At 47.8% G+C, this 233555-nt stretch overlaps 4 protein-coding genes across 8 annotated transcripts; 2 read left to right on the plus strand and 2 right to left on the minus strand.

Moving 5' to 3' along the window:
* Positions 1–2847: 2847 nt before the first annotated feature.
* LOC100678942 (suppressor of lurcher protein 1) lies at positions 2848–169459 on the minus strand. 2 transcript variants are annotated; one of them, XM_016988296.3, is made up of 14 exons: positions 168420–169459; positions 167134–167620; positions 130860–130929; positions 113899–114085; positions 103802–104040; positions 90382–90538; positions 88637–88696; positions 86154–86362; positions 82654–82731; positions 18799–18985; positions 18062–18252; positions 11626–11836; positions 11239–11486; positions 2848–6412 (listed from the first exon to the last, which is right to left on the minus strand). In XM_016988296.3, exons 3-14 carry the CDS (start codon positions 130927–130929, stop codon positions 6333–6335), a joined length of 1917 nt encoding a protein of 638 aa, XP_016843785.1. In that variant the 5' UTR covers positions 167134–167620; positions 168420–169459; the 3' UTR covers positions 2848–6332. The 2 variants fall into 2 exon arrangements, with proteins under 2 accessions (XP_016843785.1, XP_031787537.1); XM_031931677.1 differs by having other exon boundaries at positions 168479–168664.
* A 3589-nt stretch (positions 169460–173048) lies between these two features.
* LOC100119416 lies at positions 173049–177046 on the plus strand. Its single transcript, XM_001602834.6, has 2 exons — positions 173049–174065; positions 175287–177046. Exon 2 carries the CDS (start codon positions 175320–175322, stop codon positions 176874–176876), a length of 1557 nt encoding a protein of 518 aa, XP_001602884.1. The 5' UTR covers positions 173049–174065; positions 175287–175319; the 3' UTR covers positions 176877–177046.
* A 17052-nt stretch (positions 177047–194098) lies between these two features.
* Positions 194099–218638, plus strand: LOC100121339. Of its 3 annotated transcripts, none has more exons than XM_016988300.3 (9): positions 194099–194483; positions 211179–211258; positions 214683–214927; positions 214991–215184; positions 215396–215545; positions 215643–215857; positions 215927–216265; positions 216368–216787; positions 216871–218638. In XM_016988300.3, exons 2-9 carry the CDS (start codon positions 211217–211219, stop codon positions 217183–217185), a joined length of 1920 nt encoding a protein of 639 aa, XP_016843789.1. In that variant the 5' UTR covers positions 194099–194483; positions 211179–211216; the 3' UTR covers positions 217186–218638. The 3 variants fall into 3 exon arrangements, with proteins under 3 accessions (XP_016843789.1, XP_016843791.1, XP_016843790.1); XM_016988302.3 differs by having other exon boundaries at positions 215396–215518; XM_016988301.2 differs by lacking the exon at positions 194099–194483 and adding an exon at positions 208906–209356.
* A 3337-nt stretch (positions 218639–221975) lies between these two features.
* LOC100121320 lies at positions 221976–233032 on the minus strand. 2 transcript variants are annotated; one of them, XM_031931969.1, is made up of 7 exons: positions 232878–233032; positions 226893–226980; positions 224561–224887; positions 224079–224486; positions 223521–223833; positions 223126–223445; positions 221976–223030 (listed from the first exon to the last, which is right to left on the minus strand). In XM_031931969.1, the coding sequence occupies exons 2-7, from the start codon at positions 226935–226937 to the stop codon at positions 222596–222598; spliced, it is 1848 nt and encodes a 615-aa protein (XP_031787829.1). In that variant the 5' UTR covers positions 226938–226980; positions 232878–233032; the 3' UTR covers positions 221976–222595. The 2 variants fall into 2 exon arrangements, with proteins under 2 accessions (XP_031787829.1, XP_016843737.2); XM_016988248.2 differs by lacking the exon at positions 232878–233032 and adding an exon at positions 229762–232547.
* Between the last annotated feature and the right edge of the window lie 523 nt (positions 233033–233555).

Below are 233555 nucleotides of genomic sequence, written 5' to 3' on the forward strand. Positions count from 1 at the left end.
AATTATTTGAAAATTGTAAAAGAGCGTGATTTTCGATCGCAGCATAAAAGTCGCACTGATTGATGCACAGAGCGGAAGCGAATACGTAACGCTCGCTATTGAGAATCGCGAAAAAGGATGTATAGAATACGAGTGAACGTGAAAGACCGTCGTATTACGAGCTCGCGAATGCAGATTTGAACGACACGCGACATTGGCAATTCGTAAAGGAATACGAGTATTCCTTTCAATAGCGCGACGGCAAAGAAATCGGTATACGTCTCGTCGGGCTTCAAAACGAGAAAATTTACGAGTACTTGAGCGCGTAACACAAAACTGCACATCGCAAACCTGAATTCTCGAAATAGCTCGGCAAAATTAATCCTTATCTCTAAGCTACCACTCATGCCCGCGCAACTGATAAGCTCGAGTTTACGCGCAATGTCAAGGCCACAGCCAAGGCGTGCGTATACTATATACTTAAACACAGTCCTCTGTTTCGGCGCTGAACGTCCGAAAAGCTCGACGATACCTTGCACAATAATAACGCGTCTATACACTCCCAACGGTTTTATTACCCCAACTCGGGACCGTTAAACAAGTTCGCGCCCGTTAAAGCGACGTCCGCACGATACGCAGCGAGATTAAATTTGCATGTGCGCGCTGGCTCTTGTTTTATCATTCGCTGCTCCTTTTTCCCGGCTACGCAAGCATAATGCGGAAGAAAACAAAAGCGCGCGCTCGAGCGCTTCTCGTTTACGAGGCAGAAAATTGTGCTGATGCGCTGTGTGGACTCGATGTTAAAGGAGAGGAGAGAACTGCGTATATTGGTCTGTATACAGCTCGGTGTGGTGAGTATTATCGCGGTGTACGAGTTTCGTTTGGATTTGTTTTTACAATTACTTTTTTATACGCACTCGCCTATTAAATGTTTTCCAAGCTAACGATATGGCCAGGTAAAGCTCATTAAAAAATGTCAATCTTTCCTCGTTCAAGCACTTTGAATCCTACCTTCGCGGCGCGGATTTTTCGTAATTCATGCATGAAAAAAAAAATCGGTTTCAATTCGGCGCTGCGTCCGAAAAAAAACGAGAGAGAGAGAGAGAGAGAGAGAGCGCGCTCACCCTAGGGAAATTTTTTCCAGCCAAAATCAGCAGAAATTCAAGGTAAATATGCGCTTCTATATACACTCGGTCATAGCGGTGCGCAGGTAGCTAAATTAGAGCCCGGGCAAGAGACGCGCGTAAAACTGCTTTTAATATGTAATTCACATTGGTATACTTACGTGCGGCTGCTTAATTTTCACGCTTTGATAATTCATTCGGAAGAGATGGACTGTGTATTTCCCTCGACGCGGTCCGAGCGGCTCAAAAATGTTGAATTCTTCATTTTGCAACTGTATAGTACAGATACTTCGTACTGTAGACTATATGCAACGGCTCCAGCGTGTCGACTCTTTTTTATTTCTTCGTTAAAACCGACAACCAGTGCACGGATATAATATAATTCCTTTACACGCGGAGACCGAATAAAACCGCTTTCCGCTCAGATCAGTCGCGCGCAGCTTTCGAATAAAATGCCTCCGGTTGTATCGGCGATTTTTCCAATTAAAAAAAAAAAAAGAATCTGTACAACACCTCGATCGAACGAGCTCGAGGCTCTGAAAAAGAATGAACTCGCGGTTGCGCGAGAGATTTCGAAAAATTGCTTTATTCACGTGTGTCGTCGGGCGTACGGAGAGAAGAAAAAAGAAGTGGAGCAGTGGATTCAAAGCGGAAAGACTGCACTTGTCAGGTGGCACGGAGGACTCTATCTATATCCTAAGTACGAGGATCGCTGGAGCGAATGCGAGGACGACGTCGACGACGATGATCGGAGCACGAGCTCTGTGAAATTGGAGCTCAAGCGCGCGAGAGACGATGAAAAGCTCGTGATGCGCTCTGTACACCTTACACCCACAGCACTACCTTCTCGCCTTTCATTCCGCTCATTTTTCTCCGCGACAGTTACAGCTATAGCATCACAGGCGCGAGGGAAAATATTAGACATCTCCTCTTCTTCCAGCTCCCGACCTCTATACAGTGCGCGGGATTTCCTATTGTCAATGCTTTTTGCTTTTTTGTTTCGAGGATGATTGAATGTTCCTTTTTCATTCGAGGATGCGAGTGTATGCTCACTCGATGATGAAAGACTTCCACGCTATGAGCGACCCGTTTTGGCAGCTTCGAAATGCAATTGTGAAATATACTTGAATACACGTATTATATTCGAGTATAAAGAAAGTATTTCAAGTGCGCGTGACTGCGTAGCTATACGAGTCGTCGTGGGAGTTCTCCCTCTCGAATAGACGGATAAATATTTTCGAAGGTTCGGAGAAATTTTTCCAAAGTACGAATAGCTTCTTGGAAGCAGGGCAATATGACTTTCAAGTGCTTCTAAAAATGCAATTTCCTGTTTGTAATGGCGAGTTTAAGGATGTGTGCGCGCGCGGCCAGCTCACGCTCGAAGGCTTCCACGGCATCCTATGCGAAGCATATTGAACCTCTCGAGTTGGCGAGGCGGGCACGTATAACTGCGACCGTAAAGTTCCGAGTGGAATCAATTTTGATGATTTAAAATCGCGGTTGCGGAGATCGTTGCTTTCGCTTTAGTGGAGAAACGGCCGACTGCTGTGCTGCACATCTTTCTATTTGATTTTTACTCACTTCCGCGCGCTTTCAATCTGTCGATGTAATGATAAAATATAGAATCCGTATGTAGTACATATAGGTATCGGCTGCGCCTGTCGATGGAAACCTGAAAATTTTATACGTGAAAATTATTGTTCTGAAACGTTTTTATGTGGGAACAAATAAATGACGACACATATTGTGATTTTTTTATCGTTTAATAGTGCACGTAATCGATACATGATGAGAGTTTATGGCAATCGTTCGTGTAATGTGATAGTGACAGATGATCGAAGCATCCGCTTCCTTTATTTCGATTATTTACATTTTTAACAATCATACAGTACAATTTTTTTCCATTCGCCATCGGTGGTGTTTTTTATTTTTTTATTTTCACTCTCTGCCGAGTGGAGAGAGGAAAAAGCTCTGTTTCCTTCATTTTTCGCCTTCCGCTTCGGGCGAAGAGATATTATTTTGTGTATTATATTTATATGTATACGTTCGACAAACCGCGCGCGCGCATTCATATCAACTTTCGGCCTCCGGTTTATTACAGCTACGTATAGTCAAGTATGGTACATATTTATACTTATGACATACATATAATTGTCTGATGCATTCCTTTTTGTTTTGCTTCGTTTATTATTTTCACAATTGCGCATCGATTATAAATCAACGGTGAAACTTAAAAAACTTTCAACATTTTATAAAACCTATATTAAACAATATTCACAACAATCTAACATATACATTCTCCCTTTACTCTCGGCTTAAACTGCTTTTTTATATCTAAGTACACGTTTACACATACCATTTGATACAGCGATTTCATGTGTGTGTGTGTGTATTTCATTTTAAACTATATATGATAGTTCCTTCACTTTGGGTCGTCAAATGAACCATATAACTTAATATGAAATTTGTTATAAACTATATGATAAATCAAAATTCATTATACGCTTTTTGAAAAAAAATTCAAAATTGCACTTGCATAACCATGTTTTCTTACTTTTCTTCACTTTCATCATCATCATCATCATCACCAGGAGTATACACACATATTATATAATAGGAACGAAGGGCGCGCAGTCGTTAGTTTCAGAATTAAAAGAATGTCGAGCAATACAGAAGTGCAAGTCTGGTGTGCAGTTCTTTACAATTTATTTTGTGTATGATTATTCACGTTAAAGTGCTGCCTCTGACGATCAAAATATGTGTAAAAAGAGTGAATGACAGTTCTAGGCTTTTAAAAACTACTGTATAATGTAATATACGTGATGATTTTTCATAATATCGATAAACATCATTTAAAGAAAAGTGTGTAAGGTTTATAAATGTCGAGTATACAGTCATCGAAAATATCATTTTTTTTGGTTTGGTAATATAAATAGTCACGAAACTTCTAAATCTTGGAGTTAACGATTTTGGTTTTAGATATATTACTTGTAATATATTGAATGTTTAATTTTCTTTAAAAAGTAGGAAATCAGTTGGATGATTTGAAGAAAAAAACAATCTGCGATGATCAGATCTCACCACTTTTGGACAGTAGGGGTAAAGGCTCACTCTAAAGTTAAAAACTAGTTTCTTACCTATTCTATTGTAAAAAGTCCTTTGGCCAATTCCTATGCCAAATGGATCATGAAAAGTATTATAGGTAAAAAAGGAATTCATTCAGTATACAAAAATTCCGTGTGCATCCAAACGTGTCACATTTTACTTTCAGTATTAAAATGCCTGACATGTGAGTAACAAAAGTTACGAACTCGACAACGTCTGCATGAAAATTTACTCACATAAATGTAAAATTTATTTCGTACATAGATGCATCATGTTGCGAATAAGCTGACGTGAAAATATAGAGCAACCCTAAGAAAAACGTAGGCCATCTAATATACTCTGAAACTTAATAACAGCAACAATAATACCAACAATCAATAAAAGATCCCAGTAGGGATAAAGAAGAGTAGGCGATGTGAGATATAGTAAATGTAGTGCGAATCTCTCACTGTCCCGACGGCGCAGCGTTCGCTGGCGGCAAAGATTGATTGCTTCTCCTTTCGGCCGAGATTCGTCTTATTAGCTTTTCACAAGACTGTTCGTGCAATGTGGAAGTACATAGTGTATACGTATGTTTGCCGTATTCTGATGAATGGGGGTCGAGGAAAATGTTCGAAAGATTGCTTCTGTTGGATGGATTTTTTAATTGATAAGTGATATTTTATTGAGTGGTGGTGTGAGTATCCGACCGAAACGTCGCGTGGAGTCTCTGCATATTGACAGTTCACGTCGATTTTTATTTGTGGGACTTTCTCGGTGAAAGAGTAATGCTATCGAGTTGTAGTCGATAAGCATTGAATAAACGAGATATCTAACGATGTCGATAGAATCGGTAACAGGATAATTGTCAAATCAACCATTGGTCTATGAAAAATATAAATATATTCTACCACCACTAAAATTGTGTAGATCCTTTCGGTTGGTCTATAGCATTGGAAGATCCATTTAGCTATATACTCGAGATGTTATTCTTGGAGCTTGACTATAATTCACGAAAGAAACAGTATAGATATAAAACGTATAAGAGTCTATTGCAGGCAAAATGATGCGGGCGCTTCGAGTTTTACAATGTTTTTACACATACCTAAGTATAGATTTTTATATCAAACGTTTCAGTTATGAAGTGACTGACTATATTACAAATTGGTTTTCATTGGAAAAAATCAATAGTCAAGTCTGATGCGTTAAAAGTTTACGTTTGAAGATTGGATAAAATAGTGATACAATAGCTATAGCTCGTTAAAAATTTGTAGTTTATCAAAAAGTGAGACTTACTCGTACGAAATCAATTGCTTACGTGTCTAGTGATTGACGAATTCAATATTGTTTGTGTAAATCATATACAAGTTCGCTATATCATCGTGTATTTAAGTATACCTCTTTGGAATGGTCTTTTATTGCGAAACTTATTCACTAAAATGATTACGCGTGGGAGGAATTCGACTAGTGGTGAATGGCATAAAACACTCTTTTATTAAGAAAAATAAGTATTGCCTAACTACGCTCGTGTTTCTCATTCGCTTCCAAGTCGCTCACATCTACGTAAACGGTGACTCTTCATACTTTTGCTAACTACATCCGGCAAACATCGTAACATTCTCATAGACACTTTATTACCATCGATATTTTTTTTGTATATATACTGCTGAACGTGATATACGAAGAGAAGATTCTTCAAACAAAGTTTGAAAAAATATTGAATTCCGCTCGCGGCAAAGGCTCGGAAAAAGGTACTCATGGGTCTTAAAACAAAAAAAAAAAAAAAAAAAAATCCAAAAGAACAACAACAACCACTCTCTCCCTCGCAACTTCTTCGCGCGCGAAACAAGCCGTAAGACGCGCGCGTCTCGCATCGAGCCCATCATCACCCCTCCCATACTCCATCAGCTCTCCGATAGCCTATTTATTTATATATGTATGTATATATGTATATACCCGCGATGCGCTGCAACAGTCCAGCAGAGGGTGGAAGTTCAAATGACTTCTGGCGCGCGCGTGTAGCGGTGTTTTTTGCGGCGCGCCTCGAGTCGTGGAAGTCGTTGCGGAGTCGCGTAACGTGAGCGCAGCCGCAGAGACGGTATAGTCGGGGCTCCTCTCCTCTTCCTGCAGCGATGTCCGAGCTTTTTAGGCCGTTGCGTTGCCGATCAGCCGTGGTGGTAGCAGCAGCAGTACCAGCAGCGTAGCCAGGAGCAGCAGCGAGGTGTCTGAAACAGCGGTGCAACGAGTTGGAAATTAAGCCGAGAGTTCTCTCTCCATCTCACTCGATGTGCTGGTTGCGAGTCGAGTTTGCGCGTTCGGGGGAAATTCGCCGCGGCTAAAGAGGATGTCGGACTGAGCGGAGCTTGTAATGAACTTGTCGCTCTTGTTCGCGAGGGTGTGTGCGTGTGTGTGTGTGTGGTGTGGTTTTTTGTTTTCAACGCGGTCTAATCGGATCGGGCCTTTTACCACTTGTACGAGGCTCGAGTTGGAGAGGATTTTTCCGATATCCGGGCGTACTTATAGACTAATCGAAAGGTTAACGGTGTGTTGCCGAAATTGTTTCCAAGTGCAGCGCGTGTCGGAGGCAGGCTTGATTTCGAGAGGCATATGCGCGCATCACACAGAAGAGGCAAAACTTTGTTCCGGTGCGTTTGAGCGAAACATCACAAGGAGGAGAACTCGAGCTTGCAGCTATCTCCCTGCGCTTATTCTGCCTCTCTCACTCACGAGAGTGTAGTGGTATGGAGCTGCAGCACATACGCGCTCGCGAGGCTCAAGAGAGCTGGCTGGCGTATTAGCTCTTTCAAAGGATACGTCGACGAGCATTTCGCATTCGCCTATATACTAAAAGGCTCCTTGTTCAAACTTGAATCATTCAAGTGCGTTACCCTGATGCACCAGCCTTTGATCGCACAGCCCATTTGCTTTTTAACTATCCCTCTACTCCATTGTTGGTATATCTTTCTTTAAGTTCCCATAACACACTTGGCTCGAAAGTTTATTTTGGCCCGATTCTTTTTAGTCGGTTCACGCAGTACATTCTGAAATCCGACCTTGCGTTTTCAATTTGGCGAGAACGCGAGCAATGCTATACAGCTACATTATGTATACACAGGGCCTGGAGGGAGAACCTACGACTAAAAGCCCGCGCTGCAATGCTAACCGGGAAATTATCCCAAATTGTTACCACACTGCATGGAATGCAAATTCTCGTCGGGATATGCGATATGCATCGTTGTTTATTAAATTTGCAAAAACATCGCGTTTAGCGCATTTCCCGAGGTAATTTTCGCTATTGTTAGGCTGCGTATACTAAATGATGAAATATATATCTTAACGTTTCGCGAGGAATGTGCGGCTCTGGAACGAAACTAAATTACTGCGCTCGGTGCAAATGCATCGCATGTGCATAATACGACGCTGAAATAAAAATAGGAATAGTCGAAGCACACAGTAGCGCGATAACATTTCCATGCGAAACGCCAGCGCGTTATATCGAGAGCGCGGCTGAAATCGAGCGCGAATCAATTTTGCCCCGCAAGCAAGCTCGTAAAAGCGCCGCCGAGAGTCTTCATTACTCGCTTATACGAATTTTTCAAATCTCACTTAATACATATCAGCGATATGCCGAGTATATCCTCCTATATACGCTTTCGCGGTCGTTAAATCGTAAAAATTTCCCCATAAAAGTCCTCGCTTCAGATTGAAGAGGTACTCTCTTACTCGAGGTGGCGCATAAACATCGACTCGAGTATATGGGGGGCGTATAAATGCATAATGCAGCTCTCGCTCGCGATTCTTACGAATCGGCTCGAAAAATGGACCTTGTCGTATAAATGCACTCCTTCCGTCAACTGGAACGAGTGTCCCCGTCTCGTTGGCGGCTTAATTTTTTTGGAGGAGATGTGTGGAAGCGCAACGAGTCGTACGTAATGACGGACGGACGGATTATGGGAGCTTTTTCGCGGTACCCTTTGAATTTGCGAAATTTTTTCATGGAATGGGTAAACATATGCGATACGAGGTATTGTTTTCGAAGTTTAACGCAATTATTTTACACGAGTCGAACGAGCTGGCTTTTCGACGAAAATGGGGATGTGTTATATAAGTATATTCAAGCTGGAACGGCTCGACTACGAGCTACAAATGATACACATGCCCATATCCAGCCCTTGCACAGCTTTATCAGTCGTGCAAAATTACAGAGGCGACACTGTCCCCACACTTACAGCTCTGCACATCCATTGAGCGCGCGCATTCACGCATATACGAATCGAGACGGATAAAGGCAGCGAGAGCGAGCGAGAGAGACGTTTATGACACGTACGTGATTTCCTGTGCTTGTGCGGGTGTAAACAGTCAGTCAGCGCGTGTACCAATAGAGAAGGCTGCTGCTTGTCAGCGCGCACCTGAGCGCGTGTACGGGCTAATTAAGTTGCGCGCGCGCGCGTGGTACCAGCGACAAGAGCTTGCATATATATACTATATATATATGTATATATATAGGATCGGGAGATGCGGCAGCAAAGTGAAAAACGAGCGCCGAGAGAAAGCCGGGCGCGCGGATAATGAGGCGGCGGTTGAGAGAGAAATAGTTATGCGCGCGAGTGCCCTGTGCTTTTGTATAATGAAAGGAATACGCGCGGAATCGTTATATATATATATATTTTCATACTCCGGGCGAGTGTAATATTTTCGCGCTTCTTTTTCCTGCGCGCGCTAATGGCTTCTCTTCGTTACTCTCGCACGCGCGAGGAGATGAATTCTTTTTTTTTTATTTGTTTATGCATTTCGGGTGGATCATTCCTCGCTCGCTGTTCCTCTTACTCCGCACTTCGTAGCGCGAGCTCGCTCCGCCTATTAAACTCGTTATTTCACGCAACGTCGGTGAGTGAGAGCGATGAACCAATTAAGCACGACAAACATTGTTTTTTCTCCTCGTTCTTTTGTTCCTTTTTTTGGCAGCCACAGGATTATTACGCGGCCGAAATAAATCGAACTCGAACGAGCCACAGCCGGAAACAATTCGCCGGTCAATACCGGAAAATCCATTGCGGCGGTACCGTCGTCATACACTGCAGCGCATAAATGAATCGCCGCTATATGTGTGTCGCATACAATCAGCCCTTTGCTTCGCTTTTCTCTTTCACGACGCTGTAGCACGATATTCGGCCGTCTCTTAAAATATACAGGTGAATCTGATATGTGCCTATAAACGATAATAACAATCCCCGCGCGCGATTCGATTGCCTCTCGCGCGACTCTACTGTGCAGTCTGTATATACATTCGAAGTACGAATAATGAACGGCGAACCTTTATGATTTTTCCTCCACTTTGCAATACGCCCGCGCAGCTCTATCGATGAAAGAACGCGTGTACGTGTGTACGTTTATAAGCGTCGGAGTGCGCGCGGATGTCGAGATTTCCATATTGTGCGACAGGAAAACAATATTGGATTTCCTGTGCGCACACGGCGAAGTTTGCTCGAGTCGCGCGGCGGCGATTGTCGCTTGGATCGACCGATGGTTTAATTGTGTTTCGCGATTTCGCGCGGCTGGTTTTCAGGAATTATTAGCGGGCTGCTTTGTGTCACGCGCTGATTGTCTCAAGTTCTTGCAATCGGGCTCGTTGATGTGTTGCGCAGAGGGAAAAAGTTTCGAGCCGCGTGTATTGGTGAATTTTTTTCGTATATGCATGGTTACTTCCAAACTTATAACGTCACGGCATACATCACGAGCGGACTCGCACACAATTAATCGAACATTAACGTTGAATCAATCTTCTCAGCGTATAACTCCTGCGGTTGACAATATAATGTATGTGCGCGAATTCAATCTCCCCCACCCACACACGGACACACGCATCACGCAAAATCATACCCGTGCGCGCGCGCGCGAATATCTCTCGCGATATCCGAAAATTTATAGGATGCGAGACGCGAAGCGCGCAACGGATGGTTAACTGGCAGTCAATTTACACGGGCACGCGAGAGGCGACTTAATCGATGGAAATTAATTTGCTCAGAGAAGCAGTGCGCACGAGAGCCAACCGCTCGTTCGGATACACACGTATAGATTATACAGATACACGTAGAGGCGCGCGCGAAGGGCGGATGAGAGAGAAACGCGGCTCGAAATCATTGCGGTGCGCGGGATTAATTTTCGACGGAGGCGTTGCGCGCGCGAAACATCACTCGATTAATGAAAATTATTACTCGTCGCATTGTACAGCTCGCTCGCTTGCGAGATCCGTATGTGATGTATATATACCGATGGAAAAAGCCTCTCGTATATTGTGCGCGTAAAAGCCTGCGGTTGGTCGACTCGACGCGTGTACGTTTTGACGAAGCGTCATATGTAATTTGCGCGCTGCGTTATACAACTGCGTGCAAGCTCGCAAAAGCTCCATTTTTTATCTCTGCGTAAGCTTTCGGCTCGTGTTCGGTTATTATGTGTGTTGCGAGCTCTTTTGTTTTCGTGCTGTTTTCCCGCCGACGAGGAAAAATTTGTTAAACGCATCGCGCGCTTTGGTTTCTTTTGTGCGCATCAACGTGTACACAGGCCGTCGTTGTTTTCGCGAAATTAATTCGTATACGCGGTAATTGTAGCATAACTATGGATCGGCCTGTTACAGCTTTTAATGCGCTGATTGTTTTCGTATACATTATGCTTTCGAGAGTTTGATAAATATTATGGATGGCTGGTTTAAATTATTAAAGCCTGCGGTTTGAACCTGAAACAAAGCAAACGAGAAGTCTTATTTTGAATCGAGTAACTGCAGCTTCACGACATGGATCGCTACGCAAGGAAGCCACACGAAGCAGCAGAGAACCGAAGTACTCGAAATAATTATTCGGCTTTTTGGTAGTCGTTTCCATCCCAACTCGAAATTTAACGAACCAGACATCTTCGTCCCAAACGCGTTTCGGTATTAACTATAGAGACGCTCTACTTGTTACACACTGCGGTTATGTGCATATCAAAGCACAGAAGGAACATTTCGTACTAAACCAGACTTCGCATACAGATTATGATATCAAAAATAACTCACCTCGAGACTGGGTCGCAGCGCTGAGCGGCGTTTTGACCGTGTAGTTATCCTCCTCGCTGACGAATACGTAGCTGGCGTTAAACCCTGTGGCATCGAGGCGGTCGTTACTCTTAAACGTCACCCTGAAGAAAGACCGATCGGAATCCACGTCGAATTCCGTCAGCTGGCCGCAGTGTCTCGAGTACTTGCGATCCCTTGTCATGTAGTTCGAGAACTCGACGAAGTCACTGGCCGACACCGCGTCGCAACTGCGAAACGAACAAACTCCTTTTACTCGCCGATTTCTCTCGGTGGGCGTATAAAAATAATAGCCGATCGAAGGAGAGAGAAAAAAAACTCGAGCCGATTTAGTCTAGAAAAAATAAACCGTGCAGGATGTTGACTTACGGAAGAACGCCCTCGACGTCGAAGTAGTGAAAATGGAGATGAACGCGCTCCTTGGGTTGTCCGTTGAAGAAATAATGGCACTCGATATCTCGGGGATAGAAGCCCGGGTAATTGGGCGATGTGAAAGTACCGTTCATCGTCTCGTTGCTGTTGAAGACGAAGGCGCACGGGTATAAGCTCGGCTCCTGTCTCCCGGTTGTTATGCCGAAATCTGCGAAAGAATAAGAACGTATATAATCGTAATCAGATATTCGACGACGAAATTCGAGCCTTTCTTTCTACGCTGAGACAGCTCGGAAAAGCTCGCGATTCTCCCTTCACATTGATATGCGCAGTCGCGCCGTTTGCCTCTCGTATACAGTCGAGCAATATTTGCTCATTGTAAATTGCGCGCTCCGCCAGCTCTGGTATACAGCTAATCAAGCGATTATAGCCGATATCTGTTGGATGATTCCGCGAGTCCGTGTGCTGCTGAGAGCTGCAGCTTTCGCCGGGATGACTGCGCGTTGTTGAGGCATGATTTTGGCGGGGACCGTCGAGTGTCTCTCTCTCTCTCTCTCTCTCTGTGATATTGCGTAGCTCTTGCCCGAGAGCGTGATTTCAGCACCGATGCGGTTCGTCCGCGGGATGTAATCACTCTGCCGACGGATATATGGAACCTCATTGCCGTGATGTGCTTTTCCGAATCGATTTATCCGTTCAGTTTACTTTTTTCCTGCGGATTATTCTTTTGTTTCGCAGATTTTTTTCCGAGTTAATAAAACGCAGCGAAATTTTTCTATCTACTGATTTAGTATAAAAATTAAATGGAAAAAGCGCGCGCGCTTGTAATCCACTTCGTTGGCTTAACATGAGTATTACTCGAACGCATTAATTCAATCGACTGTTTTCTCGTTCAAAAGACACAACGGAGCTCTTTTCGTATAAATACACCATATTATCGCGCAACTCGAGCTCGAGCTAAATAACGCAGTCTAGCTCTCGCGGTAAGAAAACGAAAAAAGGCAGTTCGCGTTGGCCGCGCATACACAAGAAAAGCTTATTCAGAGAACATTATTCCCGCGCGGTCCCGCTAATTATTAAATATAAAGCGCGCATACGTAATCTTCATAGACGCGCGGCTGGACCAAAAAAGACGGCGAGCACAAGGAGTCGAAAACAAAAACTGGCCCCGAGTATTCGCCGAGCTAAGGTATAAGGACTATGTCCGCGGAACAAAGCTGGAAAACGCCGAGAGAGAGAGGGTATACTATAAGAACGAAAGAAAAGAAGAGAGAGAGAGAGAGTCGGTGGGAGTAGGAAGGAAGCAGGATCGCGTAAAAATTTTGAAAAGCCAACGCGCGCGTACACTCTCCCGCTGAAGTATGAATAGAATTCCGTATTCGCGCGAATGAAGTGCAGCACGGCGGTAGTAGTGCCTACCTGCTTACGAGGCTGTACTTTTTTCTTCCGTATACTCCTTTATTTCCTCGTCCCCGCGCGCGACTCTTTCATATACACACTTTACGCTGCGCAAGCACCGCCGCGTAGCGCGCACTTTTCTATAACTTCCCGAGCTTGCACTCTCTCTTTTTTTAGAGAGGAGCGTAGTGAAGCCGGTATATTGTACTATTTTTTCAATTTCTTGCCCTCGTGTGCTTCGCATAGCTGCGGCGCGTTACCTTTCCGAGATTTCCGTGTGTGATACACGTGTGTCGCGCTTACTTTTTGATTCGTACTTTCGAGTGGAGTCCCAGGTAATATCGCATGAAATAAGGGGGAGGAAAAGCCGATCCGATTTTTTGTACCTGCTGGACGAGCTGCTACATCGTCTATTATTTCCAGGCAGCGTGTATAGTGCTCGAGTCGTGTCCGGCTGTCAGTGACACGTCCGCGCACGTCAGTTTCGGGCGCACTGTATCGATTTATAGACGCATACGCGGCCCGAGTGAGTTCTCGTTTATTGACCACGAATTTTAATTTCACTGGACATCCGCTGCAGGTCTCCGCTTCTTTCTTTATTTCGCTTTTTCCTCTCTCGATTCTGCGCGATGTATATGGCCCTTTTTTTCTCCGGTGTTGTATTTTCCCATCGAAGTGTGTACGCGCGACTTGAATCTTTTATCGCGAGTCTATAATATGCTGTTGGAAAGCTTTCGTGTATTGCGTATGCGTCTGGCGTGAGTACATCATTTGAATCAAACCGCAAGTTCGTATAGGATTTTATTGCGCGAAATGAACGATAGGCATCGGATGTTAGTTCCCCGCGTAACGCGTGTCTCCGGCACAGCTTTCAATCAGGGATAGTCGCTGTATCAGACACGCGGTAAAAACTACCCGTATTTCAGTGAATGTTTGCGATCGTGGGCTTTTCCTCTTTTTTGCTGAATTATTTATTACTCGCCTCCGAGAACGCCGAGGATCGAGGCTCCCGGCAAAGACCGATTTTAACATCGCGCTCCGATGATTCGAAACGGTGATAAAAAGCGCGACGCTCTACCTGAAAAAAACATCGCTATATCCCGCTCGAAAAATATTTGGTCATTTCGAAATGAATTTTTCAGCCGCTAGTCGAGCTGCAGTTTTAGAAAATGTCAAACGAATTCCAATCGAAGCGATATACTCTTATTTTGCAAGGATATACCATAAAAACTGACTTCTCACCGGAAGAAATCAGTCATTATAACTCGGTAATCCACTTCACGAAATTGATTCCCGCAAATGCAATAAGCTCGCAGAAAGGATCTCGCCCATCAATGATATCGCGAGCTGTCGAAATTACTCGCCGTCACTTTTCCGCGCGGCCCATCTACCATCTTTGCCTCTCTCCTCCGCTACCCGCGCTCGGAGCTTTATCTCTCTCTCTCTCTCTGGCGGCTCCGCTGCTGCAGCCGTGTAAAAAAAAAAACAACAGAGGGTTCGCCGCGCGACTTTAGATTGAATCTCATATATTTCGGAGAGCAGCCTTATACAGCGTAGTAGGGCTCGCGCATTTGTTGCGGCAAACGAATTTTCGCGATCGCTGCAGCTGCAATGGAACTAACAGCTGACCGCGGGCAATTTCGGCTTTCCACGTGTGCAGCCTGTGTGTGGGTGTACGGACGCGTTATTGTTTCGACTGCCATCGAACAATCCCCGGTCGCTGCTGCTGCTGCTCTTGTTTTTTCTCCTGTTTTGGCCTCTTGTTTTTTTCCTCTCGGCGCCGGCCCTGTGTGCGTGCGTGTATAGGCATAGATTCGGCCGGCAGATAGATGCACCTGGCCAATACTGCAGTCGCCTCTCGACTGCGTCAACGCTGTTTGTATTTTTGCCCACTCCGCCCGCGCACACATACGCGTATGTCGTATTCCGAGCAATGAAGCGCAAAACGAGCGTTTTTTTCGGCCTCCCTCCCTTTTTCGGCGCTATCTATGTATGCTTCGTTTTCCGGCTGTCTTTTTGCTCCGGCGACACTAACGAGAAGCCTGTGCAGTCACAGTTCATAGTCGCGCGAATTTTCGACTCTGATTCACGAGCGATTGGCTTCTATATTTTTCCGCACAGCGACACGTATAACGTACGGTACAGCCAATCCTTTTCTGCTTTCGCCTCTGTCTCTCTTTTCTTTTTAATCGTTACGCGGATTGGCTATGATCGGAGAGCGCGGCTATATATTCGGGAAAAGAGGATTTGTCGGCGGAGGCGTATGCGCGCTGCAAAGCCGTCCTTCTGCGGGGATTACTTTAATTTGACGATTTTCGAGAAACTGTACAGCGAGTAAAGCGAGACTTACTCCCGCGCGCGGTGGTTTGAGCAGTCAAACTTCGCCGGGGCAGCTTTTTTTTTTCTTTAATCACCAACTTGGAGCGACTGAAAATTATTGCGGCGCTGGCGTCTCGAGAGTCGGGCGAGTATAATTAAGAGAGCCGGAGAGGAGTGTGCAACGTCTTTTATGATACTCGCTTTATAATCATGAAGAACAAACGCTTTATTCGCGCTCGGCTCTCGTTGTTGTTTCCTACAGCAGTGTATAATCTATATAGTGCGAGTCGCGTTTTCGAAATTAAATAGCGCGTACAGAAGTGGGAAACAAATCGCGCGCGCGCGCCTTGAAATAACGAAATTCATTTGTCCGCGCGACGAGAGAGCGAGTGATTTATATCTCTAAAGCGTTATTTCCAGGTCCATTGTGAGGCCGGCTCTTTTGTGCGCTGCAGCGTTCGAAAAATAGCTGCGTGAATCATGCATAAAAAGCCGCAAACTGAATCGGAACTTCGGAAAGTTTTGTTTCCACTCGAAAAAGCAGCAGCAGCAGCGGTAGCGCAACAAAGTTGCCAAGTGAAATTAGATGATCGAAGCGTTAAAGTGTTTTGTTGCGAGCAAGCGCGGTACACGGACTGATGTATGTAGATACTACACACAGAGTCCTTGTTTTTGCCCCGCGAGTTTCTCTCGTTTACACAGGCACGTCTGTGCCATTCACACGTACACTTTGGAGAATAGCTTGGAAAATTAAGAACGTAGATCCAACAACAATGTACACACACACACACACACACACATCTATAGATACGGGAATTCGTTGGAGTACACTTGTGCGTTTGCTTCAGTATATATAGTCGAAAATCAAAGAAGCCCCTATATCCCGCGCGCAAGTTCGAGCGCTTCTATATCGACTGTATAGCTACACACACATGCCCGAAGGTTAAATTCGCTTAAAGTAAACGAAACCCGCGCACGCTCGCAAAAAAAAACCGACTACACAGAGAGAGAGAGAGAGGTAGAGCCTTCGTAATTGAACCGAGAGCTCAAGCTCGGAGGGAGCGAAGGAACGAAGGAGTTGGCTCGTCGAATCCGTAAAATTGATAAAGTTTTCGAGGGAAGTTTTATAATACCTTGACTGCGCGGCCTGAAGAATGTTCGCGCGTGTTATACGTGTGCACAGCAGCCGCCCCGCCAAGCTCCGTTATACGGCCTGGCAATTTATGTTGGACGACGATTATGTCCGCTTGAGCTGAGGGACACGGCTGTGCTACGATGTGTTGCTGTGCTTGGTATGAATTTTTTCCGAACGAACTTAGGCGTGTAGCGTGTATTACACGAGTTACTCGACTGATATATTGCCTCTGGGAGAAATCGAAAACGCAGCCCTTTGCACGGCACAACAGTCGAAGAGGACGTTAGGACGTTCGTTTAAACATCAATCGAGTCCCGCCGGCCAAGTTTTAATGCGATTTTTGTACACGAATCGAGAGTATAATATTCCGCCGTTCGCGCCGCGAAATTGCGAAAACTTGTCCGCTGTAATTCTCAGCTCGCGGGAAAGTCGCGCATAAGATTTCTCATAGTCTCTCTCTCTCTCTCTCTCTCTCTCTCTCTCTCTCTCTCTTTCTCTTATATGCGCGCGTTTTCATCAATGCGCCGAACGCTTAAAATGATTAAAACTTCGCAGCCATCACGCCGAGAGCTTTCAGCCTCTCGCGAGTTTAAAGTTTCGCAACGAAATCTCGCGGCCGTAAAAGCAGACCGCACGTACAACGTAATTATGTACACACAAACGGAAAAAGGAGGTGCTGGGACGCATTATTCCCGGCGCTATATACATTTCTAGATATAGAACGTAACGCGCGCGTCCCGGGACAGCAAAAACGTTCCCTTTGACGAAAAGCTCGGCCCGCGCACAGCTCCTCGTTAAAATCCTCTCTCCCTCGCAGCTGACCAAAAAAAAAGGGAAACGAAAAGTATAAACATTAGCATATACGCACCGCGAGCGTTTTCGTGAAAGTTATTGCGCGCGTTTAAAGCTCTCGGCAAGTTTCGGCTTCCGGATCAGGCTGATACGCCTGTGATACGCAACACCGCGGGATGTTTCGCTACACCATACTACGCAAAAGGAGCTCCTATAGCTGCAGGGGCGGGGGAGGTACGTGTATTCGTGCGACGCCGCAGGGCTGCTCGTCCGCTGCAGCGTTGTTATCCCAAGTTGCTCGCCGAGAGCTTTAAGCGCAGCGTAAATCCATCGGAAAGTCTAGGAGCTGCTTACAGCCACTCACTGCTGTTTCTCTTGCCGTGTCTCTCTGTGTTTTGCGTATTTCGGCTGGCTCTTCCACGAGACAAATATTTAGGGGCGAGAGACACGCTGCTTTATTGGCCACCGCGCGGCAGCTCGTCCTATACTTTCGGGCGCAGGCTTTGCCTTATTTCGCGCGCTGAGCGTCGTAGGATTTGTTAGGATACGAAGACACTCGAGGCACATATGCATAGTAGCGCGGGATTTCGCGAGACTCGCGACTAACGAGAGACTCGACTTTCGGCCGCGCGATGCAACTCTGCGCTGAGCTCGTTTCGGAGACGATTTTTTTCGAGCAGAAGTTTCCGTATAGCTAGCTGAGAGGAAAGTTCGCCCCGACACGAGAATACGCTCAGAAGCTGAGCTGTATGCGAGTTTTTATCGGCGATTATGCGTAATGAGACTTACTTTCTGTGAAGGAGTAGGTCGCCTTGAATCCGCGCGAGTGTCTCGACGAGGTGAGGCCCTCGAACTCGAGCAGCATCCGGGGCCCGTTACTCATGAGCGGCCTCAGCGGCGATTCTCTGCAGATGGCCTCGGTCTTCTCCCTCTGTCCGTTTATGTACACGTAGACCACGAGCGCGTCCGTCGACTCGCACCTGTGGAACGTATTTTTCAATGTTGTTGTTTACCATCATATAAACGCAATGTATTTAGCTCTCGAAGCTTGGGTACACACGGAGTTAATGAGCCGCGCGGACTATCTCTGCAGCCGAAAGAGAATTTCTCGCTGTAAATAGTCTTCTTATTCATCCTCGAGTCTAGTTGAATTTCGAAGCGACTTTGGAAACTAAATAAAAGGCCTGATCAAAGCTAGCGAGATGAGATGGCCTGTGTACGCGCGCGGGCGTAAGTAGATACGTTCCGCTCTGGTCGGACGTCGGCCCTCTTTCTCTGATGCACGTTTCAACTTCTACCAACTCTTACTCCGGCCGGTATTAATGTAAACTTCTTTGCGAGCTAGCGCTCGATTCACTCGATTTTCGCTGAGCTTTACGATTCAAAAAGTCGCACAAGCAGAGGACGAATAATTAATAGACACGGCGCGATCGTTATAAAATATAGATTTATACATTCGCGAATACAAATAGCTCTCATTTGATCCAGACGATCCTGCGAATTATTAATCATCGGCGTATACTCACTCTTTCGTGCCGCTGGGCGATCGATAGACGTCGAAGTCGTGGAAGATTATCTGCACCCGCTCCTTGCCTCGACCCTGAAAGTCGTAGCTGCACCTTGTCCTCGGCGGGTAGGAGTTCGGATAGCCCGGCGAGGTGAACATGCCCGACTTGGTCGTATCGCTGCTGAACACCATGTTGCACGACGACGCTGAAATGCAAAGCGATGGATGGCTCGTTAGTTGGGAATCAAGCTCCTCAATCGACGCTCGGATAGTCTCAGTCGTTCTAGCACATACACACACACACACACACACACACACGTATACCGTAGCTCTCGGACTGTCTCGAGGGCCGATGGACGGGATGAAAATAAGAATTGACTTTCCAAATTAGAAGAGCGGCGCTCGTTTTGGGTAACGTTCGAAAGCGGGATAGGTGACCAGCGCGTCACTGCCACGTGTGTACCGAAAAGTCGTTCGGCCGTCGGCTGATCGACGCTGTACGCTCGATTAGATCCCAGAGGGAGTTCGGCGTTTGACGTTGGCTCGTCGACGTTTTTTTTCCTTATACGCTGCAGTAGCCAATGCATAGACGTACGGGATGCGCATCTACGCGTTGCTTCGTGCGTACTTTCGACGACTGCGTCGCTATCTCGAAACAACTTTTCCAGTGCCTTATATGTGGAGACGCGAGGCTTTGAGCTCGTTATTCTGTCTCGCTAGCTAGACGACTGGCAAGGCTGCTGTGCAGCGGCTTTATTTCACTCCCTCTGCAGCTGCTTTTTCTCTCTTTCTGCCTAGACCTCTTGCATAACGCTCGATGACTTTGATCACGTTTCGTCGAGCTCACGGGTTTGTTGTTCCGATTCGTGGCCACTTCAGGTGACTGTATAACACGCGAGTTTGCTTCTTTTTATCTATATAACTTGCCCGACGAGTTATAGGCAACTGCGCTTGATTTTTCGAAATTCGGTACAACATACGCTGCACTTTTACGGCTATCAACGTATCGGAAATAACTTTTAGTTGTATATTAACGCGCGGGCAGACGAATACGCAGTCCGTTTGAAATTAATACACTTGATTATATGAAACGAAATTACTCTTTCGAGTATACAACTCTCGATGTAGTAGACGTTGCACGAGCGTTGAACAAGCAAACATTTAATTATACAATGAATCAATCACAGATATGCCTGCGCATGTCGAAATACGCCCAGGCATATCAGAGAAACGATGTGTCAATATAAACGAAACCATTACCGTTAACATTTCGTCAGAATAATTAATAACCTCCGCAGCGCTATATTCCAATATACACAGCTCTGTATACTCACTGCGCCACACATCTGCGCGTACTATCAAAGCTTGCTAGCCAGACATTTTTGCTTTGTGTACGCGCGTCTGTGTGTATACGCGCTGTACATTATTATACCGCACGATGTGCACATCAGCATTTATGCGAGCTCCCGGAACTCTGCTGTATCGGTGCAATATGTTTCGGCGCTCTCGTGTCCGCATGTGTGTGGCTACGTGGTTTCGTATATAGCCAGTAGTGGATATACACGTTTGGAGAAACGGCGGGGAATTCCGATTGCGCCACCTGATTCGAGGAAGAGAGATTTGACAATTTAATAGCGAGCGAGCGTCATTCAAGAAGGAATTCACGACATTACGGCGGGCGCGTTATTATTCCCCTGCTTCGTGTACAATGAGACAGTAATTTCGCTACGCCCACTCGTATACATATTTTCCTGTATATATATATATATATATATATATGAATTTTCGAAAATCGCTTTTTCCCGCAGCACTCGCTACACGCCGAGAATAACACATTCTATTATTCCCGATATCGGGCCTATAACTTGGCGAAAACGATAGCGTGCGCGCGTCCGACCTTCCCGGCATTCATTTTCGTCAAGTGGACGTAACGCTTTTGTACGTGACTCGTAGGGGCACAGCCGAGAAGCGTGAAGTATATACGTATAAGGAAAAACGAGGAGTCGGCCGCTTGCGATTCCCGAAAGGAGAGAGTCGCCGCGCACGGGAAATCGAATAAAATCCATATGACGATTTTATACGCGACAGTAGTCGTCGGGGATATCGGATTGTCCCGAGGGCAGGATTTATGGCCGGCTCCCGCCGCCTCCAGCTGGAACGAATTCCGCGGCTTGTATCTTCGAGTCGTCGGCTGTAAGGGGCTCGCCCCTTCTCTCGCTCCTTATCCTTTTGAAAAGTGGCGCATGCCGCGAGAGAGAGAGAGAGAGAGAGAGAGAGAGAGAGAGAGAGAGAGAGAGAGAGAGAGAGAGAGGGAACGCCAGGGGAGCTGCTGGGGAAATGCGAAAAGCGGAAGAAAAGCGCTTCCGACCACCGGATGCTCCGTGTCGCCGGGAATAGGAAGCGGAGCTCGAGGCCCAGTCGAATTTAATTTAATTCTACCTTTATTTATGCCCTCTCGTCTCGAGGCTCTCTTACACTATGCATATGATTTACGCGCGTATAAGCAATTGTGTTGTTTTCGTCAACTTTTTGAGGGAGCACATACATCGTATTAGTGTGGAATGTAATTTATAACGTTGGGGGGAAGCGTATATTTGGTTTGGATAAAGCGGAACGAAACCGAGCGGAACTTTCTCAGTGCGTGTACGCGTGTACCGAGTTGATGAGTCCAAAATTAGTTTTAATGCGCCGCGCGGCCGTGTAAGCAGCTTCTATGTGTGCATAGGTGAACTCGGTGGGTATATTACATATTTCAAAAAAAATTTTATTTGCTGCACAAACACGCGCTCGCGGTACATATATGCCGGGAGCAAATTTTAATAAACATCCAGCGAAAATTAACTTGATTTTAACGTAATTATATAACGTGCAACTTTGAATATTCAATTATACGCCAATTCCTCGTTTCTCTCGCTCGTGGGAAACTAAATACAGGAGCGACGCGCTGCAGCAGCATGTGATTTTATTCAAATTAATTGTACAAACGAATCGATAAATTAAACGCCCATCACCCGCTTGATGGACACGGTAAAAGGTAACAGTTGGCGCGCCAGTGCTGCGCACTTGAAGAATTCTGCAATAAGCAATGTCGGTCGCGAAATATACGGCGCGGATTATTCAAATCTAGATTCGGAATTCATTTATTAAGCCGGCTAGGACAGTTCGCGTATCTGTATATAGCTTTGGTTTTAATACGTGGAAATTAATACCTCCTTTGTCATCATCCCTCTCGGGTATTATATACACGTGGAATATGCGAGAGGGTTTTTTCGATGGATTTCTTGCGCCATTTTTTGAATTTAAAATTTTAATTGCGAAGAGATATGGAACACGAGATGTACACTCGTTATATTAAACATTTCTCTGCGCATTATCAGCTTCTCTTTTTCAGAAATCGACTCGACGATCAATCGCGGCGTACGTCCGACAGAAGTATTTTTATTTCGTATTGATTACTTTGAATTTTCTTCCCCGTCGCTGAGCGTTTGCGGGGGACGTTAAAATGAAAGGAGAACATATAGCCGAGTGAAAAACGCCTTTTGAAGCATATCGGAAAAAAGTCTTCAAACCGGATTCCCGCCGGTCAATTTAATGATGAAAATGCTCGACATAGTAGCGGAAATCGCTTGAGGGAAATTAATATTCACAACTCTTTTCCATCGCTAAAACCGAGCGGATCATTTCTCATTCATTTTTCTGAGCTACGCATTGTTCGTTTATTCGGACTCGTGGAAACGCGGTGTATAAACTTTTCGAAAAAGTAAAAATTTCTCATAGAGAAGTTGACAGCGCTCGGAAAAATGCTTTCTCCTCTGCCTCTATTATCTTTTCAAACGTGACCCTTACACATTCACTGAAAGTTCCATCAATCCAACCAATAAAACCTCGTGGTCCCGTCTCCTATCGCCCATATGTCTCGGTGGAATACTTGGCGATTCAGGTCCACGCCGTGATTTTTTCACCTTCGCACCGATCGACTCCCCCGCGTACACACGCTATACAACAGCGATGACGTCGCCGCCAGGGACAAAGATCGAGTCTCGAGGAAGAGCGAGCACATCAGTCGAAATGAGATAAAACGGAATGAGAGGCGGCTTTTAATTTGCATTCATGAGGACCGCTGCTGCTGCGCGAGCTTCAGTCGCCGGCGAATTCCCTGAGAGGCATCGGCGACTATATATACATCGCGAGGCGCTCTGTTATTCCTGCGTAAATAACGTCGAGCGAGAGGGACGACTGCGCTGCTCACTTATGAGAGTCGAGAGTGACGAATGAGCTCTGCCGTGGCAAAAGGAGCGACTACTTAATGCGAGAGTCGATTATTGAATTCATCATCCGTCGTCGATGCTGTGGGGAGCTTTTGCGGCGGAGGAGCGCAAAGGCCGGGATCGTTTAAGATTCCTCGTATAATAAAACGATCGAACGCGACTCGAAGCTGCATCAGACTTATATTGCTTTCGTTATTTTCGTTATTTCCTCGTTAAATACCGTCACACAATTGGCCGTCAATTACGTCGCATCCTGGATACATTTCGCCGCAGCGGTTTCGTTTACAGCGCGTCGAGTGCCTTTGCGGCGGAAATTCAATAATCTTATTGCGAGGCAAGGGTGTTTCGGACGACGAGTCTCATGCATATAAACATCCATTCGAACGAGCTGTGCGACGAGGCCCTCATCGGCAGCCAATCAACGAGACGCGGCCACACTGAAAAAAAAAACACAGCCATTTTAACTTTACTCACACCAGTAATCCGTCATTGTACGAAGACTCGCCAAGATTACCCTAGAGTTCAGCAGTTTTAAAGAATCAGTTCGGTCGTTTTTGCTGGTGTCCCGCGTAAGCGACCAATTTTACGAGTCGCGACTCGCCAAAACTACCAGTGGCACACCGTTGTTCTTACTGAACAGTCGTTACGGTGGCAGAACGGTTGAAACTACCGGACTTTACAGCAGAGACGACTGTGTTTTTTTTTCAGTGCAGTGTGGCGCAGCTGTCTCTTGAAATCCTCTCCTTTTTCCCTCGCCAGCTCTCGTCTTGTACCGTCGTCGTCGCTGCGCAAAACAGGATTCCGAGTATACGTTCACCACTGGCCCATCGTTACGGCATACGTAATGTATCGCGTCGTCGTCGTCGCGGTTTTGTCATCGCGCCACTAGGCGACGAACTTCCGGATTGCGCGCAAATGCTAAATAAGGCTGCTAATGAAAAGGCGCACGTTTAATCGGATGACCTGCCCGCACAGAGTTATATACGAGTACGTTTAGCGGACGAAGATATAATTTAATTTACGCACGAGCGCGGGATCGCTGGCGTGTAAAATTAATTGGAATCTGTTATTACGCGCCATTCGCACTGTGGAAGGCTTGCATACACATGCACATGTATACGCGGGGTGGGGGGGGGGGGGGGGCGCATTTCGCACTCCATTGCGCCGGCGAAACGGCTCGCATAAAGATAATTATCGGGGACTCACTTATGCCATTCTCGCAAAAGTCCGCTCGCTCGCGCGTATTCTGTAATTATATAATCAGCCGGGCGGCGACTGCGAGGCTGGGTTATCTTGTATAGCGCGCAAAATTTTAGCGATTTTCGCTAATGAACTATACGCTCTGTCTCTCTCCTGGAGGAGATTATTAATTGCGAAAATATCGGCAGCTTACTCGCCGATTGACGAAATCGCAAAAGATCGAGCTTTTTGCAACACACGGTCTAATTGGTATATCGACTCTCTTTTTATTCCTCTTTTGAAACGCGCGTCGATGTAATTAGGTATAGGAGGCTAGCTCCGCTTCAATTAGTCCAGCGCGTCGCGATTTCGGAGTACGAGAGAGGCTGTGTGTCGCTCTCGCGTAATTGAAACGCCGGAAATTTATTCGGATATCGCATCCACGAATTTCTCGAGTTAAGAGAAGCCCAGTTATTATAGGTATAAAGCCGAGGGTCGTCCGGCTGGAGAGAAAAACAAGTCTCAGCTCTCGTGGAAAATATCCGCGCTTGAGCGCCATTATTGCGCATTCATTTTCTTTATTAAATTTCTCCGGCAGAGCCGCGAGAGCGAATTTGTCTTCCTCCTTCCCTCTCGATTCTCTCTCTCTCTCTCTCTCGTAGCTGCAATGCAGGCAGTGAAAAAAGAGCCGATGGCGCAGAGCTGAAAAAAGTAGGGGGACAGCGCCGCATCGAAAATTACGGAAATTACGAGACACACAAAAAGAGTAGATATAAACCGCTCTCCCTCTCACGTCTCTCCTATCAACGGGCTGAAATCACAGCCTTGGTTATACAGTGCGCTGCAGCCAGCTATATAGCTATCCGGCCGTGCTTACGCTGCGCTGCTGCAAAGAAGGAAGGCGCGGCGAGAGAGGAAGCAGGAAGGAAGGAGAGGAAGGAAAGCAAGGGCTGCCGCGGCGGCGTCGCCTTCGTCGTCGCAGTGAAAGGTTACGGCAGTAGCAGGGGCGGCGGCGGCGGCTGCAGAAACTACTTAACGCGAATGCAAAATGGAACATTGGAACGGTAACTAATTCCGAGTGCGCGGCGGCGGCGGCGCTCTGATTTATCGGCTTCCGCCTCGCGCGCGATTCTCATCGCCTGCGCGCGCGCGCGCGCTCAGCGCATATATAGCTATGGAATCTCGACGACGACGAGAGAAACTATACTGCGTCGTGTGCCCCTCGAGCTGTCTCGAGATCAATTTTCTTCGCGCGCTGCCTTTTTTCCATCAGTAGCTCCTTTCTACTTCTGCCAGCTTTCTCTCCGCGAGAGCCATGTTTACATTTTTCAAGCGCATAGCGCCAAGAGCGAAGCTCCATTAGCTAATGAGCCAAATGTATATACAGTGCGGAACGGGAATAAGAGCGAGCGAGAACTACGGGCAAAAATGAGACGCGCGACTAATCATATTCCGCGTTCTGAACCGTAATTTATCGCGCGTGTGCGCATATTCCTATACAGGAAAAAGCGCTTGGAACGCACCGCGTCGAGTTTTTGTCCCGCCGCGTGTGTATATATCGGCTAATAGACGTACGATGTCGCGCACGCGATGAGAATAAGTTGTATCAGAGCCAAGGCTCACGGCGTGTTAATTAAAGTTTGCGGATTTCGTATTCATATCGCCGAGTCGCCGCTCGCTCCGAGATAAATTCCACGTCGGAGACAACGGGAGAGAGATAGGCAGACTTGTCCGTTGCCGCATCTGGTGTGTCAGTGTTTCACGCAAATTACACGGGGAGTTACTCAGAGTTATTAAAAATAGACTTGATTTAAAAGCCAACACGCTGCAGATAGATCTCGTAATGGATATAGATCCCGACGCGGGAGCTACGGCAATACACACCGCGTGCTCTGATTATTGTTGTCGTTTCTATTTTTTTTTTTTTTCATTTTTTTGTGTACACAGGATGGAAAACTCGAGAGAGAGAGAGAGAGAGAGAGAGAGAGAGAGAGAGAGCGAATTTCTATGGGAAATGTGTCAGGCGCACAGTCTCGGGGAATCAGTCAAGTTTTTGAAGAGATAAAACGCGCGCGAGAGCTTGCAGCGCTTGCAAGTCTGAGCAGAAGTGCGTTTGCCAAAAGGAGAATATTCCGAAAGCAGTTCTTATCGCGTGTTTTATGTACTAGTGACATTTTGCGCGCTTCGCGCGAGCAACTGCTTTTATTTTTTTATGCTTTTTGGACATGTCTTAAGTTTTGAGGTTATAATTTCTCAATTTAGAAATATCGTTTCAATTAATATCAAATTAAATTTTATTAATTAATGTATCAATTGTTTTATTATTTATTCAATTTGCATTTATATCATAAATAACTCTGTAAAAATTAAATCTATTTTAATTCGTAAATACTTTCTAGATTTTGTATTTTCGCGCCCCTTTAAGAGCAGCTAATCAAGTCTCGTTTTAGTCAGCTTCACTTTTCTCGTATCTCTTTTTCAAGAAGAGATAATATGATTCAGCGACGTATATAGCTCTCCTCTGCCGCATACACCTATATAACTTTTAATTTATAACGATCGGCGGCGACGCGAGTGCATTGTTATAAATCGGCCGCGCATTCGTCAAATGGAAGAGCGCCGCGGTGCTATACATAAAGAACACACGGGAGCGGCTGCACATGAGAAATGGAAGTTTGAAGAATTCCCGACAAACAAGTTTTAAGTGAGTTTCATCCGTTATAATAAAAGCTTCGGGCTTGATACAGAAAAATAGCCCGAGAGTAGTTCCCTCTCTCACTCGCGGCGTGTATATAAATTTTAATCAATGTATTTAACGCGCGCGCTATATATAGCAAAACTTTCCGTCCGCGGCGCAAATTTTAACGAGAGAGAGAGAGAGAGAGAGAGAGAGAGAGAGAGAGAGAGAGAGAGAGAGAGAGAGAGAGAGAACGCCTTGAGAGTCCCCATTCCCGCGAACTTTATTACTTTTTTTCTCTCTCCTCGAAAAGCTCGGTTCCCATTCAGCCGCAGGAATTAATCATCCCAATCAGTCGCAGTCAGTCTTCGCGAAGAGAGTCTTGAAAGTCCGGGAAACCGAGCGAAAAGAAGTCGCTCGCTTATCAAGATCGCCACGAGTCCTCGCAACTAGGAACACTCCGGCGCTCTGTGTGTACACCGAGGAAAAATATCGCGGTCCCGCAGAATTTCGATAGCTGTACGTTTATAGAGAAGCGAAGAAGCAGCAATAAGAGAGCGGCGACTGGAAAAAAGAAGGTGAGTGTAGCGCGCGAGCGTAGAGGCGAAAAAAGAGGAGGAAAGCGCTGCACTCACATGCACACTGTGTACAAGCTCGGGAGTAAGTACATACGCGGGCGACGACGGTCCTGCTGCGATGTAGGCGAGTTGAAGTAGTAGGAAAAGTGTATAAGGAAACCGCATTGCAGCACAGGCTTTCTCCAGAGGCCGCAGCGCGCGCCGGCTGCACATCGATCAACAAATCGTCGAATGCGGCGAGGGAAAGAGAAAAGCTCGCGCGCGCGCGTGTGTGTGTGTGTGCAGCGCAAGAGGAAGTCGAGGGGGCGGAAAATCTTTTCAATACACGCCTTCGCCAAGCGCCGAGACCGATGTCGCCTATTATTCGATAACTGTCGATGCCGCGCGAGAGGAAAAGGGGCCGCCTGCGCCGCGAGATAAAGTAGAAAAAAGCTCGATGCGTTTACAGAGGACGCGCAGACTCTAGAACATGGCTAGTTATCGCGCGGGAGAGGAGGTCGAGGAAAAAAATGCGAAGCTGGAGGTACGCAGGAAGGGGCTGTTTATACGAGGCGGAGCCGACGACGCTGGCAATTGGATTTCGAGAGCGAAAAATTACGTTATCGACTGACGCGGAGGCTTGACGGCGTTTTTTTCCTATTGCGGAGGAGAAGGAATAGACGTTTCCGGCATTTCGTCGCGTCTTGGGATGCGAGACGAGTTTTTCGGTATTGGGATCAAGTTCTGGTCCGCGATTTTGCATACACAGGATTGTTTATGTTTTTAGGCGCTTTTAAGAAATAGCTTTCACGACGAGTCGAGGAGAAAAGTGCGTTGCTTTGATATTCGGCGAACGGCAAGAAAAGCTTACTACAAGACTGCAGAAGGAATCCTTCTTTCAGCCCGCGAGGATTACGCAGCACGCAATGGACCGTCAATTTCATGCATGAATATTTCCGGGGCACTTATCGTCGAGCGATAACGGGCCATCAGCAATGAATCTTGAACGAGGCTGGCTGTCTTCGGATGAGAAACGAAGTTTCACGTCGCCGTCGAGTTGCGAGTAAATGTTTCAGTTTTTCAAGAAGAAAATCCGATTGGCGGAAGTGATTAAGGTTAAATAATGCCGGCGCTACGCGCTCAAAGCAAAAAAGAACGCTGTAATGCTTCGTGAGCACGCTCTTTGTTCTTTCCATTATATCCTCTTGCAAAGAAAATATTTCTTTGTCCGCGATTCTCGCTGCCACGTTTCTCGTTCAGTGGATTTGTCGCTGCGCAGTCTCGAAGACAATACGCTGCAGCTACGATTTTATCAATCGGCGAGATTGTCCGATGTGTCTCGAGTGGCTGGAATTTATATTGAATTTTTATCTCGCACAATGGAAGCGCTGCTTTGTAGCAAATGAACGTATAGTCCTTTGTAGCTTAAATTTTCTTATGAGAATTTTGTAACGACGACGTTACATTTACATCTGCCAAAGGAAGGTATCGGATAGACTGTGTCATTGGTCGACGGATTTAGAAGAGGTTTGATGAACAGTGAACTTCCATCAGCGCTGCTGTCAATGCATCGTCAGGACGTATAGCATAAACTTAATCGATCGTCGACGTCATCCCCGACAGCTAACAAGGGGATGAATCTCGAGAATTTTAATATTTAATCAAACACTGACACACTTGCTGAGTCGCAGAATAATTCAACGCGCAAGTCCATCGCGCCAAAAGAAATTCAAAAAACTTCCGCTACGCAAACGTCAGGCGACAGAAAAGTCGAAAAAAGAGATCGCGTCATACGGCCAAAGGCGCAAGAGCAGCAGCGTCGGTGAGATTTATTGCAAATTACCGCGCGATCGTTGGATAACGTCTCTCCATTTATGCCCCCATCGCGGCGGCGGCAGCGCGAGACTCTCGGATCGATGTCTGGATTTACGATGTTTTTCAATCGTCCTCGACTTGGCAGAACTTTCTTTAAAAAGGCCGCGCGACGCGACGCCGCCGTAATGCAGTCCTCCGTTGAAATTTATTATTTCGAGCTACGTCCCTTGTGCTGCCCGCTCCGGAAATTTCGCCGCGCGAGCAAGAGAGAGCCGAATTTTACTCGCGCGCTCGGATTTACCAAATGGCCGGCAATATAGAGTCGCGAATAAGTGTAAGTGTGTGGGACGTGTTATATCGACATTATTTATCGTCGCAGTATAATCTTTTCGCGGATAAAAAACGACGAATTTCATTAGCATAATTAACGCCGGCTCCGTGTATTGTATTGATCACGCGTCGTTCGGCGTAAAATTGAGCGTCTTTTATTATACTGCGCGTACGGTATATTAAAACGTTACAGCAGCCGTGCAGCTATATGCGCAATCAGCGCTAATTAAACGTAAATTAGCCGTCGCGCGCTTGTAACGCTCGTTATTAACGAACCTTTTTACATAAATGCGTGTCGCACATATAGCCTTCAACTATATACACAACGTCATTCGCACGTCGCTTTTATCGCAGCTCCTATACATACACTTTTTGCGCATAATACACATATAAGAAACGATATACGGTATAACACACGCGGCTTTGTGCGCGGAAACTCGAGAATTATCGAAAAGCGAGAGCCCGTTAGAGAACATACGTGTCAGTATAGCGGGGGCGTAAAGTTGCACGCGTGAAAGTCGGGCTAATTAACAAGGCGGAGCTTTTCCCCGCCCCCCCCCTTTCTCTCTGTGCTCTCTTTCGCGAGAGCGCGTTAGCAACTGTGCAGCAGATACCCCGCGTCCTTCTCGGGCTTATTTTCCCGCGTTCGGTCGCACTGCAGTAGCAGCAGCAGCAGCAGCAGCGCACTGTGCCATTATTGGCGAAACTCCGCGGAAAATACGCTGATGGGAAATTATATGTTTCTCGACGCAGCTGCGGCGCGAGCGAGCACTATCTCACCCGCGCTTTTTCCCCCCGCAGCTATATACCGAATGTTCGCACCTGTACTTTTATCGATGAAAGTGTATATATATATATATATATATATATATATGCACACACACACACACGCCAGTTTGGATGGATCGTCGATAATTGCTGGAGTTTTCATCGGAGTGAGAATTTGATTTTTGCTTTCGCGTTTCGCGCGCTTTAATTACTTCCCGATGGTCAGCGCCGCACGCGGCGGGGATGAATCGGTCCCACTCCCCCCGAGAACGTCGCGGGGAGTACAATTGCGGCGTACTCGACTATATATTATAGCCTCTCGATCTTGGCCTGGAGCTGTTCCGCGTTTAAAGGGCCGTTTTGTCTCCGGCGCGCGGAAGCGTTTCCGCCTATACTCCGTCGCGCGCGGTATCGGTAATCGATTTTCATAACGCGAGAAGCCATCGCGCCCGATCGTACATGCCATAAGCTTCCTCCTTCCGAAGTGTATGTATATAGCTAGCTATGCAGATGTATGCGGCTGGTACGTATTATATAGAGAGAAGATGCAGCGCGCGTTATTCGGCCTCAATTATTCGAGAGTTCTATACATTCGTCTCGCTTCTTTTGCCGAGGCTGCAGCGGCTCTTTGACCGGTTGATGATTCCCGGGGCTTATTGAAGTGTTATTCGGACTGAGACGGAATCTTTGGAATGAGCCTCTTCATACTTTAGCAAAATTTCAGTGAAGAAAACGCTTGGCATACGCGATGCACTTTGCGCTTTTTCAACGATTTTTCGGATGCCTTCGCCGAAGTAGGAAAGGTCGCGGTATGATCAGACGCGGTGTATCGCGCAACAACCTACGCATCAATAATAAATTCGTCCCTGTACACACACGCGCACAATTATCAGAAAACAAACGAGCAAACGCAGCCGCGGAAATAGATGAGCAAACAAAAAGCGGCTGTAACGAAATGATACACGCAGGTATACCATATGCGTATGCCGTGTGTGTGTGTACACGTAAGAAAAAGTAAGTAAAAGCAAGTACACAAGCCCGCAGTAGAGGAAACACACCTGGCGTAGCAGCATAGCATATGTATACATGCGGTATTGCACATGCATAAAGAAGCGGCGAGGTGCAGGGCGCCGGAGGGGGTTAATCGAGAATCATGGGCGGGGAATCTCGCCCTGCCTCTTTAAATAAACAAGAGCAATAAAGTAGCAAACGGAGATAGGCGAAATCTCGGCCTCGCGCCGTAAACCTGTCCCAGGGTCAATAACAATTTCAGCCCCCGCGCCGGCAGCTTTAATGCTGCGCAGGACTGCACCCGGGGACTTTGAATCATTACACACCGCCGCGGATCGAGACGAAGATACGTATATACACATGCGTTATGCGAGCTAGCTATCCACGACATCTCGAGGAGGCGACGTATAAAATGCGCAATACACACTACTCCGCAGTACTGCGCACAGGAGAGTGTACAGCTACTCGCTTCGACGCTCGAGGGACGACGCGAGCCAAGGAGGGAAGCTATATAGGTGTACGTGTGTAAGGAAGGCCGGGGGAAACAAAGAAACGGATAGATGCGCCGAGAGATCGCGGAAGACGGGGATAAAGAGCGCGAGCGTGTATGTGTCTATACGTATATGAGTAGCCGTGTGCACAGCCGAAGGAGCAAAGTCGCCGGTATATCGCTGAATAGTCGAGCGAGTGTCCAGGGAGCTTTCCTGCACTTTCCCTCTATATATACGTCTCGTAAAACAGAGAGCTAAGTATACCGTGACGCTCGCGCGCGCATTTCCCTATCTTTGCTTTTCCCTGCAGCCTTTCCCCCATATAGTAGTCCCGCCACTTTGCTCTCGTTCTATATACGTACACGAGCAGAGGCCAGAGACGACAACGTCTCGCAAGTCGAAGAAGAAGAAGAAGAAGCGGCGGAGAATAGGAGCTGGGCACTCGACTGTATTCGCGTACATTATGCATGTGACCAGCGCGAGGTGGAGTAAAAGGCCGAGGGACGGGTACCGGCTGCGGCGGGAAAAACGAGGAACTGACGAGGAAACACACACAGAGAGAGAGAGAGAGAGAGAGAGAGAGAGATAACGCGCGGCTAAATGAGATTGGAAAATGTCTCGTAATTACCTGCCGGACAGTCTCTGTATACCCTTTCTCGTCTTTTTACACATTTACCTACGTACAACACTCGCTGTTCTTCTAATTTTAATACGCTCTCGACTTTTTTCGAGAGAGGACTTTTTTACGCGGACTTTATATTCGCCGTCATAAAGGAGCTTGTGAGCATAATAGCCAAAAGCGCGCGCGGGGAGAGAAAAGCTGGCGCATCGAGTGCCATCAAGGAATCCATAAAGCTTACACCCATCGTATAAATTGAGAGAGCCCGAAACAAGGGCGAATTTTAAAAGCACTTCGCGATGGAAAAATTAAGCTTCGACTGGCAGGGCACTCGCTATAGGTTTTTCGGCTATTATTCCATAAAACACACGCAGTGATTTACAGGTTTTCACTGGCGAGCTTTCGCGCGATTTGATAGATAGCTTTTTGTTTTTCGAGCAGTAAGAGAGAGGGAGAGAGAGAGAGAGTCGGCGAGTTCTCCCGCAGGAGTCTTGCATGTTTCAGACTTTATCTACTCGGCACACGCCTAGTTCTTGCGGATTTTACATGGCGCGAATGTGAACGCTTGAAAGTTTAAATCAGCCCGCGCGGTTTTTCAATCGCGCGCGAGGATGAAAAAAGGGCGATACTCTCGGTTGTGTGCCGTTCTTTCGTCTGCATTATATCCCAGGGCGGCAAAACTCTCAACTAATTACTTTTCTATACATACCTGACGAGTACACTCATAATCCAAGCCGCGTACACGAATCTTGCCGAATTTCCTGTGGGGCCTTTGAAAATTCATGCCCTTTGTGTCGCGAGAGGCCGGAACGAGCTTTGCGAAATTAATTTGCTAACCGTACCAACTTCCGCAATATTTGCAACGATTTTCTCGCCGCCCGAAAAAATGAAACTGCGAAATAGTTGATAATTTCCCTCTGAGCGTATAGCGCTGTGTAAAGTTGTCCAAAATTTCAATAACATATAACGCTCGTAACATTCGCCTGCCGAGCATGTTTGGCAATATCAAACACTGCATTTCGAACATTAAAATTTGAATCTGTTAAATTAAACAGCTGCGGGGGGAACAGAGAACATTTTTTATGCATAATTGGCAGAGGAATTTCCGAGCGCAAAAACTGCTTAGCGAATTGTTTGTGACGAATCGAGCAATAAACAATGCTCGCCCGCAAGCCTGCGGATGAAAATTTGATGAAGCTAGTAATGAATTTTAAAGCGACGCTCGATGCAAAGCTATACAAATTTATCGAAAAAAGAAGGAATTTCTACACGCTTCCAAGATTTATGGACTAATAAATTTCACGCGCGCTGTCGTTGTTTTTTTTTTATTAAAGCCAAATAATATTGTGCATAAAAATACAGATAGACGCGACATTGATCGAGCAATAAATTAATATACGTCGGAGTTTCAGACGAAATGACAGAGTAGACGCGGCTCGCGCTCGCGATACAAATAACCGACACACATACACACGGATCGAGAGACTGCACTTCTATCTATATATATATATATATATATATGGGTAACGTCGACGGGTTTCATTATAAATGCACCGCGCTCGCTCCGTTTTTGACGGCAAACGAGAACTATACCGTGTGTGCCGTGCAAAAATAGCCGGGCACATTAAAAAGAGTATACACGAGCGGGTTGAATACACAATAAAGCATTTCTCTCTCTCTCTCTCTCTTTCTCTTATATTTAATTAAAAACATACTCCCCGTTAAGCGGCAAAAGAGACTGAGACTACTTATACACGCTGCAGGAGAAAGAGAAAGAAACGAGAGACACAAGAAGTTGTATGGGAGGGACTTGGCCCTATTTCCAAAGCCGGGCCAAGATTCTTCATATATCCGAGAGTGGCGCAAAGCTGCCTTGTTACGATGCGTTAAAAATTAATTCGTCCTGCTGCAGCGGCCGCTCGCTCTCAGGCGGAAACTCCAGCGATGAGAAGAGTAGAAGCGCAAAAGTTGAACAAACAGAGGCCGCCGCGGCCCACACACGCTCGTGCAAAGTAGGCAGCTCGCATGCGAGTTGTCGCATACACGGATACACAGACACACAGTGCAGACGTATACACGGGAAAAGAGAGAACATAAGGAGCGAACGACGCTTTGTCTTCGTTAGCGCTGAGGAGAAAGTTGAGCCGCTGTACTGCCTTACTCGTTTCTTTTTTCTCCGCATCGTCGAGCCGAGCTTCCACCTCTTTGGCTAGTTCTTTCGAAAACTTTGCCGTCCGCGACAAAGTGTTTGCCATTTGTTTCGCCGGCGACTAATGTTTGCGATATATGTTCAGCCTCTCCCCCGACTCTCTCTCTCTCTCTCTCTTACCCCCTTTGGCCCTAATCACGCGGCGCTCACAGCAGAGCTGTTTTGCGCCCACCGCTGTGACTGACTTTTCAAATGGACGTTAATGAGAAGTTTCAGAGGAAGAGAGAGATTTATGCTGCACTTTTGCAGCTGCACCGGGGGTCGTTTATTCTTCTTGTATTTGGCTAATCGTTGGATTCATCATCAGTACAGCGAGTGAATAAGCGCGTTTTATTTTGACAGAGCGAGACTCTATAGACGGACGGAGATAAGTGCGGAATGAGAGGAGAACAGTAGAGAGCGTAGCTCTTGCTCTGCAGTAAATTTAAACAAAGCCTGGAGGAGCAGCTCGAACATTTCGTCCGATTTCTTTTCTTTTCTGCAGCCCCTGCACTTTACTCGGTCGCGAAGTTGCTGCTGCACGAAAACTCTTATATCCACTTCATGCGAATGTTTCGTCTGCTGCGCTTCCGAAAGAGAGCGAGGACTTTTCGAAGAGACAAAACGACGCTAAACTCCTCATACACAACATCGAGAGATCACTTGTTTTCTCTTTCGCGCAGTGAATCTCTCTCCCTAGATTTCGCGCTTGCTGAAGGACACGTCGAGAAAAAAGAATTATTTAGGGACCGGTAGTCGCGCGATAAAAAAGAACAGAGCACCAAAGTATTCTCCATTGTAGCTGTCCCAATTAATCGCATCGCCATTATCTCCCATCAGAGATATGCACCAGCAAAAATCGGAGTACGCGCGTCCCTATAACAGGCGAGCTCCAGGGAATCGGAAAAATATCGATTGCCCGATGCATTCTACTGTCGTCCTCGTCATTTACAAGAAACCCAGTCGTTCGCTAATAAAATCGTTAAAATCCGCACCGAGCGCGCGATCAGTTACGCCAATTATTTTAAATAACGCGCGCTCGTGTGGGATCATCACATCGGACTCTGCGCTAATTGATTAACGCTCCGTTGCATCTTGGCCGGCCATTAAAATGTCCCCCGCGTTCTCTCTTAATTGTCCGCGATAAGGGGCTGCGTTAAGTGCATGAAATCGGCTCTTTTTTCAGATCTAAGAAGCGCGCTGCGTGAGCATCGCTTATATACACTATCAGCTTTTTATTGCCTCCTTTCAGCCTCATGGCATCGCAGCGCGCGAGATAGAAAACGTTATGTATGAAAAAGCGCAGGAGATTTTATGATTGGCGAGTCGCGCGTCGACGCGTCGACGACTATATACCGATGCTCGTTTCGAAGTTCACGCTCGAGTCGCTCGAGAAGAGGAGAGCGGCAACGTGATTTTTCTCGGAGTATTTCAATCGTGTTTTTTGGCTAATATTATCGTTCGATTGTAGTCTTCGAAGCTCGCTAATGAACTTTCAGGGAAATTCGAAACTTAGTCCGGAGCTCGTTCGTAGTGCGGTTTATCTTACTGGCGGGGAAAACTGCGCTGCAAAGTTATTATTTTTTAAAGTTGGCTCAGGATGCTGTACGGAGCATAGTGTCTTCGTTGCTTAATCTAGCGTATTAATTGCACCGGTTTCGTAGTTATTTCAAGCATGAAATAAACATTTTTCGCTTTGATGAAATTTCCGCTTGAATCGCAGCAAAGAATCGCGATCAAACGACGGTAAATTCCTCGTCATTAATGCAAGCACAGCTCTTCAAGCGTAACGAAAAAAAATTAGCATTCGCAAAGTCGCAAGCGATATATAACCTCTATTTACTCCTCGTGCCAGCGCGGAACACACCGGATTCAAAAGTCAAAGCGAATCGCGGACAAAAGAAGAAACGCGCGAAAAACACACACACACACACACACACAAACAATCCCGGTCTGCGGAGTCTCTTTGGCTGTAGTTACACACGTCAAACAAGTTAACGTACCAGTGCATCCCTTTGAGATGGCGTTGACCTTATGCTTACGCGAATTTCCATGTCACTTAATTACTGGAAAGCCATAAGCCGAATGAATTATTCGTTCGCTACTAAAAAAAAGTGCAATTGAGAAAAGTAAAAATATAAGTATATATCCATATAAGCTTCTTGGAACTAGCGCGCGGCTCGATCATCCAATTGAATCTGCGTCTACGTCGCGTAACAAGCATCTTGCGAAAAGGCCCCCCATCCGAGCTTCTCCACCCGACACTCGTTAAAGTCTCGCTGACTGCTGAGCTATAGCTCCTGCGCGCGTTCAATAATGCAGCTCAGAGAGTCGCTTTATTGCTCAGTGTATACCTGTATACACATCGAGCAATTTTTCAAGCGCGAGAGAGCTTCTCCCAAAGGAGGAAACTTCGAGACACGCCGAGTCCAAATAGACCGGCTCGAGCATTATTATTATACGTTATGTATAATAATAATTTTGCATACGAGCTTTGCGTCGGCGAGTTTCCGATCTCTCGTCGATTCGCGAAGCGCGAGTTAATTCCGAAACGAGAAATTTTAAACATATATCCGAAACTCCGAATATCTGTTCGGTTCCATAAGTGCGGCGGATGTGAAGGTTAAAAATAGCCCCGAAATATTAATATCCAATATTCGCCAGTATTATTATGTACTTATACAGATTGGCACGCGCATAATGCGCATTTTCGCGCAACGTGATTCACTTCTAGCGCTTTTATAGATATACGTTCGCGTGTATGCGAGAAACGTTGCCGGCACGCCGGACTTTTTAAGCGAGTAATAAAGCTTTCATGCGCTCGTTGAAGCTCGTCCGCGTAATAATACGAGCTCTGCATAATTCATATATTAATTCGCCGTGATCGAGCGCGTCACACGGTGGCTTTGGCAGTCTTGCTTACTTTTGTTTCGCGAAATTTAATCACCGGCGTTTTTGCCGATGAAAGCTCGCCGTTTGTCCGCCGATAAATATGTGTGTATATAATTCGTCGTGTTATTCTGGGCTCGTTTGGCTGTTATATTATACAAGCTCTTTTATTCGTCGACGTATGAAATCATACCGTCATCGGCAAAAGCTCGAAACCACTTTGACGTATCAATACTTTTACAACCAGTTCGCCGAGTTAAACTCAGGATCTTGAAGTGATTCTTCGGTCTATACAAACTTCTCTATACGCGCATACCGCATCAGAGCTTTGCTCTCCCTTTAGCGAAGAATAAAGGAGAAACCGCGCATAAGGTACATACCCGAGGGAAAAGAAAGGTCGGCTCAGCTCACACGTGCAGGTGAAATAGAGCCGCGCACTGGGCTTTGAAAATTGCACACATATACACCCAGTGCTCGCTCTACCCCTCTCTTTCTCTCTCTCTCTCTCTCTCTCTCTCTCTCTCTCTCTCTCTATATATATATATATATATATATATATATATATATATATATATATATATATATATAACCCGCAACGAATATATCCGATCCCTTTCGGCTTAATGACTTTCGCGTTCGAGCCAGTCCTACATTCTTTACTCTCGGCGGCGGCCCTCGCGTTGTGCGCGCGCGTTGTCGGATAGATAGATAGAGAGAGAGAGAGAGAAAGAGAGAGAGAGAGAGAGAGAGAGAGAGAGAGAGAGAGAGAGAGAGAGAGAGAGAGAGAGAGAACTTGTCGCGCGTGTGCGATACGCGCCGTAAATATATAAAGAGGCCCGGAAACTGACTTCCACTGCGGGACGGATTTATCGCGTTGCGAAGGGAGCGCCGACCGGTTAAACTTTTATGTGCCCCTCCCTACTCTACTGTATTATATATATGTAATACGGTACGCGCCTACCGAGCTTTTGTAACACCGCAGAGCATTTTGCCGAGTGAATTTCTTTCCCTTCGCTGCTGCTGCTGCTATTGTCTCTCTAGCTTGGGATATCCGAGACGGCTGTCTTTCGTATGCGTGAGAGAGACAGAGCTCTTACTCGATTCCACGAGAAGAGAGAGAGAGAGAGAGAGAGAGAGAATTGCGCTTTTTTGCATGTGGGAGGATTCTCAGCGTATGTGCGTGAATCGTTAACGAACGCGCGAATGCTTTCTCGTCGACGATGTGAAGCGAAAGCTCCGGGAATCGCTTTTTCGATAAATACCCGCGCGAGGAGGGATGATCATTGAATATTCGATTATATATACATTCCAGTGTTGACTCGCGCAGCGTGCGGATTTAATCGATCAAATACCTCCGTACAGCCTGCGAGGGCTTATGTGTTTTTTAAAGCGACGTGTATACACGTTTTAATTTTCATGGACAGTATACACGTTTCGATAATTATCATACATACGCTGATGGATATTGCAATATTCATCGACCCGATATATCGACGCGTGTAAATTGTTGATTGCGTACGTTGACACAATAATTAACGAGCTCTTGTTCTCGCGAAACGTCTCATTCCTAATTCCGGAGAAATGGCGCTTAAAAAGTCATTCTACCCCCTGCGGCGTCGAGTCAATTATTTTCGTTTGTCATATAAGTTATAAGTTCGCGGTTAGGCATATACAGTGATAGCAGACAGTGTGAAATTCAAGAGCCACTTCAACTACTTACGCGGCCTTAATGAATTTTTAGTTACCGCACGACGAGCTGCGACGCGGGCCGTGCTTTACTTATGTGCTCGAAGGCTTTTCGAGAGCAATTAATTTTAAACCTTGTTTTGCGGTGATACACACACTGTTACGGCGAATTCGCGAAAAGTTTTTCCTGCACTCGTGTACACGGCGAGCGATCTGTATATTCTCGCGCACACACGTGCGTACACCGAGTTATAATTACAACTTGTTCTTTCTGCCGCCAAAGTGCGCAGTTACGCTTTTTTTTTCCTCGCCAAACAAGCGCAGCGCGGTGCTGTAATGGGCCCGCGTAACTTGTAATATCGCCCGGGTATACGAACAATGTTCGTCGGTCACACTGAGAGAACGATAACATTGCCGTAAACATGTACACACGTTAGGAGCAATGATTGCTAATATATTCGTGTACATCTTACAAATATTTCTATACAAAACAAAAACAGTTTGTATGTATACTATAGATTTCTATAGTATACATACAAAATATTGCGGAAAATATCTGTATTCTGTATGTTAATAGTTAACATATGAATTTCATGGCTATCGTGCGTAGTGTGGCGTGCAGATGGCGTTTCTCTCCGCCATCCTCTTTCATACAAAAAATATTCTTGAGGGTTTATTTATCATGAATAATCAATAAATCATTAATAATAGAGCGAAAGCAACTGAATATACCTAAGGAAGCATGCAAAGTGCCTTTGGAATGATGTAATGTCAAAATTCAAAATGGTTGGAAAGTTGGAATCACACTCATTATTTTATCTCTAGAATATCAGATCTGGTATTTAGACCCAAAAGGCAGATGAAAGACAAAATTTTGAATTTTGACATTATATCACTACAAAGTTACTCAGCATTAATAAAATTCATACAAGTGTGTTTTCTAATAATTTTTATCTGATTACTTCATAAAGTCTATGAAAAATCGTAAAGGGCAGCCATATGTTAACTATTAACATACAGCTATTTGACATATAACATAGCTACGTTAACTATTAACATATACGTATTATTGGCTCAAATCGAACATGCCTATGTTAACAGTTAACATATATGTTTGCTGCAATGTTATTTTTCTCTCAGTGCACGCGTTTAATTACCGATTGTAGGAAGCATTTTCAGCTTGATAAATCGTAAATTAAAGCACACGCGAAAACTTGTATATTATGTATATAACATCCCGTAAAAAATCGTGTATATCGCGAGAAATTTTATCCATTTCCCAGGCTGACGGTTATGTATGGGAGCAATTTCTTTCAGGAATTCTCGCAGAGCGCGCGGCCAAAGTGGAACGGAGAATGAAAGATCGAATGGAAGCCGGCAAACGAGCTTATTAGTCTCTCGCGCTATATACTGCTCGGCTCTCCCTCCCTCTTGCACTCTCTTTGCCATACATTGCGTTAAGAAACATCCTTCCGCATTAGTCGCACCAGCTGAGAAGCTTAAACCTCAGGCTTACCCAAGGGGAAAAGTTCCGATGCTGCAGTACGACGAGACTTCAGCCAAGAGTCCTCCTCGTCTTGGAAGACTACTGCATACATACTCGTGCGAGTGCCCGTCTGTTTGCGCACACACAATTGGCCATTTGCTTAGCAACTGCTCGAGCGGCCCTTACGCGAATTCATCGACGCTTTCCCTCGTTCCGTCTGTGCAGCGAGGGAGAATTGAATTTTCCTTCCACGACTTTCGCGCGCGACGCTCCGGCTGTTTGCTCTCCCTCGCGCAGAGCGCACTGCGGGCCGCGATTATACGAACAAGGAAAGCGCTGAGCTGGAGAGAATCGGGCAGTTAGGAAAGGAGCTGGACTATACTCTCTGCTCGAGAACGGCGAGCTCGGCGAACCGCTGCTGTACCATCGCGTGGATGTGTAATAGGTGCAGTATACATTTTTTTTCTAATATTGAAATTCTCGAGAGAGAGAGAGAGAGAGAGAGAGCATCGCGGATCTTATTATTAAAATAACGGACGAAAAGTTGGGGGCGTCGCGCATTTGAATTTAAAGGGCGTTGCAGGACCTTATGTATTCAAACGCGTATACACAGAGGCAGTAGCGGCAAATCTGGTGCAGCCGGGGTTTGCGCCGCATATATAGACACGTAGATGCATACACGTACTAGCGCGACAGCGGCGGCTTACCAGGGCGTATCTGTGTAAGCCCAAGAAAATACGCCGGGATTGCGCGAACGCCTTGGCTCTGCATGCTTCCTTGCTTTTTTCAACGAACTCGTATTGTCTAATTTGGAGCTTCTTTTATGTGTACTGGGGTTTTCGCTTATTTTTCCTTTATTCTCTCTCTCTCTCTCTCTCTCTCTCTCTCTCTCTCTCTCTCTCTCTCTCTCTCTCTTGTTCCCTCTGTCTCAGTTCCGCTGTTCCGCTCGGCGCGCACGCGAGAGGCGCAGTAATTTGCCTCGTTTCCGCGCGGCGATATTGCGCGCGGCACTTTGAACCTCTATTTATTCACCGGCAGCATTTTTCTGGCGTTTATTGCCAGCGCTTTTCAACCATTGAGAGCAGCCGGAGAAAGAAGCGATGATTGTATTTCTCCGAGACGAGCATAAATTAGAGGTGCTTTCAATTAGCCGCCTCTGTTTGAGCTATCGACTTTTATCCTGTTCGTTATAGTGAAGTGTTTTTAGCTACTACTCGAAATTCTCGAGCCTCAATAAGGCAAAGCTAATCCGATCTCGCGAGGCAGTGAGGCGCAGAAATTAAACATAGAGTAGGCGGCAGCTCCGAGGAGCTGCATCGGGAAAAAATTCCCGTACGTCGTAAAGCGGCGGCGGCGCAACTAAAATTTCAATATCCCAGGACGTTCTCCGGCCTCATTCAGCTTGCATGCTCTCTCGGCAGCGTACTGCAACCGTCAAACTCTCTCTCTCTCTCTCTCTCTCTCTCTCTCTCTCTCTCTCTCTCTCTCTCTCTCTACCAGTGGGTGCACAGCAGCACATCGAACTACTGCACTCGCCGAGAGGGAGCAGCAGAAGCTATTCTGCAGCGATGCGCGCGTGATTCCAGCGCGCACGCGGAGAATCGAGTTTTCGGGTAAGTGCGCGCAGAGAGGATATCCCCTGGCCTTAAGAGAAGAGAATACGTAATGCGAATCGATGCTCCTCGAGGATGCATGTATTCCGCGCGCGCACGCGCGCGCTCTCCAGCGAACGAAATGAGCTGTGGCAAGCCTGCGTATAGATAGCCGCATGGGTCGGATGCCACGGCGTTTGCCACTGTATATACAGTTATTGGATCGGCGAAGATACACGAGGCCATCGATGGGCCTGTAAGTGGAAAAGAAGCTTATTGTCCTTTTATCACGCGCCGCTTATGCGCCCGTGGCGGCTGACCATACACGGGCTTCTTCTACTGCGGTCGGGCGAGGGATAGCTGCTCTGTGTTTTATGCGGACCTTTTGCTGCGCTCACCCATTCGTTTCAACTTGGCTGTAGTCGACGCGGGCACTTGCGAATTCGCGGAGTTTCGAATATTCGGATAAACGAATCGTCGAGCTCTCCTATGCAGGATCGAATGGAATTGAACAAGCGACACTAATTTAACGTAATGCGGAAGGTATTCGCGCGCTTTTATCGATTCTGTCATGCTCTACAGCGGACAGATAGATAAAGCATTGGTCGTACATCGGATGTACACGAACGGAAAATTAATAAGCTATGTTGCCTTGTCACTTTGTGCTCGGCTGAGCTTATTTCTGCGAACGCGCGGAATGAAAATTAATTATCCCACTCTTTCTCTTGACGGTTTTATGCAAGAGCGGGTTCTCTCTCTCTCTTTGCCGGAACATACACAAGCCGAACAAAAGGCGATTCGGAGAGCGGAAAAAATGTTTGGTTGCGCTGGCAAAGCGCTTAGATAAGTGTATTGACGTATGCATATAGGCTATCCTTAGCAAGAATCGCGATCTAAATCTATGAACGCAGGCTTGTTGCCGATCGAAAAGTCACGTATACAGCGGACACGCGCGAGTAATTCGCAGCCTCTGGCTTTCGGTTTCCACCCCTGCACCTCTATCGCTTTAAAATCCCACGGAGCCGCAGCGGAACCGGATTAACCCAGCGCAGCAGTATAGTGGCTAGCTTCGCTCTCTACCAACCTATCCCGCGCAAAGGTCCGACGAAATTCGCAGGTAGCGATAAATAAAAAAGCAGCTCCTTCCCCTAATGCTCGCTAGAGGTGGGTGCAAAGGGCTGCGCAAAGGAGCGAGTTATGCATCATTGCACAGAGCGCAGTTATGCACAGAGCAAAGCAGCAGCAGCAGCAGCAGCGTTGCTGCACATAATTCATGAATTTGACGCTGCAGCTGGCGTAAGTCCTCCCGCGAATATAGCGATGCCCACCGCGGATCCTATGCCGCTCTGTTTATGTGTCCATTCTATATACATACGCGAGTGCGCGACACGTGTATACGTAGAGGCTCGCGAGCCCGGCTTCATGTATACATGAGAGAGGGAAAGAGTCGAGAGGACCGGAAGAGAGAGAGAGAGAGAGAGAAACGTATTGGGCGCACGTGAACGGGCAGCTTTAGGAGTGCCGCTGCATTATTTATGCGGCGACGAGTTTGGCCCCCTCTGGCTTTTCCCTCTCGTCTTTTCCTCTGCGGCTGTGTTTTAGCGTGCGGTGTACCGATAGACTGCTACGGACGGCTCGCGTGCATTATTGCGTACAGAGGGCTTGCCCCGCGCTCCCGAATTCTTGATAATACTTTCTTTCTCTCTCTCTCTCTCTCTGTGACGCCCGCAGTTTTTTCCTCGTTCGAAGAAGGCCAAAGGACTACCGTTCAGGAGTATATTAAATCCCGCAAAGTTCCCGGGGTAAACGCGCGAACTGTCCGAGCCGTGATTACGAGGCTAGACCGGAAAATTCTAACCCTCGGTCGCCTAGCTGCAGTCGAAGCATCGAGTGAGCGAGAGAAAGAAAGAAAGAGAGAGAGAGAGAGAGAGAGAGAGAGAGAGAGAGAGAGAGAGAGAGAGAGAGAGAGAGACAGCGCAATACTCATTCCCGCGGAGGAAAAAATTCCCGGGTTCGCCAAAGTCAAACTCGCACTTTTAGAAAATTTAATCAGAAACTTCGCCGCGCAGCTCTACACGATCCAGATTCTTAAGGCTGTTGCGGAGAGAAATTCGTCGGAATCGCCTTCCTTTCGCGAGCTCTACTTCGCGCCGAGTTTGCAATTCCAGAGCGCCGCAGCTGTCTCGTGTCCGTATACGCACAAAGCCGCACGAGCTCTCTTTAGACACGTCAGAGTATATACATAGGAAAAGGCTGTAAAACTAGCCGTCGGCGCCGTCGCTACGCGTATTAAGCTTGCTTACTTAACGGATTCCGCCCACTTGATTAGCTCGATCCATTATTGTTCACGAGTCGTTCGTTGGCACTGCCGCTCGTCGCCGGCTATACTCGCTCCGCAGCGACGAGAAGCTGCTTGGTTATTAAACAGTTTGCTTATGCTCCGGCGAGCTAACGGTTATGCGCTCGCCGGCCCGGTTATAATGTTTCACTGTTTCAGAGTATATACGCCCCGAGCGCCGCTCTCTCGCAATGGACTTTTTATCGGCTTGGTTATACGCGGCCCGATTGCTTCTATCCTTTCATTTTTTTCTCTTTCTCTCTCGCATCGCGTCCTTTATCACGGAAACGAGCTTATAATCTCTAGTCCTCGGGAACGATGCGGCGTCTGACCGTAGCGCGGCTTGTTCCACTGGAAATCTCGATGACTCGAGAACGAGAGATTTTTTCCCCGCCGCGCAACTCGTAAAGGGTAATGATCTCGGAGGACACGGGATTCATTCAATTCGCCGCAACTGCAGACGGTCTCCTGCTGCTACTGCTGCTGCTGGTTAAAAACATTTTCCCGCGAGATATATAGATTGGACATTTTGTACGAGCGCGAGTAAAAGATCCGCGATGCCGAGTTTCGTCTTATTTCCCCGGAGAGGACTGAAGAAAGGAGCGTGGAATACTGCAGAATGTGCGCGCGCCGGGCGGCCATTCGACTCGTCGGGAAATCTCCGCAGACGGCAGTCGCTCTATCTCTCTATCTCTCTCTCTCTCTCTTTCACGGTTATCCATAACATTCCTCGCAGTAGGGCGCAGGATAATCGTACGCTATATAGGTCGCGCTTTCGCCTAATTAGGGTGGAACTATACGTTTTTTTCTCTACATGCGCGAAAATATCTTTAGCGTCCGTGGCAAAATGGTCCCCGCATCGCGCCATCAATCTCGATTTCAAAGCTCGCGTATAACAGAGTATATATAGCAGACGATAGCGCGGGCGGTGCGGCGTGTTTGATTGACTTTTTCACGTCCGGCCATACGTCTCACTTTCTCTCTCTCTCTATCTCTCGCTCTCTGTGATAGCGCTGCCGAGTGCGCAGTTTTTATCCATTTTCAAATGTCGCGCGCTCTCTCTCTCTCTCTCTCTCTCTGCCACTGCGGCACGTTTCATTACGCGCGATGCATAAACGATTTCTCTGCGGGCCCCGCGCGCGGCTATATCAAAGGAGAAGAAAAATCAAATCAATTAGTGTCAGTCAGGCGCACACAGCCTGACGTATATATGAAACTCGCGTCGATCCAGATTTCTCCTTCTTTCTCCCGCGGTATAGAGCAGAGGCGTCTCTGGCGATTTCCACGCGAGTCCGAATTTTTCAGAGCCGCGCGTGCGTGAGCGCACGTTCCGCTGTGGGTATGGCGCTGCAATTTGCAAATGCACGAGCTCGCTATTCCTTTTGATGTCGGTTACCTCAGCTGTACCAGTGGAACTTCTGTTGTTGTTCGTTCTTCCAATAGAGGCAATTCCGCGGGGAGTATGATTATAAACACTGCACAAATATACCTCCGATATTCGGTTCCGGTTCTTTTCCCCTCGATAATTCATGCATCATCGTCATGAGCAGTGGTCGTCGTTCCGTGTCAAAAGAGTCGCGATTAATAAAGTGTCACACAAGCGTACAGTAAAGAGCCGCAATATTAAGTTCCATTCGCGCGCTGATTAAAATGTCACAGCGATGCGCGCAGTCGAGGATGGCAAAATTATTTCCGTCGAATCCTCCTCCCCCCAGCTCTTGACAAACGCTGGACTGTGTTATACTGCATACGATGTAACCGTGCGCTGGCTATATACGTCCTTTAGTAGCTTATCCGGCAAAGCTATTACGCAAAGCTCAAAGCGACGCAAAAAGAGAGCCGTAGTCGTCGGTTTCCCGCAACCAAATACGCTCGCCAAATAATTCAAGAGAACGAAACGAGCGCTGAACAATTCATCTGGGCCTGCGATGAATGCGCGGGCGCTACTGAAATTGAAAATCCGTAAATAGCTTGATTATTATACAGGAGGTCTCGATCATAACGCAATTTCCGGCCGAGGCAGTGTGCCGCACGAAACAAGGCGACGACGGCGCGGCTGCTGCATGCAGTTCGCCGAATTATAAATAGGGCCGCCCTACTGCAGAGCATACGTGCGCGCGATGGCGTATCAGTATTACGCGCGCGAGGCCTATTCAAAATTAACGACGCAATCAACGGGATTGGCGGGTAGGAGGAGAAGCCTCGAAAAACCGGCCGTGACCGCGGCGGCTGCGGCGGCTATACACTGTCCTACAACAGCGAGAAAACTCGTCGTCTGTGGTTGGATACGGATCGCGGAGGGGACAGTCCGAAAGGTAAAATTTTTGCATCATTTTTCGAAACCGATCGCGCACAGCGAGTATAATCGCTCACTATCGCCGGCTGACACGCGTCGCGGTCCCGAATCCGCTATAATCCCATCGGCAACAAAAGCGCCGCTCTTTCATACACAGGCGCTGTAGCCGCTCGTTCGTTCGAAAATCTCATTTGCCGAACGAGAGCTGCGGAGATATTATCATCAAAGCGCGCTGCATCTCGCGCGTAAAGAGCCGGCGGCGCGATCCCCTCTTTCATTTGGCCTCTCTGAATTCAACGCCGCATTGGAGAGTAATTTACTTCGTTTCGGTACGAGCTGCGCTTCTACGATTCAACGTGTGAGCCTACTTTTCGAGCGAAGATTATCAACGATTGCCGTTACAAATCTCCGTGTTTTCCGGCAGTAAATATGCAGAGTCGCAGTGCGGACCTTTCGGCGAGTAAAGTGCGAGGAAAAAGTTCCGTAATCAATACATCGCGTCGCTAATTAAGAGTTGCGCAGAGAAGAGAGGCTGAGCGCGAGGGTCGATACGTATACTTCTCGCCGTTTCCATTAGCCAATGAGGCGCAGGAAAAACGTTCATGTGTAATTTACAATTGTAGAAACACGTCGAGCGTCATTAGCTTAAAAGCCCGGCGACGAAATCACCGAACGCTCATTAACCTTATTCTTTCTATCCGCCCGCGCGCGCTGTGTATATACTATATACCTACCGGGCTGCTGCTCTGCAGAGCACACCGGGGCCGGCCAGAGCGGCACGAATAATATAAAGTCTCCGCTTTGCGCCTAGTCTCGTGCTCGATAGATAACGCTCGTTAGCGTTTATTCGAAAGTTCGATGCCAGCGATCGAGTGTAAGGAGAAAAGCCAAATGACTATTGTACATATATTATTTAGCCTATAAGGAGACCACACGCGAATAGAACACGATTACTGACGAATTAAAGGCACAAAACGATGCGCGCCGCGTTCTATACCGGAAATCGCGTTATAAATGTACATCGCGTGTGTGTGTGCGTGTAGAGTTGTATTATATTTTAAATTAAAGGATTGAATCGACACGCTGTTCACTCGTCAAGCCTGATGTTTGTTCGACGAGGAAAAAGCTGGGGGCTTATCGGATTATCACTTGCAAAGCAAACTTTTGTAGTTAATTAACGAAGGGATCGGGATTTCGTTGTGATTTCTTTGCAGCGGTATGTATACTCGTTACTCGAGAATATAAGTATTTGCCCATCAGAGCTCTCGCCGCGGTGAGATCGAGTTACCTGACGTTCTGTTTAAGCATAAACTCGCTCTCAATGGTTTTTAACTTGATTACTTAACAGACTCGCGAGGCGGAGTTCAAACTGGATTATTCCCGGTAGAAATTCGCATTTGGCTACGCTATATGGTATACCGCAGTTAGCGCGTATGGTCATAGCGATCTTCGGAGTTTCTTTTTCCAACCATCATCCAAACTTGACCCAAAAACCCCCGCGACGCGCTGCACCGAACCTCCATAGAATATACGAAAATTCAAAACGCATTATAATACCCGAGGAAATTACGCCCCCGGCCCTCGTCGGCAAACCCGCATAGCCCCAGCTCTATACATACACGTTCCGCGCAGCGCATGTACAGCACGTATACACAGCAACAACAAGGCGTTCATATTGGCTATTAGTCGGCGTGCGCAGCGGCGTATCTATATGCGCATGTTCGCGTGTATTAATGTCACGGGGGAATGCCGTGTGTCGGCGCTCCGCAGCTCGTTAATAATTCGAACGCGGACGCGCGAAAAGCCGCCCAGCATCAGCAGCGCAGCTCGCTGTACTTTCTTTTTCCTTCGCACAAACCGCGTATATGCGACACCTGCGGGCTTAAGCGCCGCTTTGCCAAGAGAGACAAGTGCCGCAGCAGTAGCGGAGGGATTTGAGGAGCCGCAGCTCCGAGAAGATGGATCGTTGTATCGAGGTGCGGGGGAGGGGGGGGGGGGATTTGATCGGTCGCTGTTATTACGCGAGGCACTACTGGGAGAAAATTAGCTCGAGCTGGCTTTGTCCTTGGTTGCGATCAATTTGTTTTTGTCTCCGGTATCGCTGCTATTATCGTTAATGCGCTTTATCATCGTCTTTTCGATCTGCTGTACACAACTGCGTATATGAGGGGCTATTGTTTCGTCGAGAAATGATCGAACTGGTGCTTGATTAATCGATTTCTTGCGCATAGGCATTTGTTTTTCGTTCTTTCATCGTTTGGTATAACTGATTTGCTTCGTTTTGATGTAAGGCTTCTACGATAGCTAGATAACGAGAGCGTATACCCTATGATTCGGTTAATTGAGTGGGATTGAAAAACTGATGATTTAACAAATCAATTAAAACGCGCTGCAAAGCAAGTATTCCCCCCCCCCTCGTGTAATTAATTTATTTTAATGGTTGAAATCGTTAGCAGTCGCCTCGAGTTTCGAGTGGATCATCGCAAACATTTGGCGTGTTATATATATATATATATATATATATATTATTTGGACGATGCGTAGCATTAATGATTTCGCGTTTCGCTTATTATACACGAACGCGAGTTGGATTAATCAAAAGTTTATTTTCGAGCGATATTCTATACAAAACTTTATACCGAGAACAGATACGAGGCGAAATATAGTAATTCGACAAATTATTCGCGCATACAACATTTGACGCTTATATACATATACATACAATAAGCGCAAAAGTTTCGACTCTGCTATACACATAGCGGTCTTACTCGCTCCGACTAACGAGTTTCGAATAAGAAAAGATTCGTAGCTGTTAACGAGTGTTTAATTTGAGATCAAGAAAATTATGCCGACTCGGCTCGCCGTGTTACAGAAGAAGTTCGAGCTTTGCTCTCGGCAAAAAATGAGTGAAAAGAGTTATAAGCGTGTCCCAGAAAATCTCGAAGCTCTTGCGTATAACAAAAGCGTCGAGACAGCGGGACGACATGGTGAGATTTCGGACTCTGTTTATACAACAGCACAGAGAGAACTGGAAGCAAGGGAGAATACACAGAGGATTTCCGCGGTTTTTACGAGCGACGGCGTCGGCGAAGCAAGCGCGCAGTGTAAGCAAGTGGCGCACACACACACTATCTTTCCTCCCCTCCTACTCTCCGTCCTCGTCACTAATACAAGAAGTTAATGAAGTTAGTCGGCCGTATACAGCAAGCCGTAGCAGCCAAGAGTTCCTCGACTAGCTGCTTCGGCAGTTGTGCTGCGCCGGCGTTATTGTAGCCCATCCTCTCCTATCCTTCCTTCCTTCCTTCCTTCCTGCTCTCTTTCCTCTGCATAATGAGTGCCGCGCCAGCACGCGCGCTAAGACAGCCCAGCCCGTATACAGGCACACGACTCGCTTGCGCTGCGCATCGACGAGCCGACAGCGAATTATTTATGTCGAGCGCGACGCGTGATTAATTCATGGTCCTCCGCTGCGTCTCTCCACCTGCAGCCCGGTAGCTTCACTCTACCCTCTCTCTCTCTCTCTCTCTATCGATGCTGCGGCTGATGGGCTGTTATATAGTTTCTAGTTGGACGTAGTTGCTGTAGTAGTAGTATGGCTTATAAGCTGCCGGTTCCGAGGAGGTTTTAATTAACTTGTACGGCTGTCGGATCACGGGCAAGATCGCGAGGGATGATCGGACGGTCTAGCGAGAATTCAATTGCCAGCGGAGCCTCGAGAATATAGCGCACTCGAAGATTCGTTTCTCGAGTGATCATAGAGCCGCGTCTGAAAATATATCCGCCCGAGCGTAATTATTCCGCGCGAGTAAACTCGCCGCAGAGTTAAAAGACAAACGAAATCGACGCGCTCTTCATTTGCGCGGATACAGGGTCAAAGCAGCGTGTTTACTCGGTCGGAATCTCGCGAGCGAGGAGAACGAGGCGCATTTCTCAAAGGAGAAAGAGAAGCATTTACCTACGCGATCGCGAATCGGATTTGTATATTCGCGCCGCTCGGGGCTGCGTGAGCAATCGCTGCCGATCCTTCCCGCAGCTCTATCTCTTCGCTCTCGTTTAAGGGCCGAGCTTAACGGCGCAACCGCGACTAAATTGCTCTCTTAGCGGGAAAAACCGAGGTAATTAAAGGTATCGGTTCGCCCTGTCGGGATGCTCGATGTCCCGGCACTTTGACGCTGAAGGAGCCCTTTGTTAAACTCGCTCCCCTCTGATATACCGAGCGTGACGATTGCATCCGAGACGACGAGAACGAGTTTCGGCGTCTCGAAAAAAGAGATACGGGTATAACGGGCCGGATGCATATCCGTTTCGACATCAGCCGCCGCGAGAAATATAACGCAATTAGAGCTATTACGCGAGACGTGGTTTAGGCTGACGAGCGAACGTCGCTCGCTCCCACTCTCGAGGGATATAGAGGTGTATGCGCCTGGGCTAAAAAGACAAACAAGAGGAGAATTAATTAGCGGAGGGAGAGAGTACACAGGGAAATTCGTGACTCGTTACCTACGAATTATTCGTTTGCATAGAGCGCTGTAGCGCCCGGCTGTGTCTGTGTGTGTGTCCTGTTTTTACTCGTCGTCGCACACGAGCTATATACATGTGTGACTGTATTGCGTTGTTTTCACTCTTCGCTTCCCAAGTTTTCGGAAAAAAGTTCGTCCGACTGCAGTGCTCTCAGTGATCCGCCGAGGATATCGCGACAACGAAAAATACGGAAAGCGACAGATTGTTAAACTTTCCCCGCGCCGACGAAAAAAACAAAGCCATATGCGTATTTGTGGATCTGCCGGGTTATGTAGAAGCATACACGAAAAAAAAGTACTTCATAAACCCGATACGCAGAGAGAGAGAGAGAGAGAGAGAGAGAGAGAGAGAGAGAGAGAGAGAGAGAGAGAGAGAGAGAGAGCGACGCACTGATGAAGCGGTTCTCGCGCGAAATACGCCGGAACCACTTCGTTACTTCGGCCGAGCGCGTAAAACCGCAAGCGCTCGCCCTTGAAATACGTGGCCGCAAAAGCCACTATAACCCGGTTGGAAAAAACGCGATTCGATATTATTCGGTGCGCGCTCATCGAGAATATCCGCGTTCGCGCTCGCGAAATTCCATTTTCTACCGTCTGTACGTACACGAATAAAGCTGCAGTATGTACGAGGGCTCGAGTGATTCACGGGCGTGATTTCGAGCGTCTAATGCGGAAGACGCGTTGCGAGGAGTTATGTCGACGATTATCCCTACTTCTTTTCCGCGCGTGATCATTCTCGCCGCGGAGATAATGCATTATAGTCGATTCCGAGATAATGGATGATTTTTCCTATACGTCGAGCTATTGTATTCCGCGAACGCGTACACAGCCAAAACTCGCCGGGATGATGTGACTGCTCGCGCCGAAATTGCGTTTCGGAATATAAGCGACTGTTGATCAAGCATCGCGTATAGCCTGCATGGATTACAGTGTTTGTTTTGCGCGGGCGTTTGCCGGGTTACACCGCGAGAGAGAGAGAGTTTATTCGATTGTACGCGTGCAGTGTTGACACGCATTAAAGATATCGGCGGTCGTGGCTCGCATAAACTGCAAGTGGTACGCGGGCTTTCCATGGCGAATACCAATTAGCGGAGCATAATTAGTATTGTTGATTGAATTCGCAGACCGCGAATGATTGGCTCGCTCGCGGCTAGCTGATCATTGTTTTCTCGTCGTGAGCCGATCGGAATCCAGAAATCGATAATTTACTTTCGGAAATGCATATGCGAACAGGTGAAATATAGGAAAAATACATCTCTCAAGATGATACATACGCTCGCACACGATATCGGGTCAATTCTAGACGGCCAGCAGCTCACGCACGTGTACACTGTTACAAACGGAGAGGAGACAGAGTCGAAAGCGAAAAAGTAGACGACGGGACTCGAACTCGCGGACCCGAGAGCCAGAGGCCTGTGCTGTAACCACTGAGCTAACGTCTACGATGCATTCGGACGCTATGCATCGTAGTACGGCTCGGCGGACTCTTATCGCTGACTCGTCTTCGCTGCTCGCGTTGCAGACGTGTGCGTCTGTGACAACACACGCGCTTCGTGTGCGCCTAGCAAATGGATGGACGAGCAGCTGTAAAGTGCGCGGCAGTCGGATTGATTCGTCGATCTCGCTGCGCGCAAGGCATTCGCGGTATGCGAAGGCTCTTGCGTCAACTCGTTCAATTTGCCGGTCCTCTCGCTGCTGCGAGATATTTTGTAATTTCGCCACTATCCCAGCTCTGTTGCGTTTAGATCTTCCGCTCGGGCTGCGTCTGACCAAAGCTCGACTTTTTCACTGCTGCGTGGGCGATAACGGAAATTAGACGCACCGGTGTGATCAAGGCACGACAGTAGTTCCGACGATCAAGATCCATTCGGCGGCGTATGGTACGTAATCCCGTCGGTCGAGCAATACACTCCGAAATGGCATGCATAAGTGCGCGCGGAAATGTCCGAGCGTAGCTGCGCTTCGATCGACGCGCTGACGAGTGCGGCTATATACTATACGAGAGAAGCTACTCTAATCAAGGCCCAACGCGATCCACGGTCACACTTGAGCTTTTGTTTCTTCCCCCCCCCCCCCCCCCTCCCGAAGAGCTTGCGAGTAATTAAGTGGAAAGAAGCCTGCGCAGCGGCGCGTTGTACGTCATCGACGAGAGAGGATTATGCCTTTTGTTCGCGGCGGCCGCGACGGGCACAATAAGCCGCTCTCTGTAGTCGATAATGCGCGCTGTACGGGGATTGGATTTCAGACACAGGCTCCGTCATCCACCGCCACGGTATTTAGACTCTCGCAAAATATCCCGCCCCGTGTTTGCGTTGCGTGCGTGAGCTTCTCGTGCATAACACTGCGAAGCGATGTCGGGGGCTCATTAGTTCCCTCATCTCGCTATGCGCGCACTCGATTAACATACATTAGGCTCGCGAAAATCCGTCGGCCCGAGTTTCCAGAGCTGGATATCTCTGCTGGAAACTCCGCCGTATTCTGAGAGAGCGAGTGCTCTATCGTACATAGTGCAGAGAGAGCGCAAAGGCCCAGTGTAAATTGCGCGCGCTCACGCAGCGAATCAGTGTTGCGGCCGCGAACGAGCCATTCACAGCGTGGCTCTGCGGCGCCGGATAGTTTAATTATCTCTCTCCGTCTCTCTATCTCTCTCTCTCGACTCGCCTGTCCCTCTGTACGCCGGGCGACGCGACGGGGAGGCTAGTACCCACAGGGGAGAAAACGCGGCAGCGATTGTTGCCGTAAATTGAATAATTGGCCTCGATCCGTTACCCCCGGATTCGGCAGTCGCTCTGCGACACGGCTCCCTCTCTCTCTCTCTCTCTCTCTCTCTCTCTCTCTGTACGTGTACAGGTATGTACACCGTATGGCGAACACGGCTCTCGGCTATACTGCTGTATCCTTGATTAGCACTAGCTTCACAGTCGCGACTTTTTCGCCAACGGAGTTCATGCACTCGGATGATGTATTCGCGTCGCATCGTTAATTCAATCGCGCACGCGCGCTGTAACTTTGCGCGTATAACTCGGCACATTCGCCGAGCCATTCAGCCTGTCTGAGAAATTCATCGCGCTCATCTTTCGCGTCAGCCGAGCGTATACCCCTAGAGTCGCCGTCATAACTTTCGCGCGCGTCTCTCTCTCTCTCTCTCTCTCTCTCTCTCTCTCTCTCTCTCTCTCTCTCGGAAACTCGACTAGTCGTATTCCGAAGAAGAAATAGAAGAAAAAGAAGAAGAAGCTTAATGCTCCGACTGTTCGATCGACGGGTGATCGATTATCGCCGGAACCGAACTGATGTGTGCCGAATGCGCCGGCCGAAAAGCCGCGCGCGGTCATTATAAGGCGTGCGTGCCAGCGCGTTTCTTTATCATATAGATACAATATGCACCGGCTCTGAACTCCACGCGAGGCCGAAAAGATGCATACTTTACGATCGGAGCGAACAGCTTTTTTTTTATCATCAGGCAGTAAAGTTACACGCGCTTTACGATCATACTCTCGGTCAGATGATTGTGTATTCCGCTGTATAGATGCATGTGTAGGCGCGCTTTATAGACGCGCGCGCAGCCCATTGACGAGCATTTTTTCGGCCGTATAAACTTTATCGCGCGGAGTAGTAGCTCTCTCTCTCTCTCTCTCTCTCTCTCTCTCTCTCTCTCTCTCTCTCTCTTTCGGGCGCATTAATTAAAAAGTACGCGGTTCTCTCCAGCTCGGCGCACTGTCGCGCTATGTATACACAGCGTTCAACTATTTACGCGGCGCGGATGCGAAACTGTAGCAAGTTCGCGGGGGCGCAGTATGTAGGTAACTTGCGCTGCAGAATCTTCGCAAGGACACCGGCTGTACACGCGCGCGAGCGACGAAGAGCCGCGAAACGAGCCGTTAAATTCCGGCTTGTCGACAGCTGTCGCTGCACTTTGGCCCGGCTCGCCCACTACTTGTAATGCGCGTCCTCTCGAGTCTCTCTACTTTATAATATGAACTCGCGCGTGCGTTTGAAAATCTAGTTTCGCAATATAAGCGCAGCGCGTGTTATCTTTTAAGCTCGCGGAGTCGCTGCGGTCACTTTAATTCCTAATCGCCTTCGTCATATCCGATTACAAGCGGCAAGTGTTATACTCTATACCGCGACGACGTGCGCCCAGCTCGCGAATATTGCATAGTTAATTTGCCGGGCCGCTGCTCCCTCGCGGCATACTTTCCCGTACGTCCCTTTTTTCGAAATCTTGACCTATGCATTTTAACGAGCGGGCGAGAGAAGAGAGAAGGAGCCACATACATAGAGGAGTATCATTTGCATAAATGATTTACAGTACGGGTATTACGATCGCTCGAGCGTAAATCCCTGCTTTAGCGGATTACGCGTGATCGCAGCGGCGGTGGTGGGTAGAAAGTATAGGGGACGCGCTCGAGGATCGCTTTTTATTTTTTCACGCGCAAGAGCTCGTTCTATACGAGAGGAGGGCGAAAATCGTTATTCGCCGGATTCGCCGGCGATGATCATGGGCGGGGGTTAATGAGCTCGATAAACCTGCCTTTGGCCGAGCCACGCTCGTGTATTTTACACGAGCTCGAAAGTATGACATATCGCTGGAGCGAAAATTCGAATCGGAAATGCATATATTGTCAAGCGAATTTTTGAGTTTTAATCGAAATTTCGCGGGTTGATTGATCGCGCAATATTATATTATATCATTCGCGTGCGGAATGGCTTTGAAAGCGGGCTCGGAAAAGTTGCACGCATTATATCATCGCCGCGGCACCAGAGCGAGTGTTCTATTACCCGCGTTCATTTACAACATTAATAATTCATTTAGAGCGCTCGCGCGATAGCGTCATCGCACGCCGTGTAAAATCAAAATTAAGCAAGTTATAATGTCTATTTATAGTCTCGGTCGAAACTTGAAGCAGCTCGTCGATATATATACGTCATCGAAGTAGTTGTACAGTAGAGTATGAAATAAGCCATTAAAAAATCAGCGAGCATCTTACGCCCGGCGAGGTGAAATTTAATTAACAGGCACTAAGCGCGGTAGAATTTAACGTCGCGCATAATTGAAGTACTCATCGCTCTGTATCCCCTCTTCCTTCTCCTCTCCCTGCGCTCATTTCCATAATTCAAAATCTACTTGTTAGATTCCACCTGTACCGCGGAGTGTGGAAGCGCGCGTTGAAGCGTTGAATTATTTCCCAGCCATCTCGGGCTAATCAAAAATCCACGAAAGCCCGGGGCAACTTGACCGGCCAAGTGGTTTAACGCGGCGCTCCTGTGCTTCTCTGTATCGCTATGTAGCTGCATGTATACACATATACCCGGAGTATGCGACACGGCAGAGGAGATAGAGAGCTATGCAGCCGAAGGTGAATTTTAACGATTCACACGCCAGCCGGAATTTCGCAGGTTCTCTCCCCCTCTCTCTCTCTCTCTCTCTCTCTCTCTCTCTCTCTCTCTCTCTCTCGGATGGCGCATACACGCGCGGAGCAAACGGCCCGCTCGAATAGGTCAGGCCGGCCGTAATCGTGCCGAGAGCAATCGCCCTCGCATACCGGAGCTTGCAAGCTCGCTCGGACTACATACAGTGCGGAGATGATAATTATGGCGCGTGCTCTGCGCGTTTGCGCTCTATTTGCGCGCGGTAGTGTATGCGACGGTTTTTCACGTGCTAAACAATAAAATACCGAACGCGTATTAATACGTCCTATATAACACTCGTTTCCAGCAGCAGCGGCTACTCGAGCTCGACAGAGCTCTCGAGCAACTTTCTCTTCAATTCGCGTCCCCTTTTCTCATTCGAAAAGAAACTCGAAGAGCCCCGAAGTCGGATAAGTGCTCGCGCGGCCACTGCGCGGCGCTTAATCGGAAGCCATTAACCGCAGCTCTGTGTGCTGTTGCTGCCGCATCCGCGAAAGTCTAGCGCGCAAGAAACTAGGCATTGTCTCGGCTCCTCCGCGCAGGACTCGATCACTCGACTATATACGCCGCCGATGCTGACGATCTCTCTGGTTTTCTCTGTCTCCCTCTCTCTCTCTCTCTCTCTCTCTCTCTCTCTCTCGAGAGAGAGAGAAAGATAGATAAAAACGCGCACGAGGACTTTGGGACGAAGCTATGTACGCTGCACATAGAGACTCAGAGGAGAAGAGCGATGCGGCCGCGTCCCCGAGGTACAGGGAAGCGAAACACAGGAGAAAAATCGAGCGAACCGTTTCGGAATCTCTCTCGATGCGGTTCCGCTAGGAGGAGGCGGATAAGAGGACGTGGGAAATGTTTTCGCGAAGGGGCGGCGTGCGCCCGCGGTTAGTTATGGATCGGAGCAGGCTGGATCCCGCGAGTAGCAGCAGTGCTCTCGATAATTCGGAGTTTGATTTACTGCGGATTTCTCTCTCTCTCTCTCTCTCTATCTCTATCTCTAGCTCTCCGCGATTCCTCCGCGAAATCGAATGAAATTTCAGCCAAGATAGGGAGGATCGGTATTAAACAGCCGCACGTCCGTCTATTAGTAACTCGGATTTGTCTTGGTGTTTGTAAATTAAAAAAGGCGATATTGCTCTATACACCGCGCGGTAAAATCGATGCGCTGCCCGAACTCCTGTATAATGCATCCGAAACTTAATTTCGCGTTTCGCCCGGAACGTAGTTATACGAGTCTGATTGGCCGTCCCCTGTTGCCCGATAGGGATCATGCAAATAACGCGCGCTCGAAGATAAATAAAACGCGCTCTTTCTTCCAACTACGCCTGCCTCGTCGATACATCACTAGGGGAAAAGCTCATTAGTCCCGATTAAAAGAGAAAAACCAAAACAGCCAGAACGTCGCACGTCGAGCATAATACGAGAGAGAAAGAAAAAGCGTCTCCGGCGCCAAGCGGAAGTAGGTTAATCACGACGAGCCTCTCACTCTCTCTCGCGATAACTCGCACTCGGCCGTGAATCCCGCGCGAGATAGTTAAATTATCTAAGCGCTCCGAAAGACCGACGCCAGCGCGTTCGGGCAGAAAAACGGGCCACCGAGAGGAGCCTCGACAGCCAAGCGAACCATTAACAAATCCGCTTGCACGTTTACGTACAAAAGTTGCCGTAGCGTCGCTACAAACGAAATTTTAATTAGTTAGCTAAGCCATTTGCCACTCGGGTAATCCGGATGCCCCCAATCCCCGTGAGCGACGCGACCTCCCGAACGACGCAAAAATCGTTGTATAGTAGGTAAGGTAAGAAATTTTCGACTCGATACACGCGCTCGAGTATTAGCGGTGAATCGCAGCAGCCGCACCGGCGTACACACGCGTACTCGTGTACATTACAGCCGCGAATTATCCGGTTTAGCCTGATTCCAAAGTTCACGAGCGCGCGCGTAAAGGCCTTTATAACTAAATTTTCACTGCTCCGCAGCCTATACCAGCGCGGGCTTATATAGCGCTATAGCGCGAGTTCTAATAGACGCTAACCGTCGAAGCTTTACACGCGCGCGTCGATGAGGCAGCGCTGCTGCGCTAACTGCAAATCGAGCCTTCCTTTTCGGCCTATACACGATTATACGCAAACAGCCACAACGTGACTTTTGCGCTATATATAGTGACTGCTATATAAGCGCCTCGTTTTTTCTCCGCCGCAAAACGAGTTCTTTTGTCGCGCTGAATAAAAGCCGCGCACTTTTGTCGCGCGGCGAGAAACGCGTAAATTAACCATTGTCCGCGTCTTTTCACAAATACCTTTAGAGAAACTCGCGCTCGCGGCCAAAATATTATGCATACCCCGCTGGCTATGTAATTTTCAAATTAAAATACGCATCTCACGCCGAGCGTTTTCTAGCGAATAATAATATAAAATTAAATTTCGCCGGCGGGGGTGGCGGGTTTCCGCGGCAATGCGCTGTACGCGTATAGTAGTAGTACTGCGCATACACACCGCTGCTTTGCACATTCGTTTTAATCTAGCCTCTAGCATTATCATCATGATTATTTTATTTTCAATGGGCGCTCGCGGCTCTACTTCCAGAAACATCCTTCGCGGTTCCTCTCATAAATATTTAAACGTATACGGGCGGCGCTCTCGTTTTGCCCCAAAATTCCGTGTATACTCTCGGAGATTTCTCGCTGTGTGCGAACAGCTCAACATTCGTCTCTGCGCGAGCGCGCTGCGGAACGACGATATTTCAATCGGGGATGGAACCGGCCGAGTTTACGCATATCTTATACTTGGGAAGCGTAATGTGCGCGAGAGGTGAAATATGATAATGCCACGCGCGGAAGAGATGAAACGGCTGTTATCATCCGGCTTTTGCAAGCAAGCGAGGATATTCCCGGAGTTTACAATTTCGGGTGAAATAGTCTATCGACGAGAAATTCGCGTGTATAGCGACCAGCTGTATACGTACTCGAGCTTATGATGTATACGGTGCATGTTTATGCGCAGCTTTGCCATCTTCATAATTCACGAGATTATACTTGATTATGATACAACGAGGAGAAAAAACAACAGATTACCGCGGAAGAGAGCTATGCAAATTGCGCTTAATGCTTCGGAAAAAATTTACGACTCGGAAGCTGCAGCCAACGCACTTTGCGTCTTAAGAATATTAAACTCGATCTCTCTGTGGCTGCATAAAGTTCTTATAATAGTTATATTCTTATACATCGCGTCATTCGACCTAATAAAACAAAGTTCGATTTAAAGCGCTTGTATTCGTCCGTTATTCGTCGTCGTATTTTCGCTGCAGCAGGCTTTCAATCGAACGAAAATTCCGGTACAAACTGCGGAGCGCTGAATATTTCAAGCTAACGCCACACTGCAGCGTTACAAATTCATGCGAATTGATTACGCTTCGGCTTCCCGCTCACGTACACACACACACACACACACACGCACCATCTCGAAACGCCTAAATACACGCGCGGGAGGAGAAGCTCAAAAAGCCTCTTTAAGCTCCGGCGAGCAAAAAGTAACTCTGTCCTTCATTACCGCATCTCGTGAACTTCCCCGGGACTTCGCGACTAGTATATACTCGCGTAAAAAATTAAGTGCTCGAGCTTGCGTAAGATCCGCTCATTTTGGAAAGAGATATTGTACATCGACGGGAACGGTGAATTCTGGCTCGTTCGGGTAATCCTCCTCGCGGAAAGAGGAGCTATTAAAACATCAAAGATTCAAGGAAAAAGGAAAAATAACGGGGGTTTTTGCCTATGCCTATCCAGAGCTCTCTCCGATATTCGCGCGTAAAACCTGCTAAAAGGAATTAATTCGGCGGCGTTTCGCGTGAAAACCGACCGCGGAAGGGGCTTGTAAAAAAATTGAATTTTTAGTTTTATAATTCCAACGCGACGTTCTCTCATTCCTCTCTTTAGTACATGGGATACTCACGCCTGCCCTCGCCGACTTCCTTGCTCCTGAGCGCACCGAGCGTGATCGTCGAGGAGGCGCATATCAGCCACCAGAAGCTCCAGCCGACCATCAGCATCTTCGCGTGTGACTATACAGGTAATTCGACGTATACGTGTGTATCTCAATACAGGGACGATCTGTATACGAGCGATCGCGCACTAGAAACACTGCACACTCGTCCCTCCGTATCTCTCTGTTCTCGATCTTATATTATATTACCCGCGGCTCTCGTCAGCCGCCTCACGTGGCGGCATTTTGCTCTACGGATCTCTCTTGCGGGAGAGCTCGTTGCTGCTGCTGCTGCTACCACGACGAGCGCGCGCCGGAGTCTGCGGACCTCTCGCCGACTGCAGCAGCCGCTGCTCTCTCCTCTCGCACGCGGCTCATGCGCGCGGCGGCGGCGCTGCGTTTTCGGCGGCCCGGACGCGAGCGTCTTCGGAGCGAGAGCGTTTTGTTTACGGCCGATGCCGTACGCGTGTGGATTTATCGCGGCCGCTTTATGGACTTGTCGCGTTTGAGTTATACGCACGCAGCGGGTCTGAATAGTACAGTCGCGAGGCGTTCGTTCTTCGAGGAAATTAAGAATTCACCGAGAGCTGTCGTCGTGGAGCTTTATTGCCGGGAGGGGGGCAGCAGCGATCTATCGGCGTAAAAATTAAGTTTTCAGCTCGATCGTCGTGTATTCTAGTTGTCGACTGCGCAGTCGTTAATCCTGACGGACGCGTTGCGCAATGAAAAGAGCACAATGGAGCCGAGTGCGCTCGCGGTAATAGAATAACATGAAATCAGCATTGTCGCCCCGGCATCAATTATATATAAACGCGGAAAATCGCCGTACGCCACGCCCGACAATAATTCGCCCGCCTATTACAGCGTTAATAGTGCATCCCCCATCGAGTAATCGTGATATGTTTATTAATAATCGATCGGATTTTCGGGCGCTCTTTGCCTCCGCTGCAACGATAAACCGTAACGCGACTAATGCCTGCGAACTCGAATTCCCGCATCAAAATCGAAACGCGAAATAAACTTTCCCAACAATCAAACCATAACTCAGAGACGGCTGCAGCAGCGGGAGCAAATAAAAATGTTCGCGCGCCAGAGCGCAAAAACGCGCTCCTTCCTCCATTCATCCTCCGGCGGCGGTGGTGTTGCCTCGACCGCCGAATACTACAGCGGCAATTAATTTTTTCTCCCCGGCCAACAAAGCGAGAGAACGAGGGAAAAAAGCTCCGCGGAGTCAACCGAGTAAAGTTCCTCCGCGCGGCGAAAGAATCCGGAGCGGCTAATTCGCTCGAATCTCCGCATAATTCGCGCGCCGTAAGAACGGGCATAAATCTTCGGGGGGAGAAACTGCGCGCACGCCGAAAATTTCAGCAGTTTAGCGGCCGGAAGTCGGTGCATCATCTGCGCAAGCAAGCAAGCTCTGCGGAAATGACGGCGAAAAAGCTCGTCGTTGGGCGGAGGGAGAGAGCGATATACCTGTCCCGTGGCTTTGCGCGATTGTTTCCGGCCGACCGGAACAAACAGAGTCTCGCGGATTTATAAAAATGCCTCGCGATTTTCGGGAAAAGGAAAGGAAATATCGATGAGCCACGGCTTCTTCCTACTGCCGGCGTAAGCGCGAAAAGTTTCGAATCGAACCGTAAATTTATCTTTATAGCCGCGGTGGGAAAATCGGCGCTTAACGCACGCAGAGTGTTCAAATCCAGAGAAAAAATCTGCTACACGCGAAAATCTATAATCCTCATGGAGCAAACGCGCGCGATGTACACACTCGAAGAGACACCACTAACGGAAACTACATCCACTGGATATGCAGCTGTTCGAAGGAGGAAGCAGCAGAGGGTTCGCTTTTAAGAGCTCTGTGTGCACGAGCGAGAGGGACGGCCGAAAGTTCCGCAAACACACACACGAGGTGATAAAAATGATTTACTCGCTCGCGGAATGTTTTTCAAGCGCTGCGTGCAGCTCGTCCCGAGCACATCGACGAAGATAAGAGATTTCAGCGCGACGACGTGCATGACGTTGATGAGTCATTTAAATACACATTTCCATGGGGGGTTTTTGTTTCGGAAAAACGACGCGCGCTCGCCATTGTTCGGCGCGTCAGCTCCCTTTTTTTCACACGTCCGCCGTATTAGCGAGCTTCAGAGGATCATTCGCACGTGCCGAAACGATTATCGCGAGCGCGTGTATCGTACATCCGGAGCGATTCCCTTTTGTTTTATATTATATTATTCCGTATCGACTATACATCAGCTTCGGCGAGGCGCTTGTACTCTGCCGGAACATAAATCCGCAATAAATATCTGTACGTCGAGAGCGGAGTGTACAGCTCTCTTCGAGTCCACTGGTCACCGCGCGACCACTGAACTGCATCTTTCAGCTTGATAATGTCGGCGGCGAAAGAAAGAAAGAGGGAAAATCGAGCAAAAGTCTATACGGAAGCTCGTCGATCGATCGACTCTCTGCGCTGTCGTGTAGTCGCGGAGAGCGGAAAAAGCGCATTAGCAAAATCAACGCGAGTCACGATCGTATTATTATATTTCGAGACTGTAAACAGAATGCGTCAATCGCACGGATCGGATTACACTTTTAGGCCAGCACTCGGCCGCGTCGAGCGCAGTAAATTTTCCACGGCCAGCCGAGCGCTTTATTAAGCGCCTAATGACATCAAGTCGCTCGCGCGCGAGAGCAGAGAGCTGTACCGTATATAACGCGTGGGAAAAACGAGCCAAAAAAGAGCGGACTATGCGCGGAAGCTGTCGAGGCTCGGATTATCGAGGCTTTTAATTGTTATTTTTATTTTTTTCCCTCTCTCTCCCCTTACGGTCGACAGCTTTCGAATTGCTACAAATCAGGCGATATAGCTTTTTTTCCCCAGGCAGTTTGCGTGATTATTTTCGTTCCGGATGACGCGCGCACACGTTCTGTCGAGCATCAGCAGGTTATTTGTCGAAAAAAATGGACGAGCGACATGCTGGCCGCGCAGAAAAAAAATTTAGAAAGTATTGGTTTTCTTTTCATGCAGGGTCAGAAAGAAAAATAAAGGTCATTTTGCATAGCGCGAGCGACGCGCGGCTATACGATCAGCGGGTGCGTAACTCATACGTCAGTTTGATACACAGCTCATACGTCAATTTGATGCACAGCGTCGAGTTGCGTTTTTCTGCTGATTTTCAAATAATGCCGAATAATATGATATTTGTATGGAATAACGTCGAACGCGTATAATCCTACCGAGAACGAACGGTATCGCGGCTGATTAATATACAAGAAATTTGTGATAATTCGACGCTTGTAATGCGCGTAACATTGATTCCATACGAAATAGTTCGAATCGCATTGCTGCACATTAATCCGCTTCCAATTTTCAAAAACGAACACGAGTCATGTTCATTTTCCTTTATTCATTAACGAGAGCGCGCGGGCACATCGACCGCGGAAATTCTCAATCGCATTAAACGAAACGCAATTAGCCGGACCAAGCAGTCGCCCAAGCGGAAAACAATCACGAGTATAGCACGGCGCGTTATCTCAATAAAGCCAAGTAATAAATCTCAAACATCTCGCGGCGGCGGCGGCGGCGGGGAAAAATAAAAATGACCAAAGTTTAATCAGTTCGACATTGCTCGGCTGAGGTAACTTTCGCAGCTGCTTTGCCCGCGGCGGCGGGTTCGCTCTCTGCAAAAAGTCGCTTCTCCTGCAGCGCCGCGCGGCGAGGATTAAAAGTCCTACTCGCGTGCCGCTGTTTATACCCTCTCTCTTGCGACGAAAGTTGGGAAAGCAAGGAGCTGAACAGAGAGCCGCCGCGAGCTTTAAGAGGCCGGAGAGGGGGGGGGGGGGGGAGTCGTTGCAGTAAACTAAATGAGGAGTCATAATTTTCACTCGTGGCCGACACTTTACTCTCGCTTGCTCCCCTGGCGTTCGTACATACGTCTCGCGACTTTCTTAGCCACTCGTTTACTCCAGCTGCACTGTGCTTTTTCCCGCGCACTGGCTGCGCCATTTACCATCCATTTCTCTTTCTCTCTCTTTCCAGCCCTCACAGCCGAGTTTCCGCTGTTTTTTGCGTCGCCGTTATTGCTTCCTGGGCTCGAGTTTCTCGATACAGCGTTCTATCGCTCGCGTATAATATTACGCGTCAAGTCAAAGCCGTTCGCTTCGAGACTGTATCAGCGCGGGAGTTGCATTTTTGCGTGAAAGCTCGCTCGACGCTGACAGTCGCGAGGATCTAGCAAGTTCCTTATAGAACCATTATGATTTCTCGAACAAAAGGCTAATGATCGCCGTATAGCGCGGGCGTATGGATGATGATTAAAAACTTTTTTTACGCCTCACCGGCGAGCTCTTGTGCTTTATTGCTAAAGTTGGCGCGATGATCGATAACGTTTTCCAGTTGTATTATCGAGAGCTATTTTATTGTGCGAACCTCTCTGTGAACTTTGAAAACGTACAACTTTCAATGGGCATTAAGCCGAGCGCTGCACTATACACAGCGAAATGAAAGACAAGCACTCTCTAATGTACCACTCGCCCAGTGGCCCCTCGCTGAACGATCTTGCCGAGTAGCAGATTGAAAATAAGACCGAACGAGTGTGAGAGAGAGAAAGAGAGGTATAGTGTGCGGCTACAAAATTTTATGCTTGTTTCGCTTCGCGTTCACGATCTCGGCCGTTTCGTAAATAATACTTCTCGTAAATGCATAGAGACGAGCTTCTCTCTTCCAGAGTGTACACTACGAAGTGAAACGCCGCTATCTTTCTGATTATTATTAAGACTGTTCGCGTGATTCCGTTCATCATTGATTTTTCGCTCGATGGGTTAACGCGCGACGAGGCTCGACGTTTTTATTCCGAGTCTGACGTGAATTTATTGGATGAGGAAAACAATAACGTCATGGAATAACCTGCTTACGAGTCTAAAAGCATAACGATAAGTTTCGGAGAATCGCGAAAGCTCGTTAAACTATCCGGCTTAATTTCGCTTTCGAATAACGCGCATTAAAATGTGACAAAAGGCGAGGATAATTCTGACCAACTTGTCTTAAATATAATCGCTCGCCGTCCATTCCCGTTTATTATCTTCGGTTCTCCGAAAGAATTCAGCGTGATTCACGATAAAAGTATCGGATATGGGTATAACCCTTGAAGATAAAGGCATTTAAAGATACCTATGTAGGGCATGTGGGCACTAAATTTGAATCCGGGATCACTGTGTGCGCAGCGAGCGTTTCTATCGATTCTCGCGCCCGAGAACTTTGTTATATTCTGAAACACTGGAAATCGTCCGTTATTATTAAAATAGCCCCCAATAATACTACTACGATTCTACAATTTTTATAAACATCAATCCTTCCTCGGTTCGCCGGATAAAAGATTTAATTCTGCGGAGTATGACGGATTTGCGTAAACCCGCGTATAACACATATATAATAAAGATTTTGACGCTCCTTTTTTTTATTCAGCGAGTTATGTATGCAGCATGAAAAACTCTCTAACGAAAAGCCCGGATGAATTTTTTACCAGTGGCGGGATTCGCCGGAGAAAAAGAGAGCGGATCAGCGGAGTTTGAGTAATCCAAGATTCTCAGCAAGAACGGCTGGCCCGAAAGAAACGGCAGCTTTTACCGGGACGTTCCTTCGGAAATTCAAACCCGCATAAGGCGCGTCAAAGTAAATTTCTTAATAGAAGGAAGTACGTACTAAAGATTCCGTAAAAAGTTCGGCGCGACGGTTTCTCAACTGATTTCTCTCTTTGTTACACGGAATACTCGTACAGAGTCGATTCATAGCTCGAACAAAAGCTTCTTCGCTGTGACCGTTGTCTACCATCTCGTGGATAAATTGCGTAAGGAGCGTTTTCGAATAGCTTTCTCACATACGCGTTCCATCATTGTTTGTAAGTTTGTTTCACTCAGAGCTCTGGGAGTGCGTTTCGATATGCTTTTAAAAAATAGACCAACGTCTGCCAGTTTGACAGCTTTTATTTCATTCTTTCAGCGAGTTGAAAACTGCGCGCGCAGAGGGTCGCAAAAAATTCACTGCATGTTTCAAAGTACGTTCGGTCAGTTTCATGCGAATGACTATTGCCTTCGAATTATTTTATTTTTCAAAGCCGCGCGGCGCTTTTGTTCGAAAAACCGGGCAAAAAATTTAAATTTCGGTATATAGCGAGTCGCTACAACTTTTATACAAGCGACGTACACCCACGCGCTTATACCGGGGGCAGAAGCGATTCACGTCGAAAAAAAGTATTATAACATTCCGGGGGCGAGTATACGGCGCAAAACTTTGTTATTACAATATTCTAGTTACAGGCGCACATTTGCCATATTATGCACCTTTATAATAAAAAGTCGCGGGAATTCGCGGAGTTGAATCTACACTTGACCTGCCGTTATACGAGTGAGTATTTACTTATTGTTCTAAACCACCTCAACTGCGACTGTTTGCTTACCGCGCTAACTCCGGGGAAATTTCGCTTCGCGGAATCAAAGAAAAGCGTCGCAGTGCTGTCGTGAAAACAAAACTAATTAAAACCGGCGTAAAGCTATGGCTTATTGTTCGCTCTTTCAAAACTGTGATCCTCGAAAGCAAAAGCTCGCGGCGTACGCAATAAGAACTCACTAAAAGCTCATTCGTGATCGATGAAGAATCAATTATAAGACGACATACAAGGTTGCTCCTTTCAGTTCCCCGATATGATATCCCCGGTCCCGTATCGAATCTCTCGCTTGAATTTTTCCTAATACTCCATATACCGGATACGTACAGCGCCTTGATGAAAAGGAAGACCAGCAAAAGCTCGACGCCATATCCGCTAAAAAGGTCAAGTCCTGAGCCTGCCATAGGGTCGCCGCGGAATAAGCATCGCCCAGCCTGTGCGACCACATGCAAAGCCTCCTCGGCGCACAATGTTTTGCAGCGGCGAAAAAGCCGATGAGAGCCCCGGCTTTGCGTGCTTCTGCATTCGAGCTGAGTGAGTTCCGTCTTCCTTTGCGGCGTGCGCGCCTCTGTCCTTGCGCTTTAGAGCTTTTGCGCATTGCCCTTTGCCGCCACGTGTAAACAGAGTATAGCGTGTGTGTGTATGGGCCGGTAAGCATCAGAGAGGCATCGATACCGCCTCGAGTTTTTCTATGCTGCGTTTACGTGCTACTCGGAAGGAAGCTTTGTTTCGAATATAAAGAATTCGTTGATGTTATTCTCGTTTACGTTTATTCCGTCTGCTTATGCGACGCCGTCGTTGTTGTTTTTGCCGCTATTGTTCGAGAGACGTGAATGCGAATGGCATTCAGGAAATTTTGCTGTCGCTACATTATTTGCGAATTTTCTCTTGGCACCGGAAGCCCGAAGTGAGCGACTTATAATAACGGCCTTGATCGAGGCTCAGCTCTCTCTCTCTCTCTCTCTCTCTCTCTCTCTCTCTCTCTCTCTCTCTCTCTCTCTTTCATTTAAAGCACAGCGAGCTACGCGAGGGTCTCGCGCACAAAAGCCGGCTTAAAAAGCGCGCGTACAACCGGTCGCGCAACCCACATACACGCGAGCGACGACGACGACGACGACGACGGCTGCTGCTGCTGCGGGGGTCGCTCAATTGCGCCCGCAATTTCTTTGGGCGGCGATGAGGTAATGCGCTAAGCGCGCGGCAAAAAGACGTACATGTGTATATAGCGGGAATTCAGTGTCCTCTCGCACAGTCTAATTAGAAAAAACAAATTGGCCGCTGCGCCTAACGTGGCATTCATATCGTCGTCGTTGCACACGACCGTATAGACTGCGCTACCGCACCGGCCTTGTAGGTCAAAAGGTGAGCCGGGGTCCAGGACGACGTAGATGCTCTCTCGTCTATATAGGGGCTACATGTACATGTAGCTGATACTGGGTGTATACAATGTAGATGCAAACGACGACGGAGGCGGCGGGCCGTTCGTATACTTATGTGTATACGCGCGTGCGGAGTTTACAGCTGTCGCTGCACATAATGCACCGAACGCGTGTGTGTGGACGTGGACGAATGTCGTTTGGCTATTGGATCCGGCTTCGACAATTATTGATGTACAGTTGCTGCCTTCTGTATAACTAGGAATTCGGACGAAATTTGCGTTTGATTATTACCGGCGATCGTTCCGCACTGCGCGTTCTCGATCATCCTCTCGCTGCGTGCTCGTCGATCAATTTTCCGTGGAATCAAATGCCGGCCAAATGTGATTAAAAGCTCGGTATAGAGTATCACGATTATACCGAATGAAGCCGTAAAAGAAAAATCAAAGCTGCAACATGAATTTTCAGACTTTATATGTCAAACTCTTCGAATTTACTCTACCGGTATAAAATGTTCAATCAATCAGTGTCTCGCCAGCTGAAGCGCACGACGCGAAAAAAAAGCCAAAAACCAACATGTGCTTGGTGTGCATCTTGAGGCTCATAAATAGCCGATGACTGCTGACACGTAACGCACGCGATCGACCTATTTTCGCGAGCGTAACACTGTGCATATGCATCATACCTACACACACACACACAGCCTCGGAGCGGCTTAACGACAAGGAGTTAAGAAGAAGAGTAGTAGGAGCTGCGAAGACGAAGCGCGAGAATAATAACAGCTTGATTTTAAGAACATTCAAGCTCGAGCTTCCTAGCCAAGTGCGCGTCGTTTTCTTGCTCGCTGGCGAGAGTTCAGTAACGAGTTTCGAACCGGCTCTCCCGCTGCCCAGGAATGATCACCGCGCGCTTTCTCTGTCATCTTTCCGATTTACTAAACCACTTAGGCGAGTGAGTCGCGCGCGGCGCCGTGGCGCTCCCTTACTGTTTTTCGCCTCGGTTTCGCCAATAGCAAGAAATTCAATTCCGCTTCTGCGTCTAATATCTGCCCGGAGAGAGACCAGCCGACGAGCCATTGTTTATCGCACACACACACACACACACACACACATGATTGATTTATTTTTCGTTTCCTCCGTACACACCTTGTGTATAAGGGCCTGCAATTATAGGTCACCGTGACACTCGCCGTGCATTATGCAAACACGCCCATAGTGTAAAGCTCGCGCCCGTCTTTTCTCCCACGCGCGCGCAGCGGCGGTGAGCTTTTTCACGCGGTGCAACAAGCTCTCCCTTTTTTTCGCCCCCGCGGGCGCGCGAGAATTCTAAACAAGCGCCGCGTCTTTTGAGCGGGGCGCCCCCGGCTGCATATTTGAAGGTCCGGAGCCTGAATTGAAAATAACAGCCGCACCGTTAAGAGCGAGCTTGCGAGAGTATAAATACTTGCTGCGCGTGCACGTAGGTGTGCTTACGCACATGCGAGAGCTTGCAGCGAGCAACCGCACGGAAAGAGAGCGCGTAGTTGGAGCAGCAAAGCGAACGCCCGGAGCGGCTGCAGAGAGAGAGAGGGCGCCATGCATTATGAGTTTTATGAATATGACACAAGTCGCTTTAAAATAAATATTGCCGCTCCCTCTCACAAACTCGCATAATTATGTTTAACCTGGAGCAAGCGCACGCGCGCGCGCGGTAGCTCGCGGCTCGTGCCGAGAGAGAGGTCGAAAGGTCGCATATGCATTATTTTTCCGTGCGTATAATGTAATGTAACTCGGCGCGTATCGCATGCGCGCTCGAAATCGAGGATAATCGCGACCGCGCCGCCAATGACAATTACGAGATTTCGCGGTGCATTAGAGCACTTGTTTGAGACTTTTTTCAATATTGCTCTCGCGAAGCGACGCGTGCGTGTATTATAGTCGCGTTCAATGTCGCGCGAGAGCCATGAATAATGCATACGACGCCTAGGCCATATTATAAGAGCTGTGCGCTCCTTGGCCGGGGAAAAATAAGACACGCGGGAGCCATACTTATCGCGATGCAAGAGTCCGCGATAATGTCTCTTTTTTCCGCTTCTTTTTTCATCTTCGCGTCAAGCACAAGTCAGCGGGTCACTGAGTGATCAGCACGTCATATGTATTTTAGGAAGACAGATCTACTGCGCTGATTGTGACTGACCCGATCTTGACCTCTAGTACAGGTTTAAAAATACTCTTAGTGTATACATAATGAATAAACGCTCGGCGAGCGCATATCTGGAAGATCGTTTAATTCGCTATGCACAAGAAAAGCTGTGCAAGCTCGTCTCCTCCGATTGCCCCTGATTCGCAACAATCGTAACGCGGTTCATTCATCACCCACTCGTCGCGTCGCAAAAAGCTCCCCGAGAACTCTCTTTCACACACACACACACACGCGAAGTGTACAACGAAATCTCTCTGGCGTCCAGCTGAATCTCCTCGCTAATGCCTCCCGCGCGCGGGCGCCTCACTCGACTAATGATAATTGCCACATCTCGCCTCGATAAACTTTTGCTAACCGGAAGGCGCGCGCGGGAGTCGAGAGAAAAATTACTAGTCTCATCCGGGACTTGCTTTCGCGGTAATAACTCGTCGGCAAATCGGATAGTCGCGCGCGCGCAGCTCCATATAAGAAATGCCTCGAGATTTTCGCTACTGCCACGTGAATTTCATCGGGGAAGCGGATCTCGTTATCGTTCCCGTGCTTTTTACTTCTGGCGTTTAGTGCTCGTTCATGAAAGATACTACCTCCGTGTGTGTACGCTGGAGGAAGTTTTGGGAAATATAATAGACGAGTTGAGTATTGCCGTCGGTTTCTTTTATTTTTAGCTCTCTCTTGCGGAACTACTGGATTCTCTATGTATGTATAGAGCAAATGGAAACTTGCTCCTATATCCGCGCGCCACGTGTTTATCAAAACTCGAGCTCGACAATGGGTCGCGCGCTGACTGACTTCCATTGGGGAGTGGGTTTCCGAATTTTCAATCAAGAAAATTTTGATTGGAAATTTCAAAGTTTCATGGAAGTGGCGTTACGTCGAGACCGCAGCGCGCGCATAACAGCCTCGACCTACAATATAACTGAATCTTTATTAGGAAATGTATTGTCGACGGCTTGTATAAGCAAAATCGATCAGCTATTTTGTTGCCTCGCGTCGTCAGCAAATTTGCATCGACCGAAAGCGGCGCAGTAGTTCCTAAAACTAAATTTGTTTCGCGTACGTTTGCTCCGAGAGAGGCAAGATAAAGAATTCTCTAAAATGGTCCATTCTTGATGATTTTCCGACTCCGTTTTTCTCCTATGCTTACAGAATCCTACTCCGGAAATATGATTCTCCGGAGAAGCAGGAGCGACCGTACTCTCTCTCTCTCTCTCTCTCTCTCTGTCTCTCTCTCTCGCTTCACGCAGTGACGGTTCGCTAACATAATGTATAAAGCTTTCTTTTGCGCGAGACTCCCGTACGTGTGTGCGTCTGACATTTTTCCGCTGTATCAACTGAGAGACGACGGAAAGAATACCCCGGGAAAATACGATCGAATTTAATTCGCGCGCGAAACCAAGAGCTGAAACGCTAGCGATATTACCGCGCTGCATTAAATCATCCGCTTAAAATCCAATTCGACAGGGTCATGCGTCAAACGCGAACGACGTCCGCAAAACAACGTCGCTGCATTCCTAGCGCGAGCTGCACGCGCAAGCCTTACTTTATGCGGAACGAATTATCGAAAATTTATTCGAAGCGCGCACTTAATCGAGGAGCCGCCGCGATCGAGCAAGCGCAGCAAAAGCAGCAAAAAGGAGAGAGAGAGAGCCTCCCCCGCGATGATAAGTCGCGGGCGAGTGTAAAAATGCCAGGAACGACGAGGGAGATGGAAAAATGCGGAAATTACATTTAAATGCGGGTTACAAATGCGGGTCGTGTGTTTTGCCATTCTCGCTACATACGATTTCCAGCCGTGCGCTGCTACCGCTGCTGCGCTCTGCTCTCCTTTTTTTCTCGCCCCGGCGCTATTTTTACGACGAGTTTTATTCCTCCCGCTCCACCGCGTTTCCTCCTGCAGCTTTCCCTTTTCTCTCTATTTTCCGGGACTCCGCGGGCGAGTTATCGCGCTGCTCCTCTTTTTTCTCCCCGCCGACGAAACATTCTTGGGAGATTATATCGTTATATTGCTCTTATCGTCATCTCACCGCGCGAAAATTGACCCGGACGCAAATGGTCAAGCTGTTTTTTCTCGTCTTCTAACACGCCGAGTCTGCGGAATTTCATGACCCCCGCAGCAGCTAATAGAGCCGCAGCATCGCGCCGAGAGAAAGCGCGATCGGTGTACACAAGCAAGGCGTGGGAATTCGAATAGCTGGAATAATGAAGCGTCCGATCATCGCTACAAGGAGTATGGTAGGCAGTGCGCGGCTGCAACTTTGCCGCGGCGCCGAGGCCGCATTGTTGACGCGCGTCGCTCGCGCTCGAGTGTTTGCGGCCCCCGCGTGCGCGCGGATCGAGTCGAATAAAAGGGCCCTCGAGCGTGATGTTCGAAGCTCGTTAGGAAACCGACCGCAACCGGGCGAGCTCGCGATCTCTGTGCCGCGATGTTTTCCGAGGCATGATTAGGCAGCGCGTCGGCGAGCGCAATCGGGAATTGATTGGCGCCGGCTCGATTTTCCGACCGAGCTCGTGTGTTATGTACACTCGATTATTAATAGAATCGCCCAGGCGTGCGTGTAATGGAATGAAAGCGTAACGATACTGGGCGTAGGTGGGTCGTGTAAGGAACGAGAGTCGTTGAATCATCGATTTTTATTCGGAATATAAGCGGGGCCGAGTCTACTACTCTCGAACGACTCGACGCGAATGTTTAGAATCACGCAACAACCGCATTGGCCGAGCGAGAGGCCATCGTCTATTATGCAGTTCTAACTGTTAATCAAGCGATTAATTCATTATACGGGCCCGGATGTTGCCGGGCAATGCTCACGCGTGTGCATTGTGCGCAGCTATTTCATGGCTAGCTCACTCGAAAATCTCGCGCGTAGCGGGCATTAGTAATTGATATTGAAATTTAATTACCGGCTAATTATCTCGCAATTATTCCTACGCTGAAAGCCATTGTTAATACAGCGAATATAATCAATGGAGCGCGCTTCTCTCTAGTTTATGTGCCCTCTGAACGATGCCTTCTATGCTCGGCGAAAGTCAGCTAAAGAATTAACACGTCATCTGCATACAAATAGCTGATCAATGAATTCCATCGCGCTCAGGATAGTAGTGCTCGTAAAACGCAACGCGGAACTTATTCATTATAGAACTGTTTTCACTCGCGTATTATATATCGGACCGATATAAACGAAATTTGGTATGCAGGTTACGAGCGCGTCAGGCCGTATACAGGAGTAAACAAGGGTGAAAAATGTGCGTTCGCTTTTGTCGCGCAGAGAAAGATAAATTTTCATCAACGAAAGAGCCGTACAAAAGAACTCGGCGAAATTATTTCATCTCCGAGGAATACACACAGGGCTTGCCGAATCAAAGCGCGAAGGGAGCATATCGAAATTCCAGGCTGTCAGGAGCCATTACAAACGAGGCGAATTTAAAATTGCGGAATTGCCCCATCTCGCCAGCAGCAGCCCAAGCCTGTATCTTACATTCCTGCGAGTGATATGTGGGCCATCGCTCCTTGGAAAAGGACAAGCCGACCTCGCGACTGGCTCCGCGCGCGCTGCATAATGTATGTGCGCGGCAATTTTTGCCCGGCGGATACGTCTCTAGGCAAATGAGTGAAAATTTATACTTCTTTACGCGCCCCCGCGCCGAGATAAATGCGCTGCCGGGAAGACGCGCAAGTATGATACGTTGTTTACGTTTTTTTTTAATTTTCCAGAGTATACAGGAGAGCTGTCCCTTCGCGTTTTCTCGATGTCACGCAGATCGATCAGAATAACGTTTACCGCGGCGATATATTAAAATAGGATCCTTGAATTCGCCGCATGAATTTTAATCAACTTTTGTCTGGAACGTTCGTCATCCGAATGTTGGCAGCCTGGTTTCTCGAAATTCTCAACTCGAAATTAGAGTCGGCGGTATTCTCCGCATCGATTTTTCCAAACAATCGCAAATTTTTTTGGGATCCTTCCAAGAATATGTACTCGGCGGCTAACAGCGCGCGAAATGTATAATGCGCACGGAACGTCGAGACGCGAATTGCTCTCTTACAATGTCGTCAATCCATCTGGGCCGTGACAATTTCGCTCTTCAAAATTTTCGGTCCAACCGTAAGACTTGAAGCTCGCAAGATAGCTACAATTTATGGGAAGACATCGCAGTAGGCGACGAAGCGCAAACAGCGTGTCCGTCAAGCTCGTCGTCGTCGTCCAGTTAGACCGCAGTCTTGAAAGTACGTGTGCACAACAAAGGCACGCGCAGCAGCGAGTCAGCTTATTCACATTCTAGCAGTCGCTCGTGGACAGGACTGCACACAGCTTCTCGTGTGTGCTGCTACTGCAGCTGCACTGCGCAGAAGCCTGACGTCGCGTACAAATTGCACGTGGCCTCCGGCTAACTCCTACTGCGGCGGCATGAAATAATCATTCGCGGAGTAATATTTAAACCGGCCGCGTCTCTGGTGTAACATCAATCGGAATAATCCCAACTTTCCCGCGGCTCCCTTCGCCCTGCTCTTTTTTTCTTCCATTATTCCAACTTGTTCCCCCCCCCCCTCTCTCTCTCTCTCTGTCTGACTTCCGGAAATACATTAAGCGCACGTGAAACTTAACGCGCGTGATGGTATTTTTTATTCAGCGCTCGACGCGAGCAGTAATTTCTGTCGCTGCTTCCTGGACCGGTGTACATAGGTATACGTCTCGTGTAACAACGATACAGGGAATATTCAATTCTTCGGCGTCGACAAACAGCCGGGCGTGGAAAATTCCGAGGGTGTGAGGTGTGCTTTTTTCTCGCCGCTTGTTTTTTGCGATGACGCGTCGAGCCGAGAATGTTGTACTCAGAGGCCTGGGCCCCCGTCGATATGCCGAGCTGACAAAACGTTCGCGCGGTTCTTATCGAGTTTTCCTTGTTGATTCAGTTGCCGTTTCCATGATTTTCGCTTTTGCGCCGCGCGACGGATATGCGCGAGGGGAGAGCATGTTTTGGAGTTCACGATTATAGGTATATTTTTATAGTTTGTGTTTTCGCGCACTGATTAAATTCTAGCTGTTTTAAAATTCACGATTTCGATTCACGGCTTGAAAATACACTCTCCCAGATACAGTCCGTAAACGGTTTTATCCGTATTAACAAGTTTGTTAAATTTTCATACGCATCGCTATTCTCTGAAACTTTACATCATTTCCTTTGATAGAAATAGCTCTGCAGCGCGAGGTCAAAAGTTGAATTAAATTTTCCACCATCAGGTACCGTTATTTTTCATGCCTTGTTAAAACAAAGTCCAATTATACATGAGCAGAACGACTAATTTAACGGTAGTAGGTTTCGTTAGAAAAGCAAATAACGAGTGCAAAGCTCTGAGGCGAACGCGATATCGCGCAGCAGCAGCATTCCACCATCTGTAAATAAAATTAATTGAAGTCAGTCGTGGACCGAAACGAGAGAGCGCGCAGCCATAGCGGTCCAAAAAACCCAATTTCAAAACCACAATTCCTCTTTGCAATACGCGCGACTCGAAAGCTCGGGAGTCGCTCGCGGCAATAAATAAAAGCAAAATAACGAAACAGCGCCGGCAGTCGGCGTTCATAAAGATAAAGTCCCCGCGCGCGCGCGAGAGGGTGCAGGAGCTTTCGTTCGCTCTCGGGTGATCGATTAATTAGAGCCTACTTCGCGCGTTCCCGGGGAGAGGATTTAACCATCTCCACTATATTTACCGCGCTCACGGCCTGGGCTATAGAGTACACCTGCTGCAAAAGGAAAAGCAGCCGAGGGAGAGGAAGATGTGAGCTAGTAGGTCTTCTGCAGGCTGCAGTTGCTCCTTCCTTTTCTTCCTCTTCCTCCTCCTCCTTTTCTTCTTCTTCTCTGCCTAAGCCTCGTTCGCGTTAATAACGGAAGCCATTAATTTGATGCCGGCGAAGAAGACGGAGAGAGAGAGAGAGAGAGGGAGACGAAAAGCACAGCACTGCTCGAGAGTTTTTCAAGAGCTACTTGCGGCAGTTTCATTTACCAGCTACCAACTGTACATAGCCGGTGCAGTAGCGAGGACGCCGAAGCATCGATCGTCTTTAAAACCAATATCTCATCTGCGCTATTTCGCGGTCTATTAGATTTTCACCGCGCGCTCTAAAGAGGCTGTTACTCGAGCTACCGCTACGGCGAGGCTTACTACTCACTCTGGCTTTTTGCTCGATTTTCCGACTGCGACTTAGCGCTGCTGCCGGATGTAGATAAATTTTCAGCCGATGGACGCGGAGGAGGACGGGAAAAAGAAAGGAATCGCAAGGGGGGATCGATTGATTCGTAGTTCGGATTACCGCGAGCTCTGCTTAGTGTTTGGCTCGCTCGTGCAGCAGCCGGGTAATCGGAGCCACGATGTAGCCGAGCTTTCTACGCTCGAAATCACAGCGACGAGCCGTTGCGGCTGCCCCGATTCGATGATTGCTTCATAATGATTCTTCGACAGGATGTATATAACGATAAGAGAATTCATCCTGTTTATTTCTCCTTCGAAAGCTATTTTCTCAGTTTGGCGCTCGTAAAAATTTCACGAAACTCCAAATACATCCGACGAGTGTCGCTCGCGCCGACAATAGAAGCTTTCATTATTAAAATCCCACCCGATACAGTCGCGCGATTCTCTGTTCAAGCGACCGAATTCATCAAGGAAAGACAAATTAAACTGTTTGCAGTCGCGATCTAAACGCCTGCGACTCGGCGCATTAAGAATTCGAAACGAACACACACACACACACACACACACACACACAGCACAAGCTGTTCTCAAATATACACGCGCACACCTGTGCAGCAGTTTTCAGACCAATTTATGAACGCCCGGAGAATTCTGTTTGTCTTCCCAGCATCTTTCCCACAGCGCTTGCTCTCTCTCTCTCTCTCTCTCTCTCCCATTAAAAATTCAGCCTTGCCCTCGATTCTCCGGGGGAAATATTGTCGCGCGTCCGGCAGCCAATTACGAGCGCGGCGAGGAATCCATCGAATTTTCAATTTAAAATCAATTCTAGCGCGCTGATGGATTGCAAAAGAAAGGCGAGTCATATTCTCGAGAGTGAAAAGGAAATCGATGCGCGGCCCGCATTACGCGAGTGCTTCGGTTTCGATTTCCTGCGCGCGAGAGCTCTATTGTATTCAAAACTCAAAGTATCAGAGAAGAGCTCTTCGCGATCGCTCGATCTGGTTTCTTCGTAGCTCGCAATTCAATCAACGCGATCTCTGAAAAGCGACGCCGATGTGCGCGCGTACAGGTGTTCTCCGGAGAGAGATAGCAGATGCTTCGCTGGAGCCGCAACGGGGTATGGATATCCGGAATGGAAGGCTCGTGTATACAGTGACAAAGGTCGAGGACGAAAAGTAGCCAACGAAAAGCGCAGAGGTAAACTTCATTACCTCGTCCCCTCTTTGAAACTCGATCAATTTCGAAAAAGCATCCGCAATTATCCCAATTGATACCCACTTGCCGTAGAGAGTAGGACGATCGATCCGATCATCAGACCATCCAATTTCCCGAGTAAGCCCTGCGCGCGTGTAATAAAAAAAGGAGGGAAAAAAACACGGAATAAAAAGAGCTTGCATACGCCGAGCGGCCGAGGGCGAAGTTTATGCGAGCATATAGAGGTGCCGTTGCAGGTGCGCGTACGGGGAGTTAACAGCACTTACCGTAGCGGCAGGCGCATATGAAAGTAGGACCACCTCCTCGCGCTCCCTCTTCTTCAGCAGTGTGCAGCGAGCATAGTTTGCGCTCTCCCTCCTCTGTCTTGCCGGCTTTACGCGGCCCGGTGCAGTGTAACACGTACGATAACGCCGGAAAGATGGTTCAAACACGGAGCTCGCGAGACATTACGAGGGGGCTCTATGCGCGTTGCTGCAGCTACGGCCGGGAGAAAGTCAACGCGCCGTTTTCGGGGCTGCGAGAGCAAGAGAGGGAGAGTCAAAGGGGATTGCAGCTGGAAAAGAAGAGGCTGCACGACGGGCGGGAGATAATTTTGCCGAGCTACCAGTTGCCAGGAGGACTAGAGCTCGTTCCAAATTCAGCGTGTTGTTCAGCTCCGTGCAAACTCTACTCTTATTCCGCTCCTTCCTCCCCTTACCCCTCTCTTTCTCTCCCTTGCTCTTTGTTGCGCCACCCCCTTGCTTTGCCGTTGTTAACTCGCGCATTAAGACGTGGATTTACATGAGTAAATACGGCCAGCTTGCGCTCAGGTACAAATTGAGATCGAGGCTGCGAGCTGTGCTCCCTCTCCCTATCGCAGCGAAAAAGCTCTATATACCTACGGCTGTTTTGTACACAGACCGGGCCACTCTCGCAGCAGCCCTCGGAAAAGTGCGTCATGAAATTCAAATTTTCGTCGTTCGTCCGTATGCGCCATTCCGGGTAGCTTCTGCTGCTGCCGTCGCTCGTCGCCCGAAAAATTCGACTGACGAATATGGCTGTTGGGGATTATTGGGTTGACGAGGTTTTCGGACATTTGTGTGCCATGCTAGTCGAGAGTGTACTGCAATTTTCGAACTAGGATTCTCGCAGCTCTACGATGTACGCGTTCTCTCTCTCTCTCTCTCTCTCTCTCTCTCTCTCTCGTGCATTCTAGATTTTCAGTAGTATCGGTCGCGCTACTGTCAGACGGCGCGTGATCACTTTCGAAATGGTTGCGAGTAACGGTCGCTCGGAATATTAGTGAAAGCTCGTGAAAATAAGAACAAGAGGATTATATGCGTCGCCGACAATTTCATCCTTTTAACAATATGAGACACATCGCCCTTGCATCATACGGTAATTGCAACAGCTGCCCGTAAATATTGGTTCGACGGCGCGTTATACGTCTTCGCGTGCGTAAAATTCGCGATCGCTCCTTTTTTTATTACTCCCCTCTCTTTTTTTTGTCGTCGTCGTCATCGACGTCGCGAGCTGCAGAGACAAGGAGATAGGATTACGAGTTTATCGTACGGCACTTTTTCCTCGCCCGCTTTTTACGGCCCCTCGTCGCTTTCCGCATCACTTTTCGAAATCAGTTATTCATATTTTCATCGACGTGCGCTCATAGCCATGAAATTTCAGAAATAGGTCGCGCTGAATTATTAATGGCCTGCGGCAAGGGGCATTCTTTCGCGTACGCGATCGACCTTCTAATATGCACAACAGACGCGACGAGGACTGATTTTTCCCCTCACATAATTAAGTGGCTTGTCACCCCGTATCAAGGTAACGCAATATTATTTTACACGAATTCGGTGAAATTTCAGCGTACTACGATATATTCTTCTCTCGCTGCTGCTGCAAAAGCGCTAAATTATTTCGACGTCCATTAGCTAACTTCATTACACCAGAGTCAGAGTTCGGAAAATTTCAACGAAAGCTTGCAATGTCATCAATTCGGATGAAAACCTGTTCACGGTGAAATCGCGAAAAAAATCCATCAGGCGAAATAATCGAAATAGTCGACGCTTTTCATTTCGAGCCTCGAGGTATCGTGTAATATAATCGCGTCGAAATAAAGGAAGCAGCAGCAGCATCAACAGCTATGAAGGAAGTGTGTAAAAAAAAGGGAAAGTGCCGCGGGCAAAGACAAGGCACGTGACGTGACAAAGGTATTAAAGTTGAGTGACGGCATCTGGCAGTCGGCTGGCGGCAGCGGCATATTGTTTTCGTTTCGCTCCTGCGACAGCTCCGTCATTCTTGCTTCTGCCGCCGCTGCCGCCGTTGGGAGAAATTGGATAGTTCGAGTAAACTTTGATGCTACTCCGATATTACTTTTCAATGGAATTTATCTCTCGAGCCGCCGAACAGCAGCAGCAGTAGCTCTCGCTCACAGGCAAGCAGGCAGGCAAACTTTGCCGCGTGCAAGCTCGCTTGTTGTGCCGCGGCGTTCTTTATCCACGCTTAGGCTACTCCGAGAGGCGGGAGATGCAGTGAGCTCGCGGCTCACGGGCCTGTGTAAGTATTATCTACGGCGCGTACGTGACGCCGGACAATGACGAGAGCGCGAGTAGCGCCGAGTCAAATCAAGCTCAAAGTTCCCCTAGACGTGGGAGAGCTTGGCTAAAAACGTTCATTATTATGCGAGAGGACGACGGAGAAGGCAAAGTTTTTCTCCTTCGCTACGCTCTGATGCGGATCTCTTCTTCTTTTTCTCCTCCTCCTCCTACTACTGCTGCTGCTACTTTTTTGCGAGCGCGACGAAAATGGCTAACAGAAAGAATCTTGTTTTGTGAGGAATAGGGGAAGTTAGTCGAAGGAAGCTCGTCGCGAGTATGGGAGATTCTCCTCTGAGATAAATTGGCTTGAAAAACAAGCTGTGACGGAGCGAAGCCGGTTAAAGCGTTTTCGCCAAGGCGAGACTGCCTGCGCCGATTGATCGATGCGTTGCTGCGCACCGATGGAAAAGTCCGATTTTGTCGAAGGTATTGTACGCGGCGTGAATTAACTAGATTTCTACGATCGTTTATCCGTCCCCGTTTTTGATTCAAATCGCGCGGCTAAAGCAGGGCTTGCGTTAAAACACGAGCTCTCTCGAAAGTTCGGGCGAAACTCCATGCATCTATTTGCATGTGCTTTCTAGTTTGGAATGCATTTGATCCGGTCTGTAGCTGAATTTATATAGGATTTCTATGCTGGAGGATTCAGTAAACGCGAGCCAACACTTTTTTTTTAAATATTTCACTTACCTTTGCGCAGATCTCTGATAAGTGAAAGTTTTTTCGCTGTTATAAAGCATACAGCGCAGTATCGCTAGAATTTAAATCAACCGATGGAACGTTTTGCCAGCATAAACTTTTAAAAACGTGTACTCTAGTAAAAGGCCACGCCGTTTCTGCGAATAAACGCAAATAGCAAACAATAAGTTTCTAATTTGTTTTTCACCCCAAACATATCACTTCGAATGATACCAATTCGCCTACACGGATCGAAAAAAAAAAATACATTCGTTTTCAAAATATCATTCCATCCACACGCGCGTATTCAAAAAGTCATTTGCATATAGTTCACTGCGCGCGAAGGTTATTACGCGTTATTTTTCCGCATATCCCTGCGCGCGAGGCGGAAAAAAGAAAGTGAGAAATAAAAGTAAACTATACACGCGCGCGTCGGGTAAACATAATTATATAAAATGCAAAGCATAGGATAGGCAAGAAAATGAAAGTATGGCGGCTTGCGTTGCATAATTATACCCAAACATAAGTTCATGAATAAATACGTATTTTAGCTCGTGAAAATGTGTAAATGCAAAGCTTTGTTATCGCCGGCCGCTTTCACAATGCCCTCTGACTCGCTCAGGCTGTTTTTAAAGTAAAACAGCGAATACGCGTACGTGGATTATAACTTGGAATCATTATGTCGAGAATTGTTAAAAGTTGATTCTCGCTAACGCATCAGGCTTGCAGAAAAAGCGCGTTTGCAAAATACATTCGAAGTGCTGTTCGATAATTAAGTCACCTGATGACGATACCTGTGTATGGGCGTTTTGCATTCGGGAGCAAATATTTGGCTGTATCGGTGACTGTGCAGTCGCTCGTGAATTCGACCGAAAACTGTTTGTCAATCGACACCAGATACGTGGCAAAAACGGTATCAATTTCCGCAAGTGCGTAACGCGAGAGTCATACGAGCTGTCGTCGGGTGGTTCGAAGCAGTTCCTTACCCCGACTGTCTTGATCCTGTAACCCGGCACGCATTCCACACTCGGACGCGCAAATTCCCAAACATGCACACACACATACTCAAACACACACGAAAGAGAAATACGCTCGGTATTCGAGCGATGGCAGTTGTGTTTACTCACTGGTAGCGCTGACTGCCGGCCCGATGAGCGAGTGCTTGGAGGTGCCGGTAACGGCCCCGGGGACGACCTTGTCCGGCTCTGAAACACATTATTGTAATTATCCTGCGGAATATACAGTGCGCCGTTAATTACAAGCGGGGGCGCGAGCGAACGAGAATGGGCGTCGGTCCTAGCTCTCTCTCTCTCTCTCTCTCTCTCTCTCTCTCTCTCTCTCTCTCTCTCTCTCTCTCTCTTGCTGGGGCGCGCGCGCGATGCATAGAGCATGGCCCAATCTACCTTAATACTGACCCGCGCTACCTCCTGCGCGCCGGTACCCATGATTCATTGCATTATAAATTTGACCTAAGCGCGTGACGCTCTCTCACACCTATATTAACGAGGGCGAGTGGCCTTCTCTTCGGCTGTTTGTCTTACTTTTCGGGTCAAGAGAGGCGCCGCCGATAAGCAGACGATGACGACGCACGTGACTGCGAAAGTTTTTGCATGAGCGATAGATGAGCGAGTTCCCTTCTCCCTCGCAGTGGAGATAGAGAAGATTTAGGAAATACATATAGGTTTTTCACTCCAGGCAGAGGCAGTGGGAGACGGCGACTTTTTGACAAAGGAACTTGTTGGAAACTAACTGTATATCTGCGCTAGCGCTCTCTCGCGCGGCTTCTAACTCGCTCGCTAGCTCGCTACAATGGCCCAGTAACACAAAAGTGACTCTCTCTCTCTCTCTCTCTCTTTCAGTGCGCGCAGCCTCTAATGGAAATCGGCTTTAGAGAAAAACTTGCTTATAAGGCGCAACGCGCTCGCTTCGCTCCCCCGCGAAACTTCCTCATTGTACCTTATTCGTTTAAAGTTGTTCTGGCAACTTTCAAAAGAGCGAGAGAGGGAGAGTAAGCATGTCTGCGTAATCATCATATTACTAGCGAACTGTCTCTCTTCCGCCCACTCGCGCGCTTAGCTGCTCAAACTTTAGCGTTGTCGAGCAGTCCGACGTTATCCCCGAGAATCGCGTGACAGAGGGAGAGATAGCAAGAGACGTCCTGATAATTAGAAGCTGCTTAAAATTTACCTGTGTACACAATCGGATACAACGCGGCGCGCAACCGGTGCTTATTATATTAGTTTTCGTGTACGACCTCTCTGATCCTCCAGATAAAGAATAAGACGAAAAAAACAAGGAAACGCGCGATTAAATAAAGAGTGATTATAGTGCGAGGCCGAGTCGAGTCTGCCGCGCGTTATGAACGATAAAAGCTAATTAGACTGGGCTCAACGCGTGTGTACGGAAGACAATGCGCCACATATTACACTTCGATAATTCACCTCCGCCTCGCGCAGAGAGAGAGAGAGAGAGAGAGAGAGAGAGAGAGAGAGAGAGAGAGAGAGAGAGAGAGCACGCGCGAGCGCATGTTTATTCGAGCCCGCATTCGCCATTAAACCTGCAGCGGCTCTCTCTCTCTCTCTCTCTCTCTCTATCTCTCTGCCATGTAGGTACCTCGTTGTCTCTCGAGTTCGCTCATTCTCGCGCAATTATTAATTGAACGCGCGAGGCATATGCGTGTACACGTATACACCTCCCTCAGCTCTCGGTGCACCTCGTATTCCTTTACAGGCGTGTATTGCTCAGGGGAACCGCGCTGCACTCGATGTGAATCTCTTATTTCCCGACAGCCACGCGCTGTATAAACATATAAGCACTCGTGGATGTACAATTTGAGGCTCTTCTAATATGCCCGGCTTTCTACTACTCTCTCGATCGATCGTTGTTAAACTCGCGGAAACCGGAGGCTGTCGCGCAGCAGCCCCGGGCCCGAAGACAGTGCGTTCACTTGTAAATTGCATCAGTCGCACAATGGCCTTGTGTGCGCATGTGTGTATGTGTGTGTATATACAGTGCTGGTATGTCTCCGTGTTTACGCACCGCGAGGTAGTTGCCTCGGCTCTGAGGGGCCGATGCACCCCGTAGCCGGAGGGAGAAACTGTTCTACTGGCTCAATGTTGCGTACGTTATGACGACGGGACTGCGGACGGATGCTGAGATGGAGATGTGTATTATTATCGTGTATGGGTTAAATTTCTCCGAGTTACTGCTGGCTTTTCGAGAGAGATAACTCGATGTGAACGAGTCGTAGAAGCGATTTTTGTCGTATGCTCATGTAATAGTGTATATCTTTTTGTAGTTTGGTTTAAAGAAAGGTTGCGTGTCTTACTCTAATACACAAGATTATTGTAATCGTTATAAACATGAAAGTCGTTTTTTCAAAGCCAATCTCACGTGAAAAGGAATGTTTGAAGCTATGTTGCGAGACATTTTTATGGATTTAGTTTTTTGCAGAAACTAGTTTGACTGTAGGCATGATTTTTGCATTAATTCGCAGATATCAATTTCAATATTCGGTTTACAGTCGATAATTGCTGTTATCGACGAAGGATATGCGAGAGAAAGGATCTGTCGCTGGTAACGGCGTTATCATCCGCTAAAATAAATTCGCTGGATCAGAACGTTTAGAGCGTTTTCTTCTTTACCAACAAGTGAGCCCAAAGCGATAAAACGGAGAGCATTCGATAAATCAAGTTTGAATTCTGCTGTACCGACGGCGTTAACTGAATATATGTCCGCCCAGCTTGAAGTGTTATATACATAGTATTTCGTATTAATTTTATCAAGCGCTTCTTTCTTGATTCGAAAAAAAGAGTTTTTCCTATAATATAGGAAGAAAGTTCTGATCACGTTCACAAATGAATACCTACAGTACATAACTGTTAGCTACAATAAAACGATAAAAATATCCATTGTTAATTAAAATGAAACGGCAAAGCGTGAAAACGCTGAAGCGTAATTGAAAATTTCTTCTATACGAATTCTCGCGTATGCATACTTTTCCAGATAACATTTTGCCAAGTAATTTGAAAATCTCACAGTACCTTGGATAGCGCGTGTTTCTACCTCGCGCGAATTTTCCGGCTATTTGCACTGTATAAATATAGGATTTCAAGATCTTAGATTCCGTCGCAAATTCATCCCAATAGAGAGACAGTCAAGCAAATCGCACAGCTTTCAAAGTGCTTTCAGCTGGTTTGCCGCGGGTCAACAAATATACACATCCATCGGAAGAAACCTCGCTCCTATCTACTCCGGAATTCTCAATAGCAACCACATATATATATATATATATATATATATATATATATATATATATATATATATATATATATATATATATATATATATATATATATATATATATATATATATATATATATATATATATACACACACGACTTCGAGGATGTGTGCAGCGACGCTTTTACCTCGACTTCCTCGAAAGCAATACTTAGAATCGAAATGCCGCGCGAGTCAAACGATCGGTGAGTGAAATAATTAATAAGAAAGTTTGTTCTCAAATATTGAAACGATCTTGCTTATATAGTATTCATATCTCGCTCTCGCGCATAAAGTCCGGCATATCAGCCGAACGTGCGTGTACATAAACGAGCTTTGCTCATACCTGCGAGGTTATCGTCGATCGGCTGGAATTGGAAGGTCGCCTTGAAGCCCTTGCCGGGCCACTTTGAATTGGCGACGAAGTCGACGTAGAGATCCGGCCCGGTGCTGAGCACCTCCACCTCGGAGTCTTCGTTGCAGAGCACCGCTATTGTCGGCTGGCTCGGATCGTTGCCGTCGTGCACCTTGATTAAATCAGCTCTATTCAGGCAACTGAAACAACAGAAGCCTCTTCGTGAGTGGGCGACCCTATGCGCTGCCGCTGCTGCGTGTGCTACGTACACCTATGCATACCGAAGGAAAATGAAGCGACGCGCCGCTTTCAACGGCCGATGACTGAGCGCGATAAAACAACCCCCCGTTAATTAAAATCTGAGGATCGTTTGGATCAGCACCTTGGGCCGCTGTATGGCGGAGCTTGCAAGCTCGAACCGGGTCAGTCGTTTGCTGCTGCTGTTGGTCGAAGGGAGAGTTGTACGGAGGTGTATATTATGCCGTAGTCGAGTACTTGCACCGCGCTATTCGGTTCACGCTTGTTACGTCGATGTACGCCCGCCTGCGCCGGCTCTTGGGCATCGCTTTAGTGAGCGAGAAAACTGCGGATGTATAGCCGCGCTCATATTGCGCGTACGCCGCCGATAAACTGTCAGGTCGACGAGAATAACGCCGCAAATTGCATGAGGCACGTCGCGGCGCAATATCTCCATCATCATCATCTGCCTAACTCGTCGTTCGCACATTATACTTTTACCGCGCGGGATACTTTCGCCGAAAGTCGAGCTCGCTCGGCTTATTTCCAGTTTCTCGGCCGTAAAAAAAGCGCACACGACGTCTATAGGTGCAGCACGCGCTCGTATACAGTGAAAGAAGAGACGAAGGCGAGGAGAAGGAAGCGAAGAAGAAGAAGCCAGCCAGAGGAGTCTGCAAAGCAAAGGCGCGCGCGCGGCCGTATGATGGAAAACTGACGTTTCCGCGAACACCGAGGTAGAGGCCGGGCGCAAAAAGGAGTTGCTCCGCTGCAGGCCGAACTCGCTGTCGGCTCCAATATGAGATAGGAAAGCTACGCGGGGAGCAAGAAGCCGTCGGCTTGATGCACTGCCAGCCCGTATATCGCCCTATATGCCGAGAGAGTCACTCTCTCTTTCTCTCTCTCTCTCTCTCTCTCTCTCTCTCTCTCTCCCTCTGCCGTGTGTGTGTGCGCGAGGACGACGGGAAAACGACTCGGCGATAGGCGACACGCCGACTTTTAAGGCTCGCTCTGTCTCTCGTCGCTGCGGCGCGCGACGCTGTACAGTCGGAGTCGAAAGTCGAAATGCGTAGTTTTTGACACAATTATCATATCCCGGGTTACAACGTTTCCAACGAGTATAAAGAGAGAAAGCTTCCGAAATTGAAAATGAAGCGCTTTACAGCTCCGCCAGAGCAGCGCGTATTTAAACAAACGAGTAAATCGAGCTCCGATTACATAGCACAGTAAAACACAACTCGCTCGTAAAGCTTCGCGTTTCATCATCCCCTGGGCACCTGGCCGTTTTAAACTGTCCGGACTAACGGTAATTCTTTGCGACGGAAATTAATACACTCGAGTTTTAATTTTTTTCTTTTTTCAAATGAGTACAAAAAATGTCCTCCTCCCCCGCATCGCATTTAGTATTACGATTAAACATTCCTTCGCGCGCTCGAGGAAGCGCATAGCAGAGAAGCAAGACGAAGAGCCTCGCGCGCGCATTAAACACATAAAAAAAGAGGAAAGAAGCGGAGAGCATCCGGCAAACGTTCCTGCTGCTGCTGCTGCAGCTGCTGTGTCGCGCCATCGGCCTGCGGGACTTAATCCTTGATAAATCCCCTCCAAAGTCTCGCTTAATTCCGGCATTGAGCTTTTCCGTAATTTCGCCCAAAGGTCACAGGATAAATTTCACCTTCCTCTAGCTTATTCATCTCGAAACGGCTGGCCGGGCGTTATTTTTCTCACTCAGCCTCGGTGTCCTCCGTAAAGGATCGCTGCATATTCATTCTTCGAGGAAGAGGCATGTGTGTATGTATATAAAGGCCAGAGTTACCAGCGGGGAATTCGAAATTTTCAGTCGTCCGTATATATAGTTACGAGTCCCTGCAACGGCTGTGCGGATACTTGCTGAGTCGCGCGCGCGCCTGTTTTGGAGTTTGCTAGCCGGTTCTCGAGGGATGTCAACTCGGTTGGAAATCTGGGGGTGTTAAGGGTCAGAGTGCACTTTGGAACTCTGATGTGGCTGCTCGCTTCTGTGTATTGTGCTATTGCTTGATGTTATTACATACAGGGAGAGAAATTTGAAGACTTTCGCATGTGCCGCGCGTCAATCTCGGGATGGAAAGTGGAAATAACTGATCCTCTCGCCCGATTAGCTCATACCCATGTCAAGCCTAGATGACAGTCCCATATCCAACGGCTACCTCTATATAGGTCCACACACGCAACACGCAGGGGCTGTACGGTATATACACACTCACCTAATGTCACCCTTCTCCAGTGCCAACTCCTCGAACACCAGGCGTATCCGCTCCTTCGACCTGCGCAGAGAAAAACACACGTATCAGCTTTCTCCTCAGCCGGCACAAACACACACACACACACACGCGCGCGCAAATCAAATCCCCGCGGCGTGCCGTATTTGCTGTCTGACGCGAACGTCAAAAGAACGAAGGAAGATTAAGCCGCGCGCGCTTGTACACAAACACACAGCCAAGCCGACCTATATAAGCGAGAAGAAGCCGAGCTGCGCTATGCGCTACCGATAAAGCGGAATAGATTCGCCGGACGTGATTTCCGGCTGCGCGTCAGATCTCACCGTATATACCTGTATATACGCCTCGTGCAATAGGGGAAGCGCGTTTATAATGTTATACGTATATAGTGAGAGCGTTGCGGGAAATTTCGCAGCACGCGCTCGGCTTTTTCTCTTTTTTTTTTATCTCCGCGCGCAGCAGCGGCGGAGGAGATAATTCTGACTGTCGGAAGAGGCGGCGGCAAGTCGGGGGAGGCGAGGACGACGGATACATCCGCGAGGAAGAGAGAAGAGAGAAGTAAATTGTGAGCGTTAATCGAAAAAGTTTCGCGGTAATTAATATACATGAATTTTAAAGCGCGATTTTAATTGATTCGCGCGCGCGCGCGCGCTGCACTCGCTAAGTTTTATATCGCGGACGAGAGACGGCGGAATTGAATGCGAAACAAGAGAGTTTTTCAAAGTTATAGTCGTCCGACGAAGTTTGATCTCTCGTACTTTTTCGTTCGGGTAATTAGCGTCGACAGTCGCGATAAGGTGTGTATATTTATAAATGATATAAGCGCGTAATTTTATTTATTCGCAGTGCGCGCGAGCGGGGTGTGATTATACGAATAACTTGATGGCGCGGCAGCGGTGAAAATAGTTCGCGGCAATCTCTGAAGTTGGGGCGAACTGTTATTAGAAACTTCGCAAATAAAATTATCCGACTTTCGTCCGAAACGAGCCGGTGAGTAGCATTTCGCGTAGAGACGAGTGAAAATGGAGTTGCGGCCTGTTGTTGTCAAGCCGAAATTGACGCTAAGCCTTTTATTTTTCTGTCCCGGAATTCCGCAGCTAGGCGGCGAACTTGTTTGCAGAGGAAATTACAGGAGTATAGGTATGCACTGCGTTTGTTTCTCGGAATAATAATCCGAAAACTGATACTTTCATAATTAAACTCTCCGGCGACGGTCGTCAAACAAGAGGCGGAAAAAGAAGGAGAAGTCGCCGTCGAAGAAAAAGCGGATGAATAAGGGCGAAAGAAAACGCGAGAGGCGGCGGCGTCTGCTCTATTATTTTCCATCAACTTTTCACTCTAATCCCGGCTGCGCGCAGTCTTTTATTTAATTTTATCATTTCCCGGATAATTTTTTACATCCTCGCGACGGTCAGAGAGAGAGAGAGAGAGAGAGAGAGAGAGAGAGAGAGAGAGAGAGAGAGTACAGTTCGTAACTGGAGGGCTTCGCTCCGCTAAAAAGAAAGTTTCCACCCTACTCTCTCTATCTTATTGCGTGCCTTTGGCTGCTCTCTCTCTCTCTCTCTCTCTCTCTCTCTCTCTCTCTCTCTCTCGCGGGGGCATACAGCCGAGCAGAAGAGAGAAACTTAGAGCACTACAGGCGAGTAGTAGCTGGAGATAGATAGACAGATAAGTAGAGAGACGTATATAGCTATGTATGTATGTGAGAGCATGTACGGGGTGTAACTTACCTCGCGCGAAATTGATAGGAGCAGCGGATGTTCTCCGGGTAGGAGGACGGATACCGGGGCGAGTAGAAGCGCCCGTGCTGCAGCGTGAATTGCGAGCTGACGAACTGGTAGTCGCACATCTTGTTAGGCATGAGCTGGCCGTCCGTCTCGAAGATGCCTGCAAAGTTAAGAAAGTACGGACAATGAGAGAGAGAGAGAGATCGGGACTTAATTAACTTCCAGCCAATTCCCGCGACTTATTGAGAATGCGCAGTCGAGGGCTTAAATTGCGTTGCATCGCGTTTTGCATTGTCTCCGCGCGACTCGCTAATTACGCCGGTTACGCGAGAAAAATCGATGCACCAGCGGCGTAAGAACCAAAACAGCGCAAAAAGCGTCGTTGAGACCTTATACGTATACGCGGTGTTATACTTCGAAATCGCGGCACTACCATTTTCAGGAACATTTGCTCGGGCCGTAGTGCGACACAACAACGACGACGCTCTGGTCCGGTGCGCGAGCTGCAAACGGATTTTCTTTATCCGTCCGCGAGCGCTTTGTGATCCGGCAATTGCATTCCGCAGGCCGAGTCAAAAGCCAACTTTTTCCGCGTCGTTAGGCGTCGCGGCTGAAAACTTGCAAATTACGCGCTGCTGCCGCTGCTCTTCTTTATTCCTCTCTGCAGAGGCTGCTCGTGTGGGCTTTTTTCTGGCGAGCCGGCGCTTTGTTTGCGTTGCAGGGATCCTTCTGCTACTGGTGGACGTGCTTTGGGTATAATTGATTTATTCTTCGCGTGTAAACGACCATCCGCTGATTTGCAATCGAATTCCATCAGCCATTTTTCGTTGAAAAAAATTTATGAAAAATCCACTCCACTTTTGACTGTACAAATCTGACGATCCCTTTTTAATCAACGCACGTGGGGCAACTTTGACGCAGCGCTTTTTTGCTATATTCTAGTTGATTCCCAAACGCGGTTTGCGAGCACAAATCTGCAATTTCAACGAGCTTTATTTGCAATAAAAAATTGCTCGAAAATATAGATCGCGCGATATCCCGCTAAAAAAGCAAAATTTTTAGTGTTCTATTTTTACACCGCCACACAAAAGCCAACGCTCAGCCAAAGCAATATCACGCGGATCGCCTATCGCAATCAGCGCTGCGAATTCTCTTCATACCAAAGGGTAATAGTGACGTCGATTTTAAACAACATCGCGCGCGTCGCATAATCTAACCCATCGTCAAACTGTATAGGTCACCGCAGCTCATTACATACCTACTAATAATTCAAAGAGAGCCGATCGTTCACCTATAGTATATAAATCTCCGCTCGATCAACAGCTTTTAATTGGTCAAGCCGATCGACCACGCGGCACAGCTCCTCAATCAAGCCGGCCGGCCTGCCGTTATGCACCTATACAGCGAGTTGATATCCGCATAGCTCATAAACGTCTTGATTAATACTCGAAGTTTCGGGCCGAGTTACGAGTACGAGCAGCATCAGCAGCCGAGCGTCGCCTCGGCCATCAAAAGCCAGAATACACAGGGGAGTATCGAGTTTTAATCACGCGCGTATCCGCTGCGCGCGCAGAGCTCGACGAATCAGCGCACGCGGGCTCGATCAAAATTAACGCGCGACGCGCATAATAATAAAACTACCAGTCCCTAAACGAATGATTGAGCGCTCGCTGCGATATAAAGCCGAAATGCCGCGAATCTAGCTGCGTTGCCCGGCATACACACACACACACACACACGTGCATAAGCTATACTCGAAAAAGCTCCTCCGCAGGCCGGAGAGAGGCCATCGGATCGAACTTTACGCGACAGATTGATGGATGTAGCGGCGATCTTAGCGCTGTGTACGTATATCTGTATGTGCATACAAGTATATAGCCCGGCGTATATATACGAGGGAGAGGCTCTCTATTTCCGCGCGCTTTTCCATGCGGGTATATAAGGAGGAGAGCTCCCGCGAATTCTTATAAAACGGAACTAAGTAGTAATCCTATTTTATTGAGCTAATAAACCGGAGACTCCGCCTCGCGTACGTACACACACTCCGTGAGACTGGCTGCGTGTGTAGGGTAAGCTCGACTGCATAATAGAGAGAGAGGCTCTAACCATAAAGCCGAACGCTCGTTGGAGAGATACATTTACGTGTCCCTGGCGCTCTCTCTCTCTCTCTCTCTCTCTCTCTCTCATAACGCGTTTAGTGCGTCGCGCGCGCGAGCCTTTATATACACACGCGCGAGCGCTCTAAGTATATACCCGCGCACAGCCGGAAAAGTACGACAAGGGATTTCGCCGGTCTTTCTACTCCGCGGCGGCGGCTGCGAGTCTCGCGTCTGGGCCAATCTCACCCCCCCCCTGCGCTCTCTGCATCTCGCTCTCTGTGCGCTTTCATCTCGCGAGCTTTGCCAGTGGACTGTGTGCTATCCTTTGTGGGCGGTGCAGTCCGCGGACTTTCTTTTTCCTCGCCTCGCTCGCGCGGACTTATTTCCGCGGGGAGAAGCGCATAGCCAATTTCTGGGTTTGAAGGCCGCGCGGAGCTCGTTATGCGCCGCGGGATTGAATCGCGGAATATCACTGGATATTGCGGATTTGTGCGGAGGGGAGAGGAACGAGAACTGCTGCGTCTTGTAGGGCTGCGGCCTGAGGGAAAGTGCGTTTCTTGGAGGTATGAGTGAAACTGAGACGTGATTTGAAGACGAGTCTGACCGGACTCGGATGTTTTCACTCGGCGGTATATGTAGTGTTGCTTATTGCCATCTCGCGTACGAGAGCCTGTTAGCGGAATAGAAAGAAACAGGGGAATAACTCGGCGTAGAGCTCGAAGTCGATACGTTCGCCGACACTAAACTCGGCTTTTATAGCCCGAGCAACAGAGGTTCGCGCGACTCCGGTAAATCAAAAATTCATGAAATCAGCAAGCCGATATCACACGCGCGCTCGCATATTCCCCCCATGAACCGAGTTCAATTTTCTCGCGACACACGTATACCTACATAGAGCACTGCGAAATGCTAATTTCGCGGTCAGGAGAGCAGCGAAACAGGCGGGCGAAAAATCAGCAGAAATATGAAATAACCTCGAGTCCGTTTATGAAGCCGAAATTACATTCAATTGTCTCGTTCCACGCAGTAGCTTTCCTCCTCTTTTTCCCCTCAACGCACACCGGCTACTTTCGCCAATCTGCTGCCTGTGCCATAAACGCGGGCTTTTCCCCTTATGTATAAGGATACAATAATGCCGCGGTGGTGAGACGAAGGAGCTCGCGTTATTGCGGATGCTTACAGTTATGACCGGAGAATTATTTTTTTTTTGCGCCTCACTTTCTTTACATCCTTTCTCTCGAGCTTTTAGATTTTTTCATCGCGCACGCTGGGATCTCGTTTCGTCACCGACATTTTTCAGTCGATACATTCATATCCTCCTGTTTATTCAAGCCGCAAGTACACTCTTTCCACCCGAGCTTGAGTTTTGTTCTCCGCACGACTATATAGCCCAGACAGATTGCGGCACAGCGAAGCAATAGCATAACACACAGGCATTCTCGGGATGTTTATATTTGATTGGCGAGGTTTATTCAACGCGGCCGGCGGCTATATATACGCAGCGCGCGCGTAGCTTTGAAAAAGCAGCACGCGCGTCCGGGTAAACGAATATCACCTCGAGCGCGAAAATTCAATCTGTTTCAGACGCGCGCGCAAACGAAGGGAAGAGGTGTGCGCGTTTCCGTGCCTCCGTTTTTTTGCTCCGCGCGCGCGCAGAACCGGCGTGAGAAATAGCCGTGAAAAGGAGTCGCGAGCGAGAGCGCGCACTTTGTTTAATTTATAAACGCGTGTCCGAGTGCTGCGGGTTATTCGCTAAACTGCGAGCGCTTTGCGTGCGTGGGTGTGGGGGGGGGGGGGGGGGGGGCGTTGGAGTCGAAAAAATGAATGAGTGGAGCGAAAAAGTTTCGCCAACTTCTGGCGTTAATTGCGACTGCAAGGGCATTTGTTTTGCGTTAGGGTGAACGCCGATAAAATAGTTTTGGCTACAGCTGTGCGCTCGCTGTGCGCTTTGTGCGCAATTTTCTATACGGTTAAAGCTTAGACTATGCGTGTTTTGTTCGGGATTAATTGTTCTTACCGATGCTGAAAACTTTACGAGGCTGATTGAATTTTTTTTTTTTTTTGTAACTTTTAATAGATGTAGGTATGAAGTATTCAAAGAGAATCCTTAACGAACATTTTGATATTTAACAAATCTCTCACAAGGAATGTTTAATAAAGCTCTGAAAGGTGCATTTCCTTTATACAAAGCCTTTCCGACTGTAAAGTGCAGGCTTATTGCTCATATCAAAGAAAGGGAAGGGTTTGTATTAAACGACGAAATAGCTGTTTCAATATAAAATGTTCCTTGCAGCTCATCTGAAATGCTTCATTTTATATAAAGTTTGCGTATTCTTCATCTACGGATTTCACGAAATATCCTCCCACGAATTGAAAATTTTCTTCTTCATATCAAGAGAATAATGCCGAGATTTTATAAAACTGATTTATTTTTTCGTTTTACAACTCACTCGTTTCAATTATTCAAAGAGTTTATTACAGGCTGTCGGTTTAAATTTCAGATTACGATCGCTCTAATTAATTATTTTATTAAAGAGCATAAAATGTGATTTACATGCGCAGTGTGCAGTTTAAAACGACGAATATCAAGATTTATACATGCGTTACGAATTCAATTGCGCGCATAGTTGAAAATTAATAGAAAATGATTCCGCAAACATAGAGGATAATCGAAGCGAAATTGTTTCCACTAAGCTTTCGCAAGCTCGATTAAAAATTCATCGAAGAGCAATATTTCTTATTTCCGGGGAAAGCAGAACTTTGCCCATGATGTAAATTTTCGCAATCAAGCAACTCCCCCCCCCCCCCCCCCCGCGTGTACCGTGATAAAATGTACACAATATCGGGGCGCGAGCTTCTTTAGAAAAAAAAAAATCGATCGAACTCCATCATCAAGATACATAGTATACACAGAAGCGGAAGCTTCGGAGAAGCCGAGCTGTTTACTCTGCTGTAGCTAAATGTATATTCAGCGAAAAGCGTGGCGGCAGCCCCGAATGCAGCAGCGCATCTTTTGACGAGAGCGGGCCGAGCAGTGAATTATGACCGCAAAGAGCAATATTATCCTTCCCGCTATATAAGGGTCAGGCTATATAGAGCAACTACGCCCTAATACATACACACACAGCCTCGCGTACTCTACGGCCAATGCTGCGGCCACTTGGCAGGGCTCTAGTGGTCGTCTTGGCTATAAACACGTTATGGCTGCGTGCGGAGCGTTATTAGAAACTACAAGGCAAGAGAGTAGAGGAGGGGACCGCGAGGATAAGGTGACTCGCTCGCGCGCTCATATCGCACACGCGAGCACCACTTGTCGGCTCGCGCGCGCTGACGGGAAACAATTAAGGAGTTAGTTCGAGTTCCGCGAAGACGCGCGCTGCGCGCGCCCGAAAACTCGGTTGTTGGATTTTCAATCAAGCTTTTTTATCGCATCTTGTGCCTACTCATTCGTGCGTGTATATATAGGTACTCGAGGCGGAATAAAACTATGGAATATCGCCGAAACGTCAAAAGCGTCGAGAGAGAGGAGAGATATCAAACGTCGAGCTTTTTTCGCTTATCGCTCGACTGCTATTGGCCAGACGCGGAAAAAGACGCTCTAGGAATGGAATCGGTCGTATATAGCTAAAAACTCGTTACGTCGGATCGCGGATATAGATTGCTCTTTCCGGAAGAGAGAGATAGCTCTAGAAACAGAGAGACGATATGCTTCCTTTTTTTATTTCGTGTTCACCCATCGCTGCTGATTTTGACGACTCGATCGCTCGGAACTCACTCTCGGGGGCTAAATCACTCGATATTCGCAGCGTTCACGCTACGCTACTCTCTGTACTTTCGAGATTTCGCTTTGATCTGGCTTTTGATAGGAGAAGCATGGATTTCGGTCGAGAAGGTGCACACACACACACACGCGGTTGCGAAGTTTGTTAACGAGACGTATCAAAAATGGCCTTTATACTCCGAATCTATCGCAATCCTTTTAGAGCATTCGCACGAGTGAATGCAGCTGGAATTCACGCGCTTCAGTGCTGCAGCGCGCGATGCATCGTCGCATTGTTGACTCAACGTCTCGCGAGCGCCGTGCGGCCATTCAGGGAAAATTGAAGGAAAAAAACGGCGCAAACGTCGAGCCCTGTCAAAGCCAGCTATCTTCAAACTACAAAAAGACTGCTTCACGCGAGCGCGTCTCCGGTATTAAAAAGAAACTCTTAGTCTGATGAAACTGGCTCTGTCGCTCTTTTCAGCGTCTCTCGGAAAAATACGAGCCGGCGACAAAACGCCACGCGCGCGAAGCCTCTATTACACCTAATGAACGACGTGCTTTATTTATGCTGACACCGGCCGCCGGGACTGCACACAGGGAGAGAGAGAGAGTGAAAGATAGCAGGAGCGCAAGGCGTCGCGCGAGTTTCACGACGCGGAATCAAGAGTCGACGATCAGGGAAAAAATGAGGAAAAGCTCCGGGAAATGAAGCGGAAATTCCGTGGTTGCATCCTTTGCAACGGCGAGTATATTATGGTGGAGGCGAAGAGCGAGTCTCGGCAGAGGTAATAAAAATGAATAATGAAAAAAGAGAGAGCGAATAGGGAGGCTGCGGAGCCAGAAACAGAGGGAATTATTACGTTCTCGCGAAAGTTTGCTGTACGTTCGAAGAGAGCAAAGTGGGCCTCTTCAGCGGTTCCTTGATGAGAGAGCTTTATCGTTAGACTTTCGAGACCCTCCACAGGCTTTCCCTCTCTCTGTGTCTCTCATCCGTCCATTCTTTCGAGTATAGAGACTCTCGATCCGCGAGCAACCGTTCGCTGTTTATGCCTCCTGATATAGCTGGAAACGGGAGCTTTGTCTCTGTCGCGCGCTCCTTGCCGTGAATTTTAATCGTAAATCCGAACTTTCGCCCTGGCGCGGCCATTTTTCGGCGCAAGTTTTGCAATTTAAGTTGGCCTCGATTTCCTATAGCCTGTCGAGCTTCTCTCCTGCACTGACCTCCGGACGAATGAAAGACTGGAATTTTGGCGCCGATGTGCCTGCGCGCGCGCGTACATTATAACGTACTCCGATGAGGTTGTTAAAGCCGCTGTGTATAAATTTTCATTATACCGACAGTCGCTATTAAACGCTGATTTATGAAATCATTAATGCATATCGCGGCGGTCCGACGTGAAATACACTAATGCGCGCTATATGTGACTGCGAGGGCCATAAATCACTTGTGCATTTATTCGAGAGCGGCAGCTCCTATATATGCATTCGGCTTGATAGACCTCGTGTTTCTATCCGCGGAAAATTGTGTATACAATCCATCAAAAATCGTCCTCCGCCCGGAAAAATACACTCGGCCGATACACGTCGAGCTCTAAAGTGCTTCCGAAAATATCGCCGTTGCTCGTCCGCATTTAGTCCGTCTACGACCTACAATCCTGCTGACCTCTCCCTCTCGCTCATGATCGTCGACAGCTCCTATTCGAAGCGCGTCTCTGCAGCGTCATCTAAATTTAAGTAACGCGACTGCACGTTTAATTCCTGCCCCCTAACCCTCGCGCGCGATTGATAATTGGGTCACATACACACCTACACAGCGAGAGAGAGAGGGATGCTCGGACGTGCGAACCGCGAAGCATTAGCCGCTGGTATAAACAATCCCCGACGGGCGTATAATTAACCGCGGGGTATGTACTGTGTACACATATGGCTCTACCTACTGCGGTGACCGCATGGCCCTGCACGACACGACGAATTATCGGGGAAGATTTCTTTCGGCTCTCCTTCCAAGCCTTCCTCCCCCAGATTCATCTCCTCGACGAAAGGATTAGCTGGTAGCTCGCGGGATTTAGCGCGAACCGTTTGTCTATGTATAACTGATAGTATTTACGGAGAGAGAGAGGATCGACTGCGCTGTACTTTTTCCCCTGTCGCGAAGGACGATTGATTATTGCCGCGCTTGATTCGATCGGGATTTCGTTTTTATTAAATCGCCCTGGCTGTGTTGCGCGCCGCTGCAAAGTAATGAGTCTCGTTTGCAGGAAAGTCGCGCGGCGAGTAAGAAGCGATTTTACTATAATGAGGGCCGTTCGTTATCGTAATCAAAGACTTGCGCTGCATATGCAATCGCTCCACAGCACTACCCGCATACGCGTATACCTGTGCCATATAGTCGGCATATTCCTTATCGCGGCTGCGCGATAAGCTCGTGTAACCCGATATAGACGTCAAAGGCCGACGCGGAGTTAAAATCATCATCGATAAAAGAAGGCCATTATCTCGGCGCGCGTATTCATTACAGCTTCGGCTCTACGCGCCGGGCAACAGCGCGCGGTATACAGCGCATGTGTAATGACAGGGAATAGCCGATCGCGGCAGCGCTATATATACATGCGTCAATTCGCAATCAAGTCGGGCATTGAAAGCCAGCCAGTGGCGCGTACATTATTCAGGGATCCGCGGCAAAGAAAGCAGTGCCACTGCGCTCTCTCTCTCTCTCTCGGGCCGCTTAATCTTTCAGCGACGTCCCCGAAAGATCGGGGGGCGCCACGTTGCACTGAAAGGATAATGTGTCGCGTGTCGCGACGGAATTCAGACCCGTCGTTAAGCTTTAACGAAGCGTGAGCGAGAGCTTCTCAACGGATCTCTCAAACTGCGGTTATATTTAGGTACACACTTCTGTAATTGGACAAGCGGCTGTAACTTTATTGTGATATGTTTCGGATCGCGTGAATCGCGCTGATTCCTCGCGATTGATCGATAGTTGGGATGTGTCGTTCTCGCTCGTTTTTCAAATCGTATAGAGGACACGCGTTACGAGTGCAGAAATCGCGTCCGAAAAATAACGCGTCTCGGCCGAATATCCTTCGACGTCTCAGCCTCCCATCGTCCCGCTAATAACCCCATTCGTTAGAGCCCTCTTCGCTCGACTTTCCCGTGTATACCTATAGGGGTGTAGAGTATAGTTTGCGCACATAAATTTTCCGGCCCATTATGCGGCTAAAAATGCAAAGCGGACGGGGGGACAGCGCGCCGCGGAGAGTGTAGGGCTACGTCATACATCTTGGCGTCAATTTCACCCAGTCCCGCAGTGTATACATCCGAGCTATATCGTATAAGGCACGAAGACGAGCGTAATTAATCTGTCGACTCCGCTATCGCTCGGCGCCTCTCTTTGTGCGTGGGTGTGGGTGGGAGGGGGGATGAGGGTAGCGGATCTCGTCGTCCTTGGCCATCTCCGAAAGACTAACGCCGAGCGGCGTATAATAACTGGCTATATGCGCGCACCTTAGCGGAACTCCAGCTGTGTAGAGGTCGGGAGATAAAGAGCTATACGGAAGGCTGGAGGGGGGGGGAGGGGGACTCCGAGCGGAGTGAATTAATAAAGGGGAGAAGATGGCTTGATATCGCCGGGTAAATAGATAATGAGTCGGGCAGGTCGTGATTCTGAATATGAGAGGATTTTCTTTTTATAAACGCATGCAGTGAGCTTAATTCAAACGTAAATAGATGCGCATTTCGAAGTGCGACAAATGGAGCGCGTTGATCTCTCCCTGACGATTTGAATATCGCGCCAACAGATTGAGCGACGACGGAGAGACCACAACGGCGCTGCTCTTCGTCGCATGACAATCGAAAGCCTCGGCGCCTGTGTTTCTCCGCTCAAGGGCCGCAGAGCCCGACCGCAAGCTCAAGGCCGCTCAGCAGCTCCTACTCGCGCGTCTTCGCTCCGTATTCAATCCAAACTGCTTCAGGAGAGATAGAGAGCGTATACAGTAGCTACGTCCGCAACATCAGCAGCTCGAGACAAGAGCATCGATCTCCTCGGTACATCGGCGTGTACACACTACTGCAGCGCCGGCTTCGTGTGTATAGGTATACAGATGCACGTATACACTGCGAGCCTCTGTTGTTGACTAGACCGAAGGATTATCTCTCCGGTGTAGCGCGCGCGCGGGAGGAGCCGAGGAAATTGTTAAATTTCGCCCTACACGTCGGCCAGATAGATTTTAATGGACCTTGGTATCCCGGACACGTAGTCACTTTGCTCGCGTTTACGTCGCGGCCGCTGCCGGACCGACGCCTCTCCGATGCTGCTACAGCTTTGGCCGCTAGCCTAGCGCGCGCACCTGTGCGATTATGATCATACCCCGGCCCGCGTGACACTTTCCGCGTGTGTGTATGTGAGATATATGCGGACTCTGCACTCGTGTACGTATGCGGATGTACGTGCGCTAGCTGAGAATCGAATTCTGAATCGAGTCTGCGTGTTGATGTTTGCGGCTAAATGGATGCGCGGGATTTGCGAAAGGCGTTGCTGTTGTTTGCACTCTCCGCGAGGCGACCTAGTTTTCACAGCGCATTAAGGACTGACGCTAGAGTTCGGCTGCGGTAACAATGTTGTGTTTTATAAGATTTGATTGCAATTATTTCTGCAGCAATTTACAAGACATAATTCTGAGGTACTCTCGAGTCTCATTATACAAGGTAGGAGCAAACATCCGAGCTCCGCGTGAAAAATTAATATTTGCCGACGGGCAACATTGATAACACTTTCGCAACTACGAATGCTAGCGCGTTATTTATATAGAGCCCGGAGATACAGAGCTCCATGTCAACGCTCGGATTAAACCGAAGATGTTTAACTTTAATGTGAGATGTTCCGAGAGAGGCTGCTGCGGACTATTGCGCTAGCTGCTTACTTCGGTCGTTAAAGTTTCTGCCGGCCGAGGATGCGCCGCGGCGGACGGGCTAATTAATGAATTTCGTAATTGCGCCTGAAGTTGGCTATTAACAGCTATTATTTACGACCGCCCCGCGTTGCGTACATATTATATTTGCGCCTGGATTTAGACGCAACCTCGGATTAACGAGACTATATTATGTATGGCTACCGAATTTTCATGCCACTTATACTAGCGAGCGACGGCTGACGGCAAGCGAGCGACGTGACATTTCAATCAGATGACCACGTGCTCGCACACAAAGCAGCTCTTATTTCTTCGAAAAAAAAAACTCGCGCGCGTCTCCAAAGGGCTTACAGAAACGCATCTTTCACGTCGCGTCTGACAAAAGCATATGTATCGCGATCTCTCCCCGGCATATTTTATGCCTCTCGCTCCCTTTTTACCCGGCGAGCTTTTGCAGCTGCGCTACATATCCTCTAGAAGGAGAAAAAAGGTGAGCTTTCCTCTCGTGCGTTCTGCATTTTAGCTCGACTTCCATGTCGCGAACTTATATTCCGTCTCTCTCTCTCTCTCCTCTCCGAGATGTTTGATGCGGTCGTGCGCAAAGTCAATTATATGGCGGCGGAGAGCTTGCGCCGAGCTATAAAGAGAATCGGAGAAAGAGGAGCAGCGGAGGCAAGAAAATGGAAGAAGCCACCGGGAGAAAAGAGATTATGAGAGTTATATTGTATTTGCTTAACGCCGGAGACTCTCTCCGAGAGGGAATTTCATCAGTCTACCGCGCGACTGTCTCTCTGCGACAGAGCCTCAGCGGTTATAGAACGAAGATTTCTGCGTCATTGTGAGAAATATACTCCGAAACTGTAACGTGGATCGCTATATTTTAATTTTTTATCGTATCGATCGGAGCCCGTAAACAACCCTTTGTAGCCTTGCGGCGCAAACGCATAACGAGAAGCTCTCTCGAATATAACGAAGTAACTTTGCAGAGCTGGCTGGCTGTGTGCGTGCGTTGGTTTGAGCATCAGCGGTCCCATTTACAGGTATTAAGTATACAACGCGCTGCATAATACGAGAGTGCTTGGCTGCATTAGTCGAGGAAACGGCACTGCGCGCGCCAGAGCGACGAGCGCATTGATGTCTGTGGTGTGCATTAACTGCCTTGGAAATTGCGTATAAGCTCTATAGTTGTGTCCTCGCATTTTTTATCGTATGTTTATCGGGACGGATGTATCGCGCGATTGAAATATAATTTCACTGCTTTCGATCTGTGAAAAATTTCATCGCGATTTTTTCGACGGACTCGCGCGATTAAAGTGGTCGTGGCTCCACTGCGGGTAATTGCTTCCCGCACGCATGCGCGTATTCTCGGGCTCAGTTTCTTGACTCTCTCGCGCGCACAATGAACGAAATATGTATAGCAGCTAGTGCGCACGTATGGAGCTCGCGGAAGACGAACAGTCAGCCATTCGCGATTACCCGGTTTCCTCTAATTAACGTGCTATTCTCTCGCGCACGATGTTCTCTGAATAGAGTTAAATTTAATCAAAGACAGACGCACGCGTATACGGCGCGAATGATCGAACGCGTGTACACAGGAAACAAAGCTAAAAAGTGCGTATATAAATCTCGCGGCAGATTGACTGAGGAATCAGCGCGTGCGCAGCTTCGCCGGCAATCGGGCGACTTTATTTATTTGCACACGCGTATCGCTTCCGAAACAGCGACGGGTCTGTCGCGCCCGTTTAGCCGTAAACTCGCTCGCCGGTACGCTCCCTGTTTTTTCGTCGATCGTTTAAATATGACTCTCTCCGCGCCCGATAAATATACCGGCTTTGTCCTCGATATGGCCGCGACTCTCGTCGTCGGGGGGTAATAAAAGTCGAGCGCGTGAAATTGCGCGTCCGAGTAGAGTTTCGCGATTGACGAAACTAATATCGGGAAGTTGGCGAAAATAACGGAGACGTACGGCGATCGTTATGCGAAAAGTTGCAGCCGACTGTGTACACATGTATATGTGCGCAGCCGTAAACTGCTTCTCTCTGTTTCACGGCGCGTTTTTCTCTCTTGGCGATCCGCGAGCGAGCTGCCCCTCGTTAGTTCGGAAATAATCGCTCCGCGGGAACGTATTTTACCCGTAGGCCATTCGAGCGAACGAACGATATTATTATTCGATTCTCCGATGATGGATGGAAATTGATGCGTTATTGAATGGCAGCAGCGAGACATTTTGTCAGGCCCGGTGCAAAATGGATATCCATCGCGGCATCCGGTTACCAGAGAGCTGACTTTATAAGGGAAACTTGTTCGGAGGCAGCTGTAGTGGTGCGTGAGCGCAGCCGACTCATCATTGAATTTCATCTCATCCCTTCACGCGATTACGCTCACCTTGTAAGTTACTGCCTCTATGTATATAAGTACGGCAAGTTAAGAACTTGCAGGCTATGGCCCCCGTTCTTCAGGGGAAGCGCAGCACTGCAGCTACGTCGTAAAGTGAATTCATCCCGTCGCTCCGAGAGCTAACTTCTCCAAAATCTACCCTCGGAACGAAATTTAAAAACCGAAAACCTCGCGCTGTGAAGTTATCCACGTCCCCTCGCGCATATACTCGAGCATACATAGACACGTACGATAAGTCAGAGATAATGTATACTCACGGCTGTCGACGAAGCGAAAAGTTCCGGAAAATCCGGGGGCAGTGTCGCTGGCATTTGAGGCTCTGGTGGCAGGCTGGCTGTGAAGCTCGAGCACGAGGGTCGGGCCCGAGCTGTAGAGCTGCCGGGGTATGTCTTGGAGGCCGCCGCAGAGCAGACGCGACCAGGGCGTGTACTCGGACACACCCCGCACGCCGGCCTCCAGATGCAGAAAAACCTTGAGGAAGTCGCCCCCGGCGCAGCTGGAAGTTGTTGAAGCCGCAGCGGCACACCGGCAACAGAAAGAAACAGCGAGGGAAACTCGTGTCGGGAATTAATCGGGTTTGCTGGAGCTCGGGAGCAAAGTGCAAAATAAAAGCTGCAGCCTCTCGATTTCTTTCTTTCCTTCTATACTCGACTCTTTCTCTGTATACTGACACACGCTTCGCCGCTAATCTTTGTCTTATCTACGACGCCCGCCTGCAAATTAGAATTTAACTCCGAGGCTTTTGCGCTTTGCTCTCGCTCTCTAGATGATCTCTTTTCTTGGCGCGGGAAAGTCGTTCTCCGGAGTTTTCTCGAAACGTCCCAGATAAAGTTTATGCAGTGGGTTATGCGTGCGTTTGTTTCGTGTATATGGTTGAAAAAAAAAAATAGCTGTAGGTATTGAGATTGGAATATTAAAAAGCTTTGTATAACGAGGAATCCCATTTCGTCCCTTCTCGAAATACGCATAACAAGATCATTTTCGTCAATTCGCTCTCCATTTTATAGTTCAGTCAATTTTTTCCCGCCCATATTACAAGAGGGTTTTAAAATGTCGAGCAGAACTATAAAACCGCGCGGCGGCCAATTTGATGCGCGTAACGTAAAAGACTGGCACACATAAAACGAAATAAAATTACCGGACTATACGCTGCAGCTCTGGCGATATCAAATTTCTTGCGCGAAGATACGAGTTGTTTAGCCTCGAGAGAAAGATCTCGACGCAAGCAGCGTATACGCAGTGATGATATTCCAAAAAAGCCGCGGACTAGAATTTATATTTCCGCCTGGCGAACATACTGACGTTACTCCGTGTGCGGGAAAGAGGATACGCGCACATATACGCATTTATTAAAGCGCGCGCAACTGGGTAAAACTTCGCCGAGGCTTTGTCGAGATATACATTTGGAATAATCCTCGAGGAAGGAGAAGTCTGGGAAATTGGCCAGTCGAGCGATACATTTAAATTGGCTAAATAACCAGAATTGCCCAGTCTCTCTTGAGCCTGGGCAGTTTCTGGGCAGTTAGTCGAATCCGAATGTAACGCTCGACTGTTCAATTTCTGCCAGAGTAAACATCGGCTTATATATATAGGTGGACCAACTTCCAGTGAAATATCGAGACAGCGAGAAGCAGCTCGCTGCCTTGCACCAAGCGCGAATATCCATCGCTCGCGAATAAGTTTCGTGAACAATTTCACGGGAATAATCGATCCTATCGCCGTTCCCCAATTAACCCGGGACAATACGGCGTATACCTGCTCAGTTTGCGTAAAAAAAGAGAAAGAGAGAAAGCTTGAAGCGAACTTTTGCAAATTTAATTGAGAAGGTATCTCTCCGGGACAGACTCGTGCATAGATAAGCAACTTATACTAAGTTATATAAGTGGATGGGAGAGAGGAGAAGGCGAGACGGGAAGAAGGAAGCGCAAGGGAAGCGCGATATCATTGAGAAAAGAATAGGAGCTGCGCGGCGGGCGTCTCCGGCTTAAAACTGTCGGTTCCCACGAGCGTTCCAAAGAAGCTTTATCCGTTACTCGCGTTTTCGATCTCTCGGTCCTTCCGGTTCGCAGCTGGTATAGTAGGGAGACTGGAAGCGAGTGGAGAGAAACGGGTCCAGGAATGGAAAAATCCAATCCTAGAGATGAGTCTTCGCACTTTTCGCCTACATACCCTGCGTTCCGATGCACACGCCTGCCTACAGCTATACGTATATATACATCTCGCGAAATCCTGAGATATCAGTTTCTTCGACTCTCCGGAGACTTATATTCCCAGCCCTCTCGCTATTCCGTTATTCTTCCATCATTGACTCCTCGCGCCGCCTTTTTCCCGCTGTTAGTTTCAATTCCGAGATTTAATTGCGTCTCCCGCTCGTCTTCCCCAGAAGCTCGTCTGCTAATTGTATTAAAATGGAGCTGTCGCGCAGGGCTATCAGATTATTGATTTCAAAGCTACTTTTCGCCACTTCCCGCTATCAATCTACTTAGGAAGTATATAGGCAAATCTATAAGTTCCAGGTAATTATCGACGAGCTTTCGAGCAAGATTGGTTCGTTGAATAATTAACGACCGACTACTGCAAAGATATGTATAGTAGCGATTTTGTTAATGCAGAAAATCTGTTCTTCTCTTTTCATACTACCCATACAACGGCCGCCGACGTTTTAATTCGCAAAAGTACTTTACGCCGTTCCCTCTCATTAACAACCGCCGCGAGCTTCAAAGCTACCTCGAACAGATAGTACAACAGAAAAAAGAGAGAGAAAGAAAATTTCACCATCGAGAACAATGAGAAGATTCTCGCTGCAGCGTGCGCGGATGAATTTTTCATTAACGAAAAATTGCGACGCAACTTTCCCCCTCATCCATCTACAGAGACCATAAGTTGCGTGCAGCTTTCCAGCTCCTCGCTCTGCTCTGTTCTCCTTCGGTGCATTAGCACGTAAAGGAGTTCTCGAAAAAGCAATTACACGCGTCGAGATAAAAGAGCAGCGCGCGACCTGGCAGATAGAAGCGGTGCGGCCGCTCCGGAAAAAGCAGCTAAGCGCAAGAGCCAAAGAGATTTCGCTTCCCTCGCGCGGTGTATATACCTACTATATCTTTAAAGCGCATCGCTCAAAGTCCCTTTTGGCGCGAGTGTACGTTATACTCGTTTGCCTCGATACTGCGCCGGATCGACCCCTCGTCTTATCGCGTCTCTATGTATCCCTCTGCTGGCGCTAATTATTTGATTGAAAAGTTCGCCCTACTCGACGGTCTTTTTGCCGGGTGCATACCTATAGGCGTCGAGGAGCTGTTGCGGGAGAGGAGAAGTTGCGATGATTAATTTAGTCAGGAGATACTTACTGGGAGAGAGCTCTGATATGATGATATCGAAGCGCTGCGGCTTCTCGATTACCGTGATCAGGCTCCGCGTATACTCTCGCGTTAGTTCGAGAAGTGTAATGAGGGAACGATCCTTTTTCTCGCGAAACTTCGGAGCTCGAGATTTTATTAAAATTCGATTGATTTTCAAGTATTTATAGAGCAATTTGTACCTGTTAGCTCAATTCTCCGAAAGGCGTTTTCGCGCGGCCGAATTTTTTAAATCCCAATTTCCATAATTACGCGCGATCGAGTATGTTTGGACTTTCGAAAATGGAGAAAAATACGACACAGCGACTGGTATTGTCGTTCGTACATAAAGAACGAAAATCGAATGGCAGTGAAAACGACGGTTGCGTTTTTGTTGCCCGCAATTTTATTGATGTATTCATTTTTCCGTATACACGCAACTCAAAAGTGCATTCGTTTGTATATACGCTACTGTGTGTGTTTTTGCCGACTCGACGCTCACTTTATGACGCGCATTTTATTTCTCTCCGCGGCGAGCTTTATATTTGCCATACCAATAAGCTGCTATACGAACCAAACCAAAAGCGCGCTTCTAACTCTTCCGCGTACATAAAATTATGAAATAATGCCTCAATAATGGCAAGACTAATAAATAATAAAACTCATTTCGAAGCTCGTCCGACGAAAAAGCAGCGGCGAGTGGGTACACCCATCCATCAGCGAGAAAATGCATAAAAATCTCATAAAACGTCCGCGCTCGCGCGCGTGTGTGTAAGAAGCCGCAGCGGCGTAGCTCAAACTAAACAAAGGCCCCGTACATTACACAGCGAATGGAATTAAAACAAGTCGTCTCCCAGCCATACATCTCCACGCTAGAGCCCCGTGCAATCTAATCTCGCGCGACTCGAATCTCGTGCCGCACGAACAGCAGGTGCTCCACACGCACACACACACACACATAGACGGATCCAAGACGGTTGTAAAAATATAACGTGTGGAAAGAGAGAGAGAGAGAGAGAAGCGCGCCGCCGAGAGCGATAAAAGGCCGCGATTCTCATGCCGTGTATAACGCGCGCTTTTCTCCGGGTCAAAACGACACTTCAATAACTTCCGCTTTACCGGAGCTGGAGTGCTTTCAGGATTTCGGAACACCTCGACTCGTTCACAGTTGCTGCGGCGGCGGAGGATTGTGCGGAGAGAGGTGTAAGTCTGCGGGGCTGTGTTTTGCTCCTGCGCGCGGACCTTTTACGACGGCGATAAACGAATTTTGTATTCAGTGCTGCTGCGGTTCACGCGAATGTGTTTTTTTTCTCAGCGACGTGAGCTGTTGTCGTGTGAATGGAGTGCAGGAGATTTTTCACCTGACCTTTGAAAGAAAATATTGATCGTCGATAAGCTGATTCCGGTCACGTGATTCATCAATATTCCAGGACACTCCTGAGTAAACAATCAAGTATACTCCGGAGATAAGAACTCGATCCCTATATCTTTCACGAAACCTAGTTAACTTCACCTACTCCCGTTAACGAATAAACGAATCCTCTCGCACAGACGTATATAACGAAAATAATATTTACTCGAAGAGACGCGTTCTCGCATTGAACCCAGGAACGTCTCTCTCCCCCATTCACATACGAGCCATTCATGGACCGGCCTCTCCCTTTATCGCGACTCGCATTCCCCTAACCCCTTCGGACTCGGCCCGAGTCCCTTAAATCTCGTAGTCTAGAAAATCTCTGGAGCGCCGGCCCATATCTCTTCTGCCGACTTGCCGCGCCTGAACACCAGCTCTACCACGCGGCTCGGTCTATGTATGTACCGTTCGCGTTCCCGGAAGTCACGCGCTCGGAATTCGAAATTCGTGCGTAGGGCAAGTAGCCACGCGCACGTGTAGCCCGTTCTCTTCGGCAAGACGTGTGCTGGAAGGGTTGACTTAATTTTTCGTTAACCTACCCTATCGCAAGGCCGAGGTGTGCCTATTCCGAGAGGCTCGAATTCAAATAAAAAAAAAGATTATTCTCGTTTTAGAAGCGTTAAATCGTCGCCGCACGTACGAGCGCGATGAAAATTACCACAAGAAAAAGCGCGGGAAAAAGAATCTCAAAAGACACGCACACACACATACAGGGAATGAGTAAAGCGGAGGCACTTTACGCTAACCGGACACTCGCGGCAGCGAGCGTTGGAGCAGTTTTAGTGGGTAAAATGGCATTTTACGCGCAAGACAAAAATCCGCGTGCTTTCAACTTGACTAAGGTCATTTTCTACGCTGTCCGAGACACGTACTTATAAGCCCAACGCGTAATGCGGTTATTTTTTACCTCGCCCTGCTGCGTAAAATATAACGATACTTCCTTGGCACTTTTCTACCTCCTGCAGGACTTTATAACGGAATTAATAAAACATACAACGTCTCCGCATACTCGAGAAAAGAAAAGCCTCGCTACGCGCATCGTGTGTGCTTTTAAGGACAAAAAAATCTATTAGTCTTCCGACAATAAATTGTCTTTCCGTACAGCTCGCGAGAGCGCAAGGTAAGGGATCCTGGAGCGCGGCGAGAGAGATTTCCCGGTCGGAAATAAAGTCATCGTCGTTCTCGGGGAGGTAAACGCCGCTAATGCTGCAGCCAAGCATCGCACCTTTATATATATATATATTTTACTCAACCACAAGAGAGGAAGCCCGAAAGCGAGCGACGGCTCGGAATCAGGCGTCAGAGCTGCGAGGGACGAATAATTGAAATGGGTTCCGAGAGGCTCGAAGCGGGAACAAAGCCAGACATAAGAAAAACCCGGCGTAAAAGGGAGAGAGAAGAGCCAATAAGGTGGCACATCACGAATCGTCGGTCGGAGTTCGTGTTTCAGCGTGTGTATACCTCGGGGAATCGCCGTGTACGGTACAACACGTCTTTCTCACGCGTATATAGTCGGGGCTTGTGGCTGCAACCCCTCAACGCCGAATTCTCGATACTTCGACGAGCATAACGTACACATAGCGGCAGTCAAGATCCCCGTGGTGAGAATCGAATAGTGGATATTAAATGCATCTGTATAAAGCTTTCGAGTCGTCCCTTCGATGAAATGTCTCACATTGTCAAAACAAATTTACTCAACTTCGCGGCGTCATTTCAGATTACGATGCTACGGAGTCCAGACTAGTTTGGAAATTCAATATTAGCTTTCAATTATCCCAGCCGTGTACCGCGCATCGATGCGCTACTGCTATTTTTGCGCGAAGCCAACACTGTATACGATGAACACGCACGTGCTGCGTGCAGACGTCGTAACGAAGCCTTCGCACGTCGCGCTAGAGAGAGAGAGAGAGAGAGAGACGAGAGATTAAATTAGAGCCAGTAAGTGAGATATCCGCTATTAGTTGTCCAGACCTTGGCTGCAGCTGACACGTTTCATGCGTGAAAAATCACGCGTGATTTAATAAACGACCCGCACGGACCGGAGGGACGAAGGCTTCAGCTCGCGTGGGAAAAGGTTGGAAGGTTACACGTGTATGCTGCGATTTGGATGATGAGCTTTGAAAACGCGCTAGATGAGGACTTTACTTAATTTTTTGATGAAGCGTTTGAAAATGCTTCCAATTTTTCCACCCGAAGCTGAATCACAGAATCTCTATAGAAACTCCGAGAGACCAGAAGATGCAAAATATTCAATCGCGACACACTTCAGAGCGATTTGAGAAATTTCGTCACACGCTTCTCTCGTATAAAACACCAAGCTTCCACGCGATTTCGACTCTGCTCTCGAAATATTTCGCCGTCTCGGATTTCGACCTCCTCTAAAGCGCGCCTCTAGATTTTAACAGCGAGATACAAGAAAATGCAAGTGTAGCTCGATGCACTTTTGGCTCGAGAGCTATGCGCGACGTCAAGGAGTTAGATGGCCTTTTTCCCGCCCGGTTTCTCTGCTCTCGCCAATAGCGATCTTGACGCGAGAGTCCTTAGGTAGTCAGAAAAGAGGAAGAGAGACATCAGAGACGCAAGACGACGACCTTGGTTCCGAGTGTGTGTACACGACGCCGAGTTTTCCGACCGCAGTAGTCGCTGAACTGTGGAAATAAAAATTTCAGTTTCACCGCTTCTCTGTAAGTCTCATGTGCGTGTCTTTCTCTGTTTCCTGCGCGAATCAATCGCCTCTTACGGCTTCACGACTAGTGAGCTTTTGAAGCTCCTTCTCGTTTCCAGGCCGGATTTACGCAGCTTATATGATAAAGCATCTCGTGATACCACTGGAACTATGGAACGTATATAATGCACATACACAGAGACACAGAGAAAAGCTTACGGGACGAAGGAGATCGTGCGCGACACTTCCTCTCGTGCCGAGACTTCTGCTCCCGCGCCTCGTTTTTGGAGGCAGAAGCCCGTGTCATAATGGGATAATAAAGGAGGCGAGCGTGCGACGAAACGCTACGTGAATTCGGCCGTGTTCTCGAATGAAAGAGAGAGAAAGACTCCGAGTCATTAATTTTTCGTCCGCGCGTCCCCTGGAGCTTTTTCCTTTCCCCTCTTTTGGTGCGTGTCTTATACACACTGTTGTCAACACGGGATTCCTGTGCGTGCCGCAACGGAACGATATCGGCCTCGTCACACGCTCCTCTATCACTGATTCAATTCTCTCTCGGTTCTCGGCACTCATGTGTGCAATTGGATTTTCGGAGCCAAAGACGCGGAGAGAGAAAGGGAAAAGTTGGCGCGGCCACGACGACGCGAGTTCTCGCTGTCGCCGGAAAATTCATGCCTTAGTCGTAGTTCAATACTTATTTTTTGTTAATGGCGAGCTTGGGCTATCGATGCTGTACGTTTTTGCCGAATCAATGGACGTTGTTTCGAACCGCGTACTGGCGGAATAAGTTTGTTTTCGGACTGACGAAGTTATGTTGACTTTTTCGAAAAAATCATTCCCGCGGAGCTTCCAAAAAAGCTTTTGTTGGATACTCGTCGAATACGACTGTTAAAACGAATCACGTGAATGTAACGGACGTACGAGGGTGTATTGTACCAGCAAAAAAGAATTTAATTTGAAAAATCCGAGAATCCTCCGCGAAGCGCAGGTTTTACCAGAGATATCCATCCCGGCTAGTTATTTCATAAACCAGCCGACCATCCCAACTAACGCCGTCGTCATTTGTTCTCTCAAAGGGCCGAAGATTTGTCAAGAATCGCGATAAAAAAGCTCTCCAATAAATACCGCTCCCTCGTCGAAAAAAATGGAACCAGCCGTACCACCCCCAAAAACGAATCAAACAAGCGCAAAGAAATATCACTAGCAATCCCCTCTCTCTTTCTCTCCTACACACACACACACACACACACACAATATCTTTTATTACTCGAACGCTCGCGCGAGCTCCGCGCGCATCTCTAAATAGTTTGGCTCGCGCGCGCGCGGGCCGAAATCGCGGCCGATCTCGGTCCGTAAATCAAAAGTTTCGTCCGTGCTCCAACCGTAGCTATATACATACGTAGGGAGAGAGAAAGCTCACGCGCGCGAGCTCGAGATTCCGGAAATTCGAGTGCCGTGCGTATATTATCTATATCTAGCAAAAGTCCCGCGGGCGAGGATGAACGCGCTGTGGAACGATTTTTTTCGGAATCATTCCAGCAGAGGTGGTCGAAAGCTTTCGCATGGCTATAAGGCGCGTTATATATATATATATATTTTTTTTTTTGAGACTTGGATTCGATAAAAAGGTTGCGTGCGCCGGGACGAGATCGAGACTTGCCACGTGTATACGCATGATTTACAGGGGACGAGGTCGAGTGGTGCGGATTTATGGGGCACGGAAGTAATGGAGTCACGCATGTTTTTCGATCTTTAAGAGATTTTAGTGTTAGGGAGGGGTATACACGAGCTCTCGACGTGTGTATACACGCCGGGACGTGAATGGATGAAGAAGTCAGCAGAAAATTTCTATCGGGAGAAAGTTCGGGGTTGTAAATAACCATTGATCAGCGTGGATATGCGAAGCTCGTGAATCTTTAGAAGAGTCGTGGGAGAATAACGGGGTTAACGAATTATTTTTTGGCCATTTTTAGAACGTATGCGCGGTGCAACATCGATATTTTAATATTATAAACTCGGGGATAATTGGCAATACTCCAGCGTAAAATATAAATTACAAGCCCGGAATAAAATTCCTCTCGCGTAAAAAACATTTCAAAAATGAAAATAACGAATTGAAAGCCCCGACGTACGAAACATAAAATTAACGAGAGGATTGATGAATTATAGATAAATAAATTAACGAGAGACTGATATCGCGAAACTTTATACGATACTGATATGAGAGTATAAAAACAAAAACAATCGCGTATCGAGAAAATACATCCCATAGCTCGTTCAAATCTTACTCACGCGTTGCCGGTATATATAATATTCCAGAGAACCTCTGTCATTCCAGCTTTCAATGTAGCAAACTTTGCAGATTTGTATCCGCTCGCGCGACAGATCGAAATGCTTCATATATTCAAATAAAAAGTTCATGCCCTAGAAACTCAAAGATTCCCCGTGAAAGTATAGTTTTTTCGAAATACACGCCAACTTTCCACGTGTGTGTGTACAGAGAAAGCGCCGTCGACGTTTCAACTTTCTTTCATTTCCCCACTATACCAACAGAATTGATTCTCCGATACATAATCATAATAAACTCGTTCCGCCTCACTCGCCCGAAGCGACATTTATCACTTCTCCGCGCGGCGCGCTTAAATTCCAAAAAATAGTCAATCAAAGATAGAATAAAGTTTAAAAAAACCCTTCCGTTTTTACCACGAATAAAAACGTACCTACGGGGTTTTCCCTTCCGGCAAATTAAAATGTATGAAAGAAAAAGCATCGATCATCGTTGCGAATAAAGGCCACTATGCGAGGGAAGCCAGGCGCGAAACGACAGAAAAAACGCCGCTCTGTACAAAGAAAATCCTGAGTTTACGTTCGGCAAGTATAAAGGCTATACAAGTGCGGGTGAAAAAAAAATCAAAGTTCAAAGTTCAGAGTCTTGGTACTTACTCGGTGGCAGCGTTGGAGCCTCGCGTTTGGAAATGATGAAACGTCAGCTCGACGATCTCGCCCTGGCGGGCGTGAAAGGTGTAGAGCAGGCAGTCGATGTTCGCGGGGTAACGCTTCGGATAGTCGGGCGACGTGAAAGTGCCACCCTGGGGGTTGTACCGACTGCTGTAGACGACGCAGGAGCAACCTGTGCGAGGAGGAAACAGAAGGGATGTGAAAAAAATGAGCGTTCCAATTTTTTAATCGCCGCAGCCGAGGAATTCGTTATGCGCTTGCAGCGCGATGATATCGGCCGGATGTCGGCGCAAGTCTTCTTTTTATCTCGAAAGGCTCGCGAGGAGTCATATATTTGTATTAAAAAATGGCACACGTCGCCACGTTTTTTGCTCACATGCGCTTTATCCGCGTCTTCTCTCATTTTTCTCGCTTTCGGCGCGTAAGCTGTCTCTCTGCGTGTGTGCAGGGGGTCCCTCCTCCTTCCGGGCTTTATCCGGCGCTGCGCTATCTACAGGCGTTATATTTATTGGCTCGAGAAAGCGCCGGCGGTGGCGTTATGGCTGAAAAACAAGGCAGTAGACTCTCTCTAGCGCTGGAGATTTTTCAATCGGAAGCTGCAGCGCCGCTTTTGCTTCTCTGCTCTCGCTGTGTATATTTGGAGACGCGTAATTGAATCGGCCGATGATTTATCGCTTTCAGATGTGCCGATTGCCACGATTCGCCGAGAGGACGAGTTATTAGATTTAATACTCGCGCGCGCACGGAAGTCAATATAGCACATTTGTTTAATGGAGCTGCGCGGGGATATTGCGAAGAGGAAAAAAGTGGCTTTCGCTGAAGGAACGGCCCGACTGTCGGAGAAGAAGGGGAAGACAAATCTTGAATAGATTTAATTGGCACTTTTTCTAAGCGCCATTTCTCACCCTAACGAGGCCGCAGTCAGCTTCTAGCAAGGAAACAAATGAACTCTCCGTCCTCACTTTAGAGGTGATTTAAAGAGTTCGTTTCAGCGCTTTTAGCCTGGGAAATCAAAAGGACGCACTCTGCGCTCGTAAATTCAGCCTAATAAACATCTGCGTCCCCACGTTTATCCTCTCTTGCTCTCGCCGAAGGAAAATCATAAAAAATTTCGCAGAAAAGTCGTCAGCGCCCCGAAAAATACATAAGGCTTAAAAACAGCGCTAAACAGCAGAACGAGCCTCGGTAATTCTCCAGGCAGCGGCACAGCACTCCGACCCCGTTCTCTTTCAAAAGTCATTGTTCTCCCCGTGCGCGAGCTCAGGGGGCAAGAAAAATTACTCCACTCCGAGCTTACATTATCCCATTTCCCTTCTAATTTTTCCTCCGCTCTCTCTCTCTCTCTCTCTCTCTCTCTCTCTCTCTCTCTCTCCCCCTCCGCCTTTCTTATACCCATCCGCGCGTGCATACTTGGCACACATTTATGCGTGTGATGTATGTGCAGCTCCAGCTGCGTCGCGCACGAAGTTCGTGCGGATCCAGATACAATCCCCCGTCGGCTCGCAACTCTTCCACTTGTACTTTCTCTCGGTCCGTCGCTTCGGTTCTCTCGCTCGAGAGGCTTGAACTCTGTGGCGACTGCAGCAGCGAGCTATCGAACGCGCTTATCTCATCCTTCACAAATATTCCTCTCTCGCTCCCACGCAAGTACTCATAATATAGAGCTACGGTCAGCTCGCTCAGAGCCTGTGCAGCACTTTAGCGCGCGGCCTATTCATAAATAACGAATATACGCGCTGAGGGTGAGGAATAGCGCGAGAGGCTAAAGTCTGCATCGCCGTGGCTAGATACACGTACGATGGGCGTACACGTCACCCTTGCCACTTTACTGCCTCTCTCTCTCTCTCTCTCTCTCGCTTTGGCTTCCTTTCTTTCATTTAACCCGCACGCGCACGCACTATCGGACTTCCGTCGCTCGACTACCTATACACGTAGACACACACGCCGGTGCTTTTTCCTTAGGCCGCGGCCTTTATACTCTCGCCGCGCTGAGAATTGTGTAATTCTTATCGTGAAATACAAGCTTTGCGCTGCAGCTGCGGGAGAGCGAAGAAAGTGCAGCACGTGTGCGCGCCAGTCAGTCGGGCGGAATCTGACGCGAGATATATTTCATTGTTATTTAACGCGATCCGTTTGAAAAGGGGTCGCTGTCGGACAGCTTCCGTGCGCCGCCTGTATATTTACGAGCAGCAACAGTTCTCTCGCTCGCTGTACTATATATATATATATATATATATATATATATATATATATATATATATATATATATATATATATATATATATATATATATATATATATATATATATGTGTGTGTGTGTGCGCAGCGCGACCAAGTTTTCATTTGGTTTTGACCGATCTCTCTCTCTCTCTCTCTCTCTCTCTCTCTCTCTCTCTCTCTCTCGATCGCTGTATTTGCTGCCACACACAGCTTTCGCCATATATGTGGAAAGGCGTTCGTACGTGTATGTGTTATTTCCTTCCTCGCGACGTTTGATCGTAACTGATTGTCGCGGCTGCCGCCGCTGCACCCTGCGGTGGTTCGTTTCTGGATGCTTTTATCGCGCAGCCGATCTCGTTACCCTCCGCTTTCTCTCTCTCTCTCTTTCCCTCGTGCGGTTGTGTGCATATGTGCGCGAGAAGAAGCGCAAGCGAATCGCGCGAAGTGTATGGCGCGTGAAGAGCGAGTGCGGAAAACAATGGAATTTCGCCCCCGAATGTAACCAGATTAGGGCTTCTCGCCCCCGCTAAATGCAAAGTGGATTCGCTTATGATTGGATTTTTGCTCTCGAGCGTGCGCGCGGTTGGAATTCGTGCGTAAATGCGGCCGCATTTCGTGCCGGTTCTTTTTCGAATCCGAACCGACGAGTCTCTCTCTCTCTCTCTCTCTCTCTCTCTCTCTCTCTATTGTAGGAATTGGCATGTTGTCGCAGAAACGGATACACAATTGAAGAAGAGCGATTCACGTGTATTATTATACCCGAACAGCGGAAGCTTCGCGGCGTGTATAATGCAAAGTTACGCGCGTTCTTAGAAAAATGCCGTACTGTAGCCGCGTAAAACGCCTGCGGATGAACTCTCAAGGGAAACTTACTACTCTTTTTGAAAATATTTACTCCGCCAGTTTAATCAAATTTCCTGTACCGCGCGCACTGCGACTTAACTTTCACCCCAGAGTTCGAGCGAGCGAAATTTCCCCTGAATTCGAGTTTCCAAGAGTCGCGAGCATTAAATTTAAATATAAAGTCGCGCGGACACCAAAGTCGTATTATAATACCTTTAATACGCGTAATCGGCCGCCATCAGCCTCGCGATTAACGAGAGTAGCAGACGCTCTTTCAATCTCCCGAAACTCCCTCATCGCACACGCGTTATAACGGTCCATCTCCGGCGAAAAAAATTGCCCCATTCGCTAATCACACTTCATCTTCTCTGCCTCGGCCCCGAAAAAGCCTTTAAAACTCGGCACTTTCGCTCGGATTCCCCGAGCGCGCGGGGGCGAATATTTTATTTATTAGCGCTCGGACGCGCATACAGAGGCTCGCGCGCGAGAGAGAGCACAATGGATAGAGCGCCGTGTAATTAACGCGCGCGCGAGCTCGGCCCGCACACATACATCGTATACACGTCAGCGTAGCGCCGGGGACGCGCGATGCATGCATTACCCCGTTGCAACGTACTGCGCGACGTAAATACGGAGGGAGAGGGAACATCCAACCGACACTCACTCTCTCTCTCTCTCTCTCTCTCTCTCTCTCTCTCTCTCTCTCGTGTGCCGACCAAATGATAATGTGGCCCGGACTGGGCGATTCGAACATTATCACCCGCGGCGATTTACGAGTAGCCCGCGTATTTGCGGCTTACGCCTCGTAAAGGTCCGCACGCGCGTGTGTGAGTTATAGGGACTCGTGTGTCCGCGGATGGATCTTTTCGCGGCGGTAAAAGGAACCCGCTGTATAAATCAGGGGCGAGAAATTTTCACTTCCGAGCTGTTGCGGCGCTCTTCCAAAAGGGCTTTTTGATTAATCGCGCGCGCGGGATTGCGCTGTCGGCGATTTGACATACAGCGATTTTTCGAGCTTCTGATTTTCCGGAAAAATGCGCGGCGCTGTGGTCTATTCTCGCCGCGGGAATTGCGCTTTTTGTGTTGGCCGTCGACGACGGTTCGTTGGCGAATACTCATTGTTGACGGAGCTTGGCTGTTTGTGTGTGTGTGGGAAATATAAGTGGAGAAAGCTCGATTATTCTTGGCCGGGGAATTCGTCGGATAATACGTTCTTAAATTTCAATGGCAAGTTCCCGCGCGGAGTTATATACTGTGTATGCGTGAATAGAAGAGTCTGACTTATAGGTTCGCATAAATCTCGCAGTTAAATCTATGGACCTTCCCATTGTGACTGGGCGCCGCGCTTTATTGAATTTCATCCTCGACTGTCGCACGGGATTAAGTAGCATTCCAGTAGAGCCGATCATTTTAACCGTAATGTACGCTTGCAAGTATCTCGATTCCGAACTTATATTTAATTCGAGATTATACGGAACTCGATTGTTTGAATAAAGTAGCTCCTTCACTCGTCGCAAAAAAAGACTAGCTTCTTTTTCATTCTCAGCTCGCTCGGCGTAATCTTTTTTTTCTCTTATTTCCATCTTTTCTTCTAATTCGTTCGTTCTTTGCCGCGACCTTCTTTCTTTGTTCCGTTATCTCTTTTTCTTCCCAGACTGTTTTCCGCGAGACTCTATCGCGAACTTTTCTCCCTTGAGGTATATTCGCTTTTTTGCGATTCGCAACGATCGTAAAAGTGATACTGCCGCGGAGGAATAAAATATTAATGCGAATGCTTTGTCGATAAGCTCGGCGGAGTACAAGTTGCCGGAGTGTAATTAAATGAAATTTTTAGTATCTATTTGATTATAAAGCCTGCCCGTGAGATATAATTTTGTATGCTGAAGGGACGAGTTTATCCGATTACGCGTTGTGTGGAAAATATTATTGTATTTTAACCAAGCTTCTTTGCACATCGAATTAATAAATATGCGAAAAGAGTATTTTTCGCTCTGCACTGGTGCGTGAATATTCGTAAAAAGTTGCGGATCGACGGGTTTTAATAAGTAATAATAGCATCGCAAATAAATTGAGGCAGCGCTATAAAAAGTTGGACATTGCATATCAAATTAAGAGATGTGCGCTTTTCCAAGAATAAATATAATCTCTCACTGGTCTCTCGAAATCCATTCCGCATACAAAAATCAGAGTAGAAAGTAGCTCTCGCCTGGAGCGGATGGATTTCCAACGACATCCTTTGCGTTCTATCACATTTATAATGGATTTAATTAATAATCTTATCGAATTCCCAAAATAACTCGACTATGTATAGAAAAGACGCGATCAATTTTCGTAACAGATGCGTGAATTTGTAAAAGTCGCGAGCATTTCCCGATGCTTTCCTCGGAATTCTTGGCTGCGCGCTGCAGCAAAGGCAGCAGCGGGAGGCGAAAAATTGAACTTCGCATGGCACTTAGGAACGCCTCCGGTGGGAAACGAGCGGAAGGAAAATTTATCGTTCCGCACTGCCAGTCGAAGGACAGAATCTGTCAATTGCAAATCGGCAAATTAACGCGCCCGATCGGATGCGCAAATATATTAGCCAATTTTTCTCCCTCGCGATCCGAACTACTGGTGCCTAATAAAAATCATATTTCCTCTCGACGCTCCGTTATTGCACGTCCGAGTATATATTCCTGATATTTGCGCTCTATATCAGGTACGCGAGCAGTGAAAAAAAAAACACCGATAGGATTATAAAAATGCCATCGGCGAATTTCGCTCCTTTAAATTCATGCATACGCGCGTATACGTCCAGGTGTAACAATAACTACTCGACCGTTAAATTTTTCCGTGAAAAACCACACAAAAAAAACTCAACCATCCTGCCGCATTTGCATAGACTCCTGAAAATACCCAATCGGCCGCGATCGATAGCCTGCGATCCTATATCAATAAGTCCGACGATTCTAATTTCCATAGCGCCGCGCAAACTGCGAGCTTCCGCGCAGCTCCTGTATAAATAACAATACGCTCGCGCACACACAGGTACAGCATTATTCGATACGTAATAATTAGAGCGACGCGAGACATAAAAAGCGCAGTGCGCATACAGCGATATCGCAGCCGGGCGTCGAAAATCGCGATGGAAAATTTCATTTCCCGAGGGACGGAAATGAGAGCCACACCGCGAACATGCGGCCGTATGATTTTAACGGATACGCAGCGAGGATTAATCGAGTCCGATCCGCGCGCGATTTTTACTCCGGCACACTATTGCGACGCTCACCTTCCCACATCATCGTGTACCCAACCGTTATATTACGCATACACACACGCGCGCGCAGGTGTACGCATATCGGATGCGCGGCTTTTACGCCCCAGCCGCAATAATTAGCAATGTGTGTATCGCATTAGCGGACAATCAATTAAAATTTGCCCCTCGTTAATTTGCGCTCTCTCTCTCTCTCTCTCTCTCTCTCTCTCTCTCTCTCTTCATATGGCTGCCGCGCGGCGGATGTTTGTGCGTCTGGCGCCTGGCTTGATGCCGTTTATAGTCCGCTGCTGCAGCGCGAGCCAGCAGCAACGGATAAGCCGGATTTCGCCGCCGCGGCGGCAATAATTTCGGCGACGATGATGTCCGACGGCCGGTTCATTGAAATTTCGCCTCACGCATACGCCAGCCGGCTAGAAAAAATTGATGATGATGTTTGCGGCCGGAGGGACAGCGTTGTACATTTAACCGCACGTGTGTGTACCTATATGTTATAGTCGCGCAAGCTCGCTGGAGGAAAAACGAGCTTTAGCGATCATTACCATGGGGGGAAGGCCATTATCCGTCTGGTTTCGTTCTTCTCGGATTTTTCGCTCGCTTTTATTTTTTGCCTGCAGAGTTTTCGACAGGCGTACGCGAAATTTCGAATTTCAAGCACAAAGCCCGCGGTTCGTTAAAAATTTTGCGCGCGCACGAGCGATGCGGCGGAAAACACACGCTAATAATGTATGGAAAATTAAATGAGAATTCCTCCGCGCGCTCGCAGCGTGTACGAAATGAGAATTTCTAGGATTTTCGCGATCCGAAAAAGCCGCTCTCTCGGATTATACTATACCCCGCGTGCGGAATCCACTCAGCAGCCAGTGAATGTGGAGAGAAGAAGAATGTTTTGGGATGATAATCGTATAACGCGTTATATACAGAGTATTTGTTCAAGTATTAGGCGTCAAACTTTGTTGATGAAAAGTTTTCAACTTTCATTTGCATTATTATAATTATTTGGAATTATTCAAACAGCACGTGATTACGAATACCCCGATGAATTCCAGTTACACGAGGCAAGCTAGCTGCACACAATTCGAACAAAATCCATTTGCCGGCTATCGCGTTACGCATTAATTAATCGTTGTGTGTATGACATAGAAATAATAGTAGGAATTATAAATTCATGCATTTCGAACGTCAGTCCGCAGTTGGCTCCCGTTTTCATCGCGAATCGATCAGACTTCGGCCCCGCCGCTAATTAATTAATTAAAAGCATCTGTCTCCCCGATCGGAAATTGCTCGTACATAACCCGGCATTAGATGAAGAGGGAAAAAAAAAATATCATATCGCGGAAAGCCCGCGAACGAGAAAAGTTTCTCGCTAAAGCGGAGAAAAAGAAAGAGAAGAGAGAGAGAGAGAGAGAGAGAGAGACAGAGAGAGAGAAAGGAGCCTACTGATATAGCGGCGGAGCCGGCGCAAGCTCCTTGTAACTAAATAAAGTATCCCCCGGATTTTTTCATCGGAGAATACCCGCGGGGAGCTCGCGGCCGAAACCGCAATATAACGGGCCGAGATATGAGAATTCCAGGTGGAAAAATGAGAGCGAGTCGAGAGAGAAAAGTTGGCGGCGGCGCCGAGGGAAAGAGAGGATTTTTTGCCCTCCGAGAGAGAGATGATCGAGGGAGCGAGTGCGTGGAAGTGAAATCAGGGAGCCGAGAGCGCGTGTGAGAAATCGGAGAAAAGTGAGAGAGAGAGAGAGAGAGAGAGGGCAGGAAACCGCAAAGAAAGAGAGAAATGGGGCGGAGAGTAAAGAATGAAGAGCATGAAGTGCTTCGGCCGCCGGCAGCGCAGCGACACTGCGCGAATAGGGAAGTATGCTAAGAGAAATGTGTTTGCCGCAGTGCTGGAGCGACCGCACCGATGTTTACCGTGCGGCATGCGTTGATGCTGCTGGAATCCAATCTGCACCGCTGGTTGATTAAAGTTTTCCGTTATTCCAAGTGCCGGCCGCCACGACGGATTTTTATTTCGAGTCACTTTATCTCCTCCTGTTGGTATAAGTACGAAACTTCGGGCGTCGAGGATTAGGAGCTTTGATTTGAGATACTAGCGCGAAATAATTAATAGGAGCAGTGCATTATCCATCGAGTCGCTATATCTACCTGGTGGTCTCTACATCTATATATCGTCAGAGGCGAATCGATAATTTGATGTATGCGGCGAGTCGCTCTCGCGGTGAGTCACGCTGCAAGTAGATGTAGTCGGAGTTTGGTAAGACGCGGTGCATATTTGAAGGCTGTCTGTCCCTTGTCATAGCTAACAAGGCCAAAGTTATTTTTATACTAGCTCTCTTCCCCCCTTTTTGCGAGGTCGAGCAAGTTCTTTTTTAACTTTCCGTCTCGAGGCGTAGCCTCGTATTACGTATGAAAAACGACGGTATGGTATGTTTGGAGATAAGAGCTTCCCTCGGCGAAGAAGATGTTTCGTGAAAAAATATTCCGCACGAGCCGATATGATTAGCGCCATTACACGGTTCGCCACACCCGACGTCCTCGGAGTGTATAATCTCTCCCGAAGCATCTCGACTCCCATTAGCTGGTCCGGTTGTCAGACAAGATCATCCGTCCCGAACAGATGATCTCTCCCCGACAAAAAAGGCCCTGCAAGCTCGGAAAAAGCGTCCAGCAGCTCTTATCCCGTGAAAGAATCGTTTAGCAAATTATTCAACCAGCAAATCCTGCAGGCAGCGGCGAAAAAACGCGTAGTCTCGCGTAAAAAGTCCGAGTGCGAAAAAAACAAGGGGGATGAAGACATACCGAACGACAGAGAGAGGAGGGGGAGAGAGTGATCGCGCGGGACGCGTTATACAGGTCTGGGCGTCTCGGGCCGGCGCCACACGGGATGTATTTATCATCGCGAGATATTAGCCTGGCCGTTCATTAATCATCACGAGCCAGCCGCTGCACACCGGGGAGAGAGCCGCTCGCGCCACTCTACTTTACTCCCGTGTAGACTGTGTGTACTAGCTGCAGCTCGACGACGGCGCGCGCGCGCGTTAGTCGCCGGCACCTGCGACACGTGTACACGGGCTCGTCCGCGTGAAATGGAAAACTTTCCGAGAACGAGCCGAGATTTCTCATGCACTGGCATATACTGTCATTGCGATGCCCGAAAAATGAGCGAAATGATAATGGCAGTTGGCGCGCGAGAGCTCATTTCCTCTCTTGCCTCGACGCTTTGCCCGAAATGAGTTTTTGATGCATAGCCTCTCTGATACGTTCTTAAATAGAACGACTAAGCACGCGCGATTTTTCACTCTCGTTATCAAACGGCTGTTATCGCGCGTGCGGCAAAAGAAATCCAACGGGGAAAAGCCCATATGGCAGAAGTCCGGAGGCACGTCCCGTACACGTGTGCGGGAAGCGCGAAAGCTTGCGCGCACAGGTATACACATCCCCGGCGGACGTCGGCGGCGGCGGCGGCGGCGGCGGCTTGCATTATGTATTCAAGATCGAGAAGAGCTTCGAGGATGCGGGGATGTGTATGTGGGCGGTAGTGCAAGTTGTAAAATGCAACAGCAGCAGCAGTAGCGGACCCGCCGCATCAGCTTGGTTTTAGCCGTCCGTCAGTCAAGAGCCACCGCCGCCGCCCCGGCATGGAGAGAGTGAAGTGCACGCCGCATGAAAAAGAGCCCCAGGTATAGCGAGACCTCTACTTATATACTGTACTTGTACACGTCGATGCCTCTCCCGAGTACGAGAAAGCTCGGAGGACGTAAGGAGCGGGGAATACGTTAGGCTGACTGGCACTGATACGGTTTTTAATCTGATATCGTTGCGGGTTTCACGTAATGATCGAGTGCGGAAGCTTTTGGAATATTCGATGTTTCGGTTAATTGAAAAGTAACGTCATTCGGGCCGACACGACGACGCTCGCCGGCGGATCAATAATGTAGTTTGCAAATCGGCTTATGCCACGTTCCAATTGTCCACCTTAGATAATGGCATATGCTGATTGACAGACTAGCTCAATTACGGACACGAAGGGTCCGGGGGCATGCTCTCACGGGTACGAACCAATTATCTTGCGCCGACCTATTAAATTATTATTATATAATGGATATTCCAGGAATAATTATATCTTCGCGATTCATCCATCAAATTTACTTGCCGAAAAATCGACGTAGGCCAGTGTCATTTTTCCTTCCGCAGCTGGAAGCAAATTACTCCAGCTTATCAACTTTACATCATTCAGCTCTGTATTTTGTGATTAGCTCCAAGTTTTCTCAGAATTTCCATCGTACATTTTTTCATTGTAAAAAGCAACGCAAAGTAAACGAACGCTGCATAATTAACTTCCAATCCCGCCTGCACACAAATCGTAAGCCTTTGTTTTTTTCTTCCACCCAATGAACCGCATCGAAGCAAATGAAAGCGCACTCTTAATTTGACTCATTGCAATTACTTGGCAAATAAAAAGCCTTTTTCAAGTCAGCGCCGAGTCAGGGGGTAAAAAAAATCCTGGTATTATATTACAGCGAGAAAGAGCGTTTTCAAGGCGCTATTCTCGCCCGAACGCTCCGGGTCGTTGAGTTGACGCGTATATGAAAGGACTCGCGAAAATGCGGAATAAGCCGAGAGGTGCGAAAGAATAGCGTGATGGGACGCGGAGAGAAAGAGGACGTCCGCTACTGGCATCGGCTGCGAACGAAGAGCCGAGGGTGGAGAGAGAGAGAGAGAGAGAGAGAGAGAGAGACAGAGAGAGAGAGAGAGAGAGAGAGAGAGAGAGAGAAGGATTTGCGGAATTCTTCGTGTCAGTCGTTGGCGGTCGGGTGGAAACGTCATTTACCGGAGAATCTGAAAGCTCTTTTGCGTCTGTGGCTGCACCGCTGATTTCATTAGGCGGTACTTGTTATGTCCTCCTGACAGAGTGATTTTTGGAGTTAAATGTACACAATTATAAATATGCGCTTATTTTCAGCCAATTATTTCGAACAAGGTACTTACTGATATTATGCGATGGTTGAATAATAAGCCCCCGAGTATAAAGTTGTAAAATATTAATAATTCAAATCCTCGGAGGCTGTTTATTTTTTAAATTTAGTTTACATGTAGGCGTTCTCTCATAGGATATTAAGCAAACACGCGCGTAAATGTAGCTAAATTAAACAAAGCCTTTCGAAACGAGCATGGCTCTATAATGAATAGTATGCATAAGCTATAGCTGCGTTCGATTGGCTAACAACAACAACAACAGCCAAGCTACTGCGATATCTCGATAAAGCATCGTAAAAACAATTTCATCAATAAGGCAACTCCAAAGAGCCGTTATCTCGCGCGAACCGATTCACGGACTCTAATCACCGAGCGCGCAAAGCATCTAGCGCCAAACTGCTCCCATAAAAGGGCAATAGCAATCGAGTAAGCGATACAAGTATAAGACTGTCGGATAGGATATCTCAGCCATAACCCGATTACAGCTGCAGCGAGCTGGAACATCAGTGCTATAGGTGCATACGCCGCAAACACTCGCGGCCGAAAGCCAGACCCCCCCCCCCCTGTATACACTGGCAGCCACAATACACAGCGTCGCGCGCGCGCGCGCCTCGCGTCAGCCCCGGTTCATATCCTCGCGCGCGTTTCCCAGGGACAATCGGCCGGCGCCCGTGCGCGGGAGATAGCGTTTAAGCTGCCGGCGTCTCTCTCGCTTAATAATAATATCTCCGTCGCGCTCGATTATTATATATCGTACATCAGAGATTCCGAGCGCGGGCGAAAGGGGCGGGGGGGGGGGAAGGAATTAAGAAAGTTTCGGCTTCTCGCGCGATATATGTCGTTTAATAAACCATAATCGCACACGCGAAGAAACGACGACAGGCCAGAGATGAGCAAAAGTCCGCCTAAGTCCGCTTAAGTCGACGTTCGATGCTTCAATTACGACTCCCTCGCGAGAGAGAGAGAGAGAGAGAGAGAGAGAGAGAGAGAGAGAGAGAGAGAGAGAGAGAGCTATAAGCTCCGACAAAGCTCGGGGCTGCGCGAAATTAAACCACGGGGCGCTGTGGCGGCCGAATTTGGGAGACTCTCTCTCTCGGCGGATCGATGATGTACACACATGCATGCATAATGACGGGAACGTGTAACTCGCGTCGTATACCTTGGCCCCCCGGTCCGAGAGCGTTGCTCTCCGGTATATGTGTACGTATAGCCTCTGACAGGCTGAGCGATTAATGCACGGCGCGTAATCGTCTGGAGTGGCTCGACGGTAAATATACTCGGGCTCTCATTTGATCCGCGTTACTTTGACCGTCCGAATGCTCTGAGGCTCCGTTTGTGCCCTCGTTTGTTTTTCCGTTCCTCGAGGCTGCAGCGCAGCGAAAATGAATAGCTGCACTGCGTGGAACTCATTTGAATGTGCGGAGGATCGATCGGGAGATTCGATAAATATTTATGCAGGTTTGCCGCGCAGACAACGAGATGAATCCGCGTGACTCGATACAACAAATATCTCTTGTCTCATCGCGCAACCGCGTGAGTCCGAGAAGATTGATGAAAGGACCTTTTCAAAATTCAACAACCCTTCGAGGAAAACCTCATTTCCGAAACCTCTCTCGACTCAAAGTCGCGGAATTACGCACGACGATTTCCCTGATTTATGAAGCCAGGTATCCCGCGAAATATACATTAGGTCTCTCGCGCGCGGATGACGCGGTTGAAACGCTGACAGCGGGCGTAGAGGGAACGAACGTCAGTCTCTCTACTCGCGGTGAGGGTCAGCAGAAAGCTCGGACAGCGGCGTAGAGCAAAAGTAGCCCCACCGCTGATAATTAGTGGGGCGACCAATTAAATAAACTACCTGTGGAGATGTCGGAATTCTGTGTGCGCGCTCTTGCAATTTGAAACAGTGCCAATGTGCGGTTGCGTTCGTGTGAGAGCCTGATGGGACTGTGTAATATGGAGGAGAGGAAACTGCTTGCCATGCACGCATCTACAGCTTTCCTGCGGCTGCGGGGAAGGGGATGATCTGCTGATCCTCGAAAGGCTTAGTGCTGGACTAATTTATGCGCGGCAGTGGATCGGGCTCTTATGTTGAACAGCTTTAGAAAACAAGGGCGCTGCAGATTCGGATTAACGAACGTATCACGCGACGCGCGAATAAAGGGGGCGAAACGTTTATTCAGCGTCAACAGCTGGCATTAAACAATTCACAACGCAAACTCCGCGGGAGTCGCGCGAAATGTTATAAATTATTCAGAAGCCGATACGCTCTCCCTCTCGATTCTCAGCAGCGCAGCGCCGCACAAAGCTCAAAGTTCAAGAAGAAAGCAAATCAGCCGCAAGCAGCAGCGTTGCAGCCGACAAATGAGCAACTACTCCAGCCTGGCGCATAATTCCATCGCGCTATCTGAGAGCCAGTTAACTCCTTAATTTCCTCCGCGGTAACGGGAGAAAAAAATCCGACGATAAAGCTCAAAGGGGGCCATCGGTTCGTTCGCGGTCGGATTGCTCATCGACGCTACGGTCAAATGAGACGCAAGCTCTCTCGATCGTCGAAATTCAATCAGCCGTGTGCAGAGCAGCGGCAGGGGACGAATCGAGGGGGATAATCCCGACACAATGCCGGCGCTAAAGCGCTCCACGAGGAAGGCAACGCCGTTCCCTCTTTCGGCCAAATTAATTATCAATCACAACTTGGCCGGGAGAAAGCTACAAGCGATAAAGTTTGCGTCGAAGGCGCGGGCGGCAAACTCGATAACGAGCCGGAATCCCGAGGAACAATCGCGAGTGTTCAACTTGCTCTCTCTCTCTCTCTCTCTCTCTCTCTCTCTCTCTCTCTCTCTCTCTCTCTCTCCAATAGGGTATACATAGGCGAAACCACAAGTGAGGCGGCCGATTCCGCGGGTCGGCTCTCGAAGACGCAGAGAGAAGCTGTAGCGATCGGTTCGCTCGCGTCGCTACCGGAGCAAAACGAGTCCCTCATGCGGAGTAGTAGATGGAGAGATAGCCCGAACGCGGAGAAGTAGGAAAGCTGGCAGGTAACTCCGGCTCCGCGTGGAGCCGAAACTTCATCATCAATCGCACGCGGGCACAGTTATTTTCAAAGTTTCTCTAGCGGGGAAGGGAGCGAGAAAGCGCAGTTACAGAGCCGAGCGAGAGAGGGATGGAGTTGCGGAGGACTTTTACCGGCGGCCGTCGCCTCGGGGAATCTTTCGCTCTTCCCGCGAAGCTCTGTGCTTTAAAGGGAGCAGCGTAAGTGTATGCGCGAGGAGAGCTGCTGCAGGGATTGCGGAAGATTTTGTCGGGAGATTGTCGCGCGGAAAGGTTGAAAAGAGCTGCCGCTCTGCTGCGACGCGACCGATTGCGGCTAGACGGAGTGACGCAATTGCTCAAAGAGATTTGCACTTCGACTCGCCCTCTCTCTCTCTCTCTCTTTCTCTCTCTCACGAGCTTTTTTCTAGATCGCGTACCGTCTGTAATATTGCGCGATTTCCAGGATACTGATGGACTGCTACTACTGCGTGAAAGCTGCTCGCCTCTTATGAAAATGCCCCTCGAATCAATCATTTTCTTAATTAAATCAAAGCGAAACGTCCGAATATCCATCACGACCGAATGAACCCTCTTCCGCAACAATAAGCCATTCAGCCGCGCGATTTTCAATAAGCGAATGGACAGAGATAAGAGACCGAATGAACATGAAAAATGAACGAACGTGTCTCGGCAATCTCGCAAGCCGTCCGGCTATACACCACACACAGCACTCTTGTATACACCTGTCTCGGGACGAGATTAAATCGAAACCTCCCGCCGCGGCTTACGTCCACACCGCCGCCGCCATGTGACTTGGGAGTCTGCGAGACTTCTCGTCGGCCCTTTCTTGTAGCGGCTGCGACGACGACGACGACGAGAAGCTGGCACCGGGCCGACAATCACTGCGCCCAGACAAAGTCCACCGCCTCGTGTGTATTGTGCGCCCCTCCACTGCAGCGCGCGCGCGTGTGTGTATGTGCAGCGGGCTAAAAGTCGAGAGAGATCTCGTCCAGCGAAAGAAAGAAAGAACAGAGCGCAGAGGGCGTCGAGGGAGAAAAACGATCTCGACAACGACTTCGCGCTTAACGAGATCCCGTGATCCCCCAGCTCTGCGGCAATGAGCAAGAAAAACTTTTGCCAGTCTGCGCATTACGGCCCGGAGAGAGAGAGAGAGAGAGAGAGAGAGAGAGAGAGAGAGAGAGAGAGAGAGAGAGAGAGAGAGAGAGAGACGTGTGCGTAGACACACAGCTGCTGCGAGAGTCGCGTCTCCCTTTTTGTTCACAGCGGCGCACTACTGTATATATACTCGCGCTTTGTGAGCCACGACGCGGCGCGCGTGTATGCTATTTTTCCTCGTTGCGCCGCGCAGCGAGTCAAAAGCCGGAAGAAAGAGTCGTAAAGGCGCGTTTTCTTTGAACTCGCACACTCCAGCCCGGCCCGGACGAGTCGAGTTATGAGCTGGAAATTATGGCCGTTCGTAATTAGCTATTGAGAGGGAGAGAGGCCTCTGTTCCGCACAACTGCGAGTCGGCGCCGGTTTTTCTTCTCTCCGAGGGATGTACAACACATGCGGGGGTGAAAGATTGGCGAGTCGTAGAATGCCTCGTCTGACCGGCTACGGAAGTTACTACTGGCGGTAAATAGTCGCGCGTTGTGTGCTGCTTCTAGTTGTTTCCTACCTCTGACTCGGCAGTTTTCCTCGCGCAGAACTGCGCGCAGTAATTAAGCGCCACTTGGTATCTACTTTGCGCGAGCATTTATGCATGCGTGAAGCCATTCCCCCGGATTGTCCATGGAGGTAGATTTATCTCGGCGCACAGCGATCTAGAGAGATGCGCTTTGCCAAGTTTGCGATGTATGCCTCTAATGTACGAGCAGTAAGACGCCGATGTTTTGCTCCAGCGCATCTCGGGCGTACACCCATTGTTCCCGCCGCTCTCTATTCAACGTGATTTCTGTCAACAGGTGTGTACACGGGAATATTCGATCGACGACTGGTCAATTCTCTGTCTGCCTGTCATCGCGATTCCGTCCATTACAAGCAAGCGTCAAAGTCAAAAAGAAGAAGAATTCCATCAGTCGGCTCTATAGTCAAAACGAAAATCCGAGATTTCATCAAAGCCCGAGCTCAAGTTATAAGATAAGTTGCCGGCATTCGCGCGATATTTTCTACGTGCTTTATTGGCCGTAAATAGCAGCAGCGGAACTCGATAGCCTTTATCGGTTTTAAATTATTCGGGACGCGCGCGCACGCGCTGTGTTTTCCGAGAGAGAGCGCGAAAGCTTGGAGCATGAATTAAATGAGCGCAGGAGCGGCCTTTGACTTCTCGTCGTCGCTTTAGCGCTCGCTTGAAAACGCGGACAAAAAGAAAGGGAACGAAACAGGCGAAAAAAAAATAGCCGGCACAGGAAAGGATTTCACAGGCGATGCAGTCAACTGACACGGAAAGCCGTTCCTTTTCCTTTTTCGCATCGCTTTGGTATGTACGGGGGTCTTATCGCTCTTTGTGTCGACGATCTCTTTACTCGCGGCTAAAGGATCACGATGTATAGACGCATAAATGAGGACTCGTTGTTTATTAAGAGCCAAACTTTAGGTAGCGGACGTTTCATTACCTGGATTAACTGTGCGGCAAAGATCGAGAAACAGCAGCCAACAGCAGAAGAAAAGCAGCCTCCTCTGCATCTGCAAAGCAAAAGCAACGGGTCTTTAGGTATTGGAGAAATGGCTGCTACAAAGGAACTTATAGCGCTGATGCTGCAGAGGTTCGAGCTCTGTTCGCGTTGATTATTTATTTTTAATTACGTAGCTAGGTAAACTGGGTGTCAACGGCATTAACCTCTCGTGCTCCTGACAGGACATAATTAAACGATTAAGCGTGTAATTTACGCACGGCTTGAAAAAAATCTGCGCGTGTGCGTGTTATTTCGTGGAAAATTCATATTGGGTGTGCAGTGTTATACTCCAGCGTCTGATAACTCGTTGGGTATAGGGGCGCGGGTGTGTTATTAATTCATTTTACAAGAAATTTACGAGAACCGATGCATTCCAAATTCACGTGGTTTCATGCATATGTGGACGTCTCACGGAGACTGTAAAAACTGCCAAGTTTTTTTCTCCGGCGTAAAAAATTTATTTTACGAACATAGTTTATAGGGAAATTATAGCATAGGCTTTATTATCTTTCGCGTAAACTTCCTGGCTGCATTATTAGAAGCTTTTTTTAAACCTTTAATTAAAATGCTTTGTTATCAAACATTTGGTGAAAATAATTTCTCGGATTTCGCGCGTGTTTACTTTCGAATTCGCATTTCAATCACAAAAGGATCGAATTATTTTTCGCGCCGATAGGATTGTGGCTAAATTCACACACGAAATGTGTAAATCACAGAGAACGAGATTTCATGGCCCATAATCCGCAGGCCGCGCCAGTAAATGCGCGGAAAATTTTTAACAAGCATCGGAGCTGGAATACAAAACGGTGAAGATCTCGTATCTCAATTCGCATATAACCCGTTCGCGTGTGCGGGAAAGAATGCCGCGTTATACGACAGTCGCATGGCGCAACTATTTCGCGATTTCTTTGCCCCCTCGAACTCTTTACATCCAGCCCCTATACAGTCTCGACCTCTCCACATCCTTCTCGCGAGGCTCAGCAATTTACCTCTTCCTCGAGCGTAAAAAGGCCGTATTTATCTTTTCCAAGCGCATACACGCCCCTTAAAAAAAGGAAGCATGCCAGCGTCGCGCTGCGGGAAATAAAGAAAAACTCGCGCCGGCAAAACAGGCGAGTCAATAAAAATTGTTTACCGTACTCGCCGTCTCTCCCTCTATATAAAATATAGCTATATCCGCACCCACATCGAGAGAGAGAGAAAGCTCAGCAACGCGGCGACGTAGAGAGAAAATTGCTTTCGTTATTCTTCCGGCCTCGTTTATATATATACGGCGCGACACAGGGTCGCGATAAAAATTGCGGCCGCGAGTAAAAATACAAGCGCTTTCTCTCTCTACTCCATATAATATCGAATCGGGGGACTCTCGATGGCGTCGGCGAAACCGAAAGCCGCCGAGTGCAGCTCGAGCGCGTATAGCGTTAATGCACGCGATGTCGATCGCTGATTGAAGCTAGCGCAGCTTCCACACGGCCATCGAACGGATAATCAATTTCCAAGCATTCGTGATTAGCGGCTGCCGGCTTTTGTTCGCGGCTGCAGCCGATGATTTTTCGATCGATCGAGAGAGAGAGCCGATTTTCACTCGCGCAGCTCCATTGCGGAATTCGTGCTCCCGCGCGATCGCGAATGATTTCTCGATTAACGAAGGTATAACGATGTTATAGTAGGTTTATTATTTTGCCGCTATCGCTTCTTGATTCCGCGGTGTGGAGCCGTACCGGCGCGATTTAGGGAGAGAGCGCTGATATATTTGGACTTTGACCAGGTGCATTAAGATAATTGAGTTTGCATATTGATTTTCGCTGGAAATTTCTCGAATCGGTAAACGGACCCGCTATAAAATCAGAGTACGTATATATACTGATTGCATTTGCAGAGTGTACACAGTTTCGCGAGCGAATGTGCGGGATATAATTTCGGCTTTTTCCAACAACGATATCGTAAAAAACTTTGCTATCAGGAAGTTTTCTTATAGGATCCTTTTACCCACAAAATACCAAGAGTGTTATCCGAAACAAGGCGACTTTTCATTTAAATAAATTACAGCTCGACCTGACGCACTGCACACCGCGCGCGAGAAAAAAATCAGGAGGAAAATCTCTCGAACGACGTAATTTCTCATCGAGAAGCGAGCGAGTTGCACTACGTCATCGCAAAAAGCCCTCGTTCAATTCTCTCTCTCTCTCTCTCTCTCTCTCTCTCTCTCTCTCTCTCTCTCTCTCTTGCTTTTTGCCCGACTCTACTTCCACACCCCACAAATCAGACCGCTTTCATCGCCGGGCTGCTCATAATATCCCTTTCTCCCCCGCAGTAACGTCGTCGTCATTAACGACGCGCTAAATAATCGCGACTGCGTCAAAGTCGTTCCGATCGGTCGGAAGAAGTATCCCTGGTTTTTCCGACAGCTAGTTACATCCAGCACTAGTTGCCGCAGCAGCAGGAGTATAGGGATCGGAAGAAAGAATCATTATTTTCTCGGGTTCGCGTTTACAGCAATCGGACAATGTTTCCGGTACTTTCACCCTTTCGCGCTGCCGAAGTAGCAGTGCTATAGCCCGGCCGATGAATGCCTATACGTCCGCGTAATCGCTCGAGCGCGCGCTGACCGCACAATGGCCGAACTATCCCTCTCTTGCTCGCTGCACATACTATAGGCGGCGCAGTATCATCCGGAAAATCTCCTTGCTCGATCGCCGCCGAGGCGATTTCGCTGCGTCTGGCAGTTCTCTCTCTCTCTCTCTCTCTTGTTGATCGATTCTTTTCCGCGCCATGCGGTCTCGGCTCTTCTCTTTTAGGAAAATTCTTTTGTGGCCTTGTAACGTATGGTTTTGATGCGCTTACGCGAAAATTCCATGGCTGCAGTGCGCGCTCTTCCGCCCTCACTCTCTATGGTCCATAGATTTTGAATGAAGTGGCTTTTATCCCAGGGAGCAGATACGCGCGCGCGAGCGGCTGCGGCCGTATTCTTCGCGGGCGTAAAACGAATGTAGTGCGTTTTTACGGTACTTGTAATCACTTGCGACGTTACGCTTTGGATCGCCTCATATTGAATCTTCATTGAAATCCGTTTTAAAATGTCGACCAAATCTTGTGATTAAAAGTCAGCGTTCGAAGACGAAATCAGACTCCGAAACTCTTCGGGCGCAATTCCCATCCCAGCGGAGGCAGTATAGCCCCTAACAAAGCTATTTACTGCCCCTCGCGCGCAAAAGCGTCGCGCGGCTATTCTTGCCTCGGGCAGCAGTAAGCTCCGCGATTCAATACACGCTCGGTACATAGAGAGAGAGAGAGAGAGAGAGAGAGAGAGAGAGAGAGAGAGAGAGAGAGAGAGAGAGAGAGAGAGAGAGAGAGAGAGCAAGGACGATCTTGAGGACGACACTGCGGCGGTCTCGTCGTGTCCGGCGCATCCGCGCGGCACCACAAGTTCGTCTTTGAGTGTAACACATCCCCCCACTTGGAAACTGTCCGAGGCAGTGTCAGCGCGCGACTGGATCCGGCCGATTGTCCGCGCCGCGGCTGAACAATCATCGCTCCAGACGTTTCCGACGACGACTCGTGGGAAATTGGCAAGTGCCACCGCGTGGCTATAATCTGGCTCGTCGTTCATCGATGCACCGACGCTCTAAATAAGACTCTGATCGCCGCTGAGCGCCATAGCTGTATCTATATTCAGAACGAGGGAGTTGCAAAATCGCATTGTTATGCCGAATTACACAGCGTTTCGTGCCGATGGATGCGAAAAGTAACGAAGAATTCGGTGTGCTAATTAGCGATGTTATATGAACCCCACCGGGATAAATTCAGTAAACAGAGATAGCGGGAATACTTGTGAATACCAAAAATGTTGGGTTCTCCATCCCCGCGTGAATATTTCATTAAATTCCCGGCAACAATCGCTAATTAATATACAGCACCGGCACATTGTTTCAATATATTCCACTAACCCCGCAATGCGGCCCTAATTCTTTTCGCCCTATACCATCTGTTTCCGCCAATCCTTTCACTATCCCGACGCTCTCTTTTTTATCTCTTTTATTTCCTGCGCCGCGCCGCGTGCATCTGTGATTCCCCCATCTCTCTCTCTCCTCTTACTCCAGCGCAGCCCCTCCTCACTAAGAGCAGCGCACAGGCTTCTATTTTGTAGAAGCAGCAGCGGCGGCGGCTCTGGCCTCGCTGAAACGAAAGGGCCGAATGAAAAGGCAACGAATGCAAACGTAGCGGTAATCGAAATGCAGCCACGCAGTGGTACAGCAAACGCGGCCAAATGGCTCAAGTCATTGCCGGGCGTTACGACAAAAATGCTCACACTGCAAGAGTATAGAGGAGAAGAGAGGAAAAAAATAGAGGGAGTCCGGCTCGGCTCTTTCTACTGCGCCGTTTCGGCGCGTATTTCGTGCCGTCGCACAGGAGAGAGAGAGAGAGAGAGAAAGAGAGAGAGAGAGAGAGAGAGCCGGACCAGCGGCGCTATCTTATAAATACATCATGAAGCCCGAAAGCGGTTATTAAAGTATAGAGCTTATGAATGAAATTTGTGGCGCGGGCGAGCGGCGATACATGAATTTTTTTAATTAAAAACGAAAAGTTGAAGCTGCATATGCTTTGAGTTTTGATTCTTATTTTCGGATTAATTATTCTACCTTGCGTATAATGCAAGCCAAAAAAATATTCTCATACGTCGGCTTGGAACAAAAGTTTCTTTCTTCCTCCCTCGAACGTTCAATTTTCGAAATGGAAACATAAGGATACAATTAAAAAGAAATTCACTCCTCTGTCCCGAGCAATTTCGAAAAATCTCGTCTCCGAAAAAGGGCTCCATATTACACACGCCGCCCTCAAGAGCACCGTGTATATAAACGCTGCCTTTGTTCCTCGCTCGTATACCCTACGCACACCGTCACACACACACACACACACACACACATACATGGTGGACGGACGGAGTGGATTAAAAAGTTGCGTGCGCCGGTGATTAAAAATCTCCAGGATTATACACCCGCCTCTAAAGCGTTAACGATTCGGCACTCGCTCCAGCATTACCGCCGCGCGCGTCGAGCAGTGACCGAGTTGTGCCGGCGCTAAACTGGGTCCTTTTCTCCTTTTTCCTTCTTTTGGAATTACCGCGAGTTTGTCGACAGAAGAATTCCGCGAGTTGCGAGGCTGTGTTTACGACTTTTTGCGCGGTTCGCAGAGGAAGAGGTGTGGGCGGAAGTAGTTGGAGAAGAAGAAGAAGAAAAGGAGGAGCTTCTCGCTTCTCGAAGGGAGTGTGGACAAAGGAGCCTGTGCTGCTGCAGGGAGGAGGAAGTCGAATATTCGCCGAGTTTTATTTCGGTTGTTCTTGCGCGTTAACACGACGGAAGTGTCGAGGATATTTTCGGGGCCGCGCGCCGGGCTAGTTTTTGATGCGCCCACTTGGGCGTCTATCTTGGTACTTTTCCTCGCGGGGGATATTCTTGAAACTTGTATGCGTCGAGTTTGTCTATCTTCAGCTCGCTAAGATCAAAGCACGTGCCGACTTTTACACAAAAATCCATTGCGATTACCTACGCTTAATTACGCTAAAATCGGCAACGAAAGTGATACACTTTAGCCGTGGAGACCTCTCAAAGGCCTCTCGAGCGTTATTCGCGTATAAAATCTCTCCGGCACCTGCGTAAAAGTAAGCACTGCAAACATGCGTATAATGTTTATTAGCAGTTCCATTCGCGGAAACGTATGTACGAGAGTTCCGCACACGCCGGGCGTAAATCGGGCATGAAAGGCAAACTTTTAAATGAGAAGTATGATTACATTTCATAATTTATACATCCGCGCAGGAAACTCGCGGAGCGATCTCAAATAAGCGCGCGAGGGATGTGTGTATAGACAACAATTAAAGAAGCTCCTCACTTTCTCGTTGAAAAGGTGAATGAATAAAAAAATAAAGGAGAGAGTAGACGTAGCGCGCGAGGAGGGGGAGATATAACGGCCGTCGTGGAAAAAAGGAGGCCGTAAAAGAGAGAGTAAGAGAGCTGCCGGTATAGTGGAAAACTTTAACGTAGGGCACAAAAAGATATCGTTGCGAAACTTTGTTCTTTCCGATGTACAGAGTATATAACGTATACACCGGCGCAGGCTAATGGAAAGAGCCGTGTGTATATATATATATACCTGAACCTGAAAAATGCCCGAATCGCGTGCTCGCCACGTGCGCGCGCGTCTTTTTTACCCTCTCGGTATATTATAGTCGAAGCGGCGGCGGTGAAAAACACAAGGCGACGAGCCGCGCGATAATTGAACGCGTCGGCCTTTTTTCGCGCGAGCTTCCTGCGCGTCTCTTTCCATAAATTGGCCCTTTCAAGCAGCCCGGTATAGAGCGCTAGGTGCTCGATTTTTTCTCCTCAGCGACGGATGAAGGCTGAGCAGCCCGTGAAAAATGGCCGTGTATCGCGAGAGAGGACGAGCTCGATGGAGTGTGCGCCGGACGCTTTTTTGCGGAAAAGTTTCGCCGCCGTTGAGGGGCTTTAGTCGTATATAGTGCGCGAAGCTGCGAGCCGCCCCGCGCGTGCGGCTGCTGTTGGTTAACTTTGTGAATTAATTATTACTTTGGAGAGCGCGCGAGGTATTAGCGCATCGGATGATGCCTTTTTGCGGCGCGGGAATCTTCGTGTGCTCGGCTTTGCGAAACGTTATATTTATTTTGAGGCATATGTATACGATTATAATTTAAACTAATTTTGCCTCTGTCGTCATAATTGTCGCATAATTACATAATACGACATTTTTATCGAGCCGCGTACGTCTACATCGTATCCCAACGCTCTAATCAGACGCAAAGCGTTGTAGCTACCGCGCATGCATTATTGCGTGTAAAGACTTACTCTACAGCCAACACGGCGCTTGAACACAGATATTTGTGAAAAATCAGAACGCGCGCATGTACACGCTCTATAGCCATCACACCCGCGCGCCGAGAGTCAAGTACACGTGCACATGACATGGCGCGCAGCAATTGCACGAGAGAGTCTCATGAGTTTTAGCCTATATCGCGCAATGGTCTTTATATAGCTAGTTACACACATGTACACACAGAGCCGCCAAGCACTTGTCGTATACTTTGTAGGTATTTATGCGCCGCAAACAGAAATATATAGCCGCACATGCAGAGCTAGAGAAACGGACGGGAGCATTACTCACACTTCGCGCGCGTGTGTGTGTGTGGGTTGGCGCCCCGACGATCGATGCTCGGCGCCGGAGTCGAGTTTCCGCGATTAATAATGAAACGGAAGTCTTGTAAAGGTATATGTGGCGCGCGCGTTCGCCGCGTAAATAATATAAACTCGGAGCCAGGCCGACGGTGCAGCCCTCGTGCAGGTCCCTTTTCTAGCGCGCTTAACCGTCAATAGAAAGTAGAAGCCGCCATAGAGTTTGTAATAGTAGTACACACACACACACACACACACACACATAGAGAGAGAGAAAGGAATTAAAGTTTTTTTGCGCTGCGACGGGCGATTCAATAATTCAGGGGGAGGCAGCAGCAGCGGCGGCAGGTCAGCAGCCAGCGAACTGAACGCCAGTATGGAAGAAACGGCCGTGTACAGTTGGCTAATAGTTCGGCCCGGGATAAACCGGCGCGCCGGCCTTTTGTATCTGGCGTTATACTGTCCGTTTGGAATTTCGGACTCGCTCGGACCGCCGAACCTGCGTACGGATTAATTTATTCGCTTTTGTTGTTGATTGCCGACCGGAGAGCTTGGACTGTCATTTTCAGCGGCTGGTGGTGCGCGTTCAATGTGAATTTTTTAAGGTGGGAATTTTGCGCGGACGACATCAAAGGAGTATGTAACGAAATAATCGTTTGCGGATAGAGACATTTAATCGAGCGTTGAGAGAAGCGTTGCATTGACATTCTGCGACTTGGAAATAACGAAAATAAACCGATATTCTTATGTATACTCGATGATATTTATAAAACCGGAAACGTGTGCTGCTGCATTGTGCATCGAGACTGCGCCATTTAGAGAAACTTTGTTTTACGTTCAAGGCTATCGAATAATTCAACAAGAGAATTTTCAATATTAGATTCATCCCTGCGGTTCTATAGAAATATTGTCTTTTTAAAACCGATGCGCATATTGTATAATAAAGGGGAAAAAGATTTTCGCTTTTTCCCGCGATGTGCGATGATTATTTTATACTGTAAACTCCTGATGGACATGAATTTGTTAATGGTACAGCATATTCGCTGTACTGTTAATTATACACCAGTGTTCCGCGAACTTCGCGTTGACTTTTCGAAAAGCAAAGTTAATTTCATAAAGTAGCTCGGAAGGCTGGATATGTGTGCAACAATTATTGCGTAAACAGCTCTCAGAGGAAATGTTTCACCCGATGTACGTTGCGCAGCTTATTAGAGCGGAGATGCGGGCTTACTAACTTGACATCAGGACGAAACTTCGCGCGCTTGCGAAATTTAAAAATTCTGACATTAAAAGATGATCACCGCAGCGAAAGAGGATTGCACTTTTAGCAGGCGCCGGAGAGGTTTTGAATAAACAAACACGCGTAGCCCATGCGGAAATTAATTTCTCCGAAATCTATTTTTCAAAAATATATATATATATATTTCTATAAATATCGCAACAAATTCTTGATTGAATATTCGTTAATTATTATACCGGTGGGTTTCGAACTCTCGCGCGCACACGCGCAAGCCGTGCTCGACTTTTTGGGGGGACCGGGACATAGCTGGTATTTACCATTCGCCCACTCTCCCCGAATACCCTAGTGTGTGCCTGTGGCGGACTTGATTAGGAGTACTTGTGTTTGCACGTCCGTGACGCGAGGGAAACCGCGAAAAATCCACATGCACACTCTCAGTGTAGCCGGCGTAAAATGGAGAGCTCAAATGTTTACACGAAACGCCCGCTATATGACATGAATTCATAAAAAACGCCAGCCCGATGTTTCTGCGGCCTCGTCTGATTAATACATTTTTCGTTCCATGCGTTGAAAAAAGTAAACGAGTTAGAAATCGTGTTATATGCATAGCTTCAGCAGCCGCACTTGGAAGGGAATCTCGAGATTACAGAGCCGAGTATGGGGGCATGAAAAAACGAGTCGAGAGCGGCGCGGCGATCGACCAGAAATCGGTAAAACCTCCTACACGCCAGCCCCTAAAATTTAATGACCGAAAATCTTATCGACAATCCGAATGAACGATCGCAAGACATTCGCTTATACATCACTCCTCGGCATAAAATTTCCAAGTCGATCGCGCGCACGTCCATATTGCCGGGAGTAAAAACTCCTTTCCAGCTAGCTAGCTCGCGGCGGCGGCGAATAAAAAACGAGAATATAAAAAAAGTGGAAATCTTTCATGGCGAACGCCACAGGGAAAAACCATTAAAGAGTCGTAAAAATTTACGAGTTTACATGGCGCACTATGAAAAAAAGAGAGAGAGAGAGAGAGAGAGAGCGCGCGTGCGGCAACCGGAAAGGTAAAAGAGCCTTGTGCGGGGAAAAAAAGAGCGAAAGCGCGGAACGAGTCGCGAAGAAAGAGCCCCGCGCGCGGAAGGAAAGTAGGTGCCCGCGCGCGATAAACGAAAATTTGTGGGCCAAAGTTGAGCCGCGCGTCGCGGCCAGCAGCGGATATGGGAGATAGCTGAGCCCCGGCTGATCTTTTCCTTTGTACACAAAGTCGCGGGCGCAAAACTAGCGCTTACTTATTCCCCTTTCGCCTACTGGCGGAGCCGCTCCATTTATACAGAGCGAGCGACATTGTGTGTCGGCGAACGACCACGAGAGACAATGAAGCGCTGCCGTCGCCGCGATAAACAATGGGCCCGCGGCAGCGCAGAGCTTCACATGCCACCGCTGCCGCTTCTCGTCGTCGCGATATTTTTCTCCGCGACGCGCTCTTTTTTATCGCTTCCCTCAGCCACGGCGGCACTTGCGCTCTTTATTTATGCCCCAGCCCGACACTCGTCATGCCAGGCCGCGAGCGCGCGTGCGCACCCACTGAGCGATGGCTTCGCGTAATGCATCCATATAGTATACGCGTGTACACCCACGCGCGAAAAAGTTAATGGAAAGAGAGCATTGTGCGCGCGGGGGCTGCTCTTCCTTTGTGTCTTTTAGAGCTTGTGTGTCTGTGTGGCGACGCTGCAGCGCTAAGAGATGTTTTTAGAGTCGAGGGATTAGGGGGTGTAGGTAATGCGTTGGCTTGCGTCTCGCGAGGGACGACGGGGATGCTTTACGGGCGCGCTTTTGATGGAGAAATTGATGGCGGGCCCGGTGTGTACCGTGATTTTGCATTACTTTCGTCGCCGCGCCCTGTGTATTAAATATTTTGTGGCCGACGCTCTCTGTACGAAATGTTGGGAGGAGAGTATACGCGCGAATTTTGGGGGATTCTGAATTTTATTTTTGTTGGTTTGACTGTGAAAGTGTATGCTTCTTCATTATTAAGGTCATAAATCGATCCAAATCGCAATACTGTTGCTTCAGAGGTACAGCCATAAGAAAAGGAACAAGCCAGTACAATAAAAAAGGCAAATCAAGCGAGATAGCGATCATTTGTTATCCAAACACATTTCCAGCGGCCGAGTCAAGCCTGTACAGCTCTGGAGGCAAATGGTCTTCTTGTTAGCTTCATACTAACGAGGAGGTGACCTGTGTCACACGCGTGTGCCTTGGATCATTAATTTCGCCGGGGAAATTAGGGGCCTTCCTTTCTTTCTTCCTACGTAAAAAGCCTCGAATATACATTGTATTATACTTCGCGAATGTGTGCAATAGCTGTAGCTCAGGCATTATGTAATATAATATAATATAATTTATGATACAAACTATGCGCGGACTGTGCGGTTAATGACACGAATTCGGGCAGTTCATCGAAGTATGCTAAAATTATATATGCGCGAAATCCCAAGCTTAATTTCATCATAATTGTTTGAATTAATTATCTCTTTTGTGATTGCATCCTCAAAAATTAACATGCGATTTACATGTATTGGGGATGTGAAGCCATGTAAAATTCAGTTTATCTAATTGATCGATACAATTTTGACATGCAACGAAACCCTTCACACACGAAACTTTCCACCCCTGCAGTCTTTCGATAAATAAATACAAAAAAATGTCCTGCATCGCGTCGTTTTTTCCGGCCAAAAACGCAGACCAGCCACGTTTGGCCGGACAACGATACAGATCAGTAGCAGCGCATGGTCACTCTGTACACAGAGAGCAGCGCGACGGCATGCGTCGTCCGATCGAGTGGCAAAAGCGCCCGAGCCGTTTCCAATATAACTTTTTTCCCAAAGAGCACTGCCAAAGCAAGCTGCACGTAGCGAAACAGAAAAAACGACCTACAGCTGCACCGACGACGTACAAAAAGAGAGACGGCGGCGGCGGCTTCTTTTTTGCCAACTCTGCAGCTGCTGTGATCGATCAGACTCAGGAGAGTGAGAGCCTACTCCGCGACTTTTTGCCTCGTAGTAGTAGCATCTACATTGCTCGAACAGCGGAAGCTTCGGGGATTTTAGAACCAGCTGCGTTAATTCCGTTAACTCGCTGGTGTGCGAGAGAGAGAGAGAGAGAGAGAGAGAGAGAGAGAGGCGCTTACGCGCGCGAAAACGCAAATGTTTACAAAGTTAGCAGCTCTTGTTCCGTTTGACTTGTGCGAGCGCCCTTTTGCACTCCCAAGGCTTTCTCCCCGCGTTGTGCGTCGGACTTGAGCTTTCGCGCTCATTATGAAATTTCAAGCCTTTAAATATTCTCTATCTCTCTTATCTTCCACTCGTTTAAATGGCATTTCCCACATTCCGCGAGCGGATACTAAATCGTATATAGCTGCGAGTCGCCCACTATTTGCTTCGGAATTTTTCCGCTTTATACAGGGCTATGAAGCTGTTCTGTTTGGAAATGCTCGAACCGCGTTTGGAATGCTGGGCTGTTCGAGTGACGAAAGGTCTACAGTGTTGTTTGTAAATTGTTGACATTTTCAAAAATAAACGTCACAATCCAGTCCCTAATTCACAATACAGCCGGGAAATGCGACTCTGGCTCTCAGGAGTAAAATTACCCAGCCATCGAGAATCCAAAAAAGCTCCAATTCAAGCAAAACCCTCCTAAAAGTCTACTCAGCCGTTCGACATTAGTATAAGCTCCCCATAAAAATTCCATCCCATCCAGAGCTTGCGCGCACGTTTGCCCCGTCTACTCTCAACTCCCTTTCATACCTGCGCAGAGAGCACCGCTAAAAATCGTGCGTTTTCGTATTCGTCGTCTCTCTCTCTCTCTCTCTCTCTCTCTAACGTCTCCTAAATCAGCGCTTTCGCCTCTCGTTCGTACCGAGGGTTCATATCCCCGATGACATCATCGCGCTCGCGCGAGAATATTCGTTAAACGCGACGTAATAAGCCAAGGCATTTGCATCGCAGAGACGACGACGTGGCGCGCGGCATCGTAATGGGCCATCCTTGCGCTCGCACGAAGAGCGAGATTGTTTCTTTCCTCTGCAATTGCGGCCCCGCCAGCGGCGTCTTTCGCCTTCGGCTATTATGCGCGAACAGCAAGAAGCGGCTCTCGAGCTTTTTTGACGTTTGCTGCAGTTTTCAGCCGGGAAAGTTCTTGTGTTGCACTGCCGGAGCGCGCGCCGGGGTTATTATGCAAAAATGAGAAAGTTTTCCTTGAGGCGCTCCAGCTCGCCTTGGGTGACGATGGGGGATTTTTTGAGAAAAGCGAGTTACGCCGTCGAGGTTATACTCTTTGTGTTAATCCGGCTGAGATGTGTTATTATTGCGTTAAGGATTTTCGGAAGAACATAGTTCGCATTACTTTCAGCCAGATACGGTAACTTGGTGGAAATAATTGATGCGCGCGAGGCCGGAGTTTTTGCGACGAAAATTAATCCTCGGAAATGAAATTTCAGTGTTTCGCAAAGTCCGTATAAGAGGGAAAAATGTAATGAAAATACGTGCGCGAGCTCGAGGAAACAGAGAAGAGCAGGTTCTCAAGCGCGTTCGTTTCACGTTTTCTGTAATAACGATCTTTTTAATTGTCCCCTCTCAAACAACCCTCTCAAGTTCCATTCGCCTCATCCTAAAGGCCCCTGATCTCAAATCTTAATCCAATCCTCTCTCTGTTCGTCGAGCTCTCATTTGAAGCTCCATCTATATACTATAAATACCTCTTCTCTAAATATGCGCGTGACTGCATTTCAGCGTATAAGAAAAGCTTCCGCTTGTGTATACCTGTATACAGAGCCTCAAGAAGGGTGGCTCGCATTCGCGCAGGCCACTATAAGGCGGCGATTCATTTTAATCTGAAAGTTTAAGCCGGCTCGGGGGGCAATAAGGCCAGCTGAACTCTAAAAGCGCCGCTTTAAGCTCGCTTATATACCCGACGCGCCGCTGTGCGCTGCGAGAATAGCGGAAGAATGCGAACCGGCGGCGGAAGACACGGGACCGTAGAGAAGGAGTTGTATGGAGAAACAGAGCAAACGGAGATTAACTCGTTAAAGCTTATTAATGTCGGCCGGTCTACGAAGAGGGATATATGATGCAGGGATGTGTGTATACGTGGAAAAAGCAGGCGGGCCATTGTTTACGAGTCGATGAAAAAAAGTTTGGAAAGAAGGTGATTCATGTGGCGCGATAATCGGCAAAAAGTTTGTTCGTTGGATTGCTGCTGTTGCGGTCGGGCGGATTAATGAAAATTTAAAGTCGGAAAAGTCGGCGCCGTTCTCCCGGTTACCATGCGGCGGACACGAACATAATATAAATCGCCTGACTTTCTCTCTCTTGAATAATTAATACACGTATCAGGTTTACAGCGTGCGTGTCGACTGTGGAGAAGTTCGTTTCATTTTTTTTTAGTTCATTTTATTATACAGTGGATATTTGCTCGTATGAAGAGCAAGCTTAACCTTGTGCAAAAAAGAAAAATTGTTCTTTCTTTTAGAGCATATTACAGCAATGGAGGTGTACAAAAAGTGGCGAGTTGTCGACTGAGCACATTTGGAATTTTCCACTTATATACTGGCTGTTATATTCTTCTACTTATAATGTTCGATGTTTCAATTAAAAGCTCAATTTTTTTGGATTCTGCATACGTACATTTACCGTGTGGGTTGTGAGCATCCTTATGTCATTAAGTGGTATGTGATAGCAAGTACAGCTGCAAAGCGAGATAACGTCTGTCGAGTATTATGGAATTAGTGTAATATCGACTCGATTTCGAGCCAATTATCCTACGGCGCGTTATTTTACAGCTTTTTAATTTTCACGACTAGTATTGAATCAGCAGCACCTTATAATTTAGTATATTTTAATCTACATTATTAAATATTGTTTTAACGAAATTCGAGATAAAAAATGTTGTAATCTCAATTATGCAATGACACATAAAATATTTCTAGTTGCTCATCCCAATGCCTGCGAATATTCATTGCGGAGTTAAATTATATCACCGTATTATACAGCCATATAATCTGATTTTAATTAAAGTCGTTACTCTCATTAAAATAATGCTCCGCATAATTAAAACACAGCACATTTCATTGCACAAACTATCCTGCAAATGAAAAGCATAATCGCGATTAAAATTTAACGAATCCACTCTCTTTATTGTCTCTATAAAGCTCTCGCCCACCCTTCTGAATTTCGGATGTACTCGCAGCGAATAAACCCCGAATTTATTCCCACACCCGCATGCGCTTGGCCATTAAAACAGCGGATTAAATGCACACGAGGCAATCGATGAATATACAGCAGACGAAAAAGGGCCGTACCAAAATTACGTATTCACTTAAAGCAAAACACATCGCAATCTCCGCTCGTGTCCCGGTCCGAGCGTCGGCGAGGAAGTAGAGAGAAAGTTTCGTTCGCTGCCTCGGCGGCGGCGGCTGCAGAGCCGGGGCTCAATAAATTCCGTAAGATCAAGATTACACGCAAGAAAAGCAGATTTGCGCGACAGCAGAGAGCAGCAGGTGTGCAGATTTACAGTCTGGGGCTGGCTTTGTGTGTGCTGGGCACAGTCTTGTGCGCGGCAAGTGGAAGTTGCGCGGATAAAGCCTCGCCGGGTGCCCTATTTAAACAATTATTAATCCCCCTGAGGAGTCCCGAGAGGTAGAGAGAGAGAGAGAGAGAGAGAGAGAGAGAGAGAGAGAGAGAGAGAGACGGCGTGAAAACAGCACGCGGGACTACCCCAGAGCGCGATATTCTGAAAAGGTTTGAGAGAAGGCGCTAAAGACAAGACAAGAGAGCTGACCCTCCTTTAACGCCGGAGAAAGGAGCCTTTAACTTGCTTCCTTTTTTTAACTCACTCTCTCTCTCTCTCTCTCTCTCTCTCTCTCTCTCTCTCTCTCTCTCTCTCTCTCTCTCGCACTTTGTCTTACTCCTTTGCTACCTCCGCTATGCTGTGCGCGACTCTTCGCTAGCTTCGGGCCCTCAGCAGCGAGCTGCACTCTCACTCACTCTCACTGGTTTTTCGCCATTCGGTCCTTTGTTGCTCCGCTTTTCGCGCAGCCCGCGCGCGTTTTATATCATATAATATTTTTTGCTCCCACAACCTGCACTCGCCCCCCATTTTTATTGTTATTTTTTTGTTCGCTCTTTCTCTTTCACCCCTTTTTCCGACTCCACTTCCTCCCCCCCCCCTCCGGCTACTCGTCGTTGTTTTTTTTTCACCTCCCGTTTTTGCCATCAACTTTTTCTCCTTCTTTATGCGACGCGCTCACTCGCGCATTTTTTATGCTAAATAATATTTTTCACGACAAGCGAGTTTGCCACGCGTTAAATCGTAACGCGGATACGTCGAGGTGAGAGACGTGTTCAGTTTTCGTACTCGCGAAATTCGTGCCCACCACCTGTGAATAAATGTTATAATAAATACAATCGTGGTTTACGCGAGGGAAATTTCAACGTAATCGACGTACCCGCTTCGATACAGAGATCGAAACGGTTACTTGATACAACAACAATTGGAAGTAGAGAGAGAGAGACAGATAGAGAGAGAGAGAGAGAGAGAGAGAGAGAGAGAGAGAGAGAGAGTAAGCGCGTCCCCCGCCATAAAAGTATACGATATTCGAACTGCGACAGTAAAAAATGTCAGCTCTCGACCAAACATTTCGCGCACAAACAAAGGAGCAGAGTGCACACGTAAAATAGGGAACAATACGTATTTCATTACGAAATATACGGATTCGAATAAATGTGCGGAGCACGCGAGCTGTGTGTGTGGCACGATTTCACTCTTTTATTGGGGACATTTTAGGCCGCGGATGAAAACGGGGCCGCGTAAAAATTTTATCGCGTATTATATAGAATATACCTTATAATTTTGCATTTGATTAAACGCTCCTTACTCCTCCGCGCGCTGCAACGAAGCCCATTTACAAAGTTGTCCTTTAACAGCGCGCCGTTAAATTTAACGAATGAAGAGCGCTTTAAAGCTGCAGCAGTTCACGATGCCCAAGGGAGTCCTTAAAACGTCTTTCGCACTTCCTTATTTTTATTTAAATTTATTAGAGACACTTGGAGATATCTCTTCGGTTGGACAAACTTTCTCTATGATCCTTTTTGAAAACTACAGCAGGGCAAAAGTTCGTCGCTTCGATGAAAGCTCTTTGGGGGGAGTATTATAGGCGCGTCTAGTTAAAAAATATTTCAAAAGCCGAATTTTTCATCGATTCCAGGTATAATTAGCGTCGACGTATCTCGAATTCGGCGGAAAAAAGCTCAAAGCGTTCCGCGCGTCGCAGAGTAGCTCGGAGGTGAAACTTTGTACGTTACACGCGGACCGCATTTCTCGCTCGATTTCCTATGTCCCGGCTCGAATTTCAAAACGATTTCCCATCGCATACTTCTCTGCACTCTGTACAGCTGAATATAAAGTCGATACAAAAATGATCTTTGATGCGAGGCGCGCGATCGATTAAATCATAAATCTCGCCTACATTCGCAAGTAATATAATTCGTCACATCGAATCAGCGCAACTCGCCATTCGCGAGAGAAAAATACACTCGGTTCTGACGCGTAGCCAAATCCGAGCAAGCCGAGCGAATTACCGGCGTTAAGTATCAGTTGAAAAATTTCCGGCGACGGACAACTCGATCGCGCGCGCGCAATGCAGACGACGCGACGAAAGCTGTACATCGCCGCTACGAGAGCATGTGCGCATACATACGTGTCTCGGTGTGTTTATGCTCTGAAGTTTGCGGCCGGAAAAATTCACTGGTTCGAGCTTTGTGGCACGTATTCCTCACGCTGTGCTGAGTTAGGAGCTTCGCGTGTGTACTCGCGCGCGGTGTACTTTGGGAAGGAATTCTCCCCTGGCGCGGTTGCACTTATGCGCGCGCGCTTATATATATGGTACGGCGCTTGTTTGTTCCTATTTCTTTATTGCGAACTCTCTGGTCGCTCTTGCAACTGCTTTCTGCTATTCCGGCCGTCTCGCAGAATCTCTGCGTGTCACCTGTTACTCGAGCGCGGCGCTGCGGTAACTTTTTCTTCATTTTTTCGTAGAATTGTTTATATGCTAGAATGTTTCAATTATATCCGTTAGAGAACTCTATCACTTCTCCGAACCTGAATATTACGAAACATTCTTTTCCACGAGATCGTCGAGTATTTACGCAACCGTTATGTATAACTAACGGCGAATTCCAGCAGCATAACGTTGGATAACTCTCCATCGTGCGAAACTCCAGACGTTCCCGAGCCGTCGCTTCTTTCGAGATATAATTACAAATTCTTTGTCCAGCACAGCAGCAGTAGCAGCGGTATACACGTAGATCTGCTGACTCGCTGCGAACGCACACAGCTCGCGGGGGCGAAGAAAGAGCGAAATCGACAAAGGACGAGCAGGAGAACATACAGAGCCAAGAGATTTCTGAACAGAAAATGGATTTCCTTTTCACGACTCGGCTCTCGGAATGCGATTCCGCAGATAAGAAAGTGCGAGCATGAAGAGGAGAAGGATAGGAGCCGAAGAACAGACACACACACACCGGCCACTGAATGGTAACGCGTATACATACGCTTTCATACGTTTACATGATCTGAGAAACAAGGAGGCTATACGCAGCATCAGACGCTGCGCCGAGTGAAGTAAAAGGATACGTACGCGCGAGAGATATCTCGCCTGCGCGAGCTATACATCCCTAAAAAAGCATTCCTCTTCCTCTATCTCGTTTCATTATTTCAATGGCCGTGATACGGCCAGTCAGTATATACCCACACCGAGGGATACGCTACAGCTTCGATTCGTCCGAAGGCGCGATTTATCGCGATCATTTCTAAAAGCGTTAGCGAGCAGCTCTAACGGCTTTCAACGGAATTGTGCCCTTTTATCAAGTATGTATAAGTAATTGCAGTAGCGCTGTACCTGTATAGCAATGCTCTTTCTATCCCCTTACCTTTTTCTATCTCGCTCGCCTAGTCTACAGGGAGTATACACATGTATATATGTGTACACGCACACGTGCAGACACGAGCGACTGCAGCCGAGGGGCTTTCGTGCAAGGCCGATGATTTTTCACGGGCTCGGAAGAATTGCCTGGTTATACAAGAGATTTCGCTGAGTTACTATTTTATACGCTCGTCTTCCTGTGCGCGAGAGGGAGAGAGAGAGAGAGAGAGAGAGAGAGAGAGTTTTATTTTTCCTCGGCCCCCGTCTCAATCAGCGAGCTTCCCGCTGCGCTTGGCGAAACTTTTTCCTCTTATATACTGCAGCCGAACGGAAAACGATGATACAATTTGAATTTCACAGCCGATGGGGGCGCAACGGGATTTCGCTATATGCTGTGTTGAGTGGGCGCGTTGATAACGAGATTAATTGGGGGTACGTCCAACTTTTGATGGATAAAGTCGTTTCTCTATTTTATATTTTACCGACGACGACGACGAGAAGAATATATATGACGGTTTCGTTAATTAGCGAATTCCTCGTTAGGATATAATGCTATAACCGAAACTGTGTTACTCGTTGTATTTGTTATCGACAAAGCACTTGATTTCCGATATTCCGCTATAACAAATTTGTAACTTATTGAATTCGGCAATAACTCATTTGACTGTATACAAAATAAAGGTACAGCACGCACATGTATTCATAGGCCCTCGGAAATATATACATGCGTGTGTACACAATCAACACGCATCCTTTAATTACCGCATATGAACCGGCGTTTTGATCTGCATTGCCGCCCCCGTATCTTTCCGCACCGACGGTGCGGCAAACATACATAAATAGCACAGGCTCGACAGCGGGGATGGCAAATGAAGCTTTTGTAGACACTACCGCGCAGTGCAAACTTCGGCGAATTTCTTTCAGCCGAAGAATGCGCGAAAGAACTCGAAATTCGCTTCATCAAAGCAGGCACAATGTATATAGGTATATACGTGAACGCCGAGAATTACAGCATCAGCGCATTGTGTACGAGCTACAGAGAGAAGCACTGCGTTGAATCCGCCCGTGTATAAACTAAGGCATCTGAAAAACATAACTTGATCACAACAATAAAACAATGGCGAAGAATTCCGCGTTATATAACAAAGCCGCTCTCTGTTACTACTGCTGTAGACTACTGCAGAGGGAAACTTAAACTTTTCTCATAAACGAGATCTCGCGCCTCTTTCTCTCTTCCTCTCGTTGAAGGGCGGACAAAGAAGACGAAGGTGAAGACGAGAAGGAGAAAAGGAGTCGTGGAAACGCAGAGAGACAGAGAGAGAGAGAGAGAGAGAGAGAGAGAGGCGACGGGGACAAGAATGTAATATGAAAGAGAGGAACTCCTGAGATCTTTTGAGGGCCCCCGACACATTTTGTCAGTGCGCGCGCGCTGGGCGTTTTAGCTTCCAGCGACGTGGTCTAGTGCGCCGGGCATATGTGTGGGCGTGTGCGGTCTGACCCTGGCAGTCGGCCAATGACGCTACAGTAAAAGAGAGTGGAATTCGCGCTCTCGGACTTGCTCTCTTTCCATCAGCCAGAGTTTTAGTCAAATTAGCCGAAGGAACTTTGGTTTTTACGATCATCCCCCGAGCTCGTATAGGAGCGAACCGAGATTTTCTCGTAATTTCAATGGTAAGTCTTTCTCGACTTTCGATCGCGAGTATGTATATTCGAGAAACGAGAAAGAAATCGAGTTTATGATGATGGACTCGAAAAAGTTGCGGCTAAACATACGCTTAGATACTGGATATATATCGGATTAAAGGGGTTAGCGCACGATCCGCAAGTGCAGCAGTCGCTCTCTCACCGTATAGCTATGAATAAGATTCTAATATGTTTTTGAGGTTAAGGGAATAAGACGTAAAGTCAATTTCATCCGCCTTTGCGCGCGCGAGTTCTCGGAGCAGAGTATAGACGAAAAAGTCAAACCCGATATCTCGTTATTTTTATTGCCAACTTCTCGCGGCTGTTATCCTACACCGTTGAAATTGACTGCTATATAGTTCCGTAGCGTGACGGTAACTTGATCAAAACTGCACTTTCTATTCTTATACCTCACACAATTATCGACGATGGGTACACGGAAGAAAAGTTCCTCATACTCGCGAGAACAGTGACAAATGGGTACATCCGAAGAAAGTTCAGATTAAAAGCAGAGCGGGAAATTTTAAGGGCTGCTTATTTAACACGATGTAACGCTCTCAGCCGCGTACCTCTATAGGACGATGCTGGTAAATAAAGGCGAAGGAGGATTTGTCGAGGGCGTAGAGGCGCATAACGCCAAATGCGCGCGCGAGGAGCTCTGGCGCGCAAAAACACTTGATTTATGAAGGAGAACAAGCCGCCGCGGAAGCCGTAAGTTGGAGTTTGTGGCGGCAGCACCGCGAAGCGAGCGAGAAAAAGAGAGGATCATCGGGCGCGACCGATAATTTGCTTTTGCGGCATTGCCGCTGTTTTTGCGGTGCTGCGCGGGCGCCTTGTGTACTTAGCGCGAAAGTTGCGGTTTCGATGGCTCTCTCTTCTCGACAAATATCTTGGGGTCGAAATGATGAAGTTTGTTATTTTCAAAACTTTTCCAATTGCTATATATTTAATGCCGAGTTGTTATTGGTGGGCCATTAATTTCTTAACGTAAAATTGTTCGACAATTTATTTTCTTTATAATTGTATGAACGGCGATGAGGTAGATACCACTACTACAGCGTGAAAATGATCTCCCTTTATTGACCCTAAATTTTATGGAGCGCTATTGAAAGTTTCTTTAATCACTACCGTGGGACGCCGAGAGCTAACAAGAAGATGAATTTGATCAGATCCAGGAGGGCTACCAAGCGCTAAGATCCTGGAGATAAGGGAGAAGACAGACTTTTGGAAACTTGTTCTATTAATAGTCCTGGTATAATTACGCTGGAAATAAATTTTACAAAGAGTGGCAGCATAATGGAGAGACGCGAGAGCGCACACACTATATTTAACCGAGTGTGCTACTCCAATTCAATTTCATTAAGGACGAGAATTTACCGCGGCAACGACGCACATCCCCACGTGTACGATAAATACTGGGAGGAAAAGAGAGTCGATTTCCCGATGCCATGGCTATAAAGACACGATGTCGGTGAGGCGATAATGATGCCATAACGCGGGTCGCCCGCCCCCCAACACCTCTGAAGCGCGTCGTTCGAGAGTATAACGAAGAAAAAGAAGGTAAAGTATTGCAAAAAGCACTTAAAAAAGTTTTAATATTCATAATTAAAAAATCGAGCACAATGACACATCACCGCGTGCGGGCTTCTCGTCTCTCTCTCTCTCTCTCTCTCTCTCTCTCTCTCTCTCTCTCTCTCGCTCTCTCGAAGGAGAAAAAGCGTTATTCGCTGACATGCCCCCGGTAATAACAAGAGAATCGATTCGTAGCTTCATACCCATTCCCGCGGCGCTATATATATATGCAGATTAATAATGCGCCCGTCGAATCTAAGAACGAAAAGCGGGCGAGCCAGCGTTAAATCAGAGGCACTCGTACTCTTCGCGTTATTATATCGTATAAATTATTGGTCTCGTAAATCGGTGGAGGCATGAAGTATGCAAATTATCCTTTAATCTATGCAAATGCCCGAAGTGAATGAAATTACGATGAAGCATTTTAAGAATGGATAGCGATCTAAAGTGCTGTTCCGTATCTCGCTTTCAACGCGGCGGCGACACAACGTTCGTCTCTGCCCCCCTCCTATATACATCCAGTAGAGCGTCAAAATTACTTCTGATTAATGGACAAAGTCTTTGTATGAATTTTAAGAGCACTTTGCATTTACTACGATACGAGACCTACTATCTATCTACACATCTACATCGCGCGTATAAAAAGTCAACGCGAATCGACTCGGCGCGACGAGAGCAACAAGTTTTAATAATGAAATTAAAGTCCTCGCGTTCCGGTTAATGCGCACGCGCGCACTGGGCGGCTCTCTGAAAAGCGCGTGCTCGAAAGAGGCGGGAATAAAATTGGTAAAGCCGACAGATTATACAACCTCCAGCGCGCACCGAAAACCTGCGGATCGCCGGGGAATGTTTAAGCGGATAATATTCGAACCGGCGGAGTTTTCCGACCGAGCGGATTTCAAATTCCGCAAAGAATATTTCATCGGCGCTAATGAGCGCGCTCCTGGAAAGAATAATCCACTCGATAAATCATCGGCGGCGACCCGAGCGAGTATACAGAGTAGACATACACTCTCTCGCGAAATCGAATGAATCATTAATTCCATTAAAATCGTCGATATGGCCGGCCACAATCTTCCTCCCGCCGTTAATCATCCGCTGTTACGTACATTGTGCTCCTCCTCTATCTCTCTCTCGTGGTATAAGCAGCAAAGTTACTTTGTCAAAGTCCTCCTGCGTAGCCCTTAATTTCGCCGGCGGCGCAAATTTCATCTATCCCGCGTCGACGACGCTGACTGAACTTTTTCCATCTTCCGAGCCTTTCGCTGCGCGGCCGAGCTCCGGGAACACACATCTCGCGGCAAAAAGACTTGTTGACATTGCGGCGAAACTCGGCGCTGCTTGTCGGTACGTGTGCAGCGCCGGGGCCTCTTTTCGCTGTTTCTCTCTCGGCTTGTTTGCTGTGCTACTTCCAACTTTTTCTAATTACTTTCGCACGGAATTTCGGAGGCGCTATGATTGATGCGCTGCACGTTTTGACACGGCGGGCACATTGGTATGGATGACTGGATATCGATCTTCGTTCTCTCTTGCTTATTCAAATTGAGGCTGAAACGTGCAGTCTATACACGGTGCGGGTGTTGCTAATGGAACGTGTGTTTTTTTTCTATACACTTTTATAGACGTGCTCTTAATTATACCTCCTTCTTCTCGCGTCTGGAAAAACTCGACTGCTACTACTGGAGGTTCAGTCCCAACTCAATATGCGTATCGGTAATTGTAGTTCGAGAGCCAGACGCGTTAAAATCCAAAATAATCTGAAAATTGTCTCACGACAGTCATGTCTAGCACTGCGACGAGTGCGGATCGATATATAAATAACGCCTCGCGCTCCAGCTGCTCCACGGTCCTCGGGGCTTCGATTGCCATAGCTGCGCGGCGGCGCCATGTGACGAAGATGATCCCACCCGCTCGTGAGCGGAATATACAAAGCTCTGTGCCGCTTTCGATATGAGAGCGAGAGAGAGAGAGAGAGAGAGAGAGAGAGAGAGAGAGAGAGAGAGAGAGCCGAAGCAGGACAGTTTTTAATGAAGGGAGTTGTAAAGTTTCGAGCTGTACGAGAGATGAGAGCGCGGGTTCGAGTGAACGAAATTGAAAACGAAAATCCTCGCGCGCGCGCACACATGCGAGAGTTTGCAGTAGCTGAAGTGCAGGGGGAATATATTCGAGATGAAAACCGGGCCTTATTAGTTTGATTATTAAAACGGAGCGAGTGCGCGGGACGGCGGGCTTGAAGTGTGATCCGACACTCCCGCGGAGCTTTAACATAAGCACTCGTGCAGCGTTAAATGCTCTATGCCAAGAGCAACATCAGCCGAAAGGCAAACAGTCACGCGGCGAGCGAAACAATTTTCGAGATGGCGAATCTCAGCGTAATTAAAAAAGTTCCAGGCCGCGAGAAGAGAGAGCAGTTGAAAATATTTTGTTTCTCGAGCTGGAAGAACTCTGGCTTGAAGAAATCGTCGGACTCGCGAGGGAAAACTGACCGGAAACTGACCAAATGAATTCCGACCGACGTACGAGCGCGTACTTTAAATTTTTCCCTCCGCGCAGCGAAACCTGCGCGGACGAGAGTAGAGCCAAGTGTGTATACAGCGCGCAACTTGCGCTTTAATGAATGTACTTGCAAACTCGGCCCTGTTTGCACAGAATAATGTAGCGATAGGGGCAGGGAGAGAGAGGGACTGGCCTCGCGATCAAAACAGAGTGCTTACAACAGCGCGGAGAGAAAAATAATTTTCGCGAGCGAGTAGACCGTCATTTTTAACGGCCCCGCCAGCCTCTCGAGCGCGCTAAACTTCCAAAGGAGATAAAGTCCAAGTCTCTTCGGGCGAGTACGGTATAGCGGCGGCGAAAAGTTCTCGCCCCACTCCTCTTTCTCTCGCTTGGCTCATTCGGCGTATAAACGATTTTTCCAATCCTCCGCCACGCCGAGAGCGAGAGAGAGAGAGAGAGAGAGAGAGAGAGAGGAACTCGAACTTTGTTCCCAGACTACCCGCCCTATCCCAGCGCAGCTTCCCCCTCTCACTATACAGTTATAAAACAATGATCAAAACCCGCATCGGAGTGTCGCTTCCTTCCACTCTCTGTACAGTAGACCCGGATGCGTGTGTCTACGTGTGTGCCTACAGCCGGGCCGAAGTAGTTTCAGCGTAGCAGCGTCCGAGTGAATCTTTTCCGAACTGCCTTTCCCGCGCGCATATAGATTTAAACGCCGACAGTCCAAGTGCCCCATAAAAGACACCTTCGCTCCGCGCTTCAACGCTCAAATCAAACTCCGCATAAAATCTCCATTAAGTCGAGGACACTGTCTGCGCACCACCGCCGCCACTGGTCTGAAGAGATGACAGCGGCTGCGATGTGTGAGAGGAAGAAGAGAGAGAGAGAATCCCGAAGGGACGGACGAGGCTTCGTTAGAGGGAGTAGAGTAGTCGCGAGCGCGGAAGCGAATGGTTATACGTATATATAGAGAGAAGGGGTATGGAAAACTCTGTCTGGCTGTCGAGAGAGAGAGAGAGAGAGAGAGGGGAGTGCCGTTTAAGGCTACTGAAATTCCAAATGGACCGTCGCTGGCTTTTTGCCTCGGAATTTGCAATTCCGTCTCTCTTTGCATGCACTTATTCGTCGTATTACGATGATTACTCTTCATTTCTTCGCTCCGCTAAAACCGAATTCTCCACGGCCGAGTAGTAAAACTCGGATTTGGTCAGACTCTTCAATCCAGAGGCACGTGTGACACACACCAGTCGATTGCGGAGGTATAGCAGCTGTATCAATTAGGCGCGATGTATCAGGGATCGAGCGTATTTGTCCCTTGGTCTTGGCTCTCTCTCTCTCTCTCTCTCTCTCTCTCTCCACACGGAAGCGCATATCGCGACTCGACGGTCATGAATAATCTAATTGTCCGTTGCCTGACTTGTCCGCTCTTAGACAAAGCTGTGTAGCCCGCATTGTGTACAGGAGCCACAAACGCGCCGGCCGGGCTATACAGACCGGCTGTCTGTCTGTCAATCATCATCAAACAGTTGCCGTCCGTTAGAAATAACTGGCTATCCGTTAACGACGACTGGCGGGTCGGTTATAAATCTTTGGATGTATATGGCGAAGCGTATTTATATACCCATTATTTCGGAAAATCTCTGTTTGAAATTTTTTCCGCGTGTAATGTTACACGAATTTTATATGCTCTTTATAAGTAAGTCCGTAGAGAGAGGAGTATACGCGGGGCCGATATATCCGTAGTAAAGAAGAGGATAATAATAAAAGCGAACATATAATAACGATGTAAAGGCGGGTATATCAGTAGCCGTGGCTGCTTTACGCCGCTCCCAAACACATAATCTCGCGGAGCATAAAAATATGATTACAAAAATCTTTCCAAGTCTGCGTCCCGCGCAAGCGCGTTTTACAACCTAATTGCAACTCGCGGATAGCGTAATCCCAAAACGGTACGAGATGTAACGCTGATGCATACGCCAATGATGCAACCCCCACCCCTCATTTAAGCCCATAAGTATCAGAAACGCATTACAGCATCGCGGCGTAATTCACGAGCTCAACCAGCCAGTTTTAACTCCCGGCGGCGCGTCCTGTTTACCTTAAATTCCTCGTATCAGCAGACACTACGGCGGCGAAGAGAGAAAAGAGGATTCCGGGCTTCTCTCTCGGACCCCGTGTGTGTACACATATAGCGACGAGTGTCTATGCGCACAGTCGATGAAACGGAATTAACGCGCGGCTCTCGAGCAGAATCAGCTGATAACGCGGGCAAGTGGAAGCTGCAGTACGTGTACGCGCGATTATCCCGCAGCTGGCCAACTTCGAGTTGACCTCAAAGCCGCTTCGTTGGCTGCTGCGCTGCTGAAACGGATCTGCTCTGCAGTGCAGTTCGCGCGATCGAGGATCGCTGGCCGCCGCGTGTTCGCGATTGCTTCCTCTGCTGGTGCTCCTCTGCGTGATATACTATGTATAGATAGCGCGGGCGACGGACTTGATGGCTCGTTCGAAGGGTATCCCTAATTTGAATTGTTGAGACAAAGTATTTCAACAACGCGGCCTTTTTATCCTGCGCAGTCTGATTATAATCAAGCGTATAGAGGGCCTGCGGAAGGAGCTTGTTATTCTCTCTCTCTCTCTCTCTCTCTCTCTCTCTCTCTCTCTCTCTCGTTGAATGCGATTATTAAACTTTTCGCGGTAATACTTTCGTGGGAAATGGCCCCACTCGCGCACAATAGTTGCGGCCGTTTCTGTGCTAATGATACCACCGCCGGGGGCTTACGCTCGGTTGCTCTTCCGAATTGTCTTTGGGCGCAGTCTATAGCGAAAGTTTTTATCATCCCCTCGTTCTCGCGGGAGAGAGAGCTTTGCTGTATAATATTATATTTATGCAAAATAGCGAGAGACACCGCATCGATTATTCAAGAGATGCATTCCAATAATCGACGCGCAGCAGTGTAAGTGCATAAAACGAAAGCTCGTCGTCGGCGACTGACGGCTAAGTGTCGCATATACGGCTATGCATATATCGGATTTCACTTCGATTCGCATTTCCATCGCGCGTACTCGTTGATTGTTTTGATTATTTTTCACGCAGAACAAAAATAGAGATCTGATATGCAGACACGTGGAAAATGGCTCACATCCGCGGCCGCGCATAAATGAATGCGAAATTCAGAGCGCAACGCGCTTCGAGAGTGAGAGAGAGAAGGGAGACGCATCGGAATTGAAGAGGCGAAAAGTAACGTAAATATTTATATTTTATTACATCCCAATCTAGCGTCGACGTGAAAACTGCGCGAAGTCAAAAGGCGTGAAATGATTTGTAAACAGCTGTCTTTTATATCGAAAATACATGTAAACGCGAAAGAAGCTCTGGTGTATACATTTTGCGCGAGCCGCTACTTCGGAAATAATAATAAGCTCGAGTCGGCAAACAAACGCTATTATCGAACGCGAGAAGCTCGTACGCGTACGTGCTGGAAAATTCAATTTGTAAGTAAAAGTTGTCCTAAGTGTGTCTTATGCGTATATACGCCGGCGCGTATGTGACAACATAATGCCTCCTAACTCAGCACATAGCCGCGAAATGCAATTGCAGAGGGCTGCAGCGCGCGAGCCGCAATTTCCTATCCTCGGCACCGCAAATCTGAAATGTGCCCTGCTGCAGCGATACGTTGTGTCAAAGTCATATAATTGCCGGAATTACTGCACTCGCGCGAATTCGATAGATTCGCGCCTAACCTGATCGTCCGCTATTGTGCAGCGACATTTGTGATTTATAGCAGTAAAATACAGACGATCGTCGACTTGTTTTTCGGAAAAAGCGAATCTCGAGGTAGAAACTCGACGAAAGCTCGAGCGGAATTCAAGAAAACAAGAATCTTATCGTGCGGAAACGTCAAAACGTCCGATCTCTCAACGCTTTCCCATGTATGCGCGCATAGCTTCGGCGCGTGTACAGGAGAGAACGGTTTGCATCCGCTGACCCTTTTTTCCATTATTTTCCAGGCTATTCAAGCTCCGCTTCTCTACTTAATGCATTTTGGATTTTCCATTTTAGCATGTGTACATCCAACTCTATCTCGCTCCCGTCTGCATCGGCTCTGGCTTCCGCGTCGTCCATCCGTGTACTTGTCTTCGCTTCTCTCATTTCACGTCGTGTATATATCTATTCCCATCAGTTATTTTTTTCCTCGCGTTTTTCGTTTGATATTCTTCTTTTTCCCAGAGTTGAATTACGCTCTCTGTAGTTACATTATCTCGTCCCAACGATTGAAGTTCCTTTCATAAATATTCATCCGCGAGAGAGACTCCAACTGTATCTGCATCAAGTTCGGCGGTATATAATTGTTCGCGCAGCACAAAGGCCGCCCTGTGCACGATTCGCCGCACATTATTCAGCACTTCTTCTTTCAGCCATGGAATTATTCAGACAGCGCATCGGAAAGCCCGTCAAATTATTTTGATCCCGCGCGGCGAGTTCAAAACAAATACTATCTTCTTGGAAATGCAAGCTCTCCCCGCGAGAGCAAACCACCCCTGCTGCATCACGCATACATTTCGGCAACTTACTCCTTCCTCTAGTCAGATCAAGCCTCGATCGGAGATTTTTCTCGTGCTCAGAGGGAAAAAGAGTAGGGACGGACACGATGGTCGGGGCTCGAAATTGAAAAACGGTTTGAAAAGTTCGCCGGAGAGAGTCCGGCCTCGAACTTCCGGAGTTCTGGGCGTCGGAATTTCGCTAAAAAGCGCGGCGCCGGAAAAAAGTAGCGCAATATAGCGCGCCGGCCGCATCAGAGAGAAAAAGTACGAGAGAGGGATCCGAGCTTTGTGCGCGGATATTGCGATAAACGCTGCTAGATTACGATTTCGACCCGCCGCTATGTATACGTGCGCTCAAAAGTCCCGCGTGCGCAGTTACACACAAGAATTTGAATTTGAAATTGAGTTACTTCGTTAGTGCAACACGCAAAAACATCGCATAAAAGTTAGGTGCGCGCTGCGCTCGAACCGGAATTTTATTCTGCGGATATATATATGCGGACTGCCATGAGTGCGTTTGATGGTTCATTTCGGTGTGTTTTCTTCATTGCCTTGATTAAGCGCGGATCGTAGCGCGCGATCGCGCTTTTGTGTTTCGCTAGAGGCTCGTCGGATTTTAATTGCAAAAGGTCGGAGGAGGAAAAAAAGCGAGGTTGATTAATAATCCAGTTTTGTGTATACCTTATTCTTTCGCAATTTTTCTTTTTTTTTTCAACTCAATTGTGAGCCACGATCTCATTAGCGCGTCTCGGTGCTTATGGTTGTAATCATAAAACAAAACCACGTTAAACAGATTTGCACAGCATAATGAAGTTCCCCTCAGCCTCGGACTTTTAAAAAATAATAGGCGGACTGCGAATTTTCCACCCGTCTCTCGACGTCACTTGCATATTAAAAGCGGAAATAAACTTCAATCTTGAAAAGCCATATATGCCCCTTCTTTGACTTTCCCACTGCACGCGAGCTTTCTCTCTTTCTGCAAACAGACGGCGCACACATCTCGCGAAAGAAACTTTATGTACTGAAAGATGTCCCGAGGAGCTTTCCCCGAATCTCCATGAGAGAATCATTGAAACGACGCGAGTTTTACTCTATATAACATTTTCATATGCTAATTCCGAACTCCTGGCCTGCAGCGTTGAATCTACAACTCCGAGAGCGCCGAAAAAGTCCCTAAAGAGCGGAAAAAAAGGATTTCAATTTCACGTTCGCACCAGGCCACTAAACAATTTCGCACGTAAGTAAGCCTTTTGTCTTGACTATAAGGCTCGGCCTGAGGGCAAGGCTATACTGTGTCCGACCTGGCCGATACACGTCCGCAGAAGGGATTCAATAATAGCCAGCGAAAAGGCAAAAAAGAAGCACTACGACGCGAGAACGAAGACAAAGATCTCGAGACAGCCGGGTTTATACACATCAGTGTAAGAGAGTATACGCAAGCTGTGCGGTGCTCGTGTATATACAGCTCGCTACCGTAGGCGTTATCGCGACGCAGACGCAGGCGGCTACGCTAACTCTAATGAATCGTCTGTCTCTGCTCCCTGTCGGCTCTAATTAAAAGATATACATGCATTTATTAACCGAGTCTCGCATCATGCACGTCGTGCGTTACATACATACACACATCTCTCGCCGCAGCGTCGCGACGATTTATAAGATCGGTTTGTCAAGCTTGATTGGCGCCCAACGCCGGTTTTCAGCGGCCAACGATCATCCGGATGTGTATTTGCCTTGTGAAAAATCTATGGTCCGGACATATAACGACGCGCTACGCGGCTCTAAATCAACGGGGATTGACGAATCGCAGATGCCGTGCAGAGAGCCCGACGCCTGTTCTATATACGGGGCGTGTTCGTCATGTTAATTGTTTTTTTCTCTCTCCCTCTCGTTTCTCAGAGGCTAATTCAGTGCGGCGCGAGATGCGCTTTTAATAGATAAGCAAGCCAGCGTTCACTCTCCCGGCGGACAACGCTTGAATAGTCAGAAGAGGACCGGATTAAGCGTGGATTATTTACAAGTGGCAAGAGTGCGCGTTTTTACGGCGGTATTTCACTATATATTATGTACCCGCGCGCGCGAGAGGCTCACAACGGGGCTGAGATGGATGAGATCGAAAATTGGCTTCCCAGAAAGAAAGAGAGAGAGAGAGATAGACGTGTGATGCTTTCAGCTTCCACGTAAGCATACAGTGACAGCGAAAATCCCGAAGCCTCTCTCAGTGCGAGGACGGTATGAAGAATTCAGCCGCGACACATTCCGAGTGGCTAGCCGAAAAATGGCAATTTAAAAATAGAGAGGCCCGAGTGACGGAAACCCTTTTCAAAGGCGCGGATATTAGAGCCGCGACTCCCGATTTTCATGAAAAATTCGCGCGCGAGCTGCTGCGGAAGAAAAAGAGATCGTGGCAGAGAGCAAGAGCCTCTTGGGTGTCCCAGGTAGAGGGAAAGACAGAGATAGCTCGAAAATTAAGAAAGAAAACGGACGAGACGTTGCTGCGGAGAAGTCAACCTGCTCGCTAATAATTCAACGATTCCAATATTTAAGGCGACTGAGCCAAAGTCGGCTGTCCTGTGTGCCACGGAGACACACGCGCGGCGAAAGCTTCATGAAAAATGCAGGCGAAAACATCGACGACGAGGGAAGCTGGAAAATCTAATCGCGGCTGATTTGGGCCATGCCGAGGCTTGGTTGGACGTGTGCAGGTGTAAGCTGTAGGCTGTATACTGTATGACTCGCTGGGATAATGGAAAGATGATGCGAATAATGGTAAGTTAAAATATTTGATATAGAAATCATTTACCGTTTTGCAAGTGCTTAAAAGCGTATAATAAACTATATAGTACGTGGAAATCAAATAATGCATTTAATCCCCAATCAGCCTGACGAGGAGAAAAAAATACGCTTCAACTTGCAAGGCAATCAGAAGCAGAGTTAAAACTTTTACCGAACTGTCCCAGATAAATGCGTTCGATAGTCCTCGAACACGCGACACAAATGTAAACCTAATAAACCGACAATGCCGTGACAGTTCGAGAGTCAAATTACAGGTCGAACAGAAAATTCATGAAGGACTGGAGGGTATAAGAAAAAAAGCGATTTCGATGCATAGCCGCGCGCGCAGCTCCAGCAACAGCTGAATATTGAAATACTGGTGCCGAAATTGCAAAACGGAGAGTGTGCCGAGGCTATGAATATGGAGTGCATTCCAGATGAAATTGCTCTGTCAAAAAATCGGAATAACTGCATCATCATCGGCTTTTTGATTTTAAAAGTGTATCGAGCAGCGCCAACAGAGCGTGACGAAAGAGACGATGAGGAATTTTATTTTGCGAAACTCGGCAAGTGCACGGCACGAACAGTAATATCATTAATTGAGTGAAATTTAATCAAAACTCGATTCGTTAAAGAATCATTAAATTCGAAGGCTTCAAAGGATACAATTTGAGAAGTGTTGTAATGCTCCCAGTGAAAATATACGTGTATTTTTTATCGCGATGAATTGCTGCTCGTCGTTAATCACTTCTGTGCACAAAAACAGTCTTGTACAGAATACAAATCAAGCGTCTAATGTACCATCGTCAAACGATTTTCCAGCTCACGCGGAACAAACTTCCGCGAAAGTCAGTGAGTCGAAAATTTTTCATACTTATTATCGGAACGTTTGTCTACACGATTTCACAGACAATGTGTACAGTCAGCCAAGGCTTCTTTGTATACATGTAAACACACGCGCGCAGATCGCGAGTGACGCGTTAATCCAAGCGAATCGACCGAGCAGAGCGCGAGAGCAGGTGAGTGGAGTGTTTGAGCCGCTGGATAATCCACGGACTCAAACCGCTCAAGTGGCATTGATCAGCTGTGTCGCGTGCAGGCTGTACAGTTCGCCGGTATGTATAGCATACACCCCCTATATACGTGTACACATACACCAGGCAGCGGCAAAACACTCTCTACATATGCATGCGACTATAGGCCGACGGTCGTTAAGCGACATGAAAAGCAATTAGGCGCGAAAAGCCCATAGGAAAGAGGTTGAGGACTTTCGGCTGGTGTTGGCGGCAGCGCGCTACGTCTTAATTGATCCCGTTTGTTTCAAAAGGGGGAAAAGTGTGCAGCGCGCAGCAATGACCATTATACGTTGCGAGATCGAAATGGTCGCCGCCGAGAGCTTTTTTGCAAGCCGGCAGCGGCTCGATGCTTGTTTGCTGCAAGTAAATGCGTTGTATGTACAGTATCGCGATTCTTCGATTTGGCTGGTAATTTTTTGCGAACGCTGATGGCCCGGACAGATTTTACACATTACACAACGTGAATAAAATATGAACCCTCTTTGGATGGATTCATTTTTATAGCTCAAAAGCGAAAAATGTTAGTAGCTATACTCAAACGAAACAAGCTATGGGATCCTGAATTTTAATCTGCGTAATTATTAGTCGAGCAGAACGCATTAGTTTTGTATACGTATACAGAAAAAGCGTTGCGTTTTTATGATGCTTCTTTCATGAAGACCAGCGAATGCCGCCACGTTATAAAACTGCGCGTAATTTTTTCTCATCGTCGAAATTATCATATAAATTGGACAGCCGTTTTCGCGCAAATGCACACATAAAGTGTGATGTGCGTCGTCCGTCATTGAATCACTCGTTGCGGAGTGTTTTTATTTAAAATAATGACATTTTTTGAATGTTAAGTATGAATAATATAAATACTCCGAAAACCCACAAGTTGAATTCTATAGAAAGCATTCCAAATATTTTTAGTCAAAGGAGGATGCATATACGATCTTTTCAAAAATAATATTTTGTATGACACGCGCGGCTGAAGCCCCATATATTTTCTGTTTACTCGCGAAAATATTAATACTCCAAACTTTTGAAGTTACGTGAGGCGCTAAATAAACAAGTTAAAATGATTTGTGTGTACCCAGCGGCAGTTAAGATAAGTTTGAAATGAATTCCTAATAGCGAGCGAAGCTATAAAAATTCTATCAATGAGAAGACAGTGCGAGCGAGAAGGGGGAAAGAGGCAAAAAAGGGGTAGAAAGAAAGAGGGAAAAAAACCGAGAGAAGAAACTAAAGTAGAGAGTGAGGGAGAGGGAAAACGTCGGTATGAAAAGCGTAGCACGTCTTGGCCGTCGTCGCAATTGCAAACAATACACTTCATCAAAGTTTTACAGCTTGTGTTTCAACGGCAGCGGCGGCGGTGTGGCGCATTTCATCCTCCATAATTCCCCTTCGCGCGCGCGTGCGCGTTTCCCCGCGAGAAACCTTTTGCAGTGTATATATAGAACTGCGCGCGAGCAACGTCAATCGGGAGAAGACGATGCCTCGAAACTGAATTTTCGTTAGCGTCTGTCTTTCGTCCTGTCTACAGCAACGGCGAGCAAAACGTGGGGAGCCTTAATTTAATAGTAACTTGCCTTTAATGAAAATTATATTTCGAAGTTTGAGACGTATGGACGCATTTAGTTGCTGCATTTCTGATATCAGGCGATTTTCGACTATTACCGTGCTGTGGAACTTGTCATGAGCATGCGTTGGGGAGGGGGGGGGGGGTCGAAATATACGTGTGAGCGATATACTGACTTGGCATGTGATCACGATCCATGTGTAATAACTTTTGAAAATTCATCTTTAACATAGCAACATAGCACCAATAAAAAATAATCTGTAATTTTCAAAATCAGCCATCTGGGCTCTTCTCCCCCCACCTACGACTAGCCATCTTCGGTGGTATAAAAGGGGCCTCGAACCAACGGACCAGCTTAGTCGACTCCGGGGCTCGAAGCTGGACGGGCCTCCCCTCCCCCCACCTATGACCAGCCATCTTCGTAGTGTATGTACTCTGCACCGAAGGTAAGTAGAATGATCGATTTTATGACTACTTTTTCCAATTAAAAATACTGTAATAATTTGAGAAATTACTATTACAGTCCACTTAAAAGAGGGAGCAATAGATGTAATAGTACAACCATCTAATTACACGTTCATTCGCTCGAGAAACACTAACCGTCCATTTCAAGTCTATTAACTGGCTGCGAAATTTCCAAAAACACAGGAGCGCCGAATCCACTATATGCACAAGCATAGACTGCACGACTGTATGCAGGCAACGCTACGATTTAATTAGCCCACTTATACAGCGACAATGCAAACCGAGGTAACCCCCAGACAATATGATCTGCATACCGTAATAACTTTCCCACAATCCGTATACCATATAATTCGACGTCCCGACGACGCAGAAAATTAAACGCCGTGTGCCACTATAAAAGGCCGCAGCAGTAGGGCCGCTACTACTACTGCACGTCATCGTAATTACCCGGAAGAATAGCGCGCCCGACGGGGCCAACGCTCTCGACATTAACAATAAACGCGCACAACACGCGAAACACACATATACAGCCGCAATAGGCCGAGCCTCTTTATTCCAGCGGCAGCAGCAGCGGCGGCCAGGTATACACTACTATACGGCGCCTCTCTTTCGCCGAGGCGCACATGCTTCATGAATATTTGAGTGGCTTAAATTTTTCGAAAAGCACAAATCCTTCAAAGGCATCGTCAGAGCTCTCTCTCTCTCTCATTCGAGCTTATATTCCTCGCGCGTGCAGCTCACCCCCTGCTAACTTGTATATGCAGCAGAGAAAGCGCGGGACTATATACCTCTTCCTCTTTCTTCCTGTGTGCATATAATACGCATACAGGCACATATCTCATACGTGTGTGTATCTCTCGCGTGTCTGCGTTATGTGCGCGAAGGGGGGGGGGGGGGCGAAAAACGGGCGGTGGTGGCGCGCGGAATTTAAATGTCGCGCACCAGTGCCGTTGATCTCTGTATACGCTCGCATGTGCGCAGGTGCTCAATGACTTAGGTACAACTTCTTTATTCAGTGCTGCAGCGCCGCCGACCCCTCCGCCTCGGAGTACAGCGTCTCGCGGGATAAAGACTCTCTCCGAGGGCCGATAAACTCGTGGCTTTAAGTTTTCCAAATGTTTAACGGCACGTGGGACACTCTCGTGCTGGCTATACTTTTTTCGGACCTTTTGGCTGGGCGAATATTTGAACACGCGTGCTTCGTGTATAAGGGAATTTCGTCGCGTGTTTGATGTTGGAAAATTATAACGTCGCGATATGCACTCTTGATATGAATATCACCGCGGCAGACGTTAAGCAGTGGCAATCAACGTACGCGCACTTGTTAATATGACGTGGAGCTCCCGTACACAGTTTATTAAAATTAACGTTATCCGTATTAAACGCTCGGGCTTCATTGAAACGCGTTTATTTCAAACGCTGAACACAGGGCAACGTGAATAATGGTATGCAAAGCGCAATTCGAGGAGAATCCAAAAGTTTGCCTCGTAAAACGCTGACGAATTTCCAGCGCAAACCACGAGCACCCTAACCTATATACGCTCCCGTAGATACGGAGGCATCCGCAACCTCCCGAAAGGCCGCACTTTCTCTCTCGCGTGCATATCCGAATGGCGCAGCGTGTATAAATAACTGCTCTGCACTCACCTCGCACTATCCTCCTCTCCTCGCAGCCTGGGGCGCTTCACCTTCAGCTTGTCGACATGCTCCTAGAAGCAGCACTGCCAGCTCGCCGGAGACTCGGTCATCGCCGCGGCGTCGGCTCGGCTCGCCTCAAAGAAAACGACGGGGACGGCAGGGCTTGCTTGGAGCCCGTTGCAGCTTGTTGATGTGAGAACGGCGTCATGCCGCCTCTCAACTGTATACTCCTTACAGCTCTTTGACGCCGCTTTGCACTGCACACTGAAGAAGTAGAACGCGCGGCACACTGACCCCTTCTTTTCCCCCCTTCGACGACGACAAGAGGGATCTCTGTCCGCGAGCTGAGAAACCGGAGACGGGATCTTAAGACTGTCGCCTTCGTCGTTGCTTCATCCTATATAGCTGTGTTCTGTTGTCAACAGTCGGTTGATATATGTATAGGCACTTTTGTCGACGATGCCGCGCGCAGCTGTGTTGGTAGGTCGGAGCTGCACTGTGAGGATTTTTCGAAGGTTAGTATTTCGAGGACGCGCGCGGTGCTTGGTATACTTATACAGCAGAGCGGAATTTTCACATACTCGCGGTTAGACATTACGACGACCCGCTACCGAAAGGGACGACCGACGCGAACTGCAGGACTCGCCCCCCAATGTAGGACACGTCAGGCCGAAGACTCGAGGCGAAGATGCGCGGTGGACGCGTACTGGATGCGCAGAGGGTCGAAAGTGGGCCCAGCGCGAGTCTCCCCCACTCCACGGACGACCGTTATTTTTACCTCCCGGAGGGTCGGCCCGGCTTCAGTAGTGTGCGATTCTCGGAACGAACTCAAAACAATTCTCCGACTCCAGTGTGCAAATCTTTATTTTGAAATTATCCCGTAAATCTAGCGCGGCCCGCGTGCCAGGAATCTCGAGCCCCGGCCAAAAACCAGCGCCAGCGAAGAACGAGAAGAAGAGTGGAGAAGAGGGAGAGGAAGAGAAAAAAGCGGAAATAACGCAAAGATCCTCCGCAGACGGTTCAAACGAAGTACTCGCGCGCTGCGGGGAGAATACGAAATACCCCGCGGCGGCGGCCACAGGAGGAGCAGGCCAAACTTTGCTCTTCTAATCAATGACCTATGGACACTGCCGCCGTCATTTACCTAAAAGCGCCGCGCGGCCTTCTTCTCTAATCGAAAAACGCGCACGCGAACAGCGCGAATATTCCGCTCTGCACCGAAATAAGCACAAGTGCCCTTAGGAAAAAGTCAACGGCGGAAACAAAAATCCATCGCAGTGCCAGTGGCCGCTTACCTATGTAAGTAGAAATTTACTATGTATAATATTTTTATTATGTAAAAATCACTGCGTACAAAAAGGAAAATGCATTGGTGCACCAGAGAGAGATAGAGAGAGAGAGAGAGAGCTGTAGAGCGCCACGTGCTGCGCACAAGACACTCGTCCCGCGCGAACCAATGTAGCTCGCGAGTGTAAATACGCGCGTAATAGAGTCGCACTTCGGAGTGCGGGCGCGACGAGGTCGGACGCGATACTGGCGCTAGAGCCAGACGTCGGCGGCGCTTTGGCTCCCAGTGCGCGCGCACGGGGTTAGCAGCGGAAAAGCCAGGCGCCGTCGCAGCCGCCTCCGCCGGCCGGCGTTATTTTCGCATTCTTTCGGGGCCGTTCTCCTCCCTCATGGTTAATCGCTCGGTGAGTCAGTCGGTCGGTGGCTGCTGCTGCTGCGTGAAATGGTCCCCGGGATGATGATGGATCTGGTGCCAGGTGGAATGTGTTTATGATGGGAATTATCAACAGAGGGAGAGGGGGGGGGGGATAACTGATGAGGGGCTGGAGGGGGAGATTGCGCGATGGATCTTTGAGAGCAGAAGAGAAAATGTGTTTACACGTTGGAATTTTGTAAACAATGATAACTTTTTCCGTTCGAAGCGTTGATGCAGGCCGTTGCTATATTCACGGCGTGTTGAACGGCCCTTGATTAGTTTGAAATTCCTCTTGTTATGCCATCCGCTTAAACGCGCGCGCGCGCGCGCGCTGGGAAGTAAATTATTTTGCCAAAGTATGCAGATACTCGATAGCGCTGCTATAACACTCTAAAAGTGGCATTGAATTCGGAATGCACCTTTGAATTCCTATTTCAAAGCGAAACTTCTGAACTATGTAAATGTCATAGAACACGTGCCTGGCAAATTTAATAATGTGAAATTCTTTGGATCCGTTGTTCACGCATCGTCTGACATTCATAATTTAAATTTAAACGAAAATTGCGTTTTAAATTCGTTAGAAAAGTTTCTTCGTTATACTTTTATTTTTATGACCCGTAGATCGTTATATTGACCCCGAGCGAATATGCGCGCGCCAACAGATTCGAAACTCTATCCGAGAGAAGACAAATAAAAACAGAGAAGAATGAATGAGATGAAAAAAGTTTCTCGTTCTCGACTCCTTTAATTTTGTCGAATGGAGCATAGAATCTATACGGAAGATTAATTTTCATCGCATTATATCGGAAGCGAGTTATCGAATAATCAGCTGCTGAACTCGATTTGCGTCGTGTTGTGAATAATAATTTGAAAAGAAACACAATGATGATTTTTTTGCTGATGAGTATTAAAAAAAAGAATCGAACACTGAAGCGGTTTAGCGAGTAAATAACTAACTAACTCGAGCTCTAATTGCCAATTTATAAAAAATACGCGTTATACCTCCGCATCCGCAAGAACAATAAAATTCAATGCTTATTTCTGAAAAAAATATATATATTCCCTCTACTTTGAATATACATTCCCGATACATATTTTTTTGCTACCCAGATAGCCGATTTCTTTCGTTTGCCTGCTCGATCGGTATACGCGCGCATCCACCTACGCAAACACAATCAAAGCATCAGTCACATTTCCGGGACAAATCCCCGGAAAGCTCGCGCACACGCGTTCAATCGGGTATTTGTCACACAGGAGCGGGAGCTTGCAAGCGTCATCAGCGCTGCGGAAACAAAGATGCGCGTGTGTGTACGTATATAGCACTGCATCCTTTTTCTCTTCGTCGCGTGCTTATATTCCCAGCGCTTCCTATATGACCCATTCGCTGCGGTGAGCCGGAGGAAGGAAAGCTACGTAAGCTTGCGCGAAGAAATCGTCCGTATGGACGATGCTCGCAGGAGAAAAATCGATGTGGGATGATGTAGGTGTGCGTTTATTGAGACGAATTGAAAGTTGCGTTATTTTCAAAAAATCGCGTAATTCGCTCCGAAGAAGTCTACGAGCGTAACGCCCCAGAGAACTAAGAAAGAATAGACAAAGAGGAAGACCCTCGAGAGAGAAAAATGGGAGAGCTCGCAGCAGCAGCGTGATTGATCAAAAGATCGTCCTCGCGCGTATGCACAGCCACAAACGTAGTACATCGCAGTCGCAAAAGTCATATACCCACACCCACACACGTGTATATAGAGCAAAGAATCACAGCCCGCGGCGGCGAGCGAAGATGTATTCATGAGAATGCGCGCGTATAAACGCCCGACTTTTTTTCCCCCGACGACGGATTAAAATCGCGCACGTGCGCTCTCTTTTTCGTCGATTTGTATACACGCGCGCTCGAGCACCATCTGGGCGCGTATTTCTTTCGTTTTTTTTTCACGATCGCGGCCGCCCGTCAGTGTGTAATTGAGATTGAAGTATGAGGCCGGGGATTATGACGTATACGCGAACGGCTCTCGGTCTTGGGGCTGTGCGAAGCTATATGTATAGCGCCGATATAATCCTTTGCCGGGAAATATTTTCTGAACACAGAGGGATTTGTTTCGCGCGCGAGCCGAGTGTTGTGTTTTGTACGGCTGTATGACGTTTCGAGCTCGCGATCGATTTCCCTGCGCGCAACGAAAGAACGAACGTTGCCTTTTGGGCATATCTCGAATAAATAACGGAGTATTTTTTTCTCGACGTTTCGAAGACTCCGCGTACATGAATACACAGCGAGGGAAATATAGTTGCGTTGACTCGTGGATTTATAAATCTCATTTCATGGTGCTGTTTACACCGATTCGACTTCGACGATTCTCGACAGTGGCGAAAAGTGAAAAGCCTCGAATCCCTGGGAGCGGCTTTAAATGAAAAAAGCTCGAGTCGCGGCTAAGGGAGAAGAAGAAGAAGTGTATAAATAGTGTGGGAATGTGAGTATGAGAGAGATATAAAATACTCGCTAGCTTCTCTCTAGGCGCGGCCTTAGAGAGAAGGTTAGAGGGAAGTACGCTAGAGGGATGCGTGAAAGAGAGAGAGAGAGAGAGAGAGAGAGAGAGAGAGAGAGAGAGAGAGAGATCGGAAGGGCAGTTCCGAGTTGGGCCAGCGGGCTCAGAGAGTGTGATTTGGGACGTGGGCGAGAGCGGACGTTTGAGAGTTGTGCTGTCTGACCGAGACTCAAGAGAGCGTCATTGTTTTATAGTTACTCTGTTATTAATAAACTGTTATCTGTTAAACCTATATCTCCATCACTAAACCATATATGCCTACACCTCAAATCCCACAATAGCCGCGGCGTAATCAACAAAACATGGAACTAATGGGAATCTAATGAATGAAGACGGCGCACGAAGCAGTTAATTGGACGCCCGTGCGCGCGCGCCATTGTTCATAAAAATCTTTGTTTTCGCGCTTTTGTGCGCGTAGCCCGGGAAATTAGCGAGCTCCCGCGCGCGAAAAAATGCGTAAAGGCGAGTAAACGCAAGCTCCGCGAGTTTTTATGTATACGCTGTCGTCCTAAGCTCTTATGTGTACACACACACACACACACATAGTCCAACTCGCTTTTTCGCGGATTCATACTCGTATAATTGCGCGACAGCGTCACGCTTTAGGCGAGCCACTTTCGGGCGCGACGACCTTTGCACGTTTAATTTTTCACTTTGTGGCTGGAAGGGCTGCGGAGCACAGCACATTAGCGTCGATAAAGGTCGCGCTCTCTTTTTCATCTTGCTTTGCGTCTGTCTCTTCCCTTCTTTCTATCTTCAGTGGAAGGCTCCTGTTTTCGTGTTCTTCTTTTGAAAATGGTTGAAGATTGAAAAAAGTAAAGAAAAAGAAAAATTTACTCGTCAACAACAATAAAAGCAAAATGGCGGTAAAAGCAGCACTCACCGAAGTGCCGCTTAACGAAGCACCGGCCTGGGAAGCCCCTTTCTGCGTCGTCACCCGCGACGCGCGCGTCGTTGATGTAATGCGCAGTTTTGCTACCGTACTGTGTTGCCACTTCTCTATCCTTCCGACTCTCCGCTTCATCTAGCTGCCAGGCCAATTGCTTTGGTAGGCTCGGTGTCAATCGAGAGCAGAATCAGCGACAGCTAATATCCCCCGCAGCGGGAATTGAATAGCAAGCCAGCGGGGGCGAAATATCGACGAAACGTGAAAACCGTTTTAAGCGCGAGAAGAAGCTACGTCGCGCCAATGAATGCAATGCGGATGAAGCTTGAGGTTTATCGTTTTCGCGCTGACGTCTGTTCGAGTAGTTCGAAGTGTTTGCTTAGGAAGAGGGGGGAGTCCCCGCGGAAGCTAAGGTACAGGGCGGGGATCTACTGAATGATGAGAGGATTCTTTGTGTTGCATACTAAATAAGCGAGCGTGTATTTTTAAGCTGTCTGGCATTTCGAATAGCGATGCCAAGCAATCGGAGGTTTTGAAATTCGTTTTCGATAATGCGCGCGTGAGGAAAAGTTGAAAGAAACATTTTATATGTAACAATTTATCGATTTCTCACGACATAAACAAACTGCGAAAAAATCCAATAAATGTAATTAATATTTTTATTTCATATGGGATTTTATAGCGCATTGTAAATGAGCAAAAATATTAATTATCACTACAAACTATCGAAATGTACAGAAGCATTTCATGTAGAGGCGAATCAATAAATACATAAACGACAAGAGAAGGTCGCAGCATTGTGCTATGATGTCTGAAAGAAGCATGCATAGACGAGTGTAGAGAACTAAACATTAAGAGAGGTAAAGTGGGCAATAAAATAAGCTGGCTGGCATCGAAATAGCCTGCAGCTCGTAGTTGGAATTTGCTCGAATGCACACGGCGCACAGCTCGGATAGTGATAATACTGCAGAGTTTACTCTCTTGTGCGCGATGGCGATGTGCGCTTGCGCGCGACCTTGGTCGCGAACTCGACAAGAGTTATGCCGGTCGGTTGTCAAGATGCCGGGTATGAGTGAACAAAGAAAGTGCGTGAATTCGGCTTAGTTTAGCTCCACGTGTTTCTGTAAAAATACAATATTATTGTAAAAATACAAGTATATTCTAGATACATGCTTGTCGACTCATTTTTTACGTCAAAGCCCTTTTACATAATTAACGGATGCAAAAATTAATGATTAAAAATTTGTTAATCCTCATCGAATTTATTTTAAAAAGTATTAATGTATCAAATGAGTAAAAAATTAGACAAAGAGACCATGATTTTAAGAAACAAAATCATCAGAAATCGATTTACCAGTGCAAAGCTAATCTTTTTTTTATGAAAAAGAAAAAAGCGATTTATTGATCTACATTGTATAAAGCAGTAAAGTTTCAAGCCACTTGACACTTCATTCTACATGTCAGATTACCTCAAGCAAATTTTCATTTTCATTTTGATCTCATACTGTGGATCCCCCTTTTGACTCGAAGGCACATTCTCGTCCTTATAGCTAGCTTGCTATTGCTCGAGGTACTTGCGATTTTGGAAGAGTAGCGGGTTCCTCCTGCATCCGCCAGGAGCGCACGGCTGATATAAAATGCAAATGGACAAAAACTACTGCCAGTCGAGGTACTGCTACTGAGTCGAAAGCATCGTGCGTCGTCAATCTCCGCCAGACGTTACAATCCATAGACATCGTGCCATAATTATACCACTCAGCATTTCAATCAGGTTCCGGCAAACCCCGCATCAATCGAGAAATTCCTGTTGATTGTAAGTAATTGCATTTATTTTTATCTGATCGAATTTGTTCTTTCATTCTTATTCTTTTTCACTATTAGACACCGCCATACAAATGTCATAATAAATTTTACTTTGGGATAGGAAAACTTGATAATTGTTTGAGATTTAAAAAATTTGCATTTGCAGTTGTGCTATTTTTATTTCATTGTTTGATAATTATTTTGATGGAAAAATGAATAATGAATTTTGCAAAAAATACATATATCTTTGTCTAATATTAAACTTAGCAATGAAAATACGAAGGTCGAAGTTTAATGTTATTCGCTGACAGAGCATTGAGCTAAAATTTTTAATTGTCTATGAGTACGCATAGGAATGTGATAAAATAATATTCTATTTATAATTGTGTGAGATAACATTTTTTGCAAATCGAAGAGTATTAAAATTAAAACTGTACAATATTTCATATCTATGAATAGTTATTCATTTGCAACAGTTTATCTGCTGATATCAATTTTGTTATCTTTTCTGATACGTAAACTATCGCTAGAAAAAATTGTCTGTCAGTTTTATAGAGTAGGATATCTATACTTGAATTAAGGCAAATAAAAATAAACATAAATTGAATTGACCACATAGAATATGACGGTATACCTATCACGTAAAGTACAAACGCGTATACGCACTTGCTAGATTTCTTCAGTCTTACAGATGAGATTGTGATTGTGTACACTCTCGACGGGTAAAACATCAGAGAAGCACGATTCGAATATTTCTAAGTGTAATACGGTCTTTACGTATGTTAGGTTAGGCTGCTGAAAGATACGCAATGATGGTAGCCTAATCTCACCTACACAAAGGCGGTTTTACACTTACATATTTTCAAATCTTTATTCTTAATTGTAGAGTGCAACACGACACAGCACTACTTTTATTTCATTCATGACAGACATTATTTTTCTGCCGTCTAGATTCAAGTAACTTTGTAGTAACAAGTTTTAACGTTATATCGTCGACTAAAATTGGCAACGCCCGATGTTGCTTGAGTGTATACCTATACTCAACACGCAGGACTAGTGCGCAAGCGTGTAGAACTTGCTTTACATATGCGCGGCAAATTTAAATTTCAATCATGTCGAAACAAATTTAAATAAGTAATAATTCATAGTAAAAATGATGAGACTAAAATACGAATACATTCAAATTTTGAAAATTTATATGAATTACACATAATTTTTTTTTTGTTTTCAGCATTTGAGATCAATAACTACCGCAGTGAATATAATGGCTAGCGAGGTTACACAAAGGTCAAAAGAAGAAACAATGAACATTTTAAAGGAGTTGAAGCAAAATCTAAAGGATGCAGAGGAGACAATGAGAGAGAAGGTGAAACATGAAGATGTGGCAATGTTCGTTGGAAGCACTAAGGCTGGAAAAAGTACGCTCATCAATTATTTCATAGGCAATCCATTAGTTGGACGTAAAGATTCTGCTGTTAAAGGCAAGTTCAATCCTACTAAAGTATATAAAGCTAGTAGTGCTGAGGGACCAGAAATAGGATGTGAATCTGCATCTGCTACTACTATGCCCAGTAGATGGATAGCATCGGAAAAATTTTCTAATTTAGTTATGTGGGATTGTCCCGGGTTTTGCGACAATAGAGGACCAGCGCAAGCTATTACCAATGCTTACTACATTCATCATATTTTTCAAAAAATAAAATCTGTGAAGATCGTTTTAGTGGTCGACTTAAACGATATAATCCAACACAAAATCAATCCATTCATAACATTGTTGACTTCAGTAGAGAATGTTTTTAAAGAAAAAATTGAGCAATGTTATTCAAGTTTTGCAGTGATATTTACGAAAGTTCCTTTTGAAATAGAAGAGGATAAAGTAGATATCGATTATTTGGTAGACATACTAAGACGTCAGGTTCTCTCAAGTTCGGCTCTTAGTATTTCCAAATATTCTCGAAATTTGGTTCAGTTTTTTGTAGATCATCCACGAAACATTGGGTTTGTCAGGAAAGCTACAGGTGGAGTGATTTCTGGCGATATTGAAGTCAATCTTCTACAAGCCGTAAGAGATGCGACCCGTGTACCCGATACTCTGTTGAAGCAATTCTCATTTCCGAGCATTGATTCTGACTCAAAAGTATTTTTGTTTGAAGTGAGAAATGACTTATCTTCGAAGAAAACTTTTGAAGAAGTAGTCGAAGTTGTAAAAAGCGTTCTAAAAAATATCTTGAGTTATTTCGAGAATGTCAGAAAAAATAAAGGCTTACCAAAAGGTCAACTACATGCAGAAAAGCAAAAATTGTGCAAGTTGAGAAATCAAATTGAAAGTAGCTCTACGGTAGCCGTTGATGTATTCACTAAGCTTCAAGTCCTCAAACAAATCGATCCTATAATCAGAGACAAAATTGAGAATTCCGAAATCGAAGATACTCTGCGACTGATGACGTTTATCGACGGCTTGTTGAACATGAAAGAAAGCGATTTATGCAATTTGAACTTGAAGAGCATTATGGAAACTGTCGCATCTCAAATGAGTAAAATTGTCGTGGAAATGCAATGTGACTTGCACGAAATTGATATGAAAGAAGCTAACAGGCAGATAGATGCGATAAAAGAGGAGTATGAGAAGAAAATGCAAGAAATAAAAGTCGAAGCTAAGGAAGCTGCTGAACATAATCTCGATGTTACGAAAAAATTAGGTTTTGCGGCCAGAGCGGGCCACGCAGTGGATAAAGCGGTTGAAGCAGTTGGCAATGCAAGTGTAAAAGTTGCAGAAGCGGTGTATAATGTAGCTGACTCAATAATATCTTTCTTTTGGTAATACCATGCTAATGGTATAAAGTAAGATGATTTTTTATACATGTATTTATTACACTTCTTATTTACACGATAAGCTGCCCTGTGCCATTATAATGTAATCATAGCAATGTAATCCACACAGTTACTTCATAATCACCAAATAAATGTGAAACTTTGATTAAATTAAAAAAATATAATAATAATTTGAAACCCACGTTCCGTACAACGATTCCATGATGAAAAAACACTCAATACCAGAATCCCAAACCTAGCCAAGTATAAATAACAAAAATCTTCCAATAATAGCAAATCTCTTTAAAAATCCTCACAGCTCGACTTCCGACGTTCCCGACCGTCCCCAGCAATTCCGTCACGCATCCCCCATACAGTACCCGGCTTTCGCGCACCTCCGACTCTTCCCTCGGAATCTCACTATCTAGGATCTTGACCTCCTCCCATCCACGTGCCGAGATAACAGCGATATATGGCAAAATGCAAGTGCGGCTCGATGCACTTTTGGCTCGGGTGCTCGAGACGAGCCACGACGAAGGGTCTCTCAACCCTCTCGCGCCAATCGCGATCGTGATGCAAGAACCCTTACGTCACGGGAGAGAGACTGTGGCAGCGGCGCGAGACGATCTTGGTGCGATACATCGCGAGCCAGATCTGGTACTGCGAGAGCCATCTAGCAGAGAAGATCGTAAGCGCGAGCGGCGCTTCTCGCTTTTCTCTCGTCGCCGTTGCTCCAGCTCACTGACCGTATAGCCGCTATTGCCGCGGAGAGGAGATAAAAATTGCAGCTTTATTACGCGGCAGCCACTGCGTGCGCCTCCCTCTCTTTTTCGTAAAGAGACTCTTTTTTCGTCTGATGTACGCTCTTTTATTGGGACGAATCAATTTCCTTTTACGAGCTCGCTCCGCTCGCGCAAAGCATAAGCCGGCTATTCTTCAGCTGCGACTGCTTTAAACTCCCCTTCGTTCTCAATCCGCTCAGATTTACGCGGATTATTTGATTTAGGGCTCTTTATTGCATCCAGGCACTGCACACGCGCGCGATTGCCTTAGGACAATGCGGCGAGCTACAGCGCAGGGGAGGAGAGAGAAAAATTCAGCAGCTTGCAGCGCTTTTCTCTCTCGGGGGATTTACAGCGAAAGTTTACCAATTAAAAATTTTCCGATGCGTCGCTTCGGCGCAGCCGGGAGGTCGCGGCGGGAGACAGATTTTAATCGAGTATCGGCGCTGACCAGTATTGCGACGTGCTGTATACGTGCTTCGTAGTTGATCAGTTTTCCTCGCGATATGGAATATTGGCAAAGTACTTCGAACAGCTTTTTTCCTCTCGATCGGTTGATGAACTACTTCGTACAAATTTCAGGATTGTACTGTAACGGTGTGTATAAAATCCGGTATCATCGCTATCACGCGACCAACGCGAAGAATTTTCGCGCGACGTTTTCCAAACGCGTCGTTATAACGCTGCTCGCCGATATGCCGCTCTCGAGCCAAGGGAGTTCCAGGAGCGAGAGCTCGTGCTTTTTGTCGCAAGTCAAACCGGGCGAGCAGCCAGGAGGTACGCAGGCCGCAGCCTGGCCTTCGTAGGTATACCTCTTTACGAGCTGCACACTTTGTCTTCGCGGGAGGAAAAACGAAGTCTGATGCAGCAGAGAGAAAGAGAGCCGGATATCCAGAGGGGCTGCAATGTTTAATCAGGTTCGACTAGTTAGTTGGGAGGTGCGACGTACTCTCGAGTAGCGCAGCCGTCACAGCCCGCGAGAGAAGTCCGAGAAGCCGAGAAAAAGATAGAGAGAAGCAGGCACAGCGCAAGAAATAAAAGCGCGCGGAGCCAGCAGATGCTGCGTACTGATATAACCAGAGCTGTAACTATGCGTGAGTTTTGGAAATTCCGTGCGATGCGCGGGAAATTTGAAGGAGAGAAAAAAACGTTCTCGAGGCAACGGTACAAGGATGATGTGCAGCGCCTGCGAAGGAAAGCAAAACCGCTGTTGTGTGCAGTGTTATACGCGTCTAATAACCCGGTCAGACAGAACGGACTCATTCTACTTGAAGCGATTTATGCTGCTCACGCGCTCCTCTCGAGCGACGGTAATTTGTGTTCGACACACTATGCCATTTCGATACGTTTTACATGCGCAAACAGCTCGCGCCTTTTTTCCTCGAGAGAGCTAGCTGCGTATTCACGATTAATATTAAAGATGGACCGGCCGGATATGTTCGACGCATTAAAACAACGCAACCTCCTTTTTTCCGCGTCCTCGCGGATTCATTTTCTCACGCATCTTCGAACGTATACTCGCCAGCGCAGCGGATGTAGTTTTCGCGGTGAACAAACGGCCGCGCGGAGGAATGTCCGCGCAGTCGTCGTCGTCGTGCGGCAATACGGCGGGCTTTGAAGGATTTATTGGAAATTATTTCACGACGTCCGTCTGTCGTCTTCGCCTCTGTACTCTCTCGCGCGTATAATCGATGTCCTTTTACAGAGAGAGAGAGAGAGGGAGAGAGAGAGAGGGGGGGGGGGCAAAAACGCGAGCGGCCAATTCGAGCCCGATGAATTTATTTGGAAATGGAAATGCGCGCGCGAGCTGGGAGGAAAAAATGGGAAAAGGAAGCGCACTGCAGGACGACGGAAAAAAGGGCCGGATTAGAGATTCAATTTGCTCCTGTGCAACAGTATACACATACATATAGACGATAATGCCACGCGGCGAGACGAGCGCGGCGCTTGATGTATCGGTTCATCGTCGGCTTGATTGACAAACTGCCTCCGTATGATGCGCGGCTCTCCCGTATACGCTGATCCGCCGAGCAGCGATCGAACTCGTCGATATATAAATTTGTTATTCTTTCCGCGCGGCGCGGTGTACTGCAGCACATTGATTTACGCGCGCCTTATATTCGCGAAACTTCAGACCGTTGATGCGCGCGCTTTTTCGATATAAATGTTAATCTTTGCGCGCTATACTGCTCTCGGTGATATCGTACACACACACGCGCGCACATACGGCGAAGGGACTCGACTGCTGTATATACAGGCGGAAAAGTTTTTTAATAACGCCACGTCCATCAATTCGCGAGCTGCAGCAGCGGCGATAGCGCGCATTCGAATCGAACACAGAGCGATTCTCCGTCGCGTTTGTTATATACATATCGCGATAATCCAATGCGAAATCAATCCATCACCGGCGATGATGAATAACCGCGCGCGCCGCGCTTGCTGTCCCTTTTTCGAGGTGTCGTCGAGATTGCCCCTTTGTCACACACGCGCATGTAATACGTAGACGAGATTTACGGCAGGTATAACGTGTGTATACAGAGAGAGAGAGAGAGAGAGAGAGAGAGAGAGAGAGAGAGAGAGAGAGAGAGAGAGAGAGACGTGCGTGTATATTTTTGCAGACCAATGGCCGGAGGAGGTACATACGCGCGGAATGCCGCCGGTAGCAGCAATCTCGGCCTTGTTAGCCAGCGCGACGCGACGGCTGCAGCGAGAGAGAGAGAGAGAGTCGGCTCTCATCGCTAATGAATTCCCGGTAAATGCGCGCGAGCTGCCGAGTCTCGATGCGTGCGGAACCGCGATGGGTGTGTGTGTGTGTGAGAGAGCTTCTGCAATGCTAGCTGCTATGTATAGCTGTTCGATGTTGGGGATTTCGTCGGAGGATGATCGGCGCGAGCTTTGGTTCCGCTGGTATCAATCGCCGGATGCTAGCGATCGATGGGTTATAATTACTGCCGCTATCGGTTATACGGAGCGAGAGGGTAAATGTGGGAGATCGTCGGCGCGTGTGGAATCTTTCGTTTGATGCGTAGACTGATGAGCTGCGATGTGGCTTTTGAGGGATTCGCTGATTCCTTTTTTCGAAACGCTCGCTCTAAAAAATGAGAGTTTTTTAAAGCGAGGCGCTGAACTTTGCTCTCCCGCTCGAGTCCCAGCGTCGTAAAATCAAGATCCCCAATCCCCCCTCGTGCGTAACTCCTCTTCGACGTTTTTGCATCCGCATATAAAATCTCGACTCTATATAATCCGTAGAGTATAGTCAGAAGTGATAGAAAACCCATATACACAGCTATACCTCCAAACCCGCTCAGCCAAAACTAACAAGCTCCGGCACACACGGCAGCCATCCAATAGAAACCTCTTCGAAAAGAAAAACGCACCATGACCTTCTGCAAACGCGTGTGTATAAAACACACCGGCAATAAAGCGCGTTTAACGAGCCCCGCTGTCGCACGAGAAGCCCAACTCAGCGTGAAAATCAGACTCGAGCTTATTAAAAGGCTCGAGGAATAGAGCAAGAAACTATTATGCAAGCTGCGTTCGGAAAAAAAGGGCCGGATGTGCGGTAGGTAGGCACGCGCCTTTGCGGCTGTACATATACCGCTACCGAGAGCGGCGCGAGGGATTAATGGAAGGTTTGTTAATTCGAGATTAAGCAGCCGGCAGTTATTCCGAGTGTGTGTGCGCGCTGCTGTAATTAAGATTTATCGGGTGATTATATGCGAACTGCGCACGCGCAGCTTTGATATTGTTTTCGAGCTGTGTGTACGCGTTGGCTTAATGATTCTGTTATACATACGGACATGCCATTATACTCTGCTCTGTACGTCTATCTGAGGGCTGTGCGGAGAGTCGATACTGCGAGCTGTGTTATACGGATTGCTTCGATTATACCACACCGCGGACGATCAAGATACGCAATTTCACGCTGTTATAGATTCCGAACATAATATACGGATTACCGAGAGAGTATAATAATCAATCTTTGCTCTCGCGAAACACACAACGTCGCTGTGTAAGTAAAAATGTAATTAAGAATTTCATTAACTCGATCCGGCGGAGCTTTACAGTTAACACTGCTCGCCAGAGCAGAGCGAGATCAATTTCACATTCCCCTAGACTCGCCCTCCTCCAATAAGCCATAAAATAACTCGTAAAAACTGCCGTCGATATACCAACGCACATACACACACACACACACACACGGCTCCCGAGAAAAGAACGCGAGCTAGAATCGCGCGCGGATCCCCTTATTCTCGAGGTGATTAACGGCTCATTCGGCGACTAATTCAATTACGCGTTACAAGCGCGCACACTTCTTGCGGGGCCACTTCCCGTTTCCGCCGACGCGCGCTTTTTTTTCGCGCAACCGACGTCGTCTGCTCATACGGGAAAATATTTGCTTATGGAGTAGCACTTCGTCCGAGGCGGGGATCGTGTGTGGCGGTGTGCCTGCTTCGAGGCGTTTTTTTCAGCTACTGCAGCAACGGTACAAAGGTCTGCGGTGAGGATTGTATAGTCGGAGAAATTGTAACTGTAATTAACTGGCTTTGTGCGTTGGCTCGTAATTGTTTTTGCGTTTATAGACGCGCAGCTTATTTTTTGGCGGAAATCATTTCGGAGAGAAGCGGAGAAGTCATTGTTATATCGGAAGGAGGAAAGCGATCGGAACGTGTATAAGGCGAAGCATATAGCGAGGAAACGTTTCGTCGAATCGATGTACATAGTTCTTTTCATCGGTCCAACAACTCTTTTATTGCTGCGTCGGCTATATACGCTTTTACTTTTCGTCATTTCTTCGCTGCAGCACTTCTCTCCAAACATACCTACGTACACGCACGAGTATACCTGCTGTATACTCGAGAATCCGATAAAGTAAATCACCGGCCATTATTTTTCAAAACTGCGCGACGCAGCTCGATTGTTCTCGGCGGGATTTCCTATTTCAATGCGTTTCGAGCCGCGTGGATTGCACCGTATTTATTAAAGTTCTCTGAATACTATGTTCTGTATCATCCGCGTGCGATCGTTACAAATGTAGGCTAATTGCATTAGGCGCCGCCGACTAGTTGAAAAGTCCATGAGCTTCAATTAACTCGGGATATAGCGAGAAAAGCGCGCGGAGTAGAAAAGTATCCACAGACACGAGCGCATCGATCCGGCCGTGTGCAGGAGCGTCTAATTTCTGAGCTCGATTCGCCACCCACTGCCGCGTAATCCGCTTAGCGGCTTCGATTGAAACGTTTGCGAGAAGAGCGTGGGCGGAACCGCTCTCTTCGATGTTTACCTTCGGGATCTATACTCTCTTTCTCCCCCCCCCCCTAACGCGTCACGTGTGAGTCGAAGGACGGATTTTTTAATTAAGAATTTAATAGAGCCGCGAGAAAAACGCAAAAATTTGTATTTTTTTATGTTGCCGCGCGCGAATCGATTACTTATATTTTTATTCGTAAATTGATTCGACGTTTAGGGATGACGTAAAATTGGAATGGCAGGATTCACTTTGAGCACCGAGAATAGAGGAGTAAAAAATTCAGTTCAGCGAGAGATCTCGAGTTGACATTTCTTTTATAGGAGCCATGTTTGCCGGGTTACGAGGGAGGATTTATAGGTATTACGCGCGTGGGAGGACGGAAAATAGAATCGACCCGAATTCGCGACGAATCAGGGCCACTTTGTGAGAATTTAAGGACGAGTGACACTTTTAATTCCCCGGAGTTTGAGGCGGAGAATCCTCGCGTCGAGTGTTTTTCGGATCTGTTTGCGAAAATAGAAGTGCAAACTGCAGTACACGAGTAATTGCCCAGAGGCGAGACGTCATCCGCAGAAAAACGACTTGGTAATTTTCCCCAACTTTACCATCTCTGCGGCGAAATTCGCTGCTAAACCGTCTTGAAATCGCGCATGTTCTTTTGCCCCATACGACTTGTTCGTATACGTTCAAACTCGAACTTCCGAGTCTCGTGAGAGTTAAGTGAAAACTTTACGAATTTTGATTCGAGCTGAATGACATTTTACCATCTGAATTTTCAAATAAGCATTTCGTAAAATCTTCGGACCGTATGGTTGACGTTTATCCGGTATTAATTTTGGAATATAATGATCGAATGCTTTTATCGCGCTAAAGTGAAGCGCGAACGTTCGTTAAAATCAGGGAATGAGACGACCGAAATATTTGCTCCGCAAAAGTCAATACTTAAAAGTGCACGTCTCATGTAGATTGATATTTATGAAATCATTGTGTCTGCAGATCGTCATACTCGAATCAACTGCAATTACGGATCTACGAGTTAAAAGGCCGTTCTCGGAAAAGTCCGGTAACCATACAGGAGAAAAAGAAAAAACAAGGGGACCACAAAGCTGCGGCGAAAGAAAGACCGAAGAGGATTTTCCCCGCGGATTGCAAAAAGTTCGGCCGATCAGCGCGCCGGATTATCCTAATCAATACCCGGCCGGTGAACTTCACGTTAGCACCTCGAAGCTCCACAGGAAAGTAGTCCCGAAAATTCGTAAAACCCACGTGTACCACGCGCAGACGGTCGACTGAAAAAGAGGCCCGATTTGCATAAGAGCGAGCGCGGAAAGAGAGCGAGGGAATCGCGCGATTCCTTTGCAAATGCGAAGCTCGTACGGGAGGGGGGGGGGGGGGGAGAGGAGGAGAAAAAGCCGCTGTAAAAGAGAGCGCTTCAGTGCCGCGCGGTTAAAACTCGATTATATAATACAGCGGCAGATGAGCGAAAATCGCCGATTTCACGGCTAAATGGGACGGGAGGGACGAGTCGGGGTAGAAAAGTGCAGGAAGCGCCCGGAACAAGTGGCCAAATTAGCTACGTGTGGAATTAGCTATTGTTATACATTTCGACGTAATTTTTATCGTTCGTATTTTCTTCTCTTTTTTGTTTTATCGCTAGCGTGGAGAAATAGCAGTCGAGAGAAAACGATGGCAATGTTTTTAAAAGTACGACTCGACCGGAAGGTAAATTATGTTTGGAAACTTGCGACGAGTACGGAAAGCGAAGTTTCGATTCGCTTATGTGCTTTTGGCAGTTGAATTATGGAATATGAAATTGCCGCGCATTCGCGTGTACTCCTTTTATTTACAAAGCTCTCGGATACAACTTTATTCGAAACAACTCGTTCTATTCCTTACTTCGATCGCCACCTCACGTTTATACCACGAGATATTTAAAAAAAGGGAGAGAGAGATACGGGAAGTTTCCAAACGGTCGGCTCGTAAACGCACGACATCGTTTATACGCTTGGCTCATAAAACAAGCGGCTTCGCGCCACGAGAAAGCCTAAAAAGCCTCGCGCTCGCGCGCGCATTATCGAGCGAACACGCGGAGCGGCATCATACCCAAATCGAAAAATTACAATGCAACACGTGTCCCTCCGTATTACGAACGGCGCAGCTCGCCGCGACACGTATAGCGCGACGCGTGCAGCGTCCCTCTTACATAAATTACATGAAAAACCACTGAGAGCTGCTGCCGGCGGCGTCACCTCGACATTCCGCGACATCCCCCCCCCCTCTCTCTCTCTCTCTCTCTCTCTCTCTCCTAGAGCCAAGAGAAGAAGTCCAGTCACGCTCTCGGAGGTGCGAAAAAATCCGCGAGCGCAAATATCGCGAGGCGTGAATAAGCCATATTACCGCGTTCGCGACCGATCGAGCCTGTACATTCCGCATTACTTTTGTCTCTGCTGGCGCGCGCGCGAACTGCACGGACGAGAGAGAGAGCAGAAGAAGAAGAAGCCTGTATTGCGACGAGTGGACAGCGTGGAAGGGACACACACGGCTGTACGTGTAATTCCTAGGCTAGCTGGATAACGGAATTCGCGTTTCGATGGCTGACCCCGAGACGCGAGCTCGAGAGCCGCGCCCGCGACGCGACGTGTGTCTAGGGTGATCCTCGTGCAAACACACACACACACACGAGTCCGCGGCCGTTATTGGCCGCTTTCGAAGCGAGATGCGAGGCAGGTATACATCTCTTTTTTTTTCTCGGGATGCATTAATTTTTTTCTATTTTTTTTTCTACACGAGCGCGCCACTTTTTTCTGTTTGCTCTTCGAAGAGCGCGTTTGCACGAGAGAGTGTGTGTGTGTGTGTAATGCCTATTTACAATGCGGACGTAATGAACGCGCACAGAGCTGCCTCTTTATTCCGGATATAGAATGTAGAGAGAGAGAGAGAGAGAGAGAGAGAGAGAGAGAGAGAGAGAGAGAGAGAGAGAGAGAGAGAGAGAGAGAGAGAGAGAGAGAGAGGTGCACGCTGTGTAAGGCTTTTAGAGAGTGTCACTGCCGCTGACAACTCGCGGCGCTTAATGCGGCGATAAATAATAGACGGAGAGTCGCTGCTGCTTTATGAAAAACAGCTGTAGCGTCGGCTTTTAACGAAGGGAGTTATTACGTGCTACGGCTGTAATACTTATGCGTCAGCGAATATGTTTTTGTCGAGTTACAGAACTTGTTTACGTACTATCTCTGTGCTATTGTAGGCAAATTTGAAACATCGCGTGTCGAAGCCTCTCGAGCTCAGACACATAAGAGAGGAGCCGCGAAGCGGTAGATATGCGCTCAGGATAAGCCTTCGGCAAAGGTGGCCATTGCCACATTTCGGCCTTTCGTTAACAGATTGGATATCGCGAGCGTAATTGCAATCAATCCCCCACGCGCGCGCGCGAGAGAGAGATTAAGAGAGCAGTGTGTCGCGCGCGCTTCATTCAAAGCAATGCGTGTACGCGACTTCCTCGATGCGTATCGCTCTCGCTGAGCTGCGCCGATGAGTCTCCGTCGATAAACCGGCTCTTGATTATATAGGCGTAGCTCTCGAGCTGTCTGCCGCCGAGATAAGCGTTCGAGATTTTCGCTTTTCTCGCAGTCTCTTCTGTTCTTTCTCCCCGGCTTCTCTCTCTGGATATGGGCTGTTATGCGTGAGCATATGAGAGGGCTTGATTAAACGCTTGATCATGCCTCGTATTTTCTCGGCGGTGAGTGTCTGTGCAGAGGAAAATTTGGGTGTATGGTTGCGAAACTTGTTTTTCTCTCTCTCTTCTTTTCATTGTGCACAGCTGATACGGCATTGAAAAGATAGTGCACGCGTACGCAGTGTGTATGGATTTTTTACTAAATCAACGGACGCGATACTAGTGCGGCTTCTGCTGTTCCGCGCTATTTTGGCAGATTACATTTTATCGCGTACGCAGGCCGCACGACAATAGTTGCATAGTCTATTGGTTTTTTTTTTCGAGCTTTCGAAAACGCGAGAATATTTCGCGGAGCTTTGCGAGGATGAGGGAATTTTTTCATCGTTTTGTTCGGAATGCGAGGTTTAGATAAATCGATAGATCACGCAAAGCGTCGATGCCGATGAATTATTAGAAATCGTTCGTCGTTACCATTTCCCAAAATCTAGCGCGAGACGTACCCGATGACGGATTACCCAGTACGCAAAAAAGCTTTAAATCTCCCGCAGCCCGCGCTGTACACGCGTATATATCCGACTTATAATGCAGGCTATAATGAGAAACACATTTATGCCGGAGAATAAAGGCCTCACCTGCGCGCACGCCTGCATCCTTCATCCTCCAAAGCTCGCGGTGATTAATTTTTTCGTCATATCCCGCTTGCATCCTCCAGCTCTCGCGAGATGTTACATACAGGCGGCGATAATAAAATTACAGGTGCGATGGGCGCACATGTTGCGCGAGGCTCATCACATGCGCGCGCGAGCGACGGACGAGCGTCGATCAAGTCGCGCAAGTTTGATTGAGTAATTGCCGCGAAATTAATCGACGCGCGCGGCGTTATTATACGATGACGCTGCAACAACTTGCCGCAGAGGTGCAATATGCTGCGCGCGGAGCTTAATTAATTAAGACGCGCGAGAGCCTATATGCGAACGGCCGCTGCTGCACGTCTGTGTAGTTACTCACGTCACCGAGAACCGGATTAACGTCGCTTCCTCTTGTCCCCGCGTGTATAGGTGTCCATTTTTATTGCCGCCTGATGATCGGGGAGTTGTGCTCCAGTATTCGTCCGCTAGACGGCTACCTGAAATATATTGAGCGTTTTATACGCGTCAAAACTGTCTCTTGGAACGGCTCAAACTACAACTGCCTGAGCCTATTGGTTCGGCGCATGAAGTTGTATCCAAGTTATCCGCAAGTATTGCATTTAGATAATTTTTGTCCTTATCTATTCAAACCTCCGCATCTCTCCCATGAATAAATCAGAAGCCTGTACAGGCTTACATCGTACCAACGGCGGCGAGTTCAATTACGCTGAAAAATTCGCGCGCATATCGGGCAAACTAGACATCCTCATGCGCGCCGCGTAGCTCAGGTGAGGCGGCGCGCACGTGTATACACACACACACATAAGAAAGGAAAGGAGAACTCTCAACGGCGGCTGAGAAAAAAGAGGACTACCGCCGGGGATTTTCGCTAAAACCCGAGTCCTTATATGCATTTCGTTCCCAGGCGGCCCGGCGAAATACGCGCGCTCGTTATGCCCCTCGAGCGCCGGTATCTCGTGACCGAGGCGTTTTATATTTTTGCCGGTACATCCGCGTCTCTCCTCTCTCTCTCTCTCTCTCTCTCTCTCTCTCTCTCTCTCTCTCTCTCTCTCTCCCGCAGGAGAGAGAAAGAGAGATGACTGCTCGCCGCGCATACATTACAGCGCGGGTATAACGCTCGAGATTTCGAAGCTGGAATATAACCGAGAAGCGAATTAGGAATTTGGCGGATCGAGTGTGACACGTGTTCCGTGTAATCTAACAGAGTCAGCTGAGCGAACGCACTGCGCGTCTATCGCAGGGCTCGGTCGTCGGCGTGTTTCCTACTTTACGGCCTCGTTGTTCTGCTAATCAAATAATTCGATGAATCGGATAATATTTGGCACAGAGAACAGAGAGGTAGAGAGAATTCATGCGCGCGTCGCACGCGAGACAAACAAAGAGGCATTCTAGCGTCGCATCGCGGTTGTCGTCGTCATCGTGATCGTCATCGCATAAATAATAACGATATGAGTGAGCGTACACGTTGGGCATGAGAAAGTTATCGGGCTACTTTCCACAACATTTCTACATCCAAGTACAACATTATGCACTGCATCTTCGCTGAACTTCAAAGCCGTCTCAATTAGGCTTCAAAGCACAAGCTCGCGAGTCATAACGTCTAGCTGTTTTCGAAGCAAGCCCAAAATCACGTCCTCCCACAGCACGTTCCGAAGCTTCTATGCACACTCTCGCCTCTACTCTATTCATTCCACCCCTACGACGCGCAAAGAGAAGCCTCTCTCGCACATAGGAAGGCGCAAAACACGCGCGCAGGTTGCAAAACTTCGCGTGTACGTTGACGTTGACGGGTGAGATATTCCCGAGGAGAGAATCCTTCGGATCCGTTATAGGTATCTCCAGCCAAGACAATGGTACCTGACCCTGTTTCGACAAAGACGGCGCGGCATAATTGAAAATGCGCGTCACAGAGCCTCTCGCAGATTCTCTTTCTCCCGCGACACGCTGCCCCCGGGGCTGATATCAATGCAGCCGCGCAGCGCCCTGTATAGCTGTACACTCGGGAGAAGCGGCTTGTGTATAGGCAGGCGTATGTACGTGCTTCGCGTACTCGAATTCTGAAGGAAAAAACGGAGTTTAGCGAATGATTATCTCGCGGTGCGTTGTTGGTTATTCGTGGGGAAAGGTAACGATTACGCGTGACGCTCTAGCGGCCGCGAAGATCATAATAATTACGTCGGTCTTCTTTTAATTCTTCTGCGGTGTGGAAAAGGTTTCAGAGTACGCTTGGACGTGAAGATTACACGCTTGTTGATCAAGACATCTTTCGAGCTTTGTACACTGGAAATAATCAATTTTAAGATTACACATTTTAAGGGATTAAACAATTCGAGGGAAAATTGCGAATCTGTGTATAGCATTAAGCGTATTCATTAAGGAACGAAGCACGATAATTTCGTTTGTTATCGTGTGCGGAGCCAATTATTACATGTATTCCATTATACGATAGAAAACCCGTATAATATTTTGATTTCGCCTCGCATGTAAGCGAACCGAGTTATTTCACGTAATAAATGAATAGCTTCGTTACGCGAGATATCTCATCGCATATTATAAATATTACCAATTTCGATGTCCACATAATAAATTTACGCTCGATCGATCCGCGCGCGTACAAAGTGATCGACGATCCGATTTTCGAGCTAATTTCCACTCGCATCGTACAAAACAAACCTGAGCCGTGGATAATACTCACCGCGAGATATCGAAACAATTCAACAACGAATTCCGCGAGGTAATCCGTTCGTCGCACGAGAAAATCGCATCCATCCTAATTCAGTTAAAAAAAAAAATTAACGAGATTTTGATTGCGCGGTGGACGACAATATTTTCGAGCTGCGCGCACGTGACGTCTCTCTCTCTCTCTCTCTCTCTCTCTCTCTCTCTCTCTCTCTCTCTCTCTCTCGATGAAAATGCCCCCGAGAGAGGCGGCTGCGTGAAATTCGTGTAATGACTTTATAATGGATCGCGCGAGCGATGAATCCCGATGGCGATTGATTCGATGCCTCTGTATACGTATGGGAATTTTCGAAAATTCGATTACGCCTCTTCACTCGGTTGTACCGGGCGACGTAATGAAGACGTTGCGAGAGCTCTCGAAAATTTGGTCGTTAAAACATTATATACGACGATAGTTTCCCTTTCGCTTCGAGAAGAAAAAAGCCGAAGGAAAATCGCACGATATCCATTCCGAAATCCCGCGAAAGATCACCCGGATGGAAATCACGGCTGGCCGTAAATTTCCAGCTCGTAAATCGCGCGTATGGCTCGCGCACGCCTGGGAAATAATCGAATCCCATCGGTCAGAGAGCTCGTGCTCCGCTATAGTGGCCATATCAGCTATACTGCGGACCTATACAGAGCAGTTTACGCAAGAATAGCCGGCCGGAAGGGCAGCGCGTCGAGTTTTCTTCGCCGCCGCCGCTCCCGCAACTCATCGAGAAAGACATTTTCCATTTTCAAGATATGGGCAAAAAAAGAGACGCGCGCGGTCGCAGGCTGAGAAAGAAAGAGAGAGACAAGATGCTTCTGGGAAGGATCGGCCGGTTTCTCCGTCTGTCCTTCTTTTCCTCGACCGCCGTCGCTTTTCTGGGATTCTTCCTCTTCTTCGTCATATCGTAGTCTCTCGAGCAAACAGTCCCTCGATGTATATAGTAGGCTTGCCTCTCTCTCTCTCTCTCTCTCGAGGGCTCTTGTCCCCGCGTGTACGGGAGATTTCGGCCGGGTTGAGTATAATATCGTTGCTTTATTTATACGAGAGTATAGTTTCCTTTTACATGGTGGCCCCACTTTGTCACACAGTCTGCCGTCCGCGTCTCGCGAAATTATTCTCCGCCGCGCGCTATGGGATACCTCATTTGCAGCGGCTTCTCGTATATCATTTTACTTCCATTTGTCGCGAGATCTCTATGGCTGTTTTTTTCGCTTAATCCCACTTTCCTACCGCGATCAATTTCCGCCGCTGCGCTAATACTCTGAGCTTTTTGTCTCCCGTTATGCTATGTAGTGTAGTATAGTTATATTTTTCTCGTAGCAATAACGATATACGCGTCAGTCGCAGGTTAATGCTTTAGGAGGAAAGCTGCGACCTCCGTCAGTCGCGAAACTCGAAATAAGATTCAACGTGTTTTACTGCCGTAGCGGTACATACCGGGCTCTCCCTCTATTAATAGATGTATCCGTGAATGGCTGAATCTCGCGACTGTGAATGACGTATAAAAGTCGGCTCGCCGGTCGCACGTGCGGCGAGGAATCACATTATGCGCGGCTCCTGCTCGTCTGGTCGTGCTCATATTTCAAATGAATATGAGATTCAAAATTTTAATCCACTCGCGGTTCCTGGAACTTTATTCGAGGTAGCCAACACCCTGGCTCTCCTCGTACACATCGGCTAACTCGCTTCTCTCCCTCGAAAAAAAGAAGCTTCCCAGTCAAACACGCCATTAACCGCGGCAGTAGCTCTGCACCGTGGAGCCCTAGGAGCTACGCAAGAAGTAGTCGCAGAGCTACCCTACACACACACACACACGCGCACGCACAGATGGAGAGCTGCGCAACCGATGGCTTTCAATCTCCCATCAGCTGCAGCAGCAGCAGCAGCGGATCCTGAGGCTCGCATAAAAACAATCGCTCTCGGCGCGCAGTTACGTTGTCTCGGCGTCCCCGCGACCATTTAACTCTCGTCCGGTCGCTGCCGCTGCTGCCCTAAAAGGCGCACCGCGCACAGCGCAACATTGTCGTCGTCTACGTCTTGGCGATTTTTCCGAGCTAAGATCGCCGGGGGAAAAAAGCCGTACAGCGTATAGACGAGAGCTCGCTCGACGGGTTCGCGAAGAGGAACTAGCCGCTGCAGAGAGAAGGAGAGGAGATTATTGGTTTCTCCTATCCAAGCTATATCCGAGGGAAGAATTACCGCGAGAATTTCGCCGCGATGAGCCGAGAGGGAATGATTCTTTGCGAGGGAGAGAGTATGCGCGATTGAGCATTTCGGCGAGTGCTGTGTGGACGCTGTGAGGGAAAGTTTAATCAAAGGGTAGAGAGCTGAGGTGTCCCGCGAGTAGAGCTGCTGTACGATCGAGCGCCCGAGGAACTGATGGGAATTGAAATCCTCTCTCTATCTCTGTTTTTAGCTCATTGGCTGGATGCTTATACCGCGAGGAATCGGAAGATTTTTCCCTCCTATTTCTCAGCGCTTTAATTGGCGGCGCGCTATAAGCTGCCTGTTTATCCGCGATCCGAGGGAACGGAATATATTAAAAAATATCAGTGTACATACTGCCTGCACTGTATTACTGCATAAATACATCGCAAAACGGCGGGTATAATCTTCTTACGCGCGATTTTTTCTCCTGCACGTGCGGTCATTTTTCACAGCAGCGGATTTAAATACGCGAGATTAATGGCCAGCGCGGTTGTATATCCCGGCGTTACAAATTGATTCATTTATTAATCGCCTATTATCGATCACTATCGGGCGAAAGAACCGAGTCGCTCCGAAAAGCCGCGTACAAATCCCTCCTTACTCTCTCACGATCGCCGCCAAATTCCTCCCGGGACCGTGGAGAACAAAAAAAAATCCTCCGTTATATAACAAACCCGGCTCTATCGCTTGTACATACAGCAGAAGAGCGTGAGTCACGTAAGCAAGTGCGTAAATCAGCAATTGTGTCTCCGGCTCGCAATTATTTAACCGGAAGCAAGCGCCCACTGAGAGCAAACAACCCTTTCATCGCTCGGCTCTAATCGCAAAGAGACTGGGCCATAAATCTAAACGCCTCAGTAGACTCAGCGAAATACGTAGAGAGAGAGAGAGAGAGAGAGAGAGAGAGAGAGAGAGAGAGAGAGCTCGTGTGTCCTTCGGATCTCCCTGTGCGAGAGCCATTTCGGTAAATGTGTCGAAGGCACACACGAAGCCGCCGTTGAGCTCACTCCGTTTCTCTCGAGGCGACGGCGGCGGCAGAAGGATTGGTGTCGTTGCCCTCTGTGCTGCTGCTGCTGCGAGAGAGGAGCTGCGCGCATCGTCGCTTCTTCTCGTATCGCGGATTCCCTCTTCGCCTTTTCTTTCCGACGCGTGGATGCCTCTCTCTCTCTCTCTCTCTCTCTCTCTCTCTCTCTCTCTGAGTTGTATCGCTAGCATACTACTACCCTCGAGCGCGCACTGGGACTGCGTACGGTGTATCGGAAGTGCCTCGAGTGGTTGGGGAATCGCTATCGGGGGTCAGTCGGTAAAAGATCGATCGTTTTATTCCCATACATCACAGCGTCATAAAAAAGCGACCGTTCCACTTGCTCTTCCTCTGGCGCGAATTAAACTCGGCGCTTCAATGTGCGCGCACGTCGTTATTAATGCGATGTTCAGAGAGTGAAGCGAGGCGCGCATGAATAAAGATGAGGAAAATTGAATGCGCAGCTCTTGTTACACTCGTCGTTGCAATCTACTTACACCGCGCGAATCTCGCTGTGCGACGATTGAAAATTAGCCAAGTACAAACTGACCTCAATGACGCGTTCATTCATGTCTTCGCTCTCCCGCGAGGTCGATCCGCGCGTAATTTCGTCCTCGCGTCAGCTATCAAAGCCCCCGAGCGCTAAATTTCGATCGCGCGTACGTGGAGAACACAGAGCGAGAAGAGGAGCAGAAGGAAGCGGCAGAAGAGAGCTGGTGGGGGCAAGAAAGAGATCCAAGAGAGCGAGAGAAAGAGCGCGAGAGGAAGGGGTACAAGGCACCTAGTTCCCTCGCTGGCGCAGCAGAGAGAGAGAGAGAGAGAGCACCTGTCGTGTCTCCCTCTCCCCCGGCGTGCATCGTCCTCCTGCTCTCTTTGCCGCGGAGAGAGAGACTCTCGGGGGCTCGCCGGATCCTAAGTGGACGGGTTATCAGTAGACGCAACATCTTGCTCGCGACAGGAGCGCAGAGATCGCACGGGTGAGAGAGAGAGAGAGAGAGGCGCACAGAGTGAGAGCAGGCTTCGCTGTGTGCAGAGGAGCGCGAGCCGCACCGACTTGTTGCATCGAACTCAGGGCATAGAGCACGTGTCAGCGGCGAGTGCGGTGATTTTTACGGCAAGCAATCGATAAAACACAAGGTGGAGGACCCCCTGTGCTCAGCCGGAATTTCAGAGCTGTGACTCTCGTACACGTAGATTATATATTATACGAGAGCCTGTGCGCGCGACGAGGCTGCTGGGTAGAACCGGCGGCCGGGATGCGGCACGAGGAGATCGCCGACCGCAGTTAGCAAGAGGCGCGCGCGCCAGATCGCGAGGTGAGTACGACGACCTGTGTCCTACGATGTTTTTATACATATACTACGATTTTATAATATACTTATAGCGTTCGCTCTCGCGCCGGCTCGGATGTCTCCGCAGCTGCGCCCGCGCGCGCGATCAGCTGATCCGCGCACACGTGGGAATTTATCGCGCTCGCCGCGAAGTTTCCTCGATCGGACAACGAGTCCGAGACCACCGCTGCGATTTTTCACGCTCGTTATACACACTGTTCCTTTTTTTTGCTGCGTCTCGCGCTATATTCGCGTAACGAGTTCCGCTCGCGCGGGGCTCATCAATGACCAGCTCTCTCGCTCTCTCTCTCGCTCGCGTGCGAACGGACCTTAATATATCGAGAGAGGGAAGCGCCGTTTTTCGCGTGTGAACGACGCTGCACAGAGTGTCTATTGTGTCTGCGCGCGCTTCGAGTTCGGGGAAGCCGTGAATAATCGATGATCGCGGTGTGAGAGCTCTTTTTCCTCACTGTAACGATCAGCCTTTTTGCCGCCTTGAGTACACACACACACACACACACACACGGAGAAGAAAAGCCCTGACCGGCTCAATTAATTATAATCACATAATAAACACGTCCTGTATACAATACGAAAAAAATGCCCCCGAGTAGTGGCGGAATGACCAGCGCTTCTTATATAGATATAGGAGGCTTCATCTTTTTCTCATGAGCGCTCACGTGCGCGCGTATAGCCGAGGCGCGAATGGTAAATTACGTCGGCGCGCAACGAGCGAGAGAGAGAGAGGAAATGAAAAAATTAAAGGGGTCGAGAAGTGGCGATATTACGCACTTTATAGGATTGCAGGGGAGTACAGGGTATATGTATGTGTGTACAGTCGGAGGAGTATTATACGCGTGCGATTGACCAAGGAGAAAGAGGAGGAAGATCGGCGGAGTCGGACATTTTTGCAATTTGTTACTTTACGCATACGAGTTGCCTTTCGGCCCTTTGCCGATTAAATCGCTTCGAATTAGCATAATTCGCGTCAACGATCTCGGGCGAAAGATTCGCTTGCATCACCTCTAACTAACACATCTCTCGAAAGAAAAAACCCAATCGCAATTGTTGCAAATTCTTGCATCCTCTCTCGAACAGCGAGTCACGAGGCGCTGCGGAGAACGAGAGTGAAACGCGCATACACAGCGCATCAGCCGATCGAGAGAGAGAGAGAGAGAGAAAGAGCATATAAGCCGAGCTGCGCAGCGCGAGAAATGCAGAGCGCAGAGGGGGAGGGAAAAAAGACAGGTGGGGAGGGAATGTGGTCAGATCGGGAGCCGTCGCTGCTGCAGCCGATGCTCTCGCGAAATTTTCGAGAGCAACCGATATGGACCTCCACGTGCTTTCCGATGGCTGCCTTCTCTCTCTCTCTCTCTCTCTCTCACTCTCTCTCTCTCTCTCTCTCGGCTTCGCATACTGGTGCTCCTATCCTGCGGTGCAAATTTTAATGCGCCCCGTCTCTCTCTCTCTATCTCTCTCCTCTTGAATGAATATTCCACTGCAGCAGTACTATAGACTCGGCGTATCGGGATTCGATACGCAGAGGCGTATTCGTCGTGGCTCTTTAACTCGGAAGCATCGAAACGCGCATCCGATGCGCACGACCTCTGCGTATATAAATATTCATACGCGCGCGCGCGCACAATCGCGGTTGACACTTTTATTGGTCGATCCTCCTCTCTCCAGTCGATTTAATAATTAATACAGTTAGGTCTGAAAGCGTGAGAAAAAGCCTACCGCGTAGCGCACACACACATACACACAGCGCGAGCCATTGTACATACACGTGTACACCAGTAATTGCCTGTAATTTCCTAGGGAATAATAGTATAACTCATTTCAAGGAAGCTGTGAGAGAGAGAGAGAGAGAGAGAGAGAGAGAGAGAGAGAGAGAGAGAGAGAGAGAGAGCCGGCGTGTCGGTGTGCGCAAAAAAAATTAAACGGGGAAGGGGGCTGGAGGCGCCCTGCTTCTTCTCGGAAGGCGCGCGTGCGTGTGTTACATAGCTGTGTGTGCGTGAGCCATTAAACGCAAAGCGTGCCGAATCGCGCGCAGGGCCGTCATTCACACGTAACTCGCCGATTAGTCGCACAATGGCGCGGGCCGCAGGTGAACCGATATCCGAGAGAGCAAAAACCCGAGTGTAAATGAACTGACCTCGCGCGTAGCCCCCGTTATTTCGAGTAAACAGCGTGTCGATGCTTATACGCCTCGCGTGTGTGTGTGTGTGTGTGTATGTGCAGTTTCTGTATGGGGGAAGTGTGAATTTACGCGCTTTTTCGGCACTTTGTCATGTTATTTGCCTGAGCGTTGACACACTTGTACGCGACTTGTTGATTCGAACGTTTTCAATCGGCTGTTGTACATCGCGACTCGGTTGCCACAGCGATTTACTCACTGTGTATAAAGGCTGCAGCGTATAAGATAGGCAAGTCTCGCGTGGTACGCGTGTATGGATTATGCAAATAGCTTTTACGAAGCAATGAATAGTTTAGCAGTTTTTTCGACTGACGATTTTCATCGAGTCATGATCGACCTGTACCCGTGTATGATAGTGTTGAAATTGGTCTGTGATTCGACTGCGGAAATTTCGACGGAGCGTATTGTTCGTCGGTGCGCGCGCGGCTTTTTAATTGGATAAGATAAGGTCGATCTGAAGTAACATAGAGAATACAACGCGCTTGAAAAAAAAAGTAAGAAAACTCTAAGCAAAAATCACGACCTAAGAAACAACCTCGCGCGGAATTTCCTTACACGGGCATGTACCGGTCTCTCGTGCCTACACCTCATAACATCCTCCGTTGCACACATAGATAAACCCGCCGTGGCGGCGAGAGGACACAGAAGAAAGCCGCTCGCGCGCGCGATTGTCCGCTATACACAGTATAGGTTCTCTCTCTCTCTCTCTCTCTCTCTCTCTCTCTCTCCGCGATTTGTCCGCAGCTTCTTCTCGAAATCCATTTCCTCGTTGCTGCACCTTCGCGCACGCGTGTCTAGGACAATGAGCCGCGCGTTGTTTTCCTCGCGCTGGTTAGGACATTCCGCAGCGGACGACAATAATTCCGATGGAGAGAAAACATCGGGAATTAGCGGAGTTCGGAGAAGAACGTGAGCGCGTGTGTAGGTGCTATGTTGACGAGATAATCCGCCGCCGGCGGCGGGGAATCGTGATTACGAAGTCGATTTTTAACGCTGGCAGCGACGTTAATCGCTCCGTTTCTCTGTGGTGGGATTGATTTTTGAAAATTTCGAAAGAAACGCACACGCGTTCATTTTTCTTCGCTCTCGCAAAGTAAGCCTCTCCTCGCTCGCATCGCATTCCGGTTAGCGGTATGCTTCTCGACTTCTTTCAAGCGAGCGAGCTGAGCGAGAGAGAGAGAGAGAGAGATAAAGCGGCATCAGAAGCGGTCAGCGGTGCCGAACGCTCGTATAGCGCGAGTCTCGGGAAACGCGCCGTGACCCACCTATATATGTGCGACTTTATTCGATATTATACGCGTATACGTCTTCTGTCGTGAGCGTCGAGATTTTTCGATCGAGCGAGCCGCATCTCTCTCGGCTATTGTAACCGGTGGGATTTAATTCTATGGGCAGCAGAAGCAGCGGCAGCGTGGGTTCATTAATAACGTCGCTGCAGAGAGGATCGCTGTTTGTGTAACTGTACGAGGATTATGCAGCGTCGGAGAGATGGATGGACTGGAGGCTCTCGAGAGGGTTTCGGCTTGCTTTTTTTTTCTCCTACTAATTGCTCAGAGACGGAGGGTCAAGTGCGCGTGTGTGTCGGGAAACAAGTGTCAGAGTGAAGGAACGGCTTCATTTTACTTTTGACAATGCGGCTAGTGTGCGCTGCCGCGATGCTTCATAAATTTCGAGGAATTCGAAAAATTTACTTCTTCTTTCTCGCGAGTCTACTGTTATATTGACTGTTAAACTCGAAATGGTGCTTACTTAGAGTGCTCGCGGGCTGTAGGCGCATACGCATGAGAGAAAGCTTTTATGAGGAACCTCCCTTATTCCTATACATACCTGTAAAAGTAAATCGCATACCTTGCGCGCGTGATTTATGGTGATTGACGTTTTATTAGACGACATTGCCTATACCTGCGGGGCAGTAAGAAGCTGCGCACTGGTCTATACTTGTATGTCGATCGGATAGAGTGGATATGAAGGATAATATCGCTCGGGCGGCCCGTAAATCGATGTGCAGAGGTTGAATTTGAAAGAGTTGATAATTGGAAATATTATACCCTCGAGTGACAAAGTCCACGACTTTACGATCCACAGCAAATTGAAACGCAACCGAGTTAATTCCAACTGGCGCGTTAAAAGTACTATACTTATAACAGTGAAGCGTTTAATAAGCAGTGCGTTAAATCGAGGAAGTATTCCCTGATATTATAGAAAGCAATTAGCCGCGGTATCAAGACGTCCGCGTAATATACAGCAATAAATATAAATCCTCGAGCGACAACTCGTGCGCAATAAATCCCATCGGAACGGCAATATCAGCGATTGCCCGCGACAAAGAAAGCCGAAGAAAAGCCAACTTTCCTCCCAAAATTAATTCATCCCTCGCGACTTCAAAGAAGCGCCATGGAATTCATTGTGCCGATGGCAGAGAATATAGGAGCCAAGCAGCTCACTCCACTTCAATTTATCGAGAGCAGAGCAGCTCGCAGTGATACATTCCTTGGCGCGGGTTCAAAGCGAAAAAGGCCGGACCAAAGAGAGAGAGAGAGAGAGAGAGAGAGCACGCGACGTATTACTTAATTGCCTATGCGATCCGCAGATACGCGCGTAATGTTATACACACTCTCTGAGAATGCTAATAATCCGACAGACGGTCTTTTTTCATTCTCCCCTCGAATTTGCATCGAAATCCTCGGTACACGAGAGAGAGAGAGAGAGAGAGAGAGAGAGAGAGAGAGAGAGAGCCATCCCCACCGAGGAGAAATTCTCCTCGAGCGTTTAACGGCTTTTTCTCTCTCTCTCTCTCTCTCTCTCTCTCTCTCTCTCTCTTCGGCGACAGCGCGGCTCTAGCAGGTGTCGCGGTCAGCTCGAACTCGGTGAAATATTTAGCGCGAGCGAGGATGAGTCTCTCGCCGAGGCACTTGACCCTGCTGTTATACTGCAGACGCGGTCTCGTGAAATTTTGAGCTGAATGATCGCGGCTTTGCTCATGCTAATGAGGAGTCTATGTGTGAATGATGCGACGCGTCGGTCGTTATTGATGCCTGGATTGTCGCTATGGATGGGATATATGCTCTCGTGGATTATGTGTGGAAACATTTTTCTCCTCGGATAATAAGCGGGATTTATCGCCGATAGTTTTCGTATAACTCGTTGAAAAGCGAGAATTTAAATTTTCTTCAAGTCGAATAGAGCTCGAGCGTTTAGCCTACGTTCCTTATTACTCGCAGGAGAAGTTTTTTACAGCGTCCTCGTAAAAACTTAACATCCAGTGTGCGTATACACGCGGAGACTTTTTTTCAATATTTTCAGAATGCGCGCACTGTGCAGCGCGATGTGTATAAGATTCATTCGAAAGTTCGCCAAGCGCGCAAAAGTGATTTTAACGACTCGGCGATTAAAACTTTCCTCGGAGCCCTACTACGAACTTGGATTAAAAAACTACTTTGCATGAGGCATAAAATTGACCGGTGCCAGACTTGACTAAGAACTCACGTGCGCGAGCTCCGTGTGATAGAAACGTTTGATCGATGGAATAAGCCATTCAATTGAATTATTAATGACGCATTTTGAAAAAAAAAAAACAGTTTCGCACGATTTATGTAGTGTTGTAGCTTCGGAAAGCACATCTACATCGCGAACTTGTAACCCCTTGGCAGTCGCCAACAGGTTCCTCTCGCGACCTCAAAACTCGATTCCTGGGAGAGACGCCAGCGCGTAAGTCCAGTATGATAATTAATTTCTGTTAGCCGCGTTCGGCTCGTCGTTCCGCGAATGCAATTCAACCTGTATATGTTCATATTAAAAAATGAGTTTTGAGCCGACTTCCGACGATACTTCATCGCTCGACAACTCAAGGCCGTAAAATCGAGCTGTATTAGATCCGAATCAATAAAAGCAATTAGACCGATACCAATACTCATCGCGGCGAGTAAGAATCATCGAACCGTCGCGGCTCCTTTCGCGCCCGAAGCGCCGCGTTTCTCGCTCGTAAATGATAAAAAAAAAATACACGCCGTTAAAGCAGCTAATCGGAGATAATTTTGAAATTCATCGGGGGCCGACGGTGTAAACGCGCGAGCCCGCGCTAATCCGGCAAATGGGCCCCGGGGGATTATTACGCGGACGGAAAGAAATCGCTGCTCGAGCTGAGAGCCAGCAGCAGCAGCAGGACCGTTCCTGGACTCGAGCCAAAATTGCGCGGTGTATAGGTATACACGCCAAGGACATTATACTGCGTACGGACTATACGTATACAAGTGCACGAGTGTATTGGCTTAGTTTCGGTAGCGAACTTCGATAAAGACGGAGAAGGAGTGTGCATGCGCGCGGCGGTACTCGTTTTTCGCCGAGAGCTTCGCTATCTTCTTTATTATCTTCGATTTTCGCGCAAGCGCGTTGTTATGCGCGGAGCTTAGCCGGGAGAGAGCTTCCGGATGAGCTGCGGATATTTAATCGGTTTTCGCGAAGCTAAATAAGAATCGTTGGAGATGACCACTTTTCTGGTTTTCGTTCGCTGCGGGGGTGGGGGGGGGGGGGGGGCAGTGTGTGATCGAATTCGAAAATTTTAATTAAATCGAGCCGAGATATAGATCGCGGCCCACTTTAATTCCGAGCACTCTCGTGCGTATATTTCATCGAGTCGGCCGAAAACTTCAGGGTATCGAGCCGTTCTCCCTATAATCGATCGATGAACCTAATTAAACGCGACGATGGCAGGGGGGAAAAAACGCGAATTTCGTATTATTTTCGGTCGACAATGAGAGGCCTCGCTCTCCTAAATATAGTATACTCTGTAGAGGGACTCTCTTCGCCATACGTAATTTCCGCGAGGCATTAATTAGAAGCTAATGAACCAATTATATTATAGATCCCGGCGCTCCGATTATGCTCCGGCTGCATGAGCAAGTGCTCATAGCCTACATATCGCGCGCTTAGAAAAATCCGGCCGATGCGCTGTTTTATTTTCCTCGCGGTTGCATAAGTCTGACCTGAAATTCGTAATTGATATAAGTTTATCGAGCGTTTTCACCGCGAGGCTGCTCTAATTATCGCTTTCTTTTATTCGTATTATTAGGCTGAACGAAGGAAAAAGACACGAATCTCTGATATCTTCTATGAAACTCGATCGGCTCTCTCTCTCTCTCTCTCTCTCTCTCTCTCTCTCTCTCTCTCTCTCTCTGCTCCGAGATAACAGATCCCCCGCAGATAACGATTCTTCGAAACGACGTTTGATCTTCGAAACTTCGAGCGCAGAAGTTTGCTGTCCCGCGGAGATAAGATTTTCGGAACGCCGCGCGATTGTCGACTCCCCGGTAAAGGCAAAACTTCAGAAGCAACTCACCCTATGCGTATAAGCCCGAAAGAAAAAAGGAAGGCTTTTCCATCCCACGAAAAGAGTACACACACACACACACACACACACACGCAGTGCATAGAGGCCTCGATAAAATTCAAATATACGACCGCGTTATTTTCCGCGCGCTCGCGTCTGTCCCACTTCCGCACAGCGCGTGCAGTACACACACACACACACACACACACACACCTACTCTCTCTTACTCGCGCATATAAACGTGCTGTGTGCAGAGGATAGGCGAGAGCGGAGTGTATAACAGGAAAGAGCGTCGGGAAAATTGCATGACGCAAGCGGGCGATCAAGTGCAAGGTCGGCTCGCTCGCGGCGTAAACACGATTGTTTTCCCTCCGCAGCTGTGTCGCGTTATATTAAACGGCGGTACCGCGCCTTCGCAACTCGCGGGGCTTTCCTTTTAATTCGAGGGGAGGAGCAGCAGCGCGTGCACGCGGGAGAATTGCGTGTACATACAGGTCGGATGTTACTCGGGAATGAGGATGTGTGCGTCGTAAAGGTCTGAAAACAAAGTTGAGGCGCTAACTTTATTCGGCTGTGTGGCCAAGTTTTTCCGGGATTACAGATGAGACTGAAAGTTTCTTTTTTTTTTTATAACAAGGACCATCTAATCCATTATCAGCCGATTTTTCCTTCTCGCTCACGTTCCCTCATTACACACCTCTCCCCCTCCCTCGCCCCGCAGCTCTTTTACTTTCTTCTCGCGGAAACTCTCAGCAGCAGCCGGTGCGCGTCTAATACCGCGTGTGTGCGGTGTGTGCACCTGCAGCGAGGGGAATTATTAGCGTGGGATCTTGCGCTCGCGCCGGCGGAAAACACCGTTACACCGCTCGAGCGACGTGTGCGCCGCATACTCTATACGTATATACATGTCCTGATGTGCGCAGTGTGTGTGTGTGTGTGTATATATATAAGCCTATAAGCGGCGCGCGCTTCGAACATTCCAGGAATGCATTGTGTCCTGGGAACCGACCTGCCGTCTGTCTGTCTGTCTCGCGCCCTGACAACTTTGCGGTAGACTCTACGCGATTCTCTCTTGTCGCGAATTCGAAGCTTCGCTTCGCGCGAATTTCGACGCTTCTTGACGCCGTCGTCCCTTTTTACTGAGCTCGCGCGATGTCCTCTCTCCGAGAGCTGATGGGGATCAATTAGTTCGAGGCGAGTTTTTTATTTCGGAGAGCGAGAGGAGAAATTTAACGCGCTCGCGCATAAAAGCGCAGTAAATACGCGAGCTAGTTTTTTGCCCGCAAGAGAATAAACAGGCATTTTTATCCCGGATACACACTAGATCACGGCGGAACATGCAAGGCGGCTCTCGGTTAATAAATTTCGCCTCCTCTGGCACGAACAGCGCTGACCACTTTCCTGAAGTACGGCTGACCCCGAAATTTAGTTATCTTCGCCTAGTATTTTTTCTTTTTTTTTTGTCCACGTCCGATTTGAAAGCTGTGGAAAATGCCCACGCTGCGAGATAACGCTTGTTTTTTATTTCAACGTCGGGCGTGTATGTTTCCGTTTTTACGGGTCAACCCTGAAATTAGCATTTCGTTGCTGGACTGCATATTTTCGAAGAGAAACATAAACGAGCCCTAATAACAGAAATCACGTCCGAGACACTTTCCTACGTATCACAACAGTGATTACAGCCTACAGAGCTGAATCACTGTACATAGTGTCGACCGCTCGATCAAGGCCCGAACGAAAAAAAAACATCACTTCCGAATCCACATTACCATAATGAAATTTCGTGATGACGAGTCAGAATGTCCCCTCCTTATTGCGTCTCTCGCGTTTGAATTTCATAACACGTATCCCACTCGGAATCTCACCTCGAGCACGCGAACATGTTCCATCAGCCGCGAGAGAGAGAGAGAGAGAGAGAGAGAGAGAGAGAGAGAGAAGCAATTAACGAATGCAAACGAAATCCAGCGGATATATATCTGAAGAGCTTTTTCCGCTCGATTCGCCGCGCTGCAGAGACAATCTCGATGCAACGCCAAAAGGTCGTGTAATCGTGGCTTTGCATTTCAGCCTCCGTCTATCCCCCGCGCGAGCTTTAACTCTCCGCAAGCAAGCCCAGCCCCCGCGTTTGTCTCTTTGTTTCTCTCGCAACTATGTATATATGTATAGCTGCTGAGAGAGAGAGAGAGAGAGAGAGAGAGAGAGAGAGAGAGAGAGACGACGCCAAGCGCAGACTCGCCTAATCCTCGCGCGCGAATTAAACGTCTTGCCCGCGTGTTTCGCGTGCGCGAGATGCTTTGCGAGATGCCTCCCTCGTATATACGCGAGCATTCACTTTCGCAGTTCGCCTTTGAACTTTCTCGAGAATGAGCGCATGTGACGCGATGACGCGTCTGCGAAAATCAAGGATGGAGAGAGATTATTCTGTTTTTTTTTACAGTTGCACGCGATAACTCTTTTTCGAGCATTAAGGCGTGTATTTTTGAATTGCTAATCGACTGAAACAAAATCCTCCTATATACCTACCGCGTTACTCGGTAATATCTCGCTTAATGCCAAATTACACTCGGCGAACATAAGCATGATAGCTCGACTCGTCTTCTTCTCGGGTGTCTGTGTGCGTATCCGCCTCGTGAATAATTTAATCAGCGATTTATTTAAAACGACGCCGAGAGAGAGAGAGAGAGAGAGAGAGAGGGAGAGAGAGAGAGAGAGAGAGAGAGGAGGGGAAGGAGCAAAAAGTGGCGCGCGCGGGAGAGCTTCGTGCTCGCTCGTAAGGATCGTCGATTAACCGAAATTGAGGGGAGGATTAAATGGAATTAGATGATTTTTCAAGAATGAATAAAGTGCCCTGGTTGTTGACTTTATACAGCTTCGGGGTAAAATCGCGATCCATATTATTTCACGAAATTATTTCACACAGCGATCCATATGTACAGGTCGAGCTTGTGTATCGAATGGCTAAATCCAATTTGTAACCCGCTGAAAGTTATGAACCGATAGGCGAGCGGTCATTAATACATCTCCGATAGGTCCAGCGATATTGTGTACCTAATATGTTTAATCAGCGCTAATGCGGATAAGCATTACATTGATGTATTTGCGCATAACAGTATTAGAACGGGCGATTGTATCAGGGAGAGCCTTACCACCGCAGCTATCGTTGATGTAATCAATCGACGTCGGAAAATATATAGATAGAGAGAGAGAGAGAGGGCCGAATCGAATCGAACACGCGAGAGCATTACCCCAGCGGACTTGTACAAACGTATAGCCTGTGTACAACCGCTCGTTACACGAGTGATATTTTCGAGCGTACGCAGCTTGTTTATTTAAAAGACGATTTGCGCGGTAATCGAGGCGTTTAGAGCGGCAGTTAGCTCGACGTTAAGGAAGATCGCGTGGGTACACATAATGCACGATAAACAATGTGCGTTTACCATAAGTGCTCGCTCGCGAGCAATTTGCAGGGAACTTCTTCGTCTTCTTCCCATTTGAAATGATTTTCAATGCAGCCACTGTGTGCGTGTATAATTTAACGGATAAAATCGCAGGCGTCTCCGCGCAGTCTGCAGATTACCTTCCCGCGCAGCATTACGTGTCCTTATCTCCCGGCACTATCGCCTAGTCACGACGCGATAGCCGTATTTTTTCCCTCGACTATATAGCTGCAGCGTAAGGGGAAATTCGCACACACCTATAAAAATTCGCGCATAATATATGCCGGGAGTGTCGGGACCACCCGATAGCTGAATGAATTTTTCCCTATTAAAATCGGCACATCGAACAAATAGTCGCGGAGATAAGAGATAAAACCGTCGAATTTCTCAAAGTCTCGTCTTCCGCAAGCTTAACACACGCGCACAAGGAACAAGCGCGCAAGGAGAGAGAGAGAGAGAGAGAGAGAGAGAGAGAGAGAGAGAGAGAGAGAGAGAGAAAGACGAGCTCGGCGGTCCATCGCCTGCGACCGAAAGTTATGTAACGGTATCGCAAATTATATGCAGAGCCGAGCGCTCGGCAAAACTGGCCGCTCGATATTTGATACGCGAGCTCTCTCTCTCTCTCTCTCTCTCTCTCTCTCTCTCTCTCTCTCTCTCTCTCTCTGCAGGCCGCGGGAGAAAGAGCTTAGATAAGGATCTGCGGGACATTTTTATACGCCACACGCGCGAGGACGAGAGGAAAGAAGACAGAGAGAAAAAAGGAGGAACTCAGCGCGCTGTTTAACTGTATACACAAGTGTATCGGTCGCCCGATGATTTTCGCTGTGTATTATAATAATACCTACGGCTTCATTTGGGTAAATCGGAGCTGCGCGCGTACGAAAAAAAAATTAAGGAAGAATACGTCCTTCTAATTTGGGAGTGAATTAACATCTCATTAGCGCTGCCGAGAGGTTTCTTCGAGGGCTGGCGAGGAATTCGGCGCTTATAACCGTGAGATGCAGTAGCGCGTTACAAATTTAAGAAGGCCCGATCGATTCCGAAAATACAAACAACTTTACGCTCTACCTCGTGAAATTACTCCGGGGTACAGGCGCTCTTTCTAGTAAATGTTCGCCCAGCGAAATTGCTTTTTTTACCAATTCACAGCAGCCATCGCAGCTCTCCTAATCAAAGCCAACAAAGAAATTTTCGCGCACGCTCGCACGGGTCAAAGCAAACAATCAACGGCGATATGGAGGCAAACGAGCCTCGTTCCTTCATTTTTCAACAGCACTCGCGAAAGCCACAGCTGACGAATTTTCATTTCGACGCTTATTTATATTCGGCGCCTGCTAATTACGAGAGTTTAAGCAACGATTAAAGCACAATAAAACTAGATTAGCGGCGCGGCTGAGAGCCCGGCCTCGAAAAAGCCTTTAATTAAAATTTTTTTAATTAAATCCCTGAGAAAAGCTAGAGCACGCGCGTGTGAAACGCGCAGCGACGTACCCGCGTTATAATATCCCTGCTGCGCGTTTTCGACTCCCGGACAATTCAGAGACGCACGCGGTGGTTCCCTCGGGTTTTCATGAAACGATCATCCGGCGCAGAGGGCGATTAACGCTACACTGGTGCAAAATCGCGCGCCGATGCGTCCTCGCTTTTTCTCGCGCGCGACCGTTACGCAGAAAACTGCTGCGTCAACATACCAGTTGCTTCGTCGCAAAAACTTTATTTTCCGTCGTTGACAGTAGCTTGTAAACGAGTCGGTTCTTTTTTTTTTCCTCGCGCGTCTTCATTTTCCTCGTCCGCAGCATCGGTGTAAGCGCGAGAGCAACAAGTGGGATGCGTAATTAGTGAACCGACGCAAGTTTCAAAAGTCTCCAGCTCTCGCGCAGGCTTTCGAAGAAATAGCTCGTCGCGCTGTACAGCGTCTCTGTGTTTATCTTGTAGTTTGGGCGGTTTAAAGCGCGACGACGACGGCTATCTCAACGAGCCTTCCGAGTGGGCCGAGCGTGCAATGTAATGCCTCGTGCAAACGGAGTGTGTTTGATTTTGCGAGAAGATTTTCGTTGAAAAAAAAGCTCGGAGGCATCGTCATCGCGCGCAGACGTCCGCTGAGCTCCTTGTGCAAAGAGCCATAGCGAATGAGGCGTGTATATAGGCAATAATAGTCGATTAAATCGCAGCCAGCTGGATAATTAAGCGGCTCGGGCCCCGCGCGATGTATACGACGCTCTAATAAGCAAACGCGCTCCTGTTTTCGCGCGCCGACGGATTCTTTGGCCGATCGAGGATGTGTGTGTTTTTTATCTCGGCTATTCCAACCGGCGGAGTCAAAGTTTTTTCCTTTCAAGTATATACACACCCTCGCGAATCAGCTCTCAAAAGAATAATTAGTTAAGTGCGCGCCATTCGCTCTCTCTCTCTTTCTCTCTCTCTCTCTCTCTCTCTCTCTCTCTCTCTCTCTCTCTCTCTCTCTCTCTCTCTCTCTCTCATATTTGTGTATAATTTCGCTTCTCTCCGCGCGTTCATGACGCGCTAATGTAGTTTCCGAGTTAAATGAGCCTTAGCGTAAAATCCAATCCTGTAATTACGGCTTTTGAAGTGCTCTCCGTGCGTAACGCGTAATGAAAAGCGGAAAAGCAGGGGTAATTAAACTTGAAAACGCGATGCGGAATGTAAACTCCTTTTGAATTAAATTTTTCGAGGCTTCTCGATAAGTTTATTTGTCGGCTCTCGCGATGAATGCCATTTCGAAAATCCAAAATGTCTTGCCGGTATAGTCCGAAGAGAGGCAGCTTAACAAGTTCGACGGCGGCACCTGCTTCCGTTGATTGTGTCACACAGTATAAATACACACACACACGCGCGGAGTATCAATTCGATTATTGCGCTTCCGGTGCCGGTTTTGCGTGTACATACCGAGCCATCTCCGAGCTCTGGAAATTGTCAATATCCCATATCATCATCTGGAGGGAGCAAAAGTGCGCACTCGGGAAGCATCTCGGCGGCATTGCCTCTTGCTGAAAGAGAATTTTAGAGGGAAATGGCCCTCCCGACGACGCCGTTTTCGCCGTAATAATACTCCTGTCTTTCGCTCTTTCGCCAGGAGTACCTATATGTATATTTTATTTTTGAAGCACATAAAGACGTCGTCATTTTTTGACGGGTTTTACAGCTCGTTTATGTGTAATTACACGCAGACACTGGCCGGTTAGCTGCAAACGGTCCATAAAAGAGATTAAACGCCGCTTGCGAGTTTCAAGAATTTTCCGGACGCGCAGGCGAAAGGACGACGTTAACGGCTCCGCGAGTGTGTGTGTGTGTGTGTGTGATACACGCTTTTATCTGTAGGCCAGGCCTGAGTGAGCTCCCCCTCGAAAGCCGTCATTAGACACAGCGCAGTTGCGCCTACGCTCAATAGACTATTTAGATGAAAGTCGATTTTCCCTCCCTCGGGCTTGTATACACACTGCAACAATCCTCCGACGCGAGATATATCCTTCGCTCGAAATTAACGCAACGCATTCGCGAAATCGCTCCCCATAGCGTGTAGGCATTCCTCTCTTGGCGGAAGCTGTAATCTCATTTCCTGCGTGAATCCGCGCGCGGCGCGTGTCGTAGCTTGAAATTGTCGAGCTGCACTTAAGCGACTTGTCTCTCCCCTTCTGCTCCGCAGAGGCGCGTGTGTGTGCTTGCTTGCTTCGAGATATACATAAACCACTATGCTATAACACATCCCAGTGCTCCGGAGACCTTGTTGGCACTCGAAGCGCGACCTCGCGCGCGCGCGACGCGGTTAATTTGCCCGCATGCGGATCTCTCGCAGGAACCGGACTCGCGCCGAGGAAAAACCGGATGCGCGCGCTTATGTGCAGAAAGAGAGTCGAGGGCGGCGATATCGCAACGAAAGGTATAGTAGCTCTGCTCTGTAGGAGTCTAACTGTGCTTTAACAAATTGCGAATTCATGCGCAGTGGCTTTCCGCGCCGCTGACGAGCTCTGCATGCATATGGGCTCGCTTTCTTGCGGTCGATGCATTTTTCACCGGCTAATGCATAGAGCCCCGTGTGACGCTTTATAATTCAGCGCGGACGACTTTTTCTCGAGATATATCGAGAGAGACTTGGGCTCGTTTGTATCGGCAGCGCGAGGATACAATCAACGGTATATATTGGGTAAAACTGCGGATACAATTTTCTAGGCTTATCTCCTTCGGATTACGCATGTACAACAATGGCTCGCCTTGATATCCGATATAGCCGAGAGAGGGAGATATAATTTTCGAGATTGCATTAACATAACAGGATCAGCGCGCAGAGCGCCGGTTTTCTAATTGTTCGTCTGTTATTGTGGGATGTGCGAAGCTTCGCATAACGTCAGGATCGCGTTCTCGATGTAAACAAGATAAGCTTCGGAATACAACGAATAAATATTCGCTTTTTTCGGTAAACCCGTCGAGCGGCCTTGTATATACAGGGAGAAAACGAATTTATACGTGATGTAATATTTTCAATCGAGTCGAACGAGTTTCCCCATCCTATTTTTTTATTAAATCCACGACTTTTTCCAGCTCGCGAAAGTCTCGAAAACAAGACCGAGCGCTCTCGGCGCAACGTGTTTTCAATTAAATCGGCAAATTGGATGCGGTTTATCAAACTGAACTACAAATTTGTATTTCCGCGCAAAAGCAAAGCACGAGGAATTACGTGCAGCGATTGAAACGTACTGCTATCGAATCGAGCGGCTGTTTCTATAACACACGCATATTAGAATAATGATTGCATTTGCGCGATACTCGAGATGTATCTAATCTCGGTAGGCGATATCAATAAAGCTTTCTTCTCCTCCGATTGTCCAACGAGCTATAAAAAGAAGAAGCTCTACACGCATATCTAATCGCGCGATATAATTCCACCTGGCAGATAGCAAACGCGCACACGCGCTAATTTTACCCAGCAAAAGAGAGAAGCTGATATCGTTTCAGCGATATACGGGAGAATAGAACAAGACGAAAAAGGAGGTTACGCGGGCTCATCTAATTAATGATCCGTATCGCGCGCGCCGATATTTAAACGAAAGCTACTCATCAATACTTATCACCGCCGCGGTATGCGTGTGTGTGTATACCGGCATCTCTCAGTAATTACGTAATTTTCTCCGCTCCAGGAGAGTAAAACGGGCAAATAGGAAAGCCATCCGGGCCGAGTGAAATCAGCGCGAAGTGACAACATCATCGTCGATTCTGCGGATAAATGAGTTATATCCTCGCGAGGAGGGTATGCAAATTCTCGGGGAATTATGCACTCTCCCCCGTATCGCTCGACGTGTAATTTGTCATAATTAAAGGAGACGGGTATTTACGCGTGTACTAATGACTCGATCTCGTCGTTTCTCCAGTCGCGCTGTCTCTCTGTGTGCAAACGCACAACGTAGACATCGCTGCGAAATCGGATCGAAGTGTAAGCCGATTTCGCGAGGGAATACCCGAAATTTCGTCGATGTAATGACACAAACGCGGGCGTATTTCGCTCGTTATAGTCCGACGAGAGAGAAGGGAATAAAAGAGATAAGGAATCGCGTCGGTATAAGTAATAGATATAAACGGGAAATTACTCCGGCTAAATTGCGCGTGGACGGCGATAAATTTCGACGCTCTGCGCAGGAGCGAGAGAAAAAGAAAAAGCTCGTAATCGTATTAACGAGCCAGCTGATAAGCCTCATTTCTTGTTTCAGAAAAGCGTGATTTAGCGTGAGAGGCTGGGAAATCCAGGATGCCAGGGGTGCGGATACTGCTACACACGCTGATCTACATGGTGAGACTCTACTACTAACCCACATTATACGCATCGCGAACAATTAGAAAGAACAAAGTGATTCATTTCGCGAGAGAGAGAGAGAGAGAGAGAGAGAGCAGTTAACAAATTGCAAAACGAACGAGAGCACGCGGAGCTCGTCATCGCGACAGAAGTCCCTCGTGAAATTGAATCTCGCAAAAGTGTACCGGAACAGCTGATGCGACGAGCGAGAAATCTTGCTTAGCTCATTCCGCTCGATCTCCGTCTCATGCTTACGTACGCGGCGAGTCAAAGAGCGTCATTAAGCGAGGCGCCAGTGCGTTACGATGCACGATGTTCCGACCAGTCATAAAGCACGCGTGTCAAGACGAGGATGCCGCTATACCTCTCGCAAATCGAGAGCGCCGATGACGCACCTGTGACGAAGAAGCATCGATCGGCGCGTTTAATTCGACGAATTCGGATCCCGCGGTATCGTTCGTATCGAAACGAAAGCAATTGCACCGGAGAGCAAGGGATATTATAAAGTTGTCGGCGACGCTTCGCAGGACAGCCTGTACACTGTCTCCCAGAGCGCGACAATGAAGCCGAACAGCTTGCAAGCGAGCGAGTCGCCTTTCTTTCTCCTTCTCACTCTGCGGACCGTCACTTGTCTCGTATCTCCGTACGCTCTTCCCGTTACGCGTCGCTATATAATGAGGGCCTCATCTCCTACAGATACATACACGCGGCTGTATCGTCACGCGATCGCAGCGCACGAGTTGGCCGATCCTATCGGCGAGCTATTAGATACAGGTATCTTCAATTATGTGGATATTTCACGGCAAGGCCGCGCCCATGCTGTTTTCGGTATGACTTTGTTATTATGCTGGATGCGAGAGGGAATTTTTGCGAATTCCTCGGGAGATCGATCGCGGCGACGAGATGCTATCGCTGCATATGTGGGATAGACGCGGGTTTCTTTTCCTCGGATTAGCTTCGTCGGTCCACTTATTTCCTCTGTGTCTTCAAAAACGTGCTGTATAACGATCAAAACTCGCTGTAGCAACGAGAAGGAAACTCCTGAAAACTATTACGGCTGTCTATTTCTTGACGGATCGAGGGCTTCCCGCAGCTGCGAAGAGGGAAAGAGAGAAGCGAAAAAAGCAATAAATAAAGCTCCTAGATCAAATCGGGTATACATTCCGCGCAACCGCATGCGAAACGAGCCATCGCTCTTGCGGCTCTACATACATGCATAACAATCGTAAAGAAAACATTCATCACTGCGGGAACAACTCTTTCTTCTGCTTCTTCTTCTTCTTTTCTTCGCGTTGCCCGCACGAGGTATTTTTCTGCAGCTCGAAGAATGCGGCTTATTTCCCATCTGGAACACGACAGTCTAATGGATACTGCACTGTATTCCCGCGCGCGAAATTTTTTTTCGAAAATTGATCGCCTGCCTATCGTTTAAATTATAGCGTAAGCGACATCCAGATCGAATGCTCGAAGGAACCTCGAATACATACTTAGATATAAGCTTTCGTCTCGCAAACGTCACGAGCTCATACCCATTAAAATTCATTTTTCCCGCTCAGAGTCAAGCTCCTCTCAACAACCAATGGCACACGCCCCTTAAGGATGTCTATAACGTTTCGCATGACCAGCTCTCCTGACGGCGTCGATTCATTATATATTATACGATATTTCTCGATCTCCTCCCAGCAGCAGCGGACGTCGTAGTTTGCCTCTGCTCTCTCGCGGGCCGGGGAGGGAGCCGCAGCCGCGCGGCGTCAAACTGATTTGACTCGGTAGCCGAGAGGTAATTGCCTTGCCCCGCGCCGTCTGCGCGTCTGCTTCTATTATACATGTATATATATATACAATCTCACTGTGCAGCAGCAGCAGTCGTGCGGTTTCGCGCTGTCTCATTGTCCGGCTGCGGAATATACGTTATATTCTTGTCTTTCTCTTTGGCGCGAGAAAAAGTAGGTTTTCCAGGTTGTTTACCGCGCTGTAATGAGCTTTCCCTGTACGTGTCAGCTCGTTTGAGGTTTGGCTTTAATTGCTGTTAAAGCGAAAGTATTTTTAATTAATCGAGAGGGTGTATACGCGGTTTGTATTAGAAGCGGCTTTTAACGCGTATAATGCAAGGCGATGAATCAACGAGCTTTACTCGGGCGCGAAATCCGCGAAAGCTCTGTGTAGACAATCGCGTGCGGAATCAAAGAGCAAACTAATCTAAATAAGCATAAAGAGACCTCCCGACTAATTGCATCACTTAAGGCTCCGCAACCGCGTTATATCCACTACTCCCACCCTCCCGTAGGCCGTCGGTAGTGTCTTCCGCATCGAGTATAAGTGAAGGGAGCAGCAATTAAAGCTCCACTCACCGACACAGAAGAGAGCCGCAACAGCTCTCGCGCCCGTATAATTATTTCCAACGAAAGAGCCTCGCTCGCATAGGCCGGATACGTCGCGGCGCGACTACGCGATCGCGCCATTAGAGCGAACTCTTGCACCTCTTTATATATACAGTAAGCAGGCGCGCAGTAGGGAACAAGGGACGGCAGACGAGCGGGAGACAAACAGATCGGACTCGAGGAAACTAGTTTTCAGCGCAGCGGCGGGCGAAAAACACCGACCGTTAATGCAGCGGTAAAGACGTCTCTCCCGTTAGTGCTCGCGCGCGCCCGCCTGTGTGTTATGTACGGGGTTATACCCACACACACACATGGGCAAATGTCTAGATCGCTCGACGCGTAGAGGTATAGCTGCAGCGCCTACCGGCCTGCGGAGGATCGCGACCGAACGCCCTATACGCCGAATTCGAAACGGGGAGATCGAAGGCTGCACCGTTGCCCCGTGGCTTTTTTTGCCGCTTCCGCTGTTCTGAGGGAAAGCGCGAATGGAGTGTAAATATCAAGCAACCGAGAAAAGCTCTCCTGCGGATTTTTGGATTTCTTTTTGCTGCGCGGAGAGACGAGTATAATCTCATTTCTCCGGAGACACAAGCAGCTCGCGCGAGCGGAACGTGATTGTAGTCGCTGAGAAGATGATATTATGCGCGTCCCGGAGCTTTCGCTGATTTATAGAGGCAATGAAGTTATGCCGGTATATATTATATCCGTTCGAGGCCCAGAGCACCCGAGGCTTTCAATCAATTATACAAAATACATCCAGTCGCTCATCGATAAAGCTGTTATTCGAAGAAGAAAGCTCCAAGCTCATTTCGCTCCGGCCGTTTGCCGTCTGAATTATTGACGGGTGTGGGCGAAGAAAGGCAAAAACCGGCCGAGAGAGAGAGAGAGAGAGAGAGAGAGCTGAACGAGTAAATTATGAAAACCGGTTCCCCCATATTATATACAACGAGAGAGCCTTCGCCGAATAAACAATCCGCGGCTTTATTAAAATCTAGCCGCACGCGATATTCATTTTTCTATTATAACCACCTTATGCATAGATGGTTGGCTTGAGAAACGCCCGGAGTAGCAGCGACATCTGGCCGCTGGAAAGGCCGGAGGGTATGCCGGCCATCCAGTCGTTGGAGGTGATGTGCGGCAAGGACCACATGGACGTGCACCTCTCGTTCTCCCAGCCGTTCGAGGGTATCGTCTCCTCCAAGGGCCAGCACTCGGACCCCCGCTGCGTTTATGTGCCTCCCTCCACTGGGCAGACCTTTTTCTCATTCAGAATAGCCTACGCTAGGTGAGTCGCTGATTGTTTTGAATTTCTTTGCATTACACTACAGCGAGGCGTTTGTGTATTCAGGTGTGGCACCAAGCCGGATATGCACGGGCAGTTTTATGAAAATACTGTTGTCGTGCAGTACGATAAGGATCTGCTGGAGGTATGGGACGAGGCGAAGAGGCTGCGCTGCGAGTGGTTTAACGATTATGAGAAAACCGCATCTAAGCCTCCTATGGTGATTGCTGACCTCGACGTCATACAGCTCGACTTCAGGGGTATGAATTTCAAATGCTATAAAACTACGGACCGAGAGAGAATCATATACGCGCGCATGAAATTTACGCTTATGTGAAGCGCGCTTCGCCAATTGACAGGCTGATTATCGCGGCGGGCTGTAAAGCTCTGCAATCGAATAATTCAACCGAGCGCGGGTAATTACTTTTCGACCCTCGGAAAAATTCTAACAACCATGCGATCTCGTCTCAGGGGACAACGTGGACTGCTGGATGGAGATACAGCACGGCAAGGGCCCGTGGGCGCCACCGGTCTCGGGCATAGTGCCGCTCGGCTCGACCCTGACACTGGTCGTCGCCATAAACGATTACCGAGGTAACGAGCGCCACGGCAAAGTGCAAGGTACCCGAGCGCTTTCCGCGGCCGCGGACGCCCAGTTCGAGCGATCCCCTTTAATAACCCAGCGTCTTTTCTGTTTTCTCTTTCACCTCGAGCACAGGCGAGTTCGACATGAGGGTAAAGTCGTGCGTCGCGTCGGACGGAGGCGGACACACGATACAGCTGAGCGACGAGTTCGGCTGCGTGCTCAGGCCCAAGATGATCAGCCGGTTCCTCAAGGCCAAGGGATCGGACGACCGAGCCACCGTCATCACCTACGCCTTCTTCCACGCGTTCAAGTTTCCCGACGCCCTGAGCGTGCACATCAAGTGCAAGGTTTGTTAATAGTGATTTATAGTTTGCTCGAATCTGTCGGTATCCTTACTTATGGTTTCCGATCCGAAGGTCGAGATCTGCCGTCACGGCTGCCTGGACCACTGCCAGTCGACCGGCAGCGGCGAGCTCGGTCACTACCTGCAGGACCGCAACGACGTCAACGTCCATCAGCAGAAACAACCTTCGCAGCAAGCGGACCAGCACGAGAACAGCGCGAATTCGCCGGACGGACCACCGATCTACGACGACGTGGTGCACAACGGCGACGAGATGACCGCGATCGGCAGCCACTTCCTCGGCGTCGAGAAGTCCAACGCCCCCAAGGCTCAAGCGCAGACCGGACCCTCGTCCACCTCCGAGCCTATCCTCGACCTCGCCGATGATCCTCTGCTCTCGCAGCCCTACTTGGTGCGTTACGTTGCTCTTTTATTTTTTCATTGATTTATTTTTTCAGAGATTGACTTTAAAATTCAACCGTGAATTCTAAAAAACTACTATTCCCGCTAACAGTCGGTGCAGCCAGCTCGAGTAACGCGCTACCAGCCCCAGGAGCACTTCCCGCACGGGCCCCGCAACCTGGAGCAGGACGAGGCCCAGCCGCGGCGAGAGGCCAGATCGAGAACCCAAGAACCTCCGAGGACCAGCAACTCGAGCAGCAGTAGAAGCAGTAGTAGCATTAGCAGTAGTACAAGTACGACCGCCAGCAGCACTACCACCGAGAGCAGCGGCAGCAGCAGTGGTAACAAGACTGCAAAGGTTCAGCCGGAACCGTTGAGCAGCACGACGAACAGGCGGAAGCGATCACTCGTCGTGTCCGACAGGAAGGTGCGCAGCGCCGACGTCGGCGTCTCCGGTATCTACGAGGTCATCTCCGAGGCTGATCTTGCCTTCAGTCCCGATAGCCATGCCGAGGCTGTTACCGTCTTCCAGGTGAATTAAATTACCCTCTATTTTCAATCAGAGGCTTATACACCATGAATTCGTGTCACTAACCGAGTCTAATGCGCCAACAGGGCCGGATACGCGAGGAAGTCGTCTACGGCATCTGCCTACCTCTCAGCGGCTTCAGCGCTCTCTTCGTCGTGGTCGCCCTCTCGGCCGTGGTGTCGGCCCTCGTGGCCGGTGCCATGGTGCACCGGCTTCAGGCCCAGCGCGAGCTGGCCCGGAACGCCCGCAAGAACCTGCCGGCCAGTCTGCAGGCGGCCCTGGCCGCCGGACAGCACCACCTCCAGCAGCCGGGATGGCTCCAGGCGTATCGGCTCTTCCGGACGCGCTGCAGCAACCAGAGGCCCGTAGCCATCGCCGGCGACCGGCAGACGGAGAACTGAGCTTCTTGCTGCTGTCACTTTCATCGAGCGGATCTTCAGACATTCTGCGTCGTAAATTTTTGCATGCACGATCGGGAGGTGGAAAAATCGAATTGGAGCGTAAATTAGAAGCGAGAGTCGGTTCGGGAGCATATGCCGATTGATTCTACATTATTCAGCCGCTCCCCCCTCCCCCTCTCGCTATCTCGCGCCGAGTGAAATTCAATCAAGTTTCCATGTGATATTTAAACGGTCATGAATAGAGATTAGGCATCGCGTCAGCCGCGCGCATATACGAATAGAGCTAACCACATAGCGCGCGCTGCGAGCCAAACGAGCGTAGAGTATAATCTAGGTGGGCCGGTGTTTTCCCAGAAATTTTCCCAGTCAACTCTGAATTTCCGCTCGAGAAGACAGAAGAGTATAGAGGAGCGAGCGATGTATATGATAATTTTTGTTGAGAGACCTTAATGAGGCAAACGGGCGAGAGCGCTCGCGCGGACGGGCTTATCTAAATGCTCCGAAGGAATCCGATGAGGAAGATCCATTGCATGCATAAACGCGTGAGCCAAGCGTTTAGACAAGTCCGTCACTACCGCTCGACTCGGCGGCGGGGAAAACGTTTTGATGTTCATCGACGCGCATCTGTAGCTGCAGCGTATAATTGGCTGACTTAATTCGGGGAAAGTAATGTAGTTTGGACCGAATTAGTATGCCGTAGCGTTTTCTTCGCGCCGAGTGGAAATATAAAGAGAAGAACAATGTTTAGATTAAGGTTTTTACGTACGTGTACGTCCTGAGACGCGTTATTTATTCTGTTACATTTCTTGTTGAGGCAGTTCATTGTATTGCTCTTCGCTTGATTCGAGCACGCTGACAATCAGAGAACAATTTTCTGACGATGAAGTATGTCTTCGTGAATTATTGTTTTTTTTCATAATACCCATATGTTTGTGAATCAGCCTTCGAGAATCAGCCTCCACCAATGAGCAAAAGTCCTCCAAGACCATGTGCAATATACTGTACAAAGTACCGTAAGTGCGTATGATAACTTTGTTTCTCAGAGAATGGAATAGAATTTTTTTTTTTTTTTGCTAACTTGACTGAAAGAAAGAAGCATTTATACATGCACTGTCATTTTCTTCCTTTTCTTCGATTTTATACACATCATGGTCTTCAAGCCTTGTACAGCCGAATCAGTTGTCCTTTAAAAAGACGACCGGGACTAATCGATATTCTATCATATATTCTTTCATTTTCACTGCAATGTATGCGATACTAATGTATTTACATGAATCACATTTGCATCTAGTATTATTACTTTCTAAGGTAATCGTTAAGCGTTCAAGAAGGTGCGAACAATCGATTGGTTACGAATCGACTGAAAATACCGTAACATGTATTTTTATTAAATTGTTGTAATCATACGCGCTATATATGTGTCGAGTTGTTCAACTCTGATAGTCACGATTTATATATATATATATATATATATATATATATATATATATATATATATATATATATATATACATATATACATATATATGATATGTAGTCGTAAAGATTATCGATAACATTTTAAATGCATTTTATATGGGTCAAACTGTTAATGTCCATTATACCAGGACCGAAAGGGTTGAATTACTACTTAAATTACTTTGGAAATGAGTTTTAGCTCCAGAGTAGTGTATCAAATTTAAGAGTTGAACTTCGCGAAAAGAAATGGTATATTTTTATGCCATAGACTGTGTGAGCAGCCTTTCTCTGAAAAAGAAATTAGACTAGAATTTTTTCGAGGAAAATTGCTTTTTCTGAGAAAACACTTCAAATATATTTATGCAGATTGAAAATCTCACGTGAAATAGACTTTTTGGTGTTTTGAATTTCTTTTATCTGTTATAAGTATATTTTATATGAATGAGACTACAAAGACATCAGGAGCGGTATATGTAGTACTTAATTATAGTTGTAACCTTAAGAATAATGTTGTCACTTAAGCAAGATGCGCGCTATCAGAAACAGAGGAATGAGAGTTATTATACGTATATTTATTAATGTTAATTAATAATTTTTATATTATATTCTCTCATAGACCTTTATTTATTTAAATACTCTAAGACTATGTTTAGTTTCACTTGCATTCCTGCCAATATACGATTACTATCATTTGTTTCCTTTAATCCATTCTATTATTACGTCTACTTACGACAATCATGGACGATTACTAATTTTATTACTTTTTAATATTGGTACTTCCAATTCTCATATCTAAGACAAGTATGTATTCTTTGTCAAATGCTAGTGTGGATTCTTCTAATTCTTTTATACATGTTAAGAATACCTCTAATTGAGAAAATGACGAGGTGCAAGGATTGGTGCTGTAAGAAAAAAATTTAAAAAGTGTTTTCTTTTATATAATATTTTAATAAATTACGTTATACTATTTTAAAAAAATGCCCTTCTTATTATTCCTCATGAAGAATCTATTCTAATGCATATGCTTGATTGAGCTGCAAGCTGCCCAACAAAGTATAACACTTTTCTATGTAAAGTATTAAAGTAATTCAATTTTCTCATTTTCAATTTAAATAAATATATTATTAAAAACAAAGGAAAATACTCCTCTTAAAGTCTCATTCAACACAAATAAACTACTTCGTAAGCAACGATTGAAACATTGAATGCGATTTTTTAAACTTGTAGTCGATACGCATCAGTATACAACGAAATAAGAACCCTTGAACCCTCGAAAAGGTACATTTGCGGTTAAAAAGCTTCAAGCACGCGGCGTTAATGGGTTTCTCTCAGTATAGAGGATGCCATTAAGAAGCTTCATTTACAGCATACTTGCTGATAACCAAGAGAGTATACTTACTTTTTCTTCTTTCCTCTTCGGCTTGGAAGTTCGCCTACTCATTATACCGCGATGGCGAATGTAAATCGCCCACTCAGAGTTCTATTTGAATAAATACGCTCAAACACGAAAGACTCGGCGCTTTAATTATTACTATAATGAATTTCTTTCAGCGCGTAATTGCCATGAAATACAATAATAACAACAATTTTTAAATAAGCCGATACGTCCCAGTGATAAGCGGACAATTAAAGCGTCCACTCGTAGCATGCACGGTTAAACCAGCAAACGATTTTAATTAAGCTAACCCCTGCGCGCAGACGAATCAGAAAAAGCATCGCGATGCGGTCTGATTTGAAATCCTCTCATGGCAATCCAATCATCGCGAATATAATAGCCCACACGCGTCTTCCGCGAAAAGGTAAAAAAAGGGCAGACGCAGAAGCAAAAAAGTGCTCGCCGAAGGAGTCGTCGCCACCCGATAGGATCTGCTCCCGGCATACACGGCTCTGTTGCAAAGAGTGATTTACAATAGATGCACTACTCGCCCGAGCGCGATAAAAAAGGCAAACTCGCGCGCACGCACTTATGTTCACCGTTGCGGAGGCAAAAAAGCTGAGCTCGAGCGCGAGCGTGTATGTGCCGGTTTCAGGTGCGTGTGCGCGCTGCGTATTTGCAGAGCAAAGGAGCTTTTCGTGCCAGCGCTCCGTTAATTAGATTCTTCCTTTTGACGTGCCGACGGATAAGGCGACGTAACAGAGGTGAATCCTTCGCTTTTGAGTGGAGTATTGTGGGGTCGGCTATAAAGATGAGCTTTTTGCAAATGCATGTATGCGTATTTGCAATGTTTGAAGGAGGGATAGTATAATAGCGTTACAAATTAGCGTTGTTAAAAAGCTTTGCATTTCAATGTGGAGGCATTATGTAGGCTTTTGTACGAGCTCGTTAATGAAATCCGTGTTCTGTAATGTTAGCGAATTAGCGCAACGTTTTCAGTAACTGTTCAGTTATGTATTATGTAACTAAGCTAAATGAGAATAGCCGGTTGGATATCATTTAAATGTAGTTGTTCTTTTCAATTGCATAATTGAGCTGCTAGTTCCACTTGCATCGTACAAGCGTAGCGAAATCGTGGAATCGATATTAACAAATGCCTTTAAATTACAGATTTAGAAAATTCAACAATTAATTCGTAGCAGAGAATGAGGTCGAGTGAAACATACAATTTTCAAATTGCTCGTTGGTAAGTAATCAATACGATATCGAATATTTTAATTTATTACTTGTATACAAAATCCAGAAGTGATGGTTTATTTATTATTATTTTTTTTTTATAAAATTAATCTTTTTAATTATACATAATAATACAGTAATACTACGCATTAAATAAATAATAACTGTCAAAAATAAAATTAATAAATTATTAAATTATGTTGATTGTACATTTACATCGAAATTATCAGTCTGTTTCATTGCATTATAGACGCAACGAAACACTTATACCCTATCTCCGAAAACTTGTAGATCCTAACTTCGTCCAGTTTATTATAATACGAGCTATATCTGTATAATGGCATACTTTATTATTGTTAGACAATAACTCAAACTGTTAATAAAAATTATCATCTAGAAGGATTAATTCTTTAGCTTCACCACGTTTATAATCGAGAGTTGAATATTGGAGATAATGTAATAGCGTTCATTATCTATAGTTCATACGCGGTAAAAACTTCAACGAGATGTTTATTTTTAATCAAGGCAGTTAAATACGAGCCTTCGAAAAACTAAAACATCCTCTTTAATAAAGCTCATTTCACTCTGAGTAATTGAAAAATAAAACGAATAAAAAAGCTCGCTGAGTAAAATTCATCTAAAGAGTAATCTTACCTAGAAAATAAAAACTTTCGCCACGTAAATATATTAAAAAAAAAAAAAAAAAAAAAAAAAACAACGAATTAAGGTAGCCCTAACAACGAGGTCAACTATTAGATCATTTTTGTTATGTATATCTATTGTACCTGATAAGCATGTTTGATATCGATCAAAAATGAGAAAGGTAACTTCACTGAGTAATAATGCGCAATGAATCGACAATGTATGAAATCGAATCCGTCAATTCATTATCTGACTCTTGATAAATGTATCGCCTACACCTGTTTTACTGACTACGCACAGGTTGCAATGTTTTGAAGTCTGTAAGTACCCCTATTGAAAATTTCTCGTACACGCGACCGAGCCACTGCTGGGTGAGGTCGCAGATAAATATTTTTTTGACTAGCATGACGTTAGGACTACCTTAAGAGAACAAAACTATATACCGTCGGACAGCCCGAAACAACAACAATACACGTATACATAAACACAGATTCACCGGCAGACCGTTGGGCGCCATTATCTCACAGATAATATCCCAAAAATTTTCACCGCCATCGCGTTAAACGATAATTTAGTGCTTTTTTCGAAAAAATAAATCGAGCTCCATATCCGGCACACGAATGAAAATATGAGGCGCTGATGGTCACACAACTCCAGATAAATATAACATCCATCCATGTCAATCGCAAGCACACACAATTACGAGTAGAAACAAGCGGACTTCGGAGCAGCAGGTTTACCGATCGCGTGAACCGGAAAACCCCTGACGTGAACCGCACTCTCGTCGATCCGCTTCCTGAAGGGCCTGAGCCTGATGAACAGATACGCGGACAGTCCACAGGAGCCGATCAATATGCCGAGGAGCAGCAGCAAGGTCAGCGTGAAGCCGGACGTCGTCATGCAGATGAGGTTGGCGTTGGCGCTGTGAGCCTCGCGCACCGGGAACACCATCGTCGAGGTATCCTCGCTCGTCGACGAGTTCGCCGCCTCGTCCAGAGAGAAGGTCAGGTCGCCGGTGGAGACCACCCGTATCACGCGGTTCACGCCCACGTTCTTCTCGGACTTGGATTTGCCGGGACTGGCCGGGATCGCACGGGTCTTGCGCCGACGTTCGTCCCGAGGTCGACCTACGGACTGTATAACAGATCGAGCGGTGCCAATTTTTTTCGTTAGTTCTGCAGTTTGCTCGATATGATCGGTAGGTATTGCGATATTACGCTGCTACTCACCTGAAGGTAGGCGTCGATCGGCAGGTGTACCGGTGGCGGTGGTATGTTGTAAGCGGAAACGTCAGCGTGTCCGATGGAAGCCCTGTGATTCTCGATGAGCAGACCGTCGCCGTGCAGAAGGGGCGGCGAGTCCGAGCACTGATCCGGACACTGATAACGGCAGATCTGTATCGTGCACTGGAAGTGCACCTCCATCGAGTCCGGGAACTTGAAGGCCTGGAAGTGGGCGTAGGAGAGCACCGAGGCGCTCGCTCCGAAGTTCTTGATCTTCGTGAAGCGTGACATGAGCTTCGGCCGGGTTATGCAGCCCCGCTGATCGACTGATCGGTAAGAGATCGTTATAGCGAAATCGTGATTTTTGATCTAATTAATCGATTCGAGACACGAATTCTTACCCAGCTGTATGGGCGCCCTCTTGCCGTCGTGAGCCATGCAGTTGCGGACGAGCATGTCGAACTTGGAGTCGTCGTCCTTGATGGCGAGCACCATCGTCATGGTCTGGCCGATCTTGACGAGGCCGGACACCTCGGAGGCCCAGGGTCCCTTGCCCACTTGGATTTGCATCCAGCAACCGACGTTGTCGCCGGCGAAGTCGGCTCTAACGACGTCGAGCATGTCCACGGGGAAGGGCCGGAAGGTCACCGATTTCTCGTACAGGTCGTGCCAGGTGCAGCGAAGCTTCCTCGCCTGGTCCCACACCTCTTGTACCTGTGTGAACGAATGTCGCCGGAGGATGGCATACTTTAGAGAGAGAGAGAGAGAGAGAGTTGGCTGCGCTGTTTGCTTTTCGAATTCGGGTGAATCGTATGCGCGAAGTAGTTTTGTATTTTCCCGGAGTTCGTCTCGCGGACGCAGGACGTGACTCTCGTTCGTTATTGCGCGACACATCACGGTCACACATGACTCGACTTGAATCCGAAACTCTTCGAGATCTCGTGTGTTGGGGAACTCACCTGCGGGTCGTACTGGATAACGACGATGTTCTCGAAGTATGTCCCAGATCCCGACTCTCCGTAGCCGTAGAGTCCGTTGTCGGTGTTACCGTTGGTACCACAGGCGTGAATACCGATCTCGAAATTCACGGAGGTTCTCCCCAGTCCGGCCGGCAGGTGAACGCAGTTGACGTTGCTGTAGTGACCCTTGCTGAAGACGATACCGTAGAAGGGCTTGTCGAAGCCGAGGTAGACCTTCATGGAGTTCTTCTCGCACTTGACGTCGAGCGAGACGATCTTGGGCATGTCGTTGCCGGGCGCCGGCCAGTTCTCGTTGTCCAAGTTGGTGCTCGCGGCTATCGCCGTGTCGAAGACCTTGTCGATGCTGTCCTGCACGCGCTGCAGCTGCTGCTTCGACGAGCCGGGAGACTGTGGATCGAGACGATGATTCAGAAAAAGTACTTTACGAAATAAAAAGTCAATCGTATTCACAAGAACCTTACCGAGGCAGAGGAAGGCGGCGGTGGCGGTGGTCCGTGATAGGCGACGTTGTGATGCGTCCTGGGCGGTGGCATCCCCACGGAACCTCTGCCTGGATGGACCCGCAGATTCGACGAGCCGTACTGGCCTCCATTGCCGTTACTGCCTCCGCTGGACTCACTGTCGCCGACCAAGGCGTCGAGAGCCGCCGCCAATACGTCCGCGGTAGACTGCTGTTGCTGCTGCTGCTGTTGTTGTTGCTGCTGCTGATCGGCATCTTGGCCGTTCTCCTGATTGCGATCGTCGCCGGGGATCGCCTCTACCACGTCGACTTCGTCGGCGCGTGCCACCTGTTCGACATACGACGAGGGACGCTTTGAATTACGGACGGAAATCTGTTCCTCGCGAGTCATGCACTTTCCATCTCGACGTGGAAAACCATCGAATGTCCGGTTTTCAGGACGATCCATCAAGCCGGCGATTTTCTTCAAAGGCGCAACCGAGCGTATTATTCCTTAATTACGACCGGCCGAAAAGAAAACAAAGCGCGAGAGCTCGGATTTCCCAGAGACTTGGCGCTGCAGCAAACGAGAAAACATCAATCCAGCACAGCAGTGTATATACACTCTCGACAAAGGCAAAGCTTCGGCGAACAATAGCATCGCAAAAAACACGCTTCCCGACTGCAGCACTCCCTGAAAAGATCCGAAAGAAACAAGAGCTACGAGCACAAGAAGAAGAAGAAGAAGAAGAAGAAGAAGAAGGAACAGAGTCGGCACACAACAAAGGGCTAAACCAGAGCGCGAACCACTTGGACGCCCTTGCTCGGCCCGCGCATTAATATCTCCCGCGAAGAAGACCGAGACGAGAGTATATACGGCTCGGATAATTATCCGCGGCGCGGCGAGCATTTTAACCCAGATATATCGCGCGCAATGCCGTTACCACCGCCGCTCTGACCCAGAGCTAAGGGCGACGACGAGTCTTCGAAATGCCGATGAACGAGCAAGTGAGTAGGAGAGAAAGAAAAAGGAGGCGACGAAGAAGAGGAGAGAAAGGCCAGAAGAGCGAACTGGTATACGTCTGGAGAGAAGGACACGACGGGACGTGTGTGTTTAACGAGGAAAAGAAGCCGGGAGAGAGACGGACGAACGGAGGCTGATGTGTGTGCAGTTCGCCGGATGTCGTTACGAGGCGCGGTTACAGCTGTGCTAAGTGTTTCATGGCCAGTTGGTATATACGTTGAATAACTTCGAATTCACCCTCGTGTAAGCATACGCTACGCACACTTTCTTCCTCCCACTATGAACATACCCGCGCGCGCTGCACCGACAAGTGCCTCCCTCAAGCCCACCCGATATACCTATAGCCTCACCCGCGAGAGAAAGCGCAAGAAGCGTCCCCGACTTGTAAGATCCCTGGCCGATTGACCCTGGTGCAGTCGCGGGCCCGTTATCCGGCGCGCGGGTCAGAACCACCGCCGCCGCTGCAGTGACGCAATCGAGAAAGAGAGACTGTTGCAGACAGACCGTATGTTTCGCCGTACGATCGCGTCCGTCCGCTCCTATTCGCTGCAGCTCGCTCTCGTTTTTTCCGCGGCCTCTCTCTCTCTCTCTCTCTCTCTCTCTCTCTCTCTCTCTCTCTCTCTCTCTCGGAAAGCCGCGGCGACGCGCCTTTTCCGCGAAAGCCGCGCATCGAGAGAAAAAAAGCTGATCCCGCGCGACGACGCAGCGGCTTCCGGCGTTTGCCCCGAGCTGCCTCTATTTTTTTCTTCTCTCTTGGATCGAGGTTTCCGTTGTGGGGTCTTTTTCGGCGGATTCGCGAGGGTGATGGAAATGAGTCGATAGTGCAGCGATTACTGCAATTGAAGATGATTGTATACACTTATGGGGGGTAAGCGTGGAATTATCGCGTAATCTTCGTCTAATGCCAGACGCGCGCGAGTGTTACGATTAAGCGAGAGAGAGAGAGAGAGAGAGAGAGAGAGCACTTTCATCGCGCTGTATGATCATGGCACTTGGAAAGTATTACGAGAGCGCTGATTAGACGTTCGTAAACGTAAAACGACGAGACCGCGCGTTCGACAGGCTGTAACGTGAAAAATAAACTGAATTCCACACACGGTGGATACAATTTCGAGGAAAATGCGACGCTGCCCCCGCTTTACTTTCGAGTAAAATTTCATTTTGCTGCGGAATATATAGCCGCCGTAAAAGATGAGGCGCAAGAATTGCTCTTACGAAATTCTGTGCTCGACAACGTTTCGCAGAGAGGGATAGAAGGTGAAGCAAAGTATATATGCATAGTTTAATGAAAATTCGCTCGATTCAGTATTTACAAAACGTTTCTACTCACCCCTTGGAAGAGGAGACACGTCAACACAAGAGCGCCTAACCGCATTCCGCGTCGTCGTCCACGGTGGATCGATTCAAAGGGCCGATATCTGAAACCGATAAATAACAATTAACTTTCATCCTTTCGCACATACACACACACGCAGCTTGTATATCCATGCGACACACATTCCATCCGCACGACACAGCTGATATTCGATCTCAAAATAGATTATCGCTAGCGCAATTAAGAAGAATCGTCAACTCACGATTACATACCATCAAGGATTTATTAATTCAACCCCCCTTCGAGCGCATTGTTCTCAACACACAAAGTACAAGTGGAACGTCGCTCGTATACTTTCCAGCTTTCCGCGAAACCCATCGCTACGCTGCCAATCATCGATCGTCGATCTTTTCAACATGTACACATACACGTTCCGAATTCCACCGCCTTGTCCGCATTTTCGCGCGCGTCTTCATCTCGCGCCTCGGGCTTTACACAACGTCGTCGCCGTTGACAATACGATGATTTCGCCGTGAGCAAGTGAGCGAGGTGAAAGGTTTCGCTGGTATATCGGTATGTGTACATATGCGAGAGATTTGTTGTTATATACGTCCCAAAGGATAACGATCTCCTCAGTTCTTTATTCTCGCCGATAATTGGGTTGATGCTCCCTTTTTTCCGCTGACCCACTGAGCAGCTCCGACGCGGCGGCCGGCGAACAATGCTATTTATGGGAAGTGGTGTGTGCCTGCGATGCCGCGCGTGAATTTGCTTTATCTCGATCGGTGAACCCGCTGCACATGTGAAGCGATAGTTTCGGGGTCAATTACTGTGTATAAGTCGCGATGACGATCGTCGAGTTTATTCATATTTAACATATTGCCGGTATCTAAGGAGATAACAAGCGCTCGTCATCCTGATTTATGGTGGAAGACATTGTCGTACGCGAGAGATGATGATGATTGCAACGACGCGCATAAATTAAAATTAACGCAGCCCCGGCGCAAAAAGCTCGAATTATCATATAAACTGCGCGCATGAATCGATATGCCATATATCCACGGCCTACTTATCGTGCGAAAAGCATCGAGTCACCGCGATACAAAAAAAGTCAATATAACAGTCCGCCGATTGTGTTTACACACTGCTTGGGCACATAAGCCTCTGCGAGGAATCGAGAACGAAAGAAGGAGGATCGTGTGGGATTCCTGTTTATACGCGATGGCCAGCAGCCAAATAACTCGTATATAACGGTCCATCGATGCGGTGATTGCCGAACCAGAGAACCGAGGCCCTGGTCACACACACACACATGCCTTAACGCGCGATATATACGACTCACTTAACCCGTTTCTCACGTATACTTACGATCTCGGGCTGAAACGTGGCCGTTCCTCCTTTTTCTATCGGCCGCGACTCTATACTCCCGCGCGATTTTTCTCTTTTTTTTTTCTCTCTCTTTCTCTCTCTGCGTTTCTTTTCGGCCCTCGCAACACACGGCACACAAGCGAGAGAAAAAGCTGCTGTTTCGATCTTTGCGACGTGCGCGGAATCCTTGCAGCTCCGGCGTATTTGTCGGCGAGAGCCGTGAGAGCTGTGGAAATCTATTTGCGATCGTTTCGCCGAGGGTTTAACATTTACCTCGCACTTTTGCCGGCGAGTCGAGCTATGGAACGGTTTATCGGACCCCTAGAGGGTGAAAATATCGATTAGCGAATGGTCACGGTTGAGCTTTCTTTTTTAGGGGAGCTTTCGATCATTAGAGCATAGCGCGTTGCTCTTCTTTTTGCAGTCCGCGGTGCAACGTTGATTTAGTTGCTTCCGCAAATGTGCGCGAAAGGACGATTAATTGAATAGTCGTGTGTCTCTATGGCTTGCAAATTGATTTATCGAGTAAACTAAATTCATTTAGAGTTGTCGACACGGAGCGGCGTTAAAAATCAAAATGTACCGAATTTGACAATCACACTCGTTAAGTCTACGAGCGAATGTCGGCTTTTCGTTTGAAAACGTGTCAGCAATCGCGTGAATAAACACCCCATTAGGCCTCTATTTGTTCGTACCGCGATTTATATAATTGAATTTCGGGATCATCGGAGCTTTCAACGCGTTCTCGCACACACACACACTCATAACACTGTGTACTCTGTAACAGTCGTTGCAAACAGTAAACAAAAAGCAGCTATTTTCATCAAAAGCTAACCGAACACTTTTTCCGCTCAGAATTCCTTACACCAGTACATACGGTGGTCCGACGAGACCAGCTCGCCACGTGGATCGAGATCACACACACAGATGCAAGAAACATCAGCCGGCGGCGATTGATTCCTCGACTCGTCTGTGCAGGGCTTCGCGCGAACCGATGCCGGGAGAAAAAAAACAGGCTGAACTTTGCAAGCTCGCGAGATGCCGCTACGCTCGATGTATTAGGCGAATGTTTACCGATGCTTTAGCGGCGGCTTTTTTGCCGCTAGCTGCGATCAGCTGGAACGAGTATATCGAAGCAGCGGATTTTCGTGTTTTATATAGCCGCACATACGGGCGATATTTCGAGGTGATAATTAAAAGAGATACGGAACCTGTCGAATTAGGATCAGCTGATCTAGCGAATCGAACGAGTATTCTTAACGGTATACCGGTATCACGTATATAGGTTTTCGGCGCTGAGATTAATCGTCGAGATTAGTGTACCGAAAGGACACTCGACACACTTATTATACCGAGGCGCGATAAACATTTGGGGTGATTTTTTTCTCTCAAGCGGGAAGGAATCGTTTCCGACGCATCAGCGGTGATGGCTTAACCTCAATGAGCTGCTCAGAATTCAAACTCTACCAAAAATCACCTCAACCATGAATTTTAAAGAAAAAAAGCTCCTCGTTACCTGTTCGCCGCTCGCAGCAAGTCGTGCGGTCCAGTCGTGGAGCCTCGAGGTATCTATACAACGAACACGTGTGTGTGTGTGTGCAGCTCGCAGAGGAAGCTCTCTCGATCCTTGGGGCTGCGGTCTCCTATCTCCGTGTATACGCCACACGCGAGGGCTTATCTCCCGCTGGACGAACACGCTACTCTCGCTCTTATCGCTCGCGATTTCTCACAGGGCACTTTGCACTCTCTCTCTCTCTCTCTCTGCACCGCTTGTTTATTTCTCTCTCTCTCTCTCTCTCGCTCTGTCTAGCAGCCCTCGAGCTCGAGGCTACTGCTCCATACGTCCATTGCACAGATCGGCCCTGGCTCTGCGAAATTCTACCGCGGAGTCTCTCTCGCTCGCGATGAATGAACTGCAGCGCGTAGCAGAGCTGATAGAGACGGAGAAGGAAATATTAGTAGCGATGCCTCGATCGTGCAGCCGGTCGCGATTGAATGAGCCCGGGCTCCGGAGCAGCCGCAGCCACTCGTTTATCCTCTCCCTTTTCCTCTCTCTCTCTCTCTCTCTCTCTCTCTCTCTCTCTCTCGAGCGACCGAGCGAACGGGCTCTCGTCAAGGAATGGGATACACCTGTCTCTCCCGCGCGCGCGTGTGTACGTGTATATAGTATGGCCCGCCGGTGTGGACCGCCCCCTGACCCAGACACGCGCCAAGAGAGCTACTGCTGCCGCTGTATGGCTATACAGTTATATAGGTCCCTTCTACCTTGAACCTGATGCGTGTACCCCCCACCTGTATGCTCGAGAGCTTCTTCCTTCCTCTCTCGCGCGCGCGCGCGCGCGAGCTACTGCTGGCCCGCTTATTGTACGCACACGGTATTTACACACGTGTCTGCGCGGATGCGAGTAGCCGGAGGGAAAAGACGCCGGCTAGATACAGCTTGGTGGTGGAAAATGAATGGAGCTGACCCCCACCTGTGCGTCTGTGTTTGTTTTGAAATCTGGGGTAGCTAGGAAACGAGAGAAAAAAACGTACCGATTTCGTGAAAACACAACGGTACATATTCCGAAAGCGCTAATCCGCTGTGTATTATTACCAAAGCCCGCGAGAGATATACGCGGATATTTATATATAGTTATATATGCATCGCGCGGGCCACAATATAACGGTCGCATCCGAGCCGGAAGCCCACGAATATAATGAAAAAGATCGTAGCTTACTTCCAATTTTTCAGATTCGATTCTCCCAGCTCCATTTCATGTTTATTGAATAGAGTCGAAATTATACACCCTCTGACGGGTTCTCCGCTCACAGCCTGCATTTACTCTATTATACGAGTAGCATCAGCGCAGCCGCACGATATGATACGCAGCCCCTATTCTAACTCTCGCGCATGATAATCAAGCCTTATTCAGTGCCTCCAGGGCATTAGCCCAATTAGCAGCGATCGCTTTGAAGCAACTCGCGTGTATACAACGAAATTATCGCGGTATAAGACGCAGCTCGTCGTACCGAATTCGATTTATTGCATCGTTAAAGCCGATTTATTCCGAAGCTCGTGTTGTATATCAACATCGCACACACCGAGTCTTTCTGCAGTTGATGTTACAATTTCCTTCGACTCTCCCACTCAATTTCCGCTGGAGACGAGTTCGAGCGTATCTCCTCGCGCTTGGAGAGTCTTCATCGTTTTGTCGTGACTCGTCGCCTTATACACATTCTACATTCTCGAGCGTTTGTCTACTTCTCTCTCTCTCTCTCTCTCTCCCGACGTGTACATCTGCTTTCTCTCGTTGTACTCTTCTCTGCTATGCAGTCGAGTCTCGAACGATTATCAGAGAAATACTCTTTTTCTCGATAATTAAGCCGCAGCCTCGCCCGGAAGCGCAACAATAATTCACGGCCCTCCATAGGTATGTGCACGTACGGAAGAGAAAGAGAGAAAGCTCGCATCCCGATACAACAGAATCGTTGTGCACAATACATAGGTCTCCGAACTCTCGACAATCAAACGCAACTAATGGAACCTCTTATTTTATTGCTAGTCTGGGCACGCGAGCCAGCGCCAACATTAATCTCACTCCATCTCCCCAACTCTCTCTCTCTCTCTCTCTCTCCCTCTCTCGCTTTAACTACCCATCCCTAACATATACCCATACACGTTCGCGTGTATAGATACAGGTACACGCGCAGTTTCACGGCAAACTCGAACGGCCCGATGTCACACCTGCGTGCGAGGGTATTTGCATATAGTTTAACTACTTACACCGCGAGCGCCGAGAGAAAAAGAAGAGAGAATAGGAGAGAGGAGAGGTGAACGCACCTAATGTAGACATTGTTCCTACTTCTCGCGCGTTCGCGCCCGAGCAGGCGATAATTTTAGTGCCGTCGATGCAGCGAGAAATTCTTGCATATAGAAAGCTCCCGGATGCTGTGCGACGACGGAAGCAGTTTGCTTTTATGGATATGATGAAATTTTTTACGCGCGATGCAACTTCGTTTCGAAACGAGCATCAGACTGTCGTTCGAAGTTACGTCGGTTAGCGGAGAAGATATATAACTGGTACCAGTGATCCCTTTCTCATACTTTTCGACTCGGCGAGTACTTTCTCGGTCTCGGGGCCAAGGACCGTATATTACACTCAGTGAGAGTCTCTCTCTCTCTCTCTCTCTCTCTCTCTCTCTCTCTCTCTCTCTTTCTGCGATGCGGAGACCGGGCCGTGATCCTCTCCCGAAGATTTACCGTTTTTTTACGCGAAAATCGTTCGCCGTCTTCGGCTCTCTCACTTCGACCGGCCGATCGTTTCATCATTGTTTTTACTGTTACACGAGCGCGCGCGCGTTATCGGCTGTTGCAGCGACGGGATGAAAGAGCGTCGCGTATAAGAATAATAAATGCCCGCGACTCTCCGCACGTGCGGGATCGTCTTTCCTTGTTTTGTTCGTTGCGGTCCACTTTATTATGTCTGATGCGAGCATTGCGAGAGTCGCGAAAATGGGACGCGATGATCAATCATAAAGATAAGCAAAATTTGGCATTGACGGCCCACCGGTCCCGGAACTTATCTACTGATCCGGTTCCTCGCACCCTCAACCAGTAACGAACTTGAAAGTACGTTGGTACACACATACCTGCCATACCTCTTTGCACACACGCACACATGGAAGCGCGCGACCTCGAGCGAGCGAGGCACCGCAAAAATCGCGTTCGCACGCCTGTGTGCAGTCTGCGCGCGGCGTAAAATGAGGACCGCCGCCGGCTCGACCGACTGACCGAGCGACCGCGAGATTCCCTCGCGTGACTCGCGATCATCTTGCCGGAGCGAGAGAGAGAGAGAGAGAGAGAGAGAGAGAGAGAGAGAGAGAGAGAGAGAGAGAGAGAGAGAGGGGGGAACTGTACAGTCTCGCCGGCACACAATTGATCTCTGCCCCATTGTGCGCCTCGCCGCGGGCCCATTCACTACCTATATATGTAGTATAGAGACGCGTCACGTGTGTGTGCACTACGTGCTCGCGGGGAAGTGCGCTACTGCGCGACCGCCACCGGAATAACGCGCGCGCGCGCTTTGACGCAGGATGTGCCGCGTCATGCGCGACTGTGCTTATTTTTGCTGTACTGAGAAAAGAGTCTGTAGGACGTTTTTTTTTTATCGGAGGTGCTTGTACATTGTAGGCGATTTCGAAAAATATCTATTCCGTGTCAGTAGATGCCTGTCGAGTATTGTCAGACGCGCGATAACATTTCAGCCGATTATAACGTAATCGCATCTGATGCGATAAAATCATCAGCCAGTAAATCAATCGTCTTTT

Source organism: Nasonia vitripennis, chromosome 5 (assembly GCF_009193385.2).
Source record: "Nasonia vitripennis strain AsymCx chromosome 5, Nvit_psr_1.1, whole genome shotgun sequence".
Classification (NCBI taxonomy): Eukaryota; Metazoa; Arthropoda; class Insecta; order Hymenoptera; family Pteromalidae; genus Nasonia; species Nasonia vitripennis.

What these genes read in the sequence shown, in the direction of transcription:
- LOC100121320 (XM_031931969.1), bottom strand. Translation starts at nt 226,937, where the DNA reads ATGCGGTTAGGCGCTCTTGTGTTGACGTGTCTCCTCTTCCAAGGG. An exon ending in TTATCCAGTACGACCCGCAG is followed by an intron (nt 223,834 to 224,078) that starts GTGAGTTCCCCA and finishes TCGTTCACACAG; the next exon opens with GTACAAGAGGTGTGGGACCA. An exon ending in CGATCGACGCCTACCTTCAG is followed by an intron (nt 223,031 to 223,125) that starts GTGAGTAGCAGC and finishes TCTGTTATACAG; the next exon opens with TCCGTAGGTCGACCTCGGGA.
- LOC100121339 (XM_016988300.3), top strand. Translation starts at nt 211,217, where the DNA reads ATGCCAGGGGTGCGGATACTGCTACACACGCTGATCTACATG. An exon ending in CATACAGCTCGACTTCAGGG is followed by an intron (nt 215,185 to 215,395) that starts GTATGAATTTCA and finishes ATCTCGTCTCAG; the next exon opens with GGGACAACGTGGACTGCTGG. An exon ending in AGGCTGTTACCGTCTTCCAG is followed by an intron (nt 216,788 to 216,870) that starts GTGAATTAAATT and finishes ATGCGCCAACAG; the next exon opens with GGCCGGATACGCGAGGAAGT.
- LOC100119416 (XM_001602834.6), top strand. Translation starts at nt 175,320, where the DNA reads ATGGCTAGCGAGGTTACACAAAGGTCAAAAGAAGAAACAATGAACATT.
- LOC100678942 (XM_016988296.3), bottom strand. Translation starts at nt 130,929, where the DNA reads ATGCAGAGGAGGCTGCTTTTCTTCTGCTGTTGGCTGCTGTTTCTCGAT. An exon ending in CTGGAGAAGGGTGACATTAG is followed by an intron (nt 86,363 to 88,636) that starts GTGAGTGTGTAT and finishes CTGTTGTTTCAG; the next exon opens with TTGCCTGAATAGAGCTGATT. An exon ending in GATCGACGATAACCTCGCAG is followed by an intron (nt 82,732 to 86,153) that starts GTATGAGCAAAG and finishes AATGTGTTTCAG; the next exon opens with AGCCGGACAAGGTCGTCCCC.